At 41.8% G+C, this 221,632-nt stretch overlaps 9 protein-coding genes and 1 long non-coding RNA gene across 19 annotated transcripts; 6 read left to right on the forward strand and 4 right to left on the reverse strand.

Annotated features, from left to right (window-relative positions):
- The first annotated feature begins 1,069 nt into the window (after window positions 1-1,069).
- LOC105011432 (N-acetyllactosaminide beta-1,3-N-acetylglucosaminyltransferase 3) lies at window positions 1,070-11,450 on the forward strand. The gene is made up of 2 exons (XM_034293662.1): window positions 1,070-1,093; window positions 9,167-11,450. The coding sequence occupies exon 2, from the start codon at window positions 9,177-9,179 to the stop codon at window positions 10,329-10,331; it is 1,155 nt and encodes a 384-aa protein (XP_034149553.1). The 5' UTR covers window positions 1,070-1,093; window positions 9,167-9,176; the 3' UTR covers window positions 10,332-11,450.
- A 9,789-nt stretch (window positions 11,451-21,239) lies between these two features.
- jak3 (Janus kinase 3 (a protein tyrosine kinase, leukocyte)) lies at window positions 21,240-37,838 on the reverse strand. Of its 2 annotated transcripts, none has more exons than XM_010871436.4 (24): window positions 37,696-37,838; window positions 35,994-36,200; window positions 35,563-35,680; window positions 34,364-34,481; window positions 33,931-34,076; window positions 33,523-33,835; window positions 32,913-33,035; window positions 32,623-32,780; window positions 32,425-32,536; window positions 32,165-32,345; window positions 30,269-30,393; window positions 29,964-30,095; window positions 29,023-29,110; window positions 28,531-28,655; window positions 27,748-27,886; window positions 27,478-27,629; window positions 25,437-25,587; window positions 24,966-25,099; window positions 24,417-24,606; window positions 23,832-23,956; window positions 23,564-23,736; window positions 22,865-22,982; window positions 22,284-22,397; window positions 21,240-22,198 (listed from the first exon to the last, which is right to left on the reverse strand). In XM_010871436.4, exons 2-24 carry the CDS (start codon window positions 36,184-36,186, stop codon window positions 22,079-22,081), a joined length of 3,348 nt encoding a protein of 1,115 aa, XP_010869738.2. In that variant the 5' UTR covers window positions 36,187-36,200; window positions 37,696-37,838; the 3' UTR covers window positions 21,240-22,078. The 2 variants fall into 2 exon arrangements, with proteins under 2 accessions (XP_010869738.2, XP_010869737.2); XM_010871435.3 differs by lacking the exon at window positions 37,696-37,838 and adding an exon at window positions 37,243-37,318.
- LOC105011430 lies at window positions 25,106-30,262 on the forward strand. The gene is made up of 3 exons (XR_828080.3): window positions 25,106-25,221; window positions 29,424-29,480; window positions 29,971-30,262. It is a non-coding gene; the product is annotated as an uncharacterized LOC105011430 (long non-coding RNA).
- Window positions 37,839-41,161: 3,323 nt separating the features above from the next.
- On the forward strand, window positions 41,162-49,522 carry slc5a5 (solute carrier family 5 member 5). Of its 3 annotated transcripts, none has more exons than XM_020049361.2 (15): window positions 41,162-41,324; window positions 43,094-43,517; window positions 43,794-43,859; window positions 46,125-46,176; window positions 46,355-46,422; window positions 46,525-46,679; window positions 46,803-46,943; window positions 47,066-47,195; window positions 47,437-47,525; window positions 47,631-47,743; window positions 47,845-47,915; window positions 48,082-48,168; window positions 48,375-48,577; window positions 48,938-49,041; window positions 49,166-49,522. In XM_020049361.2, the coding sequence occupies exons 2-15, from the start codon at window positions 43,158-43,160 to the stop codon at window positions 49,366-49,368; spliced, it is 1,842 nt and encodes a 613-aa protein (XP_019904920.1). In that variant the 5' UTR covers window positions 41,162-41,324; window positions 43,094-43,157; the 3' UTR covers window positions 49,369-49,522. The 3 variants fall into 3 exon arrangements, with proteins under 3 accessions (XP_019904920.1, XP_019904921.1, XP_010869735.1); XM_020049362.2 differs by lacking the exon at window positions 41,162-41,324 and adding an exon at window positions 41,394-41,520; XM_010871433.3 differs by lacking the exon at window positions 41,162-41,324 and adding an exon at window positions 42,064-42,181.
- A 4,198-nt stretch (window positions 49,523-53,720) lies between these two features.
- Window positions 53,721-57,144, forward strand: ccdc124 (coiled-coil domain containing 124). Its single transcript, XM_010871432.5, has 5 exons — window positions 53,721-53,828; window positions 54,408-54,591; window positions 54,764-54,959; window positions 55,056-55,161; window positions 55,490-57,144. The coding sequence occupies exons 2-5, from the start codon at window positions 54,433-54,435 to the stop codon at window positions 55,689-55,691; spliced, it is 663 nt and encodes a 220-aa protein (XP_010869734.2). The 5' UTR covers window positions 53,721-53,828; window positions 54,408-54,432; the 3' UTR covers window positions 55,692-57,144.
- Window positions 57,145-63,429: 6,285 nt separating this feature from the next.
- Window positions 63,430-67,362, forward strand: kcnn1b (potassium intermediate/small conductance calcium-activated channel, subfamily N, member 1b). Its single transcript, XM_010871455.1, has 9 exons — window positions 63,430-63,563; window positions 63,743-64,085; window positions 64,227-64,322; window positions 64,432-64,850; window positions 65,285-65,426; window positions 65,526-65,636; window positions 66,571-66,698; window positions 66,886-66,955; window positions 67,051-67,362. Exons 1-9 carry the CDS (start codon window positions 63,430-63,432, stop codon window positions 67,360-67,362), a joined length of 1,755 nt encoding a protein of 584 aa, XP_010869757.1.
- A 6,823-nt stretch (window positions 67,363-74,185) lies between these two features.
- Window positions 74,186-110,543, reverse strand: atp13a3 (ATPase 13A3). Of its 3 annotated transcripts, none has more exons than XM_029121627.2 (32): window positions 110,314-110,543; window positions 102,303-102,385; window positions 89,825-89,909; window positions 89,481-89,654; window positions 88,502-88,681; window positions 88,275-88,345; window positions 88,023-88,106; window positions 87,440-87,509; window positions 86,466-86,600; window positions 86,258-86,330; window positions 85,841-85,972; window positions 85,395-85,571; window positions 85,147-85,304; window positions 84,720-84,908; window positions 84,145-84,357; window positions 83,757-83,876; window positions 83,507-83,524; window positions 83,199-83,352; window positions 82,717-82,962; window positions 82,104-82,276; window positions 81,215-81,343; window positions 81,047-81,126; window positions 80,901-80,943; window positions 80,687-80,796; window positions 80,428-80,524; window positions 80,273-80,345; window positions 79,938-80,115; window positions 77,506-77,690; window positions 77,243-77,331; window positions 77,000-77,080; window positions 75,228-75,314; window positions 74,186-74,409 (listed from the first exon to the last, which is right to left on the reverse strand). In XM_029121627.2, the coding sequence occupies exons 3-32, from the start codon at window positions 89,870-89,872 to the stop codon at window positions 74,206-74,208; spliced, it is 3,771 nt and encodes a 1,256-aa protein (XP_028977460.2). In that variant the 5' UTR covers window positions 89,873-89,909; window positions 102,303-102,385; window positions 110,314-110,543; the 3' UTR covers window positions 74,186-74,205. The 3 variants fall into 3 exon arrangements, with proteins under 3 accessions (XP_028977460.2, XP_028977458.2, XP_028977459.2); XM_029121625.2 differs by having other exon boundaries at window positions 83,733-83,876; XM_029121626.2 differs by lacking the exon at window positions 110,314-110,543 and adding an exon at window positions 104,489-104,539 and having other exon boundaries at window positions 83,733-83,876.
- Window positions 110,544-116,532: 5,989 nt separating this feature from the next.
- On the reverse strand, window positions 116,533-123,246 carry tmem44 (transmembrane protein 44). Of its 5 annotated transcripts, none has more exons than XM_020048935.2 (11): window positions 123,070-123,246; window positions 122,642-122,833; window positions 122,425-122,551; window positions 122,219-122,309; window positions 121,777-121,943; window positions 121,606-121,692; window positions 121,019-121,189; window positions 120,729-120,866; window positions 120,375-120,479; window positions 120,115-120,276; window positions 116,533-116,808 (listed from the first exon to the last, which is right to left on the reverse strand). In XM_020048935.2, the coding sequence occupies exons 1-11, from the start codon at window positions 123,135-123,137 to the stop codon at window positions 116,656-116,658; spliced, it is 1,461 nt and encodes a 486-aa protein (XP_019904494.2). In that variant the 5' UTR covers window positions 123,138-123,246; the 3' UTR covers window positions 116,533-116,655. The 5 variants fall into 5 exon arrangements, with proteins under 5 accessions (XP_019904494.2, XP_019904495.2, XP_010869732.2 ...); XM_020048936.2 differs by having other exon boundaries at window positions 122,425-122,530; window positions 123,055-123,246; XM_010871430.3 differs by having other exon boundaries at window positions 123,055-123,246.
- A 3,522-nt stretch (window positions 123,247-126,768) lies between these two features.
- Window positions 126,769-133,091, reverse strand: lsg1 (large 60S subunit nuclear export GTPase 1). The gene is made up of 14 exons (XM_010871429.4): window positions 132,845-133,091; window positions 132,438-132,564; window positions 131,075-131,195; window positions 130,836-130,922; window positions 130,635-130,721; window positions 130,485-130,545; window positions 129,679-129,855; window positions 129,154-129,543; window positions 128,814-128,915; window positions 128,557-128,700; window positions 128,197-128,320; window positions 127,954-128,033; window positions 127,621-127,794; window positions 126,769-127,495 (listed from the first exon to the last, which is right to left on the reverse strand). Exons 1-14 carry the CDS (start codon window positions 132,935-132,937, stop codon window positions 127,304-127,306), a joined length of 1,959 nt encoding a protein of 652 aa, XP_010869731.2. The 5' UTR covers window positions 132,938-133,091; the 3' UTR covers window positions 126,769-127,303.
- A 1,431-nt stretch (window positions 133,092-134,522) lies between these two features.
- On the forward strand, window positions 134,523-137,073 carry fam43a (family with sequence similarity 43 member A). Its single transcript, XM_010871428.4, has one exon. It carries the CDS (start codon window positions 134,781-134,783, stop codon window positions 135,819-135,821), a length of 1,041 nt encoding a protein of 346 aa, XP_010869730.1. The 5' UTR covers window positions 134,523-134,780; the 3' UTR covers window positions 135,822-137,073.
- The last annotated feature ends 84,559 nt before the right edge of the window (window positions 137,074-221,632 follow it).

A 221,632-nucleotide genomic window follows, 5' to 3' on the forward strand; every position in this document is an offset into this window, starting at 1 on the left:
GCGCGCCCACTCGCAAAGCCGACAGCCAGACAACCTCTGCTACCGCAAATGTTTTTTTCCACATTTAAAAAAAATTTTGAATTTTAATTTTCACCCTCGAAATTTGTTTTTTAAAAACTATTTGAATATATATTCGAATTTAGAATATTCGTTGACTAATGTGAATCCCATAAGAAATAAAATACGTGTTTTTTATTAGAAAAAATGAAAAGTATAAAATCCTTTTCAATTATAAGATTTCAAACACTAACTTGTTTTCTACATATCATTATATGAAACAAAAACAGCCTAGAGGGAATCAGTTTTGCATCAAATAGTGATCCAAATAATGAGCCCCACCCCTGCCAATGTGATATATGTTCCTGGGGGCCAAAATCCCTGACAGCGCCCCTGGTGAAAAAGTTCACTTCATATGGAGAAGGTAAACGTTGTCTCTCTTTTTGCAACAGAAGTAACGTTTCCCATCTTAAACGTTTGGTTCAGCGGAATACACTCTATGCAGTCACTCATAACTCAAACAGAGCAAAACTGAAAGGGGTCCTATCGGAATTGGTGCAAAAGAAAATCTGTATGACGACATGTTTCGCTAAAAAAAGTTTTTTTTCCGTCTGTTTTCGAAGAGCAAAGGAAATATATCCTGCCTGCAACAGTGGTAAATAGGACGGAGCGGAAAAGGTAAGAGAGACTTACTGTGTGCATCATCAAAATACAAATTATTTCCATGGCAATGAATGGATTGCCAGCGTTGGTTTGTTAAAGCCGTATCAATTCTAGTAATACTTGGTAAACGTATTTAATATGTGGCAGTTCAAAATAATTCATGCGATAAAACAATAACGGAGGAAATAAAAAAAGTTTCGGAACATCGCATGAGCCACTATCAAATTGTAAGTCTTAAATGCCTACTCGTTTGACGTATTTTTATTTGACGTGCAAGTGTGAACATTATAATAATACATTGTTAGCCTTGCTTGTTACAACTGGCATATTGTTACATTGATTCGGGAACGCCACTTTTAACATTTCAAAATGTTTATACAAATATCTCTGGACTAGTGACCATGTGACATCTTGACTGTAACAAATTCTCAAAGTAAGTAACTGTCATTGCGGTTTGAACAGTTCTTCTTTTCCGACAGATCAGGATGTAGTTTTCCAACAATATAACATCAATAGCTGTCATACACATAACCTGCTTTTGGATAAAATTTACCAGCAACATGAGAAGGTAGCGCGATTGATAAACGTGTTCATGACACTTTCTGACATTGTTTTAAGGACACTGGGGATTTACATTTTACGTTTTTCTTTCTGGTTTTTCCATTAGTTTGAGACATATCGGTCACTGTACAAATGTCTTATTGAATACCGAACAGTTAAATGTTTTGTTACATTAATTTTCACCAAGACGTTATTAGCCATTCCCACCCTATTGCCTTACATTTCCATTACTGTCGTCGAATGATGTAACTGAAATAAATGTGTGCATGGTGCCAAGTTATTATCTAATGCTAACTTCACCTTTAATATAGTTCAAAGTTAAACAAATTTGGTATGCCAGGGAACGGCGAAACATGGCCTTATACCTCTAGTGACCGCTTTCTAGAGGAAAATATTGGCCATTGCTTTTATATTATTATTTTCCTTTAAAAATGTGTATATCTACTACCGTAAAACTGTAAATTGATTTAACATAGTCCATCAAGCAATTTAAGTTTATATTTTAGGACACATTAGAAACAATTATGTGATAAAGTTTAAAGACTCAGGACACAGCCCACATGCAATTTGACCTGCTTGTTATCTGAACATTCAGCTGGCCCAAAAGGTCACATACTCTTATAATCTTCATCCTCAGTCTGGTTCCTCTCTATAGGTGAGTTTTTCATGCCAATTTGAATCCATATCATTTTACTGCTTTCTTTTAGGTTGGTTATCTGTGACTATGTGGATATTGCATTCAAAATCAGGCATTACCAGCTACTATAGTCATTTACAACATTAATAATGCCTATGTAATTATCCACAACAGGAGTTCGGAATCCAGTTGCGGAGAGTAGTTTATTCCAAAACAAAGGGCGAGGCACAAAGCGTAGTCATGGGGCAGGCAAAGGGTCAAGACTAGGAATCCTCTAAAGCAAAATTACAAAATCGCTAGGCAGGGAGAATGCCGGTATCAACACACAGGTAGTATAATAATGGTTTAGAAAAAGACTTAGTACGTCCCAGACAAACTTTCAACAATACTTCACAACAGAGGCGTCGCTAGATCACAATATATTCGGGGCTTAGCCCACCCCCTCGCCCAGCCCGGGACAGAAAGTACAGGGTTTTGAATGCGGGTAATTTTGACGTACACGCTAGCGGCCTACACGTCTACTCATAATGCGCGATCGGAATAATAGATGAATAGGTCAGGTGCTATTTTATTTTGTGGTCAATTTGAGATCCGGGGCTATTCATGAAAGATTCGGGGCTATAGCCCCGGCCGCCCAGGCCTACCGGCGCTACTGCTTCACATAAACCAAAGAGCAGCACAGGTAGAAATAGAGAACGTAAACAACAGGTGCGTACGAAAACGGGTGAACCAGTCAGAACCAAAAGTATGGGCGACATTCAAAAACAAAGGGAGAAAACCAAACAGAACAGGTGACATTTAAGACCTAACAACCAAACCTGAACAGAACCGCACACTAGACTGTATTTCTGATCAATTTTATGTTATTTTAATGTATCAAAAACAAGGACATTTCTAAGTGACCCCAAACATTTGAACTGTACTGTGTGTATTTCAGATAAAATCCATAATTGTTTTCCCAAAAAAACTGCCATTTACACAACTTTCCAAAGATGATGGATAAAACTTAAAAGTAAATTGATTCTTCCTTTTGTAAGGTTTGACCATCTGAAATCAGAATATAAATACCTGTTACTGTTAACAAGTTGGGGCCGTTTAAGTGGACGGTGGTATTTTTCAGAAGTTTTATGGAATGTTCGATTATCAGAAACCTCATCTAAATAGCATATTGAAACGTACCTGCACCAAAATCTCTTACAAATAGCATTTAGTTTTCCATAATAAGGAAAGATGTAAACATGTTAAAATATGAATAAAAGAATTGTATTAAAAGAATAAAATTTGGGGAACACATTCTGTCATTCAAACCGGTCAAAAATGAAAGTAATTGGTATATTAAAATATAATACATTACCTAACAATATATAAATATAAATATGAGGGTTATGAATCAAATAACTGACCTGCCAACCCTTAGATATTATTATAGTAGTAATACAGAACGGGCATGGCGTATCACGCCACCTCAGTCTTCATGAAGTGGGCATTCAATCTTCTCAATAATCCCACCAAAGATACATATGCATACATTGAATAAATAATTAATTAAATGATTACACTTACTGTACCCAAATAGGACTTTTCCCCCATTAATTGCCAACCAACCTCAAAAAATTGTTGTCTCCTGCCTAAGAGCTTTATTAAAGCCTAAAACTGACTGCACGTACAGGAGCAATTATAACAATGGAATAGGAATGGAAAAAACATCCCAGATGCTGTGGCACTGTCCAATTTTTTGTTTCATCCCCAACATATTACTTTTGCAGTCTGAAAAGGGGTGTTTGCAACGGGCTTGAGCCAACTACTAAACGCTACGTCTTCGAGCCATAGATCGTTAAAGGTACATTTTCCCATTGTGATAGCAAGGATGATTTCAGTTAAACTAAGCAGTGACTCGGTATGATACAGCATAGACATAATAATGAGTAGACATCGCATCGACCGCTACTGCCTACTGGCGCTGACGAGCCGTGGGACCGCCATCTTAGACCGGTCCGCCGCTCCACTCAGTGTAATCTGTTTTGGCAGGTGAAATGAGCTGTCAGCGCATTTAATTAATCATACCTCAGTGAATACCTTACTGATTTTCACGCGTAATTTTTTTGCTGCAAAGGTCATACATGTAGCTATGATACAAAACACATGGTTCGGCATATTTTAATATTGATAGTGGGCTTAACAGTAATAGAATATTCTGATATATGATATAAAGGGACCAGACGTCCGAGATCAAAACTGTGAACATAATCCCCAAAAAGGGAGAAGAACAGGGACATTTCCAGTTTGACTATTATTTTGATTGAAACACCTAATGTCTAAACAGTAGCAGTAAAGTCAGATATATATATATTTCTCTCTCTCACTCATTTCACAGCCCCCCTCCCAACATACACACATGGGTCCAAGTGTAAAATAGCAGGATGACATGAAAAGTGACAGTTTTTTTTAAACTGCACATTTACTTTGTTGAAACTACCTTGAAAAGTCTGCAAACTTAATGTAGCATTTTTCAAAACACAGTTACAAGTGCTTTTCAGAACCCAGAGGGAAAGAGATCAGGGTTAAGACAATCACAAACACAAAAACATAATGTAAAGATAAACTTCATTATACACAATCTCACAAACCCAGTGTAAGGCAAAGGAGACCAAAATGTGGATTCCTGGAGACACACACCATGAGGCTAGAGTTCATGAAACACAGAGGTATTTACAGACCCACCAACACTTACAGCAGTATTCACATATAATGTGACAGACCACTGTTTCCAGGCAGTTTTAAGCCATTGCTTTCAGTTTCAGTGTAAATCTTGTCAGAATTATGACAGATATGACATAAAGATACTATGTGTGATGAGTAAGGTTAAAGTACAGATATAAAGCTTAGAATTAGTTTTGGGATGCTGGAATTTAGGATTAAAGTCTTGAATTGTCGTGGAACCACACACATGCACACGCTCTAAAACCCCTGAAAGAGGACAGTTTTTTGCACAGCTTCTTCCTCGTGCTCCCTTTCTGCAGTTCAAGAGAGGTGAGTTTGGTAATGTGGTGCAGCCTTATTTTGAGAAACACAGACACAAACAATGACAACGAGTCAGAATGATGGTTGTCGATGCCAAACTGAGTCTCTTCAATGTGTTCCCCAAGCAGAAAAACATCGTCCATTCCAATCTCCTCCCGGACGATGTGTGTGACTGTCGACAACTTAGGAGCTTGTATTGGTGAAGCTTGGCGGATCACCCTCTCTGCAGCACTCAGCACCTTATTAAAATAATAATAATACATTATATTTATATAGTGCTTTACACAGGTGAGACACCACACCGAACCATCAGGTGGCGGAAGATGGCCTGGAACTGGCGTGCCGATGGATTGTTATTCCAGCCGCCTTGTATGGAACACAGGCACACAATACATACATTACTCACAAGACAAAGATATTCATTAGGTATATTTTCCGAATTGTAATTAAAAGAACACCAAACCTACCTGACACTCTGATTTAATTAAATAGGAGCTCCAAGTGATCTTGGCTGAACCTGTAGGTTCACTAAATAATAAGCTTGTTTGAAAACCATTCTACTATCAGATGTTCTGTTGCCTTTATTTTAAGTGGGGTGGGTATGAGACATGAGAGGTAACTTACATTTGTTAGGGTGAATTACATGTGAATAATACACAGTGTTGGGCAAGTTACTTGGAAATTACAGTGAACTAAGCTATTAGTTACTCTGCCTTGAATAAAGCTTCACTACACAAAAGCTACCACCCAGTCAAATGTAGCAAGCTAAGTAACACAAACACAGCAGTAGGCTAGTTCATTACATAGGAAGCTACTTTAAGTTGTGCTAATTTCACATGACAAGAAAAGTAGCTTGTGTGGCCAAGCTACTTGGTAAATAAAGGAGTAACTACTACTGTAAAAAGTTACTTGATTCTGGAAATAGTGAAGCTACCACCAAAATACTAAGTTACTAGCTAAGCTAGTACTGCCCAACAATGATAATACCGTCTTTTATTTATATAAATATATATGATAGTCTGTGCCACTTGTGTAAAATTAGCTGGCCAATGTTATACCAGTAATATTTGCTTTTCTACAATAGCATTCTTGAATCAGTTGTAATCCAAGTCAGTGTTATAGAATATGACTTATCAAGTCTCAGTTCGCTGGGTGAACACCGGCTGGTGCAGTAAACATAGCCTAGCTAGCTGGATACGATTTCAGTACAGTAATATCAAAGATCCTTGCTCCTTCTCAACACTCTGGTAATATTCTAGTCACAAAATACAACAAATAATACGGTATAGTTAAATCTTACTTGTGAAAAGTAATCCCCCGAGCCCTGCTTTCGATGGTCCGCCGATATGAGCAGGAGTATGCTGCACAGTGCTCTGTCATCGTTGCTTCTGCTGCTACGTAAATAGGAGTATGACCGGTCAAAGATGGTGGCCGTATTTCTCGCGCCCAGCAGCCAATGCGGCGTCTACTCTTTATTATGTCCATGTATGTTCGGAGTTCGCGCGGGTTTCTTTCGACAAGTCTGTTTGCTGGACTGCCGCATGGACCTTGTAGTTCTGGGACGCTGTGATACCACTTAGATTCCTCAGACAGAACTACAACAAGTGAAACCAATGAATGCCATTGCCGCCGCCAGCGCATTTTGATGGAAGAACAAATGAATGGACGAGCATATAAATTTAAGACGTGGCTAAATGTAATTTATGACCTTGTATGGAAAATCCGGACGTTTTTATTACTTTTTATGGCCTAAAATTCTTATTGTTAAATTGAAGACGTTTTATGACTTTTTATGACCCCGCGGAAACCCTGTGAAATATGCTGACAGCCGGTCATGCTGAATGTACTGTACAGTATGTGATAAGGAAAGAAGAACATACAAGTGTGAGGAACATGCAGGAGCTGCAGTTCTTAAAAGTAGCTGCAAAAGAAGTAGTAGTGACTTTGCAGCTGATGGCTGGTTGGTCAGCAGCAGGAAGCAGGGCCAATAGGGGACTAAAAGAAAACACCTGCAGGAGTTGAGGAATATGAGTTGAGGAAGATGAGGCAAGGCAAGGGTGGAGTTAGTCTTGGAAGGGGCAATGGAAGGCAAGAAAGAGATGCTGGGTAGCTGGCAGACCTAGAGAGTGGAGTAAGACAGGGGGACCATGGTGTGCCATGAAGCAAGAGTGGACAGTACATCACACTGTCCAGGTGCACAAGAGACAGAAAGGGGGTATAGGACCTAATATAGACCTAATATAGGCCTAACAGTAGAAATCAGCCAGTACCCTTATTGTCCCATTTCTAAACATCCTAATCTGCTATGAGCTTGACCATACCATACCAGAGATGACCTCTTCTACATACGCCAGTAAGCAAGCGTCAACACCTTCATCTCCATCCATCTTTACCTACATATACAAAATATATAACAATGTACAGTAATTATTTGCATTATTTCATAAATCCATACTATAAAAACAGAAAACCTTACAGAAACTTCCAGAAAACCCTTTCACATGCTGCTGGTGTCTAGATAAGACTCATCTATCACATGGATACAATCAGACATGCTTTTTGTAAAACAATATTTGCATCATATTGACACAATCACATGATACACAACTCATTTCATTAACTAGATATGCAAAACGTTAGACGTAACATTTACTAGCAAGCAAGCCAGGTGAAACAGAAAGTGAATTATCTCCCATTCTGGCTCGGTTATTAGCTGGTTATGCTACAATCTATCTAGCAATCTAACTAGCTATGTTGAGTGAATTTACTTCCTCATACTGGTGACAAAATTACCGTTGTTATCTTTACATTGCTCTGCACAAACCGATCTAGTTCATTTACATTGCCATAGAGATATAGCCACACATGAATTCAGAAGTAAGTGGGTACCTATAGGGCAAGCAAATAGCTTCGGTTCAAGCGAAGTTAGCAAACGTCTGGTAATTTATTCAGCGCGGCAAATACACTTCTTAACAAAATAATGTAATCTATCAAGTGACACTATTAGAAAAATATGGCGATAAGCAATTTTACATCTTCCTTACCTTCAATTATTTAGTTCATTTGCACATTAAATCTGCGAAAGTAAAACTCAACATCTAGTCTACTGACCGTGGTCTACAATCGCCAGAGGGACATGAGATTTTGCACAAACCAATTATCTCAGTTAGCTGGTTTCAAGATAACAAACGTGATTGGACTGCAGAGATAAGGGGATCTCAAATCGCATACTACGTATGTAGTGTACTTCGCGGGTGATTATGAAATAGGTAGGCTACTGTTGTATAATAAGATAGTATGCCAGTATTCGGACCGATTGGGACATAATAAGTAGTCATAAAATTGCGTCTGGACATCAGATCATTTTGTCGCGCATTAACATCACGCAAAGTTTGAATATTTAGTTAGACAGCATTAAGGATTGTGTTATACTGACAAAAGTTTATTATGAATTTTACTTTCACCACAAATCACATCCATGTATGGCCTTTACCACTGGCCGTTTTAGTAGGCTAAACCAGTAATACGAGTATCTTACCGATTGTAATAGTCATAAGAACTGAGCCTAGCTAGACACGAACTTTACACTACCAAAGCGATTTCGTCGTACGTGAATGACATTGATGCAACAACTATCAATTGGTGAACTGACTTTTTCATCAAGTGAAAAGACGAGGGAATTGTGGAAACCCCCCCTCTTTTACTGGGCAAGGGGTTGTGGTCTATATTACCCCCAAAAGCATGCACGGATGCATACTTCGAAAATCCACCAGAAATAGTAGACCATCCTGGAACTTTTGGCATGCTATTTTGAGCATACTATTGTTTGGGACATAATTATCTGGCAAACTATATAGTATGCACTTACGCGATTTGAGATTAAGACAAAGAGTAAAACCATTGGAATTAGGATTCATTAAATGTATTAATTAACAGGCAAAAATAATTGATATGGAATTTCAGTGGTACATTCTACATGACACGTATTTCCTGCTTTAAGGTTGTTTTGAATTACCTAAGCACATTTTAAAGGATGGTATTCTCTTACCTCTTATCTCTTATTTCTAGTAGATAACGTTCAGATCTAAGGACCTTTTCAATCATTACATGCATTTAAAATGAGTATTGTAAACAAGTTTTCAGTTTACATATTTTGAATTCTTACTGCTACAAATGTGTTGAGGTTGATGTTAATACTGTTATCCACTGTGCAAATGAAGTAGTTGTTCATTGTGCAGAAGGCCTATACAGCATTTTAAATGACTGTCTTGATATTTGTCGTTACAGAGCCACAAGGATGAGAAGGTCTTCTCATTTGCTTCAGGTGACATTTTCACTTTTGATCAGCATTCTGTGCTTGATCATACTTTTTGGTAGAGATGAAATTCCTCAGATTGACCCTTCAAACCATGTTCTGACTAATATAATGGGATCAACCAGTCAAAACAGACCACAGAAACCAACTACAGGGAGCAAAGAGGACTTTACCTGGGGCCGTTGTGGGCGGAATGAGTCTGTAGCCAATGTTTCAGGGTTCTCCTCTCTTCCCGGTCACATCCAAGACTTTCTCTTTTATCGTCACTGCCGCCACTTCCCAATGCTGCTGGATGTTCCTGATAAATGCGGAGGCCCTGACAAGTCTATTGATGTCTTCCTTCTGCTTGTCATAAAAAGCTCACCTTTGAATTATGAACGCCGTGAAGTACTACGGAAAACATGGGCTAAAGAGAGACTTCAGAACGGTTTGTGGATCCGTAGGATTTTTCTCTCAGGAACAACTGGCTCAGGCTTTGAGAAACGCAAGCTCAACAAGCTTCTACGAGTGGAGAACCGCGAACATAATGACATCTTGCAGTGGGACTTCAACGACTCCTTCTTCAACCTCACTCTGAAGCAGATTTTGTTCTTAGAGTGGATGGACAAGAACTGCCGCAAGGCCCGATTTCTCCTCAACGGTGATGATGATATATTCGCTAATACAGATAACATGGTTGACTACCTTCAGAGCCTTAAAGACAACAGTGGCGACAAGCACCTTTTTGCGGGTCATCTAATACGCTATGTAGGACCAATCAGAGAACCAAGGAGCAAATACTATGTCCCAGTTCAGATTCAAGAGTCAGACTCATATCCACCTTACTGCGGTGGAGGTGGCTTCTTGCTCTCAGCATACACAGCTGTGGTAATTTACAAAATGTCCCAAACCATTCCTATTTTGCCAATTGATGATGTCTACATGGGAATGTGTCTCGAAAAGGCTGGTCTTGGGCCAGAGTCACATATTGGTGTCAGGACTGCTGGATTGCCAATTCCCTCGACAAAAGTGGACGCATTTGATCCTTGTTATTACAGGGAAATTATTCTGGTACACAGATTTCTGCCACATCAGATATATATTATGTGGCATGGAATACATGAACCTGATTTGAAATGTGGGAATCTGCTAAGTTAAGCACCTGACCCTTTTTATAATCAGTTTCCTTTTCTGGTGTTTTTCTGCATTATCTTTTTCCCCTCAAAAAAGGAGTTGCGATTTCTTAAAGCAGGTGTTATTTGTGTTCTATTACTGCAGGTCATTGGAAAATGCCAAATCTGCTCACATAGGCCAGTTCACTGTGAAACTTGACTCTGTTATCATAATGTATGAATCAAACTTAATTCATAATTGAAATAGCTTTGCTATTCATTCCACCATTATACTTAACTTTTCATAAACATGTACTTGTTAATTATTCTGCCAGAGTGGTAACAAATCGATCACTAATGTTATGGACAGGGAAATACACTACATGAAATAATACTGTATGTAAAATGGGGCAGATTGTTGGTGTCATCAATTGACACCACTGTTATGTAAATGTGTGATTCAAGGTGTAAAGGGAGTTCATGTTGATTAAGTGGCTCTGTTAGTAGGAAAATACTCTCTGGCCAAATATATATGTTGTATTTTTTGTCAGTCTTCTTTGTTATAGACAAAATAATATTTTATGATTATGGGGGATTTCATCAAGCAACTGATATTAGGTAAACAGTGAGTAATATCTTTCGCAACCTGCAGCATCATCCCCAGGCTGTTTGTTCTCTAGTTTAAGGGTGAAGTATAGGTTGGTGGTATAGCCTAGAATACTTTCGCGAAGTATTCAGACTCCTTCACCTTCTCTCCATTTTGTTGTATTATGGACTGAAATTAAATAACTACGTAATTAATATCAATTCTATAAAAATACCCACATTCTCACAATGCCTAACTGCTGTAATACTTCATATCTGTTGTAATATATAACAGCTGTTACATGGTTTTCGTTTATAAAGCCCCTATGCACAAATCCCCATGCTAATTAACTTCTTTAAGAACATACAATAACATAAAAGCATTATGCGCCAAACAAAATCATAATATTGGCCAAACATATATGTCTCTTCAGTTTCCACTGATGTATCTTGACCATATCTGCTATTAATTTGACATTCTCTTGTGTTTATTTTATAAATGTTTCCTTAAAGGTTTTCTGTTGAAATTAACTATCAAAGGATGATTACCTATGTATCTTTCTGAAAAATCAAATGTTGATTGTACGCTTATAGAATATATTTTTCGATCTGTTTGTGTAACAATGTTGTAAATTTTTTACACTCCTGTTGAGTCATTTATTGCTCCATATTTCCTTCACGTTGTAGCTGTTTTCTTACTACTGGTCATAACTTGAAATACCTGGGTTCGGCTGCTGTGTTCAGCATGAGAATTTCAGTCCACACAGTCTTTACATTTAGCTGTAAAAGAGCAGGACCAAAAAAGTCTGCTGATGACTGAGTACTGACTTCTCTACATAATTTAGTTTGCAATGTAATTATTGAACTATAATATAATTACAGTGCAAGAAATGAGTCGCCATTTACCATTAAGCGCTCAAACATTGTCTATGTGTCTCTCTGTTTTAGCCCAATAATCAGGGTCATCTTTTCACATATTTATATGTTATGTGTTTGGAAACAAACTTCTTTCTGAATTCCTGTTGGTGTAAGTGATCAACAAGAGGTGTGGAGAGTAAAAGTCAAATGACAATTACAGTGGGGGATCACAAAATAATGAAGTCATGATCATGATATTCTCTTTCAGCAAAAAAGCTTTTTTCCCAATGTAGGATACACATGACTAGCAACTGTTGTGGTGGAAATATCTCTCAAACATATGTCTCAGACACCAGAGCTTGTGAGTTCAAAATAGACTTTAATACAAATGAACAAGGCCCGAGCTGGTCCGCGGAACTACGGTCAGTCTCAGACTCAGATCTCTATCTTTAAACAGTTTTGTCCCTTCACAACATGTTCTCTGACCTCAGTGAATCTTTGTTTTCAGAGTTCTGGAAAAAATCAAGAGACACAGTGGATCCTCTAGGAGAGTCAGTGACAGTCCAGAAGTCATTAATCTGTCCTCCTATAAGATTAAAATATCCTACACTTATTGTACAGATCATGGGAATAGCAGTATGGGAAAGGGCAAGATGTCATGCCACCCCAGTTGTCAGGAGTGTCTGTTATTTTATTTTATTGAATAGTATTATTTTTTTCTACTTTCGTTGTTAATCTCTAGGATAACCCGTTCCAATATCTTTGAGTCCCCCCTTCCTGTAAAATGGTTGAGTCCGGGAGTCCGTCTGCTCCTGCTCCCCCTCCCTTCCAGTGAAAATACCGGGCATCTGTCCATGTCATGATATTCTTAGCAACTGAGCAGTCAAGATCTCTCTTGACTAGCCGTAATGAAATACGATACAAAATGTAATCTTGTAAATTAATCTTGCATTGGCAGCAGCCATTTATTATAGATAAAATATGTCTGATATCATCTACTAGCTAGGCAAAGTTCAACTACTTGTAAAATGTCAAAACAATGCCTTTTCTTGTCTTAGAAAGTTAACATTTTTACAGATTTATCATTAAAAATGTATGTAGTTTTAGCCTCTGTTAAGCAATGGAAATAGTGGTCCTAGCCTCAACAATGGTTTGTGACGTCACTTGGAATCTGTTTTCCTTATATGAAAGACTGTATAAACATAATGTTAGCTTAAAATGTTGCTGATTTGTTAAACAATTTTGTATTATTTGTATTAATTTTGTATTATTTGTATTAATTTTGTATTATTTGTATTAATTTTGTATTATTTGTATGTTTGTATTATTTCAAGCAACATAAGGCACACATTTTCAGGATGAATTGATTTATACTTCTGCACTTGGCAGAATAATATAAACAATGTTTCCAAGTGAAATACCGCATTGTCATTTTTCATTGAAAACTCAGTGTTTACTGACTGATCATTGCTGATGGATTGTTATGAATATGTTATACCTCTCGGGTTGCGGGATTGTTGCGGTAATCTTGCCGAAAATCATTAAAAGTCCATTATTTGTACATAAATATGTTTACTCCATTGTTTGCATCGTGTAAATACACTCACCTAAAGGGTTATTAGGAACACCTGTTCAATTTCTCATTAATGCAAATATCTAATCAACCGATGACATGGCAGTTGCTTCAATGCATTTAGGGGTGTGGTCCTGGTCAAGACAATCTCCTGAACTCCAAACTGAATGTCAGAATGGGAAAGAAAGGTGATTTAAGCAATTTTGAGCATGGCATGGTTGTTGGTGCCAGACGGGCCGGTCTGAGTATTTCACAATCTGCTCAGTTAATGGGATTTTCACGCACAACCATTTCTAGGGTTTACAAAGAATGGTGTGAAAAGGGAAAAACATCCAGTATGCGGCAGTCCTGTGGGCGAAAATGCCTTGTTGATGCTAGAGGTCAGAGGAGAATGGGCCGACTGATTCAAGCTGATAGAAGAGCAACTTTGACTGAAATAACCACTCGTTACAACCGAGGTATGCAGCAAAGCAATTGTGAAGCCACAACACGCACAACCTTGAGGCGGATGGGCTACGACAGCAGAAGACCCCACCGGGTACCACTCATCTCCACTACAAATAGGAAAAAGAGGCTACAATTTGCACGAGCTCACCAAAATTGGACAGTTGAAGACTGGAAGAATGTTGCCTGGTCTGATGAGTCTCGATTTCTGTTGAGACATTCAGATGGTACAGTCAGAATTTGGCATAAACAGAATGAGAACATGGATCCATCATGCCTTGTTACCACTGTGCAGGCTGGTGGTGGTGGTGTATTGGTGTGGGGGATGTTTTATTGGCACACTTTAGGCCCCTTAGTGCCAATTGGGCATCATTTAAATGCCACAGCCTACCTGAGCATTGTTTCTGACCATGTCCATCCCTTTATGACCACCATGTACCCATCGTCTGATGGCTACTTGCAGCAGGATAACGCACCATGTCACAAAGCTTGAATCATTTCAAATTGGTTTCTTGAACATGACAATGAGTTCACTGTACTGAAATGGCCCCCACAGTCACCAGATCTCAACTGAATAGAGCATCTTTGGGATGTGGTGGAACGGGAGCTTTGTGCCCTGGATGTGCATCCCACAAATCTCCATCAACTGCAAGATGCTATCCTATCAATATGGGCCAACATTTCTAAAGAATGCCTTCAGCACCTTGTTGAATCAATGCCACATAGAATTAAGGCAGTTCTGAAGGCGAAAGGGGGTCAAACACAGTATTAGTATGGTGTTCCTAATAATCCTTTAGGTGAGTGTATATAGGCATTGCGGTTAATGGGTGTTCTGAGAGATGCATTTACCTCGGTCCAGTGGTGCGTTATGCAGCTACTGAAGTGGCCAGTCTTTTTATAAATGCATTTTGGTATGTATTTTGTTGAGTCACATATTCATATTCATGTTTAGGTCATGCTACCAAAAAAGGTGTGACTTCAATTTGTATCACGATTTAATGTTTACAGGGTGTTATTTTTAACTGGATCTGTGAAATTTAGAAATGTTAAACTTTTTTTTAAATCTGTGGCAACTTTTTACATCAGTAGAGTTGTACAGAATTGTTTTGCTTGTCTGTAACTGCTTTTTATAACTGTAATTGGAGAACAGTATCCTGTTGATTAGATGCTTTGCTAGACCATCTAAGTGTTGGTTGAAGGTCTTGAAGGGATTGTTGACACACTTTCACAAAAGTTGTGTATACTTTCAGTTCTACAACAGTTGTCTCACTTTAACCCCTTTAACTTTAGCCTATTTAATGTCTCCTTTGTCTCAGCAAATGCAACCTAACTCTTTTTACACTTCAACACCAGCTGCTTTTGTATGAATATTTCAAAATCATTGAATTGAATCATTATTGTGTCCAATACAGATTATCTATCCTGGTTCCTCGTTCTGGTTGGGGTACCTCTAGGCATCTCTATGCGGAGGCCACAGTCAGGACCTGACTGTAGTGGTGGCCATTCGAGGCTTCATTAACAATCTAGTCTGTACATTTTATGTTTAATGTCCGTTCCAATGTTATTATTTTCTGTTCTTTTTCACAGACTAGATTGTTAACTATATTGCCATATAAATTTCAATGATGGCTTTTATTGTGAAAAAGAAAATCTAAGTGCTGTCAGCATATCATTATGCTGCTAAAATAACGCCAATGAAGCTTCGAACGGCCATCACTACCTGACTACCTGTCCGTGTTCATTGCTGTTTAATCATCCCCAATCAGAAGCAGCTGCTCCCTATTGTCTCTGATTGGGGATCCTATTTAAGTTGCCCTGTGTGTCCTTTAGTTGTCTGTCATTGATTGGCGTTTACTGTTTGTGTTGCTACACTTCAGTTCCAGGTCATACGCGCCTTTTGTTGGTTTTCTGTTTGTGTTCTTTGGAATAAGGGACATTGAAAGGATGTGCCTCAGCTCTATGCCTCGTGTCCTGCCTCTGAACCGAGACATCAACAAGTACAAAAAGCATATTTCTCTCAAATGTTCCCCACAAATCTGTTCACATCCATGTTAGTGATATTTCTCCTTTACTAAGAAAATCCATCCAACTGACAAGTGTGGCATGCATATTGCATTTTGTTTCTACAGAAATTTGTACCTGCAGTTTCCAGGCATTGCTGCTAGCTTCTGTGAGACCTGGACCCTAACTGTCCATCCTATCTTTGTCCAGTGGCGCCCCCAGAAATGTTTCATAGGTGTGGCCAGATGAGGCCACAGAAAATCATGGGGTGGCACACCAAAACCAAAAGCCATAACTGAATTTCAGGAATTCTATTATTCTGTTGTAGTATATATTCTAGTTGAAAACTATGTCAATATGAGAGTTCTGGAATCACATAGTGATATACTTTCATTTGTTATTTTACAGTTAATGTTCTCAAATTCTCTGATGAGCATAAACTAATTCTGGTACAGTTAATATTTTGAGTCACATAACAATACTGATTTGTAATGCATCTGTATATACATGTTAGGCGATTCATAATCATTATAAATCCTTTATATTTTTCATAATAGTTCTCCTTTACTATTATGAACAAGAAAGATAAACTAGGCATGTTTAGTTTGGCTTGGCCACCCAAGAAGTGATTGTGGTGAACAAGTGAGAGGTTTTGAAGAGCAGCTAATTATGGGCCATTGCTAGCTTTGTGGTAAGATCTGGCTAATACTCTGTTCCTTTGGTAATCAGAATCTTTGTTTATTAAAAATTTACATTTAACACATTTAAAATTTCAATACAACTTATACATAGGTCAATCAACATAAAATATCTTTGTTGTTAGTTTTTCGCATAGTTAACTTATTATCGCATAGTTAACAAATTAGTTCTATCATGCAAATTATTTGGGAGAGAAAAATATGTTTCGTTGCCCTCACTCTAAACTACTCTTCCTGTGTGAGAGAGCAGCATGTTTCACAACGTTCAAGTCCAGAACTTCAAGCGATTTATGATTTTAGACATGTTGGTTGCAGTTCATCATCACAACATAATCATCACTTATAGCAGCTTACTATATGTAGCTGCTGAATCTTGTAGCCAATGAAGTTTTAGTTTATCCTCAACTAATCCTAATTTGGTTGGTCCCAGGCCAGAGTCGATACCTGGTCTCCTGTGTAGCAGGCTGTGTCTCTAACCACGCTGTTTAACAATGGGTAGTCAGTCAGTCAGTCTGTCAGTCACTCACTCAGTCAGTCGGTAAGTCAGTCACTCAGTCATTCAGTCTGTATATCAGACAGAATCATATTATGCAACCCCAGAAGTATATTACGCATATGCAACTCACAAGGGGGTGGGGGGAGCTCTGTCTTTGTCACCTGACGCTGCCATGCTGCTGCTGTCATTGACAGTAAGCAAATCTACTTCCGTGAGGCCCATCAATCTTCCCATACTGCTGCAGCTCAGCAACTGTACTAAAGATGTTGATCAAGGGCAGATATGACTGTTTTTATAGTTTGTATCTTTACTTTATCTTTTGTATTTAATATAGAGGAAATCAACAAAAGAATCATAAAAGATTTCTATAATAATGTATCATTTATAATGATTATTTTTGAAATGTTATGAGAAACATTGTTGTTGGCCCCTCATGTTGACTACCAGGAGTCCCGCGGACCCATTGATGTGTTAAATCTCCACCCAGGTATGAATACATATTTATCTGTGTACAAGCAGTTTATGATCGGATAACGTCTACAAATATGATGTTGGACTCTCCATATAGAGTGAAAGAATTTAATAATTGAATTTAGTAATTGATTAACACAATATTATTTCATATGAATTTACAATGCCATGTATAAAGTGTTACCAGCAGGGGTTAAATTGGTATTTGGGAAGTTGTGGAGCCCTACTTTCTACCCTACATACATCCCCCCATCGATAAAAAAACTAACAGACACACAGTCCACAACATTGGAAATGGATAAACATTCAGGAAATAGGTGAGTCTGCATACCAGCAAGATACGCTTTATTTGATAAATGTAATAATGCAGAAAGCACCCACCCAACTGTAACAAGTTTTGAAAACGAAAGGAATCTGACAAGGGATTAGAGCCCATAGAAACAATGCAGTATCCTTGCACGACGGGTGGGGCTACTAAAACAATACACATTGTTAAATCCGCATTCTTTAATATGAAGACTAAACATTGGACACTAAAGTTTAAACCCAAGATATCATGTGACGAGAACATTGCACTGTCAGCAACCTGGGAATGAAACAGTTGCACAGAGTGCCACAGAGTGTCCGCCTTCGGAGTGTGGCTGCAGCTCCATGTAGTCTGAAGGGGAGGCACCTGCCAATAGCTTTTGGTGAAGTCTAGGGTTTGAGATGTAATGGGCTCTTCCAAGCCGTTTAATGAGCTTGTCTACTCGCCGGGTAGGCTTTCATACCAGGAAATGGCATTCAGGGCCTCGGAAGCCATTGCAGAAGCGCATGGGCCCATCAGGCTTTGCGACCATAACGTCCCTCGTGGAGAGCTCCACAACACTCATCTTCAGATTTATTTTCTTTACATGCCATCTCCTGGCGTACATGCCATCGCCCTTACATGGCTTCAGAAGGACTCTTTTTCTGGGTTCAGTGGGTATGAGGTGACAGAGCAACGGGGTCTGCCCGGATCAGGTGGAAAAGGCATGTTGGTTCTGTGACACCAGGTGGTCCAGATCTTTCATCTGGTGAGCCATGACTGTTTCTCCAAAGGCAACCTTCTTGATGGGGCGTCCCACAGCTCCCTTTCACCCAGCTCCCTGTCTTAACCTGAGCCACCCACTCCTTTAGCATGTTGATGTGACAGATTTGAACAGGTCGACGTCCTCCTGGCTGATTATCAGTAAACCGTTCATAGATATTTTACAAACTGTTGAAAATCAATATATAGACAACAACACTCATTTCTTAAAATATCAACCTTATGTTGACATGCAGTATTGAACAACTTTCTGTAAATAGCCAGGCAACATAAACATCTACTCTTTATGCAAATCACTTCCAGTTTTATTATTTACAGCATTTCAGTAACAAAGTTTGTAGAAACATAAAGATTGTATGTATCATGTCTTGAAAAATATTCGTTACTGCTCAGGTAAACATCCAAGGTAAACATCCACATATACAATGGAGTCTCCTAATGAAATGAAAGACAGTTGACTTCAATAAATCAATAAAAAACGATTATTATATAATATAAATATATAAGTAGTTACCTTTCATTATTTATTCTGAGGATATATATTAACAATGCTCTCAAAAGTATTGACCACTCTTGAACTTTCCACATTGCATAAAATCCTAATGGACTTAATTAGACATCTCTGCCACTGATCAGCACAAATAAAGTCCAAAATATCAAAAGAAAAAAAAAAAAAATCAGGCAGAATGTCTATAGAGGGAAGATATTCTGTGAGCAGTAGCACAGTGACATTTTAATTGGCTAGGTCTATATAATCATTTTTACTGTAAAGCATGAATGGAAGGGTCACATTGACAGCATGGAATTCAAATGAGGACGTGTGTAGGTGAGCAAGAGGGACGATTGAATGTCCAATTTGAGGAAATGTGTGGCCTTGTGGCACCCACACCGGTGACCAGATACTACGGGAAAACACAGATGAAGTGAGAGCCTCCGAGAGCTGCAAATTATTACATAGCCTCAAACCCATGTCAAAGTTATGCAGACTCTGCAGAAACAGGTTTCTGATCAACAAAGGCTCTAAGTGTATATTTTTCGATGGATCCTACCTACCATGTGTGGGTTTGAATGTGTTCCACGCATGTTTGAAAGCAGTTTCGTCCCAGATAGCACCACTCCAATTGCAAACAATTGAGACCTCAACTGGAAGTTCCATTAAGTCACCTGCACTCAGCAAATTGCTGTTTATAGGGTCGTACAGGGTTATTCAATTCTGGCCCTCAAAGCCAGTTCAACTTTTTTCATTGCAATCCGCTAATCAGTGGGCTACTTAGACCTGGGACACCTGGTCGGTGCAATTAATGATGAGGTAGAAAACCTCAGGAGGGTTTCTTAAAGAAAAACTAACAAGTCTGTGAGAGCCGGAATTCTTAATGGTTGGTAGGTGATCAAATACGTATGCCATGCAATTAAATGCAAATGAATTCAATGTGATTTTCTGGATTTTTGTTTTAGACTCCGTCACTCACAGTTGAAGTGTACCTATGATAAAAATGACAGACTTCTACATGCTTTGTAAGTGGGAAAACCTGCAAAATCGGCAGTGTATCAAATACTTGTTCTCCCCACTGTATGTGTTTTATTAACATGATATCAATATTTAATTTTTTTAATATCACGGTTATCGTCACTACCGGTCATAGACTGTAAAAAAAATGGACGACGCCCTTTCGCTCTTTTCCATTGGTGAAAACTGAAGCCGCCAGTGTCCCGATACGGCGCTGACATCTTGGACTTGCGTCTGCTTGTTAAACCTAGACGATATGTTATAGCCCAACTTACATCATGTTCAACCTTAATTTAGAATAGGCCTAATACAAAAATAATTGGTAACTTCTAGCTAACGATCCCCTGCTAGCTATTAACATGGCTATTAATGAGGCTTGTTGTCTTTTAGCTAACGTTAGCTAGCCCATTACATTTATTTACTAATTAAATAGCTTATAAATTTAACTTACCGAAAAAAATTCAAAGATCGATTGGAAATGCCAGATCGGTTAGCACAATGTACTGCAGAACAACCCATTATGTCCGTGTGAAATTATATCAATTATAGAAATTTAGAGATTAAATGTAAAGTTCCAATCTCCTCAGTCCTCCGAAGATTCAGTGGCTCCTCGGCTCAGATAGCTGTCAATCACAGCTGTGAATCACGACGTCACACCACCGTTTTTAGAGCATTAAATAACTAACTAAAAACCAACTTATTTTAAAAACAAACTCTTGAATTTACATTAGCGTGATACAAACTACAGTAAATGAAAGAAACCAGCTTCGGAAAAAAGATATTTGAGGGTAATTTAATTGTTTAGTTGGTCTCGCGTCCCATTGAATAACATGGGGAGGGCGGGGTTTATGACCTATACTGGGACCACTCACCAGGGGGCGATCGAGACGTTTTGGCTTCACTTTTCAGGGCTTGTGCGGCACGCTTGCTACCGGTATATCGTGACACCCCTAGTCAAGACAACTATCTCAAGTAATTTTGGTGCCCTGAAATAGGGGGACTATAAAAAGTGTTACTTTTTCCAAGTAATGGAACCTGTGTAGGTAAAAGTACATTATCCAAATCATACATTAACCTGTTGATTCGACCTGCACTGGCTCTGCTGTTATCATGTCCAAGCATTTTAGACCAGAATATATGATAGGTATTTGTGGATTACAGTCAGGTAGGACAATGCTGCTCCCTGTTTGTCAAAATAGTCTCTGACAAAACACAGATAGAGACAGTAAAGAATGGTAACATCTGAGTCTGCTTCACAGTTTTTTTTAAATATATTTCAGGCATTGTTATGCTTTATTTAACAGGGAAGTGTGGAAAGACAAAGGACAACATTTTTACTGAAAGAGCAGTACCAACCCAGGCTGCCCCAAACAAATTTTGACCTGTCATGTTGCTGATCTAACGGTCCAGGCACCTGTCCCACTGTGGGGGTGCCTCAAAGCGAGGCATCTCACAGGCAAATTCTTTTTTTAGTTGGGAGGTGACACTAAGCAGAACAGAGTGACCCATCCTGACCTGACCAGAAATAACTGATCAGGAGTTCGGGGGCAATAAGCATAGAGAATGATCATGCAGGGAGAAACAAAACTATGATTGTAACTCTAAGCCAACTGCCTGTGTTTGTACGGTCTCTGACTCAGATACAAAATTATTATTTTCTGGCTTTGTGTCCCCATGAAGATTTTTGTTGGTGTATGAACTACTTTTACAGTAACTACTTGTGTCACAGGTGGGATTGGAACGAACCAACGTCTTAATCATTTGAAGAGCCAATGGCTGACACAGATTCTGATGTCGCAGGCAAAAATATCACTAGGCCAGGGGCCTGACTCATGCTGTCTATAAACCTAGCTTCCTTCTGGTCAATAATTTAGCTTTCTACAAAAATATATATTCTATATTTAATGTGTATTTTAAATGTAGGACCTTTTTCTGCAGAGAAAAATTATTATTTTGGAAAAGAGGTCTGCGCACAGTATAGACTCAAATAGGTTGGCTATAATGTTTTTGTCCGGTCCTGTTTTCCAATAGTTTCAACCTGTTTTCCAGTAGGTTCGGCCTGTTGTCCAGTAAGTTCTGCCTCAGGTTTTTTCATCCTTTTGAACCTTCTCTCTCATCCTGAATACAGGTTTCAATCTGATCTCCCAGCGAGGAAAAGGTTGGCCGTTTGTCAGTGTCGTATTCCCAGCACCTCATCATCATATCGTAAACCTGTCAAAGAAAGCAATGTGTGAATGTTACAGCAGGCAAATGGTATTTGATTGAACCAGGCAGGTGGCTGTGGAAACAGAATAACCTTGGTGGGACAGTGTGGCGGTGCAGGCAACCTCCAGTTGTTCTTCAGGATATCAATGAGATGCATTGAAATGGAAGGAGCCTGCATGTCACTGCCAATCTCCTGCATGTACAGCTGATGGATGGAAGAAAATATGTCAGTATAAAGTTGTGGGATTTTCACATTTTCATTGAACTTTTATTTAATCAAGCCTAACAAGCAGTCAAACCTTGATTAATTGCACTTTTACATTACAATTACCATACCATACCACAACCAAATGTAACTTCAAATCAAAAACAACAGCGACTATCGTTAAACATATTGAGAGATTATGGGCATGAGAAACTTAATGCGTAAGTGCCAACTAACGGTTTTATGTCTTAAACTACCCAAGGGACAACAGGGAATCAAGACAGCTCTGCAAGATACAGGAAAAGGAGGTCATTTCCTGTTTTCTTTAACCATAGCGATGAATTTGAAATTGTCCATACAATTTACTATGATCTATTTAATATGAGCTTTAAATAATGCCTATGTCTGGACTTGACAGAACTCAGTCTTAAATAGAAAGGTACTAGAGTTTGGCTTTAGCTACTTACCCTCTTTGGGTTGCTGTTGTGTTCACAATACGAGAAAAGCTCATGAAGGACAACACCAAAGCTCCAGACATCTGACTTGTGGGAGAACTTGGACTCTGTGATGGATTCTGGGGCATACCTAGATGTGATTAAAAGTCAACTTGCGTTGGAGCTCATTTGCAAAGATACATACGGTCTCAGTAACACTTTAATGTCCATTGCCAAAACATTGGCTAGGTAATTTTTTCGCCCAGTTAATCCAGTCAATGATCTGGATGGAATATTTGTTTCCAAGAGTGTTACTGACACATTTTTACTTAGATACACAAAACATGGGCTATACAAAAATTACTATTTTTACTATTTTCTTGTAAAACCAAGAGCAGAACACGTCACAATCTTTTCTGTCCACATTGAAATTCCTCTGATGGTACTGCTTGACAAATTGGCATCCCTTACCTAAGAAGAAAGCAGGTCAAGAGAACAAGTTCATGCTACTAAATAAATCCATATAGGGGGACTATCCATCAGAGTATTTTATACAGGCCCTAATAGCTTCTTCAAACTATAATGCACATTTACTTTCCTCCAGCAACACCAATGGACGTGTCGTTGCAATAGAGCTCAATAAGGATACGTGGTGTGAAAAGGTTACAGGAAAAGCATATAATTTAACTTTCACACAAGTGGAAAATCAACTCTGAATGCAATGGCCATTACCAGAAAATAGGGCTTTCTCCAGGATGTGCCACTCTGTAGTACTCCTTGTCAAAGGGAATTATCTTTGTCAGGCCGAAATCTGCGATTTTGACCAGCGTGTCACTCGCCACCAGTATGTTCCTTGCCGCCAGATCTCGATGCACATAACGCATGCTCTGCAAGTACTCCAAGCCCTTTGAGTGTAAAAGGACATGGATGAGATATGAATGGAGAAAAACTGTCCAGAATGGAATTGATAGGAATTCGGTGATGTGAACTGGCCTCATACTTTACAGATCTGAGAAGCAAAGAGCAACATTCGCCTGTAGTTGACATGCAGACGGTTTTTCTCCAAGTATCCAATCAGACTACCATAGGGCAAGTACTCCATCACCAAGCTCATGCTGAGGCGACCTACGCCAAATGTGGATAAACATTCCTTCCTTGAAAACAGTTATTTACACAGGCGGAAGATTCAACATTCAACTACAGCACTTTATCTGACATTTTCATTTTCTATTCAGGGCACTGAGCATGTATAAATAACTGGCAGACAATTTAAGTTCATAATGTAACTATCAAGTACTGGTATTTCTGGCATATTAGGATTTGACTAAGATGGCAAAGACTTGGTGTTTTGGTCTATTAACAACTGTTTCATGGCCCATTCAAATTGCCTGAAAGGATATCAAAAAGACCAAACAAACATAATACATTTGTTTTCTAGGGAATCCTCGATGATAGAATGGGCACATCTGCCATGTTACCTGTGAGGTGCTGCTGAAACAAACCACCTTGGTCAGTACAGACGGCCCTACAGTCCACCTACACTGTTACTGGCATTTTGATTTCTGAATGAAATGCAAGTTCTTACCCATGCTGTAGCAGACGCCCCTGTATTTGACAATGTAGTCACAATGCAGTGAGCGAATGGTGTTGATCTCCTTCTGAAATTCCTTGAGGTTTGACTGCTTGTTGGGCTGTAGCTTCTTCACAGCAATCAGTTCGCCTGTGTTGTCCCCCAGAGGATCATATCGGCACAGCTCAACACTGCCAAAGTTCCCCTAAACACAGACAGAACTTTGGCTCAAGTTGTAAATTGGAGTGGTGCTTCAAAATTCCATGTGATAATTGAAAGTAATTGACTCCAAATCTTGAGAAAAAGTTTTCATTGATTTGACCCTTGGCACAGGGTGTCTAAAATGTTTTGTGCTGAAAACACTGTGACTGCGGTAGGATTGGATTACAGTCACGTTGTGCCTGTGAGACTGGGAACTGTAATTCCCTGCTCCTTTTCTTACAGCTATGGCTACAAGCACTGGTAGCATATGAAAATGACAATGCTTGTTTACAGTGTCTCCACTGACAATGGAAAAAGACAAGGGAATTTAGCCACATTCAGTCTGCACAGGTGAAAGGTTACCTTTCCCAGCGGGGAGATGTAGCGCAGGTGTCTCTCCTCATACATTAATTGGTCCAGCTGGTGGGAAGGGCTTAATTCTCTCCAGGAGCTGTCCCTGCCAGGGATAGGCTCTGCAGCGTGAAGTATCACATAGTCTATGGCACAGAAAGAGAGGCACTCAGATGCTTAAGTCCCTGATGCTCTTTGTAATTCACACGAGGCAAGATTTAATCAAGGTTATCCTCAAAGTTAAAGGAATAAAATGTGCAATCTAAAGGTAAGCAGCAGTATGTTGTTTCAACTCACAGGTGCAAACAACACATTTGCACACACCCAGTTGTATCTCAGTCGGGAGTGAAGGTAAAGCAAATAGGTGAATGAAATAAACAGACCCTAAAGTACAAAGCAGTGTTTTACTAACGAAATTCCCATCTGGAAAACTGGCATGGTGTGCTTTCGTTACATGGTGTGGGGGTTATTAATGAACGATACCTGAAGTTATCAGGCTGTTTAGTTGGCGGATAATGCTTCGACAAGATGGCCGGAATGCAGGCTGGTAGTTCATACATTGGCTGATGAGCTCAGCCAGCTCTGTCCACTCAGAGGAGGGCAACTGCTTGTAGTTCTCGTAAAACTCCAGCTTCTGTTAAAGAGACACAGATTTAATTCATGTTGTCAGGTTAATCCCAAAGTAATTTGACACTGTAGGGCATTTCAGTGGAATTTGACTGCTTAATAATTAATCAAAACTGGATTAAAGTGACTTCAATAGTCAGGGATGTTGACAAAGCCAAAGAAAATGAACGGTTGGCAGTTTCATGTTGGTTTGACATTGTTTTTTAAGTTTTTACAAGTGTTTTAATTTTGCATTGGATATACAGTGGGGAGAACAAGTATTTGATACACTGCCGATTTTGCAGGTTTTACAACTTACAAAGCATGTAGAGGTCTGTAATTTTTATCATAGGTACACTTCAACTGTGAGAGACAGAATCTAAAATCCAGAAAATCACATTGTATGATTTTTAAATAATTAATTTACATTTTATTGCATGACATAAGTATTTGATCACCTACCAACCAGTAAGAATACCAGCTCTCACAGACATGTTAGTTTTTCTTTAAGAAGCCCTCCTGTTCTCCACTCATTACCTGTATTAACTACACCTGTTTGAACTCGTTACATGTATAAAAGACAACTGTCCACACACTCAATCAAACAGACTCCAACCTCTTCACAATGGCCAAGACCAGAGAGCTGTGTAAGGACATCAGGGATAAAATTGTAGACCTGCACAAGGCTGGGATCGGCTACAGGACAATAGGCAAGCAGCTTGGTGAGAAGGCAATAGAGTTGGCGCAATTATTAGAAAATGGAAGAAGTTCAAGATGACGGTCAATCTCCCTCGGTCTGGGGCTCCATGCCAGATCTCACCTCATGGGGCATCAATGATCATGAGGAAGGTGAGGGGTCAGCCCAGAACTACACGGCAGGACCTGGTCAATGACCTGAAGAGAGCTGGGACCACAGTCTCAAAGAAAACCATTAGTAACACACTACTACGTCATGGATTAAAATCCTGCAGCGACCGCAAGGTCCCGCTGCTCAAGCCAGCATATGTCCAGGCCCATCTGAAGTTTTCCAATGACCATATGGATGATCCAGAGGAGGAATTGGAGAAGGTAATGTGGTCTGATGAGACAAAAAAATAGCTTTTTGGTCTAAACTCCACTCACCGTGTTTGGAGGAAGAAGGATGAGTACAACCCCAAGAACACCATCCCAACAGTGAAGCATGGAGGTGGAAACATCATTCTTTGGGGATGCTTTTCTGCAAAGGGGCAGGACGACTGCACCGTATTGAGGGGAGGATGGATGGGGCCAGATATTGCGAGATCTTGGCCAACAACCTCCGTCCCTCAGTAAGAGCATTGAAGATGGGTTGTGGCTGGGTCTTCCAGCATGACAACGACTCGAAAAACACAGCCAGTGCAACTAAGGAGTGGCTTCGTAAGAAGCATCTCAAGGTCCTGGAGTAGCCTAGACAGTCTCCAGACCTGAACCCAATAGAAAATCTTTGGAGGGAGCTGAAAGTCTGTATTGCCCAGCGACAGCCCCGAAACCTGAAGGATCTGGAGAAGGTCTGTATTGGAGAGTGGGCCAAAATCCCTGCTGCAGTGTGTGCAAACCTGGTCAAGAACTATAGGAAACGTATGATCTCTGTAATTGCAAACAAAGATTTCTGTACCAAATATTAAGTTCTGCTTTTCTGATGCATCAAATACTTATGTCATGCAATAAAATGCAAATTAATTACTTAAAAATCATACAATGTGATTTTCTGGATTTTTGTAATTTTTACAATTACAGACTTCTACATGCTTTGTAAGTGGGAAAACCTGCAAAATCGACTGTGTATCAAATACTTGTTCTCCTCACCGTAGGTTCAACGAATAGTCGTGTGGCGCCATCTGTAGGAAATGGCAGAATTAGATACTGCAGATTGTTCTGTTAGCTAGGAAATAGGGTTTACCCTCTCTAAGTCGAAACCCTGCAGAGGTGCCTGTCCTCCATTGAATATCTCCCACAGTGTGGCACCAAAACTCCACTTATCACACTCCAGCTCAAGCCTCTCTGGAGTCTCCAGCACCTCAGGAGCTACCCATGGAATCCTGTCCAGCACCACTGTAGGAACACGCAGGAATAGTTCATAGAGAACAGGTCCACTGAAGGATTGAGGTATTATAATGTGCACGTGGTATGACAATTTACCACCTCTGCCTTATAATGTATGACGGCTTACCATCTCGGCCCAGGATTGCCACGTTGATGCCAGGGTCACTCAGCTTGATGAAAGGAGAGGTTCTTTTGGATATGTCCCCCTCCCTAGCCAGGAGGAGATTTTTGGCGCAAATATTGCCATGAATAATGTTTTTCTCTTCCTATTTGATGAGGGAAGAGAGAGATTAACAACTTAAAAAAAAAAAAATAATGTCAATGACCATATGTGCTCAAACATTTGGATGTAGCAGTTCAACAAATAGAAGCAGTAAGGTTAACACTAGGCCCACAACATCTGATGCCAGATAATGAAACTTCAGTAGATAAACTGAGTACACAATTATCTGACTGAAAGTGTCTTCTTAGAAAACATTAAAAAACATTTCCAATTAGTTATTATCAACAGAAGAGAAAGAAAAACCAACAACCGGGTTCTCAGAGTTGGGAAATATCATTCCATTAAATTAATCTGATTGGTTGACTCAATAGATATAGGTCTTAACCCTGAAGTCACTCAAGTGAAGATTACATTTAAAACAATTAGGGTTAACTTGATGGCTTAATAAACTCTAATGGCATATTTAAGTTGCTCTGTTTAAGTGTGTCTGCAAAATTGCTAAATTGTAAAACACCCCCAAAAACATTTACAAGCACTGACTCTGGTCAGCTATCCTCTTAGAGGATTGTTGCGCGATTGGAATACAAGTTCTATCCTCTCCACTGAATCAATCATTTCTGTCTTCATGGCAGATCTGCCTCCAAGCCGTGTTTGAGTATATTAAACTCCCACATGCATTCATCTCACCAGGAAATTGAGGGCACAAGCCAGTTGTTTGGCCACTTCAAGTTTCCAGCTGACTGACACAGACCCTTCCCTCTTGAGGTATAGATCGAGGGCCCCACACTTGACAAACTCCTGCACCATGATGTCTGCAAGGTTTAGAGATGACGACAATAGCAAGATTAGAAGGGTTACCATGGCAGCTGCTCTTTGACAGGAAATTGACTCAGCAAGTCTCAAAATCCCCCACAGACGATGAAATGAAACTGTTTTGGCATGCTCGGTAACATTTGTAACTACAAATTAAACTGTTGTAATTGGTCATTGATACAATGAGTTACAATACATGTACTACAGTCACCTTAGCTCAGACTGTAGCATTCCCCCTCACTACATAAGTTAACATAATTAAAACTTCAGTTAAATGGTGCCTGGGATTTCTTTACTTATTTCCTTTAAAGTGAAGTCATTTTGAGGAGAAGGAAGTTATGATATTGAAGGGTTATGGTCACTCACTTTTGGAAATGTGAACACTTAATCCATAGACCAAAAGAAGGTGCTTGTGAGAAATTTGGCTCATCAAGCTGGCAGCTTCAAAGAACGACTTGGGCAGAGAAAAGAAAAACAAGAGAACATGCACTTAGCACAGGTGTAAATTAGCTTTCTCAACTATGTTTACAGATTTCTGCATATATGAACCAGAATGATTATTGAATAGTGCGTCATTTTTGTAAATTACTAATCTGAAAAAAGCTTTGATGAGTGACCTTTACACATCAACCAGTTCAGAGTTGCATATCACATCTCAAGTTGATTGATCTTTCAGTGCACGACAGAATATCGTTTGAAGGTTTTTCATGAAATATAAAATGGCTGAGCTCATGGGTTCTTAAGGCACATTTGTTCTGTTTGTACAGGGGAACCTGTGCACCAAATGTCATGACTAAGTGAAAAAGCATCAGGGGTATGATCTTGTAAGTAAGCATTTTCAAACATTTGTGGCAGTGCCACAATCTAGACCATCAGTTTCACTTTCAAAATGTTACAGCTTCATGGGAAAATGCTGCTATGATACACGAAACTTTCTTTATAAACAAACTTGTGGTTTCTGAGATATTGTATGTGACTCCAGATTTTAAAATTGGGCCACATGAGAAACCTTCATAAAAAAGCTCCATAACTAAAATGGTGACATGAGTAAGTTGCTAAATTTCCCCTTAAATCTGCAATAAGATGCAACTGAGTTGCATCATATCAAGGTTTTCTATTTTGTTCAGTCGTGTTTGTGTTGTTCCGTGTTATATCATACATCCCATTTGTAGTTCCACCCTGTTAATCTCTCATTATACAGCAGTCATTAGATCATACACTATAAATCAATTATTTTACAGAGATGCGCCGTCTTCCCATTTTTCATGTAAATGTTTCCGAGCCATGCAGTGAAAGTGTGCACCTACTTCCCAGCAGGTTTTATGGTTTGCATCCAGCTCCTTAAGCAGAACATCGGTCACATGGCTCTCTCCATCGTGAATGTCAACCTTGCGGCCTCTGAAGATGCGCGTGAAGGACCCCTGTCCCAAGCTTTCACACTGATGCGTGGAGAGGATGGAGATGTGAATGACACACAGAGTAGAGTGACGATGCTATTCATTCATTTAGTCTGTTTTGTTATTAACCCAGATTTTTGTACTGCATGTCAACACGTTTCTTTAAACGCTCGCTGCTTTCAAGCCACATGAGGGGGAGACTGCTAAGAACGTACCCATTGAAGATCTTCATACTTGATCATGTGGAACTGGATGTGACTGGGTTTGGTCCTGGGCAGTGTTGGGGAACCCTGTGTCTCTGTTAACTTGGTGCTACGCATGATGACTGTGTTTGAGAGTTCTGCAGCATGAAAGGCAAGGATCTTGTAATAAACAACGACTAGAATGCCTGTGTATTATTGATAGGTGTCCTGAATTGAGATGTACAATATAGTACATGAATAGCTGGGAAGCCCTTTACTAAATAATGTACTTTTTTACACTGAACAAAATTATAAACACAACACTTGTTTTTGCCCCCATTTATCATGAGCTGAACTCAAAGATCTAAGACTTTCTCTATGTACACAAAAGGCCTATTTCTCTCAAATATTGTTCACAAATCAGTCTAAATCTGTGTTAGTGAGCACTTCTTCTTTGCCGAGATAATCCATCCACCTCACAGGTGTGGCATATATAGATGCTGATTAGACAGCATGATTATTGCACAGGTGTGCCTTAGGCTGGCCACAATAAAAGGCCACTCTAAAATGTGCAGTTCCATCACACAGCACAATGCTACAGATGTTGCAAGTTTAGAGGGAGCATGTAATTGGCATGCTGACTGCAGGAATGTCCACCAGAGCTGTTGCCTGTGAATTTAATGTTAATTTCTCTACCATAAGCTGTCTCCAAAGGCGTTTCAGAGAATTTGGCAGTACATCCATACGGCCTTGCAACCGCAGACCACGGGTCACCACACCAGCCCAGGACCTCCACATCCAGCATCTTCACCTCCAAGATTGTCTGAGACCAGCCACCCGGACAGCTGCTGCAACAATCGGTTTGCATAACCAAAGAATTTCTTCACAAACTGTCAGAAACCGTCTCAGGGAAGCTCATCTGCATGCTCATCGTCCTCATCGGGGTCTCAACCTGACTGCAGTTCATCGTCGTAACCGACTTGAGTGGGCAGATGCTCACATTCGATGGCATTTGGCACTTTGGAGAAGTGTTCTCTTCACGGGTGAATCACGGTTTTCACTTTACTGGGCAGAGGGGCAGATATGTGGGTGAGCGGTTTGCTAATGTCAACGTTGTAGATTGAGTGGCCCATGGTGGTGGTGGGGTTATGGTATGGGCAGGCGTGTGTTATGGAAAACTAACACAGGTGCATTTTATTGATGGCATTTTGAATGCACAGAGAAACCCTGATGAGATCCTGAGCCCCATTGTTGTGCCATTCATCCATAACCATCACCTCATGTTGCAGCATGATAATGCATGGCCCCATGTTGCAAGGATCTGTACACAAGCTTCCTGGAAGCTGAAAACATCCCAGTTCTTGCATGGCCAGCATACTCACCAGACATGTCACCCATTTGGCATGTTTGGGATGCTCTGGATCGGCATATACGACAGTGTGTTCCAGGTCCTGCCAATATACAGCCACTTCGCACAGTCATTGAAGAGGAATGGACCAACATTCCACAAGCCACAATCAACAACCTGATCTACTCTATGCGAAGGAGATGTGTTGCACTGCGTGAGGCAAATGGTGGTCACACCAGATACTGACTGGTTTTTGTACCCCCCCGGACCCCCCCAATACAATACAATTTTAGAGTGGCCTTTTATTGTGGCCAGCCTAAGGCACACCTGTGCAATAATCATGCTGTCTAATCAGCATCTTGATATGCCACACCTGTCAGGTGGATGGATTATGCTCACTAACACAGATTTAGACTGATTTGTGAACAATATTTGAGAGAAATAGGTATTTTGTGTACATAAAGAAAGTTGAGATCTTTGAGTTCAGCTCATGATAAAAGTGTTGCTTTTATAATTTTGTTCAGTGTATATAATACAAAAATAGCTATTATGAATCCTGTGATATAAACATTTGCCTGTACCTTTTGGTCGAGGTGGACAGCATCTTTCCAGCTTGACAGGAACCTCAGCTAGAACCAGCTTGCTTTGTTGGTAGAAATCAGTAAGCTCACGCAAGCTGAGAAAGGACTTATGGACCCCCAGAAGATTGAATTGTTCATTTTTCGTAATTACACAATCTTTGTAATCCATTCCAAGAGGAGTCTTAAAGTATCAAATAAAAATAGATTCAGATGAAAGCAAATTGAGAATTGACTTCAGTTGGCAATTGTTTGCATTTTACCTGAACGCAAACGGTGAGAAAGAACTTGTCATATTCTTTGGGGCTGCGTCTCAGCAGGAACCTGCCTCTTTTGGCACCACATTTTTTAAGCTTGTGCACTGCAAACTCGGAGCTGCGGAAAAAATATACAGTACAGTGGAGTTCAACCACACGTCAAATGTATCTTTATGTGTTTGGTAGAAGTCTGAGACCACCTACGTGATTGGTCCATGGCAGTGGCTTTCAATGTCTTCAAGCAAGCTGGGAGGGGCAACATCTTGACAGAAATAGTGAGTTGAGTCAGTAGTCAGTCTGAAGTAGCCATCCACAAGTGAAACAAATGACAGGGCTTCTTGCACTGTATGAAACTCTGCCTCCTGTGAAGAAAGGGTAGCATGCATGCTATTTTATTGGGCATGCACACTTATTGGGCAAGTTTCCCACTTGCAATTAGCCATTATCAGTTGTTGTCAAACAAGCGTTAACTACAGACGTATTGAGCAACCAACCAGGCATCGGTCATCCTGCAGGGTGATGGAGACCACCCTGCTGTCTTGAGCGACCCGTTCACTGGAAGCCCTCTTGACGCTGATGTCGACAATTTCTGGGAAGTCACAGAACGTCTGCCATTCCTGACACAAAACATTATTACGGTTTTCACGGTCAGCCGATGTAAATACGCCCCACAGTTCTTATGTACCCTTTACCTGTACAATTAAGTAGTTAATAGTACAGGGAATATATAGTGACTCTTTAAATGAATAGCATTATAACATGTCATAAATGCTCACATAACTTACCGCGATCTGTTATAATATTATCACAGGGTTGCCATGACAAATATTTAGACCTGATGACATTCACATTATAGCCAGTTTTGACAAAACCCCAAACAAAAAGGCAGAAGAGTCCACCACACCATAGCCTAGAGTACTTGCAAACAGTATTTTTATGTAATAAGTTGAAATGTGCCTGATTACTGTCATTTTAAATACACACATTGATGCTATTTATAAGCAAGCAAACCAATTCCTGTCTTTCTTCGTCATTATATCAATAGATTTTGAAACTATAACCTTAATGTTAAGGAGAAAGTTAAGGAGGTGTTCTTTTCCTCACCTGGACTTCTTCAGGGCGGAGACATCCACTGATCTGTATGCCACTTTCCCCAGAGACCCGCAGAAGGCTGGCTGTCGCTTCCTTCTGCGGCAGCTGGGACCCCGGTTGGTTCAACAGAAAGGTCTCAGTACCATGGGAAGGATCCACCCCAGCCAGCTCTATCAGGTACCTGATCTTCAGGCGGTGTTCCCCAACTGAACAGTGGCCCAGCTTCTTCAGGAACCGCTTCAGAGTGTTGCGGATTCTGTAACGTGCCAGCCGACTCATCTGCTGGATGTCCTGCCGATGTGTCTTGGGAAGGCATGACTTGTAGCTGAAATGTCATCGATCTGATGTTTACAGCCAAATAAGGAAAAATGTATATGAGGAAATTGAATTGTTTTCATGTGCACTTCATTGCGTGCATACCTGAAAGTCTTGCTGACCTCCCTTACACTCTGGTTGCGTTCCTTGGCCAGTCGCCAAAGGTCTAGCACTGCCAAGCCAAGACACTCCTCCTGGGCACTCAGTGGAGGTGAGACCCCCCCCTGGCCAGCCACAAAGTCACTGCGGGACTACATGTTGCAAAGATTAAGACTTTACAGAGAAGACTGCAACATGAACATGCATGTTTACTGCACAGGGGGATAATGCCGTTAGAGTAAATTCTGTAATTCCATGTTATCTTATTGCTTTATGTTTTCATCTTTTTTTTTACGATTTTAGTCTATATATGATTAAAACGACATGTATAGATGTATGATTATATATGATTAAAATACATATATATATATACTGCATTTCTAAATATTAGAAATGTGTTTAGTTTTATTGTTGAAGGTTGGAAGTGTTTTCTTTATACCTGGGCAAAGAGATAATCAATGACACAGAAGTCAAGCACTGCATTGACTCTGTCTCTTGTCAGACAGTAGCGGTATGATGTTTTCGATCCTTGTCCAAACCAATTAGCAAAGAAAAACCTTTGTGAGAAAATGAGGAATGAAAAGTATTCAGTTCACACTTTCAACTTATAGAATTTGTATAAGAAAACATTGTGGTCCAGTACAAACAGGACAAAGACCAAATAAATTGCAACATAAAGGCTAAAGGTTCACTGTAGTCAGATTTCCCCAGCAAGTATTAAAAGATTTGCATACATGTTTAATGTTTCCAGACCTCTTTTAAAAATCAGCGTGTGATGAATAAGAGAACACGATGTTCTTTTGCATCAGTTATATGATAACAAATACAGATCTAAAGTGATTACATTGGTGGGTGTCCTTTTGGTTGATGCCTGGCAATGTGGGTGGATTGATTTCCTGCCTGTTGGGCCCTGTCCGGGGGCCTCCCACGGATAGGGCCACAGTGTCGCCGGACCCCCCCGTCTCAGTTCCAAGGTGTTACGCTGCTATATGATTGTGCTGGGGGATATGAGGAATGCATTTTCTAACTTTTCTCAGTCTCCTCCAGTTTTACATTTTAGGAGGAGATGAGGTCTTGGTCCACACCTGCGGAGTACCTGGTTTGGGGGGTCCGTTGCTGTCCCTGTCCTTGTCCACCTGGTCTTACTTTTGACCTAGTCTAGAATCAAATAGACTCTGGATTTAGCCCAGAGAAATGTATTAATTATTCCAATTGGACTCTTAATATCTCACCCGGCACAGCCAGAAGAGGACTGGTCACCACTCTGAGCCTGGGTCCTCTCTAGGTTTCTTCCTAAAATTCGGCCTTCTCAGGGAGTTTTTCCTAGCTACTGAAATTCAACCCTACTGTTGTTTGCTCCTTGGGGTTTAAGGCCGGGTGTCTCGGTAAAGCACTTTGTGACAACTGCTGTTGTAAAAAGGGCTTTATAAATAAATGTGATTGATTGATTGATTACATTGCATTTTCATGTTCTTCTAACAATTCTTCTTTATATTAAATGAAAATTTAAACCTTTTCTCCTTGATTTTTTTCATATCCAATTGTTGATTAAGGCCTCATTGCAGCAACTCCAAGCTGACTTGTATCACACTGCTCACTCAACCAGGAAGTCGAAAATGCAATTAATATTTTTCCTACCTGACTCTGTAATGAACGCTAATGCTTTCTTCAGTGTTGAAAACGTGTGTTGGGGGGTAAAAGTAGGAGAGATCACTGATTGCCAAGGCAAACAGGCTGTGGTATATGGGAAGGATACCTGCAGAGAGATGCATGGCATTATGGGAAATCCAACAACTAACAACTATGCAAATGTGACTGTTTAAATACATTTGGGGCTTTGATATAGAAAGGGTTCTGAAGGAGGATAATGGGTAATCACAAAGAAATAAATACATAGGTAAGAAGAATTCCAAAACCCCTTCTATAGAGAGGCAATCTATACAAAACCTGTTTGGTTAGCAGCAGAAGGATATAGTTTCACCCCTCTAATACAAATATTACTCAATGTTAAAGTGTGGTAACACTGTTCAATTAAAAACAGGTACAACCATATAAAATAAATATCTTACCACATTTTTCAGCTGCCAGGACACAGACCTTTTCAGCAGAGATTTGTCCAGAAGTTATGTTGATAGTTGTTGCTGTTTTTGTGGCAGGGAGGAAATACAGATAAACCTGTAATCCAGAGCCTGATCCAGACCTCTGGCTGCCTCCTCTCTCCCGATCCACTAGAGGAACTGTCTCCTCCTCTGTGAGATCCATGATTAAGAACACTCCTGAGAAAAACATTGGGGTGTAATTCATTTCTACATACCAATGAAAATATAAAACTTCAATGTATTTGGTTTAGATAACTTACCATAACGTTTTACAACAGACTCCTCAATAAGTTATTGTTAAAAATTATTAATTAATGTTTCTTTGTGAGTACTTCAACATCAATCAGGAAAATATAGCTCCCTCCACAAGTACTGGGACAGTGAAGAACATGTTATTGTTTTGGCTCTAAGTTTAGATTTGTATTTGAACAATTAGCATGTGGCAGAAATATGAATGCATAGAAAGTGTGGTCTTTTCTAAATGGTGAAACTAGTACAGTATGTATATAGAAATACCCTAAATTAAAGGCTAAGAATTTTTACTTTTACTTAATAGTAATTGTTTGAATTACATTTTCAAAGTTCAGTAGGTCACTGTACATTAGATTGTTTTGGTCTCTTTTTTTATCGAATCACTAAATTCACTGCATTTTCATTGCAGATTCATGTGTCCTTCGAAGTTACAGCCAACACTGAGGCAGTGCAAATGTATATCTTACATCGAAACTGCAAGAAGTGAGGATACAGGAAATATATAGGTCTCCTAAAATCTCACAAGAAGATGACATCACAACTCATATTGTATGATTCATTCTACAGTCATGAGACTAATCAATGAACCAGAAAAAGTGACGTTATTAATAGTAATGGGTTAGTCCCAAGCTATAGGGACTCACCCATTAAAATGTACACAGTACATGCAACTCCACACAATACACGGAAATCTACACAATACATTCAATTCAATTTACAGTACAATAATGAAAAACAATTTACAGTACATAAAACATTGAGATCAACTCTTTTGTACAAGCCTAATATTCAAATCAAAACATTTGAACTGGAGTCAAGTATTTAATCACATAGTTTGAAATACTCAATCAGTGTTATCTTGTCAAATCACAAAACAGCAGCTTGACAAAAATAGTAAGACAAAGATGTCAATTGAAGTGCAATAATCACCACTAAATCGACAAAATAGCCTATAGTATACCATTACCTCAAAACATTGTGCACAGCAAGGTGTCTTCTTGTCAATGTTTCTTGTGAAGTTTTGCTTCTATGTTATATGGTTGTGGGAGGGGGAAAGTAAAATGGTTTCCTGTTTTAGACATTTCCTGACAACGTTTTTGATCTCGACTCAGTGTATTCAGCCTGTGTGCATTTTTTTTTAATTTTATACATAGCCTGTTGTATTTGGTAGTAGAGACAACAGTAACATGTATAATCTTAATGCAGTTTCCTCTTTGGTGGGGAATTTAAAACATGATTGTGTTTTGATAACAATTTTGTTGAACTATTTTTCAATAGTATATGATACTCTTTTCATTTACATAGTATTTTTTACAGTACTGAGAATGTTGTAGTACTAAGAATGTTTAAATGGATATAAACATGAGTGAAAGGTAATTCAAATGTGATTTGTTCATGACAAAAACAAGACTCTCTGTACCTGTACTGTGGTTTCCTTTTTCAGTGGGTACTTGTAATTTCCTGAAGGTCAGACCAAAAAAAATGTAACCTTATAGCTAAATGAAAACAGAAAATCAAATGTATTACGTTTCCTTGTTCAATGTTATGCACTTAGTTCCACTCTGTACGCATTCAGGACTAAGTTCCTCCTAATTCAACTTCCTGTTTGTGTGTTTACTCCATGTGGAGTACAAGAGCACCTCAAGCCCCCTGAAGTCGATAGACTTTGTTAGTTTTAACCGTTGACTATTTTAAAAGAATCAGACGCAGGTGAACACGTATAGCATGTCTTAGGAAGTCACATGTAATGATGACGAATGGGGCACTAGAGAGGAGCATTTCCTTGGCTGTAGTTGTATAGCATATGATGCTGGGATGATATACTGTAGAACAAAATAATTTGATGCTGGATAGTGAATACTGCCCGGAAAAGCCAGCATCAGCTCAATCAACGATCAAAATGCATGTTCTTTGGAATCAGCACAGTTTGAGAATTCTTACCATATGAGATCAGATGGTTCACTATGTGGAACGCAACAGATAGAAATTGATTTATGAGAGCAGAGAAAGTAGGCTTTGTCAAAAGCCTCTCTGACACTGAGTAGAGCAAACTCACTTCAGTGAGTTTCATCTTTCTTGAAGCCTGCCTGGTTAAGGTGGCATGACTGTTCCTCTGATGGAACTTTTGTGCAATTTGAACTGTGAAATTAATAGCAAGAAGAACTGAATAGCAAGAACTGACCACCATGAACTGAACAGCATGGACTGAACAGCGTGGACTGAAATGCATGAACTGAAATGCATGAACCGGACAGCATGGACTGAACACCACGAACTGAACAGAACAGCATGAAATGAACACCGTGACCTAAAAGGAGAAAACTGAGAAGCGTTAACTGAATGGCATGAATGTGCAAATGGAGGGCCACGTGGAAGAGAGTCATTCTTCATCGTGGCTTTGCCTCGTCACAACAAATCCTAGAGATTCAGAAGAGTGAATGATTCAGCCAGTGTCCTCCAATGCACATCCCACCAGCCAGTCCGCTCGTTATCTCACTGCTCACTCCACAACGAAGAAGAGCTCCCTGTCTGACTCCCAGATGGTTTGTCTTTTTGGTCAGGTTTTGCATTTTGTCTGAGAATGAACGTGGAATGTGCGATGTTGTTGTTGTCGCCTACATATCTGAAGGGTGTTTTATTTGACACTTTTCCTGACCTGTTGCTGGTGCCACTGTAACTAGCTGCTTTTCGTAATACGTGCCAGATGATTGGTGGCTGGCGGTGGGGCCAATTGTGTAGGCCAGCAATATTATACTGTACTCCTTGTTCATGACTATGTGGTCAAACACAGCTCCAACGTCATCCTTAAGTTTGTGGACGACACCACCATCCTGGGTCTCGTCTCCAACAACGATGAGACCGAATACAGAGAGGAGGTAAGTGACTTGGCTACAGGTTGCCAGGACAACAACCTCTCTCTAACCATCTGCAAGACTAAGGAGATGATCGTGGACTTCAGGAAGGGGGGATCACGCCCCCATAGACATCGATGGAGCTGAAATGGCCGCTCATCAAAGATGGCTATACTTCCTGAGGACACTCAGTACGTTTGGTGTGTCTGCCAAAACGCTCACTAACCTTTACAGGTGCACCACTGAGAGCATCCTCTCAGGCTGCATTACTGCCTGGCACGGCAGCTGCTCTGCTGTTGACCGCAAGGCCCTCCAGAGGGTAGTGAAGTCTGCGGAGTGCGTCATCGGTTGCCATCTCTCATCTACCACACACAATGCCTAAGGAAAGCACGGAACATCGTAAAAGACCAGCCACACAGGCTGTAGTCTGTTCACATTCCTGCCGTCTGGTAGATGCTACCGGAGCATCAGGGCACAGACTTCCAGACTCACAAACAGTTTTTCCCCCAGGCCATAAGGCTCCTCAACCAGCAACACTGATCAATGATTATATTGATCACATGAACATTTCAAATGCTCTGATGACTTTCTATGTACATTCAATGTACATTAGTATATTTTAATGTACAATTCAATAAAAAAAATTATAAAAAATCCCAAATACTTTTGATATCAATCGAAAATAAAGTGTTTAAATTTCCTTTATTTTATGGCCTGTTCAGTTTGTCCAACCAAAGTTAGAAAACTGATGTGTGTCTGCACACTGTACATGGCCTTGGTCAAAGCATAAAAGGCTACATAGTTCACTTGATGGCAGAAAACATGGATCACAGTAGTCAAAACGTAAGAGTGGGAACAAGTCCACTAGATGACAATAAACTGGATGAGACAAAAAAACCAATCTTTTCATTTAAATCTGGGTATTGGTGGCCTTTTATAAAGACTTTATAAAATTCAAAACAGTTTTATTTTATTTATTGTACATTTTTATTTTTGTTTGAGGCCTGAACATGATTAATACCATAGCCTGTAGGGAGCCAGGGTTGCCATGGTGAAGGAATGGAAAAGTCTTTGTGTTGTTTCTACCTGTGTGGCATAATAACATTTGCTCACGTCGCCCAAGTTTTAACTCTACCATGGCCCATATAAATCAAAGCCAAATATGCAACATGTGAAGTGTCAGTCTTATCCCATGAGCAGAAATAAAAGATCCCAGAAATGTGCAATTCTCACAGAAAATATATTTATCTCAAATACGTGCACATTCCTGTAATTTCAAATGTTAACTCAGTAAAATATTTGAAATGGTTCCATGTTACGTTTATATTCTTGTTCAATATAAAGGTAAATGTTTGTAGTGACATGGTCCATTCTATTTACTTTCTTCAGCAGCTTGTTGACACAGATACTGGATTGAAGGCCCGAAACTCATAAGGGCAAGTGGGTGAGTTTGTTCTGTATGACCCTGGGTGGGTAGAAAGTTGACTTATGGACTAATAATCAAAAATGTCCATTCTCTGTTCAACCTGGGAGCACATGGGCCTGCAAAAATAACTTTTCTTTTGCCCAAAAAGTGGAACGTCAATCTTTTAAGATTGCAATTCAATTTAGAAAACTCCTTGTTTGGTTTGGATTTGAAAGAGAGTTGGTAGCATTTATCAACAGGATGTCATTTTTCCTGTGTAGCAATTGGTGATTCTAGTGATCATTTTTCAATCTGAACTGTCTACCCATGACAAATGTTTTATTAAATACAATTTAAGGACAATATTTTAAAAACATAAAATCCATAAAATGTGAGCAAATGCCAACACAAGATATGTACAATCAAGGTCTCTCAGTGTTTGTTGTGATGCACTGTCATATTTTAACACAACATGTTTTCACATTAAACAGAAATAAGGAATGATTCAACTTATTAAAATCCCCTTTATTAAATCTAAATCCATCTAATCTGCATGGCCTATTTTCTACTCTTGCTCCTCCCCAAATACCTTCAACACTTGAAGCACCCTCCACTCAGTATAACAGACAGACTTCGCAGAGCCCTTATTAATGCAAGATGCTGCCACTCTTCACTTGGCATTTTTATAACGTGGCAGTGTCTTATTAAGCTATTGCCAATTTAATCTCTGTAAGAGGTTAGATGCTTAAATATTTTTGGTGACTGGTGATTTGGGTTTTAGAGAAGAAACAGGTAAGGTTTTTTTGGACATAATTCCATAATTAGTTCCGTCAAATGTGTTTGTGGAGCCTGTTGGGAACACAACCTGTCCTGAAATTGTGCCGGACCTCCGGATCCAGATTCGGGACCTGGCGACTCTTATCAGGCACCTTTTGGGACATGCACATAATTTGGCAGATAAGGTTTTCTGTCTGAATAAGTATAAAACGTGAGTTTGACCTATAAAGTTGTCAAAAATAATGAAAAAACCGCACTGCCTATTGCCTAGTCGTGTAATGGTGTTACGCGGCAACAGGGCGGTGAAAAGGGCACGTGTTTTCCAGGTGTGCTGGAATATTGATACTGAGCGTTAATAAGAAGAAATCTAAAAGAAAATCTAAAGCAGTCCAAAGAGGAGAGTTCAGTGGAATATTTTGTACCATTATACAGAAAGGTATACGAATTTTTCCAGTAACTGTGTGGCAGTGTTAATGATTATGATCCGACAATGTTGATATTATGGCTATTTATGGATTGGGTGCAATGCTTGAATTATAATCAAGAGATGAGTTTGGTTGTTGGTGCAAGTCCCATACATTAATAATATTGGCACAGAACAGTTTTGGCAGTGATGACAATTATTTGATGTTTTAAGGCATTGTGTTCATTATATTTAAAATGTCTACTTATCAGCACGTGCGTGAGGCTTTTCCTTCGGTTAATTCAGCACAGCGCTCCTGTTATAGTTCGTTTGATCCGGCACGTTGTTCATTCCAAAGATTTACAGGATCTGCATTCACTTTCTAATCCCGGATCTCTAAATTAACAAATTACGAACCTAACATAGCATAATATAGAACAACGTGAATGAATGATTATCCGAAACAGGCGTAAGTATCAACCTGTTGAGTTGCCTCTAGACATAATCTGTCAGGGGTGGATCCACAACACGTAATGCATGGAACTAACAATAACAGGGCTCAATACACCATTATTACATTTCATTTTAAGTGATGTTTTTACACTCATAGACTAGAGCACCATGCACAAGATAAAAGATGCGGCTAATGTCTCTTCACCTGGCATTCTACTAATCTGGCAACAACTGATTAAGTTATTGCCAATTGAAAATCTGAAAGGTTAGCAGCTGAGCAAAATAATTTGGAGGACGTTTTTTCAACCAAAACGAGATCTTTCAACATGTGTTGCTGATAAGGTAGAATATTGAGTTTTGCATGACACCTTTCAAATTTATTGGCTTATTTCTGTAAGAAGTGGGCAAAACCCCCTCACCTGAGCCTTTGTTCCTACAGTTAGGGACTGATTTTGGTTGGACACATCTTTTTAAACCTGCGGGCCCATCAGTCATAAGGCCTAGGGAATGTCTTGGGGACAGATTTTTCACAGTTATCTACTGGTCATTTGACTTCAGATTTAAATCAAATGAGTGAGAAACTACTGTTTATTTCTGTTTTATCTTGTTACACAACAGAAAGTATACATTTCCCAAGTACAGTAGTAGTCAGACCCAACATGAATCAAGTAGCCTAACATTGTATTTCTCAAGACTTTCATATCTATATAAACATACAATCATCTACAATATTAGTGATAACTGTTTATAGAGGAGCAAAAAAACTGTGGAAAATAATATAATGACCATTATTTTATGCAAGAAAATATGCAACGTCTATATTATTATGTTAGCAAGACATTCTGCAGTTGAAAGGTGCCAAGTTGGATCCTGTGAAAAAGAAAGCCAGTATGTATACTCATATTATCTTCTTACTGTTCCACTTCAGTACCAAGAAATACCTGGATCTGACTCTGCCATCCGACACAGAAATCCTGTTGAAAGACAGAGCAATGAAACATACCACAGAACAAACACGACCAGGCTTTGTCCTGGCAGACTACGTTGTCTTTGCTGCCATGCTGCTCGTTTCCATGGGAATAGGGCTGTTCCAAGCCCTGAAGAAAAGAACAGGTGATGCCAAGGTGGATGACTTCTTCATCGGTGGCAGAAGCATACCGGCTGTCCCCGTTGGATTGTCACTGTGTGCTAGCTTCATGTCAGCTGTCCAGGTCTTGGGAGTTCCAGCCGAGGCCTCCCTCTATGGGTTTAAATTCCTCTACATGTGTCTCGGACAGTCCGTCAACTCCTGCCTGACTGCATACCTGTTTTTGCCGGTGTTCTACCGCCTGGGTATCACCAGCACCAATCAGGTTTTGTTACCGTTCAACATTAAAATATCACCATAGAGATACCATGCACATACAAAACATGAACTTTCATTGCCTATATGTGCATGCAGTGCCAGCTCTATCCAGTAAGCATCAACCATGTCCTCTTAATGCCAGTGTTTTTGCCTTGCCCCATGACAACATTTGTGAATTTGCTTGAAATAATTTTGCGGCAGCATTTTCTATCGCTGCATTAAAAAATATTTACTGTTACTGACTGCTTTTATGGTATAATGAGTCTTTGCATTGCTGTAACAGTACCTCAAGATGAGATTTGGCAGAGGAATGCAGCTGCTTGGAAGTGTCCAGTTTCTAGTCTCAACAGTAAGTGAGCCAAACAATGTAAGGTGAGAGTATGAGAATGTGACTAACATACATTTGTGCTCATAAGTTTGCATACCTTGGCATAAATTGTGCATTGATTTTGAAAATATGACTGATCGTGCAATAAAAACTGTCTTTTATTTAAGGATAGGGATCATATGATGCCATTTATTATCACATAGTTGTTTGGCACCTTTTTAAATCATAATGATAACCGAAATCACCAAATGGCCCTATTCAAAAGTTTACATTCCCTTGAATGTTTGGCCTTGTTACAGACACACAAGGTGACACACACAGGTGAAATGGACAATTAAAGGTGAATTTCCCACACCTGTGGCTTTTTAAATTGCAATTCGTGTCTGTGTATAAATAGTCAATGAGTTTGTTAGCTCTCACGTGGATGCACTGAGCAGGCTAGATACTGAGCAATGGGGAGAAGAAAATAACTTTCAAAAGACCAGCGTAACAAGGTAATGGAACTTTATAAAAATATCTGAAGCTTTGCAAAAGCCAGTCAGTACAGAAATACAAGCTGCTCTGGAAAAAGACGGTGTGGTTGTTTCAAGGGGCACAATCCGACAATACTTAAACAAAAATTAGTTGCATGGTTGAGTTGCCAGAAAGAAGCCTTTTCTGCGCCAATGCTACAAAAAAGCCTGGTTACAATATGCCTGACAACACCTTAACACGCCTCACCGCCTCTGGCACACTGTAATTTGGAGTGACAAGACCAAAATAGAGCTTTATGGTCACAACCATAAGCAATATGTTTGGAGAGGGGTCAACAAGGCCTATAGTGAACAGTACCATCCCCACTGTAAAGCATGGTGGTAGCTCACTGATGTTTTGAGGGTGTGTGACCTCTAAAGGCACAGGGTATCTTGTGAAAATTGATGGCAAGATGAATGCAGGATGTTATCAGAAAATACTGGCAGACAATTTGCATTCTTCTGCATGAAAGCTGCGCATGGGACACTCTTGGACTTCCCAGCATGACAATGACCCTAAGCACAAGGCCAAGTTGACCCTCCAGTGGTGAACAGCAGAAAAAGGTGAAGGTTCTGGAGTGGCTATCAGTCTCCTGACCTTAATACCATCAAGCCTCTCTGGGGAGATCTCAAATATGCAGTTCATTCAAGACGACCAAAGACTTTGCATAACCTGGAGGTATTTTGGCAAGACGAATGGGCAGCTATACCACCTGCAAGAATTCAGGGCCTCATAGACAACTATTATAAAAGACTGCACACTGTCATTGATGCTAAAGGGAGCAATACACAGTATTTAGAACTAAGGGTATGCAGACTTTTGAACAGGGGTCAGTTCATTTCTTTCTTTGTTGCCATTTTCTTTTGTGTTTTGTGATTGTGCCATTCTGTTATGACCTACAGTTGAATGTGAATCCCATAAGAAATAAAAGATGTGTATTGCCTGCTCACTTGTGTTTCTTTACAAATGGTACATACAGTATATTACCAATTCTCCAAGGGTATGCAAACTTTTGAGAACAACTCTATATATTGAGGACAATGGAATATGTACAGTATATACATAGAAATACATTGACACTCAAAATAATGTATAGTTAAGGTGACATTACTTTGGTGTTGGGAAGTTTTAACCCCTGTACTATGGAAGCTCCCAGTTCCTAAATATGGAAGAAAATGCCCTAACAATGGCACTTTTAAGTTGTTATTCACCTAAATCTGTGAACCATTAAAGTTGCTGTCAAATTTCATAAATAAAAACCCTGTTGGTCAGGCTATGAACCGGGAAGAAAAATGAGTCAGCTCTGGGATAATTAAATATAGCTTTTTGCCAATTCCTAAATGAACACCATGCCTCAAGTGAAGCATGGTGATGGCAGCATCATGCTTTGGGATGCTTTTCATCTACAGCGGCTGGGCATCTTGTTAAACTTCAAGGAAGAATAGATGGTGCAAAATACCAGAAAATACTGCACGACAATGTGCTTCAGTCTGCTAAAAAACAAACACTGGGAGGAAATTCACATTTCAGCAGGGTAATGATCCCAAATATTACAATATAGGAATTGAATACTTATGTAAGAAATGTATTTCATTTTTTTTTCTTTCAAATATTTTCAAACAAAACCAATTTCACATTATAATAATTTATTCTGAGCATGAGTTTTAGTTCAGTAAAATTAAAGAATAGGTCAGCGATTTGAATACTTTTGCAAGACACTATCGTGCATAACATCACATTTATAATTGTATTTATGCTTTATACTTTTTTCAGCTTCTTTACACAGGAATAGTGATATATGCTCCAGCCTTAATCCTGAATCAAGGTATGAACTCAGGAGGAGCAAAATACTGTGTAATACGACTTTCCATATGGATTGCATTATAAATGCATGTAGAAACATGAGCAGTTCTAAGGACTTAGAAACGGCACTATACCGCCTGGTTGCTACTAATATGCTGTTTACTATCATCGTAACAAAATCTGTTTTAATTGTGTTCCAGCCACTGGGGTCAACATGTGGGCATCCCTCTTCTCAACAGGCTTCATTTGTACCATTTACACTACATTGGTAAGACTAAGAGAAAACCTCGTCAGGACTTCTGAAATGGACTGAATTACAGCAGGCTTTGAATCTGACTCCTGTCCCACCTGTTTGTCCTCTGCACCACAGGGGGGCATGAAAGCAGTAATCTGGACAGACGTGTTCCAGATCCTGGTCATGCTCACAGGCTTTGTCTTGATTTTCATCCGAGGCACTTTTCTAGTTGGCGGGCCAGCAATGGTTTTGGAGATTGCCAGCAATGGATCACGGCTGAACTTTAACGAGTAACAAAACTGTGTTTTATTTCTACTAACAATATCTCTTTCAGCTAATCATTATACGTTTGTTTTTTTCCAAACGAAGACACTTTCCATTACAACACCAACAATAACCACTCTTCTGCTCAGCTTTGACTTGGACCCAAGGAGGCGATACACGTTTTGGAGCTTCAGTGTTGGTGGCACACTGGTGTGGCTATCCATGTATGGGGTGAACCAAGCCCAGGTGCAGCGCTACATCTCCTGCAGAACAGAGCGCATGGCCCAGTTGTGAGTGCAGACGTCCGCCTTCAACAATCGCACATTCAGATTTTCACGCGACATACCGTTCTGGATTAAGGTCAGAAGCTCACGCGCAAATGTGTGTTTTGCCGTCTCCTCCGTTTCTGCAGGGCATTATTTGTCAACCAGGTGGGCTTGTGTCTGATCGTGGGCAGTGCAGTCACCTGTGGCATTGTCATGTTTGCCTTGTACTCCCAATGTGACCCTTTGAAGTCTGGAAAGATTTCAGCCCCAGACCAGGTGATTCTACATCACCATCTCTGACAGCCTATTTAATCAGTTACTGTAAACAGTTAATTACAGTTACTTAATCAGACAGGGATTCTGAAGGACCATATTAAAATGATAGGGACAAGTTTGCAAATTTTTCAGCATTCATTATTTAACCCCAAGTTAAAGACAATGGGCCCAATTCTCACAGAATCCTTTGTTGTTTCCGAGCTACATTTTGGTAACATGAATCCCTTGTTTCCCCTTGTAGTATATGCCATACTTTGTGCTGGACATCTTTCAAGACCACCCTGGCTTTCCCGGTATTTTCCTGGCGTCTGCATACAGTGGTACCCTGAGGTAGACCGTCAATGCCTGTGACACGCATCACATTGTATATAGTCAGCATATGACTGACACCACTGGTTACATTGTTGCTGGTAATCCAACACCTTTCTTTTGCAGTACCGCTTCCACCAGCATAAACGCCATGGCAGCCGTTACCATGGAGGATTTATTTAAGCCACATCTGGCCAACATGTCGCAGAAGAGGTTGATTTTAATCTCCAGAGGACTTTGTAAGCACAATTTAATGCTGTATTTTTTGTATCAAGCGTGCACCTCTCTCTATAATCAGAGTAGTTTGACTATTTACACACATCACTGTTTTTGGTTCCAGCTTTCATGTATGGGGGTGGATGTATTACCGTGGCTGCTCTTTTGTCTTTCTTGGACTGGGGAGTTCTTCAAGTAGGTCACCTCACCATATCTTATTCCTGGTCATGTTTAAAATCTCCATTGCCCAAGAAGCGAGATCAAGTACAGCAAACATTATTTTGGGTACAGCAATACCACTATACAAAAATGACAGAGACTAAATAAAGATCAAGTGTTAATCCAGTGTCCCCCGGCTCAGGGGTCCTTCACGGTCATGGGAGTGGTTAGTGGCCCGCTCCTTGGGGCTTTCATCCTTGGGATATTTGTTCCAGCTACCAACAGGCCGGTGAGTTGGACACATTAGAGATCGTATATGTTTTATAGTATTTGATGTTAGAGATCAGCTGATCCTATAGTTAGAGTAATGGTGGCGTCTAGCTATGGTTTGATTTTTATGTTCATAAGACTGTCCTGGTTTTTACAACTAATGCCAGTTTTGTTTAATTAAGCTGATTGCAGAGGATTTTAGAACTATTTTGCCTTTGTCTTCAGGGTGTGTTTAGTGGTGTGGCAGTGGGTTTTTCCATTTCCTTGTGGCTGGTCATTGGATCAATCCTCCATCCTCCCAGTCTGAAGACCATGGGAGTGCTGCCCACCTATACAGATCAATGTCCAACAAGGAACATCACAGTCAACATCACCCTCAACATGGACCCCATTTCCACCTCCACAGTGTCTTCCCTAGAACTGCATGGGTATGGACATAGGTTTCAAAATGGCTTTTCAGTTGTCCCTGTAAGAAAAAATAAATATCTTCCAGGGACAACCCTTTGGGTTCCGGGAAAACCTTTTGGTTCCCCGGTACGACCGTTTCGAAATTAAAATGCTGCTTAAGAACCCTTTTTGGTCACATTTGGTTCTGGGAGTATAGTAACACCAGTTCCAGTCAAAGCATTGTGTTGTCACCAATTATGTACCTCATAAAATGTTCCTATCTCAGTAAATCATTTCTTACTTTTGACTTGGTATAACATTGTATAACATGGTATAACCTTTGAGTGTTTTCCCAAGTTAGAAAACTGAACCTTGCAGATTAACGTAACATTTCTCTACAGACTGACAGGTCTGGAAAACTTTTATTCAATTTCCTACCTCTACTTCGGTGCTGTCGGGACATTGTCTGCGGTGTTGGTTGGACTAGCTGTGAGTTATGCAACAGGTAAAAAAAACATACTATTTAACATTCTTTAACATATTCTTCCAAAATATGCTAGTAGTGAAATATTTCATAGCCATTAGCTCAGGCAGACACATGCATAATTATCATTTTTGTTTATTAATAGGACCTACCGAGAGAAATACCATTAGCCCTGGCTTGCTCTGGTGGGACCTACAACAGAAAACCTTGAACTCTCAGATGGAGAATCCACAGATAATGCCTCTTAACTACATGCACAATGAAGATGTTGATCAAAAAGAGACCCTGAGCTCTACACTAAAATCAAACTTACCTCACTGTTCCCCAACAAAGTATAGAGAGCTTTGAAAGAGGAGTAGACATACAGCATATTGAAAAGGACAGAAATGGTCTTCCTGACACACAGCAGTTTAATTTAGGTTCTTTATCACCTTGCACATTACATGCAATGATCTGAAATAGCCAACAAGTGTTTATACAATGGGGAGAACAAGTATTTGATACACTGCCAATTTTGCAGGTTTTCCCACTTACAAATCATGTAGACGTTGTTATCATAGGTACTCTTCAACTGTGAGTGACGGAATCAAAAAAAAATTATCCAGAAAATCACATTGTATGATTATTAAGTAATTAGCATTATATGCATGACATAAGTATTTGATACATCAGAAAAACAGAACTTAATATTTGGTACAGAAACCTTTTTTTGCAATTACAGAGATCATAAGTTTCCTGTAGTTCTTGACCAGGTTTGCACACACTGCAGCAGGGATTTTGGCCCACTCTTCCATTCAGACCTTCTCCAGATCCTTCAGGTTTCAGGGCTGTCGCTGGGCAATATGGTCTTTCAGCTCCCTCCAAAGATTTTCTATTGGGTTCAGGTCTGGAGACTGGCTAGGCCACTCCAGGACCTTGAGATGCTTCTTACGGAGCCACTCCTTAGTTGCCCTGGCTGTGTGTTTCGGGTCGTTGTCATGCTGGAAGACCCAGCCACGACCCATCTTCAATGCTCTTACTGAGGGAAGGAGGATGTTGGCAAAGGTCTTGCGATACATGGCCCCATCCATCCTCCCCTCAATACGGTGCAGTCGTCCTGTCCCCTTTGTAGAAAAGCATCCCCAAAGAATGATGTTTCCACCTCCATGCTTCACGGTTGGGATGGTGTTCTTGGGGTTGTACTCATCCTTCTTCTTCCTCCAAACACAGCGAGTGGAGTTTAGACCAAAAAGCTCTATTTTTGTCTCAGACCACATCACCTTCTTCCATTCCTCCTCTGGATCATCCAGATGGTCATTGGCAAACTTCAGACGGGCCTGGACATACGCTGGCTTGAGCAGCGGGACCTTGCATACGCTGCAGGATTTTAATCCATGACAGCGTAGTGTGTTACTAATGGTTTTCTTTGAGACTGTGGTCCCAGCTCTCTTCAGGTCATTGACCAGGTCCTGCCGTGTAGTTCTGGGCTGATCCCTCGCCTTCCTCATGATCATTGATGCCACACAAGGTGAGATCTTGCATGGAGCCCCAGACCGAGGGAGATTGACCGTCATCTTGAACTTCTTCCATTTTCTAATAATTGCGCCAACAGTTGTTGCCTTCTCACCAAGCTGCTTGCCTATTGTCCTGTAGCCCATCCCAGCCTTGTGCAGGTCTACAATTTTATCCCTGATGTCCTTACACAGCTCTCTGGTCTTGGCCATTGTGGACAGGTTGGAGTCTGTTTGATTGAGTGTGTGGACAGGTGTCTTTTATACAGGTAACGAGTTCAAACAGGTGCAGTTAATACAGGTAATGAGTGGAGAACTGGAGGGCTTCTTAAAGAAAAAATGCAAACTAATTATTTTAAAATCATACAATGTGATTTTCTGGATTTTTGTATGTAGGAAAACCTGCAAAATTGCCAGTGTATCAAATACTTGTTCTCCCCACTGTATAATGTAACCAATTATGTTTTAATAAGTATATTTTGGGTGGGACATTTAAAAGGAAGTGTCATTGTTATTATCCATTTGATGTTTTTGGTGTCTATTTTCTAACACTTTAGATTTAAAAAGACACTGACTATGTGGTTAAAAGGGAAATCTACCCACAGAAACACAAAACTCCATTCAATTTGATGAAAGCCCATGTTCTATTTCTGAGTAAAATAACTTTATCCACCATGATTTAACCTCTAAGTACTCTAAATATACACTCAAATTAAATCTAATAGTCAGAATTTTATCATAGCAACTGTATAACTTCAGATCCTACTTACTGGAAAAATATGTCACTGTCCAAACACTTTTAGCATTCACTATAAGGGGATGTAGAAGACCTAGATACAAAGTAATTTAGAATGGGAGATTGCACATTTGAGAGTTTTATACAGATCATGTATTTGAAAATATTTGACCCGAGTCTGCATAGCAAAACTAACTCTAAGTAGGATGGGAATGTTTTAATTTTATTTTAGTAAGTTGGCAAGACCTGTAGAATGGCATCAATCAATAGGATTAAATATCACAGGTGATTTCAGTCATTGGTCAAAGAGACTTCCACAAAGGAGTTCATTATGGTTCTTTCTACATGCCTTATCAGCTGCACACACCTGCAATTCCAACTATGGGTGATGATTAATATGAGACTCAAAGAGATCTTTTGCAGCCAAAGTGTTGACCATTTTAAATAGTCATAAATGTGCTTGCTTCCTAGTCTCCTTTCCACCTGAAATTAAGTATTATCATATGCATACATGAAAACAAACTGTACCAAAGAAAGGACATCCCAACAGGAATTAACTATTTTGCCGCCACCTGGCTTCAGTGGCGTCAAACCAGGGGGAAAGGGGTACTAAGTATTAAGGGCCCTAATGTGTAGAGGCCCTCGAAAATGTCTGAATCTTGAATAAAGAGGGGAGGGGCCCTCAGAGACCCCCTATGTACAGAATGTTGTGCTACACCCCTGCTTGGCTTCAGTACAGATGGAAAGGAGACAAGATGAATCATCAGACTATTGAGATGCAGCTTTATGCTCAGGGAACTTCTTTGATATCCAGGCATATTGGATGCCAAAGTGTCTTTGCATGGGTTATGTTATTGAATATTTTGTGTCTTCTGTCGAGAATATAAATGTTATGTCTATATCTTACATAAATATATACAGAATGAAATAATATTGCATAATAAAGAAGATACCATGTATTAAGAGTGTAACTATCTGGATAAGAATATGTTTACGGTACTTATAGACAAACGTCGCATTGCCTTTCCATCAGCGATATACTTACCATCGATTTTGCTGTTGGCCAACGCGGCTGTCAAGCAGGTTCCACCGAAGGAGGAGTGTTTGCAGGTTTCCCGCTCTTACCTAATACTAGATTGATGAATTAAGGCATTAATTAGGATATACCATCAACTGGTAGTCTTGGTCATCATTAAGTACCAATTGAGAAGTTATTACAATTCCCTAGGATATAACCTGTTCGCCCATCAATGCCACCACTAGACAGTTCCTACCAGCATACACTAGGTTGAATTGTGCGTGGTGACAAGTGAGACATGAAAACAACCCTATTTTTGTGCAAACACGCATTGGCTTTTTCTGCTTTCCGGCCTACAAGTGTCATTCAATAGAATATGCTCTCAGACATATTAATAAAAACACATGCAATCTTAAATTATGATCAGAATGTTTCGTTTATTTAAATCACTGGAGATCAAACAAGTATTTCTCATAGAGCCTAAACGTTTTTTTTTTATTGATAATCTTTGATTCAGTCCACAGTTTCCGTCTTTGGTCTCCTTTTGAGGGAAATCCACTTAGCTGGTATTATATATAAACTAAACTAAGTCCGAGTAGTGGAATAAAATCTGCTGTCGACATAGCAGTTGCTGGTGGTCTTTCGTGCGAGACGTCTCCCAACTCCTTCACCATTCTTCCGCTGCACGGTTTGAATCCTCGTCTGCCACGGCACAGTCCAGTCGTTGAATACCAGGAAGTGCCAAGTCTCTTTGATTCAATTTATCGAGAAAAGATGAGAGGAGACGCTTATTTAAGTGGTCTGTAAGGGTTCTTTCTTCGTCAAGTGGTTCGTTGGCAACATTTGTATCTAATTCGTCTAGTGCCTCAGACCTCGTGTTGGGGATTTGTGGTGAGGCTCCCGAATCGTTGGGTGACAAGCCGTTGATATATTCCTCCTCCCCAGACTCTTGGCCTGTCCTTCTCCCGGTATCTGTGGCAGATTCCGACTCCATTCGTAGAGAATTCAAGCTCGCTTGCAACGCAGCATTTTCCAGCTCTTTTAATCTTTTGCTGTGTGTTGTGCCTGCGTTATAAGCAGATTCATTTCCAGACAACTCTACGTCGTTGTCGAGAGCTTCTTCAGCTGGCTCCATACCGCTCTATATGACGTAACGAAGGTAGTCCATAATACGCCTGCTCCCACAATTTCATTGTTTAGAATGTCGATATGGCAAGTTAGCGATTTGTGGTGTACATAAAAATAGGGAGTAGCTTAGGTTAGTATTTCTTAAAAGAAAATAGTGTTTATAATTTTCAGAGTCATTCTGATATGAACATGTTGGTGTTAGGAAACTATTGAAAGCAAGTTATTACTTGGATACTGTAACAATAAACAATTATAATATATAAATAAATTAGTAGAACATATTAACAGCTTTTCAATCCAATATATTAGATCAACTGGACAGGGTCAGTTTGGAACGTCACTTAAACGAGCCATTTGTGCCAACGTCATCGCGATGCGTCAATGCCATGAAAGGCTGGCAGATGCCTCTTCGAAACAGTAGTCTGTTGTCGCTAAGGTACTAGCTTTTTTCCTTTTATTATAAATACACAAATGCGTCGAACAGAGACTTTCAAGTATGTAATTGTTTAATTTCGGCTAGCTAACTCACTATTATCAGTTAGATAGCTAGCTAACAAAGTTTGCATGTACCTAGTCTAGGTCCCAGTTAGCGGTACTGTAACTAAGCATCTCAACTCATCCTCTCTGTGTTCGTTTTCATCTTGATGCGATCGATGTCGATATAATTAAGTGTGTTGATATTTTCGGTTACGTAGTTACATAGTGAAACATATCTTTGATTATGTTAGTTAGTTATCAAGGCGTTGTAAACTGAAAGCTAGCTTAGCAGCCGTTTCATGTGTTGTGTAATATTCTGGATTTAATAATAACGTTAACCACTATTGCACATTCCCTATTTTAGCAAGCTGAGGTTGTTAGCGCGCTATTTAATATGCCAATTCAATGTTATTTTTTGGCCATGGCTCAATTCTGTGGTATGTAAGTTTGCCACACGATTTCGTTTTTAAGCCTGCCAACTGGTTTGTTGTAGAAACGTCAATATGCACAGTTTGGTTAATAAAATTTTTTTTTTCAGTTGAAGAGTAGGCGTAGTCTTAGGGATGCCGAAGAAGTTCCAGGGCGAGAACTCCAAGGCAGTTACTGCCAAGGCCCGCAAGGCAGAGGCCAAAGCAGTGGAAGATGCCCGCAAAAAGAAAGAACTGGAGGATGCACTATGGCAGGAAAATGACAAACATGTCCTGAAGAAAGAACAGAGGAAGGTGAGGCTTTTCTAACTCAATTTAGTATTCCCGTAGTCTGCAGTGCTATTTCACTGGACTGTATCAAAATCCAGTGTTATCTAGGTGTTTGGCAGAAGAATCTAAGTAATTCCCTAATATGTTGTAATGAGACAGATCATTTAACCCTTAATTTTATACTCTGCATGTGAAGGACGATAAGGAGAAAAAACGCCTTGAGGCCCTCGAAAGGAAGAAGGAGAACCAGCGGCTCTTGGAGGAGGAAGCTGCAAAGATTAAGGGAAAAGCCAAGGAGGCGGCGGCGGCAGCGGCTGTGGGCAGAGTGACCCGTGCCCAGATTGAAGAGACACTGCGTGTCGAGCAGCTACAGCAGCAGGAGCAACCCAAAGGCAATGACCTCTTCCATAATGGTTTATTTAATTACAGCCCAGTCTTTCTCTGGATTTTCATGCCCCCCCCCCCCCCCCCCTTGTTCCTTTCCACAGAGAAGAGCCACCTGGAAACGCCCCTGGAGGAGAATGTGAATCGTGTAATTCCTGAGGAAGGTGCAGTGGAAGCTAGATCTGTAGAGGATGCCATTGCCATGCTCAGGTACTGAATAGTTAAGATGCGTGTCCTGTGTTGCCAGGTATAAAAACTGTTTTAAGAGGGGTGGCGGGAGGCATTCCATCAGTGTATCACACTCAGAGTTCATATGGTAATGAATATCCTAAAATCATGGTATTTAGATATTTTTGTCTTGTCCTGGAAACATTTTGGGAAAAGGGAAAAAAAACCCAAAAAACATGGTAATTAAAAACATTTCTGTTGTAATTAGCTGAGCCAGAATCTGAACGATGAGAAATTTTACTGACCTAGAAAATGTACTAGTCAGAGAATGTCAGCCCTTCAATTTGTTTTCTCTCCCCCCCCCCCCCAGCACGGCAGAAGAGCTTGACCGCCACCCGGAGCGCAGGGTGAAAGCAGCGTTTGCGGCATACGAGGAGCTGAACCTGCCCCTCCTTAAAAAAGAGAACCCCAACATGCGCCTGTCGCAGCTCAAGCAGCTGCTGAAAAAAGAGTGGATGAAGTCGCCAGAGAACCCCCTGAACCAGCGCTTTGCCAACTATAACACCAAGTGAACCAATATGAAAAGCTGCTAACACACAACGTTCTACCTACAGGCACATTGGACTTCCATGGAAGAATCCCCCAAACCAATAATTATTCCCCCATTATGATTGTATTACTGGATAACCTGCACTCGCTCCCTAGGATGGACCTCTGATGCCAAGAATCAACTTGGGACCTTTTTTCATTCCGATTCAAACAGGAAAAAAGCAACCTTCTGTGGTTTACACTATCAGTGTTTAGCACATGTTGAAAGGGGAAGTATATTGGTGCAAGACGTTTGACATTAAAGTAATTTATTTCAGTTCACAATACTATTGTATTGAATTATCCCTCATATTAAGACTACAGGTGTGTGGTCTTCACTCTTGCCTCTTCCGATCAACTTTAACCCCTTGAATATAACGTTGACCCACATAGGAATATATGACTGGTGCCTGTTGTAGATTTGTTGTAAGATTAGTAACTTGTTATAAACTGCCATGTTGAGCACCATTGCAAGTAACTCCATTCTCCAATAGTGTGTCCTAGAGCACATGTTTCTCCTCATAACAGGGCCTTTTCTGATGTACCTACTGAATAAACCAATGGTGTGGATACAGATCCTGGTATTATGAAACATTAGGTCTGAATTCTGTATATACTTATGGTTTAACAAAATACTTAATATTTAGATGTTAAACTGTATAAAGATTGTTGATAATCATAAGTTTAAAATGAAACGACTTGTTCAGAATAAGTTACTTATTGAAGTGTGCAGGTGTCAAAAAACTTACCCCCCCCCCCCCCCCCCCTTTATCATTGGGTTGGAACGTTAAGACTTTGCTTGATGTCTTTCAACTTTAGTGATCTGGGGACATTTCAGCTAGAATATCTAACTCTTAGAGGATGGTAAGGGGACACTGAATGCTTTCAGCTGTGCTCCAGTTACCACTTGTTTGCACACCCTTTCATAGATTTAAAGTAGACCAGTGTAAGTGTCATGAAAACTCTGCAGCTCATACCAGTCCCAATCCTGTTCATTTTAACCCGTGACGGGATGTCGATGAGGGCATTGGAACTCCATGTGAAAACACCTATGGCTCTTTCCTTTGGTAGTGACTCAATGTGAAACCTGGATTCTTTGACACTGGATGATAATCATCAGACTAAATTCACAACCATTTTGTTTATGAATTGCTTCTCTATAAGATGTCTTAGATATTGTATATCTATAGGGCAAATTTGCTGTTGGTGTTTTTACAGAAATACAGTATTGTGTAGACATATCTGTCACTGCTTCTGTACTGTTCGAAATGCAGGTACAGTACAGTATGTGTACTTGAAAATACTGTCACTGTAGAACATAATATTCAAAACCCTCTTATCTAAATAAATCTGCAGACGTAGCTTTCCTTTTTAGTTCCAATGGCAGTTTTAACAAATAATGACCAATAAATTGAATTTACCATATTTCCTGTTAAACTGCACTTTCATGTTTTTCATTTTATTACGGTTGAATACGTTAGCCATTAAGCTTAGATGAAGTTTTGCGATTATTTATTTGGCGTATGACATGGCCTAGGCTGCCATTCTTGACAAAGGTTTTCTGTTGTTTTCTCCACTGCACAGCAACATTCAAACAGCATCTTGCTGAGCAAGCACACAGCAGTCTTTGTAACGTTGCCTGCCACCAGTCTGAAAGCGGGACCACAATGTAACAGGCAGTGTTTCTAGTTTCACCATTATGATAGTAAATGTGTTTGTGCAAATTTCATGAATCCATGTGTATGTGACCCCTCACAATTACTCCTGGTTAGTGAGACAATCTCCAAGTATACATTGTGGCCAAACACAACCTTTTTAAAACAATGGAAAACGTGATCTCTCACACTAAGATGTGTCACCACCAATCCAAATCAATATGAGATTCAAGGGTTAAGCAAGTAATTAGAGGATGCACGGCTCACTCTGTCTCGAGAGTCTGATCTCTTGTTTTGTATTATAAACCAATCATTTTTTTGCAAGGTGGGACCTCTCAGCTGAAAAGAAATGTGACCAAAGTACACCATTAATTATGTTCAGATGAAGTGCAAATGACTGTATTAAGCAGTGCTTGTTGAATACAATTAGATCTAGTGTCTAATGATCAGTTGCTTTGGTTAAAAAACACAATGTAACCTCAAGCTTATATACCAGCTATCATTTATGAAAACTTTGTAGACTATTGTAATAGACACAAGTAGATCCATACATGCTATTCTTTAAGGGCGAGGATTGTGTTTAACAATATTACCACAAATGTTTTAAACACAGAGGTGTGACATTGCGAAGCAGACTCAACAGACCAGCCTAGGTTTTGCTTTTTCACAAGTCAAAGCGACTAGTGAAAAATCTTTACATGGTTGTTAATTTTCTCAGAATCTAAATGCATAATCTAGATTCAAGCAAATCCCTTAGATATCTGAAGCTATCAATATGACATCACCCTCCATGGAGCTGGGAATGCGAGATTAGTTTGGGAGCATAATGTTATCGATTTTCACCTATCTTCCATACGAGGGGAACGTCCCATGTGTAGCACCTTAATCTGATTTCACTAACACTTCCCCTGAATGACAAACTTTTGTGTTTGAAGTATATATATATATATATATATATATATATATATATATATATTGTGCCAAGTGAGAACAACATGTCTGAGTTGCTGAATTGTTGTAGTGTGTCCCTTGCATTTTATCTCATCCCTTCTTTCACAAGAATATTGCAGGAGAAGATCCAAGGACCCACCCCTGATTCCTTTTCATCCAGTATGTTTTGTGGAGAGAGGATGCAAGGTACCAAGGAAAGATGAATGAGAAAAAAGGCTTTGTATGGCCTGTCCTTCTGGCGGAGGAGATAAGAGGCTCTGTGTAGGCCTTTGAACTACGAAGCATCAATGACAAGTTTCTCTGACCCCTAATTGAGAATTCTGCTTTGAAAGCAGCCAACCACTCCTCATACAATCAACACTTATTGTATCTATTTATGGAACTGCTTTGAGTCCATGTATGAAGAGCCAGCACTGGCCTTTTGGGTGACCTATGAGAGATTTGTTTGAGAAGGACCCCCATCTCTTAGGAAAACAACTTAGCAATCCCCTCTCGACAGTTGAAATACATTTTTTAAATAAAATGAAATGTACAGTATCTCACAAAAGTGAGTACACCCATCACATTTTTGTAAATATTTGAGTAAATCTTTTCATGTGACAACACTGAAGAAATGACACTTTGCTACAATGTAAAGTAGTGAGTGTACAGCTTGTATAACAGTGTAAATTTGCTGTCCCCTCAAAATAACTCGCCACACAGCCATTAATGTCTAAACCGCTGGCAGAAAAAGTGAGTACATCCCTAAGAGAACATTTCCAAATTGGACCCAAAGTGTCAATATTTTGTTTGGCCACCGTTATTTTCCAGCACAGCCTTAACCCTCTTGGGCATGCAGTTCACCAGAGCTCACAGGTTGCCACTGGAGTCCTCTTCCACTCCTCCATGACAACATCACGGATCTCGGGTGGATGTTAGAAACCTTGTGCTTTGAGGATCCCCCACAGATGCTCAATAGGGTTTAGGTCTGGAGACATGCTTGGCCAGTCCATCACCTTTACCCTCAGTATCTTTAGCAAGGCAGTGGTCGTCTTGGAGGTGTGTTTGGGGTCATTATCATGTTGGAATACTGCCCTGCGGCCCAGTCCTTGAAGGGAGGGGGTCATGCTCTGCTTCAGTATGTCACAGTACATGTTGGCATTCATGGTTCCCTCAATGAACTGTAGCACCCCAGTGCCGGTAGCACTCATGCAGTCCCAGACCATGACACTCCCACCATCATGCTTGACTGTAGGCAAGACACACTTGTCTTTGTACTCCTCACCTGGATGCCGCCACACACGCTTGACACCATCTCAACCAAATAAGTTTATCTTGGTCTCAATGTACTTAGTCTGCTTGTCTTCAGCAAACTGTTTGCAGGCTTTCTTGTGCATCATCTTTAGAACCGGCTTCCTTCTGGGACGACAGCCATGCAGACCAATTTGATGCAGTGTGCGGCATATGTTCTGAGCACTGACAGGCTGACTCCCCACCCCTTCAACCTCTGCAGCAATGCTGGCAGCACTCATACGTCTATTTCCTAAAGACAACCTCTGGAAATGGCACTGAGCACGTGCACTCAACTTCTTTGGTCGACCATGGCGAGGCTGTTCTGAGTGGAACCTGTCCTGTTAAACCACTGTATGGTCTTGGCCACTGTGCTGCAGCTCAGTTTCAGGGTCTTGGCAATCTTCTTATAGCCTAAGCCATCTTTATGTAGAGCAACAATTATTTTTTTCAGATCCTCAGAGAGTTCTTTGTCATGAGGTGCCATGTAGAACTTCCAGTGACCAGTATGAGGGAGTGTGAGAGTGATAACACCAAATTTAACACACCTGCTCCCCATTCACACCTGAGACCTTGTAACACTAACAAGTCACATGACACCGGGGAGGGAAAATGGCAAATTTTCACTTGGGGTGTACTCATTTTTGTTGCCGGCGGTTTTGACATTAATGGCTGTATGTTGAGTTATTTTGAGGGGACAGCAAATTGACACTGTTATACAAGCTGTATACTCACTACTTTACATTGTAGCAAAGTGTCATTTCTTCAGGGTTGTCACATGAAAAGATAAACACAAATATTTACAAAAATGTGAGGGGTGTACTCACTTTTGTGAGATACTGTATATATGTATATCCTCCACAGTCATACACAGTCAAATCAAACAATGAAAAATATATATTGGGGCAGCCTGAAAATCAAGGCTTCTGTTCGAAAGTGCTGCGTATTCGTTACCCGACCAACAATGGAACATGTAGATTTCTGGCTATGATTTTCCTCTTGTCACTCTTGCTCATTTGTCTTCTTTTGAATGTTGAACTTCTGGAACTCAAACTTTTCAAATTTAGCTTATTCTAAAATTAAGCGTATTTTGCAATAATAACACGAAAATATAAAGCAGGACATAAACATAAGCGATAAAATGCAATTATAACAGTGAGAAATACTCTAAATTACCATGTAGATTTAGGCTTTCATGGCTGATGGTTTAAAGGAAATCCTCTGTGTTCTTTTACAAAATTAAGTATATTGCCCTTGGGGTTGCAATTTTATCAAAAACAGGAAGGGTCTAAAGTGGAGACCCAGACTGAGTTTTTTGTCTGGGGGCCCCCTAGTGGTTAGTGACCCTATGCGACTGCTTATGCCTACAACCTGCCTTGCATGTACGTGTGATGATCTGTGATGTGGTCCTTCTTTCTTAGATCCAATGTCACGTCCTTTTTGGTACAGTATCCCTCACAGATCTGTTGCTTTGTCCCCCATACCATTTGCATGGCAGACCTTTTCTAAGCCCTGCAGCTGCCCTTTCTTCAGTTTGAATTCTAATGATCAGTTTCAAAGGAAAGCAGTCCTATCTCAAGTGTAAGAAGAGCCCGTCTAGGATGTTTGCTGTCTGGCTTTCACTTCACAAGCGTTTCGCAGGGTGCTCTGCCCGGTCTCTGGGCAAGATTATCCAAAAGTTGTCTGGCTTTCTACCAGGATGTCCAAAACACTCATCTGAAGGAATAAGGTAAGAGCTGGATTCAGGGGATATGACTAGTGATCTGGTCTGTTTTCCTTTGTGCATTAGATCTAAAGAGAAAATAAAATGTAAATAATACGTGTCCGTTTTTCCCCCCCCAAAGAGTCATACAATTGTATTGCAAGCAATGAGGACGGATAGTGGTTCAGTTTGAATATACAATGATTTGTATTGTAATTTATCAATTCCTTGTAGAGTTTACTGAATATATTGTAGTTAGGCTAGGCCTGAAATTGTTTAATGTAAGTAATCATGTATATTTTACGGGCAAATATTGGTTATGCAGTAGAGAACACAGATTTTAAAAAGTGGACAATACGCTTCAACATTGAAAATCCCTTATTTTAACAACAGCATATTCTGTAAGTACAAGTGACAAATACATGAGGCTACATTGTGAAAAATATTAATTAAAATGAGTACACACTGTATTTAATGTTTTTAAATATAATACTGTGTTTGTACAACCAGTGCGTTTTAAATGTGTAAAAGGGTATTCAGACCTAAATCTATCCAGCAGCAACTGTCTTCACCGTGGTTGAAGAGGATTATTATTAGTGGTTTACATCTGGTTTTGACAGGGGCTTTCCAATCTCACTAAAACGTTTCAGAAGTCCTATGTTTGCTTAAGATACTTGTTGATTTGTGCTCCAAAATGAAGTCCACACTGCCTTTAGATTACTTCATTGATGTATTTTTGATTTGGCACTTCTTTGAGGGAATTCACCAGTGTCTTTGTAAAGTATTGATTCTTTGCACTCTTACAGATTGTCGTTGTGTAAACCCATCACTCTTCTACGATTGTAATATGACATGCAGTGGCTATTGCACGTGGTTACGGCGACACACTTTTCAGTTCATCATTGTAAAGTGTGGGAAATCCATGGATTATTACACAATTGTGAACTAAAATAAAATATAAGTGTATACGAATCATTATCAAGGCATCACAGAAGTGGGTTTTATAAATTTGCAGTGTGAAAGAGTAGATAGTCTACATTTACCTGCATAGTCTATAAGGAGCCAAGTCTGCTAAAATCTACAGACCTGTCTCTGAGTGACCTTCCAGGCTGTGACCAAGATGGTCCCCAATTGATGATTCCTTTACATTTCATTTAATTCATTGAAATGTGGTTCCCTGTTTGTGTTACAGCAACTCAGCTTTCGGCCAACACTGCACAAAAGTTACAAAATAATCATCATCCTCACCGTGCAGCATGAGGCTGGTTCTGGTGAAACCCACCAGTGCAACACGTAGACTCGATTCAACAGGAGACCCTTGCAATGAGGGAGACCCGGACCACTGCAAATCAAGAGTTCAGTCCCAACACGACCAGGCCCCGGAGGTCATGCAGTGTCACTCCATGCAGGGCCACTGCAATGTTTCCACTTCCAATTCTCCATCACTGGCCACCTCAAATGGAGTTGGTCCGCCAGGGACATTTCCACCATTAAAAACACATTGCACTACATTGTCACAGCTGAGCAATCAAGATCTCCTTCATTTTTGTGGCCAGGTGGGAGGTTCACTTGAACAGCGGTGTGAAAACCCGCTGTCAGAGTGGCATGGCACAACGGACGCATATCCCGACGAGGCCTGTGGCACTGTTTGTTTGCCTCCAAGTACAAAACATTGTTCAGAGGTGGCAGGTTTCCTGCCACAAGCAAAACAGGGCTTCTTGAAGGACTGCCTCTCTACATTCACCACAAAAGGAACTCCTTGTCTGCAGTATACCCATTCCAATCCTCAGAACAAAATGGTGTCATCTTCAAAACAGGAGGGTTTTGTCGATCACCAGAAGCATCATTTCACATCCTTTTGCAGAGGTGATGAGCTGAAGGGGTACAGTCAATGGCAGCTGCAGACGCATGATCATTACAACCCCAAAGAGCATAACCTCTCGACTACACTTACCCCAGTCTCGACTACTGAAAAATCTGAATCTTCCCTCAACATACCTCAGAATGGACATGAGTCATGTAACGTCAGGCAGATATTGGTTTTGTCTCAAACTCCAGCAGCAAACCAGCAGCAAACTCCCATAGAGGGACACACAACACAACACCAATTTATGTTAGAGAACGGTTTGCCCAGCTGGGGTGACGATGAGTGTGGAGGACATTGTGAAAGCCAGCGACCTTGCTCACACCAGCACCCACAGCAAGACTGTCATTGTGACTATTTCAGCACCCTTAAATGCCATCAGTGTTCTCTCTACCCACGCAGCAGCAAATCACATGTGAGGAATTTGTCTGTGGCTAATGGGAGCAGAAGCAGTGTTCACTCCTCTTCCAGTAGCCATTGGGGGCAAGAGGACCATCATACAGAAGGAGAAAGGCAACGAAAAGGAGAGCAGCTGGCACAACTTCATACCAACAATGTTGACCGTAATGGATCGACACATACCCTGATCAACAGCATAAGCCCAGAGCTTCATGGCACATTTATCAACAGCACTGGAGATTCACCACCAAACTTTTCAGAGCTGGACTCTGAGAGACCAGAGCCCATCAAGGCTATTCACAGGTCTGTCTTGGAAGAGGTGTTCTCCAAAGGCATTAGCGAGGACAACAGTAAGCCTAACGGTGAAGGAGGAGATGCACCCCAGAAGAGGACCAAGGACATCGGCTACCGGTTGAGCCAGCGTCGGGCGCTCTTTGGAAAACGCAAACAGTTGAGCGACTATGCCTTGATCTTTGGAATGCTTGGGATCGTCGTCATGGTGACAGAGACAGAACTGTCCTGGGGGGTTTACACAAAGGTAAACATTTATTTTGTAGTGGATCGATCTCAAGTAATGTCAAATCACATTATCCAGAGGTCAAAGATAAACAGTGGGCATAGGGCTGATACAAAGAGGGGTTCTCTTGCCTTAATGACACGCTGTCTTTCTTCTGTGCAGGAATCCTCCTGCTCATTTGCTCTGAAATGCCTGATCAGCCTTTCAACTGCTATATTGCTTGGACTCATTGTTATGTACCATGCACGGGAAATACAGGTGACACGCCCACATCTCCATCACAATGTCAATACTAGAGTCTTCCCCCCTTCCCCTCTCTGACTAAATCCTCTGGTTCACCTTCCTCTCACTGCGCCGGCACACACAGCTCTTCATGGTGGATAACGCGGCTGACGACTGGAGGATCGCCATGACGTATCAACGCGTCTCCCTTGTCGTCCTGGAGCTGCTGGTCTGTGCTATCCACCCCGTCCCGGGCCAGTACGTCTTCACCTGGACGACCCGGCTGGCCTTCAGCTACATGCCGTCTGTGACAGACGCCGACGTGGACATCATCCTCTCGGTGCCCATGTTCCTGCGCCTCTACCTGATCGGCCGTGTCATGCTGCTGCACAGCAAGCTGTTCACGGACGCGTCGTCGCGCAGCATCGGGGCTCTGAACAAGATCAACTTCAACACGCGCTTCGTCGTGAAGACCCTGATGACCATCTGCCCCGGCACAGTGCTGCTGGTCTTCAGTGTCTCTTGTTGGATTGTCGCGGCGTGGACGGTTCGTGTCTGTGAGAGGTACAGCCCCCCCCCCATCTCCTAACACAGTGGTTCTCAGACCTCCATGTATTCGATTTATCCCAGAGCTATCACGCCTGAATCAGCTTTTCATCTGATTATGAAGTCACTGGCTTGATCCAGTTGAGCAAATTCAGATCTACAACAAATTTGGGAGATGACTGGCGGTCCCTGAGAGATGTTTGAGGACCATTGATACAGTAGGCCTTTTCAACCCCCGCTGCAGCAAACCTCCTACACTCATGTGACGTCATGTAAGATTACAGCCGGTCCCATCTTAATTAAGGTTAACACTAGATGTTTGAGAGGACCCTTGCCACACTACTGCCTAACATACAATGAAACGTACCGGAATGTATTGTATGAGACTGTAATATACTGTAAGAAAAAGACAGGTGTGTACATTATAATGGGTGTTTTTCTTGTTCCTCCAGGTATCATGACGCACAGGAAGTGACCAGTAACTTCCTGGGGGCAATGTGGCTAATCTCAATCACTTTTCTCTCTATTGGCTATGGAGACACGGTCCCTCACACTTATTGTGGAAAGGGTGTGTGTCTGCTGACGGGAATCATGGTGCGTTATATACATCCCTATCAACCAGCGTTAGCAGAGATCTGTGGCATTCCGGATGAGGCAAGCAGCACATTCACTAATCTCGTCTTTTCCACCCAGGGGGCCGGCTGTACGGCCCTGGTGGTTGCCGTAGTTGCCAGGAAATCTGAGTTGACTAGAGCCGAAAAGCACGTTCACAACTTCATGATGGACACTCAGCTCTATAAACGGGTAAGTAGATGTTAAAGACCTAAAATCTATGGACGTCCAGTGGCAGAGTCATGTACTCCCATCATATGTTAATTTAGTCCAACCAAAATGCGTTTAAGAAATATGATCTATGACTTCGTAATAGCTCCAAAAAGCTGAACACTAAAAGAAGAGCTCATTGGTTCCCTAGCATAAAGAAATACATATTTAATATAGTATAAGTAACAACCATGTAAGCTATCATACATTATACATTGTTATGGCTTCTTAACTCAAGCAAACTGCGCAGGATGTCTGCCACCCATTTTGTAATGGCTAAGCTATGATAAGACTCTAGGATTTTATTAAACATATATAAGACCCAAAACCAAGAAACAATTCAAAACTTGGACAATTTATAACAGTTCTACAGAATTTAGGTCTGGAGTGCTTTGATAGACAATGTGGTTGTGGCTATGCTTCTGTGTTCATGGGGATCCCAAGGTAACTCTGTAGATGTTGACTCAGTTCAAAATCTCCTTTCAATTGCAAGCATGCTTAGGACATATTATTTTGTCACCCCAAAGGTCACTTGAAAGATCAATCTGTAAAATTTGATAAATTATTTGAACTAATTCAATTTATTGGACTACATTATGCATGGTATGTGCAAGAGGCTAGACATTTTAAGTTCCTCTAAAAGTTCAACATGAACATGGAATTTGGCCTTTTGGCAATAAACTGCTGCTGAATAAAATGGCAGCTTCAAAAGGGTTGTTTGACGAAACCTGGAGGTTTGAATCCTGTTGCTCTTCTTTGACAGTAAGCTTTTTACAAGAGATTTTCAAATGTTTTCCATGAATACTGCAGCATTTTGTTTAAACATCCAAATTCACACCCAAGACACTTACTGCAGCCAACTTAGTTACCATAATAGGACCATCGTATTTACCCATTTCCTGAAATGTTCACCCAGGTGAAAAACACAGCTGCCAATGTACTCAGGGAAACATGGCTCATCTATAAACATACCAAGTTAGTCAAGAAGATCGATCATGCCAGGGTACGCAAACATCAGCGGAAATTCCTACAAGCCATTCATCAGTAAGTAGCATGGATGATCAAACTTGGGAATATTAATTGTGTTCAGTTTGAAGAAAACAGAAAATTAGCATTGGTCCAACTGTTAACCAGTGATACCTGCACTGACTGGAGTTATCCCTTTAAACAAAGAATAGTGAAAGTGTGTCTATGAAAGTGTGGTACTCGATCCAACTTCACTTTCCTTTAGACTGCGCCGAGTCAAAATGGAACAGAGGAAACTCACAGACCAGACTAATACACTTGTGGATCTTGCCAAGGTGCAAGCAAGTTTTTGTTTTTACAATGATCTCTAACTGTTATATATTTTTCGAAACCCTGATAATGTGAGTTTGACATGGCTTTTGCTCCACAGACTCAGAACATGATGTACGACTTGGTGTCAGACCTGCAACGGCGCAGCGAGGACCTGAATAAGAGGATCGGTAGTTTGGACGACAAACTGGGCTCCATCCTAGTTAGTCTGCAGGCCCTGCCCAACCTGCTTTCCCAGGCCTACACACAGCAGCACACAGACGTCTTAGATAGCTGTATCCATCATGTAAAGACAGCCTCATTGGGCAATGAGCACCACTGGGTTCCCACTATGAGCCAACCCAGTCCCCCTCCACTGTACAGGAGACCCCACCTGGCAACTGACAGCCTGCCGACGCCGCCACTACTGTGATCTCAAATTATTTGTTAGCTCAGACAACTTTTGCCCAATTTTGCCAAACCTTGGGTGAATGATACGTCTTGCCATAGCGATTTGGAATTTCCTAAATTACTCCAATTGGCAAGCTGGTGGTGCTGTAAAAAAAAAAAAAAAAAAAAAGTGAAGATTTGTATTTAAATTTTTTTTTGGAGGTACCCAACAAAGGACCCAATTTTCTGAGTCACAGCCTCGCAGTACAGCATTTCTATCACGGCCAGGAGGATGTATCCTGATTGTGGCCTACGGTGTTCTCTTGAATCTGATTAAATTTGACACACCTGCTCTGGGATGTGTTAACCAATAAAATCTCAAACACCGGTCACAATTTCATCCAATTTGGGTGAACGATGTGTCTTAAGACATGGCTACCTAATCATTTCCATCTTCTAATTGGCTCATTCATCCCCTTTCCTCATCCTGTAACTATGGGAGACAACATTTACTGTCTTGTTTTATTTTCGTGTGCTGCATATGATTCTACCCAAGAACTAGGTCATTCTTCTGTCTATGAATTTGAGAGTGGTTACACCACTCAGCTGTTCACCATAAGTGTAAATGGGCTACAGGTTTGTTGTTAATCGCATACTGAATTGCCCGTCTTTGAACCTGGCTCATTCTTAAATTGCAGGGCATTTATTCATATTGGCATTTATAAATATTGTGTACTTGCTTTATATTACAATCTTCCCATTCTAAGTAGGTATTTTGAGGATCCCCATTTGGCCCAGGCTAGGACGCACCTCGTCTTCCATTGGTCCTGTGTAGAGCAGCTGGTAGAGCACAGTGCCTGCAAACCCCAATGACGCGGATTCAGAATGTAAGACTTTCTAAAGGCACTGTACTGTGCTTATACCGCAATATAGTGAATGTTTCTTAACCTGAAAAAGTAGACCCGAAAAAGTAGATGATTTGGATGTTTATTTGATAACATTTATTGAAAAGGGAAGAAAAAAAATAAGAAATTAAAAACAATCCTCAGTTAGGAAATAAAATATAAAAAAAAAAAATTACATGCAAAGTAATTTACATCTGCTAAAAAAATACTTTTCCCGAGTAGCCTCTCATTGAGGGTTAGGTGATTGGATTTTATAGTGAGACAATCTACACATAAACAATCAACATACAGGAGAACTGTAATAAAATGTTTACCAACAGGATTTGTAATTCATTCAGTTAGGTATTAACTTTATTATATTTCTCTATTCATTACAAATACATTTCCCTGAGGAAACAATTCCACTGGAAGTTCTACAGATTCAGTGGCTGATATGTTCTAAATGCCTCTTAATGGTTTGTTTTAGACACTTAAAATGTAACCAGGTGATTAGTAATGTCAATGGCTGGTATAATGTACCTTTAAAAGAGCATAGAGTTCAGCATACAATTCATTGCTTCGATATAGCAGAATCTAGGTAAAACATGATTTTGTGGGGGAAAAAACGGGAAAACATTTGCAGATTTTCAGATAATCATTACTGATTCAAAGTTGAACCACTGTGATAGCTGAGATACTGAATCCTTCATCTAGTAGCCAGAATAAAAAAAAAAACTTGATATTCACAGCAAAGCACATTCTTCAGCCAGTAATATACATCATTTTAACATAAAAGACAAACTGTTTTTTGTATAAAACAAAGCATTTTTTACAAATTGTAGGTAACAGGTGATAGTGAAAACAGAGATTGTCTGGATATTTCTGCCCAGAAAGTGTGTCAAATTGAGGTGACAATATATTATATGGAATCCCTTATTTCAGTTGTTAGATTTAGGTTTACGGTCTTCAGAGAGTACGGAGACAACATTCCTCACATGACTTTATATCATAAGGCCAGGAGCTTTTCCTCAGTTACACCATATCAAAAATATTCCAGGCTTTAAAGGTATAACTAACAGTGTAGTTTTTCCTGGTTAGATCACAAGGTCAGGATTCTGTTCAGGAAAACCTCCTGGCCCTATGCATGAACATCAGTGGCTTAAATAAATCCCCAGTGGACTTATGTCCAGTAAAGACACACAAAACAACCCCGTTAACATTGACAAAACACCAGAACAAAATCAAATCCCTACATCGCAAAAAAGTACACACCTGATAGTGACAAAACAGTACCAAAAAGGAAAAATAGAAAGCAACCCTACAGCCCTTAGATATAAATGAAAAATACAGACTTCAAGCATCTCTAATCAATCATTTTAGGCTAAATAACACACACAAATACTGAAAATGTATCTCAAACAAATATAGAGTCCACAGTTTTATATTACTATTAACATAAAAGTATATAATATTCCAGCATTGGTTTTTTCACCATACTGAAAACAACTTTTAACAATAACATGTTATTTATTCTTTGGGAATCATAAAATACGGTTTGTTTTATACAATCATTAAAATTAACATTTTAATTTGAATTTATATAACTAAATACCAATTTGAAAATGTTCTCAACAAAACAAATGATCTGCAGTTTTTGGAAGAAACACACTGGCTAGTAAAAGTTAACTCACCCCTAGCAGTAATAGCATTATGATGCCTTACATCTGAAGGTCACTCATTTTAATCTTCTTTCTACAGATCTACACAATCTACTTCATATTTTCTCTTGTGAAAGAAGCTTCTAGATTATCTCAATAACATAAAAACTATTCTCTGTGCCATTAAACCCCAGAGTAACCTCCTGGTATAAGCATCTTCAACAGTTATTACAACTGTGAATAGTTCTAAGTCATATCTTTGCCATGTTACCATGATGCAAACTAAGCTTTTTTTTCTTCACAGAACAATTACACATATTGTAATGCAAAAGAGAAATCATTACAGTATTTCAAAAGGAACTGAATGTTGAGCGGACAAGCCTCAGTCCTGACTACGCTTGAGCAACTTCTTATCCAGAAAATATTTATCTGTTGGCGTCAGAGTTTTAGAAATCTTAGACATATTTACAACTGTAATAGCTATATAAACAACTGTAATGGCTATATTAACAAGCTTCTACCAAGCATTAACCCTGGGGTGTGAAGACATACCCAACCCCCCCATCCATATTATGTATTTTTTATTCCTTTTAATTGTTTAAATTAAAAGGTCATAAAATATAATTTTCATTTTCACAATGTACGGAGTAGGTTGTGTAAATCAGTGGAAAATAAATCTAATGTAATTAATTATTAGGTCAGCAACATGAAGAATTTAAAAGGGGTTTGTAGACCTTTACTAGCTACTGTACCCTTAGTAAAAACATAACTGTAATGGATACAATGTGGTCTGTTTGTAGAACGATGCCTTAGTATTAACCATTTACTCTTGAACCTGGTCAAAGTCAACAAACAATACTGCTGGATGTTTATGACAAATACTTTATACTGTGCCTTTCTCATATTGCCAATATTCCGGCAATCATGAACAAAATAAAGATCTGCAAGGTTTGAAATTGGACTTCTGTAACAAACTATTTCATCATTACTGAAACTGAAGTGAATCAGAAAAAATAAAACACATTTATATGGAAATCAGCGTGTTTGAATTGACATAATACTGTCTTAATAAATTTCTTTAACGCTTGCGTATATTTCTAAAAGCCTTGCGTATATGCGGATCATGTTTAGTCTCTTTGCAGTCTGTGTCATAATCATCCAACAGAATACAGATTACATCATGATTATAGCACGACAGCATAACATAATCAAATATGATTGCCTGGTATGGCAGTACTGCAAGACAAAAACACCACAGCATTTAATCACTGCACAAACTATAATTTCTCCCAGTTTCCACTGGTGAAACATGCATGCAGCAAACATCCGTGCAGGATTATTCTGCGGACCCTCAATACGTTTCGATACACGGAGATATGCATTTCCATCTTCTTGAGTAAGATGATGTTTAAAAGTAGCCTACAGTGTTGCAGACGATGTTAACTACCTTCTGCATAGACCGCGTTCAGTATATGGCCTAGTGGCGTGGCCTGAAGGACATGATACCTATATGGGGCAAATCAGATCCACAGCGAATCCTTAAGTCATGATTTCATTAAAAGATTTAAACAAGCATTTTAGCGCTACTTCTCAGTACTGTTTCCTATCATTCTGACACACGCAGATTTTGGAAGTAATCAGATGAACACACACACAAGGATATAGAAACGACGTGATGAATCTGGGGCTATGACAAAACTGGGTAATGTAGTACACAAATCTGACCTGCAGAAAACATGGCATCTACAATACTGTCAACGCATAATTAGGGTGGACAGCAACAAAATGTTATTTATTGACATATTGAGAACCAATTCAGCTGTTCATGGTGATGGTGGGCGGAGATGTACAGTCGTTGCAAACACTATTGGCATCCTTGCACTTAATTGAAAAAATATGCACACTTTGTTCTAGTAAACTCTAGAAAAAGAAATAAAAATTGTCCGTGTAGTTCTTTGGTTTGCAGGAAAAAAACAGGAATGTTTTACTAAATCTCAGAGTAAACCAAAAAGAAATCCTAAAATCATCCAGATAATATTATTTACACCTTCTAGACATAATTAGAGATAATTTGATTTCAAGCAGGTAATTTTCCTTTGCTTGGGAATTGAACAACTGTGGCAAGTTGCAGGTCACTGGTTGGTCAGGTCACTGCTTGAATGAGTGAAAATCACTCATTCAACCAGTTTGAATAAAGAAAAGGACACATTCTGCAGTTTTGCGATGAGCGGTGGGAAAAAGAAAATCAGAGAATTGTATGAGGTCAGACACAAGATTGTAGCAGCGCGTGGACTGTATCAAGGCTACAGGTCGATGGTAGAGTAAGCAGCACGATCAACGGCCACACTGATTCAAGCTGACCTTCGGACGAAAATGGATCAGAGTTTCAACTTGAATCATCCATTGTCAACTTAATTCAAGGGGGTTGTAATGTAGAAGACCCAAGTGGAACCCGCTGCTGAGAAAGTGACAAGAATGCTTTACTGTAATTTGCCAAAACCCACCTGAACATGCCACAATCTCCTATGGACATTTGAGACCAAATGAGAGCTTTTAGGTAAAGCACACCATCTCTACGTTTAGAGAAAACAAAAAGCAGTCAAAGAAGAGAACACCTCCTCCACATTCAGACATGGTGGAGGTTTGGTCATGTTTTGGGGTTGCTTTGCTTGCCTCTGACACTCGGGGCTTTGAACAGGTGCATGGCATCATGAAATCAGGAGAATGCCAAGACATTTTGGAGCCCACTCAAACTGTGAAGAAATCTGAAAACCGTAGTTGAAAGGCATCCTTTATATCTGGGAAAACTGGAGCAGTTCAGGCAAGAAGTGTGCCAAATTACCAGTACAAAGGTGCAAGAAGCTCATCCATGGCTATAGAGAAGCACTTAGGCGCAGTTATTTTGGACAAAGGCTGGCCACCATATATTGAGTCTATGGCGTCAATGGTTTTGCCATTTTTGTTTATTTTCTGATTTAAAAGGATAAAACAAAGAATTTCTGTAATATTAACGGTGAAATAAAGAATCGCAGAGACCAAATTCTTTGGTCATTCTAAATTTGCTTTTAGAGAAAACTGAGTTCAATGAAAGTGCAAGGGTTCCACATACAGTTGGCAACGACTGGAGGAGGATGTCTAAGCGTCATTATCCACAAACGTTCCGCTCCGCTCCGGTCAATGAGCCCGTCGTCCCAGACCTCTACCCAGCAGCCTCCACGGATGGACGGTGAGCGTAAGCCCCTGTCGTCTCTCCTCCCACTGTGCCGAAGGTACGGCGTTATGGCTATAGGCCACTGGGCGATGACAGTACAGGGCTGCGGGTTCCACATTTGTATGGAGGGGAGCCCGGCACACTCACTATGCTCGGGCCCTCTGCCATCAGAGCGCTTCCAATAGTCTTCCACAGGAAGAACGGCTTTACATAAGAGGACCACATGTTGTTGTTGTTTTTTTTTTTTTTTAAAGACAGGCCAACAATTCCATACAGACTCGAGAAACGTTAGCCTAACATTATGTCCACTCGGCTTTGGATGGTTTCTACATTCGCGGGGTGGGGTGTGTCGATCCTTCCTATGAATCCAAACCATTTGCATGCTCAACACATTGGGTTTCATGATAAATAAACAGAAACTAATACTTTGGTCAGCTTTCAGCAATAATAATACTACAGTAATGAGATGCAATAGTTTTCCAACCACAGCGGATGTACGGAGGTGGGATCATGCAGATCCATGCATCCAGTCCCCTGTAAGGTAGTGATCAGATGTTAGTGGAGATGTACGCTGGCTGCTTACAAGCCGGAGTGACTGGTGGGGACGACGGGGACGACGACACCTAGAGCTCCCGGAGGAATCACAGGAACATAACTGTAGAAATCATTCCCTATTTAAAAACCGACGACCCGGAGTTTGTCACTTCACGGCGTCTTTCGGCGAGCGCTCAGAAGCGATGAGGCAATAATGAACCTCCCAGTAATCGTGTGGGGACCCGGCATGTCGCGCAGCTGTGGGGTGGGAGACGGACCGGATTGGACTATCCTGAGAGGCATACTGGTGTAGTAGACTGGGGAGCAGCGGTCGGTGTAATGTCTAGGAGGGGTCGGGTCGACTCCCCAGGGTCTGAAGGGAACGACGGTTCTAAGCAGTAGAGCAAAGAGTTGCTCTGGTTCACCATCCCTCCTGTTGCTCTACCTCACAGACCGTTCTCTCGGCCATTCTTTCCACAGACGTGTTTGTCCGTTTGGTCTTATATGTATGTATGTATGTATGTATGTATGTATGTGTCTGCTGTGGTAAGGGGGGTGAGGGTTGGGGGGGGGGGGGGGGGGGGGGGGGTTGAGGGATGCTAGGAGTCGGCCACAATCTGATAGGACGACTCGTTTTTGGGGGGGTTCCCGGGCTTCGCCTCGGTGGTGGTGGTGGGTTTCGGGGGCCAGTCAGGGTCTACGCTCAACTCCTGAGCCAGGTGCATGTAGCGTGCCTTGGGGACCGTCTTCCGGCGGCAGCACAGCCACGACAGACATTTGGCTCCCGAGAAGTCAATACCGCCCTAGAAGTAGCACAATAACAACGACAAGAGGACAGAAAAAGTGTGTATGTGGGGGGGTGTGTGTGTGTACATTTCTGCTGTGGATAATCATTTTCTATCTAACTTATCAAAAAAATTGTGTTTTGTATTTTCATGCCTTTATGGTACAATTACATCCCATGCTTGTGTCAGCACATGCACTATTTGACCGACAGAAGGTAGCGATGGTATTCAGATTGGTGCCCTCTGTTGCAGCATGCATACATGTTTTTCTAGAACGTTCAAGAGGAACATCCTTTGGCCAGCAAAGCAAGAGTTTGGGCGGGACTGCTGGTGGTTTTCCGCCTGCGAATTACCTCAAAACACTAGAAGTAAAATCAGGACAATTTGCAAACTGAAATGGGAGCAAATTTTACCTGCTGCATGCTGAAGGAGTCCAACACCACACTGTGAGCTAGTCTGCGGTGTGTATTATACATACCTGACCTGGGCCATGCTGGGTCCACTCTGCTAGGGGCATAACATTGAAAGCTCTGAGGTACATGCAATGGGAGGGGATTACTGGAGCCACGTCTACACTAGTGGAGGCGTGGGGGTAAGACAGGGGAGGACTCCCACGGGGGAGTAGTAACACACACAGCCCACCAGGGGGCGGAAGAGAGGAGTCAGAGAGCAATCAGGTCTGCACATGCAAGGTCGGGGGGAGGTTATATCAAGAGCCAGGTGACGGAAAAAGAGAGTGAAGGAAAGACAAAGCGGAGAAGCGGGCATCGGGGGGGGGGGGGGGGGGGGGGGGGGCATAGCGGACGGAGGACAAGAGGAGTGTCAGATTTTCCAACCTGTGTTGAGGCGGGGGTCACGCCATAGCCGCCCTGCTTGTCTCGGCTGAACACTAGCTTCCATAAGACGATGTCGAGGACGAGGGTCTATGGAATAACAGGCGCAGTGGTCGGGAAAGAATTACAAAGGGGTAGAGTGGCTACTTGATCACACAGTTTCACTCAAGAGATTTTCTCCACACTCATTTGTTTGAACAGACAAACTATTTAAAAAGGGACAAATCGGGGTGATTTCAGGGTTGTGCGTTAGTCGCGAGAGGCTAAAAAGGGGTTACTCTCAACACAAATTAAGACACGATATGTAGATTAGGGAAAAGGGTGTAATCCCGTAACAGGAGAGCAGCCCTACACCTAAACTCAGTTTGGTTGTGACTGGGGATCTGCTGGGATTATCCAGGCAGCGTCATCGCCAGTTCTGTGGGAGCTTCGGCAGCCTTTAAAGAGTGCGTTGTCAAATGTCATTGCCAAGCAGGCTTGAGAGGCTCAAGAGGGGGTTATAGCAGCACAAGGAGTACCACCATTTGCTCTACTGCACTGGGCAAGCCACTTTCAGACCACGTCACTGGTAAGCCACCTCCGTCATTTTCTCGCACTTCTCCGTGCTTGGAGATTGAAAGAGAGGCAGGGATGACTTGGTGTGTAACCAACCACCCATTAAATGTAATCTGCTGAGTGGTTTAAGGAGGGGCTACCACTGTAGTGATTGCAGGCTGTATTTAAAGAAGGGGGGTAATTTGTGTGTGTGTGTGTGGTTAGGTCTTACTGAACGAATGGGGACCAAATGTCCCAATGAGTATAGTAAAACCAGAAAAAAATTGTGGGTTTAGGTTTAGGGTCAAACTTACAATTGATTTTATATGCATGCATGTTTGCACTTAAGTTACTAGCAGGTAGATTACTGTGTCTGTCTTTTTCCCAGTGAAAAGGTTGTAAAATGGCCAATCACAGACACTGACTCAGCTCTCAGCTTACTCCTGTAACACTCTTACACCCGCTGGACTCAGTCAAACATCAACTCACTGAACCTAAACACCTTCATGGCAACACTGCATGGCGACACTGCATGACAAAACAAAAAGAACTGGACATGGGAAAAGGCCTGTAAAATGTTGCAGAGAGCCCAGACAACTGAAAAAAAGGCAACTCACTTGGCTGTGTGTGTGTGTGTGTTAGGGTTGGGCGACATTACAGTCTAATCAGAAATGATGTTTGACAGAATTAGTCTGTGGTGACATGGTGGACATGACAGGCAGGTTGCGGCATCGAGGGGGCAGACAGGCAGCTCACTACACAGACAGGCATTGTGTCGAGCCTACCAACAGACCCACTTACCACAGCGCCCTACTTTAAAAATGCAAAGTATTAGACCCAGTACTACTTAATGTGTGATATGTAAAGTCCTGTTTCAATCATGTGGCAGAGTAGAGTGTCACCTTGCACACAGGACACTTGATCTGGTGTGTGGTTTCCTTTCCATCCCACCGCCAAGCCAGCGCGGTAAACGATAGTTACTGAACTAACTAGGAATGTTAAATGTGATTGGCGCTATTGAGGGAGACTGTAGAAGTAATTATTTATTGGCCAGTGGTTCACACCATTTGATCTTGACTGGTGCAGCACTTTAAAAGCAGTCTGGATGGGCAGAACACACAATGAGTGAAAGTGGCCAATAGTAAATATATTCATGTACCCTAATGTTTTACAGGTACATAGTGATGATAGGCCAAAATATGACATCGCCCAACCCTTGTGTGTATCACGCACGGTCTTACCTCAACCAAGAAAGACACGGCTGCATTGACTAGAATGATGAACAACAGAGTGACCCTCCATTCAGATGGAACACAAACAATCTAGACAAGATAAAAGGAAAAGCAGAATCACAGCAACGTCACAACTCCAAACACACACTAAGAGATGTACGAAACAGTACGGCAATAGCGTGCTAATGCACAAAGTCATCCTTGTAGGCCTACAGCCAACCAGACCCTGAGCCATGCCTGATGCTGACTCACCTCGAATGAGCTGTCGATAGCAGGGACTGGGTAGAACATGATGTAAAACAGAAACACGTACAGGCAGATACAAGACAACCCAAAAGGCCCTGCAGAGAAACACAAAGATGGACAAACAGGGTCAGTGAGACATACTGCCCCAACCACGCAGCTCCAACCAACATCAAACCTTAACCAGACCTTGGATTTCAAATGACACTTCTCTATGGTGTCCGTTTTGAAGGAGGCTAGGTGGAAAGACGGGCGTGAGCAGTGATCCTTACAGTTTTTGTAGCTGGGCTGTCTGAAGGGTTTTCCCTTGGAAAAAACGATGGCCACGATGAGGTACTGGAAACAGGACACATAGAACAGGGAGGTGTTCTCATAGTTCTGGATGTTGTGGTCATCAGACTCCTCAGAAGAGTTGAGCTCAAGGGAGAAGTTGGCGTGGTGGGGGAAACTGCAGGCACTGGGAGAGGAGATAGAGGGGGGCAAGGGCGTGCACGCACACACACACACACACACACGGGACAGACAAACACACACACACGGGACAGACACACACACACAGGACAGACACACACACACAGGACAGACACACACACACACAGGACAGACACACACACACACACACACACACGGGACAGACACACACACACACACACACACACGGGACAGACACACACACACACGGGACAGACACACACACACACACACACGGGACAGACACACACACACACACGGGACAGACACACACACACACACACACACACACACACACACACGGGACAGACACACACGGGACAGACACACACACGGGACAGACACACACACGCACACACACACACACACACACACACACACACACACACACGGGACACACACACACACACACACGGGACAGACACACACACACACACACGGGACAGACACACACACACACACACACACACACACGGGACAGACACACACACACACACACACACACGGGACAGACACACACACACACACACACACACACACGGGACAGACACACACACACGGGACAGACACACACACACACACACACACACACACACGGGACAGACACACACACACACGGGACACACACACACACACACACGGGACAGACACACACACACACACACGGGACAGACACACACACACACACGGGACAGACACACACACACACACACGGGACAGACACACACACACACACGGGACAGACACACACACACACACACACACGGGACAGACACACACACGGGACAGACACACACACACACACACACACGGGACAGACACACACACACGGGACAGACACACACACACACGGGACAGACACACACACACACGGGACAGACACACACACACGGGACAGACACACACACACACACACGGGAAAGACACACACACACACACACACACGGGAAAGACACACACACACACACACGGGAAAGACACACACACACACACACACACACACGGGACAGACACACACACACACACGGGACAGACACACACACACACACGGGACAGACACACACACACACACGGGACAGACACACACACACACACGGGACAGACACACACACACACGGGACAGACACACACACACGGGACAGACACACACACACACACGGGACAGACACACACACACGGGACAGACACACACACACACACACACACACGGGACAGACACACACACACACACACGGGACAGACACACACACACACACACACACGGGACAGACACACACACACACACGGGACAGACACACACACACACACACACACGGGACAGACACACACGGGACAGACACACACACGGGACAGACACACACACGGGACAGACACACGGGACAGACACACACACACACGGGACAGACACACACACACACACACGGGACAGACACACACACACACACACGGGACAGACACACACACACACACACACACGGGACAGACACACACACACACACACACACGGGACAGACACACACACGGGACAGACACACACACACACACACACACACACGGGACAGACACACACACACGGGACAGACACACACACACGGGACAGACACACACACACACGGGACAGACACACACACACACGGGACAGACACACACACACACACACGGGAAAGACACACACACACACACACGGGAAAGACACACACACACACACACACGGGAAAGACACACACACACACACACACACGGGCAAGACACACACACACACACACACACACACACGGGACAGACACACACACACACACACACACGGGACAGACACACACACACACACGGGACAGACACACACACACACACGGGACAGACACACACACACACGGGACAGACACACACACACACGGGACAGACACACACACACACGGGACAGACACACACACACACACGGGACAGACACACACACACACGGGACAGACACACACACACGGGACAGACACACACACACGGGACAGACACACACACACGGGACAGACACACACACACGGGACAGACACACACACACACACACACACACACACACACATACACACGGGACAGACACATGCCTGACTTAACAATAATGACATTCAGTAAGACGGTGCCTGTATTCTGTATTGCTTAAACTCTGTTACAGCCATGTTCTCTGTGTTAGGACAGTTGTCCTATTGGTTTATACCGCTGATTCACTGGTGAATCGACTCACTCGTACTCGGGTGTCCAAATCTGGTACCAGGCCTGGTGTCGCACCCAGAGGAAAGTGATGGTCTGAAAGCTCAGACAGATGATGATCTGAGACAGCACTGAGAACAGCAGTGGGCCGGAGATGAGACCTGAGGGGGGGCGTCTCGGAACCAACTCCTTCCAGGCTGGGTTCAGAGACACTGGACAGAAAAGAGGCGAGTGTTGAGGAGGAAAAAGAGAGGCCGATTAACGACATATGGAGACAGGATGGGCCGGGAGTGAAACATTAAAGTGAACTGAAAAAGGAGCTTTTGAGGTGTCTTTTGACTTGACCCAACCGGTGTGGTCTGTACTTACTGGTGAAGGCTATGACGAGGATGATAGCCATGTCGATGAAGAGGAATTGCAAGTCCCCCAGGTTACTAAGGATCTGAAAAGGTCACGGAGAGATCAGGTCAGAGGTCAGTCAGTGAGCCCTCGTGCGGAGGCCACGGCGAGAGAAATGAACTCACCGAGTAGAGCAGGGTGACACTGATGTACTGGATGATGCTGTACAGGGCCATGAACTTGAACACACAGAAGGAGGTGATGAGAGCTGCTCGTCCCTCTCTGTGAAAAAAACAAACAAAAAAACAAACAGTTGACATCGTTTTTGTGTGGTTGTTTGTCTATGCAAACGTGCAACTCACCAAGGGCAAGTGCTTTTATAACATTCATAGAATGTTTAGCAGATGTCAGTATTCTGGCACTCAAGACCCAGGACGGCCTCACCTGATGAGGCTGGGCACACAGGAGATGTTGGGGGTCTTGGAGGTGAAGGGTGAGGCTACAGAGGCCTCCAACTCCGAGAGGGAGATCCCACCGTGAGCCCTCTTCAAAGCCTAGGGAGACACAGGGGGGCCACCACGTTCAAAGGAGATACCCAGGCACGTTTGAGCAATGACCTACAGCACGTTCACACGCGCAGAGAGAGGGCCGCACTTACGCCACAGTCGTTGGCTCCGTCTCCACACATGCCCACGAAATAGCTGGGAAAAACAAAAGGCGAGAGACGCAATTAGAATTCAGTCAAATATTTGACATTTTGCATACAATGTATGTCGCGAAGCCCTTTAAAGCGTCTTTACTCACTCCACACTCTGCAGGGCCTCAACCAGCTGGGTCTTCTGGTCAGGGGCCATCCTAGCGAACACTGTGCCACGCAACACCAACTACACAGCAGAGTAAACAGCAGTGAGCCAGACGTCACCTGTAATCCCAACAGGGCCGGCGTTACGGCGACACCCTGCCCCCGGTTACCTTGGGCAGGAGGTCCTGAAAGTGCTCCGTGATGACAGCAAAGGAGTTGCCGCTCATGGCGAAGTGGTACTGGTCCTGGGGTTTGGGAGCGTGAGCTTGACACACGTCCTCCAGGCTGATTTCTACTTCCTGTTGAGACAGGATGGGGCAGGGGTCGAGAGGGTTCAGCTGATGTCTTGCAAAATGATTGAATGGTACAACAGCGCTCACGCGGACTATGAACCGTTCAGGCAAAAGAATGATAACTTCTGTCTTGCCTGACAGCGTCTACAGAAACAATGTGACACAATGACTGGCTGCCTGTGGGACCTCTGGACATGCCAAAGCCTGGAACTCAAGACACACCCATTCATTCATCCATTCCTGCTGGCTGTGCTCACTGGGCTATTTAGGAATCCTTAGGTCACCCTCCATGTAGCCCAGAATAGAGGGGGATAGAGGGCAATAATGCATTTTGACTCCTTCTGGACCACAGACATGATGTGATGTCTGCAACCCCCCATCAATAAACTGCTCTGGGTATCTGTTAGCCTAGTAATTAAACTAGACAATATTCCTTTATCGGCTGGCATGCAGCTATTAGGTAATACAAGCCAACAGCAGTCTCGTCTGGAATCCAGCCCAAGTTGGCACTTGCCAAGGAAACATGACGAAGTGTATAGAAGGTACACTATGCCAGTTTTTTTAAACAAGAGAAGCAGGAGGTAAATTTATTGGAAAAGCAAATGTTGTCGTGTAATAGCACTTTTCAGGGATTGGGGGGGGGGGGGGGGGGTGGGGGCAAACAAAAACTGTTCGGGGTGTATTTCTTTGTGTTTGTGTGTGCCTGCGTGTGTGCATTTTTGTCTCTGTAATGAGCCAATCCTGCCACCAGGGGTCCCTCTCTCACCTCGAGGAGTTGGGCTTTGCCGGCATGTTTGCTTGGGTTGTCAGCGTAGTGCCAGGTGATCTTAGCCGCCTGGCCGTCTCGGGGGGGCAGAGCGTCGGCAATGATGACCCGGTCCTGAGGGGGGATCATGCCACAGTCCCTGGCCACCGAGATGGCGGTCAGCATGTTGTCGCCTGAAGGTGAGACCAGACACAATATGCTGCGGTTAAGGTACAGACCCACATAATAATCATTTACGGCGGAGGGGAGAAAGACTTGGGTGGACTTTGGAGCTTCTGCCCGATAAGCTGCAAAGCCCTAGAACCTTCTAAGTCAGGATTCCAGGAACACCTCCATAAAGCATGGGAGTACCAGAACCAGACACTTTGCTTCTGTGTGTGAGGCATGACCCCACTATACGGTAAATGGACACCAGTTTTCACATTAGCCTCTGGTCATTGATAGAGCACAGTTCTTGCAATGTCAGGAATGTGGGCATGACGTAACCTATTCCTCTTTGACGTAACCTATGAACCGAATTAGTTTAACAGATTGGTGTCGACTTCAAGCGGGGGCGATTTACTGATCTGTATTAATGTCTGCAGGTGAAACGTATGTGTTCCAGCTTCCTCACCGGTGACCATGACCGTGCGTATGTGCGCCCTGCAGAGTTCCTGCAATACGCCAGGAGTCTCTGGCTTCAGCTTGTTCTGCATCATGATCAGCCCCAAGAACTCCATGTTGGCCTCGATGTGGTCCCGGTTGACACCCTGGACCTTGTGCCAGGTGAGCTTGGACTCGAGGCGGCGGTGGGCCAGGGCGATGACCCGGAAGCCCTGTTTGGTGTAGTCCTCCAGAACCTCTGCAAAGTCCTCGGGAACTACAGAGACAGACAGAACGGTGGGTTCAGAAAACACACAGGCTACTGGGGACACACGTAACTACCTGAAAACAATTCCAAGGACTGCATGAGACCACGGGGCATCAACGTGCTTGATGTCGTCACTTCATTGGATTAGGAATGCTAAGAATTCAGCGGGAGAGCGATTTATTAGGACTTCTTCAGGGTAGCTGTCCCCAAAATGCACAAATTCAGAGCAAATAGTTAAGACCCACCTGTGTCTTTCTTGCAGAGGCTGGCCACAACCTCTGGCGCCCCCTTGAGGTAAGCGTCCATGCGCTTCTCCCCCAGTAGACGGGTCACAACACACATCCTCTGTAGTGCCGAGGAGAAGGGGAACTGACGCACTATGCCAATCTCATAGGCCGACTGCATGGGGACATCACACACACACACACAGACAGACACACACAGAGACAGACACACACAGAGACAGACACACACAGAGACATGACCTTCTGAATCTCTCACTTCCAATTCATGGAAAGGAAATATTAAAAGCGTGACAGATTGCTCTACTCACCGGCAACTGATACAGCTCCTACAGTGTGAAAGTGAAAACAACAGGGTGAATGGAAAATCAAACGAGGCATTTCAAAAAAACAAAAAAAACGTGTGAGCGGCGAAAGGAAGGTAGGACGTGAACGTTGAAAATGTGATATAACCTAGGTACCACTCAGAGCGATGACATACGTGAAGATGAGGGACATTAGCATTTAGCCAGACCTAAAGGCCAGAGACGGCATTACCATGGCCTGGTGACCTGTTCGTACCATGTCCTGCTCAGGTGACATGAGAGCCTCGGGGGGCATCAGCTGCTTGGGGGGGCGCACCACAGTGGGCATGATGCGGTTGTGAAGGGAGGTCTCCTCCTCTGTGGCCTCCTCAAGGATCTGACAAAAGGAGAAGACGTAAACTGCGAAACTGAAGTGGCCACGAAGACTGGAGACTTCAAATAACAAGCGTCTCAAAATACAAACATGCAGCAGCGATAGGCAAAACACGCCAGGGGAAAGCAAATGGGACCCAGGTCAGAAGATGGGACCCTGTCAACACAACTGCAGTGAGTCCACATTTGTTTACAGAGAAACACCCTGGTCGGTAGGAGGCTCGGTGAGGGACAGAGGGCAGAGGTCATAGGGTCAAGTTCAGGCCACTCACCCAGCCGGTGGCCTCAAACATCTTCAGGTCCAGAGGGTCTCCGGACAGCTGGCCGTCGATCTTGGTGAGAGAGTGGCAGGTGGCCATGCAGGCTACAAACTGGGACTTGACCAGACTCTCCTTGTAGGCATTCTCCTCAGGCAGATGGAAGGTGGCGTTCTCCACTCTCTGGACACCCCATAAATCTAACCCGTCCTCTGTGAGTGTCCCCGTCTGAGGAAGGAGCCAGAGAGATGTAGTGTGTAGGACAGAACGACCTTGAAGTGAATCTACAGGAGTAACCGCTGAACTGCAGTCTCCCAGGGTACCCCCTTTAACACTGCAGTCTCCCAGGGTACCCCCTTTAACACTGCAGTCTCCCAGGGTACCCCCTTTAACACTGCAGTCTCTTAGGGTACCCCCTTTAACACTGCAGTCTCCCAGGGTACCCCCTTTAACACTGCAGTCTCCCAGGGTACCCCCTTTAACACTGCAGTCTCCCAGGGTACCCCCTTTAACAGTCTGTGTGTAAGCAAGGGAGAAAGAGGGGGAGAGAGGGGGGGAGAGGACTGAGCGGGGGGGAGAGGTGTGCCTACCTTGTCGAAGCAGACCAGGTTGAGCTGACCACAGATATTGATCCTCTGCGGGCTGATGCAGAAGATGCCGATGAGTTTGAGGCGGCGGTGGGCGTAGACAATGCCTGCCGTCATGGCAGCGGGCAGCGCGGGGGGCACGGTTATAGTAATGATGTCCAGGGACTCAATGATGATGGTCTTGGCTGGCACCTGGGCACAGACCAGGGGGCGAGGAAACAGGTCAACGGTGGTTAGGGTTGGGGCCAGACGTGGAGCTGAATAGTCATCGTTAGACATACTCGCAGGAGGCCAAAGCAAGTCTCTAGATTAATTATATATATTCCATTTCTTCCACCCACGCCGCAGCTTAAATGATTCACGCTGCTATACCCAAAAAACGATCTCACATCTGCAGACTTCTCCCATTTGATTAATGAACATGAAGTACCTCATTGATGATGCTGAACACAATGGAGTAGACGAAGCCCACGGCGGCCACAGCCACCAGGCACAGCAGGAACAGGTAGGCGTCGCGGTACAGCTTGAAGTCGGTGGGCTTGGGGTACAGGATGGAGCGCACCAGCTGACCTTTAGCCGTCCTGAAACCTGGACGCGGGGAGGGGAGGGGGGGTGATGAGCAGGAACGCGTTTGAATGGCGTCATCCGTTGCGGCGCGCGGCGGATGAGGTCACTGACCTGTTCGGACCACCACGGCCTTGACGAGCTCCCCAGAGTAGAAGCGGGTCTGGATGATGTGGGTGCCGCAGAAGAGGGTGTGCCTCTTGTGCTCCTCCAAGGTGTACGTCACGCTGCCGTTGCTGTCCCCCTCGTCTGGGTTGGGGAGGTTGGTCTTGGTGACCGGGACACTCTCACCTGTGGGGGAGGGGGGGGGGGGTCTGAGGGTGAGCCAGGGAGCTTTGATCTTTGATGCCGGTACGGTTGTCACAGAGTGGGGCCTTTGCGGAAACGCCCCCTGCACTGTCAGGTTTTACACGGTGTGTTCAAAAAACACATGACTGTTTGTGTGTAATTCTGTGGTGAAGATCAGGTCAAATGTTGTGAGGTCATTCCAAAGGGTTCACATACTTGTACTAGTCCCCGTATACAGTCTGTACAGAGTATACATCCACATGACTCGTCACCTGTTAGCATGCTCTCATTGACGATACAGGTGCCACTGATTAGCACCGCGTCGCACGGCATGATGGTCCCGTTGCTAGGAATGACCACGACGTCGCCGGGCACGAGGTCAGTGGACAGGGCTTCCTCAATTTCTGTTAGGAGCCAACACAGATGGGGAGTGGGAGGGGGAGAGCCGACGGGGGAGGGAGGAACAGCAGGGGGAGTAGAACAGAGAGGTATTCTGGTCGTTAGGGTGATTGTCCTGTACATTACTCTCACTACTCACAACCAGCCTGACCAAGAGGGTGAAAACAGCGGGGGGGGGCATGGGGGAAACGACACACACACACACACACACACACACACACACACACACACACACACGGACGGACACTAGCCTAGGTGCATCAAATGTTAGTAAGGCATATTCAACAAACCGCTGTTGGCTCTGCAGATGGAAACACGGACAATACTGTGTGCTGCCACCATGTCACGGACCATGATGTATTGCTGTAAAGGAGGGAAAAAGAACCACACATCAGAACCAAACAGGCAACCAAAAAAAGCCTCTAGTTCAAAATCTTTAAAAAGGTCAGAAATTCTTGCTAAATGAGCTGATGCCCAGATTTGAGCTGGTGGGGGTACCATTTTGATGGTGTACAGCGAGGCCGCTATGGACACGAGCGACATAATAACAATGGCTATGGCGTAGAAGTGGTACTCGTCCACTGTCCATAGGATCACACTGAAGAGCTGGAAGATGTAGAAAGGGTTGAGGACCTGCGGGGGGGGCATGGGAGAACAGCCAGTTCAAAGTTCAAAAGTATTTAAACGCATCCCCAACAACGATCTGCTGTAAGAGGCATCCACTGACAGACCACCACAGTAATGCCTGATGGGGTTACTTTATCCCAGAGCTAAAGGCTCATTAGTATGAAAAGGGGGGTATGAATTCACTGCAAATATCTCAGAGAGCCCAGGAGACAGATCGTAAAGAGAGACAGACAGAGATCGGGAAGCGTGAGGTCAGAGACAGCAAGAGAGACGTCAGAGAGACAAAAAGACAACAAGGAGCTGAGAGGAACTGCAGAGGTGGAAAATGCTGTTTGTTCAGCCATTGTCAGCCCTGTTCACTGGGTTCACTCATCAGACTAAAGAAAACCTGCCTGCAACAACTCAAAATCTAAATCTGCTCAGTCGAAAGAAGCTTCAAGTCTAGTTGGCTTCCATTCAACAGAAAGTTCCTATGAATGCCAGGCACAAGAGCTCTTTCATAAAAAAATTCCATCATCATGAACTGAATTAGTTATTCATTTCTGTGTGCTTTTGTGTGGAAATTATGAACATAGGCTTTTGATATTGATTATTACTCAGAAAGGAAAATAAATCTATGATAAGTATTTTGAAAATTCTTTAAGAGATGGACAGGAAAAAGTAATTTTATTTACACGTCTTCAGCCACAAGGCTCAGTCGGTACAGCATGGCATTTTATACACCTGGGTTGTTGGTTACATTGCAAGAAGCATCCGTGTGAAAATGCATGAAAACTTGTGCTCACTAAAACATAAGCTTCTGTGGGTCAGAGTGTCTGGTAAATTACGCAAATAGAAATGTCTACCTCTTTGAATAGCAGCTTTAGAATTGAAGGCACTTTCACTTCCATTTCATTTACTCCAAAAAACAGTCTCCTGTGGGAAAGTGAGAGAAAAAAGATTCAACATTTAAAAGGTAAAAAAACAAACCTATTCCATTTGTACCCTGGGTCATGAATTAAGAAGTGGTGTGATATATGGCCAATATACCATGGCTAAAGGCGAGTAGGAAGTACAGCACTGTTCTACACCTGTTGCATCCTGGGCACATGGCGAATATACACTGAAACTTGAAACATGGGCAACTGCAGGCCAGCTTGGACAGACTGACTCACACAAGGGCTATTGTGAGGTGTTGTCAGGGCCTTGTTAGGTGACCAGGCTGTGGACGCCATGTCGTCTAAGGTGACAAGGCAAGCAGCTGTGGCGTAACGGTGTCTGGTTTTAATTGTAACGTACAGCACTGGGGAATAGAGTGGTGAAGGGGAGTGGTGAAACCTGTCAAATGGCCAGTGAATCTACCATGGGAAGGGCAAAGCCCAGTTATTCAATAAACAAGGGTAATTGGAGCTGTGGTCTTTAGTCCAGTCGAGGTTAGAATGTAATCACCTGTACTGTTGCTGGTTGCTGGTGAGCCCCGCACTGTGCTCTGAATGGACGGAGGAGCAGGTCACATCCAGGTCCTCAAGGCCCCTGTGGGGTGTGTGTGTGTGTGTGTGTGTGTGTGTAGGTGCGAAAGAAGGAAAACAAGACCTTTATAACAACACATTTAAGTTGAAGAAACAGTAAAAAATATTACGTGTTCGAAGTCTGGAAAGTTAAAAAATGCAGGATATGATGATGCTCTGTTAAATTGCTTACGTTAATACTTCAAAGTTCTGGAGCTTGTCGTTCCAGAAGTACTTTTTGCTGTGTAGCGTAAAATAGCGGATCTGAAGGGTGAAAGTAAATTCAGAAATAAGTCTGAATTTTTTATTTAAAAAACATTTAAGATGGAAAAAAAAATTTCCACTATTGGCTTATACAACACAGTTGTATTCATACACATACAGGATCCAAGAGACAGTTTCCATAACGCCTCCCATTACCTGAGTGGGCTGGTACTCCGCGTACTTCCTGATGAACTGCTGGGCAGGGCTGTCCAAGTGGTGGGGAGAGTGTCTATTGGCCATTAGAGGGGAAGTCTGGGTCTCAAGGCTGTCAAAGGGGTTTCTCCCAGGTGCCAGCATCACACGCACCTTGGCCAGGAACCAGCGTTTAAACTCATCCTGAGACACGCACAGTGACAAATATTAGCATACTTTAAACAGTGAAGCTAAAATATTACATTTTAATGTGAACAGCCTATGATTCAGAGACCTTTCACACTATAGTCAATTTCCTAAAATATATGTTTAATCATCTATGTTTAAACCCTGAACAGTTTTATTCTTCTAATAACATTAGCAACCAGATCAGGTTTCTGGCATGAGGCCAATACAACACGGCTATGGGCCGTTTTAGCCCACTCCACGCTGCGTTGTACCATACTTATTATTTTCAAGAATGAAAACATAGGCACTCGTCACTGTGTCATTCTGGACAAGAGCATCTGCTAAATTATGTAAACCTAACTTAGCAATTGGATCATTACTTAATGCTTTAGTGTCACATCGTATAGACAGCGTAATATTTGCATTCTGATGCACGCCATTTTGACACGATCTGTAACACTGCATCTCAAAACAGAACACTGCCTCATCAAGTCTACTCCCAGAGGATCGGGACATGCAGTGGGCCATTCAAGATGAATGGGGATTTCTGTAACGATCAACAGCACAGTCTCCCGCATATTGCTCTCTGTCTCATTTATTTGATCACGTGCCACAACTTTTGTAAACAACCTAAATAAACTGAGCGAGTGGATTGAGGGCAGCTCGTTCGGGCTCTGTACACGCCAATGTAAACTGTGACATCCGTGCCAATCGTCGGTCGGTTAAGACAAAACGACGCCTTAAGTACACAGCTCTCCCGTTTCCTAGCAACAGGTAAACTCTCAAGCGAGGCGCTCGAGGAGGGTCGACTTACGGTGGACCGGAGCAGAACCACCTGAGCCTCTCGGACAGTGGTTCGGGTGCAGGTGGCCTTCACACACCACTCCGGCATCCAGTAGAGCAGCAGCAGGAGAAAACCCCCGGTGCAGAGAACCCCCAGGCCCACCAGAGCCACACGCCACCGACAAACCCGGTACCCCTGGAGCTCCTAGAGACGCCCAGAGAGAGGGTGGTGGGGGTGTGGAGGGGGGGAGTTAGAGTCCCATTCAATTCTAATACACTGTTAGAGTTGGCATATGAGCGGTTTATACTCAGGGCGAGACCGCATGCAGAAAAGAGAGAGGGGACATAAAAAAAATAAAAAATAAAGGTACACACCATCTCATCCTCTTCCTCCTTGTTCACGATCTTCAGGTCTTTCTCCATTCCGCAAGAGTCGCCAAGCCGAGATGGTACCGTGTCACTAGAACAGGAGAACGAGACCGCTACATGAGAATGTGAGGCGGTCCCAGTGGGACGGAATGATGGGTATATCCCAGAGTACGTGTCCCAACCCAGGGCAAACCAGGACTGGCCAAACTGAACCATCAAGCGAGACCAACAGGATTGACCGCACCATCACCGCGCTTGACTGAAACCAGAGCCCCATAGGCACAGCTGGACAACCGAATGAATGATGAACTAGAATAGACTGGACATGGCTGGAATACTCATAGGAGCAAACATGCTGTTCAACTATTGTAGGCTATGTAGGCCTGCTGTTTAATAGTGGGTTTGCCTACAGTCTCAGACAGCCGGCTGACCTCAGAACAACGTTAAATGGAGACGCAGTGGTGTGACTCAGTGTGCAACCGTTTCCTTTCCCAATAGCTGGCTAGCACTGGAAGACATCTGAGAGGGAGAGAACAGAGACTTTGGGGTGGATTAAGTGACTCATATGATGACTCAGGACTGTGTGCGCGCGCAAGCAGAAATGATCTTGAAGCCTGTGACTGCTTAATGAAGGGAACCTGACTAAGGCCATGTTTAAAATAAAACGCTGGACAGACTTATCTTGGTTTGCATACGATAGACATGAGCGATAGACGTGAGCACTGCAAATAAACTTGATACAGTTCAGAGAGAATTGTCTTCACACCTGCAAAACTCCGGGGGGGAATGGGGCGGCATCATAAAAGTCACCGGAAAATGGCACACTTTCGTAGTAACACGTTGACCAACACAGTCATTTATGTTCCAGATTCTTCTGGAATGGTGGAACCAGCAATCTGAAAACGACAGTCAACCAGAGAACACAATCTCTTCCAAGAGCAAGCAGTGTGTTCAGAAGGCTTGGAGCGGTGTGCGTCGGATGACACGTCGCCTAGATCTTTAACACTGAAACTCACTACAGTGGATGTTTCTGGGATAAGGCCATAATCGCGAATTGGACATCACAAAATTGGGAGTGGGGGGAAAAGTGGTGATTTCAAACTAAAAACAATATACGAAATAAAGAGAGAAAAAACTGTCCCAAAAACTCTCAGTGTAACAGAATGTATTAAAAAACAGAGGAAAACACGTACACATTTAAACATATTCACACCCAACAAAGAAAAGGCTGGCACAGTTCTTGCCTGGCTGCTATCAGAAACGTAGCGGAGATACCTGATGAGTTAATGTACATTCAGGTCCAAAGTTGATAAAGATTAGAAAAAAAATACAGTTACATATACCACCTGGAGTTTGCACTTGGACCTGAACTGGTCTTTCCTTTTCACTGGTCCTGTAACCATCGTTATTGAATAGTTTTTTCTTAACGTCATATTAAATGATTCCTCGCTCTCAAAAGAAGTTTAAATGAGTCGAGATAAATTTTAATCCATGGATACATTTTCAAAAAGCCATTACTAACTTCAGCCAACGCCATCTTTACATTGACACAATACACGCGCACAGTTGTCTTGTCAAGCAGTTCTGCTTCCAAAGAAGTTTGCGTTTGTAAATGCACTTGAGGTAAATGCATTCTCCGGCCAACAACCACGATTGAGCTTGCAGTCGCCTGGCCTACAATAGTCGTAAGAGTGTATCCAGACCAGGCAGCTCTGTACGATATCCACCGTCAACTCCAGGGGCAGAGTCAAGTCTTCTGGTTAGGTAGATACATTTTGTCTGCCGAGACAACTCAGGGTCAATAGCAATTAGTGTTTGGCCTTCTGCCTCTTCTGATGTAGAAGGCACACTTTGTTACAGGCCCAAGCCTACAAATACCCAGTGTACATTCTAGCCCAAGGTTTCGGGCATCAAGAGGGTTTTTTCCTGGGAGAAAAGTAACTCTCGTTTCAAATTGTTCCCAAGAGAACTATATTACAAATAAAAGTCATGAAGTGTTCTGTAAACATTTGGAAAACACCACTGAACATGGTATGTCAGGTATTAGTCAAGCCCTACCACCTTTAGACTAAGCTGAAACCCAACTGTCCCCAACCCTACAAGTCAGCTTCCCCAAATGAAAGTGCCCAACCATTTGAAACCAGTTTTCAACTGAACAGCACAATTTCAAACATTTGTTCAAACATTTTGTAAACACTACCTCTTCAATGAGCATTAAATAATATATAGTGTCTTGGCGTAAAATGGTCCAGCAGTTTTTTCATAACAAATTTGTAAATTGTTAACTTTGGCATACATTTACATGGGTGTGTGGCGATGTTAGGAAAATACTGTCATATGGTGTTCAAACATTAAAATATTTGGGTGGGATGATATGCTGAGCTCACGATTGGTTCAGGATCCATCATCATATTGTACCCACATCAGAAACAATGAACAGAGGAAGAAAAATGACAACTGAGTAAGACTGAATAATAGTTTATTATAACATAATGTGAAAGTATTTCACATTAAGCTTAGTGTTATTACTTTAACAGAATAATACAAATAATTTGTAAAAAAATACAGTACATAGCATGCCAAAATATATTCTTAAAACAAAGTGTAGCTTAGTTTAAATATAAGTGAGGCCAAGCAGCCATAACTCAGCTTGTAGCTTGTCAGGCTTTGGCCCTGTGGCTGATGAGTCATTTTCTATTTTCTGAGCAGAGATTTAACACGTGACTATAGTCATTTGTTGTTCTATTGAAATCAAACTTCAGCTCCTCAAAAACAAAATGCATAGGTTGCTGGAAGACCAACAAAAGAATAAGTTGTAGCCACAAGCCAAATCTAACATAGTTAAACAGATCATCTACATTAACAGATCTGGTCCAAACACGACCATCAACAATAAAGGTAAGCTATAGCTTAACTGCCTGCTAATTAGAAAACTTTTCTCCCTTCCAGCTCATTAGCCAAATAGCATTCTATCTTGTGATGTTCAGGGGTGGTTAGAACTCTGTTCTCTTATTTCCAGTTTGTTTTGGGCTACGAGCAATTTAGGAAAGGCACGCAATAGCCTCCAACCCAAGACAAACCAAATAGGATCAGATACTGTTTGTTGACGTGGACATTCCAAGATTTTGCCGATAACGCAGGGTTAATCTGAAATAAAACCTTTTTAAATCAAGATTATGCAACAGTAGATTTTCCAGTTAACACAATCATTTTAAATAACTAATCATATGAAGTGAACTAAATTAAAAATCTAAAAAACTATATGGTGGCTGACCAGAAAACATGATTGAATATTCCTCCAAGATCTCACACACACTTGGATCATGGATTTGAATTCCCTCAAATCTGTGATTTAAATATATAAGTCATGAGGGAAAAAGTACTCACATTGAGCTTTAGCTTCAGTGAGTTGTAATAGATGTATAGTGTAAAAATGTAAACTTTAGTTCATTATTTTCTCAAATTACATTGCTTCACATCACGTCACGTTTGTCAATAATAATAATAATAATAATAATAATAATAATAATAATAATAATAATAATATGTTTTTCTATCACAATCCGAGACTATTTTTATACTGAGCAAAATGAATAAAACAACGCGGGACACTTCCCACCACAGTTACTGCTACAGCCATTCGTCTAGTTATTATTTGTATAATTATAACTTTTTTAAAGAAAGACTTCTTTCACATTCTAGCCATATGAATAACATGAATTAGTGCGGTTATGAAGAAATAATGTGGTGTAACGTGAGTTTGACAATCCGCTGAACGGAGGATGGCATCATCAGCCTAGAAAACAACAAAGCACATAATTCCAGTGTATGCTCACTGAGCTGTACGACTAAGAAAGGAGAATGGACAAACAGTGTCCACCTAAGTCACTGGTTAGATTTGACTGAATCTCATTTGGAGCCAGGGATTAGAACCAACCTGAAAAACTATTACTGGCTCAGCACTGGCTCTGGATAAAATGAGTAAAATGTAATAACAAAAAGTACAAAATCTGCCACAGAATTGCATTACAAACACAGCAGGTGCCGCCCACACGCACGTGGGACTATACAGTTGTGCTCATAAGTTTGCATACCCTGGCAGAAATTGTGAAATTCTGGCATTGATTTTGAAAATATGATTGATCATGCAAAACAAGAAACCAGGCAAGCCTAGTTCAGCCGGCCTGCAATAGAAAGTGTGGCCCTCTCGATATTCGAACCTGGGTCGCCCACGTGAAAGGCTGTGTCATTAACCACTACAGCACGGAGCTGTACATTTGCTGGGTGTCAGTAAAGCCTCATGTCTATCCTGAGCAAATCCTCTTTTGCCACTGGCTGTTTTAACTATTAATTGGCCATTCGTGAATGACATTGATGCAGTTAAACTGACTAACATTTCTTAATAAGTTTACCTCCACCACAAATAGCGTCTATGTATGGCATTTGCTACAGGCTGTTTTATCAGCGTATTAGCCAGTAATAAGCTTTACCGGTATCTACTAACTTACTGGAATAGTCATAAGAATTGAGCAATTATAGCGAGTCTGCCAAAGCAAGAAATGTACACAATAAGTATCAATAAAGGTGACGATAACTAACTTTTTCATCAAGTGAAAAGACGAGAGAATCATGGAATCTACCAGAAATAATTAATAAATGTCATTGCTCTCAATAGATTCTAACTTAGGTCTTCCATATGAAAGGCACTGTGTTTAACCACTATGCCACGGCATTACACATTTCAACAGTCGCTAGACTCCATTGAGGATTGTCTTAAACTGACTAACACTTCTTATCAAGTTTACCTCCACCATAGCATCTATGAACTGTATTGCTTTTGCCACTGGCCGTTTTAACAGCTTATTAGCCAGTAATAGGATTACTATTATCTACTAACTTCCTAGGAATAATCATAAGAAATGAGCAATTGCTAGCGAGACTGAAGATTAACTTTTCTATGTCAGAAACAGTCGTAATATAACCATATACAGTTTCATTTAAGGCTTACTATAACGTAACTACTGTATGTTGTAGCCAGCAAATGAGTTTGTCTATCCTGACTCAAAACGCATTAATGGATGCGTACTTCGAAAATCCACCAGAAACCATTGCAATATAACCATAAACTGTTTTATTTTCAGGTTTACTATAATGCAGATAATGACAGTGAAGATTGTCTATACGAAATACACTCACCTAAAGGATTATTAGGAACACCTGTTCAATTTCTCATTAATGCAAATATCTAATCAACCCAATCACATGACAATTGCTTCAATGCATTTAGGGGTGTGGTCCTGGTCAAGACAATCTCCTGAACTCCAAACTGAATGTCAGAATGGGGGAAAAAAGGTGATTTAAGCAATTTTGAGCGTGGATTGGTTGTTGGTGCCAGACGGGCCGGTCTGAGTATTTCACAATCTGCTCAGTTACTGGCATTTTCACGCACAACCATTTCTAGGGTTTACAAAGAATGGTGTGAAAAGGGAAAAACATCCAGTATGCGGCAGTCCTGTGGGCAAAAATGCCTTGTTGATGCAAGAGGTCAGAGGAGAATGGGCCGACTGATTCAAGCTGATAGAAGAGCAACTTTGACTGAAATAACTACTCGTTACAACCGAGGTATGCAGCAAAGCATTTGTGAAGCCACAACATGCACAACCTTGAGGCGGATGGGCTACAACAGCAGAAGACCCCACCGGTTACCACTCATCTCCACTACAAATAGGAAAAAGAGGCTACAATTTGCTCGAGCTCACCAAAATTGGACAGTTGAAGACTGGAAGAATGTTGCCTGGTCTGATGAGTCTCGATTTCTGTTGAGACATTCAGATGGTAGAGTCAGAATTTGGCGTTAACAGAATGAGAACATGGATCCATCATGCCTTGTTACCACTGTGCAGGCTGGTGGTGGTGGTGTAATGGTGTGGGGCACACTTTAGGCCCCTTAGTGCCAATTGGGCATCGTTTAAATGCCACGGCCTACCTGAGCATTGTTTCTGACCATGTCCATCCCTTTATGACCACCATGTACCCATCCTCTGATGGCTACTTCCAGCAGGATAACGCACCATGTCACAAAGCTCGAATCATTTCAAATTGGTTTCTTGAACATGACAATGAGTTCACTGTACTGAAATGGCCCCCACAGTCACCAGATCTCAACCCAATAGAGCATCTTTGGGATGTGGTGGAACGGGAGCTTCGTGCACAAATCTCCATCAACTGCAAGATGCTATCCTATCAATATGGGCCAACATTTCTAAAGAATGCTTTCAGCAACTTGTTGAATCAAAGCCACGTTCTGAAGGCAGTTATTAAGGCAGTTCTGAAGGCGAAAGGGGGTCAAACACAGTATTAGTATGGTGTTCCTAATAATCCTTTAGGTGAGTGTAATTCATAATGCGTGCTTCACTTCGGCTGCGAGGAGATACGAACTCGGGACCTATAGTACACAAGTCCGCTTCTCTAACTACAACGCTATTTAACAAGGGGTAGTCAATCAGTCAGTCACTCAATCACTCAGTAAGAGACATTCGCTCTTCTTGGCCCGCTCCGCTTACGCGTTCCAGTAAAAAATATTTTATTTAAGGATAGTGACAATATGAAGCAATTTATTATCACATTTGTTTGGCTCCTTTTTAAGTCATAATGATAACAGAAATCACCAAAATAGCCCTGATCAAAAGTTTACATACCCTTGAATGTTTGGCCTTGTTACAGACATCCAAGGTGACACAAAAAGGAGAAAATGGCAATGAAAGGTGAATTTCCCACACCTGTGAATTTTTAAATTGCAATAACTGTAATGTCTGCGTATAAATAATCAATAGTCAGTTTATTAGCTCTCACGTGGATGCACTGAGCAGGCTAGATACTGAGCCATGGGGAGCAGAAAAGAACTGTCAAAAGACCTGTGTAACAAGGAACTTTATAAAGATGGAAAAGGATATATAAAGATACCCAAAGCCTTGAAAATGACAGTCAGTACTGTTCAGTCACTTCTGGGAGCTCTTGACACCAAGCCAAGGTCAGGCAGACCAAAAAAAGACCTCAGACATAACTGCCAGAAGAATTATTCGGAATACAAAGAAAAACCCACAGGTGACGATGTAGTTGTTTCAAGGAGCACAATACGACCTTGAACAAAAATTAGGTGCATGGTCGAGTTGCCAGAAAGAAGCCTTTACTGCCCCAATGCCACAAAAATGCCCGGTTACAATATGCCCGACAACACCTTAACACGCCTCACAGCTTCTAGTACACTGTAATTTGGAGTGACGAGACCAAAATAGAGCTTCATGGTCACAACCATAAAGCTCTTTGGAGTGGGGTCAACAAGGCCTATAGTGAACAGAATACCATCCCCACTGTGAAGCATGGTGGTGGCTCACTAATGTTTTGGGGACGTGTGAGCTCTAACGGCACGGGGAATCCTGTGAAAATTGATGGCAAGATTAATTAATCATTAATATATCTGTATAGTTAGCATTTCCCATCTGCGTTTCGGTAAGTAAGCACTTCACCGTTAGTCTGCATGACGACATGTGACAAATAAAAATGCATTTGATTTGTTTTGTATGGGACTACTGTATCCCCATGGCAGACGCCCGGGACCCTTCCTAACCCAAAAAGGCCTCTGAGCAAACACTGATGAGGGAGATGAGGGAGATGCAGAGAGTGAGGAAGAGCGTGGGGTAGAGAGACGCAGTGCAAAAAGGGGAGACCAAATAAATAAGCCAAAAAATAATAATACATTAAAAAAATCAAAAGATTTGCGGGCGGGCCAGAGCTGGCCCAGTGGGTCCGGGAGTTGGGCCGCCCTGCAGCCGCAATCCCTTGCCCTGTGCCACTGACCCCAGGCACTGATCTTATCTGCCCTCAGCACTCTGAGCCTTTCTTTCCCTGGCACACAGTGATATATTTTGCTTGGGACCAGTACCTTCCTACCATTTTTCAGCAGGCCAGGGCGGTGGGGTGCAGGGCAGGCCACCCTCTGCAAGTGGAAATGACATGGGCAGTGAATTTAAGACAAAGAACCAGTTCATAACAGTTTTGTTCCCCTACAGGCTGTATAGTATACCAAAACTTTGAAGACCATTCTTTGTTAAAATAATAGCTGGGTGTTTATAAACACACACACACACACACGCCCACACACACATGCGCACAATCCAACGCTCAAAGATAATAGGACATACTTCCTGGGTGAACGAGAAGTGTGTTAACCAGAATCACATTAACCAGTCCGCTCGCTGGCAGTTGCAACTCTGAGCCTTTCTTTCCATGGCACACAGTGATATATTTTGCTTGGGACCAAGCCCTTCCTACCATTTTTCAGCAGGCCAGGGCGGTGGGGTGCAGGGCAGGCCACCCTCTGCAAGTGGAAATGACATGGGCAGTGAATTTAAGACAAAGAACCAGTTCATAACAGTTTTGTTCCCCTACAGGCTGTATAGTATACCAAAACTTTGAAGACCATTCTTTGTTAAAATAATAGCTGGGTGTTTATAAACACACACACACACACACACACACACGCCCACACACACATGCGCACAATCCAACGCTCAAAGATAATAGGACATACTTCCTGGGTGAACGAGAAGTGTGTTAACCAGAATCACATTAACCAGTCCGCTCGCTGGCAGTTGCAACTCTGAGCCTTTCTTTCCATGGCACACAGTGATATATTTGCTTGGGACCAAGCCCTTCCTACCATTTTTCAGCAGGCCAGGGCGGTGGGGTGCAGGGCAGGCCACCCTCTGCAAGTGGAAATGACATGGGCAGTGAATTTAAGACAAAGAACCAGTTCATAACAGTTTTGTTCCCCTACAGGCTGTATAGTATACCAAAACTTTGAAGACCATTCTTTGTTAAAATAATAGCTGGGTGTTTATAAACACACACACACACACACACACACACACACGCCCACACACACATGCGCACAATTTGGCAGAGAAAGGTCTTTAAAAAACTAAAAATACGTTTATGGATTGAAAAAAAACTATACAAACCCAAGTTTCAGAGGAACAAATATTACATCCACAAACTAAACTTTGCGGTTACAGGAATGATGAGGTTAGCTTTCAGTTCATCTAACGTGGTCTCATGATTAAGAATTAACATCAATCCAGACCTCTGAATTGCGAGAAACGGATTGGAAACCTGTTTGTAAAAAAGAACCAAAGGTCCCGCAGAGAAAGCTGTAATTGGCCAGAACTGAATATGGTCAAGAACATCACACTGTGGGGCCTTCTTCTAGCGGCTTGGATACCTGTAAGCTCAATAAAGGTAGAAGGACGTGTGTGTTCTTTCCAACGCTCAAAGATAATAGGACATACTTCCTGGGTGAACGAGAAGTGTGTTAACCAGAATCACATTAACCAGTCCGCTCGCTGGCAGTTGCAAGACCTTAATCACAGATTAGATATGACAAAACTGTGTGTGTGTGTGTGTGTGTGTGGGTGGGTGGGGGGGGGGGGTAATAAAATAAGAATTGAAACAATAATTAACCACAATCATAGTAGCATCCATGTCCTGTATAGGTTTTTAGTAATCTATAATAAGTGACTTCAAAATGGCAAATTATTTTGCATTAGTTTATATAGCGCACAAAATAACCTGAAACACAATCAAAGCAAATGCATCAAACAAGTTTGTATAGTCCAATGTCTGATCTGCTCAACATATGCTTAGAAGATGGGATATAAGTGCTTTGACAGGGGTTGAAAAAATGTGCTCTGAGCCATAGTACTAGTAAAGCTTTTCCCAAACTTTTTTCAAGGGCTTCCCCGGTCCTTTCTGTATTAATATAAAATATAAAAAAAGCTAATTCTGAATCTACAAAAAAAATAAAACGTTAACACACATCTGGCTAGGTTCTCTGCATTCCTGATTTTACTTCACTTTGGAAGGACAAATCGTTTGGGCGACGGGAGGACAGCGATACCAACTCCATGCCAGGAAGCAATGCAGACTTCTGACATCAATTATGTGCATTTTGCTTTCTACCCCAGCTGCCACTTAGAAAATCTATAGCAATGAATACAAAAAATATGTATGCTGACAAGAAAGGCATAAACACTTGTCGTCCTACAAAGGGGAGTATATAAAAACTGACCAACTCTTTCTAAGGAAAAAAATAAATACTGTATATTATATGGGAATAGGATATCTGTCTGTATATACTGAGTTGAGGTTTTCCCAAACCGAAATGTAGATGTTGTTAACCCAGTACAGTAATACACTTTCTGTATAATCCCAAAGTACATTTTATTTATAAGTCACTGAAATAATTGTCCTTTAGTTATCACCCAGTGCCATACCATACCATACCATCTTCTTCCGCTTATCCGGGGCCGGGTCGCGGGGGCAGCAGTCTAAGCAGGGATGCCCAGACTTCCCTCTCCCCAGACACTTCCTCTAGCTCTTCCGGGGGGACACCGAGGCGTTCCCAGGCCAGCCGGGAGACATAGTCCCTCCAGCGTGTCCTAGGTCTTCCCCGGGGTCTCCTCCCGGTGGGACGGGACCGGAACACCTTCCCAGGAAGGCGTTCCGGAGGCATCCGAAAAAGATGCCCAAGCCACCTCAGCTGACCCCTCTCGATGTGGAGGAGCAGCGGCTCTACTCTGAGCTCCTCCCGGGAGACCGAGCTTCTCACCCTCTCTCTAAGGGATCGCCCACCCACCCTGCGGAGAAAGCTCATTTCGGCCGCCTGTATCCGGGATCTTGTCCTTTCGGTCATGACCCAAAGCTCATGACCATAGGTGAGTAGGAACGTAGATTGACTGGTAAATCGAGAGCTTTGCCTTGCGGCATTACTGCAGAAGCTGCACCGATCCGTCTGTCAATCTCCCGTTCCATCCTTCCCTCACTCGTGAACAAGACCCCTAGATACTTAAACTCCTCCACTTGAGGCAGGCACTCTCCACCAACCTGAAGAGGGCAAGCCACCCTTTTCCGACTGAGGACCATGGCGTCGGATTTGGAGGTACTGATTTTCATCCCCACCGCTTCACACTCGGCTGCAAACCGTCCCAGCTCATGCTGAAGGTCCTGGTTAGAAGGGGCCAACACGACAACATCATCTGCAAAAAGCAGAGACGAAATTGTGTGGTCCCCAAACCTGACACCCTCCGGCCCCTGGCTGCGCCTAGAAATTCTGTCCATAAAAATTATGAACAGAACCGGTGACAAAGGGCAGCCCTGCCGGAGTCCAACATGCACTGGGAACAAGTCTGACTTACTGCCGGCAATGCGGACCAAGCTCCTGCTTCGGTTGTACAGGGACCTGACAGCCCTTAGCAAAGGACCCAGGACCCCATATTCCCCAAGCACCCTCCACAAGATGCCGCGAGGGACACAGTCGAATGCCTTCTCCAAATCCACAAAACACATGTGGATTGGTTGGGCAAACTCCCATGAACCCTCCAACACCCCGTAGAGGGTATAGAGCTGGTCCAGTGTTCCACGGCCCGGACGAAAACCACACTGTTCCTCCTGAATCCGAGGTTCACCCAGTGCTTGAGATCTAATACCAATTATCACACAAACTTCGCAATGAGCAATAGACAGCATCAACATGACATCCAGATGGTCAATAACTTTAACATGACACAAGTTATTCTGCGCAAAGGCTGTTATCCAAGGTGAAACATAATAAAGTGTGACGAAACAAATTGGCAGTGACATTTGACAGTTTGTGGGAAGCAAAAGTCAGCAAGGAAGCTCCTCATTAAAACACCACCATTACACTGGTAAATCCCACCAGCTTTCTGCCTGATGTTAGCAAACAGGTTACGAACAGTAAAATCCAGACGGCAACCAATGCCACAACGCTAAGAATCCAACGCTGTTTTCCCAACCATTCACAGAAATGAACGCAACACGTTTTAACTAGGAACATGCTGTGGTTGCCAGCTAGACAGTAAATATTTGTTCACAGTTTAAGGGTTCATCGGGAGGACTGAATGGACTTAGCACTCAACACTTGCTGCGTGACGTACATATACGGACACAAACGCGCGTAGCCTCACGTGTTTGACAGTGACCAAGGAGACTGACGCTTCTTAGAAATCACAGAATACGCAGTGCTCGTGTGCCGTCACCACGCATAGCAGACCGCGGCACAACCAGAGGGACGTCAATAAGTGGCGACGCCTGGAAACGGCTGCATTAGCAAGCTGTCTTCCTCAAGACAACAACACAATGGAAAAGCATATCTCAAATCAAAATACCCGGGTTACAGTGAATGTTTCTGTGCTGCTAAAACGTAGCCATTATAGATCAGCAACACATGCCATGCTTCTGACTAAAACATCAATACATCACAATTTAACTGAGGCTAAACCAGTAAAAGAGCAGTTAATGTTCTGCCAGAAAGTCTGACTAAGGATATACAGTAACTTCAGTTTGAGGGGCTAGTAGTTGTACAGAGTGAGTCAGTTGCACTGTCTCTATCGTGCCATAGTGTTATTACCTTGAGGGCCTGTTCTGCGACACCCTCCCAGGCGGTCCTTCTCCCTAGTGTAGCTCGCTATTTCACGACACCAACCTGGACCCCTGGGAAACAAACAGAAGAAACATGTAGAAACACACTTCTCAAAGCCATGAATAGATTATCCTCAAGAGCACAACCAGGTGGTCAACCAGCAGTTACCCCTGATGCATCGCATTCGTTAACATGCTCGTTTCATACATTGTCTTCTCTTACTATCACTTGGTATCTTGGTTCAAGGTGGTAATGTAAAGAAACAAACAAAATTGTTAGATTATGAGTACTTACTGGAACTTTGAGCCATGTCATAGTTTAGAATATCCGGCTACTGCTAAAATGATGACAATTCAGAAAATCTTAATTCCTCATCGGAGTACATTTGCCAATGTCTAAACAAAGACAGCACTTGTCAATGCTCTCTCAAATATGTGAGTTCGACAATCAAAATGTTGAGGTTCTACAATGCACTGCTCCGCCTCAGTCAGATATAGCTTCAGTGACATTTATAGACTTCTATCCAGCCAGGCTTAACCCTGCATTGTTGGTCTTCATTTAATTAGCATAGAATTGTTTCTCTGGTTTGTGGTAATGCTACATAGGGAACCAGAGGACAAGGGTTGGAGAGAAAATTATCAACTGAATAGTACAGGTCATTCAGTTACACATTAAGTTGAAACAAAGCATAATTCTTGGACAAAATCTGAACAAAATCAATTCCACAAGGAATTAAACCAAACTTGATTTTGCAAGCTGGCCACTCTATGACTAGAAAACCAAACACAAAGCTGGAACCCTGAGCTGGATGAATTATACTTTGGGCTATTTTAGAAAATATTTAGAATGCCAAACAGCAGTAAAATTAGTTTTTACTATTAAATTAAAGTGCTATTTGACGGTGTAAGAGCTGCTCTTCTTTAAAAAAAACCAAACAAGTTTATAAACACCACTCAGGGGTTGTGCAATCTCTTTGGATTCAAATATGGCTTTTCTTATGCAGCAACTTCTGAGTTCCTCAAAACCACCATCTATCGGTCTGGATTGGGGAAGGATGAACACCAAAAACGACAAAATACATTGAAGTATCCCGATCCAGAGTGCAGAGGACCTCAGACTTGAGAAAGGTTCTTCTACAAACCACTGAATGAAGGACCTGAATACTTATGTACATGAGATCATTGTACATAAGTATATAATATATAAAAACGTGTATTTTGCTTTGCCATTATCAGGTAGGCTATTGTGTGTAGATTACTGGCAAAAACAATACATGTAACCATTTACAAATACATTTTACCTGCCAACAAAAAGTGGATAGTGAGGTGGTATGAATACCTTCTGAAGCCACAGTGTGAACAGTTGACCTATTGCATATATTTCAAAACAACTTGAACAAAAGGTTCAACTTCAGGGAAACCAAGCATCCAACTCCTTGTAACTCAGCAATTCCTCAGAAGAGTTTTTATCCACCATTCTTGCACACTGCGACAGAATAGCTAACAATAAGCCATGACCTAATGTCGTCTGTCATAATTCATGGAAGCATTTGGAGGAAAAGTGTTTTGTTGCAGTCTTGCTCTTGGCTCAATAGGCTTTCTTTATCACTTCCCCCCCTAATCAAAGTGCCTTGTTACAGGGCTTTGTTCCCAGCCGTGCTCATATACAGTGATAAACCATCCCTGACCATGGCCTTGGGCTAAGGCAATGGTCAACTGCCCTCTTTTCTCAGTTCTGTCTGGGACTCGGAGACCCCAGCCTCTGCTTCTGTTCTAGTGACAACCCCCGGCCTAATAAACTGTAACAGGACTATCAGCTAAGGGGACTGTAAAAATGAACACAAAACAAATCAAGTTTGCAAATAAGGTGTACCTCTTGTCGGTTGACAGTCAATGTTATGGTATTAGATTACTGCAGTACTTGTGGTAAAACACATGCAAATAAAGTTGAGTTTAACTAAACTGATTGTACATAATCCAATTTGCAGAGGTCAAGTGAAAACAGCTTTTAGAACAAATGCAAACGGCAGGAGAACGCAAAATAATGTAGAGCTTTTAACAAATGCAAAATAAAGAAAGAGCACCAGCCAATTTTCAGTAATATCTGCAATGTTAAATTCAATCCCAAACTGCCATAACAATCACCCAGTCAAATGGTCACCCAGTCAGACTCACCTTATGATGCAGAAGGAGTCCTTACTTCTAAGCAATAAACCAAGCCTCAACTTTATATCTGAGAGCAAACAAGACCACAGACCTGACGTTAAAAGATGGTATTCATCCACCGACCAGGAGGGAGTGAGCAAAAAAAAAAGAAAGATGAAATCAGGGAGGAAGGTTAAAGAGAGCTCTGAGATGACACACTGGATAGTGACGTGTGCAAGTTAGCTCCTGAGGCTGGAGAAAAAAAAAAAAAGAGAGACACGAGAGAAAATAAAAACTTAATGTGCAGATCAAACGGTCATGGAGCCCTAAGTCAGGCCACATGCTCCTGGATTAGCATCAGCATGGTCTTGCAGCCTGGGAAACACTGTTGATAACACCCTCCCAGAGATTTAGCAATATTTTTACATAAGAGTTTTTTGGGTGTTAAATAGCCCTCGGACCGACAAGTATAGGCTACTGCATATTATACTGATGATCTGGTATAGTTAGGAACAAACTGAGGGAGGTGGTTTCAAGTTTGTCACTGGTCATAACTTTTGTTTCCTGAAATAACTAGGTCAGTCTCTTGCAAAGAGAGGAATGTTCAATAATACTATAAAAACCACTGGCATTTGTGAGTAGTACACATGTGAGTAGAACACGTGAGAACCCAGGGGATACTGTTTCAGCAGGCCATATCATCTCGCTTCAAGGTTCTGTCCTTGAGGGCACCATTTGAGCAGAGAAACCTGTCTCTCTTGTTCACAGCGTTACACAAAATTTCACAGTGGTTTCTATTTTAATCTAAACCACTTCATCACACATTCAGTGATGGCGGTAGCCGGTTTGTCTTGGCCTTGTTGGAGGTAAACCGCAAGTGCCGGTACTAGAAAGGGCTCCCTCTGCGACGCAGCCCAGATTTGCCAGGCTGCTAAAGAGACTAGCACCATGTTAGGATATTTCTCGCCCCAACTCTGGATTAACATTGGAAGATCTTCTATCACAAGCTGCCGTCTTTAAGCTCACCTGTGAAAAGTACCTCACCTTGGCTCAAAGGCCTGGGGAAGGCTGGTTCTCCATGCTTCTCAAGCCCTGCCTAACCACCTCCAAATCTCCAGTTTGGCTAGGACACCCAATATGTTTAAGCCTTCCAGAAAGCATTGAGATCACCGGTGAAAAGGTCAAGGTAAATAATAGGATCCCTAACTGTGAACATGAATCCTTAAGACAGACACAGGAAAAGCAAGGACGCAGTGTCTGCAAATGTGAACAATGCTGAGAGGAAACGATATACCCAAATCAATTTATTCAAAGAATGGAACATATATTATTAATGGGATACAAATCAAGGATGAAGTATGAGGAAAGAGGCTTGCATGAAGACTTCCTCTTCCCAAACATAATGAATGGAGAATCAATGTGAAAATGTGTGAGGCCAAGAGGAGAGTAGCGATACTCCCCTCCAAGATGCCCATGAAATTAAAAAGTAACATGGGTTAGTAGCAAATATATTTTTCCACTCAAAGGCTGTTCATTTTCCAATGAAAAGTATTTACAGGTGGGAGAACAAGTATTTGGTACACTACCAATTTTGCAGGTTTTCCCGCTTACAAAGCATGTAGACGTTTTTATCATAGGTACTCTTCAACTGTGAGTGACGGAATCAAAAAAATATATATCCAGAAAATCACATTGTATGATTATTAAGTAATTAGCATTTTATTGCATGACATAAGTATTTGATACATCAGAAAAACAGAACGTAAAATATTTGATACAGAAACCTTTGTTTGCCATTACAGAGATCATACGTTTCCTGTAGTTCTTGACCAGGTTTGCACACACTGCAGCAGGGATTTTGGCCCACTCTTCCATTCTCCAGATCCTTCAGGTTTCAGGGCTGTCGCTGGGCAATATGGTCTTTCAGCTCCCTCCAAAGATTTTCTATTGGGTTCAGGTCTGGAGACTGGCTAGGCCACTCCAGGACCTTGGGATGCTTCTTACGGAGCCACTCCTTAGTTGCCCTGGCTATGTGTTTCGGGTCGTTGTCATGCTGGAAGACCCAGCCAAGACCCATCTTCAATGCTCTTACTGAAGGAAGGAGGTTGTTGGCCAAGATCTCGTGATACATGGCCCCATCCATCTTCCCCTCAATACGGTGCAGTCGTCCTGTCCCCTTGGCAGAAAAGCATCCCCAAAGAATGATGTTTCCACCTCCACACTTCACGGTTGGGATGGTGTTCTTGGGGTTGTACTCATCCTTCTTCCTCCAAACACGCCGACTGGAGTTTAGACCAAAAAGCTCTAATTTTGTCTCATCAGAACACATGACCTTCTCCCATCCCGCCTCTGGATCATCGAGATGGTCATTGGCAAACTTGAGACAGGCCTGGACATGCGCTGGCTTGAGCAGGGGGACCATGCATGCGCTGCAGGATTTTAATCCATGACGGCATAGTGTGTTACTAATGGTTTTCTTTGAGACTGTGGTCCCAGCTCTCTTTAGGTCATTGACCAGGTCCTGCCATGTAGTTTTGGGCTGATCCCTCACCTTCCTCATGATCATTGATACCCCACGAGGTGAGATCTTGCATGGAACCCCAGACCGAGGGAGATTGACCGTCATCTTGAACGTCTTCCATTTTCAAAGAATTATGCCATCAGTTGTTGCCTTCTCACCAAGCTGCTTGCCTATTGTCCTGTAGCCCATCCCAGCCTTGTGCAGGTCTACAATTTTATCCCTGATATCCTTACACAGCTCTCTGATCTTGGCCATTATGGAGAGGTTGGAGTCTGTTTAATTGAGTGTGTGGACAGGTGTCTTTTATACAAGTAACGAGTTCAAACAGGTGCAGTTTATTCAGGTAATGAGTGGAGAACAGGAGGGCTTCTTAAAGAAAAAAAAGTTCTGTGAAAGCTGGAATTCATACTGGTTGGTAGGTGATCAAATACTTATGTCATGCAATGAAATGCAAAGTAATTATTTTTCAAAAATAATTTATTCCATCTCTCACAGTTGAAGAGTACCTGTGATAAATTACAGACCTCTACATGCTTTGTAAGTTGGAAAACCTGCCAAATCAGCAGTGTATCAAATACTTGTTCTCCCCACTGTATCATCTGATCACTAACTTTAGGTTTAAGATACTTCTTTCATTAGATACCAATCTTCTTAACCCACAGTAATTGGCCCCTGGGCCACAGAATGAGACTATTAGTGGTAAGAGATTATTTCTATTTGTTGAAATGCAAGACCAACAAATCGTCAGAATAACCTGTAGCCTAAGCAACTACTAATACTTCACCAGACAGTAGACGTGGGACCGTAAAACATAGGGCCAATTATCACCAGATTCCACACTTACTTCGATATGAAATCAATTGTATAAATACTTGTGCATGAAGGCATATCCACCTCCTTCCCTGAGATCAGGGCACTTTGTTGCATAGGGTGCTCGTGTTTAAAATGGCAGTCAGCCAAAACCCATAGAGAACTGTCAAAGCTCCACAGTTATGTACAGCATGTTACTGTACAGCCACTGGCTTGCAACTTATCAGGTCTTTAAATCTACAATTTTCAACATGCATATCGGTACAAGATTAAGGAGCTTCTGGCCTATTTGGGGCACAAATACCTTTTCTCAATTGCATAATCCTCACCTCCTCTCTCTTCACCTCCTCAAAACTAGTTGGAGGAGGTCAGAAGAGATGGCTCAATTTAATTCAGTGAGTTTTAAGAAGACGAAATAAGTGAAATGATGAAATCACAAGTAGGGACAGATCCTGGAGAATGATTGCTAAGATGTTGCTAAAATAATAGAATATAATATTATTGTTGCCAGGCCTATTTCCTATTAACACGATGACATAAATGTCCCCACCCAACCCTGAATTGCACAACTCAGATCTTAGTTAAGTTTGGGTACATTTGCGTAGTGTTTCACTATAGGCAACATTTTGATCAAGATTATAAAATGCTATGAAACATGACATAAGCGTTTAGTACAATACAGTTTAGCCAGTAACAAGGAAAATAAGCTACTTAATTGGAAGAAGCTGTTGGCTTTAATAGATTTTTAACTTCAATAAATCCAGGTTCAACATGGAAACAATGTCCCCAAAAAATATACCATCATGACATTAAATTATCGCAATGTAAAACTGAAAAAAAAATATATAGCACGCAACAAAACAGTGTAGGCTAACACCTCTCCCCAGTCTGCAGATTTAGGCTGACAGCAAAAACTGTCCAGTCACTGAAGGTGTATTCTGGAAAATAGACATACCTAGTTTTTGAGCTACAGAACACATTTAGACACTGCTTTTACAGTCCTACATCTTTGGTATATGATCTCCCTATTATTATTAGGAGGCGAAATAAAACAGGAACACATTTTTAACAGAACCTAAATAAGAAAATAACAACAGAAAAACCGGACACATCTCAAATATAAAAAGAAAAAGAAACAAAAGCCAATTCCATTCCCTGCCCATCCCCAAGAAATGCCAGCCTGCCCTCCAAGACCTCACCCAACACATTCTCCAATTATCTACTACATTCCAGAATGGTTTGTACTGAACAACATGTTTCCAGAAAACATTTATTGCCGGACTTGCGAGTGCTTGTTCCAATTTGATGGGTGTGGCAAGGTGTGGTTTGGAGCAATAAGTGACTTTTTAAGCCATGTTACCAAACCAACAACCAATTCTTTCAAAAGACAGTCAGTACAATCTGATAAATCCCCTATACATAACTGTGTCCTGCTATGCATGAGTGTAACTGAAAAGATATTTTTATGTTTTGTATAGTATGTATATTTACTTACAGCAGTTGTTGGTGTTTGTACAGTCATCAACATTCCTGGTTAGGTAACGGTTAAATACACAATTCTAAATAACGGTTGCAATGACAGTGTACAAGTCAGAGGGAAACATGGACTGGCACATAGCCAGCATCCAATTAAAACAAAACACATGAAATAGCTGCTGTCCTTACTTTAAGGTACAGGCATTTGGGTTGTGTCATCTGACATTTAAATAATTGGCCATCAATTGTGACAGCCGGCTGGCTGACTTCGTAGCTGAGTTGGCAAGTTCACATAGCAGAGACGAAGAAAAACTCGCCAGAAAAACAACAATCGAGTTTACATACTCATTCTCCATCTGACATTCTATCAACTAGTTTTCTGATGCAGTCTGCCAGCACATGTCAAGCGTCGGTCGCAAAGACAGTGTTATAACTTAATTACAGTTTTCAATTAGCTAAGGATATTTATTTTGTATTTACAGCCTAGGTAGTGTTGTGCCGTTTTGTTCTGTATGATCCATCTCGTAATAAACTCAAATCATTCAGTGATGACTGACAGATAGTGCCGACCAGCCAAGAAGATAGCTGCGATGATACACTGCATGCATTGGGTACAGTACTGTAGTAGTAACAGCCGCCACATGCTTGTGATGATTAGTCATATTTATTTTATCCAGCCAGCCACATGAGCATCTAACGTTATCTAGTTAGCTAGGTAAGCTAACTCATGTTTTCTGCCGATTTTATATTTGAATTATGACCTACTAGTATCAAGGCTAACTCGCTAGATCTAGTATATAAAATAGATGTGATACATCGTTTTGATCAGGTCTGGACTCGAGACCACAAATAACAGATCAGAAAGGAATTCCCCATTTCATCACATATGAACGCAGTTCCGGCCTGTTACTGAGGATGACTGACTAAGTATAATCTCCGTCTAGAAGCTGGGCTACAGGAACTGCTAGCTAGCTTTCGTTTAGCCAGCTACAGTATAGCTAGCTAGCTCTAACACATGGGTGTGACTGTGGAAATTAAATACACTTACCAGAACCACCTGGACTCTGTAAAGATCACCCGAGAGTCATAGTGTGACGAGAGCAGCTGATTTTAGAAGGAAAACGTTGTTGAAGAATATTTTAGCTGCAGGCTACCTATTTAATTTAAATCTAGCTAATGTGGCCTCACAGGGCTTTCAATTTGACAGCTCAGTAGAACAGAGAATGAGTATTCGAATGAAGTATGAACTGCCTGAAACTGGCTCACTTACTAAGAGGAAGTGAGTCACAGGATATGAGATCACGAGAACATCTACACTAGGTGAAATAGCGTTTATATTTTTGCCTTATTTTATTACATTCACCTCGGTGGGATCACATTTAGCTGGTTCCTAACAGTGCAATGCAGATCAATGTTCTAACGCGCCGATCACGCCTACACGTTCATTGCGCTTTGGTAAATCAGATGTGCATTCACTTCCATGGAAACACCGTGTTTGATGCCTTGGATAAATCCAACTTACGCTTCGATCGCACCTTGAACAAAATCCTACGCCTGCACCATCTGGGTGTGAAACACAAGTTCAGCATTCACCCACTACCACTTCCCCCAACTCATATAAGTTGATGCATACGTTCGATAATGCATGCACCTCACCAAACAGGCCAGGGTCACACTGAATGCAGAGTTGTTGCACAGTAAGTTTTACATAATAAATACAATCAATCAAGTGTATTTATAAAGCACTTTTTACATCAGCAGTTTTCACAAAGAGCTTTTACAAAACACCCAGCCTGAAACCCCAAGGAGAAAGCAACAACAGTGCTAGGGGATAGGAAAAACTCCCTAAAAGGAGTTGAAATGTAGGAAGAAACCCAGAGAGGAACCAGGCTTGGAGGTGTGACCATTCATCTTCTGGCTGTGCCGGGTGAACATTTTAGAAGTACAAATTGTGTTAATTGATAAATGCATGTGGGCTGTGTCCAGAGTCTGTAAAACCTAATCCAGTTCAGAAGCATGACCAGATGGACAAGGACAGGGACAAACCCGGGGGCCACAGTGTCACTGGACCCCCCCTGTCTCAGCCCTAAAGTTTTACGCTGCTATATTATTGTGCTGGGGGAGTAGGGGTCAGTTCTCCTCCTCCAACAGGCAGGAAGTCAATCCACCCACATTGCCAAGCAGCAAAAATAGGGAAACCCACCAACCTCAGTCCATAATGATTGCAGTGTATGCGCCAGATCCCAGTATAAGTAGTAATGCAGTATAGACAGTTTGATTCCATCTAAGATGAGACAAATTATCTTTATCATAATCATAATGCCAGACATGCTGCAGAAATGCTAGGTGTTTTAATCTTTCAAATTTTGAATCATTTCTTTCATAACTGGCAGGAGGTTTATTATGTATGCAATCGACAATCATTGTTAATGCAGTACTTTTCAATGAGTGTGCTTGTTGCTATCCCAAAGGTTGGAAGCTGCACATCAGCATCTTCAGTGGTTGATCAATTTACGTTTCTGATAACAGATAACGAAGAAAATCAAACAGAAAAAATACTGTTAGTTCAGCTGGAGGCACTCGTAATGTTTTCTGTTAGGCTATTTGTTTCTAGTATATTAGTCAATAAATACATATCTTTTATATAAATAAAACGTCATCTCTCCCAAGTTCTATTCAACTAGTAAGTTTCAAAGTGTGTAAGGCTTGTAATCAATTTATTTTTTAATCTTATTTAATTATATTTGGTTTTCATGTTGTCAGACAACAGCAAAATATTCCAAATGCAAATCATAGAATCAAGTCTACACTTTGACCATTCTCTTTTGCCTGCACTATTGGTGCAAACAAAAGCAGTTTCTTCTGATCTACCCAAGCCCTTATCAACCTGAAAAGAACATCATAAAAAGCTAAATATAGTGCCGGAGAAAGCTAATTAATGAAAGTACACAATGTCAGCTCACTTGAGGACCCAAAAGGTCAAATCTGGGGTCAATCTAAATCTTTTGGTTATGACTTCAACCTTCACAACCCAAAAACAACAGATTGTAAAAAAGAACTCCCAAGGGGAATATCATAAAAAAGGACAGTTAAATTGCAGAGAGTGGTGGAAGCAAGATGTGATGACAAGATAAACTATTTACTAGAAAAATGCAAGCAAATGCAGACGTGAGATAAAAAATAAACAGAAGTGCAATTTCCTTACACAGGTGCATCTCAAAGATTTAGAATATTGTGGAAAAGTTCGTTTTTTCCATAATTAAAATCCAAAAGTGACCCCATATATTCTAGATTCACAAAATGAAACACAAAGTGAAAGATTGCAAGCCTTTTTGGTTTCAAGATTGAGGATTACAGCTTACAGGTTATGGAAATCAAAAATCCGGTATCTCAAAATATTAGAATAAAAATTTATAATACAGAAATTTCGACCTGAGAAGAGCTCTAATCAGCTAATTAACTCAAAACACCTGCAAAGTTTTCCTAAGTATGTTAATTTATGCACTCAGTACTTGGCCGGGGCTCCTTTTGCACAAATGAATGCATCAATGCGGCGTGGCATGGAGGCAATCAGTCTGTGGCACTGCTGAGGTGTTATGGAAGCCCAGGATGCTTTGACGGCGGCCTTCTGTTGGTCTGTATTGTTGGGTCTGGTATATCTAATTTTTGTCTTGACAATACCAGATAGATTCTCTATGGGGTTCAGGTCAGGCGAGTTGGCTGGCCAATCAAGTAGAAGTAATACCATGGGCAAGAAACCAGTTACCAGTTGTTTTGGCACTGTGGACAGGTGCCAAGTCCTGCTGGAAATGGAAATCAGGATCTCCATAAAGCTTGTCAGCAGACGGAAGCATGAAGTGCTCTAAAATCTCCTGGTAGACGGCTGCATTGACTCTGGAATTGAAAACAAAGTGGCCCAACACCAGCAGATGACCTGGCACTCCAAATCATCACTGACTGTGGAAACTTCATACTGGAATTCCTCCAGACTCTTGGAGCTTGATTTCCACATGAAATGCAAAATTTACTTTCATCTGAAGAGAGGACTTTGGACCACTGAGCAATGGTCCAGTTCTTTTTCTCTTTAGCCCAGGTAAGACACTTCTGACCTTGTCTCTAGGTCAGAAGTGGCTTGACACTAGGTATGCAACACTTGTAGCCCATTTCCTGGACACATCTGTGTGTGGCAGCTCTTGATGACTCCAGCCTTAGTCCACTCCGTGTGACGTTCCCCAAGTTCTTGAATTGTCTTTGGTTGACAATCCTCCGAAGGCTGTGATCATCCCTGTCAACTTTTCCATTCCAGTCAACTTTCCATGAATATGCTTTGATACAGCACTCTACGAACAGCCAGCCCTTGACCTTCTGTGGCTTACCCCTCCTCATAGAGGGTGTCTATGAGTGTCTTCTGGACAGCTGTCAAGTCATGAGTATTCCCCATGATTGTGGTTGTGTGTACTGACTCAGTGAGTTAATTAGCTGATTAGAGCTTTTCCCAGGTTGATATTTCCGTATTGTAAATGTTTTATTCTAATATTTTGTGGTACTGGATATTTTATTTCCATAACCTGTAAGCCATTATAAAAACTGAAACAAAAAAGGCTTGAAATATTTCACTTCATCTAGAAATATGTGGTGTCATTTTTTGATTTGAATTAAAAAAAAATTGAGATGCACCTGTACAGATGGTTAGTACACCCCTTTTAACATCTCATAAAATTTCAGGTATAATAATACCAAAACAAATGCTAATTATTTAAAAACCATTAGCTTAGTTTTTCGTAAAGTTTAAAAACTTGTTCTGGTTCAGTCTTAACCATGTGGGTGTGTGGTATTGGTAACACATCGTGCCAAGATCAAAAGACCTGTCCGAGGCCTTCAGAAGAAAGAGAACTGAAACATGTCTGGGAGGAGTTACAAAGCAATTTCCAAGCAGTTTGAATAACATTCCACTGTCCGACGGGTCATTTACAAATGGAGAAAATTCCAGACCACTGGAAGTCTACTTAGGACAGGTCATCCCACCAAATTCATCCATAAAGCTGACTGGAAGATGCTCATAGAAATCTCTAAGAACCCCAGTGTAATGTCAAGGGATCTACGGGCCTATCTTGCCACAATATATTTAGAAGTACACGAGTCAGCTGTCAGAAAGAGAATACACAAACTTGACCTAGATTGCAGGTCAGGAAGAACGTTCAGTTCTCAAAAAAGAATATCAAGAATTGACTGACATATGCGCCAAACATTAGCAGGATAAAGACGAAACCTACTGGAACAATGTGCTGTGGACATAGGAGTCAAAGCTGGAGTTGTTTGAGCACAATGCCAGACAAAAATGTTTGGCAAAAATGAAAGTTGTTTTTAACAGAAGAATCTCATACCAACCGTAAAGCATGGACTCTGTGGCATCGTAATTTGGGTCTGCTTTGTGGCCTTAGGCCCAGGCCAACTTGCCATCATTGAGGCAATCAGGAAATCCATACTGTACCAGAGAATTCTTGAGGAGATTATGAGGCCATCTGTAAAAAAGCTGTTGTCCAGTTATAAAAAAGATAACTTTCCATGGGGTGTACTTACTTTTTCATGACTGTATGGGCTGGGATGTGAGGCTCCTATCTCTTTTGCACCTGCTGGGCCTTGTGATTGTATTTGTTATCACTACTGCGCAAGTGTGATGACTCTTTCCCATGAGTGGCACTAAACTGACCAAAAGAGAACTGTCTTCACAGGTTACTTACATCTATGTGCCAAATTGTTATTTTTACTACTGAGCCCGCAGCTACTGAAACTAGACAGAAGTCCATTATAAGATTTGCATCGTATACAAGCCAAACCTGCACTAGCTCACAATGGCTTGAATACATCCCAGATATCTCTCCCCTCAGAGAGAGTGGGCGATCAATGACGTACTCACCAATCCTAAAGAAAAACATGAAAGCTCATTCAGGACTCCTGCTTCAGATGTCCTAATCCTTGCTCCCAGTCAGTTGTGCAAACAGAATTCCACCTAAATATGTCCCGGACAGTTTGTTTTCATTTGTCCTAGTTTCAGAAGGCAAAATAATAAACCTCAGGCGCTGGCCCCTGACAATGGCATTTTCACAAGTATTCATGTTGATTTAATTTTTTATTTTTTTTTTATGACTGACAAATGCCTACTGTCTCCATTAGGATTTGCATTGCTACCCCTAATTCATGTCACAACCAATTTGTCCTCAGCAAACATGTCATTAAAGGAAATCCAATGGGGTGGAGTGGAATGTGCTTCAAGATGTTGCTCTAATCCACGCATTGTCCTATTATCGGAACCCAGGGAAGTCACTTGAATGCCCATCAGTTAAAACAAGTCTATGACTCTGGATCTGTACCACTAGCCGATAGTGAGAGCAACAGACCAGACAGGCAAAGTGGGGGCTACTGGGAAGGACAGAAGAGCCCTTGCCATGTAGTCTGGCCCTCATCATTTCCATGGGACCCTTTTCCCGGTCAGCCCTGATAACGCAGCTTGACCTTCAAAATACAGGAAGTGACCCTGTGATCTTGTGAAGCGGCCGAGGAACGATATTGTTTTATGGCGGGAGGTTTAGTGACACATCCATAATGGGTCTTGTTATCTAGTGTGGACCATGCAAAAGCCAGGCAGATAGGAGTTTGGGTGTCATCTGTTTAACGAGCAGTGCAAAGCCATTCCAGGAAATCAGCCACCCAAGCATCTGAGGAGTGATGACAGCATCTGTTGTCAACCAACAGTAACAAAGACAATACACTGCCTTAAACGGTGTCCATTAGTCAAATGAACTTACAGTGTATCAAAGTAGTTCCTGCAGTTTTGTTTTGTTCAATAGTAACTGGATAGTGAAGTGAGTATAAAGTGACAGGTAACTAAAAGGTTGTTAGATTAAATATCTGAGCCGGCATTGTGAAAAATGTGTCATTCTGTCCTTAGCTAACCCTGAATGCACCCCAGGTCATAGCTGTAAATAACAATGTGTTCTCAGTTAATTTACCCAGTAGGGGAATTTACCAAAAAGGCAGTACTAGATGCACAAAAATATTACATTTCTAAATGGTAAAACAGATATAGTATCAAAATACCTTCAAGAAGAAGCTGACATTCTGTCCAACCATCGAATATATTCCCTGAATTCTAAAAACCAGGACTATTGAGCCAAATGAAACATTTAGGCATCACCTGTCTAAAAATGTTTATGACGACAAACCAATAACACTACATTTCAGCATAAGAAATTAGAAAAATAAATACATTTGATTACATATTTGTGCACATTTATTAACTTTCATATTCACATACCAAACAGATATGATGTGATGTGATTTCGTAATAAAGCTTTGTGTCATTCTCTCTCTGAACCTATGCCACTTCACATCACCCACTCGGCTTGATACTCTTCCCAGCCTGTTCAGTTTCACAGCTGCAGACACTGGTGGGTTTTGGCCACTCTTGCAGGGGAAACTCATCCCCTTTCTCTTGCTCTTTTGGCAGTTTGTCCCACGGTGCATTTGCTTCTTCAAAATCCCACTGGAAAGAATAGAGCTGTTCTGTTATAGGCCAGAGATACAGTATATCAATAATGCATATTTACTATGATTGACGTATTGTCTACATCCTAATCAAGTTTTTGTGTTCTCTAGGGAAATATTCTACACGTCTAGAATATAAATGCCACATTATACACTGCAATGTTCATTTTGTTCACTGCGACATGTTAAAATTTGATACGCTTTGTTGTCACATGTTCAACAAATCATCAACTCAGTCCCTGGAGGGCAGCGTCCAAAAGCACAGCCAAGTGACAAATCCCCTATAGACCTGGAGAAAAAAAAATGAATCTGCCCACTTCCTAGGGAGACTGGCCCTGCCCTGGTCTTTAATCAAAGATCTTTAACAGCAGAACAATCGGGCCACAATGCACAATTTAACCCCTCCACCTCACCCCAACCCTGCAAGAGCGAGCACTCAGCAAAAAACGAGCGAGACACACAATACAAAGAGTATTCCAATCAGCCTTCTGATGGTTACGATTTTTTCTTGGAGTACCTGGAAAAAGAGCCTATTTATACTGACGCCTGTGGTGTGTTCATGCAGCCAGCAAATTGCAAAAGCACTTCATCTCCCTTAATGAGATTTCAGTGCAAAATCAAGTGATGAGAAATGATATGAATTATTTCAGTCAACTTGATTTATACAAATTATTTTTAATTTCTTTTTTACTTTAAATATACTTTTATACTTTACATTTTAAGTAGCCCATCTCCAATGAATAATAATTTGTCTGGGGGGGAAGTGAACATAATGCAGTGTCTTGTTTGTACAAAACAAAATAATAGGCTATTAAGTCATCTCTAATCATTTAGAGAATTAAAGTAAACTGCACATTTTCAAACTGTTGCTTTACCTTCTGGTTCTGGCTCAGCCAAAAAGTGTCTAGGACCTGTCAGGATGGTTTGAATTTATTTTCAATCTTAAAATCATCTTGGGTGGTATAGAGAACTAGACATAGAAATTAACACTGGTCAGCGTTGAGTCCTGTCTGGCATGAGCAAAGAGTTTGGGTAGACAGGCAATTGTTTTGGCCCTAATGCTCTTTAACACACTTAGCCTAAGGAGGTTCACATCATTTGTTTTTTCCTGTTTGGTGAATAGTATAAAGTTCCAATTGTTTTCACTCACACCATTTGCTATTGTTTCAGATTAAATGACATCCTCCATCACTTAGCTTCTGTTGAGCCCCAGTGAGGCCATAAATTGAAACTGAAAACCAAAAAACGATACCATCACAAAATATATTTAAAAGGCACTTAAGACATAGCACACAAAACCTAAACATTATAAAGACTGCAAACTCTCAGGGGCCAAAAGACGAGACAGTTTGGCTGAGCGGGGGCTAGCTTTTGTAATTAGCATGACTAAATGTTGTTTGCTATACATAAAATAGTTTCATTAGTATTTGAAAACAGCATGAGACGTTTCATCTACCTTTTTTCAGACATACAGGGGATATAAAGTCTACACACCCCTGTTAAATTGGCAGGTTCTTGTGATGTAAAGAAATCATGTCAGACCACCTTTTCCACCTTTAATGTGACCTATAACATGAACAATTCAATTGTAAAACAAACAAATCCTTGAGGGAGAAAATTTAAAAAAACTCACAATAACCTGGTTGCATAAGTGTGCACACCCTTAAACTAATACTTTGTTGAAGCACCTTTAGATTTTATTACAGCACTCAGCACTTTTTGGGTAGGAGTCTATTAGCATGGCACATCTTGACGTGGCAATATTTGCCCACTCTTCTTTGCAAAAGCGCTCCAAATCTGTCTGATTGTGAGGACATCTCCTGTGCACAGCCCTCTTCAGATTACCCCACAGATGTTCAATTGGATTCAGGTCTGGGCTCTGGCTGGGCCATTCCAAAAAGTTAATTTGCTTCTGGTGAAGCCATGCTTTTGTGAATTTGGATGTGTGCTTTGGGTTGGTATTGTGCAGAAAGGTGAACTTCATCTTCAGCTTTCTAACGGACGCCTGATGTCTCTTGGTAATGTCTCTGTTGTGCCATATTTTATCCACTTGATGATGACTGTCTTCACTGTGTTCCATGGTATATCTAATGCTTTGGAAATTATTTTGTACCCTTCTCCTGACTGATATCTTTCAACAATGAAATCCCTCTCATGCTTTGGAAGCTCTCTGCGGACCATGGCTTTTACTCCGAGATGCAACTAAGAAAATGTCAGGAAAATCCAACAGCTGAACTTTGTGATTAATCAGAGTCACTTTAAATGATGGCAGGTGTGTAATTACTTCTATTTAACATGAGTTTGAATATGATTGGTTAATTCTGAACACAGCCACATCCCCATTTATAAGAGGGTTAGGGAAACCAGGTTATTCTAAGTTATTTTTTTCTCCCCTTGGAGATTTCAATTTGTTTTTCAATTGAATTGTTCACATTAAAAGTGAAAAGAGTTCTGACATGATTTATCGGTCTCATTCTTTTCCATCACAAAAACCTGGCATTTTAACAGGGGTGTGTAGATTTTTTATATCCACTGTAGTTGTATACTGAACGGGAATTTCGTCCATCACTTGGTGACCAGAACGATCAATCAAATAATCTCAAGCTACATTTTGTGCAAATGCATGTGAATGTGAAGAAATTAGCTGAGGTTTTATGGTTAGGTACGTGGATGGCTAAAGACACAGAAGATATGCTATTTAGATCATGGGCTGCATAAAAGTTACTCACTCATATGAGTCTGGCATCCGAAATATTCCTGTTTACGTTAATGGACATATTCTCTTTGAATCTACGTTATTCACATGGGTGACCTACTAGGGGATCAAAACAGCAAATTTCACTGAAAAGTTACACATTTGCATGTTATTGGCATGGAAATGCATTAGCATAAATAAGTTACGTTAAATAAAGTTAGTATGTTTAAAAGCAAAACACTTCAGAACACAGTGGGTGACGGTCTTCATTTTATTTTGTTTTGTTGGTAATTGAGCGTTTTACACCGAACAGGGCTGTGATCAATGAGAGGGGCATGAATAGTTTGTGGTTGCGAGGAAGGGTTTGTCACTTTGCTGATCAATGACAGTGGCCATACGGCCTGTGGCTTACAAGGAAATGTTGCTGTCTGATGGTCCTAAAGTGCCCCTGCTCAACACATTATCACCATCTTGTGGCAGAATGTGGTTTTATATTTAAATCTCAATACTACCATTAAAATTGTCCCTCAGAAAAACTCTACACTGTTTGGCAAAAAATTCCACAAAACATTGACACAAGTTGTTAATGTGAACAGAGGATGTAAGAACCTTCCGGAATCTGACCTCCAGATCTGAGTTAAGGGATGAGGAATCTGAGATGGTTTCTGAGGTGAAAGGCTCATCCACCCTGACCACCCTCACAGTTCTCCTGAGGGGATGACCTGTCGGTGCACCCGTTTCCCTGGACAGCGTCACCTCCTTTAGACACACCTGAAAAACACCAGAGAACAATACATCGTTATGAGGTAGTGCTGTCTAAATTAGCACTTAGCTATTGGCAGACATTCTGAAGTCGCTTTCACCCTCACCTTTCGCACAGGCTGCATGGTGACATCCATGTAATGTCCCATTTCAACCAACATGTTGAGATGTTTTTTGTTAGCAGGAACATGAAGAGGAGTGCTATCCAAACCCGATTTATAAGATGAGAAATATAATGTTCATTTAAGAATGATTTTCGTGAAGCCAAGACAAGAATGAAAAATCAAGGTAAATGGTAGTTCTCAAAAATCTAACATTCAGTTTTTCCTTCAGTAGCTTAAATGTATTTTTTTTTTATTAATTCAAAATAAATCTGTAAAAGTTTACAGATACACAAGCACACACACACACACACACACAGAGTCAGAACTTCAGAGGCCATCCTAGTAATATGGGCTTACTGGGTGTTTCTTTTTCTCCCCTCTGGGGTTGTGCTGGGCAGCAGTAGAGGAGCTACGTAACAGACTCTCTGTATCAGGAGAACCACCACCCAGCTCCTGGTCAACAGTAACCTTCCTGCACCAGAATAGGACAACAATCTGACCACAACCACAAAGTCAAGACTGAACCGACAGCAGGTTTTGGGGGCGTAATTAAATTGGAACAGGGTTCACTCCGGGTGACAAAAACTGATATTCCCATAAAATGTAGAGGTTTTATATATGTATTATGCACACATCGAGAAGGATACAGCAAGGTCCAAGGCTGCACAGCCAGTCGATGCCAGCAGCCACGGCGTGGCTCTGAGTACGAACTCATACTGGGTGTTATAGAGTAATATGGCAGAGGTGTACAGGGCCCAGGCCAAAAAGCACAGCACCCCAGTGGACAAATGTGATGCTGAACTCATCTCCCCTCTGTGCTGAAAGATGGATACAGAGGTCAACATGCCAAAGGCATTATGCACTGTAGCAGTGTACTTTGATACGCATAATGCAGCGCTGCAGTTCTTTTTACGACGTAACACGCACCTTTGAGGGACTCGTGACAATACATCAAAGTACACACCTTAAAAAGGTGGAGGATCTTTTTCTTTAGAGCAACTCAGACTTTTTCTTTACAGTTATTTTAGCAGGTACGCTATGAACAGATTCTTATTTACCGTAATGACTTGGGAACAGTTAGGGTTAACAGCCTTGTTCAGTGACAGAACGACTGGGTTTTCCCTTGTTGGTTTAGGGATTAGAATCAGAGATCTTTTGTTTACTGGCCCAATGCTCCTGACCATTAGGCTACCATGCCACCCCATGAGTGGAACTGAACTTTTGTGTCACTTACTGCTCTGAGGAGGGCAGGAAACCTGGAGGTCCAGGCAATCACTAAAGAGAGTAAACCAAGAATGTAACCCAGGACCTCAGTGCTGTCCTGCCAAAGGAGAGACAATAGCAGTCAGCTGGCCGTTTAAAACGGGGCAAGACTGTAGATTTCATAAGAGAACCTTCCACTCACAAGCAGGAGGTCAGTGAAAAGTCTCCTCCCAGTTAGTGGCCTGTCTATAGGCTGCAGGCTGTTTCTGGAGGTCAGGTAGCTCCCTCCACCAACCACCACCAAGAGCAGCAGAGGCACAGCCATGAGGTTCTGCCTTCTCCTCCTCCGTTTCATCCTCAGCCGCCTCTCTGAAAGACGCAATGATACCCATGGAAACCAAATACTTTGTTTTCTCTCAGGAAGGAACTCAATTTGTTTGTAATCTCTAGGCTTAATGGATGAAACGTGTTTTCATTATGGGGTTTCCCATACAGCTTCAGGGTATTGAATACACCATTGGGCTTGTAAACACGACACAGAAAAAAGTGTGCAAAAGGACTACTATCAAACAGCTCTGCCAACAGAAGCAACAAGTGAGAAACTGGTCAAAGAGAGGCACGAGACCCCTCCAACGTTTTCTTGCCTGCTCTGGTTTTCCCACACAAACAAGTAGGGATGAGGAGGGAGATTAAATGAATAACTTCCACTGTTGCCGTAACACCGCCCATTAAGACCTAAAAACACAACAATGGAAGAAACATGCAATTTAATGGAGATGGCATGCTAATCATAATCTTATATAGCATAAACTCATACATATTATAGAAACAGACTGAGATGTATTGTCACCTGAAGAGCCAGCTGATTTGAGAGAAACGCTCCGACGGTGCTGCATACATTTCCAAGGAAAGAGTAGAGAACACATGCGGCCTCACCTGAATTCCTATCCCGCGATCTGCATCTTCGACATACCAGCCTTTATCAAGCGTTGCATACAAACAACTATAAACAGCCTGATCGTGCATACAATGCCAAGTTTAAAATGCTTAATTACTCACATACTCACATAAAACATGCTATTGTCAAGAGTAGCGCTGACAAACCACTGAGACCGCTCGCGATGCACATTTTCTGGGCATTTGAAAAACAGGTAATGTCAGGTCGCCACCAAGATGTTAGGTCAAACCAAAGTTCGTTTGTTCGGCTCTGTCCATTTTTCACACGTTGTGTGTCCTCTGTCATTATCGCCAAACTATGCCTTTAACATAAAAACGGACATGCGTTAGTGTTACGAACGACAGTTGGTGCCTTAGCCCAAGTATGTAAAAGGTGTGGGCAACGACGCTTTGATAGCATGGAAATTGAGGCGCGTTCAGTATGACATTTTGTCTTATCTTAGTTCAGGCCTCAGGTCCGTGTACAATTGGTCAGTAGTTTCCCGAACTAAAACTGAAAATGTTTTTTCTTAGTATCCCATACCCCCAAAAAACTTGCATTTTTCTTTGTGTGGAGACTAAACAGTGTCCCAAGTTGGATGGGGTTAAATGTGGAATGCCCGACATTGGCCGAATACACAGCTAACTTCCTGTCCCTTCAAAATAACATTTCAGCAAAGATGGTTTGATATAAGGATAGATTTTCAAGAATATAATGTTCCTGTCTCGATCACACTTTTAATGGTCCTGTAAACTTGAGAGAATTGTAAAACCTTCTTTAATGCCTCAGCCAGCCAATGGGCGTGCACTTAATCCTAAATATGAATAGCACTTCGATATCACAATAATTTGCACAGGGCAACTTGCAAAACATACGGCAATAGCATTGTTCCACATGTTGTGCAAAACGTGGTACAACGTTAAATAGCTTTTCCCCCAGATCACAGCTGTACTTGCAAACACCCTGCAATTTAAATATACAAAGAAATATACTGAACTATAAGATTAGAACGTGTACAAGCAGGCGCTGTTGACCTGCATGTCCTGCTGCCGAGGTTGTAAAGCTCTAATAGCTTGGAACAATCTTTCCAGTGAGCAAAGGACGTTTAGAAGACGCTCAGTGGGTGGCTAAACCTGGTTGAAATGTGTAAAACTTATTTTGCCTTCAAACTGCCATCCCACTTGTAACATGATGAAACTTAGTACTTGTACATTTTCTATGACTGCTTTGAAAGGTCTGATAAAGGCGTTTTCAGTTGCTACAGTCCATGTACACATCTACCTCAGGAACCTGATTGCTACTATCCCTGCATTTCAGTTGCACATGCACCTTCAGTTTGCCTTCATGGCACATTTAGAATTGCCATTTATACTTGCATTTGCCTTCTTGCACATCTATACATCCCACTTATAACATATATTATATATTCTGCCCTCTTCTATTTGCACTTTTGGTTAGATGCTAAGTGCATTTCGATGTACTGTACTTGTACTGTTCAATGACAATAAAGTTGAATCTAATCTAAATCTCTTGCTTATGGCCAGACATCTTCCCAGAAACTGTGTTTTCTCCTATTCCCCCTCAAAAATGAAACAAATTTAAGTTGCCAGCATATGTAGAACACCACTGTGACAGATGTTACTTTAAAATGTGGAAAATGGATGTTGGCAATGTCAAATATTTCCATTAAGTTAGACCATGTGCTCTGTGCAGCTGGTAACGTTCAGCAACTGTATTTTTGGTCTTGCAGGCCTGTACAAATGTGTTGGTTTGTTTGCAAACAGAGTACATTAGAAGCTTTGTAGACCAAACATGGCCAACTGTCTGCATCAAACTGCACAGGGACTGGATGACCAAGCAAGCAGGAGAGTGATCAGAGAGGCTACTGACATACAGGCTTATATGTCTGAGACTACTGACATACAGGCTTATATGTCTGAGACTACTCAAAGTGTGCATGTTACAGCAATATCGCAATCGTTCCACAAATCTGGGCAGTATAGTAGGGTGGCCAGATAGCACACCTCGAAATCCGTTTTTTTTTTCTGGTCTGACAAAATTGAATCTTTTTGACCTAAATACAAAATGTTACATTGGGCACCTCAACCAAATAACACCATCCCTACTGTGAAGCATGGTGGTAGCAGCATCATGTTATATAACATTTGTGGCATCACATTCCCAAAGGAAGAAATTTGTAGAGATGAATGGTCACATATTGCCAGTTCTGTGTGCTAACTAAGCAGCTATAATTACTGCTTCAACCAAGTATTCATGTAGGGGGATGAAGACTATCATCCAGCTATTATATTTCAGTTTCTTGTTTTTATATATAATTTTCTCCCTCACACAAAATCTGCTCAGACATTTGGAGTATGGTGTGTAGAGAACTCAAAAGTCGAAATGCATAAAGCTCTTAGGCACTGATATGACAAAATGTGTGTGTGTGTGTGTGTGTGTGTGTGTGGGGGGGGGGGGGGGGGGGGGGGGGTTCTATATGCACTTTACTCATGGTCTAAAAACAGAAACATGATGTCATGCCAGATTGTGTGTGCGCCATGTTGAGCGGATGTGTCTGGTGAATAAGATTAACACCTTACAGTTCTGTAAACATTGATATTAGAACAAATTATTTGACTTATCCATGATATCTTCAACAGAATATTCATATTCAATCCCACTACTTCTGCAACACTAGAATCACCAGCTATTAGACAGGTGGCCTAGAAGTTAGAACCACTGACCAGTATCAAAAAATATTGCCAGATTGAATCGCTGAGCCAGAAAGGGAGAAAAAAAATCTGTCATCTGTTGCCGAGCAAGCCATTTAACCCTAACTGCTTCCTTGGCGCCCCTCAATGTGGCACCACCAACTTATATTTTTTCAGTCATTTTCATAAACAGCAGTTCACGTCCATAATAATTGCCACTCTTGAATGTGAAGAATCTTCGCAACAATTTATTACAGTAGTAGACTAATAGAATTGATTTAAAAGGGTGACAGGAAAAGTTGGTTCCGTATTTGACCAAGGACAGGCATTCCACATTTACTCTACTAAATTTCCAAATTGTGTAATGTATGCTTATCTTTATCCTTAAGGAAGATGTAATGGCATGAACCGGGCCAATTCGTTTGGAAATAATTCATTAGGCCCATTTTATGTAGACATACTTGCCCTGAGTTAGTCCACCAGTCCTACAAAGCAAATCAATTGGAACCCAAAGAACACCTTTCTAAAGAAACCTGCTCCGGGACAAATTTCTGCTCTTAAACACAAAGATAAATTATTTGAGAGAAAATGTAGGTCAGTTATATATAGAACCAAGTCTTTACAGACCCCGCTTTGTGCACAGGGCCTTCCCTAAACTGTTGCCACAAATTTGCAAGCACCCAATTGTTTAAAAATGTCTTTGTATCCTGTTGCATGAAGACGACCCAACACTGGAACTAAGGGACCTAGCCCATACCCTGAAACACAGCCCCAGACCATTATCCCTCCACCATATGCACTATGCATTCTGGTAGGTAGCGTTCTCCTGGCATCCGCCACACCCAGATTCATCAATCAGACCCACAGATAATGAAGCATAGTTCACTCCAGAGAACACGTTTCTACTTCTCCAGAGTCCAGCGGTGGTATTCCCTACACCACTCCAGCTGACATTGTGCATTTTGATGTGAGGCGTAGACACTCGGCTGTGGAAATTCATTACGTGAGGTTCCCAACGCACAGTTCTTGTGCTGATGTTGCTTCCAGAAGCTGTTTGGAACTCTGTTGTCAGTGATGCAACAGATAATAGATTTTTACGTGCTTCAGCACTTGAGGCCCCTCTCTGTGAGTTTGAGTCTACCACTTTGTGGCTGGGCTGTTGTTGCTCCTAGATGCGTCCACTTCACAATTATAGTACTTACAGTTGACCAGGGAAGATCTACTAGGGCAGAAATGTCATGAACTGACTTGTGGGATTCTATGACAGTGCCAGATTTAGTCACTGAGCTCTTCAGTACAACTCATTGTACTGCCAATTTTTGTTTATGGTGATTTAATTAGATTTAATGTGCTGGATTTGATGCACCTGTGAACAATGGGTGTGGCCTGAACTCAATAATTAGTTGCGGTATAGTGTATATTATAAGTTGGTTACCTTACTGACACCTCTGAGTGTGACAGATTACTAGAATGCACAGCAGAATCACTGCAAATATAAAATACACATATGAAAACAAAAATACCTAAAAAAAATGTGTAAACAATCTGATATATATAATTATTTAATCAGGGATATCACTTTTTTTGCATCAAAGACATTAAAAGCAGAAAAGAGGTTGAGTTCTAATTATGAGGGACTCCCAACTAAATAAGTATCTGTGAAGTCCAATAGGCTCCACTTCACTGTATGTAACAAACATATGAACAAACCAATCTTCACAGATTGATTCCCTCTGCAATTAAATTCCTATGGTTCAGAGTAAGGCTAAACCCAAAATGTGCTCTGGATGCTAGACTGAGATAACATCTGTGAGAGCTGTTGCACCAAATCAAGCGGAATGTAGTGTCACTGCAATGCATGATGAGTTAATTCACAGAATACTCTGAATTAGGTTTTATATTAAAAGGCAACCTATCCCTGGTTCTCCATTTGACAAAATGTACTCAGTTGCATTTGTTGACCAGTATCAACACAAGAAAATAGCAATTCCTCTGGCATTTCCTAGGAAATTCATTTGGGTTAGCACTCCATTCCACTCCATACTTTCAGTGATTTCTTGCAGTTTATAGTTCTATGTTCTTCAGGCATCCAGGTGCTTGGTGAGTCGGCGTACTTTCTCCTTCTTGTTCCTGTTGCCATGCTTCTTCCAGGGTTTCCCTTCAGGCTGATTGGAGCCAGGGTTCTCCTGATCTACCTGGTCACGTTGGCCTACGCTCCCTAGCCTGTAGCCCATAAAGGTCTGGACTCCTTTGGTGAGTGCCCGAACATTCTCCTGGAACAAAACACATAACAATGAACTCTTTCATTTATCTGCAACCAGTCACTGTGAGGGAACCTGCCAAATCTGTCTGTAGAATTCTACAAAGGTCTGTGCCATGGAGTTTCACACTAATGTACCTGATGGAAGAAGTTCTGGTCGACCAGATTCTCATGCCTCTTGACCTTGTTCTGTTTGCTGCCATTCTTGGTGGAGCCCTCAACATTCACATTTTCAGGCTGGAACTTGCTGTGCTGGGGCTGGAAGTCTGCAGGACTAATGTGAGGAGGGGGGTGGCAGTAGAGCAGCTTCCCCTGTGTGTGTGTGTGTGTGTGTGTGTGGGGGGGGGGTTAGAAGGAACAGGTGCTACCCGTTACTTCAATGACTGTACTAAACAACATTGAGTATTTAGCCTTATAAGAGAACTGTACAATAATAGCACATATTTCGCAACTTGAAAAGGCCTGACTTACAACAACGTAGTCCTTGAGAATGTAGCGGGCTGATCTGGACTGGTCAGGCTGTCCGTGGGTTGTCATGAAGCCCCTCATATCTGACAAAGAACACAACGTTATCAACAGCTTGCTCAGACTATACTGACATTACATTACATTGACATAACGTAATCTGACATTATCATCTGGTTTCTGTTGTGTTCCGTCTGTTGTGCTGTACTGTTTGAAATGCAAGACTGTGGGCAGGGTTGAGGTCCTCACATCCGTAGGCCATCAGCAGCTCTTCATAGGTGGGTATGCGGTCGGGGTCCTCGTCCTCTCGTGGGCGGATAATGTTGATGCCATAGGTGCCCTCAAGGACATTTCGAGGAATAGTCTGACACACGTAAGCAGTCTGTTAAGGCCTTAACCACATCTAAAGACTTTACCTCACTTCACCTGAGGGATTAGGGCCCTGCAAAATGTGTACGTAATACGCAGCTACTTTTGAGTCCAGCTGAACCAGACATGGCAGTGAATCAAATGAACAGGGATAGAAAAATGCTCCAAAATTATCTATGGATTGGGCCAATGAATTAGACTGTTCTCCTATAAGTGGACAGAGGGGCAGGTGAAGGATATGAGAGAGATGGATGGCACATGGTCTCTTATCTGGTCTATTGGCAAGATCCCAGAGCAGATCATCTCTGCTTTGGTGGCCACAAAGGAAGGCATGACCAGGCCTGGGCAGTCACATAGACACAGACCCGGCTCCACGTACAGCGTCTGGAAAACAGACACACACAGACACTTCAATGCTTTGTCGCAAGAAACAGGAATTTCATAGGAATTCATTTGGCACACATTTTAACAGGCTCCTTTGGAGAGCAGCTCTTTACCTGGAAGTGTTTGGTGTGTCCAGGCGTGACCGAGACAGACACCTTCTTATTCCTTAAAATCGTGTTGATGGTTGAACTTTTGCCAACATTGGGATACCCCACCTGATCAGGAAGTAGAAAGGACAGGGCAACTGGATTCAGATGCAGGTTGTCAAACCAGAATACCTGAAAATACCTGAAATCCCCCCTAAAAGGTGACCCCACAAACATCAGTCTTAACACAAGACATGTTCTCCTAGTCTATTAAAGATTCCCTGTAGTAAAGTATAGTGTGACCTGGTACCCATGATTATTGTCATCCAGTGTGTGCGCGTGCGTGTGTGTGGGCGTATATACTTACCAACCCCACCGTGAGTTCACCCTCTCTTATCGTTGGCCCATCGTGACACTCCTTAAATAAGGCCAGCAGCTCATCTTTGGTCAGCAGTCGACTGGAATTGTGGAAGGAGGCGGAGCCAGCTACACTCCCTTCATCGTCTGCCTCCTCCCCCTCTGAGGCCTCAGAGCAGGTCTGCCAGTCTCCCTCCGCTATGCAGTCTTTAAACTGCTCCCCGCTCTGCGAGTCATTCTCCATATCGCTCTCCTCTTCCTCGCTCTCTTCCTCTTCCTCGCTCTCTTCCTCTTCCCTTTTTTTATCCTTAAGCTTTGTTCGGCTTACATTGTCATTGTCTGGCATTTCCTCGTTGTCGTCTTCGCTCGGTTCTTCCTCCTTCTCCTCTACCTCCATCCCCTGTGGAGAACAGACAAGGGAAAATATAAATGTGATGTCTGAAAAGGGAAGCCTAATGACCCTTGATCGATCAATTCAAGAAGTAACCCAGACGTAAGTACAACCCTCAGGCTTTCAACCAGGCCTCTTCCTCACCTTCTCCTCTGCCTCCAGCCTCTCGTTCTCCACCAGGGCCGACCAGAACACTGCGCGGAGGCCCTCTTTCTCAAAGAATTTGGCCCAGATCATCCGCTGCTCCCGGGTCAGTAGGTCAGCCTTGTTGACCAGTAGCAAGTTCACCTTGTCCCGTGAAACTTCTTTCACGTAGCACTCCTACAGGAACGAGGAAGATTGACCGGTGAAATTGTTACGCATGCAGGTACCCTGTATGTGGGTTTATGTTTTTCCCCCTTGCTGTTTAGTCCTTGTTCAACCTGTGTGTTTTTGTTTGTCCCTGGGAAAAGTAATTTTTTTTAGCAAGCCGCCTTGGGCATCCACAACCCGTAGGAAAACTTTGTCTCAAAAACCCTAGTTAGAACTGAGTGGCCCACCCACTGTATTTTTGTATTGGTTAGAAGTCAGCTAAGCGGTTCTTGAGGTAGGCAAGTTCAGTTTAGGGGTGTTTGGACTATGTTATTTCGTTCCTTGGGTCCAGGTCAGCCCACTTTCCCTAAGCCCTTTACTGTGTGTTTATAATAAATGTTTTATGTTTGACAGTAGCTTTGGTTGTCTGTGTCGTTTGTTCTCACTGTGACATTACACAACACTAATTTGCATGAGTTTTATGTTACGGGTCTCTGTACCATCCACACTCGACTGCTAGAGCCACAGGGTTCAGAACAAAAATGCTGCAGTGTTTCTCTTGCTAGCAGTTTGATGTGCCAGGATCCCCAACCTAACATCTCCCATTCCCTCAAAAAAAATACAATAGAAATTATGACAGCCATAGGCACTTCACTCACCAGGTCAGGACAACGAAACAACAACGGGTTTCTGGCATCAACAATCTGAACAACGATGTCACTGCAGAGAGAATAAATCCCATTATTAAGCATTGAAACAGCTCATACAGGATACAGTCAGTCATGATACTAAGCTGCTTCGACACCTACCTCCTTTCAATGACTCTCCAGAGCTGTCTCCAAAAATCCAAATTTCTCTCGAAAGGGGTGAGAATCATTTTCTGCTCCTCTTCGAGTCTATGAAACGAAATGTATCAACTTTAAGGCAAAGCTGAAAAAATACACAGGCAGACAATTGACAATAAAACTATTAAAGTGTTGGTTGGGATGTATGACTAATGGCTTTCATACAGTGCCAGTTCTCGTCTCCACTCGAGAAAACTGTCTCTCTCTTTCTGTTGGAGGACCTCAGGACTGGTGCTCTCATCCCACTGAGGCCTGCAATGAAACAAGACAAAAATGATAAAGTAACAGAACATCAGAGGAAATCCAATATGAGCACATGTTCTACTAGCAAGACAACTCCAAAGTTGACATTAAATAGCTTGACAGTACAGGTAATGCCTTTGTAGCCAGAGTGCTTACTGTACCTTCTGGGAATTCTGAGAAGCTGTTTGTTCTCTTCGTGCAACTTCTTCAGCTTCGCTGTCTCCTCAGCAGTAAGTAATCCTGCCCGAGCTTCAGCTGGCACAAACTTGATGTTGAGTTTTTCTGGGAATATATAATGACATATTAATTATATTAACCAGGTAAGTCAGTTGAGAAATGTATGAAGACCAGCCCGAATGCATTGAATTGCAAGAAAACAGCACAGTAACAAATAAATAATGTATTAAAAAAAAATGTACGCTCAGCAGGTGCACTGATCAGATTGCGCATCTTTTTGTTTATTACGAATTGAGGGTTTTAAAAGTGACCACGTAATGAGCTAGCTACCAGAGTGCAGGTTACTACTGGAATAGCAGATATTCAAGTGAGGTATAGGGGGGATTTGTATCAAAGGCCTTTTAAATTAGTGTGTACCAGGGCGTCTGGCATTATGTATGTAGCAAGGGCCAGTTAACAACACTGAAAAGATCACAGTGACGAGTGTTGAAAAGCTGACAAAACAGAAGTGGTACATTTCATTTACGGAAGAGCTTATTGGTGGCAAACATATAGGCTACTTTGTCGTACACAAAGATTGGCATGATGGACATTTTTATAAGGGTATACTTGGCAGCGTGGGTGAAGGGCGCCTTGCCGGGAACAACAAACTCTGGTCACAATCATATTCATCTCAAGTCTTGTTACAGGCCCCCCTTTGCAAAACCAATGAATGGTTTAATAGACTAAATAAGTGTGTGAACTGATTATACTGAAAGTCAGTGCAGTGCATCCTTCTACGAAAACAACCTGCTGCAAACCTGAACTAAATGTTGACCGGGATTGTGATATATCAGAGACTGGGTGACTTCACATTAAGACAAGATGAGATCAGTTTTGGAGCTCTGTATGTTTTTGAAGAAGCTTGGCAATTTCTAACATGTGTCCATGTTACCGTAATGTACCTTAAACCTAAAAGTGAAGGTGGGTTATATGGTTATTGAATGAAAGCGAGCAAGGTATCTATGGGTGTCGACATACACTAATTTTGAGCCATTCTGCATGCAGGTTGACGTAGGCTCGCACTGAAGAGCATACATTTTGCTTGTTATGATGTAGATAGAAGTCAAAGAAAGAGAAGCTATTAGAATTAATTTTTGGGTCGGCAGCACAGTCTTCAGTCAGGGTTTGGTTTGGTTGTATACCAGCATTACCAGCAGCAAACACAACCAAAACTATAGATACTCCCAGAGGTGTAGACAGCACACCCTCAGATTTGACACAATTTACACAGTCAAATGCATCCTGGCAAACCAGACCAAGAAGTTTTAAGATTCACTTGTCATTTCAATCAAATTGTATATTTACCTGCAACAAACTCTGTCCCAGCCATTTCGGCAGTGGCAAGGAAGTCATCCATAGAACTCTGTTCAGTCACTGACTGCAGGTTGAGACGACCCCAGTCGTACCCATCATTTAGTTCACTGGTATGGAGCTGGCAATGTGACAGATCAAGTTTAATCATCAGCGGGATTTCTAGCTACGCTATGTAGCTAGCTAAATAGCTAATATTAACAAGAAAATACTGACGGCCATTAAAAAAAACACGTTACTTTGTATTCAGGAGAGCAGTACTCTGATTTTCCCCCACTTTCAACATCGGCTAACTAGCTAGAAGAGGCTATAGCCCTATAAAAGAGGCTATAGCCCAATAAAATTAGCTAAGACAACTTGCAATATGTTGCTGACATCATGAAGCTTAAAGTTAACGTTACCCAAGTATCGTTTCTCTTGTTGCCTCGTCCTGCGTTTAGTCTTTCCTTTATCAGGGATCTTCCGAGCCCCATAGAAGATTTTTTCTTACCCATTTTGGGTTGGGATTTTGTTTGATTATTACCACAAAACACTCTTCCCGAATGTTAGTAAATCACATCAGAATACCAAGTTCGATCGCTCAACAGCAGATCAGTGTGAGAACTGTTGTCACATGTGAGAATTGTTGTCGCATGAGGAGGAAGTGAAACGGAACATTCCAACATCAGCAAACAATGACAAATAACTATCAAGATTGTTATTTTTACATCAAATATATATTTCTACGTATTACTGGATTTGATTTAATCAAACTGTGTGTATTTCTTTTACTTGCAATGCATATGTACAATGGATTAATATAATGATTTCATAATTGACTTTGGTACCTTCCAAAAGACGAGTCCCGCAGTCAAAGATGTGTTAATGGAAACCAAACAAGACAAAACAATTGTTCCGACAAGCAGCGTTCCAAAATAAAACACTTTCCAAATCTATTTGAACTAGGTTCTTGGTTCGCGCATATTTTATATAGCCTAAATGTAATTTTAAATATATGTTGTTTTTAGTAAATAATTCAACAGTCAATTGATTATACTAAACCAATAAGACACAACCTGGGCTGTTCTAAACTGTTATGTGTTGGATATACGACTTCCTCAGATACCTTATTTTCATAAACCCGCATATTGGAACAGGACAAATAGGTTGTTTGTATATATCCTTTGTCAAACCGGAATAGGTCTTTCAGCCAATCATCATTCAGAATGCATACCATCCGGTTGATACAGTAAACCTCAAATTGTATCTGTGTGACAGGGTGCTACAAAAAGTTTTCATACTCAGTTGCGTACATTTCTAAACATATTCAAATACTTCACACTTCTAATAGCATGCATACAATGAATCCACAACTCAATAAGCTGGGTTCAGATTCATTTCGATTGTGTTATTATTAATACTTTGACTGTAGGGCTTTTGATAGGGCCTAATTTGCAGAATATTTCTCTATTTTATGTCGAGGTGTTTCAAAAAAGGAATGCCATGCTAAATATATGTATAGCCTTGTAATTATAATTATTATATTATGAATAGCAATATTTGATTACGGTTAGTTACGGACTTCTGCTTGGATGCATGTTATCAGTCGGCTTCATTGAGCATCTCTACATTGCCGACAGATGGCATAATAAAACCACGGATAGCGTCTACAAGACTGGTTCATTTAAAGCGTTCAGTGACAGCAAAACAGTGTAACTTTTTGCTATAGCCTACGCTTGTGATACCTTAGCTAATATTAGGCTGTTTAGATGTAATACTGATTTATGTCTTTAATTTACTATTTCTGTTTCAAAGCGAACCAGACCTATACAAGTTAAGATTGTTTTGAGTGATAGTGGAATACAAAATAATTATCCTGGGAACGTAGCCCCCGTGATGATTGTATAAAGTGTTATATTAGTTTGTATGTCAGCCTATTCCCAAATTATTTATGCAGTTGCGTAGATAAAACCAGGCAAGTGCGCCTTAAATGGCACATGCATCCTCACGGGAGAGCTGTTTGACTTTGGTGTCTCATTATGGTTCCATCTATGTTCCCCTACGCAGATGCCTGAATGGTTCAATCCGGTATATATCCACGGTTCACCATCACATTCTCAGCAGAACCAACCTTACAGTAACGCTGTCGGTATGAGCATCATATGAATAGGATAGCGCCGCTGTGGTTATGGAGAAGAGTCCAGATGGTGAAGATATGAAGTACAGGATTACTTGAACGTTTATTGTTCTGGAGCTGTTACTAAATGACAAAGGTCAGTAAAAAGATCATATTTAGTTGCAGTAAAACGTTCGCTTTAGTTGTAGATTATATTGCTGTGTACGTGACAAACCCATATAATGCTGCCTTGGAAGAAGAATAAGTTCGACCTGATAGAGGAAGATAAACAGTCGAAGCAGAAGGGTTATGTCGTGAGTTTGAACTACTCTGCGCTGACCTCCTTTGCCAAGTCTTGCCCGGAAAGTGCTTTGAACAGGGTTGGAAGCATGTTCAAATCGAAAAGGAAAAAGGTGAAAATTACTAGTGAGGACCCAACATACACCGTTCTCTACCTGGGTAATGCTACCACTATCCAGTCGAAAGGGGAAGGCTGTACGGATGTGGCTGTGAGCAAGATTTGGGGCAAGAGCGAGATGGGCAAAAATGGAACAAAGATGAAACTGACTATCAGCTCGCAGGGCATCCGGATGGTGCATGTGGATGACAAGGCGAGGAGACCGGGACATTTGTATTTATTGCACCGGATAACCTATTGTGTTGCCGACCCAAGGCTACCCAAAATTTTTGCGTGGATATACAGACATGAAATGAAGCATAAGGCAGTGATGTTGCGGTGCCATGCTGTACTTGTGTCCAAGCCGGAGAAGGCTAAGGCCATGGCATTGCTTTTGTACCAGACCTCGGCGACAGCGCTGGCAGAATTTAAAAGACTTAAAAGAAGGGACGATGCAAGGCACCAACAACAGCAGTTGATAGGGGAACAAACAATTCCTCTTGTGCCCCTCAGGAAGCTTCTAAACGGACAATGTTATTACAAACCCCCGGTGGAGCGCAGCAGGAGCGCGCCCAAATTGGGCTCTATAACGGAGGACTTAATCGGGGAGGAGGAGGAGGAGAAAGCAATGCACTTTGAATGTGAGGACATTCTAGACACTGAAGACGATTGTGTGGGCAATGGAAAACAGGAGCTATCCCAGATTATCAGTGATCTTGGAGAGATGAGCATAGGAAACGACGTACAAACACTAAAGGCGGACCTTAGGGTTACCAGACTACTCTCTGGGGAGAGCACGGGCAGCGAGTCGTCTATTGAAAGCAACCAGGAGCCAATTTCTGTTTCAAACGGATTTGAGGAGGGGAAGATGCAGGAAATCGCATAAATAAGTCAGTTTTTCTGGAGCCAAAATGGACTCCACTAAGCTAAGAAGAGTTTCCTTTTCTGTTTATTTTACGCTGTCCATTAAATATGACTAGCATATGCCTGCAATATTGTGCCTCCTCGCCAACTTGAAAGGATATAAGAGGTATATGATGTTACAGTGACTCTGGACAAAAAAAGAACAATCCGGTTATTGAACAGTCTACAGAAAAGGGGGAGGACTGCATGCTGAGACTGATCCCCAAGCTCGCAGTAGTGTTCACCAGGATATCATCGCACTTATTCTCACTATTCAGTAATAGGATTTGTATTTGAGCTTGTTTACCCAACCTATTTCCCTCGTGGAAATACATTTTTTGTTTAACAACATTGTCCAGAAATGTGTAACATTCCATTTTAAAAGCACGTTTTGTTTTGGCTCAGTGGGTTAAAGGGAAGGTTCACACATTTTTACATGTTGCATTATTTTTCAAATTTTCTGTGATTCTATGCTGAACACCTTTTTTTTTTGATAATTTGTTTTCTTACAGAGATTACCAGTTGTCACATAATGGCCCCTGCAATGGATGCCTACGGTATATTATGAAAATGTGTCCAAGAATGTTATGAAGCTCTCCTAAAAACATTAAACCAACTTCTGAACTATCTGGATAATGTCTATGCAAGGAAAAATTTAAAAGCTTTTCCGCTGTCCCATTTATACATTTTTGAATTATGCTGTTTTAAACAACAACAAAATTGACTTATGGGCCTTTTTTCCTCAAAAACATTCAGTGCAGAGGCATTATTTAGAATAGGATTCTGATGTAAAAGTTGGTTTGGGGATTCTTTTAAAACATGCTTACAAACATTGTAGTCAATAGCAAATTATGTAGTCAAGTGATGAGTCAGCAAAATGTGACAACACTTGGTTTTGGGGATAACCTAGAAGCACAGAAAGAGTGAAAATTAGGCCACATGTAAAGATGTGTTACCTTCCCCTTTAAATCAGGACACTTCTACAGTTTTCTTTTTGCACTGTTGTGAAATTCAGTTGAGTATTAAGTTTGTGTATAATTATTATTTTCTCATAGGCCTATATGTTCTTATAAACATACATGTCATATCTTTGCTGTGCAAAAGGAAAAATACCCTAATGTATTAAGATGTACATAGTGCTAATGTGTATACAAATATCCGTTATTTTTAAAAAGGAAAACAACTTGGTTTGTTTATGTGAACCTCAAAAATACCAATAAAAGACAACAAAATAATATGCAGGCATTTGTATAGTTCATGTATTTATTTATTACAATATTTTTGTAATTAGGCATCATTTCCATCATGAGCACACTGTAATTTGAAGGCTTTTAAACTTCCAACCTCCAAATATAGTGCACATCCGGTTTATTTGCATGCATGAATCAATGAATTTATTGTTTCGATTAATTCATGCAAAAAATATCTGAATCTACAGTTCAACATTTGAAGGTATACTTTAAGTAAATACCATATTATAAGATGAAAAACATTGTCATTAGACTCTTAAAAACTAAAGATCTTGACCTTGATCCTCCAATAATCTTTTTCTTTTTAGATCGCCATCCTTTTTGTGAGTGTCACGAGGATGTCCCCTGTTTGCTAGGGTATAATGCCTGATTAAATTATGCCAAAATGTATCCGGGGGAATTAAATCATGTTGTGAATATAGTTTTGATGGAGGCTGGAGTGCATGGGGGGGAGGGGCGACAATAGTCTGTGGTGTGTTGAAGGGACAATACTATCTCTAATGATTTCTAGAACTTTAGTCAACTGTCAATAACTCTCAACATTTCTGCATTGCTCAGTTTATTTTGGTCACACTGTTTCAAAAGGGTGTTACAAGCAGTATACTGTGCTTATGACTGATTAAGTCAACACCTTCTAATGTAAATAACACTGCAAACATCACCTTTCCAGTACCACTCTTCTGCTGAAAGGTAGGATTACAGCAGTCATCTAGAAACGCATAATGACTCTTACCGTTGCAGTCACATAACAACTTAGAGGAATTCCAGATCCAGGGAAACCACACCACAAGTTATTAAATGTCATGGGGGATAGAGCATTCTGACACACCAAACAAATTATTTATGTGAGGCCTATTAGTATTTTTATAGCAGTTACTTAACTAACTTATTACTTTAAACTTTCTAACTGCAGAAACTGGTACATATTTAAGTACTGCAATTGAGTGCATGGCTGGGGAGTCAGGTCTGTATGTTAGTCCAAATGTCAGCTTGAACCATTTGATATGTATAGTCTACAGTCTGGGCTGTCTTGTCTGAACAAAAGAAGCTCTTAGGGCTTGTTCACATGATCAGAGAGAGAATAAAACGCAAGATTAACTTATCTTCATTTTGCATAATCATTTCCATAGCGTTTGAATTTCCATATTCTAGAGGTACCACCTGGATAATGGCCATCAATCACGAGAAAACAGAGTGATAAGTGTGCACACTGCACAGAACCTTGACAAACTTCTGAAAGAATTGTCTTCACACTTGCAAAACACCACGGGGGCTCTATCGAAAATGCGGTGCACTCTACTTCGGAAGGTGGCGTCATCAGCTGTCTATCTCTTTTATATTTCTCGGAAAATGTAGCATAATGTAAACAAGCACTCGAGTGTGTGACCCCGCAAGCTGCTTACTCTATTGCCGGACTGTAGCCACACTGCAATTCTGGTAATGCTTTCCTTTAAATGAAAATACTGTCCTACCATGCTCCACCAAACCTGCATAGCAACACACCCACATGAATGCCACCAACTGTACATAGTTCCTGTCTGTCACGCTGAGTGTTATTAATAACCCAAGGCTCCTGTGTTGGTGCTGTCACACTATGTGGAATGGTGTTTTTCAGATCATATTTCATGAGAAGGGGAGCTGAGGGGCGCCACTAATATCTCTGCCTGTCTGTCTTGGGGGACTACTGTACTGATGTGGACATTAGTATTCCAGTCAGAGATAGTTCCTCCATGCTCCTTCGTCCCAGCGTTAGCACAAATTCTGCCTGACAGCGCTTTACTCTGGAGCCCTCGGCCGCATTAGGAGATGCTGCTTCGCAGGCAGCCGCTAAAACCCTTCCTCTGCTGCAGCTCAGTAATGGTTACTGAATTAGAGATGAGGGGAGAAAGGTGAGCCTGTTCCCTGTTTAGTACCCAGGTGTGGTGGTGTAATATGAGCCGTTCCTGTTGCTCATAGACCGGCCACACACCTTTCCGACACGTCACGTAAAGCCTGGGCGTTTAAACACCGCTCTGGAAACTGCCACTCAGTGATTTGGGCAAATTGGCCATGGGTGCTACTAAAAATGAGACTACTAATTTTTCAGTTGATGCAGTGGATTTGATAAGATCACCACACAGCACAGAGGCTGCCACTTGATCTTTCTTTTTTCTTTCAGATATCTAGCTCTCAGTTTCTCTGAGGATGGAAGTGAAATGGAAAATACTGTGGGAATCGAAAATAGAAACTGTGTCAAAACCCACACAATTTTCCTTCTCGATTTGGTGTTGCTCATTGCCTGCACCAGCCGTAGTCTTGCTACAACCTCCAGCACAATAATTACAGCGCAGACATAATGACATCACCAGCGTCCTTCCACCCCAAAATAACTTAGCGTGATGGGCTATTAATGGACAACAGACATAGCCCAATCAGTCTACTAACATATTTTTTTGCAATCTCTCTGCAGACCTTATTCTTGCAATGACACAGCTAACTTAAAGGCAGGGATGTCACCGCTGTGCCATTCAGAGGCCCCATATGTTTGTTTCTGAAAAAATCGGTTCTGCCCTGAAGCACAAATGGTAACCCTTTCACTCCACGGGCACCCAATGTGCCCTTGCACCTCTCCTCTTCGGAGGGCTTGAGTTAAAAATGGAAGTGAGATTTCAGTTGGACCTTGAGTGCAATGGTAACTAAAATATGGTCATCCGTAATTTCAAACTGTTTTAAAATGTGAGTTACTTCCTAATAGATCATTATGTGAACCTACTGAGGTGGATGAGCTGGCCATTCAGTATAATGTGTGTCATGTCTGGTACCCTATGACCCAATTCATTCTGTTGTTGGGGTACTTACACAACCCTACAGTGAGGACAAGTAGCTTTAATACTTTTATTCCACAAAAATTGGGTTAAAAGTGGAAGTTACATTTTGTTTGAACTAAAAATGTAATGCTGAATTTTAATCCTTAATCCTGCTGTGTACATAGATCTCAATGCCTCTCCTGTTTGAATAGACTACAGTCAGTGACAAAACAATAAGAATATCTTTCTGTGGCTCTATGAACCATCTAAATAAATACTGTTTACTTGATTCATAAGAGGGTTCCTGATCATCTGTTTGTGGAATGCTGCCCCAGGACATAACAGTACAGATCTGAATCAGAACACTAGGTATGTGGTCTTGTTTTGAGCCGTGCAAGTCAATATGTTGTTAAATAATGCATGCACAGTTTGGAACAGAGCAGCCTTTGAGGTCATCCTCCTGTTCCATCAACAGCAGAGGGATAACATTCGCCTTTATGAAGAGGCCATTGACCTTCTGAATAATGGCAACACAAACACACAAATAAATTGATTGGATTGCAAAAACAAAGGTGATTTGCCAAGCACCTTCAAACAGACACACAGATTGTCCAATATGACAATAGAAGCTTAGACAGTGCCTGGGGCAGAAAAGTTGTTTTGGAGACTGATTTAGATTCTAGTAATGTATAACTAATCTTCAACTACAGTAATCAATGTTTTATTCTGTTTATAACATGCAGCACAACCAAGGCTACTGTAATAGCACATTTCTACAATATGTACATTTTCACACTGTAAGCCCTAATATTTTATTTTTATCATAAGTTCTACTAAAATATTTGTGATACTGACTAAAAACAATTATGTTTCAAATAAAAGTATTCCCAGCATGCTCTGCTTCAGATTGATATTTTGGATTTGTTTTATTATCCTTTTTTGCATGTAAATTGAATGACTTATACATCTTAGCTACACAAACGTGAAACACAAATTCTTCTTAATTAATCAAATAATTTAGTAAAGAAAATATTTAGCACCTGCTACTGAAATTATTGTTACAGTTAAATTAAAAACGTGTCTATCACCTCAATTCCTGCAGGAGTCACCCATTCCTTTAATGGCTAATGTCTTGCTGGTAGCATTCAAAATTCTGGTGAACTTTCTGGTGAGAATTCTTCCAGAAATCTCAGCAAAGGTGAGAAATTAGTGAGTTTTCAGAAAGTTATGAAAGTTTTTCAACTGCAACTTTCTGGCCTCTGTAATGTAAAGTTGTATACAAGGAAAATATACAGTCTATGTTTAGCTAGCCCTAAGCGTTTAAGTTATTTTGTGAGCAAACATTTGTGAACGCCTAACTGATATTTCTTCAGGTTGACAGTGCATGAAAAATGCCCCTCCAATCTGACATAATCTCAACAGCCAAAACCTAAATGAAGACGCAAATCGAATTGATTGAAAAGTTATTACTGCATGCTTGAAAACATTCAAAGCAATTCTGAATTAGGGTTGTCACAATATCACATTTTCACTACATGATATTATTGTGATATCTACAGAAAACCTGAAGAAAATATAATATTTATTTTTTTGGCCAAATGAATTACACTCAAAATACGATTGTAGGGAGGTAGAGAGTCTGTAACCATAACTTTTAGTGTTAATACTAGTATAAATGACCAGAAGACCAGTTAACGTTTTAAAATATTTTTTACTCTAAAAAAATGCTTGAGATACAGTATTCCCAATTTAAACTTTCTTGCTGGTCCTTCTGTCAGTTTGCATTGACTTGTAGTCTCCTCATATTTGCTTTGGACATGCGCACTGCTATCCCCCAACCCTAAACCCCCATGGACTTTCTTATACTATTCTGGTTTTGTTTGTTAAAGGAAGGGGAGGAGGAGACACATTTTGTCATTGTTTAAAATTCAGTCTTTTTGGAATTTTAGAAAGCCATTTTTATTTTAGCCTAACCAGTGTTTTTGCACATTGCAGTGTAGCCTCTGCTGTTTGGCAGTTTTTTTCTAAGAATGGTAGTGGCCTTCCTCCTGGAGTGTGTTTCTGATCTGTTCTTTTCCTCATTATTGTTAGCATTCATTGGTTATCCACTGTATAGGTATTCCTTGGTCTTGCATGTTACTTGCCATTGCTAAGTAAACCAGTATTTTTGTACTCCTTTTATACTCCTTTTGAATGTACCAAACAGTTGATTTTGGCACAGCAATTGTTTTGGCTATGTCTCTAGTTTATTTGAATTTCTTGTCTGGCATTAACACTTCTTTGGTCCTCATGTTGTCAGACATCTGCAACCAACTCCAAATGCAAATGGAAATCAGAGTCAAGACTAGACATTGAAAGCTCTTTTGTGCATTGCCTAATTATGCAAACAAACACAACTGCCAAATAAGAGAGTTGTGAAACCAATTCTCCATATATTTTTGGGTAATCCTAAATGGGGTGACGTTCAAAACAAACTGTTATTTCTGAATGCCCTCAAATTAAATCTGTTTGTACCCTAACCCTATTATTATTGTATCATTATAAATCCAAAGTGCTAGATTAACGAGCCAAAACAACCAAACATGTCACTGACCAAATACTTCTGGACTGCACTGAAAAACAAATCATTGACAAATCATTTTGTCCCAGTACTTTACTTAAATATCAAGGTTAACTTTGGCTGTATTGACTTAATGTTACAGTATCCATATCTCTGTGGCTGAACTCCTAATTTAGTGACATGTCAGTTGACAAAGAAAAGACAAAAAAGACAATCTAATCTGACACTTCCCCTGACATTCCCAGACAGTGTGACTGAAGATAAGGCCTGAGAAACATCAACTTGGATATTTTTGTGTTGCTCCACCACAGTGACAGTGACAACTCTTATTAGTTTGGCTTTGATGGCTTATCCTCAGGGTTGTGTGTGTGTTCTTGTAGTGCATTACAAGTGTGGACCAGAATTACACAAAATCCTAACAATTGCAGTAAACCAAAAAATGGGAAATATACATGAACGTGATCAATTTTGTGCAAGCTATTTTTGTCATATTGGTTAGGTTTGAGTAACATTTACCTTTACGCTGGAGTTAGATTCAGATTCAGTTAGATTTAGGACTACATTGTCACGTCCTGGCTATGCCCCTAGCCATCTCTGCGCTGGGCTGGGGCCATAGTCAGGACCGGACAGAAGGTGGTGCCTCTAGGCACCTCTATCCACATTGAACATCTGTCTGTTTGGCCACACCCGGTGTGGATCATTTTGGTTTTGGTTTAGTGCTTGCTGCCCAACGTCACTGGTTGTTGCTTTGTTTTTGTTATTTTTCATTAAAACTTCTCTGCGCCTGTGTCCTACCTGTGTCCTACCTCCACAACCGATAATAATTGGGATTTCTGGGTTACGGTTGGTATTATATTAAGATAAAGTTAGGGTTATGTATAAGGGAAAATTGGATTTTGTACTGAAGGTCGTTGCTATGAATGCACTATATCACATGATGGGTGTTTGATAGTCAGTGGCAAATCAGCAATCGAACAGTTGAAGGAAAATTAATGTTTTACGATGTTCTGGTGGGGACATAATGCAGACAAGTGATCAGACAGACACGTATAGTTGATATTATTTACTTGAATGTTTATTCAAGTTCATTAAATAAAGTGCATGTTAAGAAACTCACAGCAAGATAGGCTAAACTGGTTTCAGCTTCACCTAGAGCTTCAAGCAGCAGTCAACTGCATCTTGGAGGATGTACCATGCCATACACTACATAATGGACACTGACGTGTCATCACTTCACTGTCAAATGCTACTTAGACCACGTGAACCCCGAACTTGAACTTCTTGGCCTGAGACACAGAAAGGTTCTCATGGAGAGGCACATCTGGTCTCATCCAAATAATGACCACCGTAATGAACCGTGTCTGCCGAGGACATTTTCTCTGGGCGACTGTGAAACACTAGAGCCCCCGGTGCATCACTCGGTTGCCAGCCCCTCTTGTTTTCCAGTGTTTCTGACACAAAAGGTTACTCTCAGGAGAGTCATAGATTTCACAGTGGTTATTTCTGTCCTTCCGTTAGCAGGGAAGAAAGAGAATAACAACAGGACAGAACGGAAATCACAGAACTGATAGACTGCCTGTCTGTATGGCTTGGGAGATCCCATCGAAACAGAATTCGTACACGACTTCCTTGAATTTCAGAAAGGGATACATGTGTAGTATGAGTGTTTGGGAAGAGGGCATGTCAATCTCCCAAAATGCTACCCATTCATTCATATGGAAAGAATCGACACAGTGAACATTGTACAATGCATCAAATGTCTTACTCTATCAAAGCATATGTTGACATGCACTCTCTATGAATTTCTTTAGTAGCTACAGTGTGTTTTTAGGCGAAAGACAGAGCCAGCAACTACAGCATTACATTCTCTGCCTTGCCCTCCCAGAAGGACCAAGTGCATCATAGAGGAGAATCTCTGGCGACAGGTGTGTAAGGCTGGCACAGGAGACTAGTGTTAATTGTTAACTGTGAAGGTGCTTAAAGGCAGCACACACATATATCACAGAAGCCTCATTTTGTTAGTTTGACATATTTGTATGTGTATATCCATATATTTACAGTAGATATAAAAGTCTACACACCCCTGTTAAAATGGCAGGTTTTTGTGATGTAAAAGAATTAAACAAAGATAAATCATAACCTTTTTCACTTTTAATGTGACCTATAATATGAACAATTCAATTGAAAAACAAACTGACATCTGCGAGAGGGAAAAATGAAAAAGAAAAACCTTACAATAACCTGGTTGCATAAGGGTGCACTCCCTCTTATAACTGGGGATGTGGCTGTGTCCAGAATGAACCAATCACATTCAAACTCATGTTAAATAGAAGTAATTACACACCTGCCATCATTTAAAGTGACTCTGATTAATCACAAATAAAGTTCAGCTGTTCTAGTAGGATTTTCCTGACATTTTCTTAGTTGCATCTCAGAGCAAAAGCCATGGTCCGCAGAGAGCTTCCAAAGCATGAGAGGGATCTCATTGTTGAAAGATATCAGTCAGGAGAAGGGTACAAAATAATTTCCAAAGCATTAGATATACCATGGAACACAGTGAAGACAGTAATCATCAGTAGAGAAAATATGACACAACAGAAACATTACCAAGAACTGTCTCAAAATAGATTAAAAGACAAGAAGAAAACTGGTCAGGGAGGCTTCCTAGAGGCCTTAAGCAACATTAAAGGAATTGCAGGAATTTCTGGCAAGTACTGGCTGTGTGTTTCATGTGACAACAATCTCCCGTATTCCTCATATGAATGGGCTATGGGGTAGGGTGGCAAGACGGAAGCCTTTTCTTACAAAGAGAAACATCCAAGTACGGCTGAAGTTTGCAAAAACAAACATCAAGTCTCCCAAAAGCGTGTGGGAAAATGTGTTATGGTCTGATGAAACCAATGTTGAACTTTTTGGCCCTAATTCCAAAAAGTATGTTTGGCGCAAAAACAACACTGCATATCACCCAAAGAATACCATACTCGCAGTAAAGCATGGCGGTGGCAGCATCATGCTTTGGGGCTTATTTTTCTTCAGCTGGTACCGGGGCCTTTGTCAGGGTGGAGGGAATTTTGGCACAAAAAATTTGCCACAAAACCTCCAGGCGTCTGTTAGACAGCTGAAGATTAAGTTCACCTTTCAGCACGACAACGACCCAAAGCACACATCCAAATTCACAAAAGCATGGCTTCACCAGAAAAAGATTAACGTTTTGGAATGGCCCAGCCAGAGCCCTGAATCCAATTGAACATCTGTGGGGTGATCTGAAGAGGGCTGTGCACAGGAGGTCCTCGCAATCTGACAGATTTGGAGGGCTTTTGCAAAGAAGAGTGGGCAAATATTGCCACTCCTACCCAAAAAGACTGAGTGCTGTAATAAAATCAAAAGGTGCTTCAACAAAGTATTAGTTTAAGGGTGTGCACACTTATGCAACCAGGTTATTGTGAGTTTTTTATTTTTTATGTTCCCCCCTCTTAGATTTCAGTTTGTTTTTCAATTGAATTGTTCAAATTATAGGTCACAAAATGACCTACAGACTGTATATATGTATGCACCTCTTTACGCACTTTGTAAATCGACATAACCACACTTCAAATTCTGATCTAATTCAAGATCCAAGATGGTGGCAGTTTGAAGAAATCACAATGTAGATTTGATGGTTAAACACTCACATTAAACCATGTAAATCAATAACATGCTAAAATGAACATAATTGTAAAAATAATTGTAAAAAATAATTATGATATTTTAACTGATTATGATATTTGATGTTAAGATATTTGATATGATATTTGAATTATGATATGTTTTCGTCCACCTTTATGCACATTTGCTATTTGTTAAGAATACAAACCCTACTATGAAAAATGGCCACGGAGGTCTAGCTTGAATATCAGTCAGAGTATCTTACATTCCTCTTCCCCAAATCATGTGCCAAAGAAACTGGTCTTAGATGTTTAAACACGTAGGTTTGAAACATCTAAGACCAAAATATCAAGACTTCCTGGAAAGCTTGCTATGCAGACCATACCACAATTTGGGTCTTAACAAGTCAATGGGAGCAGTTAGAGACAAATTATCAACTGTTAATTTTCTATAAATCTAAATGTAAAACCTACATTGAAGCCATTGCCTTAGGTAGCTGAAACTGTTTTTGAAATTACTGCAACCAAATGAAAGTGACAATCTTTATAGTGAAAGTGTGCCTTTGATTTGATAACACGAAGATGCAAGTTTGGTGAGACATGACCTTTATTCTTGATAACATTATTTAGTTTGCTAACATTGCCATGTCATTGCTTACTAAACCCTCTTTGGACTTGCCTTCTATCAGTCTTTAAATATGAAAATATGTTGAGCTCATGAGAATTTTATCCTGATTAAGTAACCCTGACAGTGCTACCCTGCAATCACAATAATTATGCAAATATTATTACCTATTTCCACAGAACACTAATAACTGGTTGCTATGCAACTGTTATTTGATTGACATAAGTTCCAAGATCACTTCTTTATTCTGAAATTGAAAATAAAAACTTAAGTTCCGACCACAAAACAGCTTTCCTTTTAAACCTCACAGTACAACAACTTGTTGTACTGTGCAGCAGAATGTTACTGACTTTGTTTATAATTCCAATTCTATTTCTGAGGCTCCATGTCATTAATATTATTCCCAAACCTCAACAATAGATTAGCAACTTTGTTGTAAACCATGCTTAAAATTGAACATTGAGATGTAGAATGGATATTTGACTATTGTTTGGTGCCAAGTACTTTGTTCCAGTAAGGTATTTTATGGTGAAAGTATGATCCATCAATAATCAATAACTGTATAATTACAAAAACATGGGAAATCTGGACATCTGCCACTTGGGACAGGTTTCTCAACCTAGATTTATTTAAGCCCAGGGCTACAAATCAATCGCATGATTAATTCTAGTCCAGGGCTACAAATCAATCGCATGATTAATTCTAGTCCAGGGCTACAAATCAATCTCGATTAATTCTAGTCCAGGGCTACAAATCAATCACATGATTAATTCTAGTCCAGGGCTACAAAGCAATCTCATGAATAATTCTAGTCCAGGGCTACAAAGCAATCTCATGATTCATTCTAGTCCAGGGCTACAAATCAATCGCATGATTAATTCTAGTCCAGGGCTTATTGATGGGGCTATACAATTGGTACAAAGGAGCGTGGTCATGTGTGTTGCATGGCAGAGGACCTGGAATTCATGCCCTATGTGTTGCCAGGTGAACTGTCAGTAGAGGAAGCTCTACCCTGCTGCTGGGAAAGTCAGAAGTGTGTGTACCAAAAAGAGCCAGAGATGATGTAATTGATCTGGGCCTATTCAATGTGAAGTGTGTTTTGATCTGTACCATTTCTCTGTTATTTGTATGTCATCAGCTGCAATGATGTTTCCTAGTGAATATAGGGTTTAAGGGATTTACACATCTTTGCATTCTGTTGTATTTCCATTTTACACAGCATCCCAACTTTTTTTGGAAACGAGGTTGGATATATTTTGGTAATATGTTCACTATGATAACATTTTCAGTTCAGTTAATTTCTTTTCAAGTTACTGAGTTCACCTTGAAATGAATCACTAATTGCAAAATATAAAGAATAATTTCAGGGCATTAATTCTGAGCAACCTTGAGCGTGCCTTTATTTACATAGGAAAAATCTAAATGTCCTAATACTCCATGTGGATTGTATTGAAGTGCACTTTATTTGATACATCAGACTATTAAAAGGCAACATCGGTGTACAATGTCTGTCTAAAACAACAGACGGACTGAATGCGGGACACAGCGTGTCCACGGAACGGTTTATGTGCTGACTGGTCAAAACTCATCTCAACTGGTCTTTTCCTCCCCTGTGGAATTATGGGAGATGATGTCACAGCAATTAGTGGATGAATGTAAGAGTCCCCTCCCCAATGTCTACCTATTCCAAAACAAACCTAGGAGAGAGTGCTTATGGATTAAACAAAAGCCATTATTAACAAGAAAAGTTAATCGTGCATCAGCAAATATTGGTATGAGAGTTTACCAGGACAACAGTACAATATAATTATTTCTATCAGGGCTAATCTTTCTAGGTTGCAAAACAAGCCTAGAAACACAGAAAGACCCTATACAGACTGTAAGGTTGATGGTGACAGATGGTCCGGACCAACTGAAAGCCTCTTAGAGACACTTAGGAGTGAGGCCAATGTACTCTGGAGACATCAGGACCATGGTAAGACAACCAATAACATCTAACTGTGCATTATTACTGTAATCTCTTACCACTTCATGCTGGGTGCTGCCCAACACAACAAGTCTGTCAGGATGAACAGTCGCACACACAGCTGCTTGCACACAGACACAGCCATGGACACGCACGCACAGCCGACCTCAAGGTTAAAGTTTTTAAATAATCCCGCGCACACGACTCAAAAGATGAACCTCACCGGAGTATTCTGACTTGCAGATTCCTGCTCGACAATGTCGGAGATAAGAAGGAACGAAAATACAAGTCCAGTAATAATAGCAGCAGGACACTGTATCAGCACTAGTAATAACAAGATAAATATTTACACTGGTGACCCGAGGGTGGTCAAACGGTCCAAGCCTCAAACGGTGCACATGTAATCCAGCAGCCTTGGTCCAAGTCTCTCCTATGCTTATGCATACAGTAAAACTGCCTTAAAATTAGAAGTAAAAGTATATATGCTACCATTCAAAAGTTTGGGGTCACTTAGAAATGTCCTTTGTTTTTGAAAGAAAAGCACATTCTCCATAAAAATAAGATCAGATTGACCGGAAATACAGTGTCGACATTGTTAATGCTGTAAATGGCTATTGTAGCTGGAAACACCTGATTTTCAATGGGATACCTACATAGGTATACAGAGGCCCATTATCAGCAACATAATCATTAGAAAACTCTTTTGCAATTATGTTAGCACCACTGAAAACTGTTGTATTGATTTAAGAAGCAATAAAACTGCCCTTTTGACTAGTTCATTATCTTCAGCATTTGTTGGTGCGATTACAGGCTCAAAATGTCCAGAAAAAAAGAACTTCCTTCTGAGAAGGAAGGTCTTGTTCTGTGAAATGAAGGCTGTTCCAATGCAAGAAATTGCCAATAAACTGAAGATCTCGTACAACAATGTGTACTTCTCTCTTCACAGAACATCGAAAAAAAACTGTCTCTAGCCAGAAAAGAAAGAGGATTGGGGAGGCCCTGGTGCACAACTGAACAGGAGGACAAATACATTACAGTGTCTAGTTTGACAAACAGACGCCTCATAGGTCCTCAATTGGCAGCTTCATAAAATAGTACCTGCAAAACACCAGTCCATGGCAAGTGAAGACTCAACTCCAGGAATGCTGGCCTTCTAAGCAGAGTTCTTCCTCTGTCCAGAGTCTGTTTTATTTTGCCCATCTTAATCTTTTCTTTTAATTGTTTGATACTGAAATTGTTTGCAATTACAGAGATCAAACGTTTCCTGTAGTTCTTGACCAGGTTTGCACACACTGCAGCAGGGATTTTGGCCCACTCCTCTATACAGACCTTCTCCAGATCCTTCAGGTTTCGGGGCTGTCGCTGGGCAATAAAGACTTTCAGCTCCCTCCAAAGATTTTCTATTGGGTTCAGGTCTGGAGACTGGCTAGGCCACTCCAGGACCTTGAGATGCTTCTTATGGAGCCACTCCTTAGTTGCCCTGGCTGTTTGTTTCGGGTCGTTGTCATGCTGGAAGACCCAGCCACGACCCATCTTAAATGCTCTTACTGAGGGAAGGAGGTTGTTGGCAAAGATCTCGCGATACATGGCCCCATCAATCCTCCCCTCAATATGGTGCAGTCGTCCTGTCCCCTTTGCAGAAAAGCATTCCACCTCCATGCTTCACGGTTGGGATGGTGTTCTTGGGGTTGTACTCATTCTTCTTCTTCCTCCAAACACGGCAAGTGGAGTTTAGACAAAAAAGCTAAATTTTTGTCTCATCAGACCACATGACCTTCTCCCATTCCTCCTCTGGATCATCCAGATGGTCATTGGCAAACTTCAGACAGGCCTGGACATGCGCTGGCTTGAGCAGGGGGACCTTGTGTGCGCTGCAGGATTTTAATCCATGACGCGTTATGTGTTACTAATGGTTTTCTTTGAGACTGTGGTCCCAGCTCTCTTCAGTTCATTGACGAGGTCTTGCCGTATAGTTCTGGGCTGCTCCCTCGCCTTCCTCATGATCATTGATGCCCCACAAGGTGAGATCTTGTATGGAGCCCCAGACCGAGGGAGATTGACCGTCATCTTGAACTTCTTCCATTTTCTAATAATTGCACCAACAGTTGTTGCCTTATCACCAAGCTGCTTGCCTATTGTCCTGGAGCCCATCCCAACCTTGTGCAGGTCTACAATTTTATCCCTGATGTCCTTACACAGCTCTCTGGTCTTGGCCATTGTGGAGAGGTTGGACTCTGTTTGACTGAATGTGTGGACAGGTGTCTTTTATACAGGTAACAAGTTCAAACAGGTGCAGTTAATACAGGTAGTGAGTGGAGAACAGGAGGGCTTCTTAAAGAAAAACTAACAGGTCTGTGAGAGACGGAATTCTTACTGGTTGGTAGGTGATCAAATACTTATGTCATGCAATAAAATGCAAAATAATTATTTAAAAATCATACAATGTGATTTTCTAGATTTTTTTACAGACCTCTACATGCTTTGTAAGTAGGAAAACCAGCAAAATCGGCAGTGTATCAAATACTTGTTATCCCCACTGTATTATTTGTAATTTCTGTTCTTCAAGAATCCATTAGTATGTAATATTTCAAGTCCAATATTTTGCAAAGCAACTGAGAATTCAAGCATTCAAAATAGTTTACATTGGAATCTAAGAGAAGTGAAAATTACATGACAGACAGATCCACCAGCCGTGATAAGAATAGTTTGTTTTCCCTTCCCTTCTGCGGAATGCATGAATGAATGGGTGAATGCATGCAGAGCTGACCCCAAACATACGGGTCAGCCAAACTCTTATTGTTGTTATGACCTTTGACCTCTGTGTGGAATTTCATTTTTTTTCTCTGGTGTCTGGCTGGGGGTGGCGGCGGCAGCTTTCCTGTGGTTTCTTGCCCCACCAGTTATCAGTCTGTGATATTTGGGTTCCTCTTTTGTACATGGTTCCCTAAGCCACCCGGCACAAGGCTGAAGTCACTGCCTTGTTTGGTTGTGTGCTTACATTACATGGATGTATTCAGTTCATGGGTGACTCAGTGTGGTGACCGACACAGTACAAGAGACAGAGGAAGGGAGGAATGGAGGAGGTTTCTGAGAGAAAGAAAGAAGTCAAAAAGAGATAAGAAAGAGGTGGTAGAAAGAAATGCTGTAAGACAGACCTATTGTATGTTTGCATCTGTAAGTTTACATAAGGGTGATAAACGGAGGGGGAGAGCTGTTACAGAGTTCAAACTGTTGTACTTCCTTCCCATTTTTCTTTGTTTCTCATCAGCCTTGTCCACTAACCTTCACAATAAACACATCAAGCAAAGGCATCCACACACGTTCAGATGCACACACACACACACACACACACACATTACCTGAATGCCTTACAGGACAGATGTTACAGATGGTATTGTGAGACTATGGCATTTGGCATTAGGTTAAGTCACACTGACACCAGTCTTCACAAGTATCCACTGGTTCCTGGAGTCCTCAAAACCAACCGGTTTGTCCTGTGTGTGTGTGTGTGTATCTAGGTGTGTGTGTGTGTGTGTGTATCTAGGTGTGTGTGTGTGTGTTTATGTCTGACAGAAGTCACAAGGTCTGAACAGAATCCTTACCCCAGCGTAGACCTACTACCTTACACAGTGGCGCCTGATAAGTCATTATGCAATTAAATTGGGAAGGCTGTCAAATGTCATGTTCAATTTAGCCTTACTCACAGTTCTGATTAAATGGGTGCAGTTGAAATGTGTTTGATGGTGTTAGTCATAGTATTAATAAAGGGAACTCGTTGCCACCATTTCCCAGAGCAGGATTCTTCTACTCTTTGCTGGACCACATAAGCGGAGCGAACGTCTCCTACTGAATGCCTGACTGACTGAATGCCTGACTGACTGAATGCCTGACTGACTGACTGAATGCCTGACTGACTGACTGAATGCCTGACTGACTGAATGACTACCCATTGTTATATAGGGTAGTAGTTGGAGATGCAGACTTCCATGTGAGCGACTGGTGTTTGATCCTCACCTCTGACAGTACAAAGTATGCATTAGGATTTGTTCAGGATAAAAATAAACTTGGCTGGCTACAAGATTCAGTAGCTATGTTAAAGTAGGGCTAAAATAAAACTGTTCACGGTTATATTACGACAATTTCTGGTGCATTTTTGAAGTATGCATCTGTGAATGCTTTTCAGGGTAATAAAGACCACAACCCCTTGCGCAGTAAAAGAGGGGGGGGGTTTCAATGATTCTCTTGTCTTTTCACTTGATGAAAAAGTCAGTTATCCTCACCTATATTGATTGTTATGTTATCAATGTCATTCACGAATGAAAGAAAAATGAACGTTCTTGTGCCATGAAATTAAATAGCTTTGGCAGTGTAAAGTTCTCACTAGCATGGGTTCAATTCTTATGACTATTCCAAGTAGATACTAGTAAGCCTATTACTAGCTAATAAGCTGTTAAAACGGCACAAGTCATAGATGCTATTTGTGGGGCAAGTAAACTTAATAAGAAATGTTAGTCAGTTTAACACAATGCTTAATGGTGTCTAGCTAAATATTCTAGCTAAAGTTGGCGTGACAAAATTATCTAATGTCGAAACAAAATTTTATGATGAGGTAGTATGTCCCAATCGGTCCCTACTAATTTAACAAGTTGAATGAGGTGTATCAACCTTGTTATACCTGTTGTTGGTTTGGATGTTAGCTAATATAGGGAACTAGTTTCAAGAACCTTGGAGGTTCGACTAATTGGTTTAACAATGGAGATCACTATGCAAACATATAGCTTAGTGGCGTAGTTGTTAAAGACACTTACACAGCCACAGTCACATAGGAGACCCTGGTTTGAATCCAGCGAGGGTAACAAAGTTTATTCCTTCTAATCGTGGGGTGGCCGAACTAGGCTTGGCTGGTTCCGTTTCTTGTTTTTAGTTGCCTTCACATGGGCCTTTCTCTTCCCTTCTCCCCTGCAGCCTCCCAGGTCCTTATTGTGGGTTGGAGGCTTGAATCCTGAGACCCCCTCCCCACCCCCCCATCAGGCCTTGCTGCTGACTAACATTGACTGACACCAAGAAGGTCTTAAAAGTCACGGCGCTGGGAATGCCTCTGATATCAGCGCCTCCATTGTCCTTGACAATCCTGCAATACCTGAGGAGTGATTGCTTGAATGTTAAGGACAGCTGCGGGGCAGATATCAGAGGCATTCCCTCCATGACCTGACCATGAGGCTCTAAGGTTGCCTCTGTGGTTCATATTAGTCATTGTTAGTCAATGGGAGGGGTGAAATTGCTCTTGTTGACTACACCCTGTCTTGGCCTGTTCAGGTAAACATCTATTTGTCTGGTTTACTTCTCCATAGTTCAGCATGCAGACTCCAATGTCAGGCTACGGTGAGAACCTTTACCAGGACAGGTTGGAGAGTCAGTGATTACATGTTATCAGCAACAATATTAGATTCAGATAACAACAACTGATTTATATAAATAAAAAATAAAAAAACATGTCTGCAGTAACAAATGCATTATGACACCTTTCTGTTTTTGTCAATGGCATTCAGTTCAGCATAAAAAAACATCTTTGTTCCAACGGAGTCTCACCACAGCTCAAAGACCATTATATAAAGACACACCAGATGTATGTGGTAATCCTTTTTTTCTTCTACTAAAGCCTCTTAAGGGGAAAGTGGTATAAAATACAAAAATAAATCATATTACTTAGCGGACAGGGAACTAGGAACTGTAAAGGATTACGTTTAGAAAGTAACATATCTAATCCTACTCCTAGAAACTGTAATCTTTACAATGTTGTTCATTCAAACAGATGATGATAAGTGAAAGGTGATACAGTAAGCGAAAGGGGGATATGTATCGATGCAGGAAATACAGGAAAATGAAGAGCAGATGAGTGGCTTTGGCTCATGTCCACTGACAGCAAGTGGTATAAATGGTAGCCTCTCAGTTCAAATGCTCTATAACACATATGCCACTTGTGAGGTATGAGCATTCTGGTTTAAATCAGGACAATAGAAAACTGCTAATGAGGTAATCCCAATAAGTGATGCTAAATACGGCAAGTTAGTTCTGCCGCTACAAATAAGATGTGCCTTTACAACTTTACAGGATTTGGCAGTTCAGGTGTGCACTGAGGAAGCACTAGGCAGTACAGTGTCTGTGAGCTCAAACACCTTCTACTGACACCAGATGTTTGGGTGGGCCTTACTAGACTCGTTTCAGATATAGAACAAAAAACACACGCTCACAGTGGCCCTGGCTTGAGTTTCCTGGCACTGATCTAAGTCCAAACACCTTTTCAGCATTTCAAAAGTAGCTATTTGAAATACCTCTGAGGTACACTTCTGTGCTCCCCCAGGGCCAGTAGACTCCATGTCTCCTCCCCCCTCCCATCCATCTCTCGTAGTTCTCTGTTCCCCGGGGATTTCATGTTGAGTGCCTGTGTGGTGGGAGAGACGAGAGAGTAAGAGAAACTGATACAAAGAGACAGAAAGAGTATAGGGAAACTAAAGAGTTAAGGGGAAAATGGGTCAGAGAAGCCAAGCTGGGAGAACTACTTAATATGCATTGAACTAATGATGAATAACAACAAACACAAGCTAGTCTTCGATTCCATTCGGCAACACAGTCTGCCAAGACGGTTGTTGTCCCCTTGAGTGTTGTAACCAGGATGTAACAAGGTTAGGGTGGATGGAGTGAACACTTAACAGAACAGGGGGGAGGCATTTACACAGTCTGAATGGCAAGGATGCCAAATAAAGAAATAAAGGTCCGCAGACTGTGTCCCTCAATGAACTAAATTAACTTAGAATGTTGAATCAGGGAGTATCCCCTCAGGGTCACACACTACAACATTATGCATATTCAGGGGGAAAGAAGTACTAAATATAGGCCAGCTCTGTTCTGTTTGAACTGTCCAAGAGCTGCTGGCTGTTGTGGGAGGGAGGCATTATGGGACAGCTGTGATGGAGAGTAGTCATCCCTCTGTCTGTGAGTGGGTTGCAACCCATGACCCACAGGCAATCCGGCCAGTCCTCTGTTGCCTCCAGTGGGACTAACACAAAGGACTCTTGGGTCTCTTCTGATAGGTACACAATGCTATGATTTATGATCTGGAATGTGTGTGTGTGTCTGACAAAGGCTGCACATGCGCTGGACCAGCAGAGTCCAGACACAGGAAGTGGGTAAAATAAACAAGCATCATGGCGGATGGAAGCAGGGCTAGGACAGGCCTGACAGACTGTGAGAGTGTGCTGTCCTGATTTATGGGCCACGCTCTCTCCTCCTCCCTGACAAAGGCCCATTAAGAGGGAACCAATGTTTTCTAATGTGTTAGTCACCCATAGCGCTCAATGTTACATGATTACAATTATTTCTACTTACATCAATAGTTCCCCCATATGAGCATGAATATGTTTTGCTTTTTTTTGCAGTTGCTTGAAACTAAACAACATAGTTCAGTTGAATCTCTTAAAGTAAGCCTGGGTTAAAGTGAGACTCTGGCGATACACAGCCGTTTATAAGAGATTCTGCTTACTGTACATAGTACTAAAGGCCCACACTCTGACCAACATTCTCTCTCTTTCTTTCCCTTCCTCTTCTTTCACGACCCCAGATTTTCCTATTGTCCCCCTAAGTCCAAGACGTCTGCTTTCATACTCGAGAGGATCAAAATAACCGGCAGCGCCACAGCCAGAGCACTGTAAACAGGAAACAGGACAGGCGTCGTGTTTGTGTATGCCTGTAGTGTGTGTCTGTATGCAGAACCCCCCCCCCCCCCCATCCCCCCTCACGCCAAATGATCCATTAAAGAAATGCAGTAGGGATAGATGACATGATAGAAGTGATGATGTTCATTATTATTGGTTGCGCAATGCAGAACAATATTTGTCAAGGGGAACTAACAATTGAGCTGGGAAATAATTAACCAATTCACAGAGTATTTCGCCACTCTTTGAACCGGGCACATGAAAATGATTGGATACGAGCCAAAGAAAATGAGGAACAATGTTGTTCGGAAGCTGTAAAGGCTAGTGTTTTATTTAAGCATAGTAAATGAAGGCATCACTAAAGAAGATCCACAAAAAACGAAGATTACTGAGTGGGACAGATAACCTCAGAAAATAAAGGAAATACACACAGAATCTTCATAGGTCATTGGGCTACCATACCAACAACACAGTTATAATGTAACTTGGAGTAGGTTTTTTGTCTGGAACTCCATTTTGAGGGATGCACCACTCTTCAATATTCTTCTTGCAGACTGATTCATAGTTCTGGAGTCCTTTCCTAATGTTTTGGAGAATATTGACGGAATGTTCACGACAAATGTGAGCCATTAACGAAAAGCCAGGGTCACCAACGTTTCCTGACATTTCTATTGATGTACTGTAAATCTAGAAGTTATCTTATAGTGACCCATACGGTGCTATCCACATAGCAGCGAGAGAGACCCTCCTCTTGATGAGAAAACCTCTGTGTCTCATATTTCAGTTAAGGACTTGACCCTTAATGGCAAAGAAGAGCCAGACATTCTCCCAAAAGACCAAAGCGTGTGAATTGGTCGGATCAATGTCACTGTGAAAGAACCTAATGTGATTCATAATGTACATTGAGAGATTCTGGGCAGGCAGGAAGAGAGGACCCGAGCCTGTCTTATGTCAGTCAGCCAAACGCCCTCACCCATCCCTTCACACCCTCCTAACACTTACAGACCTGGCTCCTGGATCCTGGCTCCTGGCTCCAGTCCTGAGACTTCCTCCTCCTGTGCCTCTATCTGTAGGCTGATTACTGCAACGTACTGCGGCGAGGAAGTGTTACGGGAGTGTGTAAGCCAAGAGGAGGCACAGGCTATTTTTAGGGAAACCAGAGACAGGGCCGGGGTGGGGGGTGGGGGCTGGGTTGCTCTAAGTGGTTACATCAAAAGTTATTAACACCCATTTTTATAACAAGAAACCAGGCAAGCCTAGTTCAGCCGGCCTGCAATAGGAAGTGTTGATCATGGCTGTCCTCTCAAGATTCTAACCTGGGTCGCCCACGTGAAAGACTGTGTCTTTAACCACAACAACACAGAGCTGACCATTTGCCACGTATAGCATATTGACATTATGTAATGTTATCATGCATTAACATCAAGTCATGTTTGAATATTTTGTTAACCATCATGTTAAACTGAGTAACATTTCTTATGACGTTTACCTCCACCACAAATAGTGTCTATGAACTTTATGACTTTTGCCACTGGCCATTTTAAAAGCTTATTAGCTAGACGCCATTACGCATTGTGTTAAACTTAGTAACATTTCTTATTAAGTTTACATCCACCACAAATAGCATCTATTAACTGTCTGTTTCACCTACAGGCGTCAGTAGTCAACACAATGAAGCCAAATTACACAAAGACCATCTGACTACACTAATATAAGGTCATGTGGTCTGATGAGACAAAAATAGAGCTTTTTGGTCTAAACTCCACTCGTCGTGTTTGGAGGAAGAAGAAGGATGAGTACAATCCCAAGAACACCATCCCAACCGTGAAGCATGGAGGTGGAAACATCATTCTTCGGGGATGCTTTTCTGCAAAGGGGACAGGACGACTGCACCGTATTGAGGGGAGGATGGATGGGGCCATGTATCGCGAGGTCTTGGTCAACAGACTCTAACCTTTCCACAATGGCCAAGACCAGAGAGCTGTGTAAGAACATCAGGGATAAAATTGTAGACCTGCACAAGGCTGGGATGGGCTACAGGACAATAGGCAAGCAGCTTGGTGAGAAGGCAACAACTGTTTGAAAATGGAAGATATTCAAGATGACGGTCAATCTCCCTCGGTCTGGGGCTCCATACAAGATCTCACCTCGTGGGGCATCAATGATCATGAGGAAGGTGAAGGATCAGCCCAGAACAACATGGCAGGACCTGGTCAATGACCTGAAAAGAGCTGGGACCGCAGTCTCAAAGAAAACCATTAGTAACACACTACACCGTCGTGGATTAAAATCCTGCAGCGCACACAAGTTCCCCCTGACTGGTCTGCGACTACGCAGTCCCATACGCAACAAACTGCTATGCATTGTGTCTTCTGACACCTTTCTATTAGTACCAACATTCACTTTTTCAGCAATCTGAGCTACTGTAGCTCATCTGTTAGATCGGATCTCACGGGCCAGCGTTCGCTCCCCACGTGCATCAATGAACCCTTGGCCGCCCATGACCCTTTCGCCGGTTCACCGCTTTTCCTTCCTTCGACCACTTTTGATAGGTACTGACAACTGCAGACTGGGAACGCCCCACAAGGGCTGCATTTTTGGAGATTCTCTGACCCAGTCGTCCAGCATCACAATTTGGCCCTTGTCAAAGTCGCTCAGATCATTTTTCCTGCTTCTAACACATCAACTTTGGGGACAGCATGTTCACTTGCTGCCTAATATATCCCGCCCATTGACAGGTGCCATGATAACGAGATTATCAGTGTTTTTCACTTCAGCTGTCAGTGGTCATAATGTTATGACTGATCGGTGTATGTGTGCATTCTGTTGCTATATGTTGTCTACCCCAAGGGGCACGACTGAACCAAATACAATTCTGGGTACGCATACGTGTACAGCACTTAGCAGACAGAGGTGGTTCTGATTTTCACTTGCCAATGTCATGACGGGGAAAAGAATACCAGCTCTCTTTCTCTGTTACATGATTTCTTCTTCCAATATTTCTGAAAATGGATATACTTTGTAAAGTTTGAGAACTAAGCACTTTGAGTTTGGCCAATTATCCTCAGTGGTACATATGGCAATATGTAGTGTGAGTGTCAGGACCAGCTCTTCACGAAGGATCATCACAAGCTGTCTCTGACTGTTTCACCAGCAGCGGCAGACTGCCGGTTATAAACTACAGTATCTAGCTGTCAAAATAAAACTGAGGCCTACTATATAGAATAGCACTGGCTGTGTTGTAAAATGTTCCTTTATGACGTGGATGGGTAAACATGGTGCAGGCTGTCACTTCACAGTGTGCTGCATTGTCACTGGTTATACATAACAGCTCTGGCTCCTGATGGGCATCGTGGCTTTGCTTGGGGCAGTCAGGGATATACTGGCCGTAGTGATACAATAATGAATTATGGTAATACAATTCATAATATAATTCCTAATAGGTACTAAAACTGGGAAAAGCCTGGATGTAGTTTTGTGACACCATATTGTTGGCATGTATAGCACAGACAGTGTTAACCTACCCACCCACAAGGATACCATGCATTACAATCGTCAAATCTGTAAATTAGTAGTTAACAACAATATGGTATCACATGACAAAACCCACGTGCCTCATAGCTCAAAGTTTACTTAACTGACAACATTACTAATTTCAGTATACTTAAAAAACACTTCAACCTAGTGTGTGCACATGGAAGTTTTAACCTAACCCAAAAGCTGGCTTTGCCCTGATGTTGTTGTGTTTTTATGGTGCTTTGCCACAAAAAAGGGCTTCCTACATGCAGGGATTTCCGTTCTTGCGGATACAGTCTATAGGACTTGTATGGCTACATTCAGTTCATTTGGCTGGACTCAGTTCACTCCTATTGCCTAGCAGTATCACAGTGCCAGCTGCCTTGCAAGGCACCGGATGTTTACTTTCTGCACTGTACAATGCGCCGACAACACACTGCTAACGTTACATTCCTGGGAGCTCACACAGGCCCCCTCAGAACCATACTTCCCCGTGAACAAACACTTGCACGCAAATGAGCAGCTGCTCCCAGTCTGAAATTCTTGGGGTTTTATGAGCCTGTTAACGTTCCTTACCCTGTTTCAGTTTAGAAAAATATGAAACTCGACAGGATTATTAAAGGTATTTTGTTTGCCATGTTAATGTTAAGGTTTGGACACCCATAAACTTTCATTCAGAACTTTTTGAGTGTGTGTTACGCTAGTGGAGAAGCGTCCTTAGTTCTGGAGGCTATGCTAGTTCACAGATTACAGATTAGAGCGGTCCCCTCTCAGCAGAGCCAATAGGGCTCCATCCATCCTCTCTCTGGGACTAAGAACTGGATTATGTGGTAAGAGCCAGATGAGGCATGTCACTGTTCTTATAAACCACTTACACACAGATGAGACTACATGGTCACTTGGAGTTCATATCAAATCGAGGAATGTTCTTTTTTTCTGGTCAGAACAATAGCATTTATGGGAGCATCCAGAATCAAATCTCTCATTTTATCCAGAGGAAATACTGAGTAATTTTCTGTGGCAGCATGTTGCTCTTATGACAAGCCAGAAAAAATATCTGAACTATTTTCATGCACAGTTAAAATATACTCACCTAAAAACATCCACCCACAGGTTCCACTAATAGATGCCCCAATTACAGAATGTGAAAGATTTCGAAGTAACCTGATTCCGATAATTTAATGGATGCATGGTTATCTCTAGATCTTCATATAGTTTACGGATGCAGGGTTATCTCTTGGGCTTCAGATAGTTTAATGGATGCATGGTTATCTCTAGGGCTTCAGATTGTTTTAGGACACAAACAAGCTGCCTTTTTTGTTACTGGGTATCCTGCATGGACAAAGACCATTACAAAAACATTATTTAATACACACACACAGACACACACATACAACATTACCACTTCACAACACACCAGGTTCCAACCCCCGCCATTTCTGTGTTGTTGGCAAGAAAATGTGGGACAAATATAAAATCTGACAATAATGTCCTGAAGAGTGTGAAAGTAAGGTCACGGTAGACAACATTACTTAAGACCAGTATTTTCCCCATGGATCTGTTTAAAGACAAGCCCATTCCCCCCCCCCCAGGTAATGCGGGCTTCTGGGAGATACAGGGGGACGTCTGAGCCAATCTCCACCGAGGCGTATTTGATCATCTCGTCTTTATGAGTGATAAGGGCAGCATTAGAGTGCTTTCTGACATCCAGCCAATAGCACCTCCCTACCTTAACCTGTTTTACTGAGAGAGAGCGAGTGAGATAGAGCGAGAGCGAGGTAGAGAGTTACAGTCTGTCATTCGACTGGCTGACTTGTTGCTCATCCACTTTCCCCATTATCCCGGCTGATGGCCATGTCGGTGGTATGGTGATTAACTGCCGACTTAGGGTAGAGTTCCTCGCAGCCATGCATGTGACAGAGGTTTCAAAGCTTTGCTAGCCCTCAGACCCCCCCCCCCCCCCCCCCCTTTCTGCAAAAGGAATCTCCCCAGCCTTGGAGATTCATGCTAGACTGACATAGGTTTATGAGGATCATTGCTGCGATAAACAGACAGTGTGGGGGTGGATGTAGTTTTAGTTTGTGCTTCTAGCTTCCAGGGACCAGGCCACTAAGCCCACAGTACCCACTCTGTCTGCTTTAGAGCAGCATATTAATGCCCAGTGAACATGTTGCCCACAGAGAAAACACTAATGGCATAAGGAGACTACACACACAAAGAGAGAAAGAGAGAGAGGGGGGGGGGGTGCAAAAAAGCTTTGGCGTGTCAGAACTGAGAGTCAAGTGTTAATATGTTTGTATGGAAAGCATCTCTGGGACTGCCATGTAATATCAATGGGAAAACCTGAAGGAATGCCATGTAATATCAATGAGAAAACCTAAAGGACTGCCATGCAGTATCAATGAGAAAACTAAAAGGACAGCCATGTAGTATCAATGGGAAAACCTAAAGAACTGCCATGTAGTACCAATGAGAAAACCTGAAGGACTGCCGTGTAAAATCAATGGGAAAACTTAAATGACTGCCATGTAGTATCCATGGGAAAACATAAAGGACTGCAATGATCACAACATGCACTAAATGCAAATACAACCCTGTGTATGTGTCTGATGCAATCTAGTGAAACAAACTAACCTAAGGAGCAGATAGCATACAAATATAACATAACAAAATTAATTCAGTTGCCAGAATAATCAGGGGAAACATGCCGGTACTTTGGTTACAAAATATTTGACTCGGTGAGAGGAGAGTCTGAAACTCTGCACCACTCAGAAGCAATCAAAACACTTTTAACACTGAGAGTCCAGGTGTTTCCTGGGTAATGGCAGATATGTTTAGTGAAAATGTTTCCATGTTTGAATTACTTCAATGTAATATCCTGTTGTTTCTTTTTTTATTTACCTCAAATTATTGTAAAGAAACTTCTAGAGAACTTTTTTAGTTTGACTGAATAGTCAAAAAAGTATTTCCCTAGCTAGTTCACAAAACTTTCCAGGTAGCATAGTTAGTCATCATCGAGTATAAACCCACGTGTTTTGCATTGAATGAAAACAGCTCTTTTAACTGTATTTGTTAGACAGTATATAATGAGGGTGGTCAGAGATCCGTCGAGGAGTTCACTTGTTTTGTGACCTTAAGTCCAATCGGACAGCTGTGTAAAGACACCCAGAGATAAAGGACAGAAAGAGCCAGAGAGCAGAAATAGACAGAACTCTGCAGGAGGCCCTGTGCCCCAGAGACAAACTGTGCCCCAGAGACAAACTGTGCACCACACAGAGAAAATATCTGCCTCTTTCATCCAACGGACAACAAATAGCAGTCGAAGGCCATGTTCCATAAAAAATATCTATGAAAAAATAGATTTAGAAGATTTTGGACAGTGAAGTTTTATGTTCTTAATAGATTCTTTTTTAAGGTTTTATTAATCTAGTGTGTTCAAAATGAAGGGTTTATGGAATTATTTGCATAGTACTATAAAATAACCATGCTGAGCTAGCCTGTCAGTGTCCAAACCACAATTCCAACAGAACAAAGATTTATTGAAGCCAGCAGGATGTCACCCTGAATGTCACTCCTGGCTGGCTTTTGAAGCTATGCAGGGGTGGTCCTGGTCAGTCACTAGATGGGAGACCAAATGCTTCCAGAAATTCACAATCGGGCCCTGATACCGATATGGCCACCCAATCATTCCCAGCTTCCAAATGGCTACTCCCTTGTAACTAACAAATACAGTGTAAATTACGATAACTAGTACAATGCATGCAGTCAGCAATGGATGTGCTCTACATGTAAATAAAAATCTCAAATTGAGTGCTTGTATGAATACAACTGCAATGGCAATTCCAGGAAGCTGTGTTGGATAATGATTGCCTAGTGTGCTTGGTAAGGTCTCATCATAGTGGAGCCTGCCACCCACTGGTGTTTCTGCATCTGTGGCCCAACATGGGACCTGCAGCCATGCTTGAACTAGTGCCATGGTAAATCCAGCACACACACACATTAGCATGTCTGCATATTTTAATATATAGTGCTGTATGCAGTACTTTTGCAAGGGATCTCAAAAAATTCTTCTACATGTTTTTTGAGCTCCAGTGAACTGTGAATCTATGCCAAAGACTCTGCGAAATGAGCCAAAACATTGGACGCCAAAACACCGTCACTATCTCAGTTTGAAGAACCGGTTACATAAACAGAGAAGGCTGTTTGGTTCATAGGTCTGGCAACAGAGGAGACACGATTACTGTAAAACATACTTTGCACTCGCATGTGACAGCTTAAACACGTGCCGAAACACACACACACACACACACACCCAGGGTTAGACACAAACACGCACACACAAACATGCACACACAAATGTGCGTGAAGATGAACAATACATTCTGTTGGAGAAGTCCTTCAGTGGCCCAGTGGCTGCATAGTCCTTCTAGACACCAGGCAGAAGATGCCTGTCAATGTATTTGTCCAGTGGGCCCATTGGGGGGTCTGTGGATTACTGCTGTGAACTGTCGTTGCTTCCTGGAATCTCAAAGCTCAGAAATATTTATATTTTTCTATTTCAAGGAAACAAACCGCAGCCTCATGTCTGACCACACCAAGCTGACATACCAACCTAAGAGAAATAACCGGTACTCAGGCCCTACAGACATTTAGAAATGTAGATATCAACTCACATTTCAGTGAGTCAAAAAGATTTGACTAATGACCCCCTTTCTATTCTGAACCAGAAGAAGGTAATCTCATTACTCAGAGGTTGGGGTGCTTGAACATCCCCCAGCCTCCATGCCACATGTGATGCAGGGGAGAGAATAATTAATGGATGTCATAACAGAACGGGTGGTGGCTAACATTACCTGGAGACAGGTGCGTGAGGATGTGTATGTATAGCAAGTCTTCCTATGTCTCGTATACACCGACAGGTACAGGCACGAGACAGCCTTTCCAGAGCTATACAAGGACAAGGCAGAAGCCAATCGAATTGAGCCATCTGCTTTAACACACTCATACAGACCTAATTTACAATACCTGTCCCAGTTAGGCTTCATATAAGACTGGTCTCACTTGAAAACCAATGGGACGTGGGGAAGGACGCACCTGTTGGCCAGTGGGGGGAAAAAAACACATCAGACGTTTAATGATGTCCAATCAATTATTGAACTGGCAGTTTTTAATTCAACTTAATTGTATTTGGCTAATTCAAAATGCATACATACAGTGCAGTCAGTGCATACGGTTATTTGGTAGAGACACTATTATAAAGCACTGAGAAATGAACAAGAAATGTGACAGACTTCTGTCCATTGTGTTGAGGACAATGCTGGTGGACATGGCATCATCAGTGAGAGTGGGAGAGCCCCAGGGTGTTGAGAGAAAAACAACAACAACAGCCAGAGGAAACATCTGTGGATAGCAGGTCAGCTGCACATATTGTCATTTCCGCACACAGATTGTTAGAGAGACTGACTCATGTGTTTTTCCTCTAAAACTGAACATCTCTGAAATGGAATGAGACAAATGGAAAAACACTGCTACCTAATGTTTTTTTCCCCCCATTGTCCAACAAGCAGGTTACATAACATTCACCATTCTGGGTCCTGCAAGGACCAATTGTCTTGTTTTGGTTGAAGGTAAACACTGTTTGACCATCAACAGAAGCAACTGATTTATGCATCAGACGACAGAGGTGGAAGCAAGTCATTGTTTTTCAAGTCACAAGTAAGTCTCAAATCTTACCATTCAAGCCCTTAGTCCAGGCAGGCAAGTCCATGTCAAGTCTCATGTCCTTTGTTCTTCAACAAATTTAATATTCACTTAATATTTTTAACAAGAGTAATAGTCAGTATATTACATTTTTATGTAAGCCATTAATGTTTTTTGAAAATATATATATTTATTACTTTCCAAATAAATGCTATATTTCCATGGAAATACTGGGCAGCCATGAGAAAGACACATCAATATGATAATGAAAAAAACTAAATATTCTAGTTCTCTCCCTCTCTCTCCACATATACTCTAGACACGGAAAATAATCCTGCCATTAAGTTATCAACATTTATTAAAAGGTACATCAGAACAGCTACTATTGAACTTCAAAGCCTACAATTTGAACAACAATCGAGGATTGCCATGGGCTGCAATCGGGCCATGTAGGCTTGTGCACAATCACCCAACCTTTCCTGCACTGACTGACTGTGTGAAGGCCCATTGATTTAACGTTACGTTAGTCTACATGCTACGCTAGCAAAGTTACATATAGCTGTTGGCTATATTAGCCACGATTTAGATGTCAAAGTCTAAGTAATTTATTTGTCAAGTGCACCCAATAACATCGCATCATTCGGAACAATGAAATTCTTGTGACATGGCATGCAACACCTACGTAGTAAATAGGAAATATATAATGAAAAATAGTAACAGAAAATACAAAATATACATAACAATAGAGACTGGAAGCAATTTCAAATAATGCAGAAATGGGATTATGGCCAGTATGAATAGAAATCTTAAATATTATAAATGTAAGTGTTGTAGTGTACATATGTACATATGTGACCATGAACCATGTGACCATAGTCTGGGTGGCTGTAGTCTTCCATGATGTTCCGTGCTTTCCTAAGGCATCGTGTATGGTGGATGCCTTGCACAGAAGGGAGATGGTAGCTTATGATCCAGGCAGTAATGTAGCCTGAAAGGATGCTCTCAATGGTGCACCTGTAAAAGTTGGTGAGTTTTTGCAGACATGCCAAAATGCTCGAGTCTCCTCAGGAAGTATATGCGCTTTTGCACAGTTTTTACCATGGAGTCTGCTTGCGTGGACCAGATGAGGTAATCTTTGATGAACAAATCGAGAAACTTGAAGTCGGAGACTCTCTCTACTTCAGCTCTATGGTTGTGTATGGGGATGTGATCCCCCCTCTGCTGCTTCCTGAAGTCCACGATCATTTCCTTAGTCTTGCAGATGTTGAGAGAGAGGTTGTTGTCCTGGCAACAAGTAGCCCTCGTTGTTGGAGATGAAACCCAGGATGGTGGTGTTGTCGGCATACTTAAGGATGACATTGGAGCCTTGGGGCCACACAGTCATGCGTGAACAGGGAGTACAGGAGGGCACTGAGTACGCAGCCCTGAGGGGCTCCAGTGTTCAGGGTCAGTGCAGAGGAGGTGAGGTTGCCCATTCTCACCACCTGGGGTCTACTCGTCAGGAAGTCCAGGATCCAGTTGCAAAAGGAGGTGTTAAGTCCCAGGGTCCTGTGCTTGGGAACAAGCTTGGCGGCCACAATAGTGTTGAACGCAGAGCTGTAGTCCACAAACAGCATCCTCACATATCTGTTACCCTTTTCCAGGTGGGAGAAAGCGGTGTGTACAATCAGGTCGATGGCAACATCCGTAGATCTATTGGGGCGGTATACAAATTGAAAGGGGTTCAAGGTGTCAGGAAGGGTGGAGAAGATGTTGGTTCTGACCAGCCGCTCAAACTACTTCATGTTGATGGAGGTCAGTGCTACAGAGCAGTAGTCATTCAGGCAGGTGATGGAAGGTCTCTTCGGTTCAGGAACTATGGTGGTCTGCTTGAAGCAGGTGGGGACTGCTGACTGAATCAGGGAGTTGTTGAATAAAGGTTAAAACTTCCGCTTGCTTAATATCTCTCCTCACATCAGCCGTGGCTAGGGTCAGAGTGCAATCGTCCTGGTCCTCAGCAAGCCTGTCGAACAAAGTTGGAAGTTGTTGCACCTGTTTGATTGGCTGCTGTCAAATTCAAACAGTAATCTGGTAAATGAAGAGTTGATGCGCTGCCCACTTTTTCTTATTGCAACATTTTTTATATTTGGGCTTGGGAGGGTATCAAGTCAGATCGAGTCAAAAGGCGCAAGTCCAAGTAAAGTCACGAGTCATTGGCGTTAAGGTCAAACTCGAGTTGCAAGCCTTTTATCAATTTGTCAAATCATAATTTTTGTGACTCAAGTCTAACTTGGTTCAAGTCATGTGTCTCGAGTCCACACCTCTGGTAGTAGACATGCAGGCTCAAGGTCATCTAATTATTGAAGCTGAAGTCTTAAGTAATAAATGAACATATGCCCTGTTTGGTCTGCATGTGCATGTCTTGGTATCTCAAATCCTGGAGGAAAGGCAGAAGTCAATATTCACAGGTCATCTCTCTATCTGTCTCTGCATCAGAGTGGTGATTTTCTCTCTAAACCTCACCGTTGGTGTGTCAATAGAGAACTTATTTTATTTTCACCAGAATCCTTGTTATCCAATCTACAGCTCTCCGGGGAACCATGAACACCTCATCATGGTTCCCTCTGACCAACATTTCTATATGTGCTGATCAAATTGCGTCACATTGTTTCTGCGTAACGCAGTTGCATGGAATCACTTTAATGCTACATTCTCTGTAATTCTAATCTACTGCATCCCTTCAGCTACAGTAATGTGAATAATTATATTTACCGGCAGTTTGAATGTCACATGAGCTACTTGCAGTGAGTGTAACAGACTTTCTACTATTCCCTCAGCTTGTCGTTCTCACAAAAGTGTTGCTATGGGAACGGCAGTGGTGGCGAGGGATCCGCTTGACAGTTGTAGACTCACAGGGTGGAGCGCGTAGCAGCATAAACGACTTGTCATCCACAAGAATTGGCATAGACCTTTTTGGTTCATTTGGTTAATTTCTCAAATGAAGGTTGACTTTCCACGTTCACTCTGACCAATGGGATTTCAGGCCTGGCGTGCCCGTAACATCTGGATCTGTGAATCCAAGCAGTGAGGGAGTGAGCTTGGTGCTGTTCTTCAGGAATTGATTCAATACACGGCACATTATACGTCAACGATTCTTTTGAACCGCTGTGAAGGTCATCAACCGTCGACGTTTTGCGAACACATTTGGCGACGTTTTCTGATCACACCGTGGAAATCTCTCGCATGGTCATTGAAGCTAGGCAGAAAAGCTTCTGAGAAAGCCTTCACATGCAGAGGAGAGGGAAAGGGGATGGGGATATCCAGTAAGACTTGTAACTCAAGGCTACCCCCCTCGTGACCTACATACGAGTGTTTCATGCAAATAACTTTACAATGTATTCAGAGTCACGTCGTCACGGACACTGTGTGGGCAGCCAAGGTTGACCTTTTCAACTCAGGCAAACACACCACTGTCTGGACTATGAAACACTGACCTTCAGTTTACCAATTACCACGGTCATCGTATTTTCATTCTTATCAAACAGCCTTTCATTGTTAGGACGGAGGGAGTGAGGTTCGATGCACCAGAGGGGATACATTCTGGAATTCACTCAGGCCCATGGAGGAAACAGTGACTTGCTTTGAGGGCAATGTTTGATAATTCTGTTATCTTATTGATATATGTCAGTGTGGAGACTGGAGGTAACATACGCCCCAACATCTCTCCCAGACCTAGTAATTGTTCCATTTCATCAGAGGGACAGTCATTGCAACTCTGTAATTGCTGTTGGGGTGAACCCTGCATGAACCCAATGTTTTCTTTTTAAATTTGTGTGTTGCAATCACACTCTGCATTTCTTTCTTTATATCTCTCTGTTCCTCTTTCCAATAAAGACCTATCCCTGTTTACCATTCCCAGTCTAGTGAATAGTGTTATTGTATCTGAGCAGACATTTTGTACCCAGGATGCAGTCGGATCAATGCTGTGGGATCATAATGAACGGTGAACCGAATTCATGTACTGTAAGCCAATATCTGTGATTTACTTCTCTGTACTGGGTTTCCAAGAGCACAATATCTGCCAACTCATTACGGAATACTTGAGAGATCCCGAATGGCCCTCTGTTATGAGGCAAGGCTATAATCACTAATTGGATGCAACTAAAATGGGAGGCGTGAAAAGGGTACATTTAAAAAGAAAAAGAAAACTAGTTTGAGGGCTAGAAAAGACTTCTCAGCAATTAAACATTCTAACCAGCATTTGGGATTTTGCATGTTTAGATCCGCTACTGTCTAGGATTCAAGTTAGAGAATGAAAAACAAACCTCATCTGGAGGCCGGGTTGTTAATTGTCAGAGTCAGACGAAGTTATACTGTGTTTTCTAAAAGACCAGTCTGTCTTCTTAAAACCATGTGTCCTGATATTGTACGCTAATGAATAAACATAGGGACCCTGTACCACCCCAAGTAAGTTTAATAATGTTTAATAATGGTGCCCCAGCTGTTCGGTGCAATAAGCCTTGTTACCTGAATGATGAATTCTACTAATTCAACTCTGGTTGTGGGAATCGGTTGTGAGACACCTAAGTAACAAATGCCCATGTCCAGAAAGGCAGACACGTGTATCATCCTTATTCGTTAACCTAGAACCTTCAATACAGTCTGACAATATATTCTAAATGTCCTTTTAGAATGTGTTACCTGTCACAGTGATGAGGCTACCTCCACACATCTGTCCGCTCCTCTTAAATAATACCAGCATCCAAACATTGCCAATCAATGAATGGAAAAATACATTGTTACGAAACACAAAAACGGTTGTCAAGCCAAACATTCAGTGCTGGGTTCAAGTTAGGGGTTGGGTTGATTTTTTTGAGATTGACAAGTGTTCTTTTTACCAGACCATGTAAGCGGAGCCGGCGAATGTCTCTTCTGAGTGACTGACTGAGACCGACTGACTAACGGCCCCTTGTTAAATAGCGTAGTGGTTAGAGAAGCGGACTTGTGACCTTTAGGCCCCGAGTTCGTATCTCTTTGCAGGCGAAGCGAAGTACACATTATGAATTATTCCGTATTGATGATAACTTTGCTGGCTAAACCTGAAACTTTAGACGGTTATATTGCAACTGTTTCTGGCATGGAATAGTTCATCTTCAGTCTCACCAGCAATTGCTCAATTCTTATGATTATTCTTAGGAAGTAAGTAGATACTTATAAGCCTACTACTGGCTAATAAGCTGTTAAAACAGCCAGTGGCAAAAGCAATACAGTTCATAGACGCTATTTGTGGTGGAGGTAAACTTAATAAGAAACGTTAGTCAGTTTAACACAATCCTCAATGGAGTCTAGCAAATGCTGAATCATGTAATGCTGTGGTGTAGTGGTTAAAGACAGTGCCTCTCATGTGGAAGACGTACGTTTGAATCTATTGAGAGCAATAACATTTATTAATTATTTCTGGTAGATTCCACGATTCTCTCGTCTTATCACTTGATGAAAAAGTTAGTTATCATCGCCTTTATTGATAGTTGTATAAATGTCATTAAACAACGAAAGAAAAAAGTATGTTGTTTTGCCATGAAAGAAGAAAAACCTTCTAATGCCATGAAATAGCTTTGGCAGACTTGCTAGAACTTCCTAAATTCTTATGACTATTCCAGTAAGTTAGTAGATACCGGTAAAGCTTATTACTGGTTAATACGCTGTTAAAACAGCCAGTGGCAAACACAATACATAGCAGCCATTTGTGGTGGAGGTAAACTTAGTAAGTAAGTCAGTTAAACTGTATCAATGTCATTCACGAATGGCCAATTAACTATTTAAATGGCCAGTGGCAAAAGAGGATTTGTTCAGGATAGAGACAAGAGGCTTTACTGACACCCAGTAAATGTACAGCTCCGTAGTGGTAACAACACAGCCTTTCACGTGGGTGACCCGGGTTTGAATCTCGAGGTGACAACATTCTCTATTTCGGGCCGGCTGAACTAGGCTTGCCTGGTATTTTGTTTTTTTATTGTTTGCCAGAAACACTAACCATGATTTTTTAAAGCACTTGGTGATTTGGTCTATGATGGTATGAAGTGATGTGTTGATTTTTGGCTGTGTGGTTCTTTTGGGACAGAAACCTGTTGATATTGTGGAAAATGTGATGCAGTTGCTTCATGCAATTATAAATACATCTTAAAACATTTGTAAATCAGATTTACCCCTAACTGATAATCCCTTTTACCCAACTCTTGTAAAGTACTGGCGGGGTGGGAGAGCTCATCCACGGTGGTGGCTGAACCCTCAACTATCTAGTCTGTAATGTTGAGCGGCATCGACTGTGCCACAAAACCATGCTGGAGTGGAAAAGTCAATATCCAAGTTCACAAACACCGGGTTGCAAATACTTTTGCTGGAGGTACAATGATGTAGAATAATGATTCTGGGCACATATATTTCCAACAGTGCGCAGTGAGGGTGAACATGGGTTGTACGCTGGGGAGACAGGTAAAACAACTTTAAACAGCACCTCGAGTTGGACCCGGAACATGATGGTTGCTCATCGCAGACACTAGTACGTTGGCCTCCATTCCATCCCTCTGGGCAGTGGCATTGATTCATGAACCATTTGAGTCACAATATTAGCAGGATCAATGACTCCCGACAGCATATAGACTGCAGACTGAATAGAATGCCGCAGTGACCTTTCAGAGGTTGAATTTAAAAGAGATGATGAAGTGATGATGTCAGAGTCACAACTCCCACATGCCAAAAAAAGATATTGGAAAATATTTTGATAAAACAAAGAAACATAGTTAATTGTATTGGTGGAATATATTTATAGAAAATATTTAAAATAACTATATTGGCATGTGTCAATGAATGAAGTCAAATTGACCATTATAGCCACATTGTAGTCCTACTGATGGCAGCTTTTGTTCAGTATTATTGAAAAAGTTTTAGCATAATGTCCCTAGTTGTTTTGTGTAACGAGGACAGGTGGTTATGTCTGATGACTGTACTCTTGGGAGCTTGATTAACTGCGACTCAGAGACCAAAAAGGACCTTAGGTCATTATGAGGACAAACCTCTCACAGCAGGAATTAAGCCCCTGTTTAAAATCCAATGTGACTTTTTTGTCAACAGAAATGGGGCCTAGGGGACAAAAATACCATCATAGAACATACACTGGTGCTGGGTGATTTTCCACTCAGTCCTCCTGGCACGACAGGTGAGGACAAAAGGCCTAGAAGGCTACACTCTTTTGTGTTAGCTGTCATGCCAATTTGCTGGGATGTTGTGGTATATGGAGTCACCACATACTTGCTTGTTAACAGGGACATAACAGGGACAGCTCCAGGCTCCATGGATTGTATATTGAACAGCTTTTCTGTGATTACAATAAATTGTGTATCTTTCTATGTGTTCTCCCTTATTTCCATTAATTTCCCAGTTTTACTAAGCTATCACACAGGATTGTTTTACAATTATAATTAAGCACATTTGATTTGGAGGTTTACAACCCCCTCCCGTACCCCCCCCCCCCCCCCCCCGATATAAAAACATTTAAAAATACATTTAAATTGGCCTTTATAATAAAATGAATAATAAAAATATCATAAAGGATTCAGCCTCTTTACTATAACATGTCATGTTATATATAAATAATAAATATAGCTATTATTTTCTTCTTTAGGCTTAATTTAGTCGTGTTGCCACAGACGCCAGAAAGTTTATATTCTTGCATGGTTGCTACGTACAGGTGTCAAGTGTACAAGCTAATGAAAGGGGTTGTCACGCAGGCTGGCTAATGTTCCTGTCAAATGCTATCCTCCTAGACAACTTCAGCAATCTCCGTCTTGTCAATAAAAGGAACTAGAATAAAACAGGCAATCTGCTTTTGCGTTTCTTTCAGCTTTTTATTGACATTTATTTATCCATGATGATGATGATAATTCAAAAAAGTTTAGGTTTTGTCTAGAGTCTGATTTTCTTGGGGGTAAAAAAACAGGGAGTACCTAGCATTAACATACATAAATGTTTATAACAGATTATAATAATGTCAGTTTCAGTGTAAATGAGTGTAAGAGACCATAAAAAGAGAGGGACATAATGAAAGCGAGAAAAATGGAAGACTAAAGGAAGCTTACATATGCAGCAGCAATAGCTATCTATTGGGAGCTCATTAAATGTAGTGTGTGTAATGACAGCTCATCTCGGTATGTCTTAAATAAAACTGCTGGTTGTGTGTGAGTCTTACAGAATTTTAAAACAGCATCTGCATAAGCAAGCGTGGAGAAAAACTGCTGCACAAAAGTTTGAATACAGGCATGAGACATTTCTGATGATGTAGTCTAATCGTTTTAACAGAATATGTAAAGGGACAGTCATTTAAAGAAAACAAATTTGAATATGTAGATGGCTAGTTCAGAAAGAGAACTAATTTTATCAAACAAAGGCTTGACAATTCATAGTAAATAATAATATTTTAAACTTAGTCCGTTGCCAGACCTTGAAATGCCTTAAAAGTGATGAGTAAAATCTTAAAATCAACCCTTAGTTTCACATGCAACTAGTGCAGTCGCCAAGACAAGGGTAATGTATTGCCTCCATTTTGTCTTTGTCTGGAAGCGGAATTCTGCACTACTTGTAGTTTACCAAGGGTCTGTTGGTTGAGGCAGGTAAACAAAATAGTCTAGGCGAGAAGAAATAAAAGCATGTGTAATTTTATCAGTGTCCTCAAATGACAAAACCAATTTTGCAATTTTTCTAAGCTGGTAAAAGTATGACTGCACTAGCTTTTTTTGTGCGGTGCTCGAAATGTTGATCTGGATCAAAGAGCACTCCCATATTTCTGGAAAAAGGTACAATATTTTTGGCCAGAGAACCAATATCCAATCAAATCTGATCAGATGTAGGAGGATCAATGATTAAAACTTCGGTTTTATCTACATTTACCTGCAGAAAATTATGGGACAGCCAGTTTGTAACATCCTCCAGGCAATCCTGCAAAACAGCCAACTTTTTCAAGTAATTTGGTTTGACCGATAAACACAGCTGTGTGTCATCGGCGTAACAGTGAAAGGCAATGTCATACTTTAAATCAAACAAAGAAACTCCTGAAAAATTATTCGAACATTGACAGGTGACAGGAAATGTGTGAACGCCAACTGTGTTGAACTTCACAGGCAGAAAGAAGACAACAGCCAGGGGGAATGACTGGACACAATGGAGGGAGAGAAAATGAGCAAGGACAAGTAAACAGCCCAAAGCTAGTTGGGTAGAGAAGAGACGAGACCTAATCACTGTGTCTGTCACTAACATACTTCTTACGTGATGACACAGTAAAATATGACCACACTAAGGCAGGAACTTGTGAAGAGGCTATCCTGTAGGCCCATTGCAGCACAATTGCATCAACTTGCCTAATTCCGAGGACACACAATGATTCAAGTATTTCAACTGCCAGCTTAGTTGGATAAGCCATTTTGGCTCAGTACAGTTAGACGAAGCTATCATTTCAATAAGTGCACAAATGAATGGGATAATATGAATACAACCAAGCGGGGATAAAATCCCCTTTGAGAAAGCAGTATGAAGTGGTTTACCATTCACATTTTTGTTTACAGTTAAATTTCAATGGTTTGATGACTACAGTACAATGTTCAACGAATGCTGCTGCTTCCTACCAAATGCTCTCAGCAGTTAAATCCTGCGGATTACTTCCCTAATCACCTTGTAACCATCGACAGACTCCGCTCCAGAGCCATTATTACTGAAGACGTGACACTGGGGCTCAACTGTCTCCTTTCATCATCTTTATTTATATGGTGTTGGAAGATTGCTAAGCTACAGCATCTGACCAGTAACTTAGGGTGTGCCAGCCAGCAAGTTGAAAAATAATGTTATTGAACATCAGTTAACCCTAAATGAACCTGTAGGTCACCCTGAATAACAGCATCGGCTAAATTACAAAAATATGTGTGTATATGACACAGAAGAAAACAAGCACGAAACATTCACTGGCATTCCTTATGTATTCAAACTCTTACTAAAGTCAATCTCACATTTTCTCTCCCACTCTCCTCACTGTAAACTCTTTCTATTAGGCCAAAACCCGGCAGGAAGGAGAGGGAGTGTATTTAAAGAGTGGAAACAGTGGAAGCAACATACTTCCATGTCACAGGAAGTTTCATTTTATTCATAGGCCAGGACTCTGCAGGTAAGCCCTATTTAGATCCTGGCCCTCATTAACTACAGCTCAGATGTACCATGAGCCGGACTGCAACGGTGTATGTGTGTGTGGTAAGGGCACCTACACCAGGAAGCTTCTGACCGTACAACCACAGAAAGGTCAGTGCTCGCTAGAAAACCATTCCTAATGATTTTTTAAGAGCTTTGTTTCGGCAGCGTGGGCTTCGGATCTTTGGGTGTTCGCTCGGAGTAGTGAATGTCGTACGTGAAGTCTGTGACTCCATCGTGAAGAATGTGGACAGCCTCCGCGGTCAGAGGGACGATTCATTTCAGCCGAGCAGCTTACAGTGTTGTTAACTCCCCCAACTACCTAAGCCTATTCCTTGTACTGCCTTCTGGGGGAAATGTAATTGGCTCATTTGGCTGATTGTGGGCAAATAAATTGTGATTATTCTCATTGATGTCACCATAGAGGTGTTTAAAAAAAAAAAAACAGGACCAATCCAGGACCAATCCAGGACCAAGTCTTTAAGGGGCCTGAATGAACAAAGGCTTGTAAACAAATATGCTAACAAATATACACACATTGTTCCTTAATAGCTTCCAATAACAACATAGTAGGCCAATAAACAGTACACCAAATATGGATGTTCTATGTTAGTAGGACAAACACAACCCTTAAAACATTGCTAATGGTTCTGTACTAACATTGGGATGTAAATCTGATTTGTACTGCTTCCAATTGTTTGACTGAAAACAGCTTTTTCATTGAAACTCTTTTCCCCCCCTGGTGTGAGCCTAGAAAGGATAGGGTGTCACACAAATGTTTCTTGCTTTATTTGCCCTGCCAATTGCAAGTCAGGATGTTCAATCCATTATTGCCAAAATACAAACAAATGAACTTTAGGACAATCTGAGATCCATTTCCCACAGCGTTTGTGAAGTTTCTTTTAAAATCCCTAAAATCGGAATGTGTCTGTATCAGGTTTGACACAAAGTTATACTTTCAAGAAGACCATAAAGATCAAGACCACACAGTTTAGTAGATGCTGAAAGGAAGAAAATGATCCTTGATTTCAAATATTTTTCAATAAACAACAGTCTAGAAGATTCAACAAGACTACTTTGGCCATCTGGTGTATTTGTATATCCCAGATGTTCTGGACTGGAGAACAATGGGAGACCAGTCTGCCAGAAGAAAAATCCTTGAAACATCTCCATTAGGGAACCATTGTTTATTATACGTCAAGGGAATGGCAAAATAAAACAAGGTCTACGCTCACACAATTTGCATGACTCATTATCAGGGTATCTTTGACTTATGCAAACATATTAGAGGTCAAACAAATCCCAGTAGAGTTCTCTAAAACCAAATGTAAATTTTTTTTGTACATACTGTAATTGAAAACATTTGTAAGGAAAAACGATTTTTCCAGACTCTAAGATTGCTACAGTAATGTGTTGATAGCAGTAACTGATCATTTTTAAGATAATTCATAATTTATGAATTTACAATTCCTTGCACAGGATGGAGAGATTTTGCAATGTTATTTTGCCATTAAGTGGAGTTTGTATTTACTTTTTCACCCATGGGAATTAGAGGCCTTATAGTTACAATAATACCGTAACAAGTTCACATAGCTACTTACTAATTATAAATACCTACATTAACACACACGCATTCACTGACGAGCCAAAACATTATGACCACTCACAGGTGAAGCAAAAAACGTTGATTGTAATGATGGTTATGGGAGGAATGTGTCACAACACACAGTGCATGGCACACTGCTGCATATGGGCTGCGTAGCCACAGACCAGTAAGAGTGCCCAGGACGACTGTGTACGTGTGCACAGTTTACCTGGAGTAGTGATGGAACCAGGATGCACTTGTGGAGGGAGTGTGATGCTCTGGGCAATTATTGGCAACCCTAGAAACTCATATGAGCAAAATCTAACTGAAGTATATTCCCATTCAGATTTTATGTTTTTAAGGAACACTGATGTGATAAGCCATTCCTGTTTCAATGAGATATAAATAAGGTGACACACTGGCCAGATTTCCATGGTCATCCATTGATCTGTTAGAAAGAATTGAGTAATGATGTGCAACAAAAGGTTATTGAGCTGCACAAATCAGGAAATGGCTATAAGATAATAGCTCGATGGTTGAAAATGCACATTACCACTATCAGAGCAATAATCAAGAAGTTTAAAACAACTGGAGATCTTAACCAAAATTTAATTGGGATCAGGTTCTATGGTCAGATGAGATCAAAATAGAGCTTTTTGGAAACAAACACCAGAACTGGGTTTGGTATGGACAGAAAGATAGCCATGCAGAAAAGTACCTCATCCCCACTGTTAAATATGGTGCTGGATCTTTAATATTGTGATGCGGTTTTTCTTCTAAAGGTCTTGGACAACTTGTTAGGATACATGATATCATGAAATACCAGCAGATATGAAATCAAAACCTGACTCCTCTGGCAGGAGGCTTAAACTGGGCCGTAGTTGGACCTTATAGCAGGACAATGATCCAAAGCACTCCTCACTGACCGCAGAATCAAGGTTATGCAATGGCCATCCCAGTCCCCTGACCTAAAGACTATTTTATTTAAAGACTATTTTGGATAAAAGATCAGGACAAATTCATTTTCTTTTTCACAGCCGTTTATGAAATTTACCAAGGCTGCCAATATTAATAGAGGGCACTGTGTATTAAAGAAAAATAACTGTGGACCTTGACTATCAATCCCCCATTCCCACCTCAACCCCTCCCTCCCTCCCTCCCCCCAGACAACATAGCCTCCATCAGCACCCCGCCTCAAAGCGACCAAACAATTTATTGCAATTCTATATAATTGTAGTGGGATGGAAATAAATGCCCTTTTTAATAAGATATCTGAACATTAAAATCAATGTGGGGGCCATGATTACGTTTTGATAGCTTGTTGCTAAAGCAACACAAAATGCACAAGCTAATATGGGCTGAGTGACTGTCCCTTAAAAACTGCTGAAGGCCGTTCTGCAATGCCAGTCTCGTTATTCTTGGAACAAGATGGAGTCCTGCTATTTCGGCTTTCTCATTACCCCATTGGAAGTGTTGTTCTTGGGCTATTGTGTCTGTTGAATATGTTATTGACTATTTGGAAGTCGATGCACTCTCCATTATGGAGAACTGGAAGGAGCCCATCGACTTCCCATCATCCCCCGACTTCAAACAAAATGTGTTGTTTATTTTTTGCGCTCTTTATTTTTGGTCTCTATAATTACACAGCGGGATTCTGAATATTCATTAGGGGGGCCAAGTGGGATGAAAAAAGACAATTAGACACAGCATTAGTCCCCTCTCCAAATGAGCTTGGAAGTATGGTAGTGAGGTGGCCCAATTAAGCCCAGCAGAGGTGCCATCCAAGGCCAATTAGAGGAGGAGGGTAAAAAGAACTTGTTGTTGACACAATGGAGGATGAAATCATATGCTGTTAATGGACGATCTTCTTGGTTCCCTCTCCGTCTGACTTTCAGAGGCCAAAGCCTAACTGGAGCCTCTGCTCTCTAGCAAATCCAGTTAGATGAGTCTCTCTTTGTTTATGAACAATAGGGCGGCTCGGCTAAATATGGCGCATGGTTGTATTGATGCACGCCTGACCCATATACATAATTACAGGAGGCCATCTGGGGAGTCTATGCTCCCTCTATTTGTCATGTTCGTGTTGCTCTCCCTCGTCTTCCAATTTAACTCCGACTCAGAAAACAGTGGCTCACATCCTCCCAGCAGGAATCCTAAGGAAAGATGAATGGCAACACCAAGTTCATTACTGTTACCATTCCTCTCCCAGATAAAGCAGAGCCATCAGCATGGACAGGAATAGCCTAACCATAAACCACAATAGCCTAACATGGATTGAATGTTAAAGTGCCTGTAAACTTGACATACACTCTTATTAAGTATGACTATGTTCAGCATCATCTTACTAATACATGAACTCCAATAACTGCCAATAACTATAGGTAAATTACATTTAGTGCCTTTTCAGACAGTTCAGCCAATGCCATGGGGGGGGGGGCACTTTGTCCTCATGAATATGAATATCACTATAATATCAGAACAAATAATTGCATGTGCCAAACGTCAAAAAACAAGTCCCTACAGACATTCCCAACAGCGGTGAAAGCACGTGCACTGGAAAACATGGCACTGGCAAACTTATTTTCATCCAGCCATGTAGTTAGTCAGGGTCCAACATTAACTTTTCTTCTGAATTGACAAATTTCTAAATAATTTATAGCCTGAAATGGCTAATTAACCATTCGTCATTCTCCATGACAAAATCTGTGGAGTTAAGGAACACTTTCGTGTCTCAGCCCAGAGCCGAAGTCTTTGAAAAGAGCAAGCTCTGCCATCATTAGGGTAACTGCTCGAACCAGAACCACTGGTTTATTTATCCTCTCACTAGTCAATCACTAGTCAATTTAAGACCTCTTTAAGTTGAAATTCAAGGGTGGCTTATCATTTTATTGTTGGTTTTGTGCACTTATACAAATCCAGCTACAGAAAATGGACAGCGTAATGTCTTCAATCAATCAATCAAACAAATGTATTTATAAAGCCCTTTTTACAACAGCAATTGTCACAAATTGCTTTTACAAAAACACCCGGCCTTAAACCACAAGGAGAAAACAACAATAATGTTGAATTTCAGTGGCTAGGAAAAACTCCCTAAGAAGGCCAAAATTTTGGAAGAAACCTAGAGAGGACCCAGGCTCAGAGGGGTAACCAGTCCTCTTCTAGCCGGGTGAAATAGTACAATTGGAATAAGTCAATTGGAATAATGAATTGGAATAATGAATAAATGCATGTGGGCTAAATCCAGAGTCTATTTAAATTTAGACCAGGTCAGAAGCATGACCAGATGGACAAGGACAGGGACAACACGGGGAAGGGAGGAGGTGTCAGCACAGTGGCAGCTGAAATCATCAGGTATCGTCTTGATCTGCAACACAACCAGGAGGACTTTGGACAGGGATAGCAACGGGCCCAAAAACCAGGTACTCCGCAGGTGTGGACCAGGACCTCATGTCCTCCTAAAGTTTAAAACAGGAGGAGACTGGGAAAATTCAGAAAATGCATTCCTCATATCAACAACGATTTATAATGGGCCCGGACAGGGTCCAACAGGCAGGAAATCAATCCACCCACATTGCCAAGCATCAACCAAAGGGACAATCACCAACCACAACCACCCTGAATGAGGGCCGAGTATTGGCGACGAGAGCCCACCTGGCAAGACAGCAAGGGTGGACAGTATCAAGCCTTCTGGTCACCTTCACTCCCCTGGGCCAGGCTACACCTAATCATAAACCGTGCTGATGAGTTTTTAGTAGACACTTGAACGTTTACGCAGAGTTTGCATTTCTAACCTTAATTGGCAGATCATTCTACAGTAGGAGCAAGAGAACCAAGAGAACAGAGCACATCACTCCAGTTCTTAAATCTTTGCATTGGCTTCCAGTCAGTTACAGAATAGATTTCAAAGTGGTGCTTTTGGTTTATAAATCTCTGAATGGTTTAGGACCCAAATACATTTCTGATATGTTAGCAGAATATAAACCGAGCTGGGCCCTTAGATCCATGAACAAAGGTCAGCTAGTAGAGCCCAGAGTCCAAACTAAACATGGAGAAGCCGCGTTTAGCACTTATGCTGTACACAACTGGAATAAACTGCTAGAAGATCTTGGACTTGCCCCAAACATATACATTTTTAAATCCAGGTTAAAAACACTTCTCTTCTCACCTATGACTGAGCGCTTAAACTTAACCACACTGTAAATAGTAGCTATGTAAAACGATTTATCGGCCTGGTTAACTTTCATTAGTAAAACTTAAAAATAATGAATATCAGTGATGTGTTTGAGAGTGAATTTATATTTATGTCATAAATATTAGCAACACCCCCTCCTTTTCGGGATGCACGAGGGTTATGATCACTAGTATAGCCAGGAGGAGAGGCCTCATTTAGGGCAGTGAATTCATCAGGCTTTAGCCACGTTTCACATAAACCGATAACATCAAGTTTATGATCAGAAATTAATTCATTTATTGCAACTGCCTTTGGAGCAAGGGATCTAACATTTAGGAGTCCCATTTGAGAGGGGCCACTGTGTCTAAAAATTGCATCAGACCACCTGCAAGCGTGTTCCTGTGATTAAGAAAGAGAAACCCAGCTGTCAATCAAACTCGGGCTTGGGGAGAGGGGGAGTAGAGGGAAGAATTGGGGGCGCTGTTTCTCACACTATAATTATTTTCAAAATCGTAGCGCAATGCAATTTTAAAACTGTTGCAAAGATTTGTGATTTACCGGTCTTATATAAGCATTATTGCTTGCACTTTATGCAAGGGATGGAAATATTTTATTGTCCTTAACAGGTGATTCGAAGTGCAAGCGTAATGGATTGCTGGAAGAGATATTTAAGACCAGCCAACATCTGGTTTTATCTACACACTTTTGGGTATAACAGCATCCATTATGAGCGTAGCAATTCTGATGGGCATTGCCTATGTGTGCATACATTTTTTTGGTGCAAGTAGTAAAGTAGTCTTAATTTTTTTGTCTACTTTTTTAATGCAGTCGCCAACTTACCAATCAAGATTGTAAATTAAGTAATACATACTGTACATTTTAATACCCAAAGCTGATATTTGTTTGTTCTAATTTATTTTTAACATTATAATAATAAGGATCTACTGTAAATTCAAATATATCTTTTGGCAGGTAAAAAAAATTCCCAACGCCATTGAATGGCCACATTCTTTGATTTTCTTGCAGAGACCTGAACACTTTCACAGAAATCAACATCACACACTTCCAGAGAATAAGCAAGTTGGTGGACAGGAAGCTACTATAAATAGAAAAGTCTGACCACTCAGCTGAACATGAACCCATTAGACAGTCACTGCTCCTCAAGGTACGGGACTCCATGTAACTCAACTCCACGCCTGGAGTCCCATCCAAGCTCGTGTCAACCTGCTATTGGTCTCTACAAAACACCTGAGAGGGGGGACAGTTTGGCCTCTGTTGGCAGCTTATTAACGCCTGCTGTCATGTCTTCACCTGGTTGTGAAGACCACACTAACAGAACAGACCTCTCTAAGACTCCAACTGCAGGTCTTACTAACCACCCCAAGTCTCTGTCCTTCCATATTGGAGACCGCTCCAAGAAGGTGATTACGGCGAGACAACTGTTCCTGGGAAAGGTGACCCTCCAGTCCTGCAACACAGGCACCGGCGAGGTCTTGAGGTTAAAGGGCAAATGTACTCTAAACCCTACAAGCTCAGCATCCAACAAGTCTGTACAAGTTAAGAAAGAAATGCCTGTGTCCAAAACTGTACCCTGGAGCCTGTATGGGGGCTAAAGTAGCGCACTGATTCTGGTAAAAGTAGTTCACTATGAAGGACTTTTTGGATTTACTGGTATTACAAAGTAATATAATGAGTTGTCGGTATTAATGGTAGACTGATGTGATGAGATGTTGGGTTTAATGATGGTTTCGTGCAATTGAACTAGTTGTCAGGATTGGTGGTAAAGAAATGCGAGGAGTTGTTGGGTTTAGTGGTAGTATTTTGTTATGTAATGAGCAGAGCATGACAGCATTCATGTACCTCTAATTTTAGGCGAACAGGTGTCCTGTTCCTTTTTTAAGCAAAAAAGCCATCTAGGGCATCTGGGAAAGGCTACTTTAATGGAACAAGCCTTATTAACACATACATTTTGATTAACACAGTCTAATGTGCTATTTGTCAGTTCCTGCACTTATTTTAACCAAGCCAAGAGCTGGTAATGAGATGTGGGATTTTGTGGTTGTCTAATATATCTAATGTAATGTTGTGTTTAGTGGTAGTGTATTGTTCTGTAATGAGTTTAATTAGAGGGTGAACACACTGCCATGTTAAGACCATTTATGTTTCATGGAAACTAACTTCAACTCATTTAATGTTATTATTTGTGTATAGATGAATTTCTTCATCCAATTTTTCCATAGGTCAACAAAAGCTGTTCATCCCAATATACCTTCATTCATCCCTCTTGATGTCTTGGAGAAACTGAAGTCTCACACCCACTGCAAACAGAGCCTGGTCTCTGGGGTTTCTCTAAGCTGGTCATTAGGTAGAGTTGAAGTCAGACACATTTATACTGTGTCACTAGTGTCATATATAATTGGAGCTCTGTCTTTTGATTGGTTATGTCATATGACCAGAAGTTTTTTTTTAGAACATATTGTCTAGCATCTTTTCATTTTTTGTTTGTTCATATCTGGGAAGTTGGTGACTACGCCAGATATGATGTAGACTCCAACCACGAAAGCCTGGAGTGACCTCCATCTGGTGAGAAACTTGGCCACGTTGACACATATTGGAATTTCTGGGGAAGTGATGAATACGTCCAGGAAGGAACCGTTGATGTGCTGTCAACAAGGCTCAGTTTATCATCTCTGATTATGCTGCCTTTCAGGCCCTTGCCTTTTTGCTGTTGTTAGAGACATTGCAGAAGATAATACTACTAATCAAAAGTGAAGATTTTCTCTCTTCCCCCATGCTAAGCCTACCCTCTCATCTTAGACGGTCATGTGCTGTCCCAATATTCATTCTCTCTTCCGTTACTCACTCTTGTCCTCTTATGTTTTATTATCTCCTGTCCCATCTACACTCTCTGTCAATTGCTTTATCAACCACTGTGAAAGGAAGCGGGTGATGACATTCATACTTTAATCATCCTATTGAGTCCACTGCCCGCTCATACACTGAACGTACCCATGCGTTAACTGCTTTCCCCCCACTTTTTTCCCCCCTCCAAATCCTGCTACTAGTGATATCTGATTGCCCTATAGCCATTCCCTTTGACCCATCCCCTTCTCCCGATCATCTCCGGAGATCTCCCATTTCTCACTTTCCTATTCACCTCATCTCTGACCATTGGCTATGGCTCCGACTTGTTGTTCCCTTCCTCAAGAAATCAAACGTTCACCCCTCTGACGTCCATACTTACAGACAACTAACCCTTTAGTCTTTTCTATCCAAAACACTTAAGCTTGCTGTCTCTGGCCAATTCTCTTGTTATCTCTTTTTAGAACTGCCCCCTCAACTGTAACCAGTCAGGCGTGACGGCTCATTTACCCAAAACCACTCTCCTCTGAGGCCCAGCGGACTCTCCTCCAACGTCATCCTCCTAGATCTTTCTGCTACCTTTGACACTGTGGACAATCAGGCCCTTCTCTCCACCTGCTGAGGCTCTCAGAGGAGAGTAAGCTTTTGGTGCGTTTGGAATATGTCTGGGTTCTTTTATTTCAGCTCATTAAGCACGGGACCAACACTGCGTGGTGTTGTAATGTTTTTGTGAAGAGTGGTTTTATTCAAGAAAAATGTTTATCACATTTTGCAATATCTTCTTCAGTGTCTTCCGTGGATCGGACTTGTTGGTCCAGCACGCCCCACCGATGCTCAATTGATACCCGGGGAATTTGGCCAGGGCAAAATTTGGCCAGCTTGAAATTTTCATCGTGTTCCTCAAACCATTCCTGATCAATGTGTGCAGTGTGGCAGGGTGCATAATACTACTGAAAGAGGCCATTGCCATCAGGGAATATCATTGCCATGAAAGGGGTGTACCTGATCTGCAATGATATTTAGGTAGGTGGCACATGCATGCCCTTGTCGTGGCTTGGGTGCCTGTTTTCCCTGCGGCACATACATATTTTGATCTAAACTTCCTGGTTAAGTTAGCATTATGATTAAAAACCAGAATTTGATGTGCTGCTGAGGATGCTAGTCTCTATATCAGCTGTCCCGAATCTGGGAGTTGCTGCAAGATCAAGCAGGATGTAAATCACAAATTGTAGATCAATTAGTTTGGGAGATAGATATGGTCAAAAAATGAAATAAAAAAAGATATTTTATTCAGTCCATTGTTTTTATCATATTCGAAAGAAAACGGCTATGCGCTTTGTGCGTTAAGACCACCAAATTAAAGTGACTGTTGATAGGTAATATGTGTGGTCAAACAAGCAAAATAGGTATGTCAGAGTGTGTAGAATTGCAGTACAATATTTTTATTCTTGAGGGAGGATCCGCTGCCCCCACTTACTTGTCCCCCCTCCCCTGAATGTTTTGACTGATTGTTTGGCCCTTGCACACATGCAATGCCACTTCTGGATTAGAGTGTGAAAATATATTTAGGGTTCTAACATGTTTATAAAAATCTCTTACCCATGATCTGATATCACCAACTATCCAGGTCCCACTATACGATTACATTAAAGACAACACATCCAAGGAGGCAAGGTGAAATTCAGAGTATTCAAGTATCAGCACTTTCAGTAGTAGTACACTCAGCCATCAAACCAAAGTGGTTTGGGTAAGCATCTAAGATACTAAGATGACTGTCCTAACAGCCTCAGAGCCGGTCTTTCATTCATTCTAAGGTCACTTATGGAGAATTTCACATGTAGGTACATAGTTTAGCGAACAGATGTTATGGTGATATGTGCAGTGGGGATGCATCTGTTTCTGTAAATGGGAAAGTGAGGATCAAGTGTGAGGTTTCTCATGCAGACAGTTTCCCCATGTTACAGTAATCATGATGTAATAAGACCACAGTAAATACTTTGCCCCCCACAGACGAGGAACCATGTCAGATTTTGTACAGATCGGTCATTCTGTTGAAGAGGACTTAGTGTTATTTACAAAATCCATTATGGCAGACCTTATGTTTTTTTGCGGAAAATCATTTCTTTAAAGATAGATACCTGGAGACTTTGCAAAGTTAGCATTTTCAGTGGCTCATTATATCGCCACTATCTGGCCAATCTTTATAACAGTATAAATTCCAGATGTCTATGGTAAGACATCATTCACCCATGTTTAATTTTTTTTTAAATTGGACCAGTTGTGTCTAAGATGAGTACAGAGGGATCCATACTACCTGCCCTGATTTCAACAAACAGTACAGACAAATATTCTTGAGAAACAGGGTTGCCAAAACGGATAATAAGCTAGACAAACTGCGTCTTTTTCTCCCAGACTGCAAAATAATTCAACAAAGGACATTGATATCATCAAAAATCTGAAAGCAGGCAGCCTTGTACTTTCGAACTCAGACATAAAGTGGCAAAACATGGGGAACACATCAAAGCACAATAGAATCAAAGATTCCCTAAAGCTCCATGCTTCCTCCAACACAAGACAATTCTGACATCTTCTTCTGTTCCCAATACTCTTAAAGATTCCTTCTTCAGATATCCTTTTTTTCTGGGAATGTTCAACTTCATCACGCATCAAACTGGATGGCAGATTTCCCTAGTGATGATGGTTGTCTCGCGGTGCCACTGCGCCGCACAAAGCCTCTCTTCCTTCTCTGTCTTCCTCCTCCTTTTCTCAGCCCCACAGCCAATGAGGAATGGCTCTGGTGCTTTCAGCTTCCTACCTATAAATAAGAGAGAATAAGTCTATCATAAATATTTGAAATGTAGGAATAACTGTGCCTATTCACTCGCTGGAGAACTTTTTACACAGATGCAGCTGACCTGCATATGTAAGATAGCTTGCTTACACACACGTACATTCACCGGCACACACACACTTACACAAACGCCCCCAAACTCACACGTATCTCACACGTGAACACACAATATGTATGTCATTAGAGCACGGTAAATGTTTATAAATTAATTCATAAACATCAAGGTGAATAATTGAATCTAATCTAACATGTTTCTGGCTGGCGCAGTGAGGTGTTACCTAGCCACAACGCTGATAGATTACCACATGCGTCAGCTCCAGTATGAATTAGAGGAGGGAGGGAACAGTTTAATGTACCAGTCTTCCAACACTTCAGCGCTTCTGTTACCTGGGCAATAAAACCCAAGCGCCATCCGAGGCACCAATGCATTTTTTATGTCTGGGTACTGATGTGCTTTAGAGAGAGTCACTTTCTAATTAATGAAGAAAGAAACCCAGAAGCTAGTAGGAAACTTTTCTGAGGTAACTTGAAGACTGGATTGCCTGTCAACTCCCAACTGAATTTGCTTTAACCATTTGCATTCTCGACTCAAGTTCAACCCATTGGTTTCTTGGACCAATGTGAACAGTTAGTATGTGTTCCGAACTAACGGTTGTGGACATAACTTTTGGTGTGAGCAATTATATTTTTGCAGCCAGGCAAGAGAAGTGCTTCATCGTAGGCTGTCCAGTTCAGACACAGAAGCGTAATAAACTACACATCTAATGTCCAATCCTATCTCCTTTTCTCCTCGTGTACTGTCGAAGGCCCTATTCTGACTTCCACTTCAAAAAGATTCATTTACTTTTTTCTTGTTAAAGCTTTTTTTGAGATAGAGCATATTGCACACTAAAGATGAAAAGAACATTGACTTGCTGGGATCTATAAGAGGCAAGGGAGAGAGTGGAGTGGGGGGAGGGGGTGGGGGGCTGGAGAGACATTGGGGGTGACACTGGATTGAAAGCAGCTGGCCTGGTGTGATATGAATTCTCTGAGGAGTTAGGCCTTAGGTTAAGAACTGAGTGGTGCCCGCGGTCATGCTGCCCTAGAACAGCACAGGGATTAACTATGACAGAGGACCAGACAAAAGCTAGCCAGCCTTGCAATTCCCACTATCTCCGAAGGAAAAGGGGAGTCCATTAAAGCGGAAAAAATCTGTTACATCATGAAGTCACCAAACATCTCTAGGCTGATGCACTGCTCAAGTTAAAGTTACATAAGCCAGATAAAATTCACCCAGAAGTTTATATCTATAATCCCCACCTTGCGTTGAGAGTGAGAGCCCAGTACCTGCATTAGTATTGGTGTAACTTAAGATCCTCCTTGCCCCTGTTGAGGTGGGCCACTGCAGGTTTATGATAGAGGGATTTGTGAGGGTGACACACGTGTACAGCACACTATTTCAATTCATGTGAACCAAAGAGAAAGGACACAGCAGGAGTGAGGAGAAAGTAGGACTGAAGGTCAGTGTGACTAAAATACAGAAAGACTGCAGGGGCAGTAGAACTGGAAGTCAGTAGGACTAAAAAACTGTTGGACTGAGGAGACAGTAGGACTGTGAGGACAGTGGGACTGAGGAGACAGTGGAACTGAGGAGACAGTGGGACTGAGGGGACAATGGGACTGAGGAGACAGTAGGACTGTGAGGACAGTGGGACTGAGGAGACAGTGGAACTGAGGAGACAGTGGGACTGAGGGGACAGTGGGACTGAAAAGACAGTGGGACTGTGAGGACAGTGGGACTGAGGAGACAGTGGAACTGAGGAGACAGTGGGACTGAGGAGACAGTGGGACTGAGGAGACAGTGGGACTGAGGAGACAGTGGGACTAAAAAGACAGTGGGACTGAGGAGACAGTAGGACTGAGGTGACAGTGGGACTGAAAAGACAGTGGGACTGAGGAGTATCTCTCACATGTTCCTTTTATCTTTACACAATCACCAGACACCTCAACTAGTCATATATTTACATTTCAGTTTGTAATCAACAAACATACCCAGTCAGGCACAAGGTAACACAATAAACCCACACCCAAACACAGAGAGCTGCACACATACAGATGACCACATTAATTCACACACTAAATTAAGCAACACTAAGCAGTTTGTGCTCTCTTGGTTTTCAGATCCCCACTGTTTGTCTGGTAATGCACAGCACCGCTGTGCTTGATAGTTAATTCTGTAGAAAGTCTGAAGGAAGCCACACTCCTACCTCATAGTGGTCAACACACACCAGCTTGTACACCTGCCTAATATGCTGTTGGTGCTCCATATGCTGTCAAAGCATCACTGACCTGTCGAGGCATGGACTCTACAAGACCCCTGAAGGTGTCCTGTGGTATCTGGCACCAAGACATTAGCAGCAGATCCTTCAAGTCCTGTAAGTTATGACGTGGAGCCGCCATGGATCGGACTTGTTGGTCCAGCATCCCACAGATGCTCAGTCAGATTGAGGTCTGAGGAATTTGGAGGCCCGGGCAACACCTTGAGCTCTTCATCATGTTCCTCACACCATTCCTAAACAATGTGTGCCGTGTGGCAGAATGTGTTCGTTCTAAACTTACTGTATTCAAATGAAAGGGGATGCTATTAAAACAGACAGGAAATTAACAGTTTAATATATGGATTTCATCATGGCATTTGAACTTGTTGAATGCGTCCTTACCTTCATTCTAATCCTTTACCTATCATCTACCAATCATCTATACATACAGGTGCTGGTCATATAATTAGAATATCATCAAAAAGTTGATATATTTCAGTCATTCCATTCAAAAAGTGAAACGTGTATATTATATTCATTCATTACACACAGACTGATATATTTCAAATGTTTATTTATTTTAATTGTGATGATTATAACTGACAACTAATGAAAATCCCAAATTCAGTATCTCAGAAAATGTGAATATTACATTCTTCAACTGCCCGTTATCCATCCAGCAGGCTTAAAGCAGCGGCCATCTACAATGAACCTGCTTTATCAAAAAACCCATGTAAAAGCATGTGTAATAGCAAGCCAAATGGCCGCAATAGTAGGGACACACACTGACACTGGGAAGGGTGAAACTGTTGTAATGACATGTGTTGACGAGACGTTGCATCATGCTTTTACACCAGCCCTGGACCCAGCAGAAGTGTTGGTATATATGAGAACATCAGAGGACAGTACTTTTTATATTTTCTACTTTATTTATAACGAGAGAATCTAACTGAGACGAGCTCTCATTTCCAGTTAAACCCGGTTCTCCAACAATTCAAGCATAACATACAGACATAAAACATATTCACGAATAGCGTTCGTATTTAACTGTATTCTTCAAGTATTTCAAGTGCAGTTATGAACTGAATGTCTTACAGTGTATAGAGTGATCTACAGTACCTGTATTGTCAGCATTGAGATGCATATTACTTTTTGTCTGAAGCTTTACTGTAACCTTCCTCTGCTCTTGTTTTCCTCACCACCTTGTTCCCCCTCCTCTGCTATTTTCTCCTTATGTCACCCCGCATCACTTCCTCTTGCCTTGAGTCCAGGCCTCCTAATCTGTGCTGGCTCATCTAAGGAGATCAGTAGCCATTTTGCATAAACCCTTTTGTTGCTTTTGTTGCCTCCAGCCTGGTCTCATGTATCACACAGGAATATTCTTTTGGGGAAGGCTTCCTCGGTCTTTGTATGGTGCACAGCTTAATTGCCCGATACCACCTACAGTTCTAATATCACTGGCAAGGGTTTAAAACAACCGTTTTAACAAGAAACTACTATACAAGAGTATGCCATTCCTTTTCATACAGTTGATATTTACCTTACACAGTACATCCATATTTACCATCAGTGGGGCACCAGAAGTGCTAACAGGAAGTGAATCAACGACCAACTGACGCCAGTTTCACATTCAGCCTTTGCATCACTGTAAACAAATTTGACAGTTATTTTTCCCTTCTTCACTCAAGGACAATATCAACTGTCATTTGCTGTACTGACTGTCAGTTGTTAAAAACAGCAGTAACATCTTGGGTTGTGCCTTGTTTGCCATTGATAGATACAGTACTGTGCCAAGATCTTAGGCATCTGAAAGTCATACTGAAGTCATGTATTTAGTATTAAGTGTTTATTTATCAAAATAAATAAATATATATTTATATTTTTTTTCTAGATATAAACACACCCAAATCTAAAAAGCATCAGTTTGACATTCAGTTGCCTATGACTTTTTGCACAGTACTGTGTATTAACGTAATGCTTAATCTAAATGATGAAATATGTATCTTACTCTGTGTTTTCACAATTGTGGTGAATACAGAAAGGAGCCATGAGGGAATTCAGGTGAAGGCTTCACTGCAGATGTTCCCAATAGACATAAGCTCATTCTGTTTTAGAACAACCCAGGCTACGACACAATGACCTTTTCCAGGCTCTACATTGCATCTATTATACTCAGATTAACACTGTGCCTTGCAGGACATGACTTATGATATGGAGTTGTGACGTGCACACACATTTGTGGCTGTGCTAATAATATCTCGCAGTTTCTCATCTTTACAAATACACCAAGTCCTCTTAATTTGCAGCATTTCCCCTCATTTTAACGAATGAGATTTGTAAAACGGAAAAGGACGGAGTCAAATTGTCAAGTTCAGAACAGCGCCAGGTGCAGAGCATTAAGTGCAGAACCTGAGCTATGATACCACGTGACACTGCATTCCAGTTTTGGCGCTTATCAGTGCCCAGTGTCTGTGAAACAAGTTCAAAGGGATAAAGAGATTATTAAAAACTAGTTATGAAGGAAACATACAAGTTTTTGTACAGATGCAAGCCAGCTGGGGAAAATATTTAACTGAGGCAAAGTGTTTTCAAAATAATCAATGCAATATATCTTAGCAATAAAACATGAAGGAGTGGGTTATAGGGTGTACCACGGCTGAGAGCAATAATTATACGGATTGCCTGGAAAAGGCGCTTAACTGTGGTATACATGCCTCATCGTAAACCAACACAATTTGAACAGTAAAAAGTTGTGATGTCAAACCCGTTTTAATGCGGGTACATTTTTGATTTATAAACCGTGTAGTTTGGGTCCTGAATGCTGATTAGTTACAAGCTGTCTCATACCGTGGCATGACGCAATGTTCTTGTTGACTTTTTTTTTTATTGCCCTTAGCTTCAGTATACTGTCCAGACATCCCAGCTCTGTGAGCCTCTCTGGCGGAAAAAGAACAACCCAAAATGTCTGAATATTCTCCCTCTCTGCATTACCACCTTATTTCCATGAGACCAACACCGGCCTCCCAGCAGACACTGCTGCACAGCTGGGACTTGGGATGAGGAAGTTGCTACTGCACATATTTGGGCTGGTGAGTTCTTTTCCAGCGTCCCGCTATTTCAGTTCCCTCTCTCCTCTATCCATCATGTTGTCTCGCAGTCCAATCAAATGGCCTTTGAAAAATTCCAGCGCAATTAGGCCAAATTTGGAGTTAAGTGGGAACGCGTGGTGATATCCCCCCCAGTTGAACAAGGTGCTCATGTCCCGACCTTAAGCTGTGCAAAATGGATCATTAGGGAAAGCCTTTGCAGCTTGATCAAAGTGGATGATGACCACAGGTTGACCTTAATGGAATCCAACAGAGGGCCTGATTCCGGTGGGTCGCCATGAGTGCTGCCAGGGATAGGTCCAACTACAGAGACAGAGGCACGGGTGGAGGGAGAGGTAGCCATTTGGGAATCATTAATCACAAGCTCAACACTTCTGTGGCTGGTCAATTCATGTCTGTTCAGAGCTCAACCCGAAGACCAGCACGGAGGATGACAGTTATTTTCATGACACACAGGTATTTCTCTGATGAGTCGGCCTCTAGTCCTGTGGGATGATTGTTAGTATTTCACACACAGACTCTGCAGGCTCTTGACGGGATGTTATATTGACATTGGCCCGACAGCAAAATATCTAATAAACAGGATTTTAGATATTTAGGATTAGGGCTGAGGTCATAGGTCATTACTTTGGCCATTGTCGCTTACTGTTGTACCTGTGCTGTGCAGGACAAGGTCAGATGGTGGTCATGATCTCCAGGAGAGATGGCATTTTCACAGTCTATTTAACACTACAACCGTCATCACCTCATCAGCAGTGAACAGGCACCATATCACACATATCTCACCATATCACACATATCTCACCATATCACACATCGCTGTCACGGTGTTGGAGGTAGGACAGCATGTACAAACATAAAACCAAAACCAAACAGAACATAAACAGGTTCCCCATTTGGAGTCCTCGGCTGGCGGTGGCCAGTCCTCGGCGGGCGGCGGCCAGTCCTCGGCGGGCGGCGGCCAGTCCTCGGCGGGCGGCGGCCAGTCCTCGGTGGGAGGCGGCCAGTCCTCGGCGGGAGGCGGCCAGTCCTCGGTGGGAGGCGGCCAGTCCTCGGTGGGAGGTGGCTGTGTCTTGTGTGCAGCGGGGGACGTTCCGGGTTCTCCTCCTCCTCGGTATCACTGTCAGACCAACCAAGAATTTCCCCTACCGTCCATCTCTGCTGTGTCTCTGGATGGTGGATCATTCTGTCACGGTGTTGGAGGTAGGACACAGGCGCAGAGACAAAAGGACAGAAGTAATCCATATTTAAACAAAGCAACAAAAACAAAGCGGCAACCAGTGACGTTGGGCATCAAGTACAAACATAAAACCAAAATGAACCACACCGGGTGTGGCCAAACATGGAACATAAGTAGGGTCCCCAATTGGAGGCAACAATCTACACCTGCCTCTAATTGGGGAGACCAAACTGGATAGAGGTGCCTAGAGGCACCACCTTTTGTCCTGTCCTGGCTATGGCCCCAGCCCAGCGCAGAGATGGCTAGGGGCATGGCCAGGACGTGACAAGCTCACCATATCACACACAATCTCACCATATCACACACAATCTCACCATATTACACACATCTCACCATATCCTGATGTGGGAGGGGCATCTCTCCTGCAGTGAGCCAATAAGGAAGGAGATGACGGGAATAGCTTATTTACTACTGTAGTTCATTTTACATTTCAACAATACTTAAAGGACTACAGTATACATGTCTTTTTAATAAATAATAGACCTGAACATCAGAACCTGAAAATTGGAAGATCACAAAAGGTATATTTACTCAATAAACAGATATTTGTTAACTTTACTAAAAAACATTAAGTTATAAGATTTACTATTGATATGAGTTGTACTACTTTGATGATTTGAGTTTCACTGATTTTTGAGTAGTCACTAATTAACTCAACTTGAGGTTGTGTAAGGAAGACCGGATCCGTAATCTCACGAACAAGACTATCTAATGCTGAAATATATAATTGACACTGGGCAACTCCATAGCATGTGTATAAGATCACCATCGAACATTTTACATCTCTGACATTTGGAAGAAATGTTGCTGTCAATTTTATGTAACCTGTAAGGAGTGTAGTATGTCCTATGGAATGTATTACATTTAATTTGCCTGTGTTTTGTGGAGGTTAGCACAGTCTGTGCTTGTTCCAATAGATGACACCAATCTGCCTCCTCATAAGTACAGTCTAGGTTTTTTTCCCATTTCCCTTTTGTAGAGGTTTTATCATAAACCGGCAACTTTCCATTGATGATACCATATATAGAAGATATTATTCCTTTTGTTGATCCGTGTAATTTATTAACCCGGTCTCTAATTTGTAGGAATTTGAAGAAACTTTCTTTGGGAAGGTTGAATTTTTCATTTAGTTGTTGGAAGTTAGCAAAAGTATCATCAATGTATAAGTCAGCAACTCTATGGATTCCTCTTACTCTCCACCCCCGCAGCACTGAGTCAGCTATGTGGTGAGAGAGATTGGGATTACCCCACAAAGGTGCCCTTCTAAGAAAATAAATACTTGTGTCGAGAAGTGAATGAGATTCTTGCCAAGCAGCAAATGTATTCAGTATTATGGAGTTGTTTGTGAGTGCAGTTAAACATTTTTTTGTGCCTATGAATGGAATATCCTTTAAAGCCATAGATTTCATCTCATGTTGTTCTTTTGGGACCCATCTAACCTCACTGTTCTCTGCATGCAGCCAGATCCAAATCGATCTCTACTGAGAAGCAAGGTAATAATTCCTAAAATTTGGTAAGTTGAGTCCTCCCCTTGAATATGGAGCCTGTAGAGAGATGAGTTTGACCCTAGGGTTTTTTCTTTGCCATATAAAAGGAGTTACAATTTTGTTAAGTTCGTTGAAGAAACTTTTGGTAACAGTAATCGGAAGACATTGAAATAGTTACAAATAGTAACTTAATGGCTTTGCCTCTTGCAAACAAATTAAATTGATGAGAGGTTGAATCAGGGTAAAGGCAGATGCTAGGTACCACTACCGAGAGCTCACGAACACACGTCTGCACCCCTCCGCTGCATCCGGAACTCCGAGCATTCACCTATTTTGCTTTCGTTACTTCTAGACTAGATTACTGCAATGCTCTTCTCTCTGGTTATCCAGACAAATTAATAAATTAACTTCAATTAGTGCTGCACACGGCTGTTAGAATCCTAACTAGAACAAAAAAATTTGAGCACATTACTCCTGTACTAGCGTCCTTACACTGGCTGCCTGTTAGGGTTAGGGCTGATTTTAAGGTTTTACTCTTAACCTATAAATCAATACATGGACTTGCTCTTACTTACCTTGCTGAAATGATCCAGCCATACATACCTACACGTAACCTACAATCGCAAGATGCAGGCTTTTTAATTGTACCTAGAATTTCTAAACAAACAGCTGGCGGCAGGGCCTTTTCTCATAGAGCTCCACTACTGTGGAATGATCTGCCAATTAAGGTTAGAAATGCAAACTCAGTGCAAACTTTCATGTGTCTACTAAAACTCATCAGCACGGTTTATGATTAGGTGTAGCCTGGCCCAGGGGCGTGAAGGTGACCAGAAGGCTTGATACTGTCCACCCTTGCTGTCTTGCCAGGTGGGCTCTCATCGCCACTGGGATGCCCTCCATCCAATGCCTTTCGGGGGAAGAGTCACTGGCTTGTTGTTGACTCGCTGTTGCGCACTTGTGCAATTGGGCTGTACGCTGCTGGCAATACTCAGCCCTCATTCAGGGGGGTTGCGGTTGGTGGGTGTCCCTTTGGTTGATGAATGGCAATGTGGGTGGATTCCTGGCTGTTGGGCCTTGTCCGGGGCCTCCCCCGGGTAGGGCCACAGTGTCGCCGGACCCCCCCCGTCTCAGTTCCAAGGTGTTACGCTGCTATATTATTGTGCTGGGGGATATGAGGAATGCACTTTCTAACTTTTCTCAGTCTCCTCCAGTTTTACATTTTAGGAGGAGATGAGGTCCTGGTCCACACCTGCGGAGTACCTGGTTTGGGGGGCCCGTTGCTGTCCCTGTCCTTGTCCATCTGGTCATACTTTTGACCTAGTCTAGAATCAAATAGACTCTGGATTTAGCCCAGAGAAATGTATTTATTATTCCAATTGGACTCTTAATATCTCACCTGGCACAGCCAGAAGAGGACTGGTCACCCCTCTGAGCCTCGGTCCTCTCTAGGTTTCTTCCTAATATTCGGCCTTCTTAGGGAGTTTTTCCTAGCCACTGAAATCGAACACTACTGTTGTTTGCTCCTTGGGGTTTAAGGCCGGGTGTCTCTGTAAAGCACTTTGTGACAACTGCTGTTGTATAAAGGGCTTTATAAATACATTTGATTGATTGATATCAATTTCCGTGCAGCTTCTGAGAGGATGAACGAACAGCAGATATGCACATCAAACAGCAGAAAAATTTTACTAAATTATTACCTCCACAAAAATACTTAATAAGAAAACTTTAAGTCCCTGATTTCTACAATGATGCTAACATGTAACAGAAACCTGATCAGTTGTCAGACTGCCTTCTGATGTGTCTTTTCACAAAAGATGACACATATTGCAGACAACATAATATTGTTTCCGTGAAAACGCAAAAGCAGACAAAGTATGAAGAGCAATTTCCTGTTTTATTTTTTTGCTGTGTTTGACAGTTTCCTAATCTATAGATTTTAATCTTCCATCCTGTAGAGTGGTTTTATTTGCACATTTCTCACCGAACAATCTTGATATATCACAGCCCTTTATTTACAAGTAATGAACTAGTTCAAAGTTTATTTAGCTGTTGGAGTCAAATCATATGAAATACCTTTTCAGGGAAAAGCAAGCAAGTTTATTCATATTGCACAATTCATAGCAATTCGAAGCAATTCAATGTGCTTTACAAAGAAAATTTACCAATACATTTCTACAAAATCCTACAATGTGATTTTCTGGATTTTTCTTTCTCATTTTGTCTTTCATAGTTGAAGTGTACCTATGATGAAAATTATAGGCCTCTCTCATCTTTTTAAGTGGGTGTCTGACTAAATACTTTTTGCCCCACTGTATATGAAAGTACAATAACATAAAAACAAAAACTCAAATGAAAACATCAAAACAAATGAATACATCATAATAATAAAAAATACAATAAGAAAACATATAAAGCTTAAAATAATTAAGTTAATTAAGTTAATAGCACAAATGTACACAACTAAACGTTTTTGTACTGTCCAAAAACTAATGCAATCTATTGATGAATGTATAGATATGAGGTACGGCACACAAAAAGGCTGCCATAAGCAGGAAATGTATACAGTAGTCTGTCACTGCCTGTGCCCTGCCTTTGAACTCTAGCAATGAGAGGCTGCAGAGAGACAGCTGACTAAGTGAACCAAGTCATGCTGAGAGAAACACACACACACACACACACACACACACACTAAGCAGAGCTCCGGAATAGCTCTCTGTAATCCGAAGGCACCGCGTCTCAGCCGGGCGAGGTGCTTGGCTGACACACACAATGCCACGCTGTGTGTTAGGCTTACTAAGGTCCGTACGGGGTTGTAGATGTAATCATCCAGATCAAAGTTCATGATGTGCCCCTGTAACGTGAAGATGTTGAGAGGCACCACTGATCGGAACACAATGGGCTCCTTCAGGACCCGGGGCTTCAGAGGCCCTGTGGCCCGTCTTCTGGTTCTGCGAGGCTGGTCAACACAGTAAAAGACTCAGAGCCGGTCTCATAACCGGACACATACCATCTCCAAGGTTTATTCAAAACACGTGCTCAAGCGTTAGCGCACACACTCACACACACACACACACAAGTCTGAATTAGTGTTAGACTACCCGATGCAGTGGGATGTGCAATGGAGCTGAAGACGTACAGAAGAAGAAACAGACATATTGTCTTCACTAAGACTAGGCCAGTGGGGCCTTCAGCCCTCCCTGACTCAGAGGCCCCTACACAAGCTACAGTCAAAGTAGGCTGCTGCTTGGTGAATGAATGCATTCGCCAAGCACTTAACATCTAAACTATTAACAAGCCCCATGATGACACAAAGAGGTGTCAGCTCCAGAAGCAACCTGTGTGAAAACACAGTACAAAAAATGTAAGGATATGTAATCATTATTATAATAATTATACAGGCTTGGGAGGCTGTGAGCTCAATCTTTCAGCGTGTGAGGATTCTGTTCTACATTCCTGGGTCAGCAAGCTGTGTGATAGCTAGAACAGCATTGAATCTGCTTCAGAAGGCTAATGTCTTTACCATAAATGTCCCATGTCCTCTGGGAATTGCTGCAGTGAAGCAAGGCATTAATAGTGACATTGGGGAGAAAATGGCAATATTTGGGGAGAAAATTCTTAAATGGCAAAATTGTCACATAACAAATATAGGCATCAAAATGAAGGTCAGTGTCTGAAATCTAAATGAAGATGAAACAGAAGACTTAAAGATTTTTAGCCTGGAGGTTTAAAAAAATCCAGACAATGCTTGTGCAATCATTTTCTCCTTTAAGGCCTTGGCACCAATAACCACCACCTGTAACTATAACATGTGTTTATGCCTTCCATGTAAGACAGACTCCCTCAAGGTCAGTCGGGCTGAAATCATCCAGGGATACACAGTGGTACAGCTTTGTATCATCTACGAGTCATTTTAACAACATGCCTTCTTCTAATGCTGCCAACACCTACAATATAAACAGCAGAGGGCAAATACGTGTCAAGTAATCTTCACTTGAGGAATGGAAGAAAGCAATGTTCTTTAAAACAAATTATCATTATTAGAGAGTACATCAGACAAGAACTGGAAATAAACCTATTTTTTCAGACCCAGTGAAAAAAATAAAATTCCAGTCACAGCGACAAGTGTTCTGAAATTCATAATGGGACATCTCATTGTTCACTCTGAGAGGCCAGATCTCCACTAGGGTTTTTTAAGTATTTTAAGGACCACTGATTGCACGGCTCTGATGACGTCAAGTTTGCTCTCAGCGATGCAGACTCAAAGTACTTCTCTGATACAGAAAAATGCTAATTGGATAAACAGCGGTACTAGCCACAATAAACAGGAGCAAACGGATCACTAAAAAAACATTATGCAAAGTTTACAGCGGGCAAATACATTAAAAGAGGCATGACATGATTTTGGTGGACTGGAAACGGAACAGAAGACGTATGTGGGGCTGCTGTTAAACATATTTGAAAATAAAATGACAGTTGGTACTTATACTTCATAACCTGGACTGTCTGTCTGCACAATTAATTTGAGTTTGTTTGTTTGCGTACATTTATTTTTTAGCAAACATCACCTATAAAAATTTATTAAGCATTCTAGTTATTAAAGCTCTTATGTTTTTTTCTTTTGTGCAAGCTGCTAATACTTTGGGCAAAGGAATGGGGGACAATGTAACTTTCCCTCAAAGGTTCACTAATCTATCACCCAGCCCCCTCCTGCTTAAATTGTTTTTAAAAAACATGGACAGAAATGCAGTTTAAATCTATTGGTTGGTCCAAACTTAATGCAGTTCAAGAGGCTAATGCTTTTAATCCTTCCACTAGAAGCCCCTGAGTCCTACATGTTATAGCCCTGCCAATAGTCCACATCCCATTGATCCCGTCCACAGCGCTAAATCGGCGCCCAGGGAGAACCTACGTGCCGAGGCTGGCTGACTGACTGTGTGTTAATGGGGCCTGTTTTTCCGTCACAATGCTTGGAAGGTTTGTAAAAAGCAATTGTAAAAGAATGAAAAAAGCAGCAGCAAAGAGGGCAGACATTTCAGAATGGAACCTAGTTTCTCTTTTTGAGTCAAGGACATCCAACAGAAAACATCCCCTTCCATAGTCATCAGATCACTGGAGGGTTTCAATTGAAAGTGTCCCAGTCTTGGCTGGAAGGTCAGGCAACAGGTGAGAGTCAAAGTAACGATCATCCTTAAGCCACTATATCAGCAATACTGGGCATTCTGGGACTCCTCTTAAAGTTGCTCCCTCTGAATCATTAACCCTGGACATTCATCAGCCAATAACTGTTGGCAAGCCCAAATTAATCCACTGTCCATCAGTGACAGCAGGCCATTTTAGCAAAGGAAGGAAATAAAAAGGACAGAGAGGAAAACATGTTGCGTAATTGTACGGCTGTTGCCGCACTTACAAGTAGGGGAGAAGTTCTGAAAACAACACATCAACAGTGGGTGTGTATTTGAGGTCGTGAGTCTGAGAGGATCATTTAATTTAATACCAGCCTATGACCCAACATTACAGAGGACTTTCTCCCTGGGCTCTCAAATGATGAGAGCGGGCCTATCAAAACGAGACTATACAGTGAGGAGAAGAAGTATTTGATACACTGCAGATTTTGCAGGTTTTCCCACTTACAAAGCATGTAGAGGTCTGTAATCTTTATTGTAGGTACTCTTCAACTGTGAGTGACGGAATCTAAAACAAAAATCCAGATTTTGTACACATTGTATGATTTTTAAGTAATTCATTTGCATTTTATTGCATGACATAAGTATTTGATACATCAGAAAAGCAGAACTTAATATTTGGTACAGAAACCTTTGTTTGCAATTACAGAGATCATATGTTTCCTGTAGTTCTTGACCAGGTTTGCACACACTGCAGCAGGGATTTTGGCCCACTCCTCCATACAGACCTTCTCCAGATCCTTCAGGTTTCGGGGCTGTCGCTGGGCAATACAGACTTTCGGCTCCCTCCAAAGATTTTCTATTGGGTTCAGGTCTGGAGACTGGCTAGGCCACTCCAGGACCTTGAGATGCTTCTTACGGAGCCAGTCCTTAGTTGCCCTGGCTGTGTGTTTTGGGTTGTTGTTATGCTGGAAGACCCAGCCACGACCCATTTTCAATACTCTTACTGAGGGAAGGAGGTTGTCGCGATACATGGCCCCATCCATCCTCCCCTCAATACGGTGCAGTCGTCCTGTCCCCTTTGCAGAAAAGCATGATGTTTCCACCTCCATGCTTCACGGTTGGGATGGTGTCCTTGGGGTTGTACTCATCCTTCTTCGTCCTCCAAACACGGCAAGTGGAGTTTAGACCAAAAAGCTATATTTTTGTCTCATCAGACCACATCCAGATGGTCACTGACAAACTTCAGACGGGCCTGGAAATGCGCTGGCTTGAGCAGGGGGACCTTGCGTGCGCTGCAGGATTTTAATCCATGACGACGTAATGTGTTACTAATGGTTTTCTTTGAGACTGTGGTCCCAGCTCTCTTCAGGTCATTGACCAGGTCCTGCCGTGTTGTTCTGGGCTGATCCCTCACCTTCCTCATGGTCATTGATGCCTCACGAGGTGAGATCTTGCATGGAGCCCCAGACCGAGGGAGATTGACCGTCATCTTGAACTTCTTCCATTTTCTAATAATTGCGTCAACAGTTGTTGCATTTTTACCAAGCTGCTTGCCTATTGTCCTGTAGCCCATCCCAGCCTTGTGCAGGTCTACAATTTTATCCCTGATGTCCTTACACAGCTCTCTGGTCTTGGCCATTGTGGAGAGGTTGGAGTCTGTTTGATTGAGTGTGTGGACAGGTGTCTTTAAAACAGGTAACAAGTTCAAACAGGTGCAGTTAATACAGGTAATGAATGAAGAACAGGAGGGCTTCTTAAAGTAAAACTAACAGGTCTGTGAGAGCCGGAATTCTTACTGGTTGGTAGGTGATCAAATACTTATGTCATGCAATGAAATGCAAATTAATTATTTAAAAATCATACAATATGATATTCTGGATTTTTGTTTTAGATTCCGTCTCTCACAGTTGAAGTGTACCTATGATAAAAAAAATACAGACCTCTACATGCTTTGTAAGTAGGAAAACCTGCAAAATCAGCAGTGTATCAAATACTTGTTCTCCCCACTGTATAATGGTTATAGCACCACAATTTCATCAATAAGAATGTTTTGCTTTGTGTTGAGTCTAGGTTCTAATATTGAACAAATATTTGGGTGACCTTCATCCACAGTTGCATGTCACATTTTTGGTCCAAGTACTGGATACAGTACTTTATGTGTTTTTCATAAAATTCTAAATGGCAGATAATTCATCATGGTGGACAGAAAAGTGTATCTGAATATTATTTCAACTGAAATGTCATACCGACAATCCTTGTAAATGTGAACAGGCCCCTGAGGGGGATTTGCAGAAATCACAACAATATAGCCTAGCAGAGGACATGAGATTAGGCTGAGGTTGTTGAGTGTCACTGCTTTCAAGTTGATCTTCTGTGCAAATTCTTTGGAAACCCTTTGGGATACAGTGTTTATATACCACGCATGTGAAAAAGCCCCAACAACAAAAGCACAGCTTGGAGATTGACACTGAAGGTTACATCTGACAGCCTCAACTCGTCTGACCTACAAGTTCAAGGCCTGCATTTTGAAGTGTCTGTTGAATGAGAATCCATTAAGGCAGCATGTTCCATAGGATATGGTACTGTGACCTTTCCAGTTGCAGAAATAAATTGTGAATACATACACACTGGTTATTGGTTATTTTCATTCAAGGGTTATCATTTAGGAACTCAACATCAAACCAGATTTTAATTCTGAAAAGTATCTGTCATTGCCAGAGAGGTTTAGAACATCATTTCATTAACTAATTTAGTGCCTGTGGATGTCACCAGGCAGGCCCAAACTCCATCCCTGCAAAACAGACAGAAATTTCAAGCAGCGTCATCAAACAACGCCCAACAGTGAAACTGCAGAATCATCAATTTCCCAGTATTATTCCAATCTCTCCGCATATAACATACAATCCTCACCAAACAGCTGGGAATTAAAAAAAAGCCCATCCACCTTGGCATATTGTACATAATTTCCCTGCTGAAGAAATCTGCAAAATAGAACCATATTATATTTTTTACCAAATTCCAGAAACAACAATATCACACATTTATGAACATTTCTACTGCTGAGAGGGGAAATGATGTTTACTCTGTCCGCTTCTGTTCTTTTGTTATTGTTTGATTACTTGAAACACAGATCTTTCTACTCACTGTTCAATAAACACACAGGAGTAACTGAAAAGGCAGATGTAAAAGAGAGTGCATTTTAAAAAATGTTTTCCTCGTGTCCTCTCCTCCATCCTCTCCTCGTTTTGTTTTGACAAACATCAAATGCAAATGAGTACAGCGAAGGAGCTGAGATGAGGAAATGTGGAAATGAATAGACTAGTATGAAATGAGACTGTCCCTCTTTTACATTTATGTTTATTGTCCTCGGATGGCTAAGTGAGTGAAGAACAGGAGAGCTGACAGGGAAAATGGGGCCACTGTTTAAAAAGAGCAACCAGGACCCATTTTATCAGCCAGGTTTCAATAGAGAAGAATCCATACTATTGAGAACTGAATGACAGTTGGAGTGAGTGCAATGAGGCCTTGGAGGAAATGTTCTGTGTCCCTAAATCTTTCTGTTCTGGGAAATGTATTGTATAATGGGGGATAGACACAGGGAATAGACACTGAGGTTCAAAGGTCTCTCTGACTAATTCTCCAGTCATCCTTCATAGAACTTGGCGCTAACCTCGGTTTCCAGCCCCTCTCCTCTTCTGTCGATACATCCAGTAACTTGACGTCGTCATGTCCTCTGATTGTCTTCCTGTTCTTTACAATGCGAATGAGACTAAATTACTTTTCCTTCCCCCATTCTGACACCCAAGTGGCAATAAGCCTTTCTGCTTGGATGTTGGTATGCTTGGATGTTGGCGTACCACCAGAACCTCAACTAGACCAAATAGCTTTTTCACCGGGGGAACACCAGTACGATCTAAGATCTTTCTCTCACAGTTAACAACTGCAAGCTTAAAGCTCCTCTCACCTCCAGGCTACTGCCACATACTATATGGTGCGCTCCTTGCTTGCGCCACAAAACCTTTACTGTGCCGAAACCGAGTTGACCAGGGGAAAAATAACAACAACGGAAATGATGATGCTTTAGTGAGACTTCAGTTAGACCAGCACCACTGAACCAAAACAAAGTCTGGGTGTAAACATATTTAGCAATCACAGGCGATTCGGATTCTGTTTTCCTTAGCGTTATTTACGGCTCCTCCACCTGTCATCCCCTCCTCATCACTGACCAATTTTCATTTAAATTTCCGGTTCCACTCACAATAACAGAATTTCCATCTTCAGGGGACAAACTCGGACAAAATTACACTTGGAAAAATGGAGAAAGTAAACGAGAGACAAACAATCTCTTGGATGACATTATGGCATGTGACAGACCAAGAGAAATGCAGTTCTAATTTCCGGCTCCTCTTCAGCCTAATGGCAAGGCCACGTGCTGTCATCTGCAGAGCTGAGTTCTCTCTCTTCCCACATTAATAAAATATCCTTTCAGCATTCAGAATGCTCTGACGGGAGTTGTATATTGATGTTTACTTACCTGAAAGTCAAGCCACTGGTCCGATATGTTTTTATTCAGTGTATGTGACATTCTAGTTGTTTGTGGTCCATAATCATTGCAGAGTAAAAGAAAGCATTCAACATAGTCATTCACACTCTAAGTATGGGCTCCCTAAAATCTTCCTAAGAGCTGGAGGCTATCATGTGTGAAGTGCCTGTTCTGTGATGTGCAGGCCAATTTAGAAGGCATCATGACCGGTCACAAGGACATTCAGCATTTAGACCCTATTGTTGCAGCCAGTTTGCAGAAGCGCCTTCAGAGGAGCAGAGGTTACTTGGAGGATGGCCATTGTGGCAGGGTGTTGGTTAACTACAAATGAGATTTGGTCCTATCCTGCCCTTACACAGTGTGTTATGATAAAGGCTTTGAAAAGGACACAAAGGATGACGCTCTTTCCATCAAGGCAGAAGGGCATAGAGTTCTTTCCTGACAATTAGCATTTAAAGTGACAATGCACTTTAACTGTAAAATACCTTGCTTTTTTTCAAGTGTGCTATTTATTTTACAGTTTCAAGAATAGGTGAAATCCTCAGTCCAGGTTTTGATATTATAGATTGCAATCCTCTCCTGGACAGTCAACAAAATTGGGTTGGGCTTTCATGTTCAGTTTTTAATTGTTTCAGGACTTATGTCACCAACAGAAACAATACTGTTATTAAACTGTATCCAGTACTTGGACAGATCCTCTATCAAAGGTGCCTCTACCTCAAATTCAAGTCAATTTGAACACCAGGTAGGTGTGTGTGTGGACTGATCTATTTGATCTATGGAGAATCTTCAACCCCACAGAATATTCTATTTATTATCCTGGTAACAAGGTGTATAGCATAATGGATTACTTCCCAGAAAATGCCAAATCCCTCCACCAATAATGTCAATGACCACTACACTGATCACAACACACTTACCTTCATCTTGTGCCTGAGGGGGATTCGGACGCATGAGACAGTGGGATGAACTGCAGCTTCTTGAAAAAAATATTGAATGTCAATGCTGACAGTTCCCCGTCTTTCCTGAGGGAAAAGTCTTAACTTAGTCTCTGTATCATATCATTGCCTACCACAAGAAAGAAACAGAGTAGGACAGAAATTATCTAGCTGAAATGGAAAGACAAATGCAATAGGGTAGGGCTTCTTATCAAAAAATTTAGATAAATACCAACATATTTAACACATAGAGTGGGTAGGAGGATTTCCATTCCGGCTTCCTTCATGGTTTTATTTTTGTCTGTCTGTTTTGAATTGCTTTTCTTTGTTGTGCATTCATTTACTGAAGAAAAAAAATCTGCGTGGTTTCTGTTCTGCATGATTTCCGGTCTCTAAACTATAATGTGTTCAGTCAACTCACCTGGTAAAGTAACAGTTAAATTAAATCTGGATATGTCAATATTTTCAATGTCAATGTACATTTTGAATTGGTTCTGCACAGGGGTTAATAGCAATGTCCATCCACTACACACAGTTTCTCACAGAAGTGAGTACACCCCTCACATTTTTGTAGATATTTCATTATATCTTTTCATGTGACAACACTGAAGAAATGACACTTTGCTGCAATGTAAAGTGGTGAGTGCACAGCTTGTATAACAATGTAAATTTGCTGTCCCCTCAAAATAACTCACCACACAGCCATTAATGTCTAAACCGCTGGCAGAAAAAGTGAGTACACCCCTTAGTGTCAATATTTTGTGTGGCCACCATTATTTTCCAGCACTGCTTTAACCCTCTTGGGCATGGAGTTCAACAGAGCTTCACAGTTTGCCACTGGAGTCCTCTTCCACTCCTCCATGATGACATCACGGAGCTGGTGGATGTTAGAGACCTTGCGCTCCTCCAACTTCTGTTTGAGGATGCCCCACAGATGCTCAATAGGGTTTAGGTCTGGAGACATGCTTGGCCAGTCCATCACCTTTACCCTCAGCTTCTTTAGCAAGGCAGTGGTTGTCTTGGAGGTGTGTTTGGAGTCGTTATCATGTTGGAATACTGCCCTGCGGCCCAGTCCTTGAAAGGAGGGGATGATGCTCTGCTTCAGTATGTCACAGTACATGTTGGCATTCATGGTTCCCTCAATGAACTGTAGCTCCCCAGTGCCAGCAGCACTCATGCAGCCACAGACAATGACTGTAGGCAAGACACACTTGTCTTTGTACTCCTCACTTGGTTGCTGCCACACACGCTTGACACCATCTGAACCAAATAAGTTTATCTTGGTCTCATCAGACCACGACATGGTTCCAGTAATCCATGTCCTTAGTCTGCTTGTCTTCAGCAAACTGTGTGCAGGCTTTCTTGTGCATTATTTTTAGAAGAGGCTTCCTTCTGGGACGACAGCCATGCAGACCAATTTGATGCAGTGTGCGGTGTATGGTCTGAGCACTGACAGGCTGACCCCCACCCCTTCAACCTCTGCATCAATGCTGACAGCACTCATACATCTATTTCCCAAAGACAACCTCTGGATATGATGCTGACCACGTGCACTCAACTTCTTTGGTCGACCATGGCAAGGCCTGTTCTGAGTGGAACCTGTCCTGTTAAACCGCTGTATGGTCTTGGCCACCGTGCTGCAGCTCAGTTTCAGGGTCTTGGCAATCTTCTTATAGCCTAGGCCATCTTTATGTAGAGCAACAATTCTTTTTTTTGCCATGTTCTTTGCCATGAGGTGCTGTGTTGAACTTCCAGTCACCAGTATGAGGGAGTGCGATAACACCAAATTTAACACACCTGCTCCCCATTTACACCTGAGACCTTGTAATACTAACGAGTCACATGACACTGGGAAGGGGAAATGGCTAATTGGGCCCAATTTGGACATTTTCACTTAGGGATGTACTCACTTTTGTTGCCAGCGGTTTAGACATTAATGGCTGTGTGTTGTGTTATTTTGAGGGGACAGCAAATGTACACCGTTATGCAAGCTGTACACTCACTACTTTACATTGTAGCAAAGTGTCATTTCTTCAGTGTTGTCACATGAAAAGATATAATGAAATATTTGCAAAAATGTGAGGGGGCTGTACTCACTTTTGTGAGATACTGTATAATATGCCTCATGCTGTTGCATTCTATTTGCTTTTTACAAGAGTGCCTGCCCGGAGCCAAAAAAAGACATGCCATCTCTCAAATATATCATATGAAGCATATCAGATCCATCAGATCTAGTCCTCAGGGTTTCTAGTCAGTCCACATGTCTCGTCCCACCTCATCTCCACCTGACACAGACAGTTCTAATTCCCTGAAGGTTACGTGCTGATTCGATTATGAAAACCTTTCGTGGAACAACAACAGCAGTTCAGACAGGAGGCATGCAAGGAACGAGGTCAAAGAAGCAATTCAATGTGAGAGAGGGGATTAGGGGAAACAGACATAGAGGCGCGCACGCACACACGCACGCACGCACGTACACACACTACTCTCAAAGACACATGTTCACACACAGATTCTCACATTCTGTATAGTATAAATGTGGTTTCAAATACTGTCATAATAAAAATAAACAAACACCATGCCTATTTTATTCTGACCATAAAAAGCCAATTGTTCCAATGTTGACAATTGTGTTTTTTTTCTTACCTACAGCAATTGAAAAGCAAATTGACCTTCATTATATTGCGCCATTATTCCGTGTGTTTGTGAGTGTAGTGAGAAGAGCAGAAACATTTTACGAAGACAAAAGGCTATTTATTCAAATAACCTGTGTGAATGGAACAGCCATTGTTCTTTATCGAGGCCATTTCAGGAACATTGACAGTATTGTACATTTCATATTCACAATGACAATCCAGCCAGGTTCACCACATACAGAAGGCCGCTTTTATAATCACTGGAAAGGCACTTCAAAGTAAACTGCATCCGAACCAAAATGTTGTGAGTTAGGCTAATCACCGGAGTCCTGCAGAAAAACAGATTTAAGGCTGAGAATTCAGTGCGCCATGGGGTGACATTACAAAATATATTTTAGAGACTGATTTGAAGCCAGGCATGTGGGACCGCCACATTACCTGCAGCTGTAGTAAACAGCCATACACTGATTGACACTTCATGATTGCTCTGACAACTACAGATTGCTGACTCTGCGGCTCTATTTTCCCTCTCTCTTTCTCTCTCTCTCTCTCTCTCTCTCAGTCTCACTCTTTCTTTCATGTTCTCAAACACGCACACACCGTGTGTCAGTGAAAAGCTCTGGCCAAGCAAAAGTTAATTACTTGGTTGGCAGAGTAGAAGCAGACTGGTCCTATAACCCACCCAATTACCTGCCATCCCGGAGAGCCGAGAGAAAGCAGCTGCAGCCGGCACAGACCATTAACAGGAACGCTGTGATAGCGGGTTGGAGCTTTGCCTGAGATGTGCCATAAGGCAGGTTACTCCCAAGCCTCTTTCACAATGAGGGTGTCACTCATTAATGACACACGGTCAAACACCATGCAATAAAGTAAAGGTCGCTGAATAGTGACTGACCAGATTCATACATGGGAATACAAAGGTCGACCAAAATATTGGTGGATGGTGAGGAAGACCCCCCGATAGCGGTGGCACACCAAAACTAGAGAACACACCAATATTGTAGCACAAAGACAACTGTGCACGTGTGTCAATCTTTCGTAATGATGTGGTTGAGTAGTGACGAGTTAGGCGAAAGGTAGGTCAAGATGAGGAGTGGAGTGGTTGAGTAGTGACAAGGTAGGCGGAATGTAGGTTAAGGTGAGAAAGTGGAGTGGTCAGCCTTTGTTCTGACCCACTTTCTCCCCGGTCAGTAATCTGCCTGTGGAGCTGTGACGGAGGAGTATTGATCTGGGCATGAAAGCCCGCTGTGATACAACCAGTGTAACCCTCTGCTCTCTCTCTCTCTCTCTCTGTCAGCTGAATTATCTCACCGTGACCTGAACCTCTCCACGTTTGCTTTCTGCTGCATTCCCTCTCTCTCTCTCTCTCTCTCTCTCTCTCTTTCTCTATCTGCTGCATTCTCTCTCCATTTTCTCTCAATGGGAGCAGTGGAGCGCACATCTTTGCTGAATCTCCCACAGGAGGAGGAGGAAGAGGAATGGCTAGCTAACCCCTGGAGCGGAAGCTCATGGTTGCTGTGCTTACACAGTGTAGGATAGACGGGCAGGTTGAAGGCACGGCCACTGGACATTACAAACACCAGGAACACAAAATACCCACCTTTTTGTGCATTACCCAAAAAGGTCAGACTTTAAGCTCCCCAAGGTCTGTAGGCTGTAGATGTGTAGATAGAAAGAAACGCTCAGAAAGAATTAATCGTTCACAAAATGAGAATGTCACTCCCCTTTTAATCAATATGCCCACAATGCAAAGTTTTCTGTAATCACTGCATGCTTCATTAATTGAGGTCTTTCAGACGGACATATGATCCACTTCTTTTAAATTATGAATCTATTATTTCTGATTTAAAGTGCTTCAATAAAAAGCTTAAAAAAAGAGTATAACTGACAAAAATGTCAATTTAAAACATGACAAAAAACAGATGGTCAAACAGGAAATATGGGCCTGGCTCTTCAGTCATGTCTGAAGAGCCACACAGACATGAGCAATGCATCAAAAGATGTTGAAACTATGTAATGGAGTTATCCCCGAAAAGGAGTTATCCTCATTTTGGACAGGCCATTTTTTCATTGTACTGTCCAGATGCCACAAAATCAAATCCCTCAAACACTCCTGGGTTCCCCTTAGTGCCTGCTCAAAAGCTCAACAGAATTTCACAGTAAGTTCACTTTGATAAAGATGTGACAATTCCTATCAAGTTTCAGGTGGTTATAGGAATGACTAGAAAGCAAAGATGTGGACTCGAGTCACATGACCTGTACTTGAGTCAGTCTCGAGTCACATATTTTGTTACTTGAGACTTAACTTAGTAAAAAGAGAAAATACTTTCAACTTGACTTTGACTTGAGCTGTAGTACTCGAGGGACTTGTTAAGATATTGCGAGCACATTCCTCTCATCCTCTATCATATCTAGCTACTCGCGCTGCCCGGCACTCAAAGACCCAGTGTTCAATGTTCTCAACACACATCCATTGGGTGAGCTTGGCCAGGACAACACAAAAATAATTCACTATAGTTTCACTTTTCTCAGTGTCACTCAAACTAGGCGTAGATTTCCGTTGTCAACGTCAGGTTGTCAATTCGGACGTGACTGAGAGCTAGCATTCAGGGCACCTGGGCGCGTTCTGAAAAGAGTTTGGATTTGAGGACTATGTCGAGGTGGAGAGGAAGATTACTTTTGTGAGACTCCTGAAATTCAACAAAGTTAGGTAAACAGGAAAGATTGTGAATACGGCGGGGCTGTACGTATCTAGCTAGCTAACGTGCGATAATATCAGAAGATACTGTTAAAATAACGTAAGTGAAATGGGGAGATGGGAAACTGGTGATTTGTTTAGCAACAGTCTGATTCATGGAGGGTTATACAATACGTTCCTAAATTCACATTTAACAATGAGATTCCCATGGCATCTCCTCATTTCTTTAGCTACGTAATTCTGGTAATTTTCTTACAGTAGACACTCATGGTGGATAGTGTAGAGTAACCAAAAAAAGATTTGATCATCTCCATCATATAACACATTTCCTAACTTGAAGACTTGAAAGCAATCTGAGCTGTGGAACTTGGGACTTACTTGAGACTTACCCATCATTACTTAGGACTTGACTCGGGACTTGAAGGTCAAGACTTGAGACTTACTTCTGACTTGGTCCCATGTCCGTTAGAAAGGCATCCTTCACCTAGCTGTGCTGCTTAACAATGCAAACGTAATGGCTAGCTTGAGTGAACATTACGTTAGATATTCAGAAAGGTCCCTCTGGCAAATATCTTTGGCATTACGCCTGTAGTTCCCCAGAACAAGTCACCCTGCCCTCTAGCTAATGAACGGAAACAGTGTTGCAGTGTCACCTTGTCAGGTTTATCACCAATCCTGACCTGATCATGGCAGGGAATTTGCTGATGCGTCTGACTAAGCAGCTGTTAGCCTGTGGTGCTATTCACACGTCTACAGTAAGCTTCGGGTGAAGTCTCCGTGGAGCAGGGAATTGCAGGGTTTTACCAAGCTTTAGAATGTCCTCAGAAACGTTCCTTTGACACTAACTAACCAAATAACAGAATTCATTTTAGCCCCGTTAAGCGTTTCCTCAGGTGAAAAATCAAGGTTTATACTCTAGGGAGGGAGGAAGGGGGTGGGGAGGGGGAGTGTGGGGGGGAGAGAGAATCATTGTATCGCTCTGTCTCTCTGCCCTTTTATCACCATTAAGTGATTGAAGTTGAATCTTAGTCAAACGCCTGTCTAATCCCTGATTCTAGGGCTCCACTCTTCAGTTAAGATCAGCCGAAATTCCCCGGCATTGCTGCTCCCTTGCCTTTCTTCTGACAGGATACAGACTTCAAAAGTAATTACTGTACTTTGGAGGCGAGCACTTATTTTCCCTTCCTGAGTGTGACGGAGATGCGGGCGAAAAAAACAAAAGCAACTGGGACTGATAATGCCGCTATGTTGCCCATTAGTGACATGTGGTGGGCATGATGGCAGAGAAATGTGTTGGCATTGCGTGGCGATGTTGCGCAACTGCAATCAAAGGTTTAGTCGACAGGGTTAATCCAGAACGGGCAGCACAGAAATACAGTACCAGGCACTTGAATGTGTGAGTCAAAACCTTCAACTGGTGCTTTAGAAAGTATCAGTTTATTTCTAAATATTGTTACCTAACTGTGTTTTGATGCAGCCCACAGAGCAGGCCATTGAAAAGCTGGCACACAATGTCTTGGAACTAGACACTCAACACGGTTTCAGAATGGTCATGCCGATTAACTTCAAGGCCTTTAAAAGGCAGTAACTGAGCTCACTAGATGTAGAACCAAAATGGCCACTGTGAATTGGGTTTCGTATGCTTAAGAAATACAGTGTTAAATTATTCAGTTACAGCCTTACCTGGACCCAACTCAGAGGTATCTTTCCGGCAAATGCATGTAGAAAGTCTGACCACCAACTGACCAGTGTTTCACCTTTTTCTCTCACTCAAAGTGTCCCAAGGCAGAAAAATAAAGATCTGTGGTGAAGTATGCTAACTGAGTAATGATTTTATTTTAGCGCCACACACAGAACATGAGAATGCTGAATGTTGTCTCGGAAGTCATGCACTTCATTAGGACACAGGGCAGTGGCGAAGCTATGTGAAATTCAACAGAGCATGGCTCAAAGAATTTCAAGTGACAAGTATGGGAAAGACAGAACAAATCTCATACAGTGCACATTTATTTTTGGGGGCAACAAGAAGCAGCCCTAGTAGTGAAAGAAAAAAAGGTATTAACGACAGGTAAGCCCTAACAGCAATTGGATATGACCGGTTCCAGACAGACCTCCAAAAGAGCAGTAACATAAAGTCTGATCTCTCTGTCTGCTGTCGGAAAGGGTGTTGGGTTCCGCAGGGAGGACACACTGTGCAGGGGCCTTGGGAAACTTTAGCCACCCAGAGAGGGGCTGAGTCTGGGCTCAGTTCACACTGGTACGTGACTGGGGGCCTTACTGAATCAAAACAATAACCAGGCATCAAATCAGTTTGTCTGTTTTTGACTGTTTGCCCATCTGTCTGTTTAAATATGTAATACACTCAGCGCTAGCATAAGCTGACTCTATCCACTGTAATTATACAGTTGTAGGACAATCAGTGTAACTAAAGATACAGTCTGGGACATTTGCAAATAACAATAGATTATCTTAAACCGCTCATTTTGGGCTGGATGTGTAATATTTTGTTAATTTGTGCATTCATTGTAAGTAGCATCTGTATTATAAATCAGTTAGTAATTGAATCTCAAGTTTGAAATAAACTGACTTTGAAGACATGGATTACAAATGTACACATACAAGGCTCATGTCACACAATTTTTGGAGACAATATTTAGCTCGACAGCACCACTTTTACAACTAGTGGACAAAAACTTCTGACTGCATCTTTGAGGGATTTCAGGGATTCTTTAAGGGATTTTCCAATGAATCCACAACATTCCACACAGAAGAGTATCTACATCAGAACCAACATTGCAGAAGTGTATCTACATCAGAATCAACATTACAGAAGTGTATCTACATCAGAATCACAAAGAGTTCAATCGCCAAGTAAGATTCACAACAAAGTAGAATTTGTTCAAGTTAGTTCGGCAATTCTGTACAAAAGAAGTAAAAACAATAAGAATAGTCGACTGGGCATAAAACAGTAGACTGAGCATTAATATATGACAAAAAAATATAATAGAAAATAGATACCTGATAAGCCTGTAATTTTGAGGGTGTTGGGGTCCTTCTTTCCCCAGAAATATAGTTGACATTTCAGTCTTTGATCCAGAGGGACTATCAGGAGCAATTAGAGTTACAGGTCTTGCTCAAGTAGACAACAAAACATTTTCACCTTGCCAGCTCAGGGATTCAATCTAGATACCTCTTGGTTACTGGTCAGATGTTCTGTCTGTCTGTCTCTGCTATTTGTTGCCCACTCTGCGTGACAAAAAGGGCTGATTTATTTCTGTGGTCACAGGACTAGCAATACAAACTACTAACAACGATGGATGTGCTTCTTAGGAGTAATGTTTTCTTTCCCTAAAGCATTTCAACACAACAGTAACAGAAAAGGATGTGCTGCTGGAGCAAATCTGTATTGATCATGTCTGTCATTCATCACTGAATAGTCCCCCTTTTTTTTTTTTACAAAACAATGAAAAGGAAGGTCTGTTATTGTATTAATGAAAAGTGAAATTGACTGGGAGACAAAGTGAAAGACATATTTAATTTAGGGGTAGAAAGCAAGAGAGCAACATAAAGAAGAAGAAAGATAGGGAGTTGTAGAATGAAAGGAGTGTGCGAAGGGTACAGAGGTACTGTAGGGTGACATAGATGTAGAGAGGAAGAGAAAGAGGTACTGAAGAACAATGGTGAGGGAGAGACACAGAGAGTCGAGGGAACATGAGCTATAGATTGAAGAGGGAGAGAGAGACAGAGAATGGAGGGAGAATGATTAATGGATAGAAGAAGGAGAGACAGAATGGAGGGAGAATGAGTAATGGATGCCTAACACAGGTGTCCTGAATGTAGGTCATCGATTCAGAAATGTGTGTCAGTGTGTGAAGGATTTCTATATTGTGTATAATTTGCTTGAGTGATTCAATGTAGGACAGCAGTCTTTGGCAGCTCATGCTAGATTACAGTACTGCCATTCTCACTGTAGCGGAAGAGATAGTATTGATTTGATATACGTTAAGCAGGGTATGTGCATGTTACAGAGACTGCTCTTTGCTTTAGAAACTGATGCAAATGCCATCCATCCATCTTCTTCCGCTTATCCGGGGCCGGGTCGCAGAGGCAGCAGTCTAAGCAGAGATGCCCAGACTTCCCTCTCCCTAGACACTTGCTCTTCCGGGGGGACACCGAGACGTTCCCAGGCCAGCCGGGAGACATAGTCCCTCCAGCGTGTCCTAGGTCTTCCCCAGGGTCTCCTCCCGGTGGGACGGGCCCAGAACACCTTCCCAGGAAGGTGTTCAGGAGGCATCCAGGAACAGATGCCCAAGCCACCTCAGCTGACCCCTCTCGGTGTGGAGGAGCAGCGGCTCTTCGCCTTGCGGCTCAGCTCTTTCTTCACCACGACAGACCGATACATCGACCACATTACTGCAGAAGCTGCACCGATCCGTCTGTCGATCTCCCGTTCCATCCTTCCCTCACTCGTGAACAAGACCCCGAGATACTTAAACTCCTCCACTTGAGGCAAGAACTCTCCACCAACCTGAAGTGGGCAAGCCACCCTTTTCCGACTGAGGACCATGGCCTCGGATTTGGAGGTAATGATTTTCATCCCAACCGCTTCACACTCGGCTGCAAATCATCCCAGTGCATGCCGAAGGTCCTGGTTTGAAGGGGCCAACACGACAACATCATCCACAAAGAGCAGACACGGAATCGTGTGGTCCCCAAACCTGACACCCTCCGGCCCCTGGCTGCGCCTAGAAATTCTGTCCATAAAAATTACGAACAGAACCGGCGACAAAGGGCAGCTTTGCCGGAGTCCAACATGCACTGGGAACAAGTCTGACTTACTGCCGGCAAATGCGAACCGAGCTCCTGCTTCAGTCGTACAGGGACCTGACAGCCCTTAGCAAAGGACCCAGGACCCCATACTCCCGAGGCACCCTCCACAGGATGCCGCGAGGGACACAGTCGAATGCCTTCTCCAAATCCACAAAACCCATGTGGATTGGTTGAGCAAACTCCCATGAACCCACCATCACCCTGTAGAGGGTATAGAGCTGGTCTAGTGTTCCACGGCCCAGACGGAAACCACACTGTTCCTCCTGAATCCAAGGTTCTACTAACGGCCGTATTCTCCTCTCCAGTACCCTGGCATAGACTTTCCCGGGGAGGATGAGAAGTGTGATCCCCCTGTAGTTGGAACACACCCTCCGGTCCCCCTTCTTAAAAAGAGGGACCACCACCCCGGTCTGCAGAGCCCTGTCAACCAAGACAGCCCCACAACATCCAGAGACTTGAGGTACTCAGGGCGGATCTCATCCACCCCCGGTGCCTTGCCACCGAGGAGTTTCTTGACTACAAATGGTCGTCTGCTTTGATACCAATGGTCGTCTACTTATCTTGTGACACAGTTCCAGTTAAATTTGATCATTACTGTCATCTTGAAGTGATGCACCGCTTCATTTGTTAAGGGCAAGTTTTACATTTCCCACATGAGATAAGCTGAGACCGAGCGTGAGTAATAAATCCCACTCTTACCAATGAATTCCCAAGACAAAAAAGCCTAAACTCTCCTTTCTGGAAGACCTGTAGTCATTGGATTGGTTTCCTGTTGCTGATGGTGAAATTCCATATACCCAAAGAATTATTACCAGCCTTCTGGTTCAGCTATTTCCAATCAACGTTTCCCATTGCTGAAAGAGATTCTATAATTCAGAATGCCTTGCCCTTACCCTTAATGTTTTTTTAAGTGAATCATATAAGATCAAACTTTTTCAGTTGAGACCTGTGTTACAGTTGGGTCAAGCTACTCAGTGTGTGAAAAAGAAACGTATATCCACTGCCCTCAAAAATGTTTGGACCCCATGATAAAGATGACCAAAAAAGGGAATGAAAAAATGGAAATGCTGTTTTCTTATTCAGATTGAATCAGGCTCACTGTCACAAGGATTACTCCATCAAGGGAAATATAGTTCTTTCTAACTAATGTACATACATTCATTTCTGGATATTGTGGTCTCTTGGCTCAATTTCCCTGGGTATTGGCTAATAAGGTACCTGAAGTTACATAAAATATTGAATGACACTTACATTGAACAAACATATGCCAGAGGAATTTCAGTGGCTTGGCCCAGACAGAGGGCTCCTCACTGTCCTTGGCGTTGTCACTTCCACTTCACCACTCTGGCTGAGTGGACTCTGCCAGGCCAGCCTTGGCACCAGTCTGTGCCACCCACTCAACCATGTCAGCCTTTGGTTATGGATCCAGTTTAGATGCAACAGCACTGAAGCCTCTTATGCCGTGTCCCTGCTGAGGGACAACAAGTTGAGACCCCTGCTAAGATGTGCTGCCTGGCATGTTGAGGCTGATACCAGACGGATATTCTGACAATGTTCCGTCTCCTAATCGTCTTATGTAACACTGCTCATGGTCCATTATGCCGTTGCTCTTTGTGACTACACTGCTTTTATAGAGACATTTACATTTCAATAACATCTCTCTGGTTGGGATGTCATGTTCTCCCACAGCAGTGGGAGTATGGATGAGAGTACTGCACTGCCTCTGGATTCAGGAGCAGGTAATTTGACAGTAGCTTGGCTTAATCAATAGTGGTGAATTCACATGTCATATTTCGTTTGTTTAGCAGACGCTCTGATCCAGAGAAACGTACAAACAGTAATGAGTGCATACATTTCCATATTTTTTGTAATCTCAGTAGAGACTAGACAATCAACACATACTATACAAATTCCCTTTGTTGGTTTTAGAAGGAGGGTTGCATGTGAGCACTAAATCAGATGACATTAATGCCCTCCAGCTAACAAAAACACGGTACATTTTTAGTAAAGGCCAGGGCCTATTGTGACCTTATGTCTAGGACTGGGAATAACCAGGGACCTCACGATACAATATAATGCCTCAAATGTTGTCAAAATAACACATTGTAAAATAACTATATCCCAACATGTAAATATCAATTTTCCACTACAATATCCCACTGATGTCTTCCATTACCCATCAGAATAAAGAACTTACATTTGCTGAATTTGTAATTGTCTCATAAGCTAAGCTGACATTTTCCTGACATACAACGATGCACTTTCATGCTACATTTCTTAACCTATATACACTCACCTAAAGGATTATTAGGAACACCATACTAATACTGTGTTTGACCCCCTTTCGCCTTCAGAACTGCCTTAATTCTACGTGGCATTGATTCAACAAGATCCTGAAAGCATTCTTTAGAAATGTTGACCCATATTGATAGGATAGCATCTTGCAGTTGATGGAGATTTGTGGGTTGCACATCCAGGGCACGAAGCTCCCGTTCCACCACATCCTTAAGATGCTCTATTGGGTTGATGGACATGGTCAGAAAAAATGCCCAGCAGGCCATGGCATTTAAACAATGCCCAATTGGCACTAAGGGGCCTAAAGTGTGCCAAGAAAACATCCCCCACACCATTAAACCACCACCACCAGCCTGCACAGTGGTAACAAGGCATGATGGATCCATGTTCTCATTCTGTTTACGCCAAATTCTGACTCTACCATCTGAATGTCTCAACAGAAATTGAGACTCATCAGACCAGGCAAAATTCTTCCAGTCTTCAACTGTCCAATTTTGGTGAGATGAGTGGTACCCGGTGGGGTCTTCTGCTGTTGTAGCCCATTCGCCTCAAGGTTGTGCATGTTGTGGCTTCACAAATGCTTTGCTGCATACCTCGGTTGAAACGAGTGGTTATTTCAGTCAAAGTTGCTCTTCTATCAGCTTGAATCAGTCGGCCCATTCTCCTCTGACCTCTAGCATCAACAAGGCATTTTTGCCCACAGGACTGCCACATACTGGATGTTTTTCCCTTTTCACACTATTCTTTGTAAACCCTAGAAATGGTTGTGCGTGAAAATCCCAGTAACTGAGCAAATTATGAAATACTCAGACTGGCCCGTCTGGCACCAACAACCATGCCACGCTCAAAATTGCTTAAATCACCTTTCTTTCTCATTCTGACATTCAGTTTGGAGTTCGGGAGATTGTCTTGACCAGGACCACACCCCTAAATGGGTGTTTATTTTTGTACAGTATGTTTGTTTTCCTGTATGTTAGGTTATTGTAATGTCACTGTACTTTACAACATGGATAAAATCAAATAAAGTAATTCATGGAAATTTGAGAAGGTGACTATGCTGGTCATTGCCTGCCATCTCCCTTGGCTCTCAGCACCCCTACATTACGTCAGACACTCTTACCAGACATAGTTCTTGTATTGGGGACATTATATAAAATACTGTTCTAAGATCTTAGACTGTAATCTCCATGACTCTTATGTGCTTAAATATATTGCAAGCTGCCCTAAGATGGATTTATATGGACGCTGAAAAACTCTGTATATACAACATACTATATGGCAGTGTACAGCAATCTTAAAATATTTATGTTAGTTATTATTATGAAACTTCACCCAAAAAATTATTTGCCTTTTTTTTTTGTGTGGCCTTTTTTAAAACTAATTGGCTTACCCCTTTACCATTTGTGTTTTCCTTCAGTGTTTAGTGTTTAATTCGTGATGACTTCTGAATATTTGGTCTAATGATTCATGTTTTCTATGGTTTCCTAGAAACAATGGATGGCTCACTAACACTTTAGCTCAACTTAACCCCCCCCCCCCCCACACACACACACACACACACACAATCTTTCTCTCTCTCTCCCCCGATTTCCCAGCATGTCCTCTTTTCTCTCCCTCTCTGGGTTTGGCAGATGGGACAGCAGCACCTGGTACACACTAATCCCCAGTGGGTTGATCCAACAGGAAAACAAAAGAGGAATAGAGACCGATAAATATAGAGAGACACAGATAGACACAGAGAAAAATATACAGAGAGACAAAGATAGAATGACAAAGATAGAGATAGAGACACAGACATAGAAACAGAGATAATCAGAGAAACAGACACAAGGACAATCTCTGTCCCCCTTGCTGTCCCTCAGGTGGCCACGCTTTTCATGCTGCTCAGACAAACCTCCAATCTGTCTGTTCAGACAAACCTCCAAGGATATAAATCAATCTACCCAAAATCAAATGGTTCAAAATGACACATTAAACTATGTGTTTGTTCAAGGTGAGTATAGGAGCAATTTGTTTCATACCAGGAAATGCAAAGCATCTATTCAAATAGAATTTGTGTGCCCCCTACAGACAATGAATGGACTTAACTGCTAACTGCACTATATTCATGTTTCTTGAAGGCAGTTGTTCTCAATCTCATATGTTCTGGGGAACAACAAATTCCTGCCAGAGGGTAAAGGAAAACCATTCACTGAATCATGGATTTAAGTACAATATTATCAGTGAAATTCATATATGCATGCCTGCTATCATTATTTTGAACAAAGTGCATTGTCAAAATGTATGTACAATATTAACAGTAAACCTCCCATCAAAACAAATCTATTTATTAAAAACACATTTCAGACCACATGCAGGACCACAGACCACAGGTTGAAAAACCATGAGTCTACAGGGTGCTTCTATTTCTGTGGGAGAGCTAACTGCCTAAGCTTACTGGCCCCAGCTGGAGGGATTGAATGTCAGCTGGTTTAGTGCAACTCTTTCTCTCTCTCTCTGACCCCAGGGAGTGAGTTTGTACAGTATGGGTTAGTTGTCTGATATCTGAGATCACAAAAAATCTGGCAAATGTATATCCCCTCACAACTAAGATTGTCCGCTAAACAATTAAAATATGACATGTGAATTCACCACTATTGATTAAGCCAAGCTACTGTCAAATTACCTGCTCCTGAATCCAGAGGCAGTGCAGTACTCTCATCCATACTCCCACTGCTGTGGGAGAACATGACATCCCAACCAGAGAGATGTTATTGAAATGTAAATGTCTCTATAAAAGCAGTGTAGTCACAAAGAGCAACGGCATAATGGACCATGAGCAGTGTTACATAAGACGATTAGGAGACGGAACATTGTCAGAATATCCGTCTGGTATCAGCCTCAACATGCCAGGCAGCACATCTTAGCAGGGGTCTCAACTTGTTGTCCCTCAGCAGGGACACGGCATAAGAGGCTTCAGTGCTGTTGCATCTAAACTGGATCCATAACCAAAGGCTGACATGGTTGAGTGGGTGGCACAGACTGGTGCCAAGGCTGGCCTGGCAGAGTCCACTCAGCCAGAGTGGTGAAGTGGAATATTATTTTTTACTGTCAGTGTTTCAGAGGTGAACCCTGGCTGTGGTAAAACTAAGAACCACGGCGGAGATGTAGTGTGCTGCCG

Source organism: Esox lucius, chromosome 8 (assembly GCF_011004845.1).
Source record: "Esox lucius isolate fEsoLuc1 chromosome 8, fEsoLuc1.pri, whole genome shotgun sequence".
In the NCBI taxonomy this organism is placed as follows: Eukaryota; Metazoa; Chordata; class Actinopteri; order Esociformes; family Esocidae; genus Esox; species Esox lucius.

Excerpts from the sequence above, each read along its gene's own strand:
- LOC105011432 (XM_034293662.1), top strand. The coding sequence starts at position 9,177 with ATGAGAAGGTCTTCTCATTTGCTTCAGGTGACATTTTCACTTTTGATC.
- jak3 (XM_010871436.4), bottom strand. The coding sequence starts at position 36,186 with ATGGATCTCACAGAGGAGGAGACAGTTCCTCTAGTGGATCGGGAGAGA. Across the intron at positions 25,588-27,477 it reads AGGGTTTCGACTTAGAGAGG|AAGCTGGAGTTTTACGAGAA; the intron begins GTAAACCCTATT and ends TCTCTTTAACAG. Across the intron at positions 23,737-23,831 it reads TTGCTTCTCAGATCTGTAAA|GGCTTGGAGTACTTGCAGAG; the intron begins GTATGAGGCCAG and ends TTACACTCAAAG.
- slc5a5 (XM_010871433.3), top strand. The coding sequence starts at position 42,159 with ATGAATGATTATCCGAAACAGGC. Across the intron at positions 46,177-46,354 it reads AGCCTTAATCCTGAATCAAG|CCACTGGGGTCAACATGTGG; the intron begins GTATGAACTCAG and ends ATTGTGTTCCAG. Across the intron at positions 48,169-48,374 it reads TTCCAGCTACCAACAGGCCG|GGTGTGTTTAGTGGTGTGGC; the intron begins GTGAGTTGGACA and ends CTTTGTCTTCAG.
- ccdc124 (XM_010871432.5), top strand. The coding sequence starts at position 54,433 with ATGCCGAAGAAGTTCCAGGGCGAGAACTCCAAGGCAGTTACTGCCAAG. Across the intron at positions 54,960-55,055 it reads GCAGCAGGAGCAACCCAAAG|AGAAGAGCCACCTGGAAACG; the intron begins GCAATGACCTCT and ends TCCTTTCCACAG. Across the intron at positions 55,162-55,489 it reads GATGCCATTGCCATGCTCAG|CACGGCAGAAGAGCTTGACC; the intron begins GTACTGAATAGT and ends CCCCCCCCCCAG.
- kcnn1b (XM_010871455.1), top strand. The coding sequence starts at position 63,430 with ATGAGTGTGGAGGACATTGTGAAAGCCAGCGACCTTGCTCACACCAGC. Across the intron at positions 64,086-64,226 it reads CCTGGGGGGTTTACACAAAG|GAATCCTCCTGCTCATTTGC; the intron begins GTAAACATTTAT and ends TCTTCTGTGCAG. Across the intron at positions 64,323-64,431 it reads ACCATGCACGGGAAATACAG|CTCTTCATGGTGGATAACGC; the intron begins GTGACACGCCCA and ends CGGCACACACAG.
- atp13a3 (XM_029121625.2), bottom strand. The coding sequence starts at position 89,872 with ATGGAGAAAGACCTGAAGATCGTGAACAAGGAGGAAGAGGATGAGATG. Across the intron at positions 85,572-85,840 it reads CAATGAGAGCATGCTAACAG|GTGAGAGTGTCCCGGTCACC; the intron begins GTGACGAGTCAT and ends CCTCCCCCACAG. Across the intron at positions 82,963-83,198 it reads CCTCTGCAAGAAAGACACAG|TTCCCGAGGACTTTGCAGAG; the intron begins GTGGGTCTTAAC and ends CTGTCTCTGTAG.
- tmem44 (XM_010871430.3), bottom strand. The coding sequence starts at position 123,137 with ATGTCGGGCATTCCACATTTAACCCCATCCAACTTGGGACACTGTTTA. Across the intron at positions 122,552-122,641 it reads TTGACAATAGCATGTTTTAT|GCTGGTATGTCGAAGATGCA; the intron begins GTGAGTATGTGA and ends CGCTTGATAAAG. Across the intron at positions 121,190-121,605 it reads TTCCTGCCCTCCTCAGAGCA|CACAGAGGGGAGATGAGTTC; the intron begins GTAAGTGACACA and ends TCCATCTTTCAG.
- lsg1 (XM_010871429.4), bottom strand. The coding sequence starts at position 132,937 with ATGGGTAAGAAAAAATCTTCTATGGGGCTCGGAAGATCCCTGATAAAG. Across the intron at positions 130,722-130,835 it reads TGGAGACGAGAACTGGCACT|ACTCGAAGAGGAGCAGAAAA; the intron begins GTATGAAAGCCA and ends TTCGTTTCATAG. Across the intron at positions 128,034-128,196 it reads GCTGCTGATGGCCTACGGAT|ATATGAGGGGCTTCATGACA; the intron begins GTGAGGACCTCA and ends GTTCTTTGTCAG.
- fam43a (XM_010871428.4), top strand. The coding sequence starts at position 134,781 with ATGCTGCCTTGGAAGAAGAATAAGTTCGACCTGATAGAGGAAGATAAA.